The sequence below is a fragment of the Protomyctophum bolini genome, assembly GCF_963924005.1.
Source record: "Protomyctophum bolini genome assembly, chromosome: 2".
Lineage (NCBI taxonomy): Eukaryota > Metazoa > Chordata > Actinopteri > Myctophiformes > Myctophidae > Protomyctophum > Protomyctophum bolini.
The window spans coordinates 49,274,465-49,527,525 of NC_137863.1; the positions used below are offsets into that span (position 1 = coordinate 49,274,465).

The 253,061-nt window shown below is 43.9% G+C and overlaps 2 protein-coding genes across 2 annotated transcripts; one reads left to right on the top strand and one right to left on the bottom strand.

Moving 5' to 3' along the window:
• Positions 1-67,527: 67,527 nt before the first annotated feature.
• On the top strand, positions 67,528-187,629 carry LOC308324287 (cadherin-22-like; the record flags this gene model as incomplete). The annotated part of the gene is made up of 12 exons (XM_080776295.1): positions 67,528-67,620; positions 83,562-83,856; positions 111,475-111,594; positions 117,408-117,575; positions 121,266-121,453; positions 130,234-130,490; positions 133,378-133,514; positions 144,591-144,712; positions 168,576-168,693; positions 176,437-176,586; positions 178,158-178,259; positions 187,070-187,629. 12 exons carry the CDS (start codon positions 67,528-67,530, stop codon positions 187,627-187,629), a joined length of 2,310 nt encoding a protein of 769 aa, XP_080632421.1.
• Positions 88,117-97,644, bottom strand: LOC308325931 (inter-alpha-trypsin inhibitor heavy chain H3-like; the record flags this gene model as incomplete). The annotated part of the gene is made up of 16 exons (XM_080778711.1): positions 88,117-88,231; positions 89,211-89,382; positions 89,820-89,936; positions 91,128-91,309; positions 92,078-92,202; positions 92,329-92,505; positions 93,460-93,641; positions 93,756-93,866; positions 93,953-94,121; positions 94,267-94,383; positions 94,928-95,050; positions 95,705-95,818; positions 95,950-96,112; positions 96,197-96,301; positions 96,600-96,760; positions 97,576-97,644. The coding sequence occupies 16 exons, from the start codon at positions 97,642-97,644 to the stop codon at positions 88,117-88,119; spliced, it is 2,202 nt and encodes a 733-aa protein (XP_080634837.1).
• Positions 187,630-253,061: the final 65,432 nt, after the last annotated feature.

Consider the following 253,061-nt stretch of genomic DNA (forward strand, 5'->3'; position numbering starts at 1 on the left):
TCTCTCTCTCTATTAATATCAATTCCATCTATGTCTCTTTCCCACTTTTACTTCTCAATGGTAAATAATGCTTTTTCATCCCATCGCGTACTCTCTCTCAGCAAAAAAAAGTAGAAAGTACTTTATGAGAAACGGGAGTTGTTTGAAGTTGAAAGCCTTTTTCCTTTGGCCTTCTTTCTTTCTTTCGTCTGTGTCTCTCTCTCAGCACACAGTACTGGTAAAATTGGTATTTTCTTCTCTAAGATGTTGCATAAATGGACTGATTGACGTCCACATTTGTTTTTCCACTGTTGTCATTCTTTGTCACTGTTCAGTTTGAAGTGACATGCTACTGATGCTAGAGGCATTGGGATGCATTATTATGAAGCCTGAGCGCTTGAAAGTGCTACAAAATCAAACTCGTCTGTCTGGCATAGTTGGGTTTATAAATCAATAACTGCCTGTACTTCTGATTCTGTTAGTGAACTCAACTTGTTTTTCCAGTGTGTGAATAGAGCAGACTATGCAAATGATAATTGCAAACACACAATCTGTCTGCCTCGCACGCACGCACAAACGCACGTACGTACACTTGCACGTCGTACATACTGTATGGTGGGAAGCAAATCGTAACCACAACACACACACACACACACACACACACACACACACACACACACACACACACACACACACACACACACAACCACTCTATGATTTCTCATGGCAGGCTATGTGTGCCCAATATCCTATGAGAAACGAGTTGCATGGTTAAAGCAGTAGGTTACTTTTCCTTTGGAAAGGTTGTTACATGTTGTAGTGTGGTGTAACATACTCTTGTGTGTGTGTGTGTGTGTGTGTGTGTGTGTGTGTGTGTGTGTGTGTGTGTGTGTGTGTGTGTGTGTGTGTGCGTGTTTGTGTGTGTGCGCACGCACGTGTGCAAGTGCGAGCATGCGTGTATGTACGTACGTATAGTATAGTATATAGTGCAGGTAATGCTATCAGTCTGTGCAAACATGCACACATGCTTCTCAACCTGGGATTAAGGCAGGCAACACATTGTACCTCTCCAACTCAGGGTACGGTTGCCACATGCTACATGAACATGTTGCCCCCAGCCCGACAACGAGCAGATGGCAACGTTAGCTTCTGTTCGTTGCAAAATGAAGTATGAGTATTTATTTCAAGTTCAAGACACAATTTAGTTGAGGGAGGGCCGAACCGTCGGGAGGGAGGCCGGCCGGTCCGTGAATGGGCCGGCCGGTCCGTGGATGGGCCGGCCGGAAAGAGATGATGAATGGTGATGTACGATGATAAGAGCGCCCCTCACTTCACACAGGTGTGTTTTGTTTTTGCCCATATGGCTTTAAAGTTTGTTTTTCAACGAGGTTTGTTTAAGAAAATGCCATAGACAATAAAGAGATTGTTTTGAGGACTTAAACAAACATTAGCACCCGTTGCTTAAACAAACATTATGTCATAATTGATGTTGTAAGATGATAAGAGTGCCCCTCACTTCACACGGGTGTTATCTTTGTTTATTAATTACACATGTTCTCATTATCGAGTGAAATTGGCTCATGCAATGTTTTTAGTTTTTTCAGGATAAGGTATTTGTGTACAGGAGTTAGTGTATTTCTCATATTACCTGTAATGTTCTACCCTGGGGTGGCATACAGTATGTACGACGTGGCAAGGATGATGTACATATTGATCGGTGAAAATAATACAAAAATAGAAATAATTTCATTGGGATGTTGCTGCGTCTTATAAAAAAGCGCTCCTTTCCAATACAATTTAGCATGTCATTGGCTTGTGCTATTTGAGTGAATTGACTGTTTCAATTTCCAGGTAAGCCAGGAGGATTATATTGTTCTATTATTGAAGCCATGCATCGCCAACTGTCCCGCACTGACATTTTGCACCTAATCCCATGGATAACGCACAGTTGACATGTTTAGTTTTTTCTTTTTTTTCTCTAGCACCTTAAATGAGAATTCCATGCTAAAAAGCTTTCTACCTTTATTTGTAGTTGTTACGTCCCCACCAAAGAGGTCCAGGTGTTATATTGTGCAAAAGTGCATTATTGGTTTTTTTCCCCCTATCATAAACCCTCAATTAATTGAATTGTTGTGCTAATTCGCTTATTTCCATCGCTCAAAAATAAAATAAAAAATATATAAATGATATATTTCGATGGAAATAAGTGAATTAGCACTAAAACCCAACCCCCATTGAGGGCTTATGGTAGGGGAAATAGTAGGGGTGTGTTATCGATACATCCTCCCGCGATAAATAATCTATATCGATTATTAAAATATCAATATATTTTTTATTTATTTTTATTTATAAAATAATGTTGCTCATAATGAAGTGATGAACAACATGTTTAGAAAAGGAGGAAATTACAGCTAAAGTTCACGTGTAGAAGTTTTCGTGCATTTTGATCAAAGATCCTGGGAGGTGATACATTTGAAATGTTTTTCATATAATTCAAAATAGCGGGTGATCTAAAGGTCAGAGGTCAAAAGTCAGAACACGAAAGTTGTTCGGCATGAGAAGACGCCTTTCCCATATGGCCCTCGTTGCCTCGACGCCTTTAAACGCCTTTAAAAATATATTTTTTATTGCTCTAATCCGGTGTGCACTTGATGACATGCACATGACGTGCACAATGGATTTTCATTTTCCATTGGACTTTTTTGGCAGGGCACTGTTAACATATCATTTACGGTAGGAAGCGATTGACAAACCGTGTGTGTGTGTGTGTGTGTGCACGTGCGCGTGTTGTGCTTATGATTTTGCAAGTGAATTGATGAGGTTGATTTTGTTTATTTCTAGGATTTCAAAATAGATTTGCTGTTAACAATTTCACATTATGACTCTAAATAATAGGGTGCATCCTGTGGATGTGTTGATAGTGAATAGACTGCACCATCTCAAAGAGACTCAGAAACGATGCCAAACCACTTGCAAAGCAAGCATCGGGTGATGTATGTTGTTGTTTATGCCCGTAACATAACGTAAACATTTGTTGCACTGGTCATTTATTTTTTTATGGGTGACGGACATTCTAGATTGTCCATTCTAATCTTGTCTGTTAATGGTTTTATGATCGGTTAACGAGGGTTACCTGTCTTGTTGTCAGGAAAGGAAATTCCAAGCAAGCAGCTTTCAACCCTAGGAGTCTGGAAATAGAGGTAGACACGGTGAGAGAGAGATTGACAGAAGATGGGAGGAGAGAAGAAGTGGGGTGCCAAAAGGAGGAGAGGCACCCTGATGGTTGAGAGGCAGCAGTGGACGGACTGAAAGCGAGGGATGCAAAGGGAAAGGAAAAAAAAATGAGATAAAACAGGAGAGGGGGGGGGGTGTTGATAGAAAGAGGGAGGGAGCGAGAAGGGGAATAAGAAGGGGATAAGTGAGTGAAGGAGCGAGCGAGGGAGGGAGGTAGAGGAGGTAGCTGAGTGGAGCCAAGGTGGCGCGGAGGCCTGGGGGATAGCTGTGCGTTTATCCTTGCTCTGCAGCAGGCTCGTGAAGCGCTACCTCAGGAAAGGGCTTTAAAAGGAGGGAGGCTGCAGCTCTGCGATGATCTGCTAATACCCACAGATACACAGGGGCTTCAGCACAGCACTCTGGGGGGTGCGGTGGCGTGTGTGTGTGTGTGTGTGTGTGTGTGTGTGTGTGTGTGTGTGTGTGTGTGTGTGTGTGTGTGTGTGTGTGTGTGTGTGTGTGTGTGTGTGTGTGTGTGTGTGTGTGTGTGTGCGTGCGTGCGTGCGTGCGTGCGTGCGTGCGTGCGTGCGTGCGTGCGTGTGCGTGCGTGCGTGCGAGAGGAGGGAGGGAGAGAGTGTGTGTCTGTGACTGTGCATTATAGCATCATATCATATATCCACAGACGGTGCCCCCGACCCAGAGTCACCCAGAGCCATGTAGCTACTGCAACGATTAAGAGATTAGACAGGACTATCATGGGCCTTTGTGGGATGTAGTCAGTGTTGTCACCTAAAGCTGCTGCTGCGAAAGATGTGGAGTCGCTCCTTGTTAGGGTAGACCATTGTGGTCTTCTGGGAATCCTTGTGAAAGTACCTCCTAGCCATTGTACCATTAAACCTATACACTGTGAGGTGGAGGAGTTTGGGTTCGTACCTGCTGTTGCTTAATATAGGAGTGTCCCAAAATCATGCGTGATGAAGTGTGTGGTGTGCTGCACTGACATTAGTTAGTTAGTATTTCCACTAATTGCAACGACCCAGGTGAGAATCTGACTATTTAGCATTTCTCCTACTTTCGCCCTTTGTCGCCTGTCTCTCTAGTCTCTACTATCTTGTCTGAAATGAAGTTACAGGGTAAGCTCTTGTCCGTTGTTGATGTCAACATTTGTGATATTGATCCATGAATTAATTCAAGTTTTCCATGATAAAGCTGCAGACAAAACTGACCCGGTTGCAGAGTATAAAGTTATGGTACATTTAATCTTAGAATATTCAAGAGTTATGTCTTTCCGTCCTAAGCTTCAGACTGATTAATTCAATTGACGTTAAGGTAATTGTATTTTGGAATCAAGGCAGGCTATAGTCTATCTTATAATTAGGTGATTTATTTTAATAAAACTGTGCACTGTAAGTACATGAAGTTTTCTTTAGTCTTGCGGATTTGCGGTAGTGATAATGTGATGACCTTGTGATTAAACATACCCTGATATTCAACAAATCCAAGTGGAAGTTTGATACAGCTGTTACCCAGCAACGTATCAAACATTCAAATGAAACCATCTTTATCGAGGTGGTGAAATGAAATTCTATTCATAGGCACGGTAATTGCAAGATTACTTTCAGAGATATAAAGGCCTTAACTGTTTCAGTTTACTGATTAAAATGATAACCAGTTCAAAGCGCAGGGTAAAAGCTTACTAAATTATTTCTTTTTGTATTAACTGGCCAACAGAATCCGCAGAGGATGAAGTTGGATAGAAAGTGCTTATAAGCGCCATACATTCTGTAATTCCCTGTGTCATCGTTTGGATCTGTAAAATTATAGTATTCCATTTAGGCTTAATCTTTAATTCATCATCTTCCTCCTCACAAGCGTGTTTCAGAGGAACACGTCTGCAATCCATCATGGTGATGTCCAAGCAGGGCCATCACCTTTGGAATACACATGGAAGTGCTTCCTCATAGCCTTGGTCCCGAGCTCCAACTGCGTGTATTTTTGGACGCTATATATATATATATATATATATGAGACAAAAAAGGGGACTCCTGCACATCCAAAAAGACCCGTAGAAGGTGCAAGTCTAGTTTATATAGTGTATTTCCCTGAGTAGTCATTGCAGAAATATAATAGCAGTCAGAATGAAACAAGAATTGATGCAAATCAATAAATTACCAGCTGCTGCAATATATCTCCAGAATTGTGCTATTAAATGAGCCTATAACAGTCCATTTGGACAGTCTCAGAGTTTGTTCTAGGGTCCTTTGGTTCCATTTTGTACTAGGCTAGATTCACACTTACATAGTCACATGGACAGATCCTGTTGTTGTTAACACACACACACACACACACACACACACACACACACACACACACACACATACACACACACACACACACACACACACACACACACACACACACACACACATAAACAGACACAGATATATACATGTCATATAATAGCACAATTCTGGAGATATAATGCAGCAGCAGATGGTAATTAATTGATTTGCATCATTTCTTGTTTTTGTTATTATATCAAAGTCCATGACTTTCGTCATATTATTACCAGCAGCTTTTATATGTGTGGTGGTGGTGGTCCACAGAATTAAAAAAATAGCAAATCTACAAGCTCCCAACGTGTGAAGATATGAATATGATGCAGTGTGAGCTTGTAGATAGGCTATTTTAACTATTTTATGTATTCTTCTCTGTATCGTTCCAATTTCTTCTCTGTATCGTTCCAATTTCTTCTCTGTATCGTTCCAATTTCTTCTCTGTATCGTTCCAAATTATTCTCTGTATCGTTACAATTTCACGCATGCGCACACCACTCGTGCAGGCTCAGCAGTGTCGATCTCCAGTGTCTATCTACCAGTCGCAATTTTGGCAAGCTAATATTGACCCGTCACTTCTTCGAAGCATCTGGTAAAAAGGAAAAGACGCTATAAGGAGGAGATGAAAGTGGAGCAAGATAAAGACACGAAGCAAACGACTGCATGCACACGACAATGTGAAAGCAAGATAACTCTTAAGCCAATAGAAAGGACTGCTGAGGACTTTGCATTGTCTTATTTGTTTATTTGGAGATATTGATATTACCACAGACACTGTCATGGGAGGGACAGGTTATCAATACGCTACTACAAAATAGGCTACCCCTCTGAAATAATCCCACAGTGGGAAGCATGCCAGCACTACAGCACAAAGTGAAGACAAAATGGAGCTGGGATGTTAAAGGAGGGATATACATAGAGAGATACAGGGGGAAGGAATCTGACCGTATATGGTATCAAATAAAACAAATGCTTCAATAATACAAAACAACTTGAGCGCCAAGTGAAGTTATAGAAGAGGAAGCATTTTGTTGTTTAGGATGAAATAATCACGTTGGCCTTCAGGACGCTTTCTCATGCTCACTTGATCACTGCAGTGTTGTTCAAATTATATGTCAATTATGGATTGAGCGTGGGGGCAAGGGGGTTAGCAGGTGTCTCTCCACTAGTCACTCAGTTGTTCCTTATCGACCGCAGCCACTTATCCAATTGATGGAAATCACCTGAGTTCTAGCTAACACGCTAGGGTCGTTAGAAAGACATGACTAACAAGGCGTATGATAATGCCTAACAGTTGCCTTTAATGACAGTGTAGACAGCAGAGGGACTCGGCCACTGCCTTTCAAGCACATGTACAGAACCTTCACGGAAGAAAAGAGCCTGCCTGGGAGTTGCAGTGTTGTGTGAAGTTGTAGTTGAATGTTGTGTGTGTGAGATCATAGATAAGCTTCACAGATAACAAGATTGAACTGAACTGACAATTTAGACTGTAAAGAGTGAAGCACTTTTCAGTGCTAAAATGTTTTGTATTCATTGTATCTAACTCGTGGACATTTCGTTTTTGAGGCAGCAACCACAGACTGCACACTGAAGGAATTGCCTTCATACGATGAACATGGTTAACTTGTACAGTGCAAATTATGTGGTTTCCGGTCAACTAAATGTCATATAATGGATTAGTCCTCCTACTGCTTGCTTCCGGCGCATGCTCTGCTGCGACGGCACGGTCTGTTCATTTGTTTGGTGCTGGGTGTTTTCGTCTTTCTCGTCTTTTTTCGTCATTTTTGTTTACTTTTTATTTTTGTCTGCCCATGAGTTTCCCCCGTCTGGCTAAACGACCATCATGCTAGACATGTACAGAACAACCTGGATTGTATTTATTATCCTTTGGATAATAAATGACAGCTCCGCGGTGGCTCCGGTGGTTAGCCCAGTGTTAACGCCGGATGCCAGCGGTGACTACGGGACACTCATCCACACCTACAGCCGGGATGATCTCCTTCAACTACGGTCCTCTATTTTGTGCAATGTTAGACCGATGGACTACCTTCCTCCGGAGATGCGTCCCAGAAAGAGGGGGAGACGAGGGGGTGTACGGACCAGACTGAGGAGACGTCGCTTCAGACCCCATCTCCCCTCCATCATACTGGCTAACGTTCGCTCTCTCAGGTACAAGATGGACATACTACACGCCAAGTGCCGACTGGAGAGAGCCTACAAGGAAGCCTGTATCATCGTTCTGACTGAAACTTGGCTCGACGAGACCATACCGGACTCCGATGTCAGTTTGGATGGATTCACCATCATACGGGCGGACAGGACAGGTCAGTCAGACAAGGACAGTGGCGGAGGGGTCTGCATCTATGTCAACAACAGGTGGTGTAATAACATCAAGGTACACAACACAGTCTGTACACCCAACATAGAGATGCTAACCCTGTCACTCCGCCCCTTCTATCTCCCAAGAGAATTCCCAACTGTGGTTGTCGGGTGTGTTTACATCCAGCCTAAAGCTAACTACAGAATAGCAGCAGAGCTAGTAGCCGACGCAGCTAATTCTCTAATGGCTAGGTACCCCGAAGCCCCGTTGTTTTTCCTTGGAGACTACAACAACTGTAGACTCGAGGGGGTCCTGCCCTCTCTCCATCAATATGTGGACGTTCCCACTAGGAAGGAACGGATCCTGGATCTGTGTTATGGAACTATCGAGAATGCTTTTAGCGCCCGAGCGCATCCTCCACTGGGAGGCTCGGATCATAACACAGTGCTTCTTCTCCCGCACTACAAACCAGAGCTGAAGCGGTCCAAACCACAGACCTACTGCGCCCCTCAATGGACGGAGGACGCAACTGCACAGCTGCAGGGCTCACTGGCATGCACGGACTGGGACGTCTTTGAAGGCGACCTAGATGAAAGGGTTTCCGTGATCACAGACTACATCAAATTCTGTATCACCACCACTATTCCCACAAAGACAATAAAAAAATATCCAAACTCCAAACCATGGATCACCCCCCATATTAAACATAGTCTCAGTGAAAAGCAGAAGGCATTTCAACGCCAAGATTGGGCCGCCCTCAAGACTATCGATGGGAAAATTAAGAATGAAATTCTTAAAGCCAAGCTAAAATACAAAAATAATATGGAGGAGGAGTTTAGGAGCATGAACACAAAACAAGCCTTCAATAAAGTCAAAATCCTTACTGGTGGTGAGACAAAACAAAAGAACTGTACAACTCCGGATCCTACCACCTTTGCAAACACCCTGAACACTTTCTACAAACGGTTTGACAGTCAAGATTACTCTGCTGCCTGTGAGGAACTGTTGGGAGCCCTCCCCTTTCAGGAGCCGCCACATCCCCCCTTCAACGAGGAGGATGTCCGACAGCTGCTGGCCAGGTGTAAGCCTGGCAAGGCGCCAGGACCGGATGGCATCTCGGCAAAGGTGCTTAAGCTCTGCGCCATGGAGCTCTCCCCCATCCTTCACTCCATATTTTGGGAGTCCTACAGGACAGCAGCCGTACCCACCCTCTGGAAAACATCCACCATCATACCAGTACCCAAGAAACCCCGCCCCTCAGAACCCAACCATTATAGACCCGTTGCACTAACTTCAATAATGATGAAATGCCTGGAAAAACTGATTCTGAACATCATTCTGCCAGCTGTCAGGTCACAGCTGGACCCTTTCCAGTTTGCCTATCGGGCCAAGAGGGGGACAGAGGACGCTGTGGCATGCCTCCTTCACTCCCTTCTCCAACACCTGGATTCATCTTCGGACAATTTTGCCACTATTCTTTTTGTTGACTTTAGTTCTGCCTTTAATACAATTCAACGCCATCATATGATCAAGAAACTGCATCAGCTCAACATCCCCCCACTTCTCATACACTGGACTCACAGCTTCCTGAGCAATAGACCACAAACAGTTAAAGTAGGTACATCATTTTCATCAACTGCCATCACCAACACAGGGGCCCCTCAAGGCTGTGTCCTCAGCCCCTTCCTCTACACTCTGTACACAAATGACTGTATTAGCCCCTCACCCACTAACATCACATACTTTAAATACTCTGATGACACTGCCATTCTCGGACTGCTCCATGACAATAACTCTATTACGGTCTATCAGAATACCATTTCTCATTTCACACAGTGGTGCACTGACAACTATCTAGAGTTGAAAAGAACTGGTCATTGAAACAACAACCCACACTGGACTTAACCCACTCCTCATTAATGGTAAAACAATAGAACAGGTAGACAGTTTCACATATCTTGGACTCACACTGGACAATAGACTCAGGTTTGATCAACACATTACATCTATCCAGTCACGCTTTCAGCAAAGACTCCATGTAATCCGAAAACTAAGATCATTATCTGTTGCTCCTCATCTTCTGCTATTATTGTACAAAAGCATTATTCAACCTGTTCTGTTGTACTGTTCTGCATGTTTCTACACCATACTGTCCATGCCTAACAGGAACAAACTTTTCAGTATCACCCGTATTGCTTCCAAAATCATCGGACTTCCTACACCCACACTTTCTGATATGAACAATAACGCCATCACACGACTAGCACTCTCGATATCAAATGACACTGACCACCCTCTGTATCGTTTCTTTAACCTCATGCCATCTGGACAAAGATACAGAACCTTGCCATGGAAAAAGGTCCGTTTTAGTAGGAGTTTTGTCCCCTCAGCCATCGCGGCATTAAACAAACTGCCCCGCCGATAGGATGGTTCTGTACACAGCTTGTGGGGACCTCATGTTTTGTTTTTTTGTACTGTCTTGGTGTTATGTGCTCTGTGTTGTTTTGATGTGGGTGTTGAACTGTTGAACAGATTGTGAAGACAAATATCCTTCGGGACAATAAAGATTATTATTACCGGCCTCTACTTTGCACCAGAGATGATCTCCACAGTGTGCAGATTCCATGCCAGATTTTCCGTCAGTAAGGCAGTGGGATATCTTACTGCACTGACAGAATGTCTGGCACGTAATCTGCACACACAGTAGAGTGGTGGCGGTGGTGGTGGTGGTGGGAAGTGGCTGGGCTGGGGTTCCCTAGATTTCCTCTTTTGTAACCAGGGTGAAGATGGCGAGATTAGACCGCCTTTAGAAAGGTGATTAGTAGAGTTTAAATGGACACCTCTCTGTGGAATCTTACCCTCAAGCGTACAAGCGGTGGGGGCATGGGGGACGGGGAAGGCAAGCAGGCACAGCGAGGGAATGGGAGGAGAGGAGAAGGGAGGGGTGCAGAAGAGGATGGGAGGGGGAGGGGGGATAAGAAGGTAATTAAATGAAGACTGTGTTCTCTCACCTGAACAAAGTGATTTCTTCTTCTCTTTCTCTCCCCACCCTCCTCCACCCTGAGGTCCATTCCTCCATGCTCCTTCCACCTGAGATCAAGCAGACAGCTAATGACTCCTTCTTCAAACCTCTCTCTCTCTCTCTCTCTCTCTCTCTTTCCCCATCCAGACACAGAATGAGAGTTTTCCTCCCTCTACTGTATCTCTCTTATCTTCTTTCATCCACTAGAGATGGGTGGGCCGCTCCATTTTTCTCCCAGGTCCATTAGCAAATTGCGTCCCTTTTCCTCTCCTCTTGTCCGTGCTCTCCTACCCCCCGTCTCCTCCAACGACACCCCTCCCCCCACCTTATCGTCCCATTACGACTGCATTTATCCTAATTAATTAATTCAAACTTGGAAAGGAATGAAGTTATGAGTCAACCCCCCTCTCACTTCTCCCCCCTTCCTCTCCTTTACTTTCCAGGAGTCTGAATAGGGGGGTTGACAAAAGAGAGAGACTCGGGCCGACGGACGGACAGAGAGAGAGGAGTGGAGTAACGTGTGGGAGGACGCGCTGAAGGCGACCCAGAGGGACCCGGGCAGCCATTACTCCTCCAGAGTGACAGCGAGGTCAGTTGGCGGAGACTCGCCAGCGGCGACGCTGCACATACTGGGTAGGTGATGCACTGAGGGCAAAGCTTGCTCAACGCTTTTCTTGATGATCATTAAGGCCGGTGTCAGATAACCATTAGTCTGCCATCCATTAGCATTAACACTTTGAATGAAGTCATTGATATGTTTTCACCTCATTTTGATGGGGAACGTTGTTTTCTTTTAATCCTTGGGGGAAGAAAACAGAAAAGAAAGAAGGGAGAAAACCCTCAGTGATATTATTTACAAGCTCTGTAATTACAGGTTTAATAGTAACAATAAAAGCTTCACTCTGGTGGTTTGTAAGTAGTTGACAGACCCTAAAACCACAGGTTATGGTCACCGTTTGGGACCAGTGGTGGAAAGTAACATTCACTGTACTGTACTTAAGTAAACATTTGAGATTGTTTTTATTTTTGTTTATCCATTATTAGTATTTCCAACTTCCAGTGGGCTACTTCTACTACTCCACTACATGTATTGATTTTGAATTCTGGACTTTTGGATTCTGGACACTTTTACTTACGTAAAACATTTAAGTACTTTTTTTTCCACCACAGTTTGTGGCTGCTATTAAAATGACTGAACCGTAAACCCCTCGGCGATAAATACACAACTGTGATCCTGTATGAATCAATCTGTTACAGTGCATTCATACTAGCGTATGTGTATGCACGAGGAAACAGCTGCATTACATTTGTGGTAATCAAATCTTGATTACCATAATAAAAGAATAATTCAGTAGATGGCGAGTCGATAATATGTAGAGAGAGACAGAGGGCGGGTAAAAAGTGTGTGTGTGTGTGTGTGTGTGTGCGTGTGCGTTGGAATCCAACTGGCAACTGCCTCTGGCGTAACGTTCCGTCTGATAAGCTTTATTATTGATATCAAACCGGATCGCTGATTTATGTTATTTTATTTTATTTTTTGGCTTGGCCTTTCCTTCTTTAGCGATCCTAGACCGGATTGCGCAACCGCGCTGCCGTTCACCTCCCTTTATACAGGCTGACTAAAAAGCTGAATAACTCGAAATCTACGGAGCTCTCCATGGTTTGGATAAAACGTGCAATGTTCGTTCGGAGGTCTTTGCTGATTATCCGGTGATCTAGATGGGAACATTGGCACTTTCTAGAGCAAGGATGGCTACATTTTAGCTCGCTAGCATTGGCGCTATTTATTTAGCATCTAAGATGGCCGCCCAAACAGGATGTGAATCCAGCGAGTGTTACACTACAAATGGCTCGGCAGTCTGTGGTTGGCTCTGCGTCCACCAGGTGGCAGCATATTGATTAATGAGTCTTATCCTGTGTTTTTGGTTTTATTAGGGTTAATCTGAAGCATCCAATCTTGAAGATTATGTGGCTTTGAATTTAGTTTAACCATCTGCCATCAGTTTTAATTGTGTGTGTGTGTGTGTGTGTGTGTGTGTGTGTGTGTGTGTGTGTGTGTGTGTGTGTGTGTGTGTGTGTGTGTGTGTGTGTGTGTGTGTGCATGTGCACGTGTGTGTGTGTGTGTGTGTGTGTGTGTGTGTGTGTGTGTGTGGGTCACACTCAATGGAAATTAAGAATTGAGCCTCCGTCTTAAGTATGAGTACTGAATGACCTACATCTGGTACCTAAACAGTGGGTACCTAAACAGTGGGTCGGGACCCATGTGTGTGACACGGACACAGTTTTATGGGTCCCTTTATTCATTGTTTCCTACATTTTGTTTTAATCATTATTTCTTCAAAACATGCATCTGATTTGTGTTGATTAATTTCAAAAGTAGAGATGAATAAATCATCACAGATGTAATTATTAGGGTAGGTACCCTCACAAAAAACATGCAGTAATCCTGGTCTCTAAACTGCCTCCCCCTGGCCAGCCGGGGCGCCTGATGGAGGGGAAAGGAACTGGTTGGAATAACGTGGTCCTTCCACGCGCTACGTCCAACCAGGGAAACTCCCCCCTGTCAGGTGTAAAGGAGCAACTTGGACACTCATGCATGAAGGAAGCATGAGTTCAAGTCCGTTGCTCTCCCCAGGTTGGCGGAGGGTGTGTAGAGCCCAGGATCACATTAGATAATTGACACAGGGGTGAAAAATGGGTTACAAAATCGTGGAATAAAAAAATCAATAAAAAATAAAAAGAGATGTAATCATACATAATATCATTCATTCTTCTAGTCATCATCACTTTCCTGTCATGACATTTTCTTTTCAATTATAATTAGGTTTTAATAGCATCAATTATCACAACCTTCTGCATTTGTTTGCAGCCGAAATACACAATATTTAATTATTTTACTTTCCATTTACAATATGTAAACCGGCAGTTAAATGTTAATAGCTTTCACACAAACCCTTCACTCACTTATAAGTCCCTTACGTCTGCAATAGCAAGTTTTATGACAACACCTTCAGTTGATTCCCTTCCTAAGTCGTGTGAAGCGAACGCGCCGCGTTAAAGAATACCTTTTATTGAGTGTTTTGTGCATTTCCTATTATCTCGGTCTAAGGAAGCTGCTTTGCTACTGAACCATAAACCTGCCATTGTTCATTTTATAGAGGGGGGAGATACATTTCTTCATTTTTTACCCGCCATCCCAGAGTGCAGCAACAGCATTTGTCATAAAACAGCACAAAGGTACTGCGCCGGCACGCATCAGAGCTGTTGAAGAGACGTACAAAACGAGGATGCCGCAGTGATTTGTTGTTTTACCCTGGAGTTCAGAGAGGAACAGTACAGTATAGGGAAAAGTATGTCATTGGAATACCAATCCAGGGTGAGGCATTAAATCCTCCGGCACAGATCTGCGCCACACCCGGCTCTGCCACACACACATGCATAAATGCAGCACACAGCTGGTATGTTCAGCAGAACATAACCCACATGTCGCACGCTCTGTCAGTCGGTAACGGCAACAACAACAATGACCTGTGTGTGCTACAGGTCAGGTTGGCGTCTGACGGTTGATGTTAGATAAGAGAGTCCCAAACTCAGCCAGCTGTCTCTTAGGGCCCCGTGGCCACCAGGGGGCCCCAAGCAAGAAATGCATGTACAGTATAAGTTGTTAATGATATGATATTGTGTTTAGGTAAAGTGGTGTATTAATAATAAAATTACATAGGTGTCTTCAGTGCACTACTTATGGACTGGTGAGGTTTGCCTGCCGGATCCGTTTGCATACACATTTAACAGGAATAGATGTCAACAATCAAACCTGCAAAAGACAGCAGACAACAAAATACATCTGGCAGCAGGGTAATGTGTTAATGACAGTAACATTTAATTTAATTGAACAAACTTATATTCAAAATGTAGTTGTGTTCAACGTAGGTTCAGGAGTAGAGACTATACCTAAGTTTGACATTTTATTGAAGATGAAAGTGGAATGGGACGAGGAACCCAAGGTTAGGGTGAGGCTCAGGGTGGGGTGAAGTCTCTGGAGCTGGCGGACATCTTTGCTCTACTCGGGGAGCACTCGGTTGTCTCTGCTCCGTCATTATCCCCGCTGGATTCCTAGAGAAATAGAGACAGAAGGAAGAAGAGCGAGAATCGAGGAGGAAGGAGGAGGTTGAGGTGGAGGAGGACGACCAATTTGAAAGCAAAATAGCCAATCTACAAGTACTCACGACCCATGTTTGGTCTGTTGTGAAGCAGAACAAACAATATGGAAAATATTTGAATATAAATTCAAAATGCAAACTGCATTTAAAGTGTATACACTTTAGATGCAGTTTGTATTTACGGTATTTTGTGTGTGTGTGTGTGTGTGTGTGTGTGTGTGTGTGTGTGTGTGTGTGTGTGTGTCGAACTCGTATGCAGGGAATTTGTTCAGAGATGAGATCCCATTGGTTTCAAGATATTACAGAACCGCGAGCAGGTGCATGTCCGAGAGGAGATCCAATTTTTTGTTTAAAGAAATAATCCGGAAATCCCAATAATTATAATTTCTCTACAGTTCTACAGTAGAGGGCAGTGATAGGGTACATCATAAATGGTGCATTCATACAGCACCTTGCTCTTGCTCAAAGCACTTCACAATCAAACCATGCACAGCACCGACCTGCTCATCAGGAGCAATATAGGGAAGTAGACAGGCAAATCGACCATTGACAAAGCTTCTAGGAAAATCTTTGAATGCAGATGTGTCACAAAGACTAAATTGTTTTGGGAGCGTTTTACTCATTGCTGGCTGTCTGAATACAACAATAAATAAATAATAATAATTCAAATTTTTACATATTATTATTGCTTATAGCAGCTTTAATTTTTTGCATTCATTCTACTTTTTAGTTGTTCATTTACTGTGCATTTACAACACATAACTAATTCAATTCAATTCAATTCAATTTTATTAAAGTGTCAAATCTCAACAAGTTGTCTCAAGACACTTTACAACCAACAAAGATCCACCCAGAGCAAGCAATATTGCGACAATGGTAACAAAGAACTCCCCTTTAGGCAGAACCCGACTCTAGGGTGGGCGGCCATCTGCATCGACCGTGTCGGGGGAGAGGAGGGGGGGGGGGTAGAGGGGGAATAGGAAGAAAGAATAGAAGAGAGATAGACAGGGTGGGCTCCGTGGAGGGTCCACATCTGGTCCATGTCGTGGAGGCCGGGTCCACGGTCACACTTCTGATGGGCTCCATGAAGAGGCCTGGTCCACGGTCACACTTCTGATGGGCTCCATGAAGAGGCCTGGTCCACGGTCACACTCAGTGGTCAATTGGGGGTTAATATTAGAGGTCCACGGAACTGCGACGTGGAGGACGAAAAGAGGGATTCCCCGGATGTTGGGTTAGTGGCAGGCCTTACTGGAGCCTATATAGTGTATATTACAAGCAAGCACTGCTGGGAGACAAACCCACACAAACAATGTACGACCATGGTGTTTAGCAGACACACAACACAGGTGCAGGTTTTGGCAGGAGGTTCCCCTTACTCAGTTCCCACCCTTATGACTTTGAGTACTGGAGACAAGTCTAGCCATCGGCTTTGTCGTAGAGAAAGGTTTTCAACCTAGTCTTGAATGTGCAGAGCGTGTCAGCCCCACGGACCGAAGCCGGGAGAAGGTTCCACAGCTGGGGTGCCTGGGACCTAAACGCCCTGCCTCCTATTGTAACTTTTGATATTGTTGGGACAGGGACAGTAAGCATTTTTGCATACTGTAAACACACTGGTATTCTATTTGGTTTGTAGGGATCGATGAGTTATTTGAGATATTGTGGTGCCTGACCATTGAGAGCTTTGTAGGTGAGGAGAATAATTTTGAACTCTATTCTGTATTTAACCGGGAGCCAGTGTAGAGAGGCCAGTGAAGGAGTGATATGGTCTCTTCTTCTGGTACCTGTCAGCACACAGCATTTTGAACTAGCTGTAGGCTTTTCAGAGACTTAGGCCTCTTTTAGACGGCGACCATCTCCATATAACACGTCAAAGTCCCGTTGCGTTCTCATTTTTTTGGACCATTTACATGAGAACACACACTTGAATGAAAACGCTACAAAGTGCATGCATATATATGCCAGGTCGCTAGGTGGCGCGTGTCCTTGTGGGGTCCGTGTGACGCAGTGCATATATAAACCATAGACATAAGTCACGCATGCGTAGAACTACTTCCGTTCTTCTTCTACACAGAAAGTAAACAAACGTCGCGTCCTCATCACTAGCATGGTTGTTGTTGTTCGTTTCCCCTAGCAACTGACGCATGCCTATGACACCATGTAAAAACGTAGGACACGGGTGAGCCGACCAGAGCTGACGTAAGCCATGATGTCACAAGTTTTGCGTATCCACCTTTTTGCCTGTTTATATGGAGACCATAGGAAATGGCATTCTAAAAGATTTCCACTCTGGGAGGTGGTTTCACTTCGTTGCGTTTTCACCTCCTGTGAACACGATTCTCGTCTAAATGACAGCAGCAAACGATACTTTATTTTGCCGTTTTTTATGAACACCATCCTCATGTAAAGAGCACCTTACTTGGGAAGCCTGATAATAGTGAGTTGCAGTAGTCCAGCCTTGAGGTAACAAATGCTTTTTCTGCGTCATTTTTGGACAGGATGTGCCTAACCTTTGCAATATTACGCAGGCATTCTTTGAGATTTGTTTGATGTGCGATTTGAAGGACACATCTTGATCAAAGGTAACTCCCAGATTATTTACAGTGGCCTTGGAGGCCAAGGTAATGCCATCTAGGGAAAAGTTCTCGTCGGCTAGCATGTCTCTTAGGGGCTTATGGCCGATCACGATAACTTCCGTTTTGTCAGAGTTGAGGAGTAGGTAATTACGGGTCATCCAACTCTTTATGTCTTTAAGACATGCTTGAAGTTTGACTAGTTGGTCCGTTTCGTTCGGTTTCATCGATAGATATAGTTGAGTGTCGTCCGCGTAGCAATGGAAAAATGTATAGAGTGTTCCCTGATGATGTTACCCCCAGAGGAAGCATATATAGGGAGAAAAGTATTGGTAATTGAATGATGTGAAGGTCTGGATACGAGGTAGATTATTTTTTTTCTCATTATGAATATTTGCTGGGTGTTGGTGATCTGTCTCGCTGCCTAAGCAGGTCATTAGACCCCCCAGTGCCTCCCAAGTGTGCCCCTGAGTGCCTGCCCAGTGCCTCCCCAGTGCCTCCCCAGTGTCTCCCCAGTGCCTCCCAGTGCCTCCCCAGTGTCTCCCCAGTGTCTCCCCAGTGTCTTGCCAGTGTCTCCCCAGTGTCTTGCCAGTGCCTCCCCAGTGCCTGCCCTGCAGTGTCCCCCAGTGTCTCCAATAACAATACAAGAGCAATAATATACAAATTAATCTTAATTTATTAATCAAATTAATTAATCAAATTTTTCAAAACCCCCCGCTCCCAGCACCATGCCAAAGCTTTTTCCTGCAGGAAACACTGCAATCTAACAACATAGTGTTAGTTAATTTTTTACATCTGTTCTTTTTTCCATGTTGTCTTGCTTGGGGGGGATTGATAGCATACAATATCCTCATTAATGCATAGGCCTGGAAATGGGGTAAAATACATTTGGAAATGTTGTAGAATATGAATTGTTAAAAAAATAATTGTGGGAACTAAACTTGTGGGACTGTAGCAATCTCAATGCTATACCAATACTCATCATCTTCCTCCAATTTAGTGCAACAATATTGTACAAGACCTACAAGCTCACAACGCGCTGAGGCTCGACGCATTGTGAGCTTGTATCTGCTATTTCTTTGCACACCGGCCACGGCTTTTTGCACCGGTCTGCACCCATGGCCATCATTTGGTTACATACAGTTCCATGCAGTAATCTTTTTTTAGTATGGTAAACAATAAACATTGCAGGCAATGCATTTTGATTTAATTGTAAGAGGGAGCGTATCAACACACAGGTGTAACCACTGTTCTGATTGAGCATGGGGAAGCAGCGGACAAATACATGATTTCATTATAAACTGTAAGCCTACGCACCGGTAGATTTTCACCCAATGAAAATTTACACTTCACAGATTATAGGCCATTTGGAATTAGAACAATCGGTTAAAGATTGACCGAGAATAACACGATTTAAATATCAACTTTTTTGTTGCGTGAGGATTTGTTGCGCTGAGGTGTTTTATAGTAGGCTACTATACTTGTGAGGACCTGCACTGCACGCCGCGCACCAAACTCACAAAGCGCTGTCATGATGCAACACTTGGAGCTTGTAGATACACGGATGACAATAAACATTTCACAGACTTTACAACTTTACATTAAAAAAATTGGTTGTGCATAGGCTGCATAGGCACTTGTGAAACTAAAGTATAGCCTAGATTTATTTTATAGATTGTGGATTGTGGAGGACTGGTGTTGCGCTGCTGTGAGGTGATGGCGTGCGGAGATCTGCAAACTCAACACGGTGAACACGCATATAATAATATAAATGAGGGTTGAGGCTGATGAAGTTTGCATATAACGGCCCATGGGCCGTTATATGGAGGAGGGCGGTTATTTGATGGAGGCGGTTATTACGCAAAATGGTGTCGGAACCTGGGCTGTTATAAGAAGCTGGGCGGTTATTTGCGCATGGGCTGTTAATTGGTAATATACGGTATATATATATGGTTGCTTTGGCAGTACGTAGGCAAACATTTAAATAGCCATAATTAAATATATTTACTAGCCGATAATGCAAGTATGAGCCAAATGGGGAGGCTGTTATTTGTTTGACGTTGTGTATTTACTGTATATGTAGGCTAATAAAAGCACATACAGTAACAATGTGCATAAGTTATACTAGGGTAGCCTATGTCTGTATTGTTACGTGAGATTCAGACCCACTGGATTGTTGTACTCCTGGGTTTCTTCATGAATAATATAATAGGCAACTAATTCAATATAATATTATCCGACTGACCTTTGTGGAAAGAAAAGTTGCAGTACTGTAAATAATTGAGTTTATATGGGTATTAGAAAATGGATTAACTGAAACATTGCAAAGAGTTGACATGACAGGACAATTCATTTTGTTTGTTTATACATGCAGCACACCTATTCATCTTGATTTACTGAATGTTCTTTACTTTACTTAAACACAGCTTAGAAGACATGACAGAGAATGGTCAAAGTGTATCATTCACACAGACAAATAATGGTTCTTAATAGGCAACCATTCACCAAAAATAGTAGATCTACAAGCTCATAACGCGTCACAACATAGACCCGCTATTTTCAATGAAGAGATTTGGTGTGGAGGGGAAAAAAGGATACAGATACATAATATAGACCCCTATTGATGATGTTTAACCATTCAAATAAATTGTTATTTAAAGAACCTTGAAACAAAAATGGTTCTTGTAGCTATGGCATCACTCTGAAGAACCAGTTTCGGTTTCTGTGTGTTGTTGAGCCCAAGCCTAGTTCTCCAAACATTTTGGCATTCCCTCAGTACCGCGGGGCACTGCAGCAATCTGATTTGATACAGTGATTCTGATATAACAGTTTCAGATGGCCTAACCCAATAAGCTCAATAAAAAACAAAAGTCCAATATGATGCTGTTGTGTGTTCAAACCCTGTTACCCATCTCCAGAGATCCTGTGTGCAGATGGAAGGAGGCGTGAGACACGAGTGTATCAAGTGCACATTGATCATTACTGGGGGGTCTTTGTGCGTGTGCGTGTGCGTGTGCGTGTGCGTGTGTGTGTGTGTGTGTGTGTGTGTGTGTGTGTGCGTGTGTGTGTGTGTGTGTGTGAGACATATCCGTGTAAATGTGTTGTTTGTTTGCTCTTTCTTGTGTCTGGTGTGTGAGTATGTGTAAGCTTGAGATTGCACCGTGCGTCAGTCTAATCATTCCATATTACTGTAGCTACAGTATGGCAGCTGGCAGGCAGGCAGACAGACATATTAGCTACGGTTGGCAGGCAGGCAGACTGCACACTAAATCCTGCCCCCGTTGCTCCTATTGATCGCCAGGGCCTTTAAGGAGAAACAGGCAGCTACTTTGTTTTTTGCATCTGTAAACACCGCGCAGTGGGTGTAGACGTTGGCTGTTGTGGCAGACACTGACGGTGACGGACTATATATTCCACACAGCCGTGCAGACACGGGCGGTGCATATTGATGGTGTATACTGTATAGCATTGCTTTACGTGTCGGCTGCACCGCTGCTGCTGTCGCTGCTTCACAGTGGATAGAACTTTGTTTGGGGGGAAATAGCTCAGGGAAATGATGCAGAATAAAAGGCAATGGCTACGTTTACATGAGCAGTTAAATCCCCTTTTCATTCCGAATAGAAGTTCAATCCTATTAAACGTTGTTATGTAAACACCTACAAAAACTTACATCCGAATGAAAACGATCGATGCGATCTAAAAACCATTCCGATGTCACTGGCCGGATTACTCCGATGTTCAATGCGATTGAAAGAAAATTTGACTCATGTATACACTGCTTCGGATGTAAGTTCATTCTGGTCTTTCTGAGCATGCTCCAAGGCGCGCCGAGGAGTTTGCACGTGTTATTTCGTTCCTTTTTTCAGATCCGAAATCCACAAAAAAACGTGGTGCAGCAGCAGATGACGATACCCCTGATCTGTGTGTGTGTGTGTGTGTGTGTGTGTGTGTGTGTGTGTGTGTGTGTGTGTGTGTGTGTTCAACGGTGTCTCTCTCTCTCTCAAAAATAACGAGCGACCCGATACAATAATAATCATCAGTGTTGCGTGCCCTGGCCGTGCTGTAGATAATAAAGTACAAATAAAAACGAGATGATCACCTTCCCAGCGGAGAAGCGGAGCCGCAGCGGCCAGCGGGTGGGGGAAAAAAAGACGGTAAACATATATGCCCGCCCCTATCCAACCAGCAGCCTCAAAGCTACTGCGGAATGAAATTATGGGATTTCAAAGTATCGTCTTTCGTCTGTAATATGTTTGTATTGTTGAGACAGTCACAATGAATGAACTGCCTATATTTTATGTGTCCAACAGATGGCGTAGTTTCACGTGAATTAACATGTATCATGTCTTCTATCACTTCTCCATATAAACACTCATTCGGAATGACCATTTCCCATGTAAACTCGCGGCAAAAAACATTACATCGGATGTATTTTATTCGGAAGTATTTATTCGGAATGATCACCCTTCATGTAAACGTAGCCACTGTGAGTGCAAACAGTTGGTGATGCAGTCGGTAGCGCTTTCGTCTCACCGCTCGAAGGTCCCGGGTTCGATGGAGGGTAGGTACCCTCACAAAAAACATGCAGTAATCCTGGTCTCAGTAAAACTGCCTCCCCCTGTTCAGCTGGGGCACTTGATGGAGGGGAAGTGGTTGGAATAACGTGTTCCTTCCACGCGCTACGTCCTACAGGGGAAACTCCCCGCTGTCAGGTGATAAGAAGCGGCCTGCTCACTCATCATGCATCGAAGGAAGCATGAGTGTAGCATGAGCATAAGCTTTGTTCGGAGCTCTCCCCAGCTTGACGGTGGGAGAGTAGCGCCCAGGGTTACAGCTTAGACAATTGGCACCGGGTGAAAAAATGGGTTACAAACATTGTGGGATAAAAATGTAAAGTTAACAGTTACCAATACTGCATGAAACCTTGTTGAGGTTCCTTGTTATGTTTCATTATAAAAACAACCTTCATGGAAAGACAGACTAGGTTAACCAAGAACTGAAGCTGGGAGCTGTTATACAGTCATACATTCCAGCTAATAGGTTCCCATAAGCCCTCTTGCTCTCTGCTGTTTCAAAAGACATCCTAACATCCTTTCGAGAGAGAGAGAGAGACCCAAAGACATGAAACATGTCTCGGTTACAATAGTGAAGTAAGCCTCTGTTTCTAAACCAGTGGTCCATTAAAACATCTAGATCCAGGGCCGGACCTACCATATGGGCACTCTGCTAAATGCCTAAATTGTAAATTGTAAATTGAAAATTGTAGATCGGCTACAGTGTGAACCTGTTTTGTGATCATTGATGTTATTCATGAATTTAAAACGTATATAAAATAGAAATGAAACAGAAATAGGTATAGCCTATGTGTTATGCCTTCTTCTTATACTAAATATATAGTTGTAGGGCAGTGGGCTGGTACAGCATGTTGTAAATAATATGCTACTCATGGTCCAGAGCTCACAGAAGGTTGAGAACCACTGAACTAAGCCACAGGATCCTGGAGGAAGCGACGAGACTTTTAATGAACAAGACCTTCATTGATCTGTGGACAAAACAGTTGTTAATGATGTGTGGGCAGGCATTTAATTGAGGGGGTGAAACAAGGTCCCTGCTTAATGCATAGTCAAGAATGAGGGGAATCTGATTGAGTTCCGTGCCGACGGGGTGAAGGCTGAGATACAAATGATGCCTCCCCCCGGATCCGTCATCCCTCCCTCTCTCTCTCCCTCCCTCCCTCTCTCTCTCTCTCTCTCTCTCTCCCTCTCTCTCTCTCTGTCTGTCTCTAGCTCAATCTGTCTTTCCCTCTCCTGTACCCTTTCGTGCCACCTTCCCTCCTCCTACTTTCAGTTTCTATACTGACTCCCCTCTGTTGTTTTATTTCCTCTGTTGTTTTATTTCTTAATTAGAAGGAAACCCAGGCTCAACGCTTGCCTCATTTGCCTTGACTCTGCTGGCTCTGTCCTACACAGCTGTTCAGCAACAACAGACAACAAATGACATAATTGACTAATAGTGTCAAATAATTGTCTCGTGTGCGTTTGTGTGTGTGTGTGTGTGTGTGTGTGTGTGTGTGTGTGTGTGTGTGCGTGTGTGTGCATGTGCGTGTGCATGTTCAGAATTTGAGCAGACACCACCCCTTCCGTTCTGAAGCTGTGTGCAAACTGTGAACAGTAAATGGGCGAGGAACCGGAAATAAGTATTTAATATTAAAACAGAGCGCTGCCTTGGTGTTTATGTTGAATCCTGGTCGTGTAATGTCCTGTACTGCATGTTGGAATGGACGAGAAAACGCTCGTCCAACGCTACTCGCTGAGCGCGTACCATATTCGTTTTGTATCCAGCAACATCGACGCGAGAGGCCGTTGAGAATTCATACCGTTGTTAAAGGACAACTTCAGTTTTTTTTGTTCATGTTTTAGGTTGTTATTAGAGAAAGAAAACAATGTGGGTAATTTTAGCCCCCATAAATTTACATCTGGCTCCGTGGTTTTTTTTCATTCACGGATGTCGCGGATAATTCGACCCTTCCTAAATATGAATATTGGGAAACAATGCGAAAGGTATCAGCTAGTAATGGGGCTTATAAGTCTTAAAAATGACCATCAGTAAGCAATAGTAATTGAGTCGATCAGGTGATAAATAGACCTGTGTCTTCTTCTCTTCCTGGTGGCATTCTATACTTTATATAAACTATTATGTTTTGACCTTATGTAAATTTAGCGGGTATATCTGTACTAATGAGTCTAGATTTACATTGTCGTTGATATTATCATGGCAACAACAACATATTTAATCAACACTGGAAACTGAGCTGGAAACTGCGGATCTGAGGCGAATTGTCAATGATCTGCTCATACGTATTTTCAAGTAATTAGATAAAACAAAGTAGTAGATCAAACAATGTTACACTCTTGAAGGAGCACTGAATATTTTGTTAAAACAAATTGTTTGTTACAAAGTTAAAGCTCTAATATTCTGGGTAATCATTGTTACACAGTGTTAGTACATTATAGGTGGGACACCAATTTCATCCAATCAGAAGAGAGAATACTTTTTGTCCTTTATTAAATCACTTCCAATTGTACAATTGAGCTCTCTCCTGATAGGATGGTGTTCATCCTGTAAACATGTATGAGCTCTCTCTCCTGATAGGATTAAATTGATATCCTGTATGTATTTTCTGTTTAGCTGGAGAGACGGGGAGCCGTGTTAATTTTGATTATATTCTGACTTAGTCTTAGTCTCTTGAATAACACACCATTTTGTTTCAGTCCTATATTTTAGTCATCTGAAATAGTATATTTGTAGTCTATCTTAGTCGAATAAATATCAAAATCTTACTATTTTTGTATTTTACTCAATGGTCTTAAGTCAATTTAAAAAAATAACACTGGCGGGGAGACCCCTGTTACTGAACAAACACTATAGCAATGATTGCTATGAGAATATGGAGCTATTTACCATTGGTTTTGACAGCACATTTACTGCACCTTTAGTGAATGAATGGGAGCCGAGCTGTGACTTTGATACATGTGAAGGTCTTTTGATCCATGAAGGGAGGATCATGGACAGATTACATTGGAGATTATTATTGTTTGTGACCTGACTGCACTATGATATACTGTATGGGAGAACAGCCGTAGAAGCATGAGTTCAAGTCCGTTGCTCTCCCCTTGTCCCCCATATATGGGGACTAGGTTGGTGGAGGGTGTGTAGAGCCCAGGATCACATTAGATGATTGACACAGGGGTGAAAAATGGGTTTCAAAATCGTGGGATAAAAAATATATATTAAAAAAAGAACACACGTACGCGTGCACGAACGCACGCACACACAGATACTTGGACGCACGCAGCCACGCACGCAGACAGCGTCACCTTTAAAAGACAATCCGTGGTTATTGAAACGCTAATCCAAATCTTCTCTCCATCATACAAATAGTGTAACCTCCACACGCAGGCAGGCACGCACGCACACTAACATGCACGCACGCACGCATGCACGCACACACACACACACACACACACACACACACACACACACACACACACACACACAAACGAGTCAAGAGAGGCTTTTGGAGAGATGAATGACGGTGTTCAACTTAAGAACTACACAAGGTGAAAGCCTTCCAGGGGATCAGTTGAGTATGAGTGCATGAGCTCAGATTCTCATTAAAAGCAGCTTATTTACAGATACCTTTTTACCACCTGTCTTTCACACTGGCGGCAATTACCAAACATATCATTCAAGTGGCTTTTATACAGTAATTCCTGTTTTGTGTCTCCGGAGGATTGTTTAGGAGCTGTTTGCCATTCTCATTCTGCTTTCTTTCGTTTTAGGGATTTTAGCGTTTTTTGACAGGGGGGCGGGGGCATTCGAGGATGGACGATTCAAGTTTAGTAGGACTAGAGTAAATAATAAAAAAATAAATCGCTATAAAATGTTGTTAAAAAAAGCCCCATGCTCGAATGCCCCCCCCCCCCCCCCCCCCCTGTCAAAAACCGCTAAAATCCCTAAACGAAAGAAAGCAGCAAATGAAGAAAAATGAATACTCATCTTTTACTTTCTTTAATAACAACATAATACATGAACCTTGGTTGAAAAAAACTAAAGTTGCCCTTTTTTTCAATTTAACAAATTATTAATTTATTTATTAGTGAATTAAACTTTCCCTTCGACTTAAATGGGAAAATGCGAAAACTCACATCAAGTCTTTTTCTCTCAGAAACCGCCAGAGCTACAGTTACAACACTTGGAGGGGAGATTCATAATAAGTATTACAATTAATTAAGAGGGGCACGGTGGTCTGCAGTGCTGTCGCCTCACAGCTAGAAGGTCCTGGGTTCGATTCCCGCTGGGGACGCTGTGGGCACTGTGTCGTGTTCTCTCCTCCGTGTCATCAGTGCCCATACCCGAGGCTGGGTTGGCGAAAGGGCCTTTCTGTGTGGAGTTGCATGTTCTCCCTGTGTCCCCTAGGGTAGGTAGGTACCCTCACAAAAAACATGCAGTAATCCTGACACTGGCAGTAATCCTGGTCTCTAAACTACCTCCCCCTGGTCAGCCGGGGTGCCTGATGGAGAAGAAAGGAACTGGTCGGAATAACGTGTTCCTTCCACGCGCTATGTCCGGCCAGGAAAACTCCCCCCTGCCAGGTGAAAAGAAGCAGCATGGACTCCTCTTGCATAGAAGGAAGAGTGAGGTCAGATCAACATATGGAATGTCAGAACAGGTCAGCTCCATATATGGAGATCTAAGGGTGGCAGCGGTGGCAGTGTCTTGAGTGTACAGGGTTTGATGAGGGCCCAGGTAGGGCAGGGCCTTAATTTTCCGGCCTGTTGAGAACTCGGCTGCCGGCTGCCGGGCACGGCTGCACAAATAACGTTGGGGCGGGCGCGTCTAGAGTTTAAATGGACAGGTATCAGTCAAAAGGGAGACATCGAAGAGGAAGGATGGATGGATGGGGAAGGATCAACATATGTAATGTCAGAACAGATTCTGACATATATCCCTGATGACATCAGGGATCTCCATATATGGGCTTAATTGCGACAGCAGCTCGCAATTACAAAGCTAGGATCGCTGATTTACTATCATTCCTGATGTCATATGTCACGAGACCTATGTCATAGTCTTGTCTCGAGACCTGGGCACAATATATGATGGTGCTGAATGAGGAAAGAGGAAGGGAACAGTCCCTCACCACCTCACATTTGAAACTGAGCGGCCTGAACAAATCTTTTCACGGATGTGCCCGCTGACCGCGTTAAGTTTGTTCATCAAAAAATAACCGGTTCATTTGATTCGTTCGTTCATGACCGACAGAACACTAGCATTGTTCAGGGCATGTCATAAGAGGTGCACGTTAAAATAGTTGATCTACAAGCTCACAATGTGTCACAACATGACACATTCCATTAGGTAATTTAGTAAGTATTTGGGCATATAAGGCTAGGATGGAAAGGTTTAATTTAAATTAGGTGGATAAGTAACAACACTTTATACGGGAAGAACACTCAAAGATATGTTGACACTTTCACAGCATGCTTAATACAGTAATTATATATATTTTTTAATCTTCCTTGTATCTAGATTAATTTCCGGAAATGTGATTTTCATTGTACTGAATGTTTAATTATTATGGTGAGGTGATTATGACAAACTTTGTTTGTTCTGTTGATTATCCTCTTGTTACACAATGATGTAATTCCATTTGCACTTGTGTAATATATTTTATTACGCGCACAGACAGCCCTGGTTAGCTGTCTTTTAAATTGACTTACACTGTGCTGTAAAATAGACATAGACACGTGACCCTATTGGTGTGTATGTGACTAATTGGACCGCAGTCTCACAGTCGGCAAGTTGCCACTGAAAAGATGGTAGATTAATTGTGCGAATCCAAATAAAAAAAATAAAAAGTATCAGCAATCATGTCGGCGAGAACATTATGAGGGAAGTGTCAAGCGTGAGATAATGGAAAAGAATACCACATTATTAAGAGGATGAGGATGTCTTATTAGTATTTAGAAGTTATATTGTTGTCAATTAAAGCTGCTATAACCAATAATGTACAAATTTTAATTACCTTTTTATTTTTTGGGTATTCAATTTCAGACAGCCAGCAATGGGTAGAACGCTCCCAAAAAATGTAGTCTTTGTGACACATCTAGGGGCCGCAATCTGCATTCAAAGATGTTCCTAGAAGCTTTGTCATTGGTCGAAAAAAAAACCCGGTCGCAATGATTAACCAATCAGGAAGCAGACAGGAAAATCGACCAATGACAAAGCTTCTAGGAAAATGTTTGAATGCAGATTGCGGCCCCTAGATGTGTCACAGAGACAATTTTTTTGGTGGGGAGCGTTCTACCCATTGCTGGCTGTCTGAATACCAAAAAAGAAAAAGTAATTAAAATGTTGACATATTATTGCTTATTATTGCTTTAATGAAGACCTGATTCCTATATGATGAAACGTAACGCAACCGCTAACCCATTACGAGCTGGGGAGCATCTGTGTTTAACCACTTTTTTTTATTAAACATTATTTTCAACTTTAGCTACATAGATCTACTAAATGGTGAAAACGTGTGCAACTCGTATACCTTTGCTTCTGGGAAGAGCCTGGAACAGCATCTTTTCAGATGGTGGTCGGCGGCCAATTACAGAACTTTTTTGGGGTCCTTAACATGCAATAGTTTGAGAACCACTGATATAGAAACATAGATTTTTCAGAAAACTGTCACGATTTAGAATACATTTAGGTCTCAATGGGCTAAAGCTCAGTGTGCCTATAGCAAAAAAAAACATTTGTATATTCAAAAGACTAATTCATTTAAAACCCTCGGATGAACTGCATCCCTTTTAAATAATGCAAACTGGTCCTCCAAAATGTTTAGCTAGTGCTGCATGGGGTCTGGTAGAACATTCCCTCACTGAAACCATTGCATGGGCTGGCTGTTTAATATCCCAGTGTTGCACAGAGAGCCATTACTGTCACAGTAACCCAACAGGGTGTCATTATATGGCAAGCAGCAGAGGCTGTTTGTTTTCATGAGTTAGTTCAGCCCCAGAGCTGTGCACGTGCACCTGTTCGTGCGTGCGTCTGGTGTGTGTGCGTGTGTGTGTGAGTGCACATGCATGTGTGTGTGTCTCATGACTTGTACTGCATATCCGTGCATGTTTATCTCGTGTGTGTGTGTGTGTGTGTGTGTGTGTGTGTGTGTGTGTGTGTGTGTGTGTGTGTGCACAATACATGCACCCACATGATAATGTGTGTGTGTGTGTGTGTGTGTGTGTGTGTGTGTGTGTGTGTGTGTGTGTACATGTGTGTGCATGTGTGTGCATGTGCACATGTGCGCGTGTGAGTGTTTATCATGTGGGTGCATGTGTATCATGCATCGTATTGCGTGCCCTGTGTGTGTGTGGGTGTAATCTACAGCGCTGTGTAAGCCCAGGGTCCATGACCTCCCATTGCTCTAAGATAAATGTGTGACGGCATGGCTCCGTGGTGCACGTGTGTCTTGATAATAAAACGGTATGTCCGTGGCCCTGTGGGAGCTCTATGCACCGTGGTGACACACATCATTATTATTAAATAAAAAGGTGTCGGGCTTGCAGGGGCAGTTTCTGTATGGGGAAATGCATGCATTTAGGCATACAAGTGCACTCAGCTTTTATTATATAGGCTATCATTTATTTTGTGCTGATCGACCAATATGTCATGGGGACACATGCCTACATATTTTATCTGAGATTTGGGAACAATTTATTGATTCAGCATGAAGACTAAAGCCTTCTGAATAAATCTCACGTGTATGCTTCCGCAAATGTCTCCCGTCTGGGCCGTCTCCGCCACCTAAAGACGTCCCGTGGGAATTGACGGAGTTTCCGACCAACGTACGTGAGCGTCAAGTTCACGGCCATTTCCATTAATTCCAAATTAATGTGGGAAATCCACGTAAATGCCTTTCCGCTAGCTTCACGTCATGTTATCACCGTAAACGCCGTTGTGAATCAGGCCCTATCTCTATAGTCATTTGTTCAAGATGGAGCTGTCCGATATTTCAGATTACATCCTAATTGGCTAACATTGGCTTTCAAATTTTGCAGGATTGGCCCGTTTTGAACAAAAATCATGAACGGAGTGTGCAATTTACGTAAAATCTTTCACAGGCTTTCCTACTAGGCTGAGGAATATATCCCACCCTATTCACATTGGCCTGTTATAGCGCCACCAACAAGTGGATTTTTTGCAAAACACATTTGTGACACAGGCCAGCACTTTGGTCCTCAACTCGATTTTTACAGATTACAGATTATTACAGATTAATAAAGTACAGAATGTAAGCTTTCATATGATGTATCATTCAATGAAATTGGACAATAATTGAAGGAGATATGACCATCTAAAACTTGTTGAAACAGATATCAGATACAGATGCAAAGTAGAGAAATTTCCCTTCAAAGATTCTTCAGATTTTAGCACCTCTGGAATGGGTGTGACAATAGATGCTTGTCCACACCCCTAATGTCTTGCATAATCACTCCCCCACCCACTAACCACTCCCCCACTAGGTTACCTGTCAATGACAGTTGAGTGGACACACTGTTTTACTTGAGTTAAAGTAAAGAAATGTAGGACTAAGTTGTTTAGTGTATGTTTTGTAATAATACAATCTAAAAAGTAACTAGTAGGCTAACTGAGTTTTCAATGGATATAGGCTATGTAGTTTTAGACCAATGCTTTTACATTGTGTTGTAAATAGCTGCAGTAGGCTACACCATTTTATATACTTTAAGCAATCAAAGTCAGACAATTGACCCAGTATTTTAGATAAATAAAACGACGCATCAGGCTATGATGCGTTGTGCGCTTGTAGATTTGCTATTTTTAATAAACATCCGTTCACATGCCTGGTTTCTATTTAGTGTGCAAGGCTTACATCCGGTCTAAAGCCCACCCACTGTATGCGCTGATTTCCATACACAATCCGTATCCTCCCCTCACCGGATGTTGAATTAACAGTACTAACGGCCATATTTTGACGTTATGATTTAAAGAAAAGACGAGTGGTTTTGGCTCTTTGCGTGTGGAGGAGAAAAAAAAGAAGCAACGCGCAACACTCTTCCATGGCTATGAAGCAATACTAACGGGCAACGTTTCATTCGTTTTATACATTTTAGGAGTGAAAACATGTGTTTAGTAACACACAACACACAGACAGCTAGCTAACTAGGCTAGCTAGCTGTTAGCCTGTTGTTGTGTGATGGTGGAAGTCTATTCTCCAGGCTGGGAAGCGTATTTGAGTAGCTACGTGGTTTTGTTTATTTTCCTGTAAAGTATAACCCAAAAGCTCCTCCATACTATAGCCATGTTTACAAACACAGAAGCACGCTAATGGGCGGTGACCAGAGCGTGAAACCTCAGGACAAAGAGATCCCAGGACCAATCGAAAACAACATGCAAATCTCAGAACTGCGCTTCCCTGGCCCCAAAACATTGTTAAAAAACAAGCCTACTTTGACATATAAATGTATACGTTTAATTTGCCCAAATGAACAATCTGTTGGAATAAAAACGTTCTTCAACATTCAAACTCTGTTAATATGAAAAAAAAAGAAAATCACATAAAAAAAAAAAACGATTTTATTTCGACCATTTCGACCATTTCATTCTGGCGAGTTGAAGACCAAAGTGCTGGCCTGTGTCACATTTGTGACCAGTGCCAGTGATTTAAACCACAAGTCGCCAGTTCTGAAATGTCACAATAGAACGAAATATATTCTTTCTTTTTTTTTGGTGGTTTTCGTTTTTAGCCACATTAACACAGTTGGAATGTTAAAGAATGTTTTTATTCCATCAGAAAGTCGTTTTAGTGTCATTAAGTCATTGTAATTGTTTAAACAAGTCACCATGTCTAATGTTTAACCATTGAGTTAAGCAATGCTAACCAATGCTAATCAGAAAATCAGCTTTCCTTTCAAAGTATGCAAATTCCGCTAAAATCCGCTTTTTTGTACACAATCGTTTTTGAAGATAATACTAGTGTTTTACTAACTGGCTAACAGAAATAGCAGAGAAAGAAGTATTAACCATCGTATTTTGTAAAAAGTGTGTTTATTTTCGGTCCTCCTAAAGCTAATGTTCCATAAGGGGCACTGGTGAATCACAACAAAGGAACATACTGAAATGGCTTCCTGTTTCCAATAGCAGAAGAAGAAGACGAGGATTAATTTAATGTAAACATTGTAACATTGTCACCATAACGTGGCTATTATTAGTTGCTTTGGAATGTACCTGCCATGAAAATTAAGGTCATAATAACGCAGATCACATCGATATGTAATATAGCGCGATATGTACTTGTTTTAGCTACAGGATTGATATCAATGCTAAATGTAGATAAAAGCTACCGTTGCAGGGTTGCCAGGTTCTGAGAAATAAGCAACCCGGTATATGAAAACAAGCCCAAAATAATCGTTTTTTCATACTAGCCTACAAAATGCCAAATAAATACAGTAGCCTATTTAAAAAAGGAGAGACAACAGGAAAACTATCAAGATAACATTCTCTAATTGTGTAGACTTATTGGTACAGTAGGCCTATGCATTATTTTTCTTTAGAAACAAGGCCAACTAATTATAATAAGCGGACATGGCAACACTGCTTGTTGAGTAATGGAGGAATGAAGGGAAAACAGCGCCCCCTAAAGTCACAGATCACTGCTGAAATCTTTGAAGGTGGAATGCTCTATTTTGACATTTCTGATTCACTAGGTTTCAAATGGTCATATCTTCTTCATTTCCCCCCCAATTTCAATGAGCAATACATCATATGAAAGGTTACAGTGTGCAGTTTCATAATATGTAAATAACTGAAAAATGACCAGGGCCCCCTTGTATATCAAACCACTGTCCCTGGTCACATTTTTGGAACAAAATGCCTCAAATCATCCAATTGCCATTCAAGGCGTAAGAAGAAATGTCACCCCTTTCACATTGGCCTATTATAGCGCCACCAGGAGGCCACAACCTGACCTGCCCTGGTGGGGACCTTCTGACCTGTGCCCCAAGGGGCACTTTTTCTAGTTTTCGCTCTTTTTGTTTTTGTTGTTCTTGGCTTGTGTGTGGCTTTCTAATTTATAAATAGCAGCACCGTCACATTCATCAAACGCATTTTCATGCTTTGATGTGTTGGGTGGGTGGCGACAGGCCCGTTGAATGTCATGTGAATACCGGTATATTGTGTGTGTGTGTGTGTGTGTGTGTGTGTGTGTGTGTGTGTGTGTACAGCCTTGTCTGTTGGGTGGGTGCCTACATTAAGTCTACATGGAGCTCCGCATGACCTCTCCTCCTGAGCATGTGAGGTTGACTTCAGACAGTTTTGCTTAATTTAAAGCCTGATTTACACTTCATCGTATGAGGGCGTTGCACGCTGAAAATAGCGAACACATTGTGGTCTCGCCTGTGACGCATTATGAACTTGTAGATCGGCTATTCTTGGCACATATCATACAAACAAAGTGTTACAGTATACTCCCATATAGTGACTCGCAGTGAGCTTGTAGATCTGCATTCTTTTGTCGCGGGACACCCTTGTCTAAGCATGTGTGAGGCTTTTATGATGGAAAGTCAACAAACGGTTCACTGCTGCCACCGCTGAACACCTCTGGGGACTCACTGGCTCCAACTCAACACATCTGCTTGGAAGACAATCTGTCATTTTGTCTCAGCAGGCCAATGTCCCTGCATTAAAGACACACACACACACACACACACACACACACACACACACAGGGCCCTATCTTGCGCCACCCATCACCCCTCATCCCTAAACATATTTTCCATTTTTTTTTACTATTTTGAAAAACATTTTAAAATAGTTCAACTAGCCGATCTACTTCGACAGGTTGTGAGCTTGTAGATCAGCTATTCAAACTATTTTAAAAGATTTTTCAAAATGGTAAATAACTCCAAATGAGTTTAGCGATAAAGTGTTTACATGCAGCGACGGCTCCAGAACATTGTGACTGTGGGGATTCTAGGGGGGCTGTAGGGGGGACTGGGGGGGTGTTGGAAGTAGGGAGGCTGGCTATTTAGAGTTGGTGGGGGCTAATGAAGGATGGTTTACATAGAAGTCAGTGAATTGGGTTTGTGGCGGGGGGGGGGGGGGGGTAAATCCCCCCTAGCCGTCCCTGGAGGCTGGAGCCGTCCCTGCACATAAGTCCAGTTCTCAAATTGTTTGGCCTCGACCTTTGTTGTGTGTAGCAGCTGTAATTTATGTTGCTGTTGTTGTGAAGAACTTTGGAAGACATTCACAGGGACGCTACTTCTATAAATATAGATTAGGCTACTTATCTATCTACCTAGTTAACTGAAACTAAACCATTGCGTAGCGTGTGAGAGATGATTGGAATGTCCTCGTTTGAAATCTATACCTTTTTTTTCCCCAGGACAGCACATGCATGATGAAGAATATCCTTATAATGGAGAATTAACTTTGATGAAAGAATGCATGAGCTATTGTGGAAACTATACTGAGAGAAAAGGAGGCAAGGCAGAAGTCATACGGAACATGCATTACATCCTTTGTGCTTTGTGACGGAAAATATCACCTTCTCGTTTGCATATAACGACACTAATTTATTCATGATCCACAGCCAGTCTGCCCTCGCTAATCAATGCACTTTTATCTCACCCCTAAAACTCAAACTGACTAGAGACTTGTAATTTCCAGCGGCCCGGTTCCGTCTACCAATCCTGGCCTACCGGGGGGATATGAGGCCATTACCATTCATGAGAACAACAAGAAATAAAGCGGAGCGAGTCCTATAAGTCCTAATGGCAAATGCATAGTCTTGTCCTTTCTGTTATATCAACATCATGCTCTGCTTAAAAATAATTTGTCCTGAAGCTTGGCCGCCAGTGTTCTCCGCGGTGTCGGCAAAATGCATTTTCTCTGAAGTAGGATCACAACAAGGCCTAATGCCTTATTTAGGCGTGGCGGCACGGTGAACTTGGAGGACACTGATTGCTTGTGTCCTCCACTCTAATGCGCTCGTTAATTATCCAATGACACTGATTGGCACATTCACATGTGCAGAGATGATGGGACGGCCACGAGCGTTAGGTTGGTATCAGCCGGGTGGTACTTTTCGGTGGCAAAAGTGGCACAGTCGGTAGTGCTGTCGCCTCATAGCTCATGCAAGGTCCTGGGTTCGATTCCCACTGGGGATGCTGTGGCCTCTGGGTGCTGGGGGCGGGTGTCTCCTCCACGTCACCAGTGCCCATACCCGAGGTGGGGTTGGCAAAAGGGCCTTTCTGTGTGGAGTTTGCATGTTCTCCCCATGTCCCCTACCCTCACAAAAAAACATGTAGTAATCCTGGTCTCTAATTAAACTACCTCCACCTGGCCAGCCAGGTGGAGGGGAAAGGAACTGGTCGGAATAACGTGTTCCTTCCACACGCTACGTCCGGCTGGGGAAACTCTCCCCTGTCAGGTGAAAAGAAGCAGCTTGGACTCCTCATGCATAGAAGGAAGCATGGGGTCAGTCCCCCCCCCCTCCCCCAAGGTTGGCAGAGAAAGTGTAGCGCCCAGGATTACATTAAATAATTGGCACTGGGTGAAAAAATGGGTTGCAAAATCGTGGGATAAAAATAAATAAAAAAAGTGGTCAATTTATTTCCTTACCAGGAGCACCTTGGCTACACAAACAAATATGACGGAGCACGCCATGCAGCCCCTAGCTTTTTTGTGGTAAACTGTGGCGGTAAATGACAATCTTTTTTAAATACATAACGACAAAATACAGACAACTCAGGCATCATTGAACACAAACTAAAAAATACAAAATGTAAATCCTGCTGTGAAACAACAATGCAATCATATAAATCATTCATTGGACATATTATATTTGTTCATTTCTTTGTTGTTATGGACTAAATTCTCATCCACATCACATTAGATGTTTTTGTTTTTCCATGTATCATGAATCTTCTGGGATGGTTGGTGAATACAGGCCTTCTTCTTTTGTGTATCGTCGTCATAATTATGTCAATACAGGCCTGGTATTGGTCATTCCTGATGTCATTACATGCGTCATCATGGCAGGCCTCATATACACGTAAAACGAATGTTTTGTACGTATGTGTTCCGCCTGTAATTAATGGCTGATTGGGTGGGCAGGACGCACGTTTTAGTGCCCACCTCTGCACCCCCCTAAAACCGGTCCTAGAAGCCTTTAGAGACCATATTGCGACTCTACTCATAGCTTAGTGGTTAGAGTGTTCGCCCTGACACTGGGAGGTCGGGGGTTCGATCCCCGGCCGGTTCATACCAAAGACTGTAAAAATGGGACCCAGTGCTTCCCTTCTTGACACATCAAGGGTTGGATTGGGGGTAAGTCCCTGCGACATACTAGCGTCATGTCCAGGGGGTGTACTTGTACATCAAGCTGCCTCACGCTACAGAAACAGGAGATGGGCCCCATGGCTCGGCAAGGCTACTTACTATGCATGGCTTAGAGGAGTGTGGCACGTTGGTGAGGGTGACGGTTTTCCACCACCATGCTGTGAAACATTCCTCAGCAGAGGAAGAGTAAAGGAGAATATCAGGGCATGAGTCTGGACCACCACAGCATGATGGAACTGTATGTCACTCATCAGCCAGGCAGACTTTAGAGTGTGCATATGAGTTATTTATGCAGTTACGGCATGGCGTGCTCCGTCATGCTTGTGTGTGTAGCCGAGGTGCTCTTGGTTAGGGAAAAAATGCTGCATCCATGCAAGGCGGAAGAAGGAAATAAAATATAGAATATAAATTTCAAAAGTAATGTTTTGCTTGTCATTCCCTACAATTGAATGCATTTGTTATCATTTTGAGTTTTTGTAAGTTGTGCCAAAAATGAGCCGATGATCTCTATATCCAATTTTAAATATTGCACTTTGATTATCAGGTGTGAAGATGACCTCAAGATTCTGAAATGAGTATCAATGTGATGTCTCACTGTAGTTCAACAGGACATCTCTTTCACTATTTTCGCTTGTCCACTCTCTCTCTCTCTCTCTCTCTGTCTCTCTCTCCCTCTCTCTCTATCTCTCTCTCTATCTCTCACGCTCTCACTCTCACGTTCTCCGCTCCTCTGTCTCTCGACCGTTTCTGCATCACTCTAGAAATTAAATTAGGGCTCGAGAAATCTTCAGACATGCTTATTACCAGGCTGCCATTGCTGTAATGTGTCTGACCTTGACCTGCTCGGGATTTAATCTGAGCAGACAGGGCTGAGCAGAGGCACACGGGCTGATTCCCATGCGGAGCACAGATGATGATGCTGTTTACCAATCTGAGACACTAGAGCAGAACAAACTATAAAAAGTGCCCCTCGAGGCACATGTCTCCACCAGGCCAGGTCAGGTCGTGGCCTCCTGGTGGCGCTATAATAACGATAATGATTTGAGTCTTTTTGTTCAAAACGGGCCAATCCTGCAAACTTTGAAAGTCAATGTTAGCCAATTGGAATGGAAGATGAAATATCGGACAGATCCTTCTTGAACACATGACCCAATAGTGTGTAACGATTTGCGGGATTTTGGGACAGAATCTGGAGTAATATCAAAAAATGTGTTTATCAAAAGTCAGCCTCCTAGTGGTGCTATAACAGGCTGTTCTGGAAAATGTGGGACAAAGGTTCATCATTGGCATCCAGGGAGTGTGCGTGCAAAATTTGGCATCAGCCGGGTTAACGGTGCGGGAGATTAGCTGGTAACGGACGCAAGCACGCACGCACGGACGGACGGACGGATGGATGGACGGACGGAATGCAACACATAATCTCTCCCCATGCCTTCGGCCTGGTGGAGACAACAAAGGAACTAGTACAGACAGGCAGGCAGGCAGGGAGACAGACAGACAGGTGATGCTCTCATACGTTGTCCGTGTGTGTGTGCGTGCGCACGCATGTTTGCCCATCTGTTGAAATCAAAGTGCTGCACGCTCCTACCAGCAGCACAGAGGTGTTGCGTTCTATTAATCCTGGTTCGATACAGCTCCTACAGCTAGTTAGCATATTTCTGTGTGGCTCTGCAATTATTTATGCATATTCCATGTACCTGTATGCCTCTATGTCTCCAGATAGGGGCTCTATTACACAGAGCAAAACCTCACAGCTTAAACACTTAACACTGGGTTGGTCCCAGGGATCATGTTGCATTACAGCACACTGACAGCTTGTAGATCTGCTATTTTTGCTGGATATTATTTGCCTAATTTGGGTCGGATTTTTAAGCCCAGAAACGAGACGCCAGCAGGGTTTGTGTGGCTAAGCAAAACACAGGCAAACCGGGCAACAAGCAAACAGGACGCACACCAGTGTTGCTGAGGTGATGATCACGATGCAGAACAAAGACAGAGGCCACACTGCTTGTAGCCACGATGCAAACATTATTTTAATGGTACACATTGCACAACCAGCATTTCAACCAGACAAGGTCTTCTTCAGGGTTAAGCAATGCACACAGACGGAGCAACTGCTCTCGGAACCGTGTGGCCAAATGTGAGGTACTGTGTGAACCGTAGCCTTGGCACCAGCTACCAGATGGCGTGCACTGTGTGTGCAACCCCACACCCACACGGGTCGTAATGTTTGAGACCTCTCGTCCTTCTTTCAGGCATTCCGCTGTGAGCCAAAATTCCAATTAGTGTAGAATATTTGGTGCACTTTCCAGTCTTATCTTTATTGCACTGATACGGACAGAACTAGGAGGAATGGAGTTATCTCCCACTTTCCACTCGTTTCAAGTTCCTGACCTCTCGTCCACAGTCCAGCTCACCCTCCTTGCCCCTATTAAGCCCTCAATATTCTACGTGTTCCTCTTCATGGCCTGGTCCTCTATTCCTCTCTCTCTCCCTCTCTCTCTCTCTCTCTCTCTCTCTCTCTCTCTCTCTGTCTCTCTCTCTCCCCCCTCCCTCCCCACACACTATTTGTCTTCTTGCTCTTCTCCACTGTGGAGATTTGTGATTGGCAGTTGAAGCTTGACTGCAGTGGAGTTAATAGAGAATAGAGAAGAATACCTAGAGGATTCACGGCTGAGTGGAGACGCACAAATAAGATAATGACTTGGGAATAACAATTTCGAGAGAGAGAGAGAGAGAGAGAGAGAGAGATAGATAGATAAACGGGGGAAGATGCACTGAAACAGAAGCAGATGTGTGAACAATTTCCAACTTAACAAGATTTCCCCAAATTAGAGAGAAATGGCCAGAATCCCTGTGGGGTGTGAGCTAAAGATGAGAAGCTCTGAGGAACAGTTATTGTTCTCTCTTAATATGCTCCTTTGGCTACTGTGCGACGGATGGTTTATCACTCACCAACCTTGTGTTTGTCCTTCAGAGACACTTTGACATTTTCCGAAAACAATGGACTGACATAGTTACTTCACTTGTTACTTCATTTGTACTTTAGCAATGTGAACATTGCTTGCATTCCTCATTGACAAGAAGAGGCGGCGAGGATTAACACTCCTGTTTTGTCGGTTGAATGAAGTGCTGCTTTCAGAACAGAAGGAGAAGGTACACTATTACAAGATATGACCGTAATTCAAAATGCCATGGTATAACCACTGAACGTTTTTAAGACTAGAATCACAATCTGAAGTTCAACGTCATTCAGAGCTATATGGGTTACAGGTAACTACTTATGCCCTATTATTATTATTATTTATGGGAGCTTCTGACATTTGTAAGGAAAGAAAGGAATGCAAGTTTGGGGGAAATGGTGAATGGAAGACAACAAGCATGAGCAAAGAGGAGTTTTTTGCAAGTGCCGTTGGCTCTTGGCATTTTGCCGTGTTTTGAGGAGATAGCCCTTGAAGGACACACGGGATAACTCAGTGACGTGTGAGGTGGTGACTGCAAGGTGTGTTGGTGAGGGCTGCTGACACTAGATCAGGGTTCCCCAATTGATTTTCCTCAAGGGCCATATTTTGACTAGGGTACCAGGCTGGGGGCCGAGTCTGCACGTCGCGCAAGGTCGAGGTCTTGCCTTGAAAATTCATTTTCAGGGCAAGGACCCATTTGAAAAGGATGCCCTGTTTGGGGCAGTTTTCTTTTTCTTCCAGGGGCCACAAGGGGGCGCTCCGCGGGCCTATTGGGGAACCCTGCACTAGAGGGTATGACTTGTGGTCCGGGTCTGTATGTGGACGCTAGGTTTTCAGTTATTATATAGAGGGATACTCTGTCAGACGATAGTGTTGCAGGGCTCCATTTTACTTTTTTACTATAATGATGTGCCCAAAATAATAATATGCCCGGTTAAAAGTGTTTAAGCTACTTAGCAGCACTCAGCATGGCCTCCAAAGGAGCTAAAATGGTCTCAGAGTAAAGAGAAGGTTTTATGGCAACATACTCCCTACTCGCTTCACTGCCTTGTCCTTCTATCTTCTCTTTGACATCACTTACCGCTCAACAAAGTGAGTAATGAAGCAGAAGAGAGGAGAATATTTTCCCGGTAATTAAGAAAAATGAAAGGAAGCAGAGTTTTAAAGCTGCCCCAGTGGCAGACTGCACTCGTCCTCTGCTTGATGTGGGAGTGTGGGCGATGCTATCCTTTACCCACATGACCTCTCTTTAATTCAGGTGACATTGACCTTTCCATTTGTCTCTCACTCTCTCCATCTATTTTTTAATTGTGGTACAGTTTGAACTTAATGCTATATGCGGTCAATGGCTCTCCGAGTACCGGCTGTCAAAAACGCACATACTGTGGCCAGTCATTTTCTGTCAAATTTGTTCTATAAAAGATTAATTCTCGTGCCCTGGAGTTTTCTCTCAGTAATCTTTTGTCATTTATACGTCTAACTCAGGCTTGCTCATAATGAAACTTTGTCGAGTTCTAATCTGTTCATTGTATAGCCAAACAAAGATTGTTAACACTAAAATGGCATTCATTATTCAGTGGTCTTAGCCTTTCAGCTTTTGAAAGCTAACATAAGTTTTTGGTATCAAATTGTATTACTTATTAAAAATCCTGTGGCGTTTTAGAATTCTGGGTCTTCATGTGAGCACTGAGCAGTCTATGATTCTAGTCGTCTATGACATATGATCCATATTTTGGCCCAAATATGACTCCATATTTTGGCCATACTATATGACTACTACTGTACATAGCTCCACAGACTCCACAGCCCAATTTGACAGCCATTCACTTCCTTAGATGGCCTAGCTCAGTGGTTCCCAAACTGTGGTGCGTGCACCCCTTGTGGTGCGTGAGCGCCATCTAGGGGGTGCGCGACATGAAAAGGCTAATGGTGGTGCTATGGTTTTATTTTAAATATATTAACATATGCCAATATATGGCAAGTATATGCAGAATATAGCATAATTATGCTGCATAATATATGCCATATTCAGGTTCATACATAGGAAATATATGTCTCTATAGCTTATGCAATTTATAATTCCATGTGGGGGGTTCGTCAACTAGTTTGGGAGGTAACAGGGGGTGCATAGCCAAAAAGGTTTGGGAACCGCTGGCCTAGCTGGCTCTGAAAGAGTCTAGCTGATGACTCCGCCCAGGTTTGGAGCTTCCGAGCCCCTTTGATTGACATTATAAAAAAAGTGTAATAATAATAATAATTCCTTAAGTATCATCATTGCATCATTGAAGCAATTCACAATAGATTATCTCAGGTATCTGCTTTTTTTTATCCCACAATTTTGTAACACATTTTTCACCCGCTGCCAATTGCCTAATCTGTAATCCTGAGCACTACTCTCCTTCTACCAACCTGGAGAGAGCCGATGCTTCCTTCATTGCATGAGGAGTGTGCAGGCCGCTTCTTATGACCTGACGGGGGGAACGTAGTGCGTGGAAGGAACACTTTATTCCAAACAAGGAGAGAACACGCCTCCAGCACCCACAGCATCCCCGGCAGGAATCAAAACAGGGACCTTCTAGCTGTGAGGCGACAGTGCTACCGACTGCACCACCGTGCCCGAAATTCCCGTCTTTTAATCATGTGCAATGATGGACCATTATGCTATTGCAAGCTAAACCTGATGATGAAGAGCTTTCAGGGAAAATAACTTACAAACTTACTAACGCAAGTGCAGCATATGACCTCCCTAAATGTTTACCCTGCATAACACAAGCCTCACATCTTCATTAGGCAGTGCTAATTGTTGGGCATCACTATAGAAATGTTCTTTTTTCCGCCCCCTAATAGGTCGTTAATGAAGTGTTAATTAAGACAAATATGTTATTTTAAACACATTAGAGGGTTTTTACTCACAAAGTACGGTAGTCATGCATCAACTCATGAATCTATGTTATTGCTCCATATAATACAACATTATCTCAAATGTTGGACAGTCTCTCTGAGCAGGTGTGTTACAATTAAATTATAACAGACATCATCCCCAGAAAAACTCACTAAATGTCCATTTGCTTCTGTTTTCTGTCAGCAGTGTATAGAAAAACACTTTTTAACACATTTTTAAAGAAATCTTCACTGGGAAAGAATAATACAAGAAGAGTTGTATCCAAATCATCGAAAGTAGGCCAACATACAGTAGTATGCTGTGAAAATGGGAACTTCCAACGTGGGTATATTTCTGTACCCCCAGCCGTTCTCACCATAATTGTAACAAAATGCTTTGTTGCATCATGCTCACCCAGCAGATGAAAGTTCACACGGCCAAGCTGGTCCACTCGGGGCCACATGCTGTGGCTTAGATTGACTAGTGATTTCCATTATTATTTTTGTGGAGACAATAACAGTTGAAATGCCCCACCCTAATGATAGTAATCATAGGGCTCGATGGAGTGTGTTGATAGTTTGTGACCACTTACAGTACAGTAGAGTGTGAGTTGGCCGCTGGTTTACAAAGGTATGATTTAGTGGACGGTGGAGGGTGGAGAGGTACTGTAGTTCAGGTGGGTGGCATTCATTACTTCCAGACCCAGGTATGAGTTACTATACAGTATATAGCCTAATGTACTGTATGCTGGTAGGGTTGCCACCCGTTCCTTAAAATACGGATTCGTCCTTTATTTGAGCATTAAATGATGCGTCCCGTATTGAATCAATACGGAACGCGGTTTGTTCCGTATTTTCCTAAATGCCCCCTGCGCTATCTGTCACACAACGTCAACACTGAATTTAACAATAATGAACAAAATAAAACAGGAAATATTAAAGACAGCACAATTGTCCTGGTCACGCAGGACCTCCCACGAGCATAAAGAAAAACCTCCCCGTGGCTGCCGGTCTGCTTGTGTGCGGTGTGCTCTGCTGTTGCTCTCAATTGCGCCGTGGCGAATCCAGTGCCTGTCTCGCCGGCCGGCCAGACCGCACTGTTTAAAATGTCTAGTACTAGAAGTTCTACAACAGCTGATTCTCCACCGCGTTCATCTCAAAAAAGAAAACGCCTTAAAAATATAGACGTGAGTGCAGGGAAGAGGCAAATCCCTGGCTTGACAGCGTCACGGGAGATTAATATGGAGCAAATTGCAAAGTATGTCGGCGTATGTTTTCTGTGGCGCATGGGTAACTGTTTGATAGCAAACAGCAGCTACAGGGATCAACAGTATGATCACAGAACACCCAAAGTGTCACAAACTGCCCCTGAGATCGATTCTGTCTATTGTCCTGCCCATGCAATAGCCAATATGGCTGCTGATGTGGGCATATAGCCAAACTATTTCAGTAGACTATTATGGTTAATTGTTTATTAATGAAGTCTAATAAATAAACATGTATTTAATATAAATGGATCAATTTAATTAAATATTGTGCCCATTTAAAGAACTCAGATTCAGAATCAGAACATCGTCGAATAACGTTGTTATAAACAGAATAGGCTACTTCATAACCGTTAATAAATCCAGTGTAGTAGGTCGACCCCTTCCTTACTGACCACAGTGACCACCAAGTGACCCCAAAGGCTAATATGGTATGTGAAATCATCCATCCATCCCAGGGCCAAATTAGCTTTTGGGCCAGTGGGACCAGGGCCTAGGGGCCCTTGGCTGTTAGGGGCCCTTTGAGGAAACTGGATCGTGTGGTACTGGGTTTGAGGCCCTGAAATTGGCCATTGATTTTGTTCAATTTAGGTCAAAAAGATGATAAAAACATTAAAAAACACAAAAAATGTGCACGCACGTAATGGGCCCCCCAACACATTACACTCATGGGGGTTAATCCGTCCCTGATCCATCCAGCTTCAACCGCTTATCCGTAGTCAGGTCACGGGGGAAACAGCTCCACCAGAGAGCCCCAGACTTCCCTCACCAGGACAACATTAGCAACGTCCTCCTGGGGGATCCCGAGGTGTTCCAAGGCCAGTTAGTTGATGTGATCGGATAACCCGATAACGGCGCTGCTTCGCCGCGTGGTCGTATAAGTGTTCCTTATTTCAAGATCTCAAAGGTGGCAACCCTATATGCTGGTGAACGTTACAGGAGTGGATAGGGTGTGTGATATGAAATTAAATCTTATTATAACAGTTTTATTATTAATCATTGTTCAGTTATATCATCACACTGACTATCCTCCGCCCTATTTTTTGGAAATAAACCAAAACCGACTTAGTCACAGCTGATGCTAATTCAATGAGTTGTGTTGACATACGGTACTCTAGGGTAAAGTCCAGCAAGAGGCAATGATACTTTGTTGATCACACATTTGTGCGTTGTCAAGTATCAACGTGATCAAAGGAATTATGGTTTATTAAATGTATTATTACCACAGCAAGGCACATGCCATGTCAGTGTGTTTGTGGTAAAAGACAGAGATCATTTCAAGGCCATGCTGTATTCAGAGATCCTGTTATGTCAGGGATGTATTATGGACATACATAACACCACCAGTAGATATATGCAGTAGACCATCTTTTAATAGGACTTTCTATCCGTGCACCTGTCACTCATAATGATGGCAAACCAACTGAAGAAAAACTTGGCTCTCCTTTGACTGTCCATTCCATGCCATTACTTATTATCGCACTTGTGTGCACAGTACAGGTTGCACGAATAGTCCAGCTTAATTCTGACGTTAGCAGCATGCTGATGTTGGGGTGCGTGCACTGCACCTTAATTCTGACATACTGTACTCTCCCATGCTGAAATGAGCCGATCTACAAGCTCAAAACGTGGCGTGATGCGATGCGACGCAAGAATGTAGATCTTCCATTCTTGAAGGCACGGCCTATAAATGAAGCATTAGAGTGGACAGATAAGGCCGAGTCTCTCAGAGCTCCTGGCGTCATTGATATTGATCAGTCACCAAACCCCAACGCTCCCCTCGGCCTCATATTGAAAGCAGACGCTCTTCTCTCCACTCTCTTCATAATCATTCCAGCAGTGGCCTGGTCATTTTCATGCGAAAGATTGCCTGTTCTTCCTCAGGATGGTGGTGGGGGTGTACACAATGCATACAGTATATTGATTAGGCAATATACAGTAGGCAATATCGTAATGGGGATAGGGTAATGAGCCTGTCAGTCATCCGATGGGACAGTGTCTGCCGGAGAAAATGTGGCCAGGCATGCAGCAGAAATGACCCTCACTGTGCCAGTGGGCAACGAGTGTGCGAGAAGCCTGTAAGGTTTACCGATACTCCGGGTGTGTAGGCAATCTTGGAACCCGTCGGTTATCGTTTGATGACGATTTAGACTCTCGGGGCAAGGGGTGATTTTTCCGGGCTTCCGTTGTAGCCAGTGGATATCCGGGCTAAGACTTCCTAGTTAGTCAGTTTACAGTTGGGAATTTGGTTTTCACTCAGTGAAAATTACATTTGCACATTCTGTAAGTGAAATGCATCCCCTATATTTAACCATCGTTAAATCATCAACCAGTATTAGGAGCATGCAGTGTACACTTATTACAGTGCCCCGGCGAGCAGTTAGGGTTTAAGCCAAGGGACACTTTGACATAGTCGGGCGAGCAAAAGGTTCAAACTGGTGACCTTATGATTCCCAGATAGCCTCTCTACCCACTCAGCTGTGGCCGCCCATGTCAGGAGTGCAACATCCTTGTCTCGCTTGTAAGGAACTGACAGCGGAAAGTTGTGTAAAATATCCAGTGTACAATGGAGAAAACATTTACCCGTAACATAGATTTGGCTCCATTTACACACTCGGGTATAAAATGAACACTGGTGTATTTTAGTGAGAATATAACAGTGTATCACGTAGTCTATCCTTTCTCTCGCTCTCGCTCGCTCTCTCTCTCTCTCTCTCTCTCTAATCCAGGGGCCAGAGGCTATGTTGTGTTGTGTGTACTGCTACATACGTAATGAATGACCAGATGTCCAATGGTCTATTCTCTGTTGTGAAACACACACATACACACACACACACACACCGTGCCAGAGAGAAAGTAAGTATGTGTCTCTGGGGATATAAACCTAAAAGGGCGTAAACCGGCACCATGTTGTCCTATTTGTCTGACTGCTCGGCACGGACAGCAAAAAATATGTTTTATCTGATACTGAGGCAATTTATTTCAACTTCTCGCCTCATAAACTGTCAGCTCTGCTTCCCCTCATCAAGGAGAGGGTTGGCACAGAAAACAAATGGGTGCGATAATGACCCTCACTGCCAGAGTTTAGTTCGAGGGCGTGATCTACGGTGCGTATTTATGAGAACGCATGTGCTGTTAATCCAGGAGAAACCAGTGAGTTGTGTAGCCCGCCACACGGCTGTGCTTGGCCTCCATGCATCTCATTGACTCCCCAGATAGTTTTAGAGACTATTCGTCAATATAATTATTTTTAGGGTTTTGGAAAGGCTGTCGTGCTATTCAAATGGCTTTTAGCATTTGAAATTGTTTTTTGTAGATACTTTTTGGTGTGTGTGTGTGTGTGTGTGTGTGTGTGTGTGTGTGTGTGTGTGTGTGTGTGTGCGTGTGCGTGCATGCATGCAAAGGCACAAGCAACCGTTTCACTTGGGAAAGGCCCCTCTCTTTCTCTTGAGATGATAAGGAGGTGCGGTAGCGCTGCTATCATGTTGAAATGACTCTGTGTGATCTGTATTCTTAGCCTCATATCCTGTAAAACAGCTTGTGCAGCATGTCTTTACTGCAGACTCCTTTCATGTCCCAGTAGTCTGCTCCAGTGTGAAAGTGAGATAAATGCAGGGCTTATTATGTCTACCTCTTTAAATGCATGTACTGATCATCTCCTTGATTATCTCCTTTTCAAATCGGATTTTCATTTTACTGTACATGTTTTGCGAACTCAACACAACCTCAGATGCCGTTTTATATTATCCATGCACGGCTTTTACCATAATGTATAATGCACATAAAAAGACCATATTCCTTTTTAATGGCTTTATTTGGGGATTTTGAGTCAATAACATCAATGCATGTTTAACTTCAACGTTAAGTTCCTATAAAGCAATCTTTACTCCAGGGACTATTTTCAGCTAAACGTGAACAAATACTTTGCCCAAACGAGAAATAACCACTTCAATTAACTTATTAACTTTAAATCTTGTTTGAAATTACAACAATTATGTCAATTATTTGCCACTGTAGGCAGGCCACTGTAGACAAGCGTTCCCCGGGTCTAACATGGACGTAAAATGAAGCCTGTAATTCCTTGCACTGTAAGTCGCCATATTTCTAGATCCGTTTGGGCCCAGCTGGCCATTGGTTGGCTCCGTTTGGGCCCAGCTGGCCATTGGCTGGCCCAGACAACGAGGCGGGACTTCCCCCTTACTCTTCGTTGGTTTTTATTTTGACTGAACGGGGGGTGGCTTCCGTTCATAGACTGTAACGGTAGCCACGCCCCTCAGAACATACGCGACTTTATGGTCATTTTTTAAATAAATGGGACCATCATTTTCCAAAAAGAATATTATGACATGAGAAATGATACTTTAAACTAGTGACTGGAAGCAGAACAGGCCATTATATGAACTTTCAGGAAGTCCCGATTTCCTTAGTGGCTGGTCAGCAATACAGTAACTACATTGGTAATTGGTTGCAGCTTTTGCTGCTGGCTTCACATGCACGCGCCCTATTGTAGTTGTACCACAACTTCAGCACAGTGCAGTCTTTTTTTCCAATTACCTTCTTTATGGCAGAAATGACAAACATTTTCAGAGTCACGGACAGCATGAACAACTCTCTGCTCCGAAAGAAAATGGCCTTCGGAACAGCCATATAGCACACATCCCCCCAGCATGGCTCTATAGTGTATGTTCTTTACCAACAGCCATAGCACACATCCCCCCAGCACGGCCCTGTGGTCTTTACCAACAGCCATAGCACACATCCCCCCAGGATGGTCCTACTGTATGTTCTTTACCAAATAAACGTGGTCTCTCTAAGTCCAATTTAGCCCCTTCTATTTGCTTATTTCAACCTCTTGTCAATTATTTTTCCTTTTCCAATTTCAACTTTCATGTCTAATTATTTTCCAGTGTCAGTTCTGCCTGCTGTCACACTTATTCCTATTCCAACTCCTCCGCTTGCTCCATCTGCATTCACAACATCAATAATTCTCTCTGCTGTTCAAAATTCAAAGCCACATCAGGGAGAGCCCTGACAGAGAGCCTCAGCCAGACCAGCGGATGGAAGGTACTGTAGAAAATCAGGAGTGGTAGTTTGTTGTATTTTCTGGGTACATTGCGTAGGGATGCCGCCGATTAATCGATTTTCCGATTATTTGTTGCCGTCCCCAAAAATTTAATATTTCATTTTTTATAGTTAAAATATAGGCTAATAAGTAAGGCTGCATGATATATCGAACATGTACCTTCATCAGAGTGGAGAATATAAGTATAAATCAAGTTGAGCAAAGCCACTCTTCTCTGCTCCTCTCTCTAACAGACAGTTAACGATCGCTTGTTAAGTGCCTGCCAGACAGACAATCAGATGAAATGAAGGCAGGTGTAGAGTAGAGTGTAGACTAGTGAACTGAACATGTTCTCTTTATATCAAGTAATACATACCAGCCCCTTATGAAACTACTTCTCCCCAAATCCAAATGGATTTAATTTTCCATCCTGAATGGCACTGAGAAGATCTCCACAAAGGTTTACTCATCAAAACTGATTATAAAACTGTAACCATCAAAGCATGCACTCAACATATAATGGTTATGTGACCATGGCATGTGCATAATATAAAATCTTAAAAGTTTTATCTGATATTGATTAAAAAAAAAGAACGTTTTCTTTTTCTTTCTTTTTTTGGGGGGGGGGGTCGATTAATCGATTATTAATCGCCAGAACTGTAGATTATTCGATTGGGCAAATGGTCACTTTGTGGCATCCCTATGCATACACTCTCTCAACTCTAAGGACTTTATAATGCAACGGTTGAAGGAAAACAATCTCATATAAATGCGCCTTCAAAGCCTTAACATTGTCCTTTTTTTTACCAACAAGTTTGCCTATATCAGAAGTTTACTGCACATACTGTACAGTGAACCTTTGGCAGGCAAACTTATTTTTTAATTTTCTTGTTCAATCATCAGCACATTATGGATAGGCAGCTGTTATAGTAATACTATTATTGGTAATCTCTTTTCCCCCTGTACACACAGACCTGTAGCTGCATGGAAGTAGTTGCAGCGTGAGATGTTGAGTTTGAAGATTTGCTATTTTTGCCAAATGTTCACCCCAGAATGTGAGCACTGGCGTTTTAGAATGACTCATAATGTCATAATGTTTTATTATTGTTATAAGGCATTATTAATATTACTTCTAAGTATAATTAAGCAATGTTATGAGCAGATTATAATGTATTAAAACTGTGTTTATAATGCATTATAGACACTGGCTTCATAGAAAGTGTTATTGAACAGTGCTTTATACTTTTTGGAGTTTTTGTGTTTTGAGATACACATGTTGGCTGAATAATCCTTCCCCTGATTTCCAATCATCTTTGCTCTTAGCATGCCTTATGTGGATGGCTCGATGAGCAGGCAGGAACGTGTGTGTGTGTGTGTGTGTGTGTGTGTGATGGGATGGCCTCGGCTGGGGCACTGTTGAGTCCAAGACTCATCGAGTGAGACATTCAGGGAGGTCTTCACACACACACACACACACACCCTCTCTCTCAGACACGCACACACACGCTATACACACACATTAATCAATAACGGGTCGAGGGTGGTAAGAAGAAATATGCGGGCGGGTCTGCCCCTGTCTGACCACGGTCCTGGCCTAATGGGAATCTTATGGCTGAGTGCGCTGCGCTACACAGAGGCCTGGGATGTATGGCCACCGTCATGAAAGCATTCCAGCTGTGAGCCTGACACAGAGAAAACGAACTGCACTGTGAGGAAGAAGAGGAGGGGGACACAGTGGAGAGGGACGTACGGAGGGAGGGACAGAAGGAGAGGAGGGGGACACAGTGGAGAGGGACGGTTGGAGGGAGGGACAGGAGCAGAGGAGGGGGACACAGTGGAGAGGGACGTACGGAGGGAGGGACAGGAGCAGAGGAGGGGGACACAGTGGAGAGGGACGGTTGGAGGGAGGGACAGAAGAAGAGGAGGGGGACACAGTGTAGAGGGACGGATGGAGGGAGGGACAGAAGAAGAGGAGGGGGACACAGTGGAGAGGGACGGATGGAGGGAGGGACAGGAGCAGAGGAGGGGGACACAGTGGAGAGGGACGGATGGAGGGAGGGACAGGAGCAGAGGAGGGGGACACAGTGGAGAGGGACGGTTGGAGGGAGGGACAGAAGAAGAGGAGGGGGACACAGTGGAGAGGGACGGATGGAGGGAGGGACAGGAGCAGAGGAGGGGGACACAGTGGAGAGGGACGGATGGAGGGAGGGACAGAAGAAGAGGAGGGGGACACAGTGGAGAGGGACGGACGGAGGGAGGGACAGAAGGAGAGGAGGGGGACACAGTGGAGAGGGACGGTTGGAGGGAGGGACAGAAGAAGAGGAGGGGGACACAGTGGAGAGGGACGTACGGAGGGAGGGACAGAAGGAGAGCTGGAGATTAATGGAGTGAGAGATAAGAGGGAGAAATGGGCCGTGTCTGAGACTGGTGATAAATAGTGGTGGAAAAAGTACTCAAATGTTTTACTTAAGTAAAAGTATCATCATTACTGCAGCGCAGAAATGCTCTGTTTACAAGTAAAAGTCCTGGGATTCAAAATGTAAAAGTACAACATAATTGGTATGAAAATGTACTTAAAGTATCAGAAGTATACTCATTATACAGACATGTCTTTCACAAGTTTTCAAATCTATAAAGAAGCTGAAGACAGCAGATCTACAAGCTCACATAGCTTTTTTTCAAATGGCCATATAAGGGCTGAAGTGGTTAATGTATGTTTTGTATAATAATACTAAATAAATAAAAAGTAACAGTAACTAAAGTTTTAAAATAAATGTAGTGGAGGAAAAGTACAATATTTGGATCTGAGATGTAGTGGAGCAGTAGTAGTAGTAGTAGTACAACATGTATTGGAAATTGGGAATGCTCAAGTACAAATACCTCAACAAATACCTCAACAAGTACAGTATTTAAGTAAATGTACTTTACCACTGGCCATGAAGTGGTCAAATAATACGTGTCAAGGTGTTCCCACTTTTTATTTTCAGCCAGTCAAAATTCATTCATGGCCTCCGTTGTTATTCCTTAGTGTGCATGAATGAGCACAATAAACAGGCCTTCTTTGTCTATTATTGGCTGTGGTTGTTCGTCCCCAAAGGGCTACAAGCTCTGGTGCAGATGATGCTTTTAGATTGAGCTGGTGGAAAATGCCCCAGTAGGCAACAGAGACAAAGCTTTGCACAATAGTTGCCTTGTTGTCCTTTACATTATTGTTCTAGCACTTTGAGATCTGATATTGTCTGAGATGTCGACTCAGAGCTTTTGATTCATGCATGCGGCGATAAAAAGAGAGGAAATAAAATAAACATGGGGCACAATCGCCTCTGAAGTCCTCATGAAATATTTAGAAGATTGCATATATTAAGGGATTAGAGACTGTATGTAACATGATTATCAGCAAAACATCCCAAGCGGCATCAAAGTGAGAGGACATGAAAAAGGAGAGATGGGTGTGGGAGAGAAGTAAAGAGAGGCAGAGGGATAGGGATTATGAGAGAGATTATGGGATTATTTCAATAATGAACACAAAACATTAACAGGATGTTTTGAAATAAACATGAAGAGAGCTACAGTAAACAAACATATGGGGTTTGTATTCTTGTTTCCCTTCTGAAGGCGTTGTCCATCATTCATCAGTTTTTAGACCTTCTGTAATATCCTACAATCTCTGCTAATTGAACACCACGCTGTGTTGAATATATAATATACTACAGGTTCAATATATACATGTGCTTCCTTTTGACTGTGAATAAATCGCATGCTTGGAAAACCTGAATTAAGTCTGTTCCCACTTTACATTTATTTTAGGCGTTATGCAAACCACTGTGTATTTTGTATTGTGTTTTACTAGAAAATAAAAAGTTCCCTTCTGGACACAGGTCTCCACCAGGAAGATAGGAGTGTGTGTGTGATGTTTGGCAAAAGGTTTAGGAGTGATATAAACATGTTTTTCTTGTTTTTTGCAACAATTTTCTTCATTTTGTTGAGGAAATGCAAAGTCAGATCACTCATACCATCTCTGAGATTTGGATGAAATCTGTGCGACTACCATAAACAATGTGTTTTGCAGAAATCGGCCTCATGGTGGCGCTATAATTGGCAGATGTGGAGGGATGCAGGGACAATGTTTTTCCATGGCCGGAGTGCGCATACATAAGTTGTATACAGATCGATGCAGTTATAAGGTAAAAACAGGAATTGCCCTGTTATAGCGCCACTATTCCGCCTAGTGGAAATGTGCATGTATAATTTCACGGAAATTACACACTGTGTTTGTGATTTGTGGCATTTTGTTAGAAATGGAAATGGAAATCATGTGAGCTTTGGAAGCCAAATGTATGGCGTTGATCACATGACTATGGAGATAGTGTATACCGAATTGTGTGATGTACAGTATGGATAAAATGTGTATGAGTTATCTACAGAAATGTGTTTTGCCTAAATCGGCCTCATGGTGGTGCTATAACAGGCTGTTGAGGAATATTTGGGGCAGAGGTTCGTCGATGGCATCCAGGGAGTGTGTTTGTGCAAAGTTTGGCATGGATCGGTGCCGGAGATTAGCTGGTACGGACGGACACACACACACACGCACACACGGACGGAGTGCAAAACATACTCTCTCCCCATGCCTTCGGCCTGCATGGTGGAGACAATAAGAGTACAGTGCAGAATAAATTATTATATTTTATAACGGTAAAGGGTGGTGGCAAAAGGAAAGGCATTTCTTTGTGCCGTATACAACTGAAGTTCTACACCATTCAGTGCTTTATAAACCAACAGCAGTATTTTAAAATAATATTCTTCATTTCAGTGTAAAGATGTAAGAACTAGAGTGATATGATCAACTTTAGTAAGGACTTGAATAGCAGCATTCAGAATCAACTGCAGTTGATTTTTTTTAGTGAGGCCTGTAAGTTACCATTACAATAGTTAAGTCTACTGAAGCTCAATAGAATTTGTGCTGAGTCAAGTATTTTAATTGTTATTAATATGCTTAAGGTGACAGTCGGGGGATTTTGTAATTGTGTTAATGTGGCTGATGAAATTCAGGTCTGAGACTACACCAAGATTTCTGGCTTGGGTTGTGTTTTTTAACATTACTGATTGAAGCTATAAGCACTTTTAATCATTCTTCCCTTGGCACCGAAAACAATGACTTCAGTTTTGCCTTTGTTTAATTGAAGAACCTTCTGGCACATCCAGTCATTTAATTGATTTGTTCAATGAATTTACTCAGTGTTTTAGCAGACCATTACCATTACCATACTCCCCTGATACAGTAAATGTACATTTGTAGAGGTCTCAGAATGAAGCCTTCTGGAACTTATTGTCCGCCCAGATGTGTAATTACCTTAGAGCACTAATAATGCACACTATTAATGCTTCCATCTACTAGGGATGTCAAACGACTTATATTTGGCAAATCGATAAATCGAGGCCGCAAATCGACGTGTCGATCGATATTTTTGTTGTTGCTGTGCAGCAGTTGAGGAGAACGCAAGTATGCATTCCTTTAAGCAACACAACTTCTGCAGCTGCCTGCATCCAAAGTTTAGAATTTGCATCAAAGTACAAAAAAATACTTTATTTTGTAAACAACACTGAAGGTGCAGCGGCGCTATCGGCTATGCTATCGGCTACGTACTGTATATGTCCCAACTTATACTATATGGTCTGCAGCCTGTCACGAGTCCCATAATGAACTGATACGGGACGCACGTTGTTCCGTATTTTAATGGCGGGTCAGGGGATAAATACAGTATGAATGACGGCGTGATTTATTTGACAACTCTGTCCTGTTCTGCTTTGTTTTCTTCGCAACGAGAAGAGCGCGCTCAGAGCAGCAGACCTGTCAGTTTACTTTACGGCATGTGTGAGAGTTGCCAATTTGTGAGAGAAATAAGCATTCAGGTCTATGAAAACAAGCCAAAAAGAAGCGACTAATAGGCTTTTTGAAAATAGCCGATCTACAAGCTCACAACGCGTTGCGTTGATCTGCTGTTTTCAAAACAATCATGGATTATATTATTATTATTATTATTACTTGCGCGAGCAGAGTGCGCAAGTAATAGTTTCGCCCGGCTCGTATGCACCGTCCCAGCCAACCTGCCACTTTTGATGTGTATGCAAATAAAACAGCAAATTGTGCCTGATTTGCTGGGACCAGATTACATCATTTACATGGTGTAATTATGTATAACTAGCTCTCAATGATGACGTAAGAAATATGTGTGGTTAGATTTTTCGACTCATACGTTTAACATAACTGCCATTGACATATATAGCTCGTCAATTCAGGCTTTTCATTGATTACGTTAAATTGCGCTCTTCGCCAACATACAGTATGAATGGCTCTAGGTTGCTAGGAGACAGATTCAACCGGAAATGAACCAGATGTGAAAGGTCTGTCTCGGTCTGTCCGCTTCAATGTAAATAGATTTACTGATTTTTGGGGCACGTTGAGTCCAAGGAGGCATAGAGTAATTCCGCGCCTCCTCTCTCTCTTTCTCGCTCCCTCTCTCTCTCTGACAGCAGACACAACATATGGGGGACTGTGACTCGTCCCCGACCCCAAACACGGTAAACTTGTTGAAAAATAGCTTCCAATAGCTTGTTATTTTGCGTCGAGTAGCGCTGTGTGCAGGCCATAGACTGTATGCAAGCCAGGCTACATACATGATCGCCTCGAACAAAATACATCTCCCACGTGAAACCTGGTATATTCTTCGTCGTACGACGTGGTGTTGCATGCTGAAAATAGCATATTTACAAGCTCACAACGCATCGCATCCACCACACATTGTGAGCTTGTAGATCAGCACATGGCAATATGCAGGCTGAGACGTTTAGAAACGTTCCCCTTCACAATAAAAGCACATCAGCTTTCACATGTTCATTCCATATAAAGAAAAGACAGGAGGCAAGTGGGCAAGGATTATGAATTCGGTGGCATTTCACATTGCAAAAGGGTGCAGGAAGAGTGGGCAGAGGGCACCTCAGTGTTAAATATCCTTATTGGCCATTAGGTTGAACATGCCCATGCAGAAGGTAAGGGGTGTGTCTCATTTCTGTTTCATATACAGTAGCCAAATGATAATAACGATATGGAAAAATGCACTATAGGTTAATACATTATAATAATTTCCTATAGAATGTGCGAGTGAGAAATATAACATGTTATGTGCTTAATTTAAGGCATTTATGCTTCAGCCAAGAGAACCTTTGCTAGCCTTGGTGATAAGGTCATGTATTAATACAGCGCTGCGGCGCTATACAAAAACAAGTTGGTGCTACCTAATTTGTGGTGGCGCTACCAACTGAAAAGGTAGGTGGCACCAGTGCTACCTGTGAAAAAGTTAGTCTGGAGCCCTGGTAGTGTTTCTTTTTGTTTTATTCACGGCCCATAAAGAACCGATGACCGATGTGGTTAGTTACACATAACAGGTATGTCTCGGGCTGACACTTTTGCACTTATAGAACATTTTAAATGAAGGACTTTAACTTCTAATAATGTATTTGTTTTGTACACTGTGGTATTGCTACTTTTACTCTAGTACTTCTTCCACCACTGCTGGCTGGCTGGCTGGCTGGCTGACTGGCTGGCTGGCTGGCTGACTGACTGGCTGGCTGACTGGCTGGCTGGCTGACTGGCTGGCTGGCTGGCTGACTGACTGGCTGGCTGACTGGCTGGCTGGCTGACTGACTGGCTGGCTGGCTGGCTGGCTGACTGACTGACTGACTGACTGACTGACTGGCTGACTGACTGATGACGCATGGTGCCTCGTCCATCACAGACGCTGACTGGGCTCTTGCGTGATAGTAGCGGATGGAGGACTGGGCACAGAGTTAAGGGCACAGTCAGTCACGACCTTGAGTTGGCAGATCTGATGCCAGCACTTTCCTTCTTTCCTTGGGCCCATGTGCACTGTCAGCTGTCAACTACCCTGGCTGTCACTTATCTGGAGCACACACACACACACACACACACACAAAGAGACTAAGATTTATACAAATACATGGATGGACACACTTGCATAAAATATACCACAGACCAGTGCACGCACAGAAACATTGACAGTAGTTAGGGCCAGCTTCGGGGTTTGGCTCCTTGCCAAGCATTTCCCTCCAGATTACAGTGACACCCTCTCATTCATATTCTCACTCTCCTATTTTCTCTCCTATTTTCTTTCACTGTTTCGTGTCCCCCCTCTCTCTCTTTTCGTCCTTTTCTCTTCACCAAAGCCAGAGATTCAGTGCCGCAGCCACCCGTGAGAGGAGCGACTTAGTAATTGTCAGGCTGGCAGAACAGGCACACGCATGCATGCCTGTGCCTTGGCATGCCAACGTCTGGCATGTATACCCACCCTTGCTTGCACATGCACAGGGGCCAAGCCAACAGGCAAAGAGATGGGTAGAGAGAGAGAGAGAGAGAGAGAGAGAGAGAGAGAGAGAGAGAGAGAGAGAGAGAGAGAGAGAGAGAGACTGCAGTGCAAGATGGAAGTGGAAAATGAGAGGATTTGGGCGGGGTGGTTCCTGGGAAAGGCCCATAGAAAGCGATAGAGATGGGCTGGAGGCTCATCTTGCTCTGTGGGTGTATGATTCAGAGCCCAGAGTGGAAGCAGCAGTCACTGGCATGAGACAGCAGGGGGTGTGGTGGAAAATTAGCAATTAGCGTAATTAGGAGACTGGCTTTAGTTATAGGCCCTGACAATATGTCACCTCTCATTATGACCCATAAGTAAACACGGCAGCCTAATGCAAGGCAACGCTCATTCTTTAGACGGTTCCTTGTGTCAGTGCACATTTTCCTCTCTCTGGCCACGCTTCACTGCATATTATTGACTTGCCAATACAACACAATTAAGGGCTTTGGATTAACAATATCCAAAGGTGAGGTCCACAACAATAATGAGAGAGAGGGAGGCCAGCTATGTTGCTGCCGAGCACTGGAAGTTTGGCATCATAATAGATAAGGACTCTAGGTCCTCATTAAGCCACACTGGTATTGATTAATTCAAATGAATGAAACGTGTGGGCTGGTTTTTATTACGGGTGGTTAGAATAGAGGATTAGATGTTGTGGTGGAGACTGAATTGATGTTTTTGGAGCAATTACTGGAGGAATACAACCTCGTGGTTGGAGGAGTTGAAAGGGCCTGCTTCAAATTAATTGGCTGATTGAAGGGTTGTTCACTGAAATGCAAAATGTTACAGTATACCTGTATGTGAAGTTGCTGGAGTAGTGTCTGGTAGAACAGCTTTACCCTGTGGCAAAACAAATAAATGTTCACCCTCCCTGTTAAATAAAATTTAAATGACTCTACATGGGTCATAATGAAACTGTCTGGTTTTGAAAACAGCCTACTGTATGTCTCATGACCTCATTGTGTCGTTGGGCCGATTTAACCGCAAATGTCTTCGATCAATCCTAATCTATTGATTTAGACTTAATTTCCCGCCATAACTTTTGACGCAACTTGTTCTTTCACCCCTTTTTCCCCTCACTGTTTATCTTTTTACCTTTTACCTCTATGATTTCCTGTGATTTCCTGTGATTCTCAACTCTTGCTCTGGGACCCCTAGGGTTGCCAACCGTCCCTTAAAATACAGAATCGTCCCTTATTTGAGATTTAAATGATGCGTCCCTTATTGAACCAATAAGGAACGCAGTTTGTTCCTTATTTTCCTAAATAGCCCCTTCAGTCAATACTGAATTTAACAATAATGAACAAAACAAAACACAGGAAATATTAAAATCAGCACAATTGTTCTAGCGGGAGGCACACACTACCTAAAGTAGCCTAAACCAGTGGTTCCCAAAGTGAGGTCCGGGGACCCCCAGGGGTCCTTGAGGGAGTTCCAGGGGGTCCCCAGCTAAATTATAGTTTGGAACCAAATGGACCCTTATGGGTCTGTAACTCTGAGAGTGTACAAATGGAACCAAATGGACCATCAGAGTTAAATTAACATTGATTTTACAATATGAATTGGGGGTCCCAGAGATAGAAATGCCATTAAATGGGGGTCTGTATACTAATGCATGTCAAACTGGTACTTGAAATTAAATGGGTTGAGAATCACTGTGTAAAAAATCTTCTCTTATGGGGGTCGCTGGCATATATTTTATAATGGGCTGCTGATGTTGTTATGCTCATTTGGAAAACAAAGTTCTACTTCAAAAGTTGTGGATAGCATATAAACAATAAGTTGAAGGGAAACTTCAACTTATTGCTTCGACTTATTGCATCGACATATTGCTTCAACTTATTGCTTCAATTTATTGCCGGCCTTGCCGCACACGCCTGCGCCGCAAGGCGTCGCAGGCGTAAAGAGTGTCCCTTATTTCAAGATCTCAAAGGTGGCAACCCTGTCCCCAATCTACTGTACGTACACAGTAAAATCCTCTGTTAATTGAACTCGGAGTTGCAGACCCTGTAAGGGTTCATTTGGTTCCTAACTGTCAATGGTTTAGCTGGGGACCCCCTTGTAACCCTCTCAATGACCCCTGGCTGACACCGGAACCCATGTTGAGAAAGAGTGTGCTATATCGCCTACGCAGCATATTTGCACTGTTTTCCCCTTTAGTTGACATGCTTGTTTTAACAGCAACCTCGCTGTACGCCAAAGCTAACAGTTTATCCTGTCAGTCTCAGTGCAAACGAGCCATTAAATCCTTACATGCGTCACATGCTTCGCACATACACAGACGTGTGTGAGGCTTTTTATTTCATCTTATTTTATTGTGCCTTCAGCTTTGTTGTACTGTATGTATTTATATGTTTGTTTATTTATTTGTCGTCCCCCCCATGTGACACGGTAGGGACTCTGAGCAAAGCGACAGTGACAAATTGGGATTGGAAATGACAAAATTGTCTTTTTAACAAGCATGGCGGAGGGGATTGGACTCTGGCACCGGGTTCACTTGAATAAGTAGACAGGCTGAACTCCTCCTGGGCCCGGCTTTGATGGGTAGCTTTCATCCGTCTGATAGAGAGATGCTCGCTCTGTCTTCATGTGTGTGCGTGCATGTCACATGTGCGTGCAAGCGTGTGTGTGTGACTGTGTGTGCGTGTGTGTGCGGGGACAAATCCTCAATACTTAAATCTGAGAGTGGATTTGGAACATGTTGGCTCAATTTCTGGGTCCGTTTTCATATTCCAACGTGCACACGTTTCAATTTCAAGCTTTAAAATCTGTCGTCCGATACGGCAAGCAACATAAATATTCAAAAAATAGATGCCTCATTGGCCACTGCAGTTCGTTGGACCCATGTGTGTTGAAGGAGGGGCGGAAGGCACGCTACGTCACACTGCTACTCAAGTGATTACTGGCCAATCACAGCAGATCTTTTCCGGGGACATGTGCTCTGTGACACACGCTCATCAAGGAAAACGTTTTTCCCTCCCTTGAGCACATACTGTATAAGCTCCAGAGCCGGAAAGGACATAGATACTAAGGTTGGGCGATATGCCAATATTCTCCTATCGCCCATCGTCTGGCCCAAAATAGCAGATGGACGATATTTATATTCGTGCAATGTGATTACAGCGTACAGCGGGTTGCAGAAAAGGCAGATTCACAAGCTCCAAGTCGCATTGGCGACGCGTTGAGAGCTTGTAGATCTGTCTGTTTTTGCAGCACTGGTGTCAGGGTTTGTTCACGTTTTCGATAACAAAATAACTTGGATTACAGGCTTAGATGAAGTGAAGTTCTGTAACCAGCCTGTTAGCTTAGAGACAGCAGTGTGCATTGTGGTGTGACTGTATATTATTAAACAAACTGCATGGGTCCGGAGCGTAAACAACAATGTACTAGTAACCTCCCAGGCTCCCTCGGTCCCAGCCTTATCCAGCCTGACTTCCCCCGTCTTTCCCCGATGCTGCTGCTGGTGCTGGTAGAAGATACAGACAGTACCATTATAACGGGATGAGGGGGTTTCCACCCGGCCACAGCTGTTACTTTGCTGGGCCAAGTTGATTCGCATTTTGCTCACAGTAAATTATTTCGCTGCAGGTTAATTGGGCTACATTTGAAGAGTTGGATTTTCGATAAGCAAGCAAGCAAGCGTGTGTGCGTGTGTGCGTCCGTGCGCGCGCGTGGTCCCTGGCTTCATAGCCTCGGAAACCCGATTTTTTTTCCAGGGAAAAATTGTCTGGGGCCGAGTCCACTTCAATTCGGCATACAGTAGTGCAAACGTCGCTCACTATCTGCTGATTTCTGATCATCTGCACATTGACACACACACGTACACACACACTGCTCTCTCTCTCTCTCTCTCTCTCTCTCTCTCTCTCTCTGTCGCTCTAATTAATTAGTCTCATGTCGCACAGCTGCGTCTAGTTTCTCCCGGCGGATCCTATGCCATAGAAAGCATAGGTGGCGGGTTCCAGTCTACTGGCTTCATGCCCATCACTTTAGGCTGATCATTCTTCCCTGGCCGTGGTCTGCCCACACTGCCAGCTGTCAAAGGGCCTGCTCTGGGCAAGGCCCCACCGATGGGAAGCTACGGCCATGTTCTAGAATCAATCCAACACTCTAATAGGTCACGAATGGCTGCACAGTGCTTGCCAATAGCCTTTATGTTGGAGAAAGTGAGAAGGGGAGGAGGTGTGTGTGGGCGGGGGGGGTCCTGCTGGTGAGCGCGGGAAGCAGAGATGTCCGACATATTTACAGTGTATATCATCTAGGCCAGCACTGGGCATTAATTGACATGCTACTAATTAGCCTCCGCTAGTGGAACTTACTATTTTGGTGTAGCAGTGAAAGCAGACATCTCTGCTTTCTCTCTCTCTCTCTCTCTCTCTCTCTCTCTCTCTCTCTCTCTCTCTCTTGCCATGATTTTTAGACCTTAATTATAACTAGAAACAAAATTTCAAGAAATTTTACTGGGTGCCTGAAGCTCGCCAAGTCTGTGCAGCATTTGAGCCACGGAACACCATTTGATGACATTTAGCCTCTCAGAAGGATCCATTGTGTTACATGTGAGCCAGGTCTCTCCATTGACTTTCAATGGGGTCATTTGTCTAAGTTTATTGGGAATGTTAGCATTGCTAGCATGCTAATGCTATCATGCTAATATGCTAACATGCTAATACTAACATGCTATCATGCTAATATGCTAACATGCTAATGCTAACATGCTAAGATGTCTGAGCTGTAAGGGTCCATTTGGTTTCGTTCAGGGGGGGGGCGTCCCGGTTTCGGCGAGCCGCCCCGCGTCTGAGACGGTTGAGAAATGACAAAGTTACGTGTTTCCCGGATATTCTCCATTGACTTTCAATGTGTGTGTTTGTGTGCATGTGCGTGCATGTGCGTTTGTGTGTGCGCGTGTGTGAGAGGTGGTCAACATGGAGCAAGTTTCAAGACTGTAGCATGTTGCAAACAAAAGTTATAGCTGTTTAAAGGCCAGCCAATAGGAATACAGAGAAGCGGGGCTTAAGCAATTAAGCCATTACAGCTTGTTCCTCTTGATGGTCTACGTCCATGTACCAAAGTTTGAGGCTGTAGCATGTTGTAAACAAAAGTTATAGCTGTTTAAAGGCCAGCCAATAGGAATACAGAGGGGCGGGGCTTAAGCAATTAAGCCATTACAGCTTGTTCCTCTTGATGGTCTACGTCCATGTACCAAAGTTTGAGGCTGTAGCATGTTGTAAACAATAGTTAGAGCTGTGTAAAGGCCAGCCAATAGGAAGACAGAGGGGCGGGGCTTAAGCAATTAAACATTTACAGCGTGCTCCTATTGGTGGTCCAAGTCCATGGAGCAAGTTTCAAGACTGTAGCATGTTGCAAACAAAAGTTATAGCTGTGCAAAGGCCAGCCAATAGGAATACAGAGGGGCGGGGCTTAAGCAATTAAGCCATTACAGCTTGTTCCTCTTGATGGCCTACGTCCATGTACCAAAGTTTGAGGCTGTAGCATGTTGTAAACAATAGTTAGAGCTGTGTAAAGGCCAGCCAATAGGAAGACAGAGGGGCGGGGCTTAAGCAATTAAACATTTACAGCGTGCTCCTATTCGTGGTCCAAGTCCATGGAGCAAGTTTCAAGACTGTAGCATGTTGCAAACAAAAGTTATAGCTGTGTTAAGGCCAGCCAATAGGAAGAGAGGGTTTGTGTGTTGGTGTGTGTGTGTGTGTGTGTGTGTGTGTGTGTGTGTGTGTGTCCATTTGGTTTCTCTCAGGGGGGGCGGCCCGGTTCCGGCGAGCCACCCCGCATCTGAAACGGTTGAGAAATGACAGAGTTACGTGTTTCCCCAATTTTCTTCATTGACTTTCAATGTGTGTGTGTGTGCGTGCACATGTGTGCATGTGCGTGCGTGTGCGTTTGTGTGAGCGCGTGTGTGAAGGGTGAATCATTAACAATGTATCAATTTCAGCTGGGCTAGTCTATGCAAATGCCACCACTATTGAAAGTTAACCCATTCTGAACGGGAACCCCTTTTTTTTGTTATGCTGAATTTGTTCAGATATACGGTCCGAACAAATTGCTCTAGCGCAAAAAGTAAAAGTCGAATGCGATTTTTGTTTTCGCCGTGAGTGACCCGAGACATTGAGGTACGCCGTGTGCGATCGTGGTATTGGTACGATAAAAAACGTGGTTATAAGAGCGAGTTAAGGAATTGTGTTTGTGATGAAAAAATTGCTGACTCATTCAGGCAGTTAACATGGCGTCTTATGATGGTACACCTGTCGCTTTCAGGGCTGTAGTTCACGTACCATATGAATCTGGGCTGTGGTTGTGACATTGGGGGAAAGAGGACGAGTGTGGCTACAGAAGTACCGAAACCCATGTGTGTAAAGTTAATATTTTGGCCGTGAGGACGATTTGTTCGGAGAATTTCGCTACAGTTTTGACACTGGCTGCTCACTCTGACCCGGTCTCTCTCTGGGCGTGCGACACTCTAAGTCGAGATTTTTGCTCAGACCACACACACTTTGAACTGCGATAGCGGGCAAACCGTGCAACGTATTCGAATTCCGTCTCAACCAGGACAAAGTCGATGGCCTCCTGTGCTGTTTGACGTTTAAATCGTGTGTCTACGTAACAGTGTGCAAGAGCAATGTGGCTCCAAAGTAACGTGTCGTTTTCTGTTTTTACCCGCGTTTCCCCATTGACTTTGCATGGGGCATTTTTCGCGTCGTTTATTGCGAATTACGTCGGCACGGTAACTCGAATCGGAAAGAAAAGCACAAGCACACCATTCCCGGCCGAGCCGCACGTTTCGATGTATATATTGTGGGGCTTTGGTAAACCGTGCGGCCGGCCATAGACGTCAAAGTTTCGTGTCTTGAATACGATTAAGTATTGGTTTCGGATTTCAACCTGTGTTTCTGCCATTGCATGGCAGGCACCCAGAATGAGTAAATGTGTGCACACTTAATGAAGTACCCTTAGTGAGGAGGAGGCAGAACATAAGGCGGGAGAGAGAGAAGAGCAGATTTTGTTTTTCACATGGCAAGCAGTTGGTGTTGACTGAGCAAATGTTTCTCAGTTTGCAAAGCAACTTCGGAGCTAGTGTGCACCAGGAAAAATAAGTTTGATACAAATGGCTTCTAATTAAACAGACTGTATAATACAAAATGGCCTGGCGCTCCGGTTAAGGCCATCTACTGTATGTGGAGCAGGGTAAGTCTAGATAGATATAAAGGAATTATTTTTCCCTCCCCAAGCTGGTTGCCTTTGAGGCAGAGACAAATAAACAGTTTGCTTTTCTTTTTCTTTGAAGTTTCTTCTCTATAGCGTAAACAGGTCTAATTTGAGACATGAAAAGAAACATTTGTGATCAATTAGAGTCAAACAAGGGACATGAGATGATTTGTTTGTTTTGATCCACTACCAGTCAAACTGGAATTAAATTGTTCACGCACGCAAGCACGCACGCACGCAAACACACCCACACACACACACACACACACACACACACACACACACACACACACACACACACACACACACACACAGAAAAAAAAATATTGAGAAGTGGAACTAGGAACAATATTTCGGTGGTATGGTTCCACATGGAGGGTAAACAACGCAACACATTTTTGAACAGCGTCCCTTTGTCTTTTCTATTTATAGACACGGACCACTTTTACCGACGGACCGGATGTTGTTGTGATTGTGTGTGTAGCAGCTAACAATAGCCACGCCACTCTAGAGTCGATCGACAATAACGGGACGTAAGAATAAATCTATCGCGACTAGCAACTGGACCGCCGAGGGCCGTCTAACACAGGATCTTTTTTTCATAATTAGACGGGATGATTTAGATTGCGAGTTTTAATGTTTTAAGATTTTCGTTTTCGTCGGCTAAACAGGGGAGGGAGTTTTTCGATGACGTCTCATTCTTATGCAACATGTGGAAAAAGTGGTGGAAAAAGTAGGCCTACACCATCGGTCTGGTGTAACTTCATCAGTCAGTGTCTCCGGTCAGAGTCACATTTGCATTTACAGGCATTTGTTGTCCAGCCAACAACCAAAGTGCTGTTAGGTCAGTTACTTCCCTAAACACTTTTCTCTGGAGAACGCGTATCCCCTGCCCCCTTCCCCCAGTGCAGTGGCTTTCCAATAGCATGGATGCTGCCATTGCCTCATTCTCTTAGATTGTTACTGCCATTGTCATCGTCGTTCTTGTTTCCGCTCGTCTCTCTAGTCTATCTCAGTCTTTCTCATTCCCTCACTCTCCTTTTCCCCCAACCCTGTTTATCCCCCCCCCTCCCCCCATGTCTACCTCAGTCCATGTTTCACAGCAGCCGCAGACCGTATCTGTACACTGTTACTCCCTCTGTGTTTGTTTGAATTATTAGCGGGGCTGTTGCATCGTTGGATATAACTAATTGATTAATACCTTTTCATCCAATTAGTGCTCCCTCATGCAATTAATCAGCTGGTGAGGTGTTAGGCCTGCTCTGGGCCGGCGAAAGACAGACAGATGCTACAGGTCTGGTGTGTGATGAAGAACGCTCTCTCTCTCTCTCTCTCTCTCTCTCTCTCTGTCTCTCTCTCTCTTTCTCTCTCTCTCTCTCTCTCTCTCTCTCTCTCTCTCTCTCTCTCTCTCTGTCTCTCTCTCTCTCTCTCTCTCTCTCTCTCTGTCTCTCTCTCTCTCTCTCTTTCTCTCTCTCTATCGGTCTCTCTCTCTCTCTCCACCAACTTCCACACACCTGGTTTCCTGTCCTGTTTTCTGTGCTCCACCATTGCTCTCCTGCTCACTGTTGATTGTTAGCATTCTTGCTGAGCACAACAATCGCTGGCCGAGAACCGTTTGATCCAGATAATCCCGACCAGAAAGCCCAACTTGTTTTTGTTGTTGTTGTACATCAGAGAGGCATAGCAAAGCGCTGGCTGTGTGTAACGGACAGATGGTGTTAGGGGAGAGGCATTGTGCACAGTTATTTATCAATGTTTATGGCCACAGTGATGTACATTGAATAAATCACACAGTGAATTTCGCTGTGTTCACATTATAGCGCTGAAATGACATGGGCAGCATGCGTGATGTATAATGGGGAAATCTGTGCGTTTATAAAAAACATGTTGAGCTGCAATACATCATTCCAACACTGTGAAGTGCTTGCAGATATATCAGGTTGATAAAGTGATTGAACCTCACTAGTAAAATTAAGTGGGGGTGTGTGTGTGTGTGTGTGTGTGTGTGTGTGTGTGTGTGTGTGTGTGTGTGTGTGTGTGTGTGTGTGTGTGCGCACGTGTGCGTGTGTATATATTGCACACATACTGTAATAATTTCAGGTGTGTTTTCTATCAGAAGTAAACATTTTCCAGTAACAGCTCTTCTCCTTTCCTCTCTTACAGGTGTGCTTCCTTCTAATCACCGTCTGGACACACTGACTCACTTGACCTCACAGCCAGAGCAACGCCAGCGGATTCTGCAACAGTGAACAGATGGACAGATGGAAAACGCCCTCGGGGTAGAGCTCTCCAAGATCAATCGGTGTCAGCAAAAACAAAAATCAACTAACTGCTTTCCACTCAAGAATTCAGGAGGCCAACGGGATTGTTAGTGAGACACCAAAGCCTGGAACAGCTTTACTGTTTGAGTATTCGTCTCATGAGCTCATGGAACCGTGCAAATGATCCCGAGGGATAAACCTTTTTTCTTTTCTTTTTTTCTTTTTTTTATCAGTACATTATAAGTCATATTTTTGACAGCACATAGACATACTCAAGGATGGATGAAGGCTGGTATTTTGGCTCAGGGAGGTTTTTCTCTATGCCGTTCCCATTTCCATATTCATCAGTGATACACAGTGAAATTACCTGTGGCCACATATCACTGAGGACACACTTTTATCTCCCGTCTCTTAACTTCAGAAACTTCTGCTGCAAAAAGCAAATGCAAAATAGTTTTGTCTCGGCCTCAGATCCCCTTATAGCCTCTAACAGGGCAGTGAAAGGACTAATGACTAGTTGTGTCTCACTGAAGACTTTACCAGGACAACTATTCTATATCCAACAGACTCATGGAGAACATGCATGACCTGCCCTTTGAGCAAACCCATGGCCAGAACCACTCGAGACTTTAGAATGTTCCAGAATCTCGTGGATTAGCGTAGAATCAAGACCTGTCCGCCCAGCTGGAGTTGTGGCAATTTAATAGATAACAGGCAGATTTTATGTATATGCACATACAAATACAAAAAAGACTATTCCTGTTTCTCTCGCACCTACATCACATGTAGAGCCCCCCCCCCTCTTAAAATGTCTCTGTGCTGGACAGTAAGAGCTTGGACAGTGTTTGCAGCGCTTGCTCTCCTTAGTTGTACTTTTTGCTGGTGTGAGGCGTCAAGGACTAGTGCTTCAGCCCCAGGAGGGAGTAGCCTGGAACAGGGCTCCATGTCCCATGAACGAGTGAAGAGAGGATGGGTGTGGAACCAGTTCTTTGTTGTGGAGGAGTACACCGGAACGGAGACCCTCTACGTAGGAAAGGTAAGGCATGTTTTCTGTGCTGGTTAAGTGCATTCACTTAACCCATTCTGACCTGAGATCAGATTCTAACACACAGAAGAATGGTGGTTCTTTAACCCATTCTGACCTGAGATCAAAATTCTAACACACAGAAGAATGGTGGTTCTTTAAGTACTGTACTTAACACATTGATTGAATTGACGTTCTGTCAAATGCAACGCTTCCGTGCCGAAGACATACTGTATACATGTTCGTCCGGTCTTTTCAGTGGTTTAAACAATTAATTAGAGCTGGGACTCGATAAAAAAATTAATCTAATTAATCAGAGGCTTTGTAGTTAATTAATCTTGATTAATCACATTTTAATCGCATATCAATATTTAACCCGAGAACAGTGAGAAACCTTTTTTATTCAAATGTTTTTGGTATCCCAGTGAATAGTGACTACGGGATTCCACTCATTTTCAACATTTTACTGTCATTAATATACCTTAGAGTTGTTGTGTGGATACAATAAGAAAGTCCCCCCCCATTCTGTGTTGCCTAGAAATGAGCATTTGCGCCTGTCGTAGACATGAGCATTTGCGCCTGTCGTAGACATGCGCAGAGCAAGTTCAGTCAGGGAACCTCAGTCAGCGCGCCGGCCGTTAATTGGGCCACCGCAGGATCAGGCTCTCATCCACATGATTCACTCAGCCAATCACACGCTCACCCAATCTCATACCGGCTACTTTAACCGAAGGTTTTGCATTCATCCTCCTGCTTGCTTGCTTGCTGCTGCTTTATTACTTGCGCAAGCAGAGCGCGCAAGTAATAATTTCGCTTGGTCTCTTCAAAGTGACAGCCAGTTTTTTTTTCAACCACATTACGTCATCACATACATATACACACCATGTACTCTGGTCCCAGCTCTCAACGATGACGTAATGTGGTATCTGGTCCCAGCAAACCAGGCACAGACTTGCATACATAAAAACGGTTGAAAAAAACTTGGCTGTCACTTTTTGGAACCAAGTAACCACAGTATACTGCTAATCAAATTACAACTACATACTCTGTATGTAGTTGTAATGTGATTTGTAATTTGTAAATCTGTGCCTGGTCTGCTGGGACCAGACTACACAGATGACCATATCTCTTACGTCATCACTGAGAGCTAGTCATACATATACACACCATGTACTCTGGTCCCAGCTCTCAACGATGACGTAATGTGGTATCTGGTGGGACCAGATTACACAGATGACCATTTCTCTTACGTCATCACTGAGAGCTAGTCATACATATACACACCATGTACTCTGGTCCCAGCTCTCAACGATGACGTAATGTGGTATCTGGTCCCAGCAAACCAGGCACAGACTTGCATATACATAAAAACGGTTGAAAAAGACGGCTGTCACTTTTTGGCACCAAGTAACCACAGTATACTGCTAATCAAATTACAACTACATACTCTATTTAGTATAATGTATATGTATACGTATGTCTAGTCATTAGTCATTGCTGGGACGCATCGGAAAGGCTGGGACGGTGCATAGGGCGCAAAGTATGGCATTTATGGCCTACTAGATTGAGAGAGCCATTTATGGCCTACTAGTGTGCAACAAGCAAGTATGCACTCGGCAGAGTGCAGTTCTAGTTCTGATATAATTTGGCTTCATGGAATATTTACAGTAGGCCTACTGTGCAAATTGGCATTGTTTTAAATGCATGTCAGTGTTACAGTATGTGTTATGAGTGACATCGGATAAGAACCCTGGTCAGCCTATATAATGTGACAACGAACATTTAATATTTGATTGAGAGAGACTGAGAAGAGGAGGAATTATACGGGTAAGAGACAGAGACACACGGACAAGGAAGAGGAAGAGAGAGGATGTTGTGCTGGGCGGTGTCCCTGAAAAGACAGCTGGTGCATCCGAAAACAGGAAAGATTTACTGTCCTGTAGTGCCAGTGGGGCACATGGTGTACTACTTTGAAAGTTTCCACGACGGAACGACCCACAACAAGGATCATATTGGTGTGCACGTCTTGAACACAGTGTCTATGGTCTGGATGAAGTTGCCTCCTGTGACAACTGGAGGCAACTTCATTCGAAAAATAATGAAACAGCCCATTGAGGTACCCTCCTTGCGTTGGGGCCACACAGCTGTGCTTATAGGTGATACAATCTACATCTGGGGGGGGATAGTGAATTGTAGGATAACGAAGGAGGAAGTCAAATGGTTTACCGTCGTTGGGGACTACCAGGACAACCTTATTTATGCATTTGATGTTGACAATCTGAGTTGGTTCAAGCCCAGGATGTCTGGGTCTATTCCAGAGGGGAGGGCAAACCACTCAGCATGTGTCTCTGGGAAGGTCATGTATATACATGGAGGACGCATCAAGACTGGAGCAACTAATGACCTCTACAAGTTGGACACCACCATAATGCTCTGGTCTTTAATTAAAACCAGAGGCATTCCGCCGCCTGCTTCAGAGCGCCACTCTGCCACAATCATCGGGACAAAGATCTTTGTATTTGGGGGTGAAACTTACTTGAACAGCGTCAGAGTGTTTGACACAGATACCGAACTCTGGCTGAGCACGCCTTCTGCACAGCTTCTCCCAGAAGCACGCATGCGTCATGCAGCCTTTGCCTACGAAGGAGAGCTGTACATATTTGGCGGCTACAACTCTGCTCTGAATCTGTCCTTCAATGATCTGTGGAAAGTCAATCCAAAGACCTTCACATGGAAAAAGGTTGAGCCCAAGGGAGAAGGACCAGACTGGCATGGTACTAACTACTGTTCTACGGTGGGAGATCAAGTCATCATCTTTGGACACAAGACTAATACACAACCCATCTGTTATTTACAGATCATATACTTAAGACCTAGTCTGAAGACATTGTGCAAGCTAGCAGTGATTCAGCACGGCCTGGATCATTCAGGACTCCCACACAACATCAGGTGGGAACTGGCAACGATGACAACAATTCAAGAAAAAATAAAAATAAATACATACACACGATTAATGAAAATTATAGGGGTTCATAAATAAAATAAAATAAATTGACTGTGTTCTCAAATTGTCTATGGATAGATGAACGTCAGCACTTCTGAGGAGCAGTGTTGCCAGATTGTGTCAGAGAAATAAGCAACCAGGTCTATGAAAATAATCCCAAAGGAAAGCCACTATACCAGCGGTCTGCAACCTTTTTTAAATGCAGGAGTTAAACTATTAATCTGGTGTCAGTGAGGTCAGATGTAGAGTTGATGGCCGGCTCCATATATTCAGATCTAGTATGTCAGACCATGTATGGCTATCCAGGGTTTGATGAGGTCAGTGTCGTGATCTTCCTAATACTGTATCCAGGTGATGATAGTCAGCTCCGCAGATGAAGATCCATGTGTTGTACCGACTTGGTTCATTTGCAAGTGTGACTCGCGTCGCGGCAAACACACTGGTTATCATGAGACTGTCCATATATGGGAATATACCGTTATGACCATATCGTGACAGTCTCATGATAACCAGTGTGTTTGCCGCGACGCGAGTCACACTTGCAAATATTAATATTGATGTGGGGGAGTGTATGGTGTGGGGGAGTGTATGTTGTGGATTTTGGTGAATTTGTTCTTTTCCAGTGTGAAGCAAAGCAGCAGTGTGTGGTGGAGGGACGTGAGAGCGACCATTGGTCACCTGAATTGGCTCCCTGGTTTCCACTGTGGGGGTTGGGTACTACTACAATTGGTCGTCCATCCATCCATCTTCAACCGCTTATCCGTAGTCTGGTCGCGGGGGCAACAGCTCCACCAGAGAGCTCCAGACTTCCCTCTCCAGAGCAACATTAGTGACTTCCTCCTGGGGGACCATAGGTGAGAGTAGGAACACTTCATGACCATAGGTGAGAGTAGGAACACTTCATGACCATAGGTGAGAGTAGGAAGGAAGATTGCTCGGTAGACAGAGAGCTTTCCCTTCTGGCTCCACTCTCTTTTCGTCACAACAGTGCGGTACAGCGACTGCATTCCCTACCCGGACTGCACAATCCACCGGTTTCCTGCTGAGAACCATGGCCTCAGATTTGGAGACGCTGATCCTCATCCCAGCCGCCGTACACTCGGCTGCGAACCGGTCCAGTGAGAGCTGAAGGTCTTGGACCGATGGTGCCATCAGGACCACATCATCTGAGCAGTGATTCAACCCGAATACCCTCTCCGCCACGACTACGCCTTGAGATCCTGTCCATGAAAATCACAAACAGGATAGGTGACAAAGCGCAGCCCTGGCGAAGGCCAAACCCCACCGGAAACGAATCCGACTTACTACCGAGCACACGGACACAGCTCTCGCTTTGGGTGTACAATTGGTCGTAAGTTTTGAAAATGTTCTGTTCCCGTCATGGCTGAGCTACAAGAGCTCAGGGACCTGGTAGCGCAGCTAAGGGCAGCTAACAGTTCGCTGAGGCAGGAACAGAGAGATGACCAACCAGGCAGTAGTAATATTGTCTCCTCTGAGGTGTCAGTCCAATCCATTTTGGCAGCCAAATAATAAATTATATGGGGTTTGTAGCTGTAGCTAATTTCAATGTTATGTTGAAAAACGAGTAGGTAAAATGGATTTGTGTTGGTTCAATTTAGTGGTTATTACTGTGACTTGGTGTGAATACCGTCATTTGTGTCAAAGAAGAACATTATAAGCTCAATGTGTTATTCTGATATAATTTGGCTTCATGGTATATTTACAGTGCTGTGAAAATTGGCATTGTTTTAAATGCATGTCAGTGGTACAGTATGTGTTTTGAGTGACATCGGATAAGAACCCTGGTCAGCCTATATAATGTGACAACGAACATTTAAAATTGAGATTGATTGAGAGAGACTGAGAAGAGGAGGAATTATACGGGTAAGAGACAGAGACACACGGACAAGACAGAGGAAGAGGAAGAGAGAGGATGTTGTGCTGGGCGGTGTCCCTGAAAATACCGCTGGTGCATCCGAAAACAGGACAGATTTACTGTCCTGCAGTGCCAGTGGGGCACATGGTGTACTACTTTGTAAGTTTCCACCACGGAACGACCCACAACAAGGATCATATTGGTGTGCACGTCTTGAACACAGTGTCTATGGTCTGGATGAAGTTGCCTCCTGTGACAACTGGAGGCAACTTCATTCGAAAAATAATGAAACAGCCCATTGAGGTCCCCTCCTCGCGTTGGGGCCACACAGCCGTGCTTATAGGTGATACAATCTACATCTGGGGGATGATAGAGTGCAGTTCTAGTTGTATACTGTGCGCTGCTGTATACAAAGTGCTCACCCACCTCCACTCCAGCTTCCACCTGTCGTTTTGGATCTACTGTTTAGGTACGGGGGATTCAGAGTCCCTATGGTCGGGACTGATGCGCTTGACCTGAGTACCTAAAAAGCAGATCCAATACATCGCCAAACCATAATAAATATATTGCATTGATTATCCTATATTCAATAAATATATATATTACATCCTCCTTGAGTTGTCTGACTGAACTGGAGGTCTGAAAAAAAATCTGTCACAAAAATGTACTTCATAATGTTACTGTTTTTTTTCAGACCTTCAGTTCTATAGGCAACACAGAATGGGGGGACTTTTTAATATTTCCAGTGCACACAACAAGAAAAATGCGTTTTATCCCAACAGTGATATATAGGCAGGTGATATATATATATACTGTATAGGCAGCAAGTGCCTATATAAAGTGTCTTCAGTGTGTATATGAATACTCAAATGTGCTTTACATGGCTGGGCATGAGAAAACAAATAAAAACAACTTTATTATGGGGGAAACAAAAAGGTAATTTATCTGTAGTTAATCGCGATAAATTTTTCTGTAGTTAATTAATCTCGATTAACGCGTTAAAGTCCCGGCCCTACAATGAATACATTTTCTTTATCAGTTTAAAAATCACACCAGTGTGAAGTGAGGGGCGCTCTTATCATCGTACGTCCTCATCGTCTATCTGCTCAGACACTATGATGTAAAATTGTCCATTCATTGTCAATTGGAATTCAATGTTTGTGTAGGTGTTGTTTTTGTCGACTAAAACTAAGACGAAATTTTTCACTGACAAAGACTAAATGGAAACTAAATGAAAACTAAGCTATGATGACTAAAACTAAGACTAAATATACTGACAATTTCGTCAACAAATAAAAACTAGACCAAAATGTTAGGAAGGGACTATAGTGGACAAGAGATCCAGTATAAGTAATTTTACACTTGGTTGGATGCTGAAAATAGCTGATCTACAAGCTCACAACCCGTTGCAGTGCGACACGTTGTGAGCTTGTAGATCGGCTATTTTCAAGTGTAAAATCAGTCATTACAACGGCATCAAGGCCCGCCAAAGCACATTTTAGTCGACAAAATCAAATGTACAGTCGACTAAAATCTTATGACATTTAGTCGACTAAAACTACACTAACACTAAGAAATTCCAGGTGACTAAAACTAATTTAAAACTTGCTGCCAAAAACAACACTGGTCTAGGACAAAGCTTGTGGACAGACACCAAATGCTGGATAGCCTCAAACTGTGCTATCGTCGTGTGATGGTTCACATTCTCATAACTGAATCTTATTGAGGTGTATAATCCCCCAAGGTCACTGCGGTCCGCAGGCCCTTAAACCTGGTTTAAAGACCCGCTTAAAGACCAGAGGGGATAGAGCCTTTTCCATCATAGCCCCCAAATGATGGAATGCGCTCCCCCCCCCCCCCCCCCAATGTCAAACTGGCCCCCTCCATTGAGACCTTTAAATCCCACCTAAAGACCCACCTCTACACCTTGGCTTTTAACCCAACTCAACCCAGGTTGAGTTTCCATGGTCCATGTTTTGTGTTTTGTTTTGTATTCTTCGTATGTTTGCTGTTGTTCTCTGTGTTTAGCTACAGTGTATTTAGTTTTATTCTTCTGTACGGCACTTTGTAAACCTATTAACCTCATTGGACCCTCAAACTGTCTGCTAAAGCAACTCCACCACCTATCGCCCTCTAACTGGAAGTAATACATAATATATAAAGTGTAACACCAACTTTGATGAGGCAATATTGCTTTGTTTTCAAAATGTAATGTTTTCTTAATTTCCTGAAAAATGTGTGTGTGTGTGTGTGTGTGTGTGTGTGTGTGTGTGTGTGTGTGTGTGTGTGCGCGCGCATGTGTGTGCGTGTCCTCAATACTTAAATCTGAGAGTGGATTTGGAACATGTTTGGCCAATTTATGGGTCTGTTTACATATTCCAACGTACACCTGTTTCAATTGCTGACAATATAACTGATTTTCAAGCTTTAGAGTCGGGGGGGTGGGGGTCAGCCAATGTCCTGAGTAAGTGTGACATTAGTGTGATATTTTCCTAATGGATAACGAATGCATGTCAAACCACAGCTGACTGCCGTATTTTCAATTTGGGAATGTTCGCCGAACCCTTGTCTCTCCTCGTTGGCGTCTCGGTCATGAGACTCGATGAGCTCATGATGAGACTGGACGGCATGTATGATTCAGTTGGCTTATATTTGACGTGATGTGAAAAGATGGAGTATTGAAGCCGACAGAGACCCAGACAAGCGTATGAGTCCCAGTCACGCGCATGCCAATCTTGTGGGCGTTCGTTATACGTTTTTCGACTATGGGCGTGGCAACTGTGCGCTGGCAGCATTCATGCGTACATTTGTAATTCTCTGCATTGTTACAGAATGCATGTTGGTGATGTGACCCACAGCAGGCTGGGCGTTTCTAATTACACCCCTGGTGATTTTTTTTGTCTGCCGCTTGCATGGCATTCCTGCTGGGGAGGCGTGAGGACCACATAGCCAGCAGGCACAACTATCAGTCTGAGGGGGAGGCAGTGAGGTGCATACATACAGAGACGCTGTAGAGAGACAAGCATACAGACAGTACAGACAGACAGACAAATTAGCCCTTCGCTAAATCCCACCTCAAAAAGCGATCCAATGCCAATCCAAATAGTTTAGCAACTGTTGCTATGCAGGTCTAGCTTTCGCCACCACATAGCTGTCAATGTTATTTTGCATGGCTGTGACGTCAAGAAAGTTATACGACTGACCCACCCAGGTGATGGCAATATTACTAATGACCGTAGGCGTATTCTTACCGTGCAACACAGCAGGGGGAAGGGGGGGGGGGGACATAAATGCTTTCATTAATATAATTACCCAGAGTTATTGTTCTCCAAGGTACCAGGGCACGGCCGAGAATATTAATACAGTGTGAGAGAGGAGAGAGAGAGAGAGAGAGAGAGAGAGAGAGAGAGAGAGAGAGAGAGAGAGAGAGAGCGCACACACACAATCACACACAAGTATGAAATGCATGCGTCACGCCTCCGACAATCTCTGTCCATTTACAACAAGCGTTTTCTTTTTTTCCACCGTGTTTATTATTTCACTCCAACTGGGCAACGTTGCCAAGCCTGTCTGTCTCACAGTACGGCCACCATTACTCTGCTAATGGAATATGATTTCCCAGTAAACGCTCACTCGTTTCAGTACGTTCAGTACATTCGGATAATGAATCCTGTTGGACCGAACTGCTCCCACGACTCTCACTTTCCCCCCTGTCTACTTCCCTAATGTGCTCCGTGACAAATGCAGAGAGAGGTATATAGGCATTATGAAATGTACGGGAATGTCCTTTTTCTGAGATACGGCGATGTCGTTCCCAGTCACGTCGTCAGAGATAAAAGGGCCACTTCACCACTTTTGCAACCAGATCTTATTTTAATGATATTTGGGGACACAAGAAACACTTTCCTTGGTTTTTACGTGTGTAAGATATCTTAGTATTTCAAATGTCCGATGACTCGTCAGGCATTGATCTCACCTCCTTCCTGAACTACATCGTCTCAGTCGGACAAACCTGCACAGACACCATGACCAAAGCAATATGGTCATTGTAGTAATCCAGCAATCCAGTCCCCTAGTCAAAACACGCAGACTTGATTATTTTTCTGACCATATAGAGTTCAAATTTCAAATTGTGCTACTGTTATCTATACTGTGAATACTATTAACATTGAGTGACTGTAGTTTCTTCCAGAGGTGAAATGCTCCTTTAAAGCTCACTTTTCAAGAAGTTGTTCTTGAGTTGCAGGAGGACTATAGGTTAAGGTTAGGGAAAATGTTAAAGTGTGTCTTGTCTGTGTCACAGCAGGCAGTCTACCGGTATGTATTGAAGGGGTTGAAGGTTTGTTGTGCTTTATGTATTGGCCTAGCCCTCCAGCCAGTATTGACTTGTTCTGGCTTGACGTCCTTATTTCATCTTTGTCTGAATAGAAGAAAAAAAAAGAAAGAACCATTTCCGTGTCTTTCCTTTCTGTCAATCCTCTGTAGGTTATTGCTTTTTTTCCCTACCTCAAGTAAGAAAACCTTGACACATACTGTGGTTAATACTGTATGACATTGGGTCCTATGAGATGCGTTTCTCAGTGTAGCCCAGTTCAGAAGCTTCAGGCTGTATTTGGGTGGATATAGCCTCCATGTTAACGGGGCTGAGTCGGCTCAATCGAACTTCGCAACGTTCGCCACGGCAGCTTGCTCGCTTTATCTCACTCGGTGGTGTCTCTCATTGCTCAAGTTCGCTTGAGACGGCACCCCTCTGTCTATAGGGCGGTTAAAATGGGGAGGATTTCTGTGTAATATGTATGGATTGGGGGTTTTCTAGTAGTGTATGTACGGATGTCAATCCGCGTTTGGGTGAGACTGGGTTGGCTATATGGATGTCCACATGGATGGTAAGCAGACCATAGGCAGACATCTGTCTATGCAGATGGTCTGTATGGTCTGTGCAGCAATAGGTCTTTCTTGGGTCCATGCATACCTGTCTGTGTGACCTGTCCATGAGAACTGTCTGTGTGACCTGTCCATGAGAACTGTCTGTGTGACCTGTCCATGAGAACTGTCTGTGTGACCTGTCCATGAGAACTGTCTGTGTGACCTGTCCATGAGAACTGTCTGTGTGACCTGTCCAGGAGAACTGTCTGTGTGACCTGTCCATGAGAACTGTCTGTGTGACCTGTCCATGAGAACCGTCTGTGTGAACTGTCCATGAGAACTGTCTGTGTGACCTGTCCATGAGAACCGTCTGTGTGAACTGTCCATGAGAACTGTCTGTGTGACCTGTCCATGATAACTGTCTGTGTAACCTGTCCATGAGAACTGTCTGTGTGACCTGTCCATGAGAACTGTCTGTGTGACCTGTCCATGAGAACTGTCTGCTCTTTGAGCTGTGCTCAACTTGATTAGACTTCCATCTCCACTCCACGGTGCTTTGCCGATGGGATTGCTCAATCGGCAAATACACATGATATGTATTTACCTCTTCTTCTTCTTCTTCTGTCGTATGTCCTTAGACCTTCCGTTGCAGCAAGCCAGTCCAGTGTGTCATTGTCTAGGTCAATTAGCCCACGGTCGCCATTCGGTGGCCGGTATATAGGGCAGCTGGTCAGCACATGTTCAACAGTCTGTAATGGGTCCCCACATTCGCAGTGGGCACCCCCCTTCTGCATGGATGCACCAAAGCGTCCCACACCCGTCCTCAGGCGGTTGAGGGTTGTCCACTCCTTGCGGGGGAGGTGCTGGCCAGGAACATCTGTGGGATCCTCGATGTAGTGGTGAAGCCTGGATGGTTCTGCTGCCTTCCACTGTCTGGTCCCTCCATCTTGCCTTCACCCAGGGAGCCTTGGAGGTGTCGGCTGGTGTTGTACGGAGCAGTTCCTGGGCCTGTGTGGCAAAGGGCCGCCGGGACTTGAGACGCATGCGCTGTGGTGTCTCTGTGACGACCTTGTGGAGGAGGTGGGCTTCGCTCAGCTGAGCCTTCCGAGCAAGGGCCAGTGTGGTTGCTTCTCGCCTGACCTCTGCGGGGGCGATTCCAGCAAGGACCTGCAGTTGGTTGGTTGGAGTGTATTTACCTCGATATGCTGTCTGTCATTATGTATATATATACTGTACCTCATACCTCGATGAAGGTACATTTCTTATATATATATTGCAGCCATACAAGCATTTAAACACGTCTGTTTGAATTCGAATATATTCTGTTAAAACATATTTGAAAGTCAAACAGAGATGTCCAACTGGCTTTTGCCTTTGCCAACTAAAATGCCCTGTATAAATAGCAATGGACGAGTGTGAATCTCGCAATTAGGAATGGGCATGGACATCAGTGTTCGCTGAACATATAGAGATTAGAGACATATTTTTCTTCAGTTACTGGGTGTGATGATATCACAGTCTTTGGTGGCAAATCTGTTTCCATGTGCATGTGCATGCGTCTCACACACACACACACACACACACACACACAAACACGTGAGCGCACGCAAGCCTTCTTCAGTAATTCTCCTCGCCGTAATGATCCAAGCTATAATTAGTCAAATCTCGGTCACATTATCAAAGAGGTACAAAGTGGCTTTAGAACGGAGGAAGGGAAAGTGCACGGCTGTTGGGCATGAAGGGCTTTCACCGATCCACATCTCCTGGAAAGATGAGAGAGTTATTTAGGTTGCTCTGGTTTGTTATCTTTCAAATAACGGTACTGTTATTACCTCTTGATGTTTCTTGCCTGGCTCCTGCTCTCTCTCTCTCTCTCTGCCTTCCTCATATGGACGGACCAGCCTGTTCTTTCTGTCTGAGGTTCCACATTTTCTCCTTTGTGCCAATCACCATGCCCCGTATTCTTTCTCGTAATCTCTCCTCTTTTGTCTTGTGCTCTCGCTTCACTGCCACTTTCTTGCCTTTTACATCTCAGTCTCCCGAGTTCAACGTGCCCGTTCCCTTCCATCTCTGCACCTGTCGTGTCTCTGATACAGTCACCTCGTTAGCACCGTTGGCAGTTAAGATCAGAGAGCTTGACAAGCACAGCAGTGAAATGTGGCAGAGATACTCCTGATTACTCAGACTTGGATATAAGACGGCCAATTTGCCTTCACTCTGAGACCCTGTAAACCCACAGATTCAGTGTAAACTGCATTCTGCTGAATCCATATGAAATAAACAGTATCATTCTTCTCTTCTCTTCTCTTCTCTTCTCTTCTCTTCTCTTCTCTTCTCTTCTCTTCTCTTCTTGTTTCTTTTCCTATCATCAAGTAGCTTTTAGCTAATAAGACTTTCTGTCCGGTACCTTTAAATTGGGGAACCCCTTTTGGAGTTGCTATTCATGTGTACAGTATATAGCAGCAAACTGTGCATTTTTTGTCATTTTTGAATAAAGTTTTCCAGATAACTTTGGTCAGGATTTAGAAGGCGTCTTTGGAATCTGCCTCAAGTCTAAATTGGTTAAATGGGATACATGAGGAACCGATAGTTCTACATTTGTCTGCTACATGTTTCATTTAAAATAGTCATGGAATGTTTGGGGCTGAAGTACCAAATTAACCAAACATTGTATAATGTGCTGCTAGTATGTCCAATATCGTATCTCTTTCTTTTAATGTTAAAACAGATCATAAAAGCAAGGCTTGTTAGTCGTCTTCCTAACAACCCATAAAGTGAAGCATTTTCAGTTATAGTTATAGAGACTGAGACACTTGAGAACAGGTTAATACAGAGGCAGAGGCTGTGTGTTTGCAGACGTGTGTTAATTCATGCGTGCGCACAACTATTCCGGCTCCCATTAAGACTCCCACCTCTGCACGCAGTGTCCAATTTTCTTGGCTTTGTAGTAGACTTTGTGTTTTGATTGCTGCTATTCAAAACATGAAAATTAGCTTTCAAACACAACCCTTTCCAACTCTGAGAAAGGCCATATCTAATGCATCCAAGTTCAGGCTGGTCCCATGCCATATACTACTATACTTCATAAAGAAGATTATGTGAAATTTCATCCATAACACTTTCAGAGTGCATTAAAGGAGCATTCAGTGATTTGGAAAAACTTGTGCACATGCACATGCTCTACAGTGTGGGGGGGGGTGTACAACTGGCCAACAGCACAGAGCACACGCACCAAGGCCCGCCTCCGCTCGATCATGATTGGAGGATGGCCCCTCTCTATCCTGATTGGATGAAGGATGGTAACCTGACTGCCAGATTGCGGCAGTATTGAGTTCACAAGTTCCCTCCTCCTGCCTGCATCTGGTCTCTCTCAAGCAGAAACGATGAACCCAGAAGGCAGCGGGACAAAAATCTGATATCTCCATAATAATTCCGAGTTGTAGTCCTGTTAGGTTGTGTTTACATGTGCGCATATCGCTCCGAGCAGAATTGGTTCGGAGTACTTCGTCTCTGCCCGAGAGAGCCCAGACTCTCCCTTCTGGCAGAATGCAAATGTTGTCCAGCAGGGGCCAAAGCAGTCAAATAAATGTCAAATAAAAAGTCCCTCACAGTGTGAAAATACGAGTTATATATTGTCATTTTGTCATGTTGTCATTTTTATATAGGCCTAGAGGGGAAACCATTATAGGCTACACGTGTATAGGTAAGGAAGGGCGCATCGATGTAACAGGTTTCAAATTAATATATAGATTGATTGTGGCAGCGGAGACTTGGAGAGGTGCGCATGAGAGAAAAGGAGAGGAGCCGTGCGTGCAGGCAGGCAGAGACATCAAGTGGGTGCTTGCGGAAAAGTTTACAGACAAAGGAGGACTATCTTTTAAGCGACAAAACATTTAGAGGTTCGGAAGGTCTATCTGGTTGGAATGATTTCAAGTCATTTTTTATTTGGAATCGCATGGGCACGCATTCTCGTGTGTGTGTGTGTGTGTGTGTGTGTGTGTGTGTGTGCGAGAGAAACTGCCAGCCTGAATCACTACAGTTAGACTGACAGATGGATGGACACATCTACCCTGAGGGGAGAGAAACAGAAGCATGCATCACACAACAGAATCATCAACACACACACACACACACACACACACACACACACACACACACACTGTGTGTTAGTGTGTGTGAGTGTGTGTGCGCCACACAATTCTTCAATGTAGTATTTTTGTTTGTGTGGGCATGTTTAATGGAATTAATGTGATTTAAATAGACATGAAAGTAAATTCATGTTTTTATATTGAGAATCAAAGACAGTGAGCCAGAAAGCTACAGTAGGCCTACACACTGCCCTGGTACATCGTTGAAAAGAAAATATCTTATGTCAGGCTACTGTTCATAGACTATAGTTCCGCATTCAACACTCTTGTACCATCTAAATTAGTGTTGAAACTCCATCTGTAATTGGCTATTTGATTTCCTGACAGGCAGGCCCCAGTGTGTACGCATATAGGAGAGAGATGCTTCACAATTCTCACCAGAACCGGTGCGCCCCAAGGCTGCTGCCTCAGTCCTCTGTTGTACAGCTTGTTTACGTTTGATTGTGTCGCCAGATGTGGGAATAACATCATAATTAAATTTGCGGATGATACCACAGTGATCGGACTAATAACCGACGGTGATGAGAGGGCCTATAGGAGGGAGATAGAAGATCTAACTCTATGGTGCGATAACAACAACCTCTCACTTAACACCAATAAGACCAAAGAATCAAATCATTGTAGACTTTAGGAAGTCCAAAGGTATCCACACCCCCATTTCCATCAAAGGGTCATCTGTCGACATAGTTGATAACTTTAAATTCCTGGGCATACACATCACAGACACATTCACATGGTCACTCAACAACGAGTACATCCTCAAGAAGGCACAGCAGCGACTGTACTTTCTGAGTACAAAAGGACTAGTGAACTTTTATCGCTGTATAATTGAAAGTGTCTTAACTGGCTGTATCACAGTGTGGTACGGTAACATGACGGCTCAGGACTGCAACAGTTTGCAGAGGACCGTTAAAACATCAGCTAAAACCATCGGCAGCACAGAATTACCCAGTCTCCACAACATCTACACCACTCGTTGTATGAAAAAATCCCACAACATCATTAAAGCCATCCCACAAATACCCTGTTCAAACCACTCCCTTCCAAAAAACGCTACCAGAGCATCAAATCTCGCATCACCCGTCTCAGTAACAGTTTCTACCCCCAGGCAGTCAGGCTGCTGAACAGCTGACCTTGAACTGTATTGCACTGTTTTGTCACTTCACTTTCTTGCACTTCTTTTTCTTGCACTATAGATGTTTGTTTATGTCCTGTGTGTGTAAGACTGAGAGTGCTCTGAGCAAAATAATTTTCATTGTATTTATACTCTGTATCTATACACATGACAAATAAACCTGAACCTGAACCAGTACGTAAACAGTGATACATCTCCAGTCACACTTTCATTGGATAACTTTCTCTCCCTCTCGCTGTCTCTCTCTCTCTCTCTCTCTCTCTCTCTCTCTCTCTCTCTCTCTCTATCTCTCAGCTCTAGAAACTCAAGCTTATTTCATTATCACTGAAATATTAATGGCGCCAAAAGTGTATACTTTCTCTGTTCATTTATTTGACTTCGGAATGGAGAGAAAAGGCAAAGAAAGGCCAATAAAAAAAGGTTGGGGCAAAAGGATGAGCGAAGCAATATGGATGGAGGCACGTGCTTGCAAAGAATGAGAGAGAGAGGAAGAGAGAGAGAGAGAGACAGAGAGAGATCTCCTAATCTCCTAATCTCCTGATCTCCTAATTTGGACATCATACAGTATCCTGTGAAGGGCATGCCGTGTGAAGACGGTGTAAATCATCATATAGGAACTGCTGTCTTTTTCCCCTTTTCTTCATGGCAGTGTGATGATGGCTGGCCCAGGGGGAGTTGAGAATGGACCTTAAGCTGCATTGGCTGCTGGGAAATAGATGAGAAAATGGAGGTGGAGGAGAGCACGCTGAGTCGTACGCCTGTTTCACTCCATTGATATGGGCCAGTGCTGTTATGATGGATTTCAACCTTTTGAAGAATCCCTCCAGGAAATACAAAATAATTACTTTAATAAGCTGAAGACAGATAAAGTAATGTCATGTCAAGAAAAGCAAAGTTTTAAATAATATTTGCATCCATTTACAGATCCACACGGACTCGGATGAGGGCGAGGGGAACATCAAGTACACCGTCTCCGGGGAGGGAGCGGGCACCATCTTCATCATCGACGAGCTGACGGGAGACATCCACGCCACGGAGCGGCTGGACCGCGAGGAGAAGGCCTTCTACACTCTGCGCGCGCAGGCCCGAGACCGGCTCTCTGACGACCCGCTGGAACCCGAGTCCGAGTTCGTCATCAAGGTCCAGGACATCAACGACAGCGAGCCCAAGTTCCTGGAAGGACCGTACATCGGCAGCGTGCCTGAACTATCGCCGATAGGTAAGTACGATGATTTGTCTTCATGTTCTCCTGGAGCGGTTCCAAAAATGATATGTGGTATTATGTGCTATTGTGTGCGCGCATGGGACAATACTGTCAGTGCAGATGCGTGCGTGCGTGCGAGCGACACCCAGATGCAGGACTAAATGGAATGGCTCTTCGCTGCCTGATTAGAATTAATTCCTGCTTCTTCAGCATGATCCAGACCATGAGCGTTTCTGCCTACACTGCTTTCTTTTTTAAAGAGGAGCGGGTGAAACAGATGGGAAGCAATAAAAGAGTTGACCCCTCCCCTCAAAATAATAAAAGTAAAATACATAATAAATAAAATAATAACAGACTAAGCAAATTGAAAGAACACAAGACGAAGATGATACAAAACTTAATCTTATCCACAAAGAGGAGAGGGAGAGAAAAACACAGTGATAGGGACCAGGGTTTGTTGAAGTTAGTGAATTAAGCAATATTACACGAGAGGGTGTGGTTTAACGTGATTATTGCCACGACAGTGATGGTAAGGAACGAGACGAATTTGAGTTCCGCAACAATAATCACGTTAAACCACACCCTCTCGTGTAATATTGCAATTATACAACAGTTACCCTTAAAACTAAGAAAATTGCTGAAAAAATATTTTTTTAATGACAGATGTAGTCACTACGATCACAAATGTCCCAAGAAACTAGCTAGCCTAGCCACCAAGTTTGCTAGCGCTCTGGTAAAACAGAGCAGCTGAATTATTTGTTTTGATTAGGTGTTGAATGGTTTGATCCACGGCTAGAAGCCGTTTCAACCAATCAGATTGCTTCCTCGAAATGACCTGTTGTATAATGTTCATTAACTAATGCTAATACACATCACCCTTCCCCTTCAGCACCTCCCCCTGTTCAAACCACTGCCCCTTCACAGTCAATTTACATCCTAAGTGTGGCGGTCATGTTTAAAACATAGAACTGGAGCAACTGACCTAATGGGATAATAGAACAGCTACCGCTTAGTCCTACTTTTGCCGTGCGTGCGTGCATGCATGCGTGCGTGCGTGTGAGTGCGTGCGTGCGCGTGCGTGCATGCATTTTCCCTCTTAACCCATTACGTCGGACGATGTCATCCAAATATTTTCATGTTTTTGAATGACGTTCCTCCGCCCACTTTTAAACTATCCCTCTTTGCCGCGTCCCATAGACAAATAATGCACTTCCGGAAAATACACCAGGCTGTCGCCTGCTGTTGAAACGTACTGTAACCCTGGTGAAAAACATTTGCGGGCTTCCACGTGGCATACGTGCGATAAGGCTATACTTTAAACCATGCTAATCAGTGTTGCGGCGTGTGTGCGTAGAGCTGGACGGGGCTGACATACGCTAGACATCACTCACCTGCTGTTTGTAGCTGTTTCACGTTGCCCACCTTCTGTTTGTAGCTGTTTCACGTTGCCCACCCGCTTGCCTGTCAGCTGCAGGACTGATGGCACCAACAGGTGGGTACGCACCTGAATATATGAGCGAGCATCATTAGCAGGAGTTCCAAAATATATAGACAGGCTTTCTGTGCAGCTCTGCAGTGTCTGCAGTGAGGAGGATGCAGGGGAAACAAATGCCCAGTTGGGTGGTGCAACTCCGTGTGGGGGTCCCCGGAAGTTCCTGACCCTGGGGGGGTCAGGAACTGACTCCAAAATGAATCCGAAATGGTTGAGCAATGACAGAGTTACCGTGTGTGGATTTCCGTGCTCGTACACAGCCACATAGCTGTCTAGGAGTGGTTGCACCACTCAAAAATCACACCCGTGTGAAGTGAGGGGTGCTCTTATCATCTTCGCCGACCTCCTCCACATGGCCTATAGTTCTTTCACGTCTCAGGTAAATGTGGGGCATTACACCACACTATACCACTTCTCGGTCATGTTATACCGACGCAAATAATATTAACGAGAATTGAATACATAGCCGGTTAGCCGATTTGTTCAGACACATCTGACGTCAATGGCAAATGTGACACGAGTTATGACAAAAAGCTGTTTATGAGCGGCTAGCGCCCCTCAAAAAAAGGTTGACTTGAAATCACTATCTTCACACGCAGTAATATTAAACAGTATTCTAATAGAATAGAATAGAATAGAATAGATGTTTATTGTCATTGCAATGTGTATAACTAAATTAAAAGTCCCAACCGATCAGTGCATCAAATCAGTAAAAGCTAAAAATCTATAAAACTAGTACACACACACACACACACACACACACACACACACACACACACACAACCGTACTTCCTGTTATTGCACAAGCCCATATTGCACTTAAAACGTATGTATAGCAGCAAAAGATCATGTTTTCGTGACTATTGTTTGTCTATTTATTTGTTGTCACCGTTGGGCTGTTTAGTAATGTAACGTCTTTGCAGGAGGTAATGACGAATCCATAGTCTCCTGGTGTTAAATTAGTACAACTGGTCTGAATTCTATCTGACACTTGAACAAGCATTGATCTAATTGCCTTTGTAGTGTCTGTTGTGCCAGTCAATTCCATGGAGTTAAGGATAATGATTGTGTGCAACCTAATCGGACAACTGTGAGAACCATTGATGTGAAGCGAGGCTTGCAGCAGGTTGCAAGCATTATATCCACACTAGTGCTATGCTCACTTTGCTGTTTCATGGCCAACCGTATAGCCCACCGCCATGAAAAACGCTCTGCCATTATAATGAGAAAGTAATCAGGAAGCTGCCTTGGGCATATTCATTTTCAGAGTAACACACACACACACACACACACACACACACACACAGCAGAGACTGGGCAGTGGCAGCGGCCGGGCCTGCCTGTCTGTTTGACTGGCATCTGCTATATCATTCAAAAGCTGTTTTTGTTTAGCCTTGGTTGGAGGAGGACAGGCAAAGTGATCTGTCAATAAATGAATGATGAATAGTGTAGAGGCTTGAAGTAACTAAGTACATTTAAGTACCGTACTTAAGTATGCCAGCACCCACAGCATCCCGAGCGGGAATCGAACCCAGTGCGACAGCACTACCAACTGAGCCACCGTGCCCCAAATATACACTTATATAAAGCCAAAGAGCAGAACGGGAATTCATCATAAGGGAGGTAAAAAGGTAAAAGAAAATAATTTAGTCCCTTGTTTGTGCCGAATCTGGTTTGTTGCACTCCCTCTGCTGTTGTGGGTGTGGACTTCTTTAACATTAAGGAAGTATTTGGACAGCATATCTTGGTGGTGTATCGAATCTTGTGGACCAGACCCATTGCAAGATGCTGTACTCTGTCTTCGACCCTAAGCCATTCCAGCCTGTCAAAGTGGGCAGGGGTGAGGTGGGTTCGGGGGGTGAAGCCAAGTAGGAGCCTGACAAGTTTGTTTTGGGAAGCCTGGAGCCTACTTTTAAGGGCCTTTGAGGTGCTGTGGTAGTGGTCAGAGCTGGAACTGCAGGCGGGCCCATGCATTTAGCACGAGGAAACCCTGCGCAGCTGCGTGGGGTTTAACATTGAGCGCTTGTTTGCACTTCCGTTGGTGGTCAAATGCGGAAGTAGAGCATTCTTCCGGGTGCTTCAAAACGCCACTGAGCAACTTCCATTGAAATGAATAGCAGGGGGGCGGGGCTGGCCGCACTTTATCCTTTATAACTGGTGTGTGCGACTTCAACTTAATCTGACTAATGACTAATGAGGCGAGTCAGTGAAGTCAGGTCAGTGTGAAGAGGAGCAAAGTCAGCAAACAATGAAATACACTAGTAAAATGATTAATGTAATGAGCACAGATTCAGTGCAAACAAAACAAACACAAAATCAGATTGATACTGTTTTAATAGCTCAACTGTTACAAGCTTCCAAGAAATTGAGAAAACATGAATGTAAATCCTGGACTCTGGACTTTACTTGAATTTACAAAAGATTATTTTTTATTTTATTTTATTTTTTCAAAACAAAAAAGTAAGGCAGTTCTGTTTGACTTTACCCTTTAAGTTTAAACAACAACAAGGCATAAATATTTATTCAGTAACAGACAGGTCCGTTTTTACCGGTAGATGTGTCAAGTGAGTGACAACTAACTGACACTGTGAACTTGTGAAACTTACTTTATACTTCCTTGTAACTGTATGACAAAGTCTAAATTAGACTCAACACTTTATTCAACAATTTATCATCATATATATCATATATATCATATATATATCATATATATTAAATAAGTAAGTGTTTCGTTTTAAGCAGTTGGATATTTATTTGGTGTAATGCTGCAAGCCTGCACACAGTTATAATTGTGTCACAAGGAAGTCAGACAGTTCCTTCTGAAGAGCGAGCTCGGGAGACACAGACCAACATTCCAGGGTCGGGGCAGAGGTTATACTGTAGTCCACAGCGGATGTTCTAGAGGAAAAACACATTATTCTTATTGGAAGATGTTACTATTATGAAGTAATGCAGTAACAACAATAGTAACTGTAAAGATGACCAAAATGTTCACGTGACTCTGTGTCAAGCGTCAAGCTGTGAAAAAGTTGTTACTGTACAATACTTGCATGTTGCACACATGCCTAAAATTGCTGATATTTGCGTCACCCTCACATCTCCAGGCTGCTCGAGCGCTGTTTTCTGCCCCCTCAATGACGCCACTCACCTAATCTACACCACTAAGAGTGTCTTGAGTGTACAGGGTTTGATGAGGTCAGACGAGGTCAGATGGTCAGATCAACATATGGAATGAATTCTGTATTGGCCATATATGGAGCGTGTCATGAGGCGTGAGTGACGGACGGACTGACTGACTGACAGGTTTTGCAGGTTTTCATAGTATTTCATAGTGATAATAATAATAATATTTATTGGACTATACCTGAGAGCAGTAACCTCCCTGTTATGGATTCTGAGTCTTGCTGAAAGAGAGGTTCCTTGCAGTATGGAATAAACTGCAGGCTTTGCCACTGGAAGACAGACGATCATTAGACAAATAATTATTTTAGGTATTTCTGATATAGTGATAACACACGCACACACACAAATCCAATCTGTTATTTTTACACACGTGATATATTATTTCACTCACCTAAAATTCCTTCAGCATTGTTTCCTGATGGGAACTGTCTCAAGACAGGCCAGAGAAGTTTCTCTCCCTTCCTCTGATGAAGCAGGATGACAATACGTGTATCTCCAATTGAAACGTCCATCTCATTGTCCCGCAGAATCAGTGTGGCACTACATACAAGCAAGCATCCCAACATACTTTTATTTTTATGGGCCTAACAAAGTATTAAGTATACAAACTAAAAACTAGATTATGACGTAGTACACCATGGGTTTGATCACTTTTGAATATACAGCATAAGGTAAGAAACGCAGGCTTTGGTACCTTCCTGCTGTTGCGTGGTCCTGGCCCCAGTGGAAAGCTTTCACATGCTGTCCGTCTCGCACAGTGATGGAATTGGTGTTCACCTCAATGCGCTGATCATTGTTGTAGTGAATAACGATCTTCTGGAGGCCCCCCTGCAGTGATTGGCTGAGCTCCCCATTCACAGACAACCCTGGGACAGCAGAGGAGACACCAACTCACAACAATGCCTGGGTTACTGTTGTAAGCATGGTTCCCTGAGCAGTAATCTGAGTTCCCAGAAGTTTTATTTTTCGCCACTAGGCGGGCGAGCCTGAGCAGTGACTATAAAGTCCTGAAGTCATTTGATTGTGACGATAGCCTACACAATAGTAATGAGTAAGATGTGTAGAAATAATCAGATCAACTGGCATTTAGGGAAATTGACCCATTTAGGCCTGACCTCGACATTTTAAAAGTTTCTTCTAAATCCTCCAGTTTTCTGAAATAAATATTTTCACGATTTAAAAAAATAGCTAAATTATAACATAATGTTTAAAACACCAAAAGGTGTATTTAAAAGTACTATAAAGGTTATAGCCAAACAGAAATAGAATCTAGATGCAGGATAATATACTGCAGTGACCTCACCTGTGTCGGGATCTTGCAGTAATTTCAGATGTTTGGCACTGACGTCATAACATAGTGGGACGGTCTGGTTTTCAGCTCCTAACAGAAACTTGTGGTGCAGAGGAAGAGGAGATGGAACTAGTAGAACGCATATAGTGAAAGATAGAGAGAAAGAAATAGATATAAAAAGAGAAATGAGATGACAAATTAGACAAACACAAACACATACTGTACATACTACTATAGTAGATGTACATGCATGGATTTTTTAAATTTAAAAATTAAACAACTTACCTGAAATCAAACTGTATGTAGAGCAGTGAAATCTAAACAACACTAACTAATATAATACTATATAAAAACATTCTGGATATACAGTATTGCTTAAAAATGTGATATGACCTTATTACCTTTATACTTTTATTTTATTGTGTGTCTGTTTTGGTCCTGTATTTCAGTCCTTAAGTAAAATAAAAGTATAAAGGTAATACGGTCATATCATATTTCATCACATTACATTGTTGTGTACATTGTTGAGCATCATTAGAGGTCACCACAAGGCCATGTGTTCAAATCCGGGTAACGACATTTCGGACCATGCGTCTTATTTGTGCATATTGTTCTCATTGCGTATTTTCTTCTTTCTCATCAATCAATAACTAACTAACTAACCAAAGCCTGTTTTATTTGAAATTTGTGACTTTATGCAAATAGTATTTACAGTTACATGCACAATACCTTGTGTTGTCGGTGGTACTTCGGTGGCCGAGATAACACTTGCTGAACCCTCGGCCTCATAGTCCATAGTCGGCATGACTTGGCCTTGACTTTGATCAACCCCCTGATCATGGTAAACCCCCTGATATGCTGAACCCTCGGCCTCATAGTCCATAGTCGGCATGACTTGGCCTTGACTTTGGTCAACCCCCTGATCATGGTAAACCCCCTGATCATAATCAGGGGGTAACGGTTGATAATAAGACAGGTAAGACCTGGACCTTGACAGGTAAGACCTTGACCTTGACCTTGACCTTGACCTTGACCTTGACAGGTGTGTCAGGGTGTGGGGATAGTTTTGAGGGTTAGGGTTAGGTGCTGAAAACCAAATAAAAAAATCTGTATTACAAAATGTATTGAGACTTTTCGTTAACTACCAACCTGGTGTCCCTGTTTTTGGGCATGTCATTTTAGGCTAATCTTTATAAAATCTTAAAACAAAAGAAGCAATAGCGTCTACCAGCTCACAACACATTGTTATTATGACATGAAGTATAAAATAGGACTAAGTACCGTAATTTCCTCCACCAAGACCAGCTTGGCCTGGCCTACCAATTGATCCTGGGGGATAGAAGGATCCTGTTCCTTCTATGGGTTTATGGAGAACTTGTGTGTTCTCCCCTGGTGGCTTTGTGACCACCATGGATGTATGTGGCGTCACAAAACTGTATTTCAGAGACAGCTCCAGGAGCTCTTTCTTCACGTTCTCCTTCTCAGCACCAGATAACTGCAACCTATAGACACATGATGTCACACATGTGTTGTAAAGTTGTTGACGTAAATATGTAAATTATATAACGATTATGACACTGTTACTGCAGCCATGTCAAGGTTTTCATCCTGTCCTTTTGGGGGCGCTTATGTGTGTTCTATGTGTTGAGGGTTCTCAATTATATGTCTTGGTTGCGTCTGTATTCTGATAATTAAGCTTGTTGGTTACACCTGTTTGTGAGTGAGAGAGGGCAGAAGTTTCATTCACAGTGCACTCAAGGAGAGTGCACTGTGCATGCGATCACTGAGAGAGAGAGCTCTGTGCAGAAGGAAGAAAGCAGTTGGAAGGAAGAAAGCAAAGTAGACCAGAAGAAGTAAAGTAAACTAAGAAGTGAAGTGAACGAAGTAAAGTGAACTGTGTAAAGCAGAAGAAAGTTAAGTTAAATACAATAAATGAAGTAAAGTAACATAGAGAAAAGAAGAGAAAACAAAGAGGGTTTTCAAGAAAGACTGAAGGATCCAAGTCGACCCCCCCCACCATTCATGCGCAAGCAGGCAAAGTGGTCAGTATTGTATTTGTTTGTGAATCTTATTGTGAAAGTATTATTGTGGATGTAACTATGAATGTCCCAAGTTAATTGTTTTGTTTGTTGTCTTGTTTTGTATGTCAGTTCTACGGTGTTTTACAGCACAGTGGTGTTAATAAACAGCAGTAAAAATTGTCTCGTGCAATGGATGGGCGGCACAGAATATGCCAATGATTAGAATAGATTATATAACGGCATATTCACTCTTTGTCCAGGAGCTGTTTCACCGTGAGGTAGGCCCAGACCCTCTGGAGGTGGTTGTCAGAAATGGTTCCAGTGGACTCTAGCCTGCTATCTTTCTCAGACTCAAACTCCATCTTTATGCTTTTCTATGATCATCAAAATATATCCTTGTGTCAGACAAATGACAAAAGACTTGTATGTTGTTCATGCAGCATATGTTACAAAAAGTTCATTGTCATTTTCTCCCTGTGTACACATGCAGCTTTCCTTACCGAAAGGGCAACAACCCGTGAAGTAAATGTTTCAGTGTTGTTGTCTATGAGTCCAGCCACCACAATTTCAGAGCCATTGTAGTACTGGCTGAAGTTGGTTTTGGTTAGGTCAATCCCACCAACATAGATCATTATCACATCTGTCAATAAGGGAGTGGCGACCTCTTCATAGAAACCCTGGTGAAATAACAACTAAATTCAGACAATGCTCTTAGGAATTTCTCCGTCCATTGGACATTAATAATAACGTTGATTTGCAAGCTTTTAAATCTCAAATGAAATCATCAGTTATTGCAAATCAAATTTGCCAACATAACTAAAATCTGTAACTGATTACTGATTTCATATACTTTTTGTGATTGGTCTGTTTTTATTATTTTACTGTATATACCTGGGGGGTCAAATCAACATATCCGCCTGGGTGACAGCAGACTGCTGGGCGAGCGCTGGCGCTTTGGCATGGGGGTCAGATCAACATATGGAATTATTCTGTACTGGCCATATATGGAGCGTGTCTTGCGTGTACAGGGTTTGATGAGGTCAGATCCACATATGGAATGTCAGAACAGGTCAGCTCCATATGGAGATCCAAGGGTGGCAGCGGGGGCAGTGTATTGAGTGTACAGGGTTTGATGAGAGCCCAGGTAGGGTCGGGCCTTAATTTCCGGCTGCTGGGCTGCACTAATAACTATAGTGTTGTATATAGTAGTATAGTATATAACTGCACTCTATAGACGGGGCAGGCCCCGTCTATAGAGTTTAAATGGACAGGTATCAGTCTAAAGGGAGACATTGAAGAGGAAGGATGGATGGGGAAGGATCAACATATGGAATGTCCGAACAGGTCAGCTCCATATATGGAGATCTAAGGGTTTGAGGTAAGATGTAGAGTTGCTGGCCAATATTGATGACATCAGGGATCTCCACATATGGGCTTAATATTGATGATCCCTGATGATGTCACGTGATGACATGACTATTATGGTCATGCCTCGTGACAGCCCGCATGACGAACTAACTAACTAACTAACGAACTGACTGGGAATTGCAGTTTTCATTGTAAATAACTCTACATCAAACACAAGTTACACAAACTGAAATTAAATGAAATGAAATTAAATGTCTCTTAACCTGCAGCTGCAAATCAGCATCTGAATCCTCGTAAATCCGTCGTGCCACTCCGTTGTTCTCCAATGCCATCGTCTCGAGGAACTCAAATTTCAAATCATTTCCAAATCCAAGACAGTAGAGTGGGTATTTCTTATTTATGGCCATTCTTACATTTGCCTGAATCCGGTTAGGATTTGTCTCCCCTGAAATGATAACCAACAATATTGGTTGGATACTGTGAGCAACGTATTGTATGTGCAATATAGTCTTAATTTGTAAAGGTGAAAATGATTTTTTTTAAAGAGCAAACAATTTACCTGAGTTTGAATCGCCATCAGTGAGAAGAATAAGAAGAGATGCAGAGCCATCTCTGGGGTTTCGCTTCAGCATTTCCGTACCTTGTAACACGGCAGCATTGATGTCTGTGTCTAAAATGAGAAGAGAAACACATCTCTAATGCCATTCTGGTGTCACAAGCTCTGATAGCAATAGAGTATATAGATCAGAACCATACATCCTAAGTCAACGATGTTCCGTGCAAACTCTTTGGCAGATGCTAGGTTTTCACTATTGGCCTGGGAGAGTTCTCTATTCCAGGAGAAAACGCTGTGGTCAAAAATGATCAAACCAAAGTAATCTTCTTCCGCGAGGTCTCCCAAGATGTGTAGAAGAGCACGACGGGTCTGAGAAAATTAATCATTTCGTAAATTAGAGGAACTTCATAAATGTTGTGTATGGCACTATGGCAACATTTCAATTATGTCAGTGTAAACAACAGTATGCTCTTGAAATGGAAAAAAACACACTACAAACATTGTACAACAATACCTGACTCATTTTATTGCCATGCATGGAGCCACTCCGATCAATGATGAAGACAACATTCTTTGGTATGCGCGGGAGACCACTTGGGGCAAAGTGATGCACAAAATACCCGCCAGACACCTTTATGGGAATTTAGATGGCAGAAAAAAGAGTACAGTCAGTAGGCCTACAGAATAGCCTACTGAAAAGAGCTCTCAGCTCTTTAGTGCAAACAAAATACATTTTCAATTTGGGATACCTCCTTTATCCAGGTGTGTGCAAGCATGTGACAACTCAAGTGAAATTCGAAGTGTTGAAACAAAAAAGTGAACAGACAAAATAAAATAGATGAACTTTGCTTTCATTCTTAAATTTGTTTTATCTGTTTATATTTCTTGATTGAACTGCATATGTTGTTTTCCTAAACTTTGCTTCTTTGTTTTTTATGTATGCGAAGAACAGACCCTATAGCACTTAAAGTGTTTATTAAAAGCTGCACTATGGTGGTCTACAATATAGCTTATACAATTGGGGACACAGGATCTGACTGATTCTGAAACTAATTTTGACCTGATAGTCAATATTCAATTAATCTCCTGAGCAAGCTAGCAGGCAGGCTCTATTACCTCAATGGTACACATTTTCGCAGGAAACTGGGATCAAACCGAGGATTAAGATTACATACCATGATGTCTCCCAGTGAGACGTCCCTGTTGACATCATAAGCAACAACCAGATCTCCACTCATTCCCTGTTCTCCACAGCAATTGACCTGTTGTTGCTCTGTAGGGTAAAAATGCACCCAAGCCTAGGAACAGAATACATCACTCATTAGGGTTTTCCTGTAACAATTCAGTTCACATATAGTATATTTATCATGCACAAACAAATAGTTTAGACTGACAATAGACTTGAGATATAGGCTACCCTTTACATTTTTTGTATAAAATTAAATTTGTACTGGGCAGTGTATCAGAAGTTATTTTCAAAATGGAATGTGAATTACTTTGATTTTACTTCTACTTTACTACTTTCTGGGATAAGTAATGTATATTACTTACAGTATGCGTTCCGTTCACATAACACCCTCAAATTAATTGCAAAATTACAAGGCTAATATTAAATAGAAGAGGATTCATGGGACTAGAAAAGAATGTTAAAATATTGATATTAAATTCTAATGTTATTAAGAAACATAAACAACTGCAGAACCCTACTTAGTCTAGAGTATAAATTATTTAGAAAGGTGTACAATATATTGTGAATGGCATATTGTTGTCATTAGTGTGCATGGATTTGTAAAAACATTAAGTAAACATATTTTTTGAAACCATTCCCATATTTGTAAAAGCAAAAGTACTTACCGGTACTCATGATGTGTTAGTGTTAACAAGCATTGGTACTGTAACTTTCCTCGATATTGCCCTGTAAAATAATGTACTGCACTGGACAGTAACGTTACCTGGTTGTGAGCGTGTGTTTTTGTAACAGCATTGGCTAGACTCGCATTGGTACTTAATCCTCCTTTAACCTGGACAAACGTAATGCCCGGCTTCTCATTGATGTATACATCCATCTGGCATTTAAGAAAAAACACACATGTTAAGTGATAGAACCAAGGACTAACTGTATTAGTTTTCACATTATTTTCACAATGGCGACTACAATTGATAGCATTTCGTATCACTGACTCCTACTGTATTTCACCTTGAAGTCTTTGACAGGCTGCATGGGTCGGGCGTGGATCTGCAGCTCATATTTCCCCAGTGTTCGTTTCAGAAGCTCCTCGTATGTGAGTTCAAAGGTCACCTTTTGGAGAGCAGCCACAGTCACAGAGGTCTTAAACTCCTCAAGTGTTCTCCCCACAGAACTGTACCAAAAGGAAAGAAATGTTTTTAAAACATGAATGTTAACTATTTCACGCTGAAAATGAACATCAAGCGCCACCATTTACCTGACGACAGCGGCACTTTCACCCCGGGACACAGCCTCAGTGTACTGCTGTTGTGCTTGCTCCTTAGCTTTCACAACACCATCATACATCTCGCCTTCAATACGCCTGAGAAAGACCAACAGTGTAAAAGAGCTGAAGCCTGCAGAATTTGTACTGTAGAATGAAACTGGGATCAATGTGATTCAGAGGTTACTGTACTGTACAGCAGCATCACATTTCCAGTTTAGACAATTTCAGTGATTTCCAATGATTGACACTGTCATACAACATTGTATACAATTCATTATTCATAAATAATTAATAAGTTGTCATGCATTCTCCGGGGTAAGAAGACCAGTTTCCGAAACTCTTCATGATTTGCGTTAAGTGAAAGTGTTTCCTATTCATTTCTATAGAGACCCACATTCTGAATTTGCTGATGAATGCATTCTTGGGGATCCTGACTTGGAAATGTATTTCTTTGGGTGCGTCCACACGGTTGACAACACGGCTGGTGATGACAGTGGTGGCATAGCGACTGGTCACAGTGGAGTTGATGTGGAAGCTGTAGATGTCCCAATCCTCCTAGAAATATACACCACAAAACACAACCCAACTTAGTGACCACTGACCAGAACTTGACCAGAGAATAAAAACAATGCTGACAACAAAGTAGTTGGGCAGGAATAGCACATTGGGAATCTCATTGGTCCTATGGCAGAAACACCCCTTATATCAACTACCCAACTACTCATTTTTCAACTACCATTTGCATTTCACAAGAGAGGCCTTTGTACATCCAGAGGTACTACTACTTTCTGCAAAAACACAAACACAGGCACACGCACACACCCATGCACGCACCCACGCACGCATGCACACACACACACACACACACACACACACACACACACACACACACACACACACACACACACTCACACACTGAAAGTATTAAACAACAGTCAGCAGGTCCTTCACCTCTTTTTGTGGTGTTTGTCAATTTACGGTTTAAGAATGTTTCGTTCTACCAGTAATGGGGGAGTAGGGTTGGGGTTGGAATGACGATAATATCGTATTCCAACCCCAACCCTACCCTACCCTATTAGACGTAGTAGTACTAGTAATACTAAATGAGCACATAATATGTGCTCATATTACTACTACGTCTAATATTATTTGGAAAGATTCAATAATTATAATGTTCCAAAAAAGCTTTCAACTGAGCTCATCTCTAGTCTGCATTAAAAAGAAAACACACATTTTCTGAATATAGAACTTTTATCTGTCACGTGACGTCACATATTAAATATCCCTATGTTAACAGTTGAAAGTTCTACTCTCTAATTTAAGCACACCCCAATACATGCATGTCATATTCATACTGTATATTACCCTACCTTGATTGGTGCTGCAGTACCAAAAGCCAGCAACAACCCAAGAAGGGTGAGTCGCACCACTCTCTCCATGATGGGTTCCACACAAATGATGCCCGTCAACCTGCCTTTTAAACTATCAGCTGTGAGACAATAACAGTGTGCAGAAGTTCTTAAAGGGACAAACCCTCTTATTAGATTAGAGGAAAGATTTCAGTCCATTCCACCAAGGTCACTATTGAATATATACTCCTCTGTCATCAGTCCAAAATCCAAGCTCTTGCAATGGTTATATCTGATATCAGTTATTCTCTGTGGAAAACAATAGTAAATTGAACAAATTATATTCTTCCTGTCTGTCTGTATATGTTCATCTTGAGTTCATCTTGGAAACTAGTGGACCGATCAGCACCCAAATGTATCCACCCCAAATTGTTCAAGGGCCATAACTCTTGAACCATAGGATACAATCAAAATGTTATTTTCCCTGGATTATTTGATGATGATGCAATTCCCCGTGGCCATTTTTGAATAACTAGATCTGCTATTTATAGCATTTTCTTCAGAGCGTTCTGATATTCCTCCAACAGATATAAGCCAATAACTTGCTACACATTATCTCCGGGGACGTGCCAATGATTTTGACTACAGTATATTGCTCACCTCTTTCTGTCTTTTAATAACACACACGTAATACTAGGTATTAAATCAGCCCAGCCCACAGACAGGAGACAGCCTATGTGTCAGATACCTTTCTTCCTGTCATCAGTCCAAAATCCACCCTCTTGGTAATGTTGATATAATGATATCAGTTATCTAGGGGATAGGGAAACAATAGTTGAACACTTGAACCCCAGCATCCATATTCTGGGGGAACATTAATAGCCAAAAACAAGAAGAAATGTGGTCAAAGGACAAAAGTGGAGGATTTAAGTAGGTTAATATATCGGACCATTAAATACTTAGACCCTCTATAGGCTGTTTGTTTACAGAGAAACAAAGCATACATAGAAATGAAACAGGTAACTGTGGTAACTGTTTAAAAAATTGCATTTGCAAAGTACAAGGTGGCTTTAAAGCAGGCAAAAGCAACCATATAGGCGCTATATATATAATATATATAACGAGAGAGAGAGAGAGAGAGAGAGAGAGAGAGAGAGACTATACTATAGTATATTTCAGACAGGAAACACTCATGTCAGAATAGATTGACCATTTATTGCAACAAATACAATTTTCGCATTGCAACTTTTCAGTATAGAAAGTCTGCCGTTTCTATTAGCTTGTATTCCCCATTGATGATGTCACTGGAAGATGGTTTCTGAACTGCCCACAGCCCTCCTATGAGACACAGACCAAGTAGACCAATAATCATGATTATTAGTGAAGACCTAGTATACTGTATATGAAGATATTTGAAAAGTGGTGAAGTGGTCCTTTAAGCAAAACCCTGTGTTGGTATGCAAGGATTTCAATTAAGGGGGGTGGGCGTGCATGGAGCAGGCGCTGGAGAATGTTGGTTCACCGATTGCCCGCCCCTGACCAACTCCGCCCCCGCCCCCTCCGGCTATCCCCTCCCTGCTAGAAAACAGCGATGTCACCATTATTTCGACTCGAGCGACGCCCCTCTTGCACTGTAGTTCACTCCCACTCCTAGACCAGGAAATGTATGTTGTTTCCCTTTTTTGAGTGGTGCAACCACTCCTACAACCAGCAATGTCCATGTACCTGTGTACCTGTGTCTATGAGCCTGAGTATGTTACTTATTTATACCAGTAGGGGGCGGCAGAAACAGAGAGAGGGGTAGTGCTGTGTCTCTAATGAGAGAGAGAGAGAGAGAGAGAGAGAGAGAGGGGGGGGGGGGGGGGGGGATTGCACCACTCAGTTTTGAGCCTATGCGAACCTCAGAGTATTTATTAATAGAGACGTCACCGAGAGGAAACCCTCAGCCGAAATGGACATAGTGGCCGAAATTTGGTATTGCAGCTTGAGCCAGCCCTGGGCTGTTGACTATCATTGCGCACGTTCATGTTATTGGGGCAATGACACGTGAACGCTATATGTTTCATAGGTGAACGTGCGCAAATGGCGCAATGATAGTCAATGGCCAGCGCGTTCATGTGTTTGGGCAATCCATCCCAGAATGCACTCTGTTCTGTTCCTACCCAGAAGGAGGAGTGAAATCGCCTCATGCGCTTTTGAGCAACTTAATGCAAGTGAATGGGAGGAGAAATCCGGAGACGTCTCTATTAATATATACTCTAAGATTACTCTTTGAAGAGCGCGAGCTCAGGAGACACAGACCAACATCCCAGGGTCGGGGCAGAGGTTATACTGTAGTCCACAGCGGATGTTCCAGAGGAAAAACACATTCTTATTGGAAGAATGGTACTAGTAGTATCATTATACAGAGGTTATACTGTAGTCCACAGATGTTCTAGCACACATGATTTCAATTCAAATAATAGCAAAAATAGCAGATCTACAAGCAGTGCAACACGTTTTGAGCTTGTAGACCGGCTATTTTTTTGCGACAACAGTATGCAATGTGGCCCTCTGGAGTGAGTGTGGAAATATTGTGGCCCTCTCCATTGTCAAAGTTGCCCACCCCATAGTACTAATACTCACAAGGCTTGGTAAAGACATATGGAATGAGACTTAAAAAGAGTCTTTCCGAAACAGAGGTTTCTTGCAGTATGGAATAAACTGCAGGCTTTGCCACTGGAAGACAGAGGACAAAGAGAAGACTGACGGTTACAAATCATTACTTTTAAAATACTGTTTCGTTTTTTTCCTTTGTTCTGTTCAAGTAAAAGAGGGGTAGCAATACTTATAAAACAAAATACTTCATATATTCTTGAAAAAATTCTAAAGAAGGGTGCTATGTTTTTATTACTGGCACGTTATATAGTGAGCATAATAGGCCTACAGTTGGCTGTGTATATGCTCCAAAAGTTTATTTTATTTTTTGGCAAATTATAATTATGACACTTTGCTTTCATCGTGATGGCTAGAAACTTTTTTAGGTCAGTGTGCGTGTGTGTGTGTGTGTGTGTGTGTGTGTGTGTGTGTGTGTGTGTGTGTGTTTACTTATAGCAATGCAATGTACTGTATGTACAAATATGCAGTTATGACCGTTGCCTGAGGTGTGAAACTAGCATTGGGGATTTTCTTCTTTTTTCGTCTTTCTACTTTTGCAATGCCTAAGGCCCGGGCCACACTGGGGACAGAATTGACGCTGCCACTATAACCAATGGAACTCGGTGTGCAGGTTGTGCATAAAAGCTCCGCTTGTGAATCCTTTGTGCTCTATTTTCTGCGTGTCTGCGGGCGTTTCGCAACCTTCGCCTCGCCTTCAGAGGACAACAAAACGTTAAAAAAAACGTTAAAAAAAATCATATGTTTTATAAAATTGAAAAAAGTGTTTGAACAGCTAACTCTGCCCCACCCCCAACAGAGACGTCCAACATGGCAAACTCACGTATACCCCCTATAAACAAATGATACAACGATCATCATTTATATACATTTAATGTAACCTTTTAACCTTTTTACAGCAGAGAGGCTTCCAGAGCTTTGCAAATCTGATTTTAATTGCTAGTACAATGTTCATTTATTGGTGTTAACTTCTATTGGTGTTAAGTGTTGTCAATGGCGTATACATGATGTCATCAGTTCTATTTCCATATAATTTTATAAATAAAATGAAATTATATTGTTGTTTAGATAGGAGTATATAAACTAGTAACCTATACATCAATAGTTGTCCCCTATCTGTTACCGTACCTTTAACTATGTAGTATTGATTATTGTCTTAGTGATTATTCTATCGATAACTGTCAATGAATAGAATAATCAACTCAAATAGATTATTAATTGATTATTTTATTAAATTGTAATTTCTTTTAATTATTTATTGATTCAATTGATCTTTTAACTTGTTGCATTTAACATTTGACGGTTCAATTTCCAAATATTCATGCTAGTTGGCTATCAAATTCAAACCGTTTGGCAGGCAGTCACTGTGGACTTCCTGTCCGCCACTACAAAGGTCAGGAGACAGAGAAGAAGAGAGGAGAGGGATTGATGGATAGGGGACTGTGTAGAATCATGGCTAGGCAAAACCTTTCCACCAAGCTGGTCCTGTGATTGATGCCGTTCTGTTAGATTCAATTAAATTAGTCGTTGCATTTGTTCCATAACCCCTTTCACTGAAACACAGTGGTATTTTGCACTGGTCCTCACTAACGGCTGATTAAACATACATACCCCTAAGGCTATTTTGCCGACAAACTCTTACCGATGCAGGTCACTTTGACTGATAGGCCACAGCGTCCTCAGGCGAGCAGAATGGACAATTTAGCAATCTTTAATCTGGATGTGATCACGATCTACTCACAGAATAAACAAATAATTCCATAGTGTGGCTTTGAGTGGCATTGTTTAGTTTGAATATGTACTGTAATAGCCCTGTCAATGTATTAAAGGCTTTGCAATGGTCAGTGGGAGGTACAATGGTCACGTTTTGAAATGACTGATGTCTGGATAAGGAGCTGGGCTGAAGGGTCTGATTCGTCGAATGTTGTAGAGTGTAAACCTACAGGATCGAGTGAAGGCTGTAATGTGTGCTTTGAACGAGAGCTGACGGTCCAGGACAACACCAAAGATCCTGGCTGCTGGGACAGATGTTACCAAGGTTACGGAAAGCTCCCGCATGGGGCAGGACTTACAATAGCTGGGAAGAAGAGAAGCTCAGTCTTGTCTGGGTTCAGCTTGAGGTGGTTAGAAGACATCCACTGTGAGATGTCAGCCAGTTATGCAGTGATGCGCTCTTCCACATGAGTAGCAGAGGGGGGGAAGGATAGAAACAGTTGAGTGTCATCGACATAGCAGTGATTGTGAGCAGAGATGATAGTGCCAAGGGATTTAGTGTACAGGGAGGAAACGAGGGGACCAAGTACAGATCCGTGTGGGACCCCAGTTAGGAGGGTTCGGGGGGATGATAGCAGACCTTTCCAAGACACCTGGTAGGTCCGGTCGGTTAGGTAGGAGGAGAACCACTTTAGTGCCGTCCCACCAATGCCTAGATCAGCTAGGGTGTCTAAGAGCAGCTGGTTCACTGTGTCAAATGCTGCTGATAAGTCTAGAAGAATCAGGACTGCAGAGTGGGAAGCAGCCTGGGCAGCATGTAGTGCTTCTGTAGTTAAGGCGAGACGAGTACAGCTTTTATGCCTGACAGAAAATCCCTGATTCTCTTCCCGAGCCTGCCGGAACATTTTTCGGCCCTGTCGCTCTATCCTGTAAGAAAAGAAAGAAAGAAAGAAGCGAGATGAGAATGAGATACCAGTTAAAATGTATCTGCTGGTTGGTGTGTGTCTTTCAGCAACATGGAGGAGGAGAGATAGAGAGACGGGGTGTTTATTTCAATAAGTATACTTTATTGCTGATATAAAACACGTTCAAAGGAAAATCCATTCGACTATGAAATCTGTTCAAGGACCTCTCATCTTTAAATAATTTTGTGAACATATGCCCTTCTGGTTTTCTTCATCTGCCTCCATCCACACCAAGAACATTAACTATAATAACTATGAATATTGGAGAAGTCATCAATATACATGTTGAGGCTCCGACACAGCCAGTGGTTACAGAACGTTAGTTAATCAGTGTGGATGTTCACATCATCATCATTATAGTTCAAATTATCATTCTGGTGGACACGATTGCTCACAGTCAAGGCTACCTCCTCGCATGTCTGATTCACCTCCTGTTTGGTGAATACCTGCTGCTCCCATAGATGGCTTTCACCATGTGCATGAGCAGCAGCACCCATGGGTGGCAGAAAACTGGCCGCGACTCGACCAACCTGCTTAAATAGCATTGTGCAGGTGCACCTGGCTAAAGGGAATGGGAGAGCTCCCATGATTAATTTAGAAACTAAACACGACCCCTTTGCACCCAGATAATATGCCAATAAACTAGCATAACTGGAGTTGGACATGTTGCTTTAGACCTTGTAGTTCACCAGGCAGTTTAACTAGGTCCATGTCTTTAGACCTTGTAGTTCACCAGGCAGTTTAACTAGGGAGTAGGGACATGTCTTTAGACCTTGTAGTTCACCAGGCAGTTTAACTAGGGCCATGTCTTTATAAGATGATTTAAAGGAGAGGGCATCATGCATGGATGGAATTTAGACAATACCAAATCCAGGGTAAGTCGGGGATCAAGACGAGAAAAAAAAACCTTGGGAAATGTATCTCTCCTTTATCTTTCTTTCTTTCTTTCTTTCTTTCTTTCTTATTTCTCTCTACTCCCCCCCTGCCGAGCACTCTTTTTTTCCCTTATTATTCTAAACTATTCTACTACGAGATTTTTTTCTCCCATTTTGCCAAGTATTGCATCCGGAGCTCTCTCTCTCAGAGTGAAGGCACAGGATGTTGCAAATTGCTGAAGTCACCATTAGGACAGCCTGTACTAACCATAGGTGAGACACATGTGGCTGAGCAGTGGGATCACAGGAGAGGGGAATGTGACATGGCAGGTGCATCATATCATACAATCAATACATGCTGCCAACCACCTCTATTTATGTGACCAGGAACATCTACCGTTATGCACGCCACAAGGGTGTCGGACATAATTGATTCTGACACAGCCGAGGTGTGTGTGTGTGTGTGTGTGTGTGTGTGTGTATTTGTGTGCGTGCAAATCCAATAAAAGACACAAATCAGTGGCTGATAAAGACAGCCATTGGCTTTTATGACATGGCAGGTTTCTCACCCTCTTCAGCCTGATGTAATCCATCATTCGATGGCGTCCCACTCTGAAAGTAGCTGATCTACAAGCTCATTGTGACGTATAGATCTATGTTCGGTGCGACACCATTTTACGATTGAGTTTAAATTAAGCTGTCTCTCTTTCTGCCACAAGCCCCCCCCCCTCTCTCTCTCTCTTTCTGTGCATTTATGTGGATGTTATAGGAATGAATCACGTTGGAAGTAGTGAAGAAATAACTTTTCATGTGAAAACACCTCAGCTTTTATGTCTTTACTAAATGATCCATAATGCGGGCGGGGAGCACTCAGTCCTGCAGATTAAGGCGGGAGGAAGCCGGAGAGAAAGTCACCAGCGCAGCCGTTATGCCCCCTCTGTCGGAGCCAGTGTCGCCACCGCGCCAGTCGAGATGGGCACAAATCTCTTTTACGAGGCTGCCTCTTAAATAGCTGTCAGTCTAGTGTCTTCACACGCGGTGCACTCCTGTGGCTCGCCTATCGGTAATTGAACCGTCTCCCCCAGAGTGCTGAAATGGTGAAGGGAAGCCATTCTAACCGCCTGTGTTGATACCATTAAACAGAACTCATGCATAAATCCAAGTCGGTAGGGGCCGATATAAAGCTATCACTGGCCTCCCTCGAAGGAAAATCTTCCTCACTTTATTTCACAGGAGATGGCCCCCAAAGTTAGGTTTTAATTAAAATCCATATTTGTTTATTTCCTAATCTAATGCATTGATGCAATGCAATCTAATGCATTGATATTCTGTGCTTACAGACTATAACATGGTCTGTAATGAACACATTGTTCTCCCTGTTATTGAATCCTGTTTAAATAGCTAAGCCATATCCACTTCTACATTAAGCCTGTTGGGCAGTATGCATATGGCTGTGAGCTCAGCAGCCCTGATCTAGGCCTCAAGGGTTATATTTAACTTACTTGGCAGACCGAAGAGACAACTTTAACTGAAGCAGGTGAGAGTAACAGAAGAGAACACTAATGACAGAATTGGAGCTTCAGCGTTTTAACCCATTGATGCCTGGTGCAACCTATACGTTGTTCTACCCTTGATGCCGGCCGTGCTCTCTGTGTCTCATCAGCTATTGCTATACATGGAGCAACATAACTATTAAAAAAAATAATGAAGCAGAATTTGAAGGTTTTCAGAAACCTTAGGTCAGGCCCTAGAAGGTGTTCCCAGATTCGGCCTCAGGCATCAATGGGTTAATGTAACTTTTATGACATTGCCAGGCGAACATAATTAGCTTGGACTGTTTGAACAGGGAACAGCTTGGTTCTATAGGGAGTGAGATTGGGGACATGGCTGTCCAATTTGGGTCCCACTTCAGACACCTAATAGAGATGGACACAGACATCATGTTGAGTCAGTACCAGCATGCATGCTGCTGCTGCCCCGTCATGAGAGACAGTGACAATGACTGTGATTCCCAAGTGGAACACTTTATTTTAGGGATGCAAGACAAATACATAAAGTCCTTGATTTTCACCTGCATATGCAATAGAGCTGATCACAACATTGCAGGCATTCTTGTACTTTGAGCTTCCTCTCAATGTAGTGACAAAAAAATAAGCAATTATTCATATAAACTAGACCGGTGCCCCAAGTCAGGAACACTTTTGGGAAACTTGGGAACGATACAAGTTGGGAATGCATGCCACACCAGGTTATGCAATACCCAATGTGTAGTTAGAACATCCCCAGTGCAGTACCCGTTACCAGAGTACTAATATCGTTAGATACTAGAATTTCATGCCCGCTTCGCGAACATTCATTCCAGATTACGTTGCCGCGCACTATGGGAAGAAGGAAATTGCCTGCGAGAAAAGAGGCAAAGCGATATGTGGGGGGGTGGCTTACAGGCGTGCGTGTGTGTGTGTGTGTGTGTGTGCAATGAAAAGCCAATGTGAAGTAGCGAACAGTCTAATTGTTTTACTTAGGCAAAAAATAACTATTGACAAACAACAATGTTGATGTAACTAAGACGATCGCTGAGATAGATATAGTTTATATACAGAGATTTAGAAGGAATAAGCAAAATAGTGAGCCTATAATTCCTCCCCTTCCTTCTTTCTCTTCTCCTGCGAGAGCCGAGAGAGAACAGATTCTGAATGTCTGACAGGGCAGTGTTGCCAGGTTTGCGAATTGTAAGCGAGTTGTAGTGTGTGTAAGTAGCGTGGTTAAAAGGCCTTGTTTCTGGGCCTGTTGGGGCAACAGTGGTTAGTGTTCCGTGTAGGGAAGGCTCGGGGTGTGGGTGAGCATGCACATGTTGGCTCTGATTGGCTAAGGCTAGTGGCCACATGTTTTCAGTGGCTAGTGGCCACATCTCTCGCACACGTTTTCATTGGCTAGTGGCCACATCTTTTGGCCACGTGACCAACTTTACAATTGTTAAAATAGATATAGTACAATCAATGGCTTATTTATACACGTGCACCGACCTAGTTGGGAATGCATGCTAGTTTCATGTTACAGTAGGTAGTGGTACTTAGTATTAGTAATGCATGCTATACTGTAGCTTCATGTCAGGTAGTGGTACTTAGTATTAGTAATGCATGCTATAGTTTCATGTCAGGTAGTGGTACTTAGTATTAGTAATGCATGCTATACTGTAGCTTCATGTCAGGTAGTGGTACTTAGTATTAGTAATGCATGCTATACTGTAGCTTCATGTCAGGTAGTGGTACTTAGTATTAGTAATGCATGCTATAGTGTAGCTTGATGTCAGGTAGTGGTACTTAGTATTAGTAATGCATGCTATACTGTAGCTTCATGTCAGGTAGCGGTACTTACCGTAGTATTAGTGACTTGAGGAATTGGTTCAGGTTCAGGTTTATTTGTCATGTGTATAGATACAGAGTATAAATACAATGAAAATTATTTTGCTCAGAGCACTCTCAGTCTTACATACACAGGACATAAACAAACATCTATAGTGCAAGAAAAAGACAAAAAAACAGGGAAAGAAAAGTGCAAGTGAAGTGACAAAACAGTGCAATACAGTTCAAGGTCAGCTGTTCAGCAGCCTGACTGCCTGGGGGTAGAAACTGTTACTGAGACGGGTGGTACGAGATTTGATGCTCTGGTAGCGTTTTTTGGAAGGGAGTAGTTTGAACAGGGTATTTGCGGGGTGACTTCTATGATGTTGTGGGCTTTTTTCATACAGCGAGTGGTGTAGATGTTATGGAGACTGGGTAATTCTGTGCTGCCGATGATTTTAGCTGCTGTTTTAACGGTCCTCTGCAACCTGTTGCAGTCCTGAGCGGTCGTGTTACCGTACCACACTGTGATACAGCCAGTTAAGACACTTTCAATTATGCAGCGATAAAAGTTCACTAGTCCTTTTGTACTTAAGCCAAATGTATTAAGGCGCCTCAGAAAGTACAGTCGCTGCTGCGCCTTCTTGAGGATGTATTCGTTGTTGAGTGACCATGTGAATGTGTCTGTGATGTATATGCCCAGGAATTTAAAGTTATCAACTATGTCGACAGATGACCCTTTGATTGAAATGGGGGTGTGGATACCTTTGGACTTCCTAAAGTCTACAATGATTTCTTTGGTCTTATTGGTGTTAAGTGAGAGGTTGTTGTTATCGCACCATAGAGTTAGATCCTCTATCTCCCTCCTATAGGCCCTCTCATCACCGTCGGTTATTAGTCCGATCACTGTGGTATCATCCGAAAATTTAATTATGATGTTATTCTCATATCTGGCGACACAAACGTAAACAAACTGTACAACAGAGGACTGAGGCAGCAGCCTTGGGACGCACCGGTTCTGGTGAGAATTGTGGATGAGCATCTCTCTCTTATGCGTACACACTGGGGCCTGCCTGTCAGAAAATCAAATAGCCAGTTACAGATGGAGCCCACACCAAGGCCACTGAGTTTTAACACTAATTTAGATGGTACAATAGTGTTAAATGCGGAACTATATAGTCTATGAACAGTAGTCTGACATAAGAGCTTTTCTTTTCTAGACGTACCAGGGCAGTGTGTAAAGTGCTCAGGTGGAGCAGGGGGCCCACCACGCTGCATCTAAACTTACGGGCTGGAGCGGCACCTGTCAGCACTGGCACACCTGCTTTTAATGCTATCAACCCATAACCACCAGTAAGTTACTCATCAAGACCATGCAGTGGTGCAAGTAGGCTCTACTGGAACCTACTGGCTAGCGATTATAGGAAACACGGAAGAGAAATGAAGAAAAACATTGTGAAGCTGAACTATACAACAACTTCGCTTTATGTTTACTTATACGTGGCCAGTTAAGACTGGCAGTGGTGTCCCAGTGGGGTTTCCTTTCCTCACTGGTAGGTGAGCCAGTAGTGTACAACAGCAGTGGCAACACAAATGTGTGGGGAGGTCTAATTAGCATAATGAGCACCAAAAAATGGGGTAACATTTTAATGGCTACTCTCAATTTAAAAGAATGAAAGGAAAAAGCAATTTGAGGAATTGAGAAAAAAATGTTTGTTCAAGAAGAGGCACAGAGGAAAACATGTTTGTTTATATGCTGCTTTACACCATTACGGCAAACAGCTAAATAATTGCTGCTGCGCGTACTGTGTCATCTCAGAACAATTTACCATGCTCTTTATCTTTATTTACTGTAGAGAGAGAAAAATATGTATTTATGATGAATAATGAGAAATGTTCTTCATTATAGCCACACTTTTTTCCCTTTCGTTTTTCTCAGTTTTTGTTAAAAAAAATCTAGTTAGAAACTTCAATCCCTACTGTAGCGTGCTGGTTCCCAAACAGGACCCATTTGTGGTTCACGGACACATTTTTCTGAGTCTAAAATATTTCATGAATTAAAGACAAATTCAATGATTTCACGAAAGTAATTTCAATGAATCAAATACAAATTTAAGAAATTCCACGAATTAGACAACAAAGAAGTAGTGAAAATAACCGATCTACAAGCTGATTAATGTGGCACGAAGCGACATGCTGTGCGCTTGTAGATCAGCTATTTTCACTAGATTGGGTCCCGGGCAAATGTCTCTTTGCGTCATGGGCTAAAAGGTTTGGGAAGCACTGCTGTAGAGATCCCTCACCAGTATAGGATCTGAGAGCTGCCAACTAGTAACGACTTCTCCTAATGAAACAGAAGCCAACCAGAGCGACCCAGGCAGCAAACTCCCATGCTTCCCTTCCCTTTTAATATAAACACAATAAAGTAGCATTTGCATTTATATAGTTCCTCCAAGCTGCCAGCTGGGACCCAGAAACAACTGAGTGTCGAGCTCATTGTTATACCTGGGGAAAATTAAGATAAGAGAATAATCCCAAGGATGGAAATGTCTTTGCTGGACGCACAGAGACAACCAGGTAGATATAATTACCAAAGGCAGGGGTTCTGTCTGTCGCCAGTAATGAAACTGCCTTGTCTCTATATGGCTTTCTGTTTTCAATATGAGAAACACTGTATCATTGATCCTCCTCCAACCGTGCAGTATATCGTGTGCGTGATCTTCTGAGGATCAGGAAGACATGGGCCAATTAATTGCATATTCTGGCGAGATATACTTATACTGTTTGAGCATGCATTAAGAAGCACACACATACATACTGCGGTAGGTACAGTACAGCAGGAGATGAAATGCACAGCTACTGTTGGATTTAACTAACACAAGGTTGCTCGTACTGTAATATTTGCGACTCAACACTTGCTGTGGCGGCTGATTATCATAGCCTCACATGTGTGTATGCCCTAGACTCTATGAGCATAATGGCAAGCCGTTGTAACCGCCATAGATGGCACTATAGCTGTGTTTGCATGCAAGCCTTCACGCTTCCAGCAAAAAGAGCAGGAATGCTGCTGTTGGGGACAGCAGCAGGATAGTGATCTGGGCTGCCCGTGGTAATGGCCCTGCATGGCTTTAATGATAATCCACTGCTCTGTCTTACCTGTCTCCTCCCTCCTCGACCCTTGGGAGCGCCAATGGGTGACAGGAAACAAACAGCGCTCTGACACCTCCCGCTAATTAGCATCATTAGCATACGGCCATTATGTGGCTGGACAGTAGCATGACAGGGCTCTGAGAGAGGCTACAGCCGTGATCTTTGGTGGACAACACCAGCTGTCAGTAATTACCTATGGACCTTGCCAGGGGAATGGAGACAGACTCCTCGTCCTTGAGGACTCATGGCTGCCTGTGCCAGGATTCTCTGTGCCTTTTCCTTTCTCGTTTAAAATCTTTCCCCACATTTTTTGTCCTTCCGCCCTTTTAAATTATAAGGTATTTCTATTTATAGGGAGGGAAACAGCTCAGCCACTAAAAGGCTATAGTCAGTGGTTGGTTCTTTTCCCAAAGCAGTTAGAGGAAGCTGTTGTCCATTAAGCTTTACGGGATTTATCTGAGCTTTAACTAAAGCGTGTGACTAAATGTAAAGATGTGCTTGTTTGTTGGCTGCCAGAGGCTTCCACACAGCTGACGAATAATATAGAACAGTAGTTTCTTATGGAAATTACCGCCATATTTCCAGAAGTGCCAGCAATCGGCAATAATTGCTTGTTGTTGTGGATTTCATGCACCTTTATATCATATCGGACTTTGAAGATAGAGATGTTAAATAACTTCATGTTTTCCTTTCATCTTCCGAGCACAGCTTGTGTGCCTGGGAGAGGCCGAGCAAACCGTCTGCGGCGGTTTTGTGGCAAGAGGTAATTTGAAACATCAAAAAATGTGTCGTGTTATGTACATAGAGATGAATCGTTTCCCTGGCGTGCCAGTTCCTCAATGCATTAACCTCATACTCACCCTCTCCCTCTCTTTCTCTCTCTCTCTCTCTCTCTCTCTCTCTCTCTCTCTCTCTCTCTCTCTCTCTCTCTCTCTCTAGTATAATAACTCCTACACTAGGCATGCAGACACTCAGGCACACGCAGCAAATAACACAGACATGGAGAACCCAGAGGTCCCCAAACACCTGCTTTGCTGTTGTACATAAACTATCCTCTCTCTCGCCCTGACTCTTTAAGATGTCAGTGTCTGTCTGTGGCTTCCCAGGTGGCCAGCTGGCTCTGAACTTCTCTTCATCTGAGCCTGTGTGTGTTCTCATTATCTCTCTCTCTCTCTCTCTCTCTCTCTCTCTCTCTCTCTCTCTCTCTCTCTCTCTGAATAGGAACATCCGTGATGAAGGTCATAGCGTCAGATGCAGATGACCCGACGTATGGCAGCAGTGCCAGGGTGGTGTACAGCGTTCTGGATGGGGAGAAGTTCTTCTCTGTGGAGAAACACACTGGTAAGCTGCTTGATTCTCCATGTACATTAACCTCTCTCTCTCTCTCTCTCTCTCTCTCTCTCTCTCTCTCTCTCTCTCTCTCTCTCTCTCTCTCTCTCTCTCTCTCTCTCTTCTCTGTCTTCCTGTTCAGGTTCATGCTCTGGTCGGGAGCAGATAATAATAATATAATATTAACTTTATTTGTATAGCATTTTTCAAAAACAAGTTTACAAAGTGCTTCACATACAATACACAAACAGGCAATTAAAATCAAGAATGGAAATTAGTCAAATACAAAATACAAAAAATAATAATAAGAGAAGAGATAAGATAAAAAGCAGAAACTGGGACTGTTCATTCAAACTCATTAAAAGCCTTTAAATAATAGTGGGTTTTTAAGGGTTTTTTAAAAGTGGACACTGAAGTGGTCTGTCTGAGTTCCAGAGGTAGTTGGTTCCACAGCAGTGCAGGAGCCCTAGCAGCAAAGGCTCTGCCGCCTTGCGTCACCAGCTTTGTGTTGGGGGGGGGGGGGGGTTGAGTAAAACTTTGTCTGCTGATCTGGGGTTACGGGAAGTTATGTGCGGGGACAAGAGGTCGGAAATGTATGTAGGTGCTAGTCCATTTAGTCATTTAAAAACAAACAAGTTAATTTTAAAATCAATTCTGTACATGACTGGTAACCAATGCAGTGAGGCGAGAACAGGAGTAATATGGTCATATCTCCTGGTCTTTGTAAGAACTCTGGCTGCTGTGTTTTGAACTAGTTGAAGGCGATTGATGGATTTTTTGGGAGTCCAGAAAAAAGAGAATTGCAGTAGTCCAGATGGTTTGTGACAAAGGCATTAATAAGGGTCTGTGCATCGCTGAATGAAAGAAATGATCTGATTTTTGCAATATTCCTGATTTGGTAGATGGCTGTTTTCGTGATGTTGGTGAAGTGCTTTGAGAAGTTTAGATCAGAATCAAATAAAACTCCCAGATTTCTAGCCTCAGGGGAGCACATGTAAACCATGTGAATTTAAAAGCTGGATTAAATTATCTCTGTGGGATTTTGGTCCAAATACAACTATTTCAGTTTTTTTGGTTATTTAACATGAGAAAGTTATTTGAGTTATTGTAAGATGACATCTTACACGTCATGTTGTAGTCACTGGTTTGTAGTCAATAGGCCGGAACCCAATCCGGTAATAAGGACTATACCCTAAATAATCCCCTGCTATCGAGGGCATCATCATTTTAGGTCTGTCTGTCTGTCTGACACACACACACACACACACACACACACACACACACACACACACACACACACACACACACACACACACACACACACAATGTGAGTATGACAAGTACAGTTCAGCACCTCTCAGTTCAGACGGGGATTTTTTATTGACCTTCCTGCATAGTATGACACTAAAAAAGAAGAAATAAGCCCTGCCATCTAAGACACAACTATTAGTCTACAGCAGATACTGCAATCTACTGACAATCACCCCTGTGTTCTATTAAACATTAATAAACCCATCATTAATTCCCAAAAAAATAAAAATGCTAATTGGGCACAGACAGTTACATCTCCACAGGGTTATACGTTGAATATCCCCCAAGATGCAGATAGTGTCACTGTAGAGACGTGCGTCCCCAGTCAGCAGATATGGCTGAATTCCCTGCTGGTTATTCTATTGGTGAGGCGGATGGCGGGGATAAGGCCTGAGCCGCGATCTCTCAGGCATAGCCCAGCGTTGGCGTTGCCTGCAAATGGCCCCCGCGGGAGAAGCGCTAAACTTTTAATGATCCCTCTTTTTTTGGTCCCTGCCACTTTGATTCGGTCGGCCCCGGTGCCGGGATGATAAATGGCTCTGCCTCGGCGGGGCTAGCCCGGGAGACCAAGCTCCTCGTCTCACGACCTGCCGGTGCCCCTCTACCCCCCGCACACACACACACGCACTCACGCACACCACCCACGCACACACGCACACCACAAACGCACACGCACACGCACACACACACACACACACACACACACACACACACACACTGTATTTTGTAGAAGGCCCAGCCTACACAGTAACATCCTCAATGTTAATCAAACTCGGAAAGTGTACACATTTATGGAACCAAATGGTTCAATTAATTAGAATGAATTGTAATACTGTAGGTGCGAGGCAACAGCTAAGGGGCTACTGTATCAAATGAGGATCCGTGGTCTATAACTATTATTGTATTGTTATTGGTCTTTTTTTTCTCCTTTTCACTCCTCTGATTGGACAACATTTACACCCACCCCCCTGCCTAAAATTCCACAGGATACATTATAGCCTTCATATGATTGGACAATATACAGTTGACGTCACAATTATGTAATATAGATAATATAGATTTATTTCTGATCTGTCCTATGCTTCATAGTGCCAGGCTACCCGACAACTGAATTTCCTTGTGGGATCAATAAAGATAATAAAATATAATTGATCTAAACCGAGGGTTGTTGAAATTAAAAAGGAGAATCACTGTCTCTGTAAAGACATCTCTCACATGTAGGATTGTTATGACAGTATTGAGGCGTCTTTCTTTGTAAAGAAAATTCTCTCAGGGATTGTTTTCTTATGTTATGAAGGCAACACCACTCACAGATCATGTGTTATGTTTCCAGAGACAGTATAAATGAATTGAACAAAAGCAAAACACTGCCAGTCATGGTCGGTTGTGCATTCACAGACCAAGTTCTGTTGAGGAAGAAATAGGGCTATCGTCATTTACATTTTCATGCTCACTTTTTTTCCCCTTTCCTATGTAGGTTAGCTTTTTTCAAGCTCCTTAACAGCTAGGGTTTTGGCGTTTTTTGACGTCCACACTGGCTTCCCCTGTGCCGTGTACGTTCATTTTCAGTCAGCATGGGAGACATATAATGAATATAAATCCTGTAACGGAATTTTACATTCAAATGTGTTGAATAAAATATTATTCAATGCAGGGAGTTAGGGTTGAGTTGGGGGGGGGGGGGGGGGGGGGAATGCATCATAAATGCATCCCCTCTGGCTTCCTGTGGATGAAAGAGGACCATGTAATTTGCCTCCCTCCTTAGCTCCGCTGCTGCATGTACTTTTGGCTACTCGCACACAAACATGGCCCGGAGCTACTTGGGAGCCAAATGTGACTAGAATCACTGAGTTGTGTATTCAACACAATGTAAACCTCTGGGAGGGAGAGGAGCACAAACCCCAGGAAATGCAACAATAGATTTTGACATGTAAAATCCCAGGAGAGGGGCAGAATAGAAATATGATCTTACCACACAGTGAAGCGGCTATAGCTTCTGTTGTGCCACCGCTGTAGGGCTGGCGGGTGGCAGTGTGTGGCAGGGTGGCAGTGTGTATGACTGTGCAATATTATTCCCACATGGAATGCAGTGATATTATCATGCCATTGACTTTTTCTAAACAAATGTATTTTCATACTCTTTGAATGGTCTTCACTTTAACCATTCCACATGAATGTTTTCCACCCCAGGATTTTGTAACCCATTTTCAAACCCGGTTCCAATTACCTAGACTGCAAGCCTGGGCACGACTCTCCCTTTGCCAACCTCGGGAGAGCCCCGAAATGAGCTCATGCTTCCTTCAATGCACGAGGAGGGATTAGGCCGCTTTTTTACCACCTGACAGGGGGGGGGGGGGGTTTCCATGGTAGGAGATAGCTTGTGGAAGGAACATGTTATTCCAACCAGTTCCTTTCCCCTCCATCAGGTGCCCCGGCTGGCCAGGGGGATGCAGTAGAGACCAGGATGACTGCATGTTTTTTGTGAGGGTACCTACCTTAGGGGACACAGAGAGAACATGTAAACAGAAAGGCCTTTCGCCAACCCCACCTATAGGGTATGGGCACGGAGGAGAGAACCAGCGTTTTTGACAACTAAAAAAGTTTCTCTCGCCATGCAGTGTCTCTCGCCAGAATCACGCAGGCACTCCTGCAAAAGTGCTGACATTTTTAGCACTGCTTTGCTCTGGGGAGAAATATAATTCTGACCTTCGGGTCAAAATTTGTGTCAAACCAGAAACAGGATTGTGTTCAACCCAGACTGTAGACATCTAAATGTCTAGAAGAGCAGGGGGACCAAATTCAAACAGCCCAATTGTATAGGTATTAGGTTATGTTGTATTCACATACTCTACTATTGGACAAAATACATTTCATTCACAAAAGAAGATTAGAGCTTACAATAGAGCTTCTATGTCTTAATGCCCTGATGTTTTACGTAAAGCACTTTGAATTGCGTTGTTGCTGCTTGTCTGGCCATGCCTTGTCCTTGCCTTGTCTGGTCATGCCTGCAGAAATTAAAGTTGACATTATTTTTGTTATAAAAAATCTGCAAGCTGCCAATGCCTATATACATTGTGATGTCTTGTGAGCTTATACATGTTGCTGTTTGTCAATCAACCAATTATACAGAGCTTACCGGTATTATGCCATCATACTGTCACACTAAAATGCAAAACAAAAAAATATGGAGCTGAAATCCCCATTCTTCTGAATACCGGACTACTCGCCTCGGTGCTTGCCCGTTTTTCCTCCCGGAATTGTCACCATTGAGGGGGATGACTTTGTAATATGCTATTGGCTGTTTGTATTCTTTTTGGAAACATATAAAAAGATACTCCTGTAGAAAGGCTATATTATTTTACTTATATTGAGCCTATAAACAACTTAGTATTATTTAGTATAGGTAAGGTTTTGCACACTCAAATGGTACCTCGTCAGATAATCCCCACAACTTCACAACTTCTGTGAACAGACTTCAATGTAGTAGCTTTTCATGAATTATATTTGTACTTAGGCTGTCTGCTGTCATGAAAGTTTATAGTTAGAGAAATTAAAAGTCCAGCCGTCTGCTGTCCAGCCTCTCCCACCCCTCACTGGGGAAAATTCTGGGAGGAAAACAGAAACGGGGCGAGTGGTCTTGATACCATTCTTCTCCTATGCCTTAGTCACAATGTCAGCAATGACATATCCCCAGCTGCCTGCGATTGGACAGGGCAACCTGACCTGAGTGCTGCTACCGTAGTTAGTCCACAGAGTGGGTCAGTCACAGCGACCAATACACTGCAGTCATCTTTTCACAAATAACCAATTTCTGGAAGCATGCAGAGGATTGGATTGTTTCTTTCTTTTCAAACTCTGCAGAACTCTTTCCTCTCTTTGAAGTGTAAGACTGTTGTGGCTTAACGCAGTACAGAGCCTGTTTTCAACTCAGCACAGAGCCTGTTGAAATGCAACTACTGAATGTGCTCCCTGGGCAGATTAAGGGAAGCCATTGTGATTGTTTTGTCTACCGACTCCACTGCTTGCACTGTAGAGGTGCATCCTGACACAGGCTTTGCTTTCACCGTAGAGCAGTTGTCATGGAGCTTCATTCTCGCAGGGGCAGGCCTTCATTCCGTTGCCTTTATATTATTCATTTTAATACAGCCCAGTCCTACAATGGTATAAGCACGGTGCTTCAAGAGAGAAAAAAAGGGAAAGAAAGAAAGAAGAAGGGAAAAAAAGACACAATCTCGTCCTTCAGGAGGGCTCAGGGAGCGGTGAATTGGAATGCATTGCACTAGTGCGTCTCATCTGTAATTGAGTGCTCAGCTGAGGTTGATATTCAAAATGGGTGGTGTCAGGGATATTATCAAGTTGCAGGAATTCTAACAACTGTTGTGTACTTTTCTTTTTGTCTCTCGGTGTGTGTGTGTGTGTGTGTGTGTGTGTGTGTCCTCTCTCTCTCTCTCTCTCTCTCTCTCTCTCTCCGTCTCCCACTGCTCATCTGTCCCTTTCCATGCCACCATCATCAGGGGTCATCCTGACAGCTGTGGCAGACCTGGACCGTGAGACCCAGGACCGCTACGAGCTGGTGGTCAAGGCCACGGACATGGCGGGTCAACTGGGCGGTCTCTCCGGCTCCACTACGGTGACCATCGTCATCACCGACGTTAACGACAACCCACCACTCTTTCCACAGAGTGAGCCTCTTGCACGCACGCACGCACGCACGCACGCACGCACACACACACACACACACACACACACACACACACACACACACACACAAACACACATATTTTCAGAGGGATACAGAGAGATAGAGAGAGATTAGTGTTCATCTTGTGGGGCAGAATAATTGTCACTGTCGGGCCGAAACCTTGATCTCCATATTTCAACGTAATAATATATAAACAATATAAATATATATAATATATTCAACTTATATTTTTGTGAATGAATGACTTTCTTCATCATACAATTCAAGTCATGCAAAATTAGCGACGACGCATAGCATTGCAATCTGGGAACCCATTCAGTTCATGCCTCTTTGGCGGCACGGCCTCCTTTTTCTGTTTAAAAACACAGTTTCTTAGTAGGCTACACTTCCTCCTGGTGCAGATCTGTGTTTATTCCTGCTAACATTAGATGAAAAATGATGCACACCTACAGTGGACAGGTATACGTCGGATAACTGTAGAAGTAGAGAAAAGAGGATCCCGCAAAGCTGTCTTCACTTACATAATTACATTTATTGTTTTGGTCGTTCAGGCCTTCATCAGATGAAGGTCGATCTGCCTGGTCGACCGTCTGAACGACCGAAGCGTTGCTCAATAAATCTGATTCTGTAAGTGAAGACAGTGTGCGGATATCCTATCTCTATTGCTGCTAACAACAATGTTACATGTTTTAGGCAGTGGTGCTGACAGAGCTTGCGGTTAGCAGATTCTGTCTTCAGAGATTCATTGCATTTAACAATTAAAAAAGAAAAAATCACATTGTCAAAGACGGGATTTTTTTGTCATTTCTAGCGATTAACAAGTAACCCGACTCCGCCAGATTGCGGCAGTATTGAGTTCACAAGTTCCCTCCTGCCTGCATCTGGGCTCTCTCAAGCAGAAACGATGAACAGAAAGCAGCGGGACAAAAATCTGATATCTCCATAATAATTTTGAGTTGTAGTCCTGTTAGGTTGTGTTTACATTTGCGCTGTGGCATAGCTACAATGTGTCACCAGTCTCGCGTTGATCCCGCTTCTAGCGGCCGCATACGGCCGCATATCGCTCCGGTCTGATTTGGACCGGAGTACATCGTCTCTGCAGGAGAGAGCCCAGACTCTCCCTTCTCACAGAATTGAAATGTTGTCCAGCAGGGGGAGTGGTTTCACCAGGCTAATGAACAAGTGCTTGTGACAAAATAATAAGTAGATTCGATCCATTGGAACTCAGGCTCTTTTTTCCATTTCCTGAAAAGAAAATGAGTGGACGAGAGAGAGAGAGAGAGAGAGAGCGCGAAAATGAGCAGTAAATGTGTGAGGGTGTGTTGTATTCACTCTGCTGCACTTCACCTCTTGGCTTTCTCCCCCCGTTGGCCGTTTGGAAAATGATTAAATAGTTTGTATTGCCAAAAGTAAAGATGATGGGTCTTCTTTCACCCGCCTCAGATGTCTGCTTCCTAATTTGCAACAGAAACAGAGAGACAATTAGAGGGGTATAGCTCAGCTGGCCCCTATAGGGCTCTGAGTTCTGAATGTTAGGCCTGCCCACTGTATACAGTACACTACTACAGTGATGGGAGTGGTGAATTATATATTTTTTTACCACGGATCGCCACTGTTTGTTTATATCATCCCCCCAACATGCTTTGACTTAATTTGTCCCAGAGATTTTGCTGAAGAAAGAGTCGAGGAAGAGTCTTTATCTTGTGGGTCACTAACACCAATCAGGGATTGGTGTCAGCTGTGCTGACTGGCCCAAATACTGTCAGAGAATATCCTTTTATATTAATGCATGTGCTGGTCCAACACTCGACTCATAACTAGCTATCAAGTGATGGGAACTGATGTCTGGCCCGGTACATGGGACTCTAGAGAGGTCTGAATCAATATTAAAGAGAGTGACACTGATGTTTTGTTTTAGCCTCACAGCTCTTGTGGTAATTATACAGATTTAGTTTAGACCCGGCGTCAGTCCATCCCGATTTTCCGATTTCATCCCGGAATTATGCGCAATATGGTACAGGGCAAAAGAAAAGTGTACTATGACAAAAACATCAAGATAGTGTATACAATTATCAGAAAAGGGCTGCAGTATTATGGAATAATATTCCATAATAATATTAATTTCATATAACATCTACGACTCATACATTGTATTTATTCCCGTCTCTCTTTCACACTGTGTCTAAAACATTAATCTTAGGGCTAATTGCATAAATTGTTGAATGACGTTCATGCCAGTTCGGTCAAGACTAATATTGACCTAATTTTTATTCAATGTATATCATTAGCCTTTTTGACCTCTTAGCTTAGGCCTACCTCCACATTTAAAAAAAATATATATATATATTTCTGCCTCTGCCATATGGAGACAGCACAGAACACACACACACGCACATTATAATGCCAATGAATATGTCTGGTTTAATTACATGATGCAAACACAAAAGAGCAGACGCACTCAATGTACAGTATGGCACCTTTGTTTATTGTCTTTCAGTGACACAGCAAGGCTCTTCTCAATCGCAGACACATTAGCATCACTTGGTATAGTCCACACTGAATAACCTCTGGCTTATGAATAAAACATTGTTATTATTCCCTTTCTAAGGATGGCAATGTCGGTCCAATGGTTGCATGTCGGCCCGTCCATACCTCTCTCTCTCTGTCCAGTAGGGCTGACTTGTTTATTTCTTTACCTCTCTACCACAGAAAGTCGCATTTTAAAGTAACACAATTGTTTGTTACAGTTGGCTGAGTTGTGTCTAGAGTCTTGGGGGGCTCATTTCACAAAGGTTATTTGCGAGTACGTTTCTCCAAAGTGCTCTACAATTGATTGATTGATTGATTACTTTATTAGTCATGAATATAAACAACACGTGGTACAGTCAGACTCTTTGGGTGCCAAGTACGAGAGTCCTTTTTTTCTAACTGTGTATATGATGATTATGATTAGAATGTATTAGTGAATTAAAATTTCCCTTAACTTCTGTGTCAGAAGTGTCTTTATGTTGCTGGCTTCCATTGGAATAGTAGCCTGTCAATTTTGTAGCTGCTTGTGTGAATACAGATGCCGTTTGGAAAGCAGATCCATGCACACCTCGCAAACTGTTCAAAAGAATGTGCTTGAATATCTAAACCAGTTGTTATGTTCACAGTGTTGTGAATGAACCCTGGCAGACATACTGAAAGTCTTAATACTGACATAGACTGACAGTTTAGCATATGCACTATTAACACTCAAACCTGCCAGAGATATAGTAGTGCATAACCCCTGACAGGAACTCAATAGGAGCTGTCAGTGCCGCTAACAGCAATGGCATAATGTTATATACAGTATGTTCAACATGAATTGAATAGAATTGAACTGGATGGTATGCTGTGAACATTTTGACCACAGACCTCGCTTAACTCACCCTGATCCCGTTGATCTCGTTCCTTTATTGCATTCTCTCACCCTTTCTCCCCTCTTTCATCTCTTTGACTCGTGATATTTATTATTTTCTGTGCCTGCTTCTTTCTTTGTCTGTTCTGTCTCATCTTCTCCACATGCACTCTCCCTCTAACCTCAGCCTCTTCCGGTCATCCACCTTTCCTCTTCTTCCTCGTAACACCTTCCATCACTTATTTATTGTCCTTTCCTCCTGTAACACTTACCCGGGTCACCAACCAGAGATGTACCAGTTCGCGGTCTCGGAGGGGGCGCCCGTGGGGACCTCGGTGGGCCGCGTCATCGCCGCCGACGCCGACATGGGAGAGAACACGGACATGAGCTACCTGATCAAAGACCAAGAGGGAGGGGAGCTCTTCAAGGTCTCCACAGACCCACAGACGCAGGAGGCGGTGATCTCCGTCAAAAAGGTAAGGGTTCTGTAATAGCTGTTGGTCAGCGGTGCTCCATTCCTAAAGCTGTAGGGAAGTATATTTCATTACATCCAATAGTGGACCTTTTAGTCTACTGTCATCACTAAGCAAAGCATTAGAGCTGATAGTTAGCAATTAAATGGAGCATAGCAACCTTTTTTTTAACATGCCTAGAAGAAACCTTCAAGCTACTACATTAGATAACATGACAGACGCTTGAGCTAGCAGCTCTGCTTCTTATTATCAGTGGTAGTCTATCTATGTGATATGCAGACATACACTGCATGCCCACTGGGAGGTTCCATAAGCCTTCTACACAATTAGCAGAGATATGTAATTGCCGCCATAATATTGATACTTGATGATGATTATGACGACTGCATATGCGAGAAAATGGCACACACTAGAAATGTGTCTCCCTGGAAAAGGGCTGATGCCTGAGGCTGGACTCACACATGCGTTCAGCCAACGCGTCTGAAACACAAGCCGAGACTTGCGTGGTATAGTGTGGCGGCAGCGATTACAATTTAGGCATTTAGCAGACGCTCTTAATCCAGAGCGATTTACAGTAAGCTAAAACAACACATGATACATCAGATATATAAAAATGAAAATAATAGTCGTCACGCAAACTAAGAACCTAACATACAGTAGAATATCTGTATGAGTATACACTCATAGAGAATTTTGGCTGGTTAAAAACTGCGATGTCACCGCAACATGTCAAAGGCAGAGCAGGGCGTAATGTAAGTAGGCATGTAAAGGTATACTGTATTACCGTATTATCGTGGCATATAGTGTCATGGTATTTAATTATTTATGTATGCATAATATGTGCATTATGCTGCGTCATGCCACAATGTTTTGTTCATTAAATATACTGTAATGTTATTGGCGCATGGCAGTGTCAACATGCTAAAGCACAACCCAAATGTTATTACATTCAAGATATTGTACAAATGTTTATTCCACAGGCAGTACAAACTATACTTTAGATCATACATGGGCAACTGGGGGCCCGGGGGCCACATGCGGCCCTCAGGTTAATATCCGAACATTGATCTATTATTGATTTCAGCTCATTACTAGCATTACAATGTTATTTTTTTATGTCCAATGTATTTGTATTTCATTCATAAAGTTAACATAACTATAACTAAATGCATTTGAAAAAATAAATAAAAAATACTTCAGGATTCCAATAAAAAAATGGCAGGGTAGGGTAGGGTAGCGTAGGTAGGGAGGGGCAGTTGTGACGGGTGCCCCAGACAAACAAGTCAAAGGCACCGCTCACTTCACAGTGTAATTTTTTTTTTGCCGTTTTATTTAATGTTTGTCTTTAGTTCAAAGTTTGTTTAGTAAACGCATTGACAATGAATGGAACATTTACGCCATAACGTGTCGTTTACGTCATATTGTCTCTTTATTGTTAATGGCGTTTAATGTTTGTGTTGGCACCGTTTGTTTTACATCACCTAATCAACATGACTGAGTTAGACTTTAATATATTAGCGCCCCTCACTTCACACGGGTGTGATTTTTATTATTTATATTTCCTTCTTTATCGTAGGCATGCTTTTATCATGTCGGCGTCGTCGGGTTGTTATTGTTGGTTGTCATGGCTGCCAGTTCCCACCTGATGTCGTGTGTGAGCTCCGACTGCTCCAGACCGTTCTGAATAACTGCTAGCTAACATAATGTCTTGAGGCTAGGATTGAAGTCTAAGACATACAGGTTATCAGGGGTGGTGTCTCCTCCAAAGAGGAAGACACGATCTCCCACCATGCATGCAGCTGCATATCTCATACATCGGACCCGGACCTTTCCCTTGGGCTCAACCTTCTTCCAGGAGAAGGTCTCTGGACTGAATTTACACACATCAATATTGTTCCAGCCACCAAATATGTACAGCTCTCCATTGTAGGTAAATGCTGAAGAATAGCAGCGTCCTTCTAGATGAGGCGATGGTGGGCTCAGCCAGAGGTTGGTCTCTGTGTCAAACACTCTGAGGGGGTACTGATTCCCCCCGAAAGCAAACATCTTTGTCCCGATGATGGTGGCAGAGTGAAAGTATGTAGCAGTAGGTTGAGTTCCTCTGGTGTTAATTAAAGTCCAGACCATTGTGCTGGTGTCCAACTTGTACATGTCAGAAGTCCATCCAGTCAGCTTGGTGGATCCTCCATGTATAAACATGAACTTCTCCAACACACAGGCTGAGTGGTCGTACCTCTCCTCTGGAACAGTGCCAGAAACCTTGGGTTTGAACCATCTGTAGGCGTCAACACCAAATGCATAAAGCACATTGCAGTAAGGAAAGCCTCCCCAGATGTAGACTATATCTTCAACCGACACAGCTGTGTGGCCAGCGCGCCTGGATGGAACCTCTAGGTGGCGTCCTCCTCCTCTTCCTGGGCTCAGCTTCCTCCAGCATAAAGACACTGTGTTGAAGACGTTAACATCAATGTGATCACTGTCTCCTCCAAAGCAGTACAGCTTGTCCTGCAGCACCACAGATGCATTGAGCCATCTCTCCGGTCCTCCTTTCAGACGGACGGACCAGCGGATCATTCTAACGTCAGGCTGTTCTTGCTTCTCTGTCCCACAATGCAGTTCTGTCTCTCCGTCTCTGTCCCAGAATGCAGTTCTGTCAACCACACGCTATCTCTTATATCTCTACAGTGGTACAAACGTCATGTGACGCCTCTGGCCAATCCGTGAAGCCGGTGTGTTGCGACAGTAGTCTGTCTATCTGTGTCCGTCACTCAGGGAAAAGGCTCCAGTTTTCAGTGTGACTGGTGTGTCTATCATGGAGTAATTAAAGGATAGAGACCGAACCGGAGCGTTAGCCCCCCCCGCTATTCATTTCAGTGGAAGTTGCTCAGTGGCGTTTTGAAGCACCCGGAAGACTGCCGGAAGTACAATTATAACTCAATGGCTCGAGCAAGCGGAAGTTTAGCCTAGCCTAGCGGATGGCTTACGCACACATGACGTCATGAACGTCCGTCCATTTCCATTGAAGTGCCGCAGTTCCACATTTTGCCAGTAGGTAGTGGCAGCTTCAACGTTGGATAGCCTTACTGGGGGCTTGGTGTCTATGCCATACACAGGCGACTGGGGGCTCAGGGGCCACATGCCACCCCCACCATCACGCAATCCGGCCCTCATATTGATATATTATTGATTTCAGTGAATTACTAGTATTACAATGTTATCGTCTTCTCTTTTTTTATGTCCAATGTATTTGTATTTAATTCATAAAGTTATAAGATAACTATAACTAAATCCATTTGAAATTCAATAAAACTTTTACTTCAATTTTCCAATAAAAAATTGGCAAAAAAAGATATTCAGGATTTCAATTCAAATATAGCAAAAATAGCTGATCTACAAGCTCAAAATGCGTCGCAATGCGACGCGTTTTGAGCTTGTAGATCGGCTACTTTTTGCTACGACATTAATATGCAATGTGGCCCCACTGGAGTTCAAGGTTCAAGGTTCAAGTTTATTTAGTGTCCCCGAAGGGCAAATTGGGTTGCAGCATAGACAGTACATTAAACAGTACAAAAACAAACAAACAGTTCACATAGCAGATACCAGAGTACAGAGGCGCACACAACCGTTAAAGTGCAGGCGTTTAAAGTGCTATGCGATAGGTCATAAAAGTGCGTGTGCATAGACATAGGCACGAGATAATACAGTAAAAAGTAAAAAGTGAAAGTGCTCATCATAAGGTTATATCCTCGATCTACCCACAGCAGCATTCAGTGTATGAATAGAGACCGGGACAAAGGAATGTTTGTGCCTGTTTTTTGTGGCACATGGGGCTCGCAAACGAAGGCCGGATGGGAGAAGGATGTACTCTCCGTATAGTGGGTGAGCAGCATCAGATCGGATACACAGAGCTTTGTTAATTACCTGTTTCTTAAAGATCTGGTCTAGGCCGTTCATTTGTGAGCCAATGATTTTTGAGGCCACTTTTACAATTCTCCCTAGGGAATTTTTGTCTCTGATGCAGAGATTACCATACCAACAGATAATGGAGAAAGAAATGACAGACTCGATGTAGGCACTGTAAAACAGTTTCATCAGAGTCTTGTCGACATTGAACTTAGCCAATTTCCTTAGGCAGTACAGGCGTTGTTGACCTTTTTTATGCATCACGTCAGTATTTAGGTCGAATTTCAGTTTGTCATCAATAACTGTGCCTAGATACTTGTAGCTGGGTACAATATCTACAGTCTGTCCGTTGACAACACTCTTCTGGGGGGATTGAGGGGAACGTCTAAAATCTATGCATAGCTCTTTTGTTTTAGAAACATTAAGCTGCAAGAAGGCGTTGTCACACCAGGATAGAAAGTCGTCTACCACTTGCCCGTGACAGTTCTCATCATTATCAAGCAGGCTGACGATGACCGAGTCGTCAGCGTATTTAATGATGAATCTATTTTGGAAATGGCTAACACAATCGTTGGTATAAAGAATGTAAAGAAAGGCAGATAAAACACAACCCTGGGGCGAGCCAGTAGAAGATGTCAGGAAGCTAGACAGTATTTCATTAACCCTTACACGTTGAGATCTGTTGGTTAAGAAGTCAAGAATCCAGCCCACCAGACAAGGATCTACACCAAAGGAGTTAACCAGTTTATCAACCAAGACATGGGGCTGTATGGTATTAAATGCTGAGGAAAAGTCAATAAAGAGCAGCCTAGCATGGGTTTTACTACCTTCAAGGTGTTTGTGCAGGAGATTCAATAATGTGGCAAGTGCATCTTGAACACCCCTTCCAGCCCTATACGCAGATTGGAGGGGGTCCAGTAAGCGCTCAGTTTTTGCCACGAGCTCGGACTTGACTAGTTTTTCGAATTGTTTCATAATCAGGGAAGTTAGAGCAACAGGCCTGAAATCATTGAGCGTTTGGGGCTTATTGCACTTGGCCACTGGAACTATAGTGGACTGTTTCCAGAGGGATGGCACCTTCTGCTGGAAAAGAGATAGATTAAATATATAATAAAAGATAGGGCCTAGTTGTTCAGCGCAAGTCTTTATCAGGTGACCCCCAATATTGTCTGGGCCGGGACTTTTCCCAGGCTTACAGCCTTTAAAGGACTTGATGACACTCTGTTCATCAAAAAAGGGTTTTAAAGGGGGGGCTGACTGCAGACTGTTCCTTAACACACAATGGTTATTGCTGAGGTCATGGACATCAAATCTAGTATAGAAATCATTGAGGCTCTGAGCCAATTGATGATCAGAGGTAAAGTTGGGCAGCTCAACCTTTTTCCTTTCTCCCTCTTTCACCCCTGTAATTGTTTTCATCCCTGCCCAGGCAGAGCCCAGGTTGTTTGATTTGAGTTGAAGGAGTGAGTGTGGAAATATTGTGGCCCTCTCTATTGTCAAAGTTGCCCACCTCTGCTTTAGATGTTCACAGAAAGTCTATCAAATATGTACAACACTATATATTCTGCAGTATATTATGGTATTTTGTGTGATATCATACAGAAAGCATTTCATGCTGTTGCATGCCTAACTGTAAGACAATAATGTCAAACGCATTTGAGTTAGCTAATGCTATATGTTATAAATATAGTACTGTATATGTGGAAAATCAAAAAGAGCGCTTGGCAGGGTTCAACACCTGCAAGCGGGTGCTAACCTCGAACGACGAACGTTCTTCTGCCGCGAACGTCAACCGTCCGCCAACAACAAAATGACTATAAAAGGCCGATCCACAAGCTTGTTTATTCCGGTGAGCGGTGCCGCTGCACAACAGAGCGGAAAATCCCCCTGAAACACAGAAACCGGAGCTATAGGTGCTAAGCTAAGTAGCTAACTGGTCCCAGTAGCTCCCAGTAGCTCTGTCCAGCCCTGGCCCCGGGTAGAAAATAATATAGAAGCCAAGACCGGAGCTACTCCGCAAATTTTATAACCTGGGCTGATCCTCTAGGCATTACTGATCTTGTCAATCCTTATGAGAATCCTAGCATGCTCAATTCTCAATTTCCATAAAGGTTGTCGCTAGACTCGCTACTCATTTTTTTTTATAGATGTGAAGTCAGCTGTGACATTGCCTTTCTTTTCTTTCCAATGGTATTGGCCACAGCCTGGTGTGTTGTGAGATTAAAAAACACCTACTGTCAACTGGATTTGAGGTAGAAGCAGTCAGACTCAGCAATATCCACTTTTTTCACTTCCATTTTGTTAGCAAATCACAAAGGACTTACCCAGCATTGATAAAGGCATGCAGTTCCCAGTTTGTGCAGCTAGAGATATGGCCATTTTTACATCTTACCCAGATGTATCCAACCTGTCACTCAAATTATGTCTCGTACACACTGCCCGATATTTGCTCCGATTATGCTTTGATCGGTGAGGTTGTCCACACCCACAACACCAGAGGGAGTGAAACAAACCATGTACAACCCAGATTCGGCACAAACAAGGGACTAAATTCTTTTCGCTCCTATGCCACCAAAATGTGGAACGCCCTACCAACAGTCATTAAGACATGTGAATCCCTTGACTCCTTCAAAACCGCTCTCAAAGGGCACCTACGGATGGCTGCAATTCGAAACTGGCCTCTGTAAAACCTGATTCCTCCCCCACCCCACCCCCCCCCCCTTTTTTCCCCTCACTGTATATGTATCTTTTCCCTTTTTGCTTATATATGATGAATTCCTGTTCTGTTCTTTAACTACATAGAAGTATCTATTTGTATGTCTCTATATGTTTTGATGAATTGAACAATGTGGACCCTGTTGTAAACAAGTGTAATGCTTAATTGGGTCGTCCACTCACAGTTGACAGTCTCTGTATTGAGTTTGTGCTTGAAATGTACTGTAATTCTACAAACTGTTAATCAATATTTCAATCAATCAATCAATTGCTCGCTGTGTGTGAAAGGCTCTGCAAAAAGATATAGCGCCGATAAAAGTGCTCGCCGACACCTTCTGGAGCGTTGCTGAATGTCAAGCAAGTTTCATATTTGGCTCTGTCGCCGACTGGACCTCGTACAGTATGAAATGGGTCGCGATCGCGTCCCGAGAAGTCCTGTATTACAGCCAATGAGAGCACAGGACAGCGGTGTCACTGCTCACCGCACTGCTGTCTGTCTGTCTGTCTGTCTGTCTGTCTGTCTGTCGGTCGTGTCGACTGTATCGATAGATGATCAGATGATAATATATAACCATTATTCCTTGGGTAAATCCCTGTCCTGTGTCGTACATGGTAGCATTAGCCCAATGTTGCTGTTAAATAAACCATAAGCAAATCATTTCACTTGAATAATGTTGATAAAACCGCATCGGAACAAACTTTTGGACCTCGTATGTTCTCTCTCTCTCTCTCTGTGTGTGTGTGTGTGTACGGAGAGAGACGGAGAGTTATTTCATGAAAATCAAGATTTAACGTCCTGTCTCACTGCATCACACGTAGGCTACAGTGCTACACTACACGCTGTCACAAACATGCCGTGTAGCCTGGCTATTCCTGTGTGTGTGGCATGCAGAGAGAGAGAGAGAGGGCCGTCCTCTGTGTCGGTCTGTGTAGCCTAGGCTATTCCTGTGTGTGTGGCGTGCAGAGAGAGAGAGGGGGGCGTCCTCTGTGTCGGTCTTGCGCTCGTATCACGGCATCCTGCACGTGTGTGAGATGTAAAAATGATTAAAAAAAAACAAATGAATATCGGGTCTAGTCTGCGACCAATCGTTCAGCGTGAAAGCCACAAGGATATAATGACAGACGATTAAAAAAAAAAGACTCCTGCAGTGTGAAATACATCACGATCTGATGACTCGCCGACAACTTTAAAACTCCTACAGTGTGTATAGGGTCCATTACACACAGTTCTGCATGTGAAGGGCTGCAGATGGATTGACCTTCAGCTCAAGAAGGGAAATAATTGAATCACACAACCTAATTTTCTCTAGTGTTGTCTTTAAGGCAGCCGTCATGCATTGCATTGGATGTATTGTTTGCAGCCTTGGTGGAAATCTTGCAGGTTTCACTGAGGGGACAATTGGCCATCTGTAAACAGCAAGGTTAGCCATTTAGCAAGGTACTGTATATTGGCCAGGCAACTGCAGGCTAGTGGTAAACGACATTGTTACTGTTTTTCGCGTTGTTAATGTCAAAATCGATTTTTGGATTTTACTCTGTGAATCATTGCAGAAATATCAATGAAGAGAAGGATGCTTATTGACCTTCTACTGTAAGAAGCAAATACTTTCCAGCATTTCACAAGTTAGATGTACAATTTTCAAAGGGATTTTCAGAATAGTTGTGATCCTGCTCTCTTTTGCATCTGTCAATGAATTATAGGCAGCACATGCAGCCTCTGGCAAGGTTAATGTTCCATTCAGACCTCTGGAAATGTGTTGACATCTAGTATTTAGCCTATATTATTTTCAGAACAATAGCTCTCAAAAGTGATGCTGAATCAGAACATTTTTATTTTCTTCCACAGTATGCCGATAATTAGAACGATCACAGGCCATCTTCCAAAGGACGTCTTAAAAACAATATGCTGTAGTCAGTGGTCAGGACCTGCATGTTTGGATCATGGAACCATATTTATAGGTTGTGGGTAAACATTACAGTTTCTCTAGAACAGTCTGCTCACACCGCCAGCGATTTTTGCTGTTTTTAGTACTAATCTTTCAAGACCCACAGAACATTTTGCTCCATGAGTCCTTGGTGTCTCCACCTTGTTTCATTCATCTCCAGACCCTGGACTCCACACGACCCCCTCCTTGATGCCTCCACCTTGTTTCATTCATCTCCAGGCCCTGGACTTTGAGAGCAAGCGCACGCACAACGTGGTGGTGGAGGCGGTGAACAAGCACGCGGACCCTCGCTTCGTGGACCTGGGCTCCTTCCGGGACCAGACCATCGTGCGGGTGAGCGTGTCGGACGAGGACGAGCCGCCTGCCTTCCGTCCGGCAGAGGGCGCCGTCATGGAGGTGCAGGAGGACGCCAAGGTGGGAGCGCTGGTCGGGACGGTCACCGCCAAGGACCCCGATGTGGTGAACGCACCTGTCAGGTACTGTGCAGAACGCACCTGTCAGGTACTGTATTTATATATGTCTCTGTACTGCCTCCCCCTGGCCAGCCAGGGCACCTGATGGAGGGGAAAGGATCTGGTTGGAATAATGTGTTCCTTCCACTCGCTACGTCCAACCGGGGGAAACTCCCCTCTGTCAGGTGAAAAGAAGTGGCTTGGACGCTCATGCATTGAATGACGCATGAGGTCAGTCCGTTGCTCTCCCCAGGTTGGCGGAGAGAGTGTAGAGCCCAGGGATTACATAATAATAATACAACTCAGATGTTTTTACTTAAAGGAAGGGTAAGTGGTATTTTTTGGTTAAAATAAGTTATAGCTCAATATTCTAGTATTGATATAGAGTTTTGGGTAACGGGAGTTTCCCTGTCTCTCCAGCTCTTTAGATCAATATCCTGTGTCCTGTATTTAGTACCATATTGACCTAAATCGTTCCAAAGTACTGTAGCAGACCTAAGCTTGTAGATTGGCTACTTTCAAATAGCCCAAGTATAAAATAGTGCTTAACTGGTACAGTTTTGTAATAATCAAAATACTTAAGTAAGAATATTTGAATACAGTACTACTGTATTACTATACGTACTCGTTTAACACCCCAAGCGACATAAACGGAGTTCTCCGTCCTATCAATTAGTAACGCCCAGCGCTCAGGACGGAGATTGATCAAAGGGACGGAGATTATTTTTCAAAACCGATCGCATCGCTCCACAGGCTGGGAGTGTCTGTTGCGCAACACTCAATGTTATTTTCCGGTAATCCGGTCATAGAAAATGCCCCCCCCCCCCATTTTAGCCGACGAGATCTAAAATCTTAAAACGTGAATAACTCTTGAACTAAAACATTCTGTCCAATTCTAAGAAAAGATTGTGTTAGACGGCCCATCGCGGTCCCGTCACTAGTCGCGGTAGAATTAATCATATCTCCCGTTGTTTGTCGATCGCATCGAGAGTGTTTTGGCTACATCAGGCTACTTCAGCCACATGCGGGATAGCATCCGGTCCGTCGCTAAATGTGCTCCGCTGCTATAAATCGATGGGCGATCTGATTTAATGGAATAAATAACCCCCGGGCGTTCGGGGTGTTAACATACTTGTTCCTAACCTGACGCTGCCAGATCATAAGAAGCTTGCTACACAAATTTGTTTCACAGCTTATTGGGATCTGGGATCTCGGGAGCAAATTCGATGACAGGGCTGTTCCATAAAAAAAAACGTACACAGCGCCACTAGAGAGAGAATAGATATTAGATCTGCACAGTTGTTGACTACGCTGTGGACTGTGTTTCAAGTGTTGAAAGCATCACTCCTCTCAAATTAATGGTATTTGAGAACAGTATGATGCTGTTGACATTCTCTTTATTAATAATACTACAATATAACTCTAGCTGTCATACAATGTCTGCGGGGGTGGTGTGACTGTGAAAGTCACATGCACTCCATGCACTCCATGCACTCCATAACAAGGCACTCACACACAGTGAAACTCTAGAGAGATGCCCCCTCAGCCAGCTGGCCCTGGAACTCCGGGCACAAACACAAACAGAGCCACGAGATAGAAAACCCATTGGACTAAACCAAATTATAAAACAGCAAAGGGAAAACTATCTGACACATTGGAAAGAAGCAACACAAAAGCAGAGTAAACTAGAATGCTATCTGGCCCTAAACAGAGAATACACAGTGGCAGAATACCTGAGCACCGTGACCGACCCAAAACAAAGAAAAATCTTAACTAGGTACAGACTCAGTGAGCACAGTCTCGCGATCGAGAAAGGCCGTCATAGGCAGACCTGTATCCCGAGAGAAGACAGACTATGCACCCACTGCACACTAAACGAAGTGGAAACCGAGCTACACTTCCTAACCATCTGTCCATTGTACCAAGACATCAGAGACACATACTTCTCACAGATTACAACCACACACGGAGATTTTGAAAACATGACCAATGACAAAAAACTCCCATATCTGCTGGGCGAAGTACAACAATGTGCAAACACAGCAGCAAGATTTGTGAGTTGCTGTGATAGGAGAAGGATATCAAATGGAACACAACCACCCTAAAGACTAACCATTGTGTATATTCCTGCACTATACCTGCATCGAGTTATCTTGGTACACAGAAGTTGATCTATTGAAGATTCTGACCTTCAAAGTACATAATTTTTGTTTTGCTGTATTGCTGTTTTGTTCTTTCTGCTTTGGCAATGTAAACGTATGTTTTCTCATGCCAATAAAGCCCTTTGAATTGAATTGAATTGAAATTGACTGTGAGGAGCCTTTGTGGGAGAGAGATCTAAAAAGCTGCCCTTGCCCTCGCTGGTTTAGGTTTAGGTTTTCTGTCAGCCAGAATACTGTAGTAGAAAGGAGAAAATTGGAAAGTGGAAATAAAAAGAAAACCACCATTGGGTTTTCTGTAGACTTCCTGATGATTTTGCCAGAGCGCACTTTTGACATTTTAATGTCTACTTTCTTGCTCCGGGGTGGGCAGTGAGTAGCAGGGTCGCACACACTGTCATAGCTTTCCAATAAACGCACTGTAACAGATGATTATTGTTATCCATTTCTTTGGTGGATATGTTTTTTTCCTCTCTCTATCTTTCTTCTCCCCCCCACCCTCTCTCTCTCTCTCTCTCTCTCTCTCTCTCTCTCTCATCATTAAATATTTTTAATTGCTCCCGCTCAAAGTGACCTGATATCAACTCTGTCAGTCCTTAGATAGCCTCTTTGTTTGTCACAGTGAACGAAAGGAGAGCCCAAAAATAATTATAAGTGAGAAGAAAAGAAAAAGGACTGTATTCATTAAATGTCGCAGAATTGTGCTCCTCATGCTTTACTCTCTGTGTGTCTCTCTCTGTCTCCGGTTGCAGGTTTTCCATTGATCACAGCACGGACCAGGAGAAGATCTTCCACATTGATCCCGTAACGGGTGCCATCACTCTGGACAAGGTCTTGGATCGAGAGACTGCAGGCTGGCACAACATCACAGTGACTGCAGTGGAAGCAGGTGAGAGACTGCAGGCTGACAGGCATAACATCACAGTGACTGCAGTGGAAGCAGGTGAGAGACTGCAGGCTGACAGGCACAACATCACAGTGACTGCAGTGGAAGCAGGTGAGAGACTGCAGGCTGGCACAACATCACAGTGACTGCAGTGGAAGGAGGTGAGAGACTGCAGGCTGGCACAACATCACAGTGACTGCAGTGGAAGCAGGTGAGAGACTGCAGGCTGACAGGCACAACATCACAGTGCCAAACAAAGCGCACTTTCCGTCAATGTGTAGCAGGATTCGTTTTAATCGCAGTAAAGCTTTCTGGTGTGAAGGTCACCTTGCTTAGACACAGTAAAACGGGTCCATTCGGTACATTTTCAGAGTTATACATTCTGTGGCGTGATGTTACGGTGAATGAAACTCAGCTGCACATCAGGTGAATCAAGGTCGGGATATGCAGCTGCTGTACGCTCCCCTCCCACACTCTGTTAGACTCAACAGGGATTCTCACTTCTTTTTTTTTTACAGTTTGACTCTGTAGGAATCTAGGCTAGCCATGTAGGCCAGAGTCGGTGTGTGTGGCCTTATAGCCTTGGCCACGCCTCCAGGTCTCAAGTTAATACGTAAGACCTGGTAATTAAGACGTGCAAAATAGCACCGTTTACAAAGGAACCTAATGCGCATTTGCATCTTGACAAATGTAACACATTAGAAAACAGTAATGTTAATGCATTCCATCAACGCACGTTGCACAACTAGTTAGTCAGTGCCCAAGTGATCCACTAATTAGCAAACAAAATGAAAAACAACATTTATTAAATGTAAATCTGGCAGGTGAATGTGCTCCTCATGCCTCCTGGCTTAAATCGTTCGATGGAGAAAATCAAGGAAAAGCCCACGCACAACTTATGTGAATGGCTCTGAGGGGGATTATGTTACATTTAAAATCTCAAAAAGTAAAGCTGGTTAAAGCGCGCAGACTCACTCATGCCTGCCAAGTCATTGCACCTGTCGAAATCAAGCGTCCAAACACTTTCTGACTCGAGCTGCCAAAATAGCCGGCAGCTTCCCCGGGGGCGGTTCTACACATGGACCACGTAGACGGTCACCCTAGGGCGCCCCCTGCAGGGGAGACACCCACTGGGAAATAAGGGTCACTGATTTGAAAATATAATGGAACAGGAACACGAATAAAATAAACCATTCCATAATGCAATGGTTAGATGTTCTTCATGCGAGCACATTGTATATGTCTGTAGCCTACTGTGTAGGCCGGGGCATGGCGTTGAGTCTTTCCTACAGTCATCAATAACTACATGAACCTAGCTATGCTTACCTAGGGATTTGTAGTTTGGGCAATTTTTGGCAAAGATATTTTGTAGAGGGGAAAAAAGGAGGGCGGCAATGGAAAGTGTCTAGGGTTTAATTGGTTAATACATCATTGTAGCATATAGATTCAATATGTAATGCAATATTCTGCTGGTGTTACAGTATATGGCATCCGTCTTTCTGGAAGAGGAGAAAGAAAACATTGTTGTTTCTCTCGACTTGTGAGTGGAAACAATCCTGTGATCTGACTTGATCTTCCTGGATAGTTTTGTCAGAGTGAACAATGCAGTAACTCTAGAGCTGCTGCGGCATTCGCAGTAAACGTGACGTGTGTGTGTGTGTGTGTGTGTGTGTGTGTGTGTCTGTGGGTGTGCATGCGTGCGTGCGTGCGTGCGTGTGCGAGCACGTGTGTGTGCGTGTGTAAATGTGTGCATGCGTGCACACGGGCATCCATGTGCGATTGTGCATGGAAGGATTGCTGTATGTAATTCTCTACCTTTATGCAATCTCGAAGGAGTGGATGTAGTGATTTGGGAATTGTATGTAATGCAAAAGAGATTGCATTCTGCATTGTAATAGTTCCCCTGCTCAACACCAGGTGAGAGAGAGTGCACAATGAAATGGAGCACTTTTTCTTCCCCTGAATTCCGCACGTCTCTTGGTTATTTTTTTACCATCCCATGTAGCCACGGATACAATAGATTCATGCAAGCAATAAAATGCCACAGTAGCCCCTCAGCAAAACATTTTCGAATGGAATTTAAATTAGTTTTGTGAGGCATAAATTTAGAGCCATAATTCAAGACAAATGTGTTCTTTTGTATTCCTCTTTATGCTTGTGACTGTAGGCACATTTTAATGTTAATTGGCTGTCAGACACACAAACACAAGGGCGCACACATGCATACACGTACGCACATACACACACACACACAGACACACGTGCGCGCGCTTCCAATATTGAGCATAAACACAAGCCTGTACTTGACAGATAAAGCCTCTCGCACTGTCATTTGAAGGAAACTTCCAGACAAGCCTCGGAGTCATTGGTTGATTCCATCGGAATTACAATTACAATCCTGTATGTGCCTGCGTTGCTTATCGGCAAGTCTGCAACTTGCTCATTGAGTCCAGAGTGTGCTATGAGCAGCGAGAGAGAGAGAGAGAGAGAGAGAGAGAGAGAGAGAGAGAGAGAGAGAGAGAGAGAGAGAGAGAGAGAGTGAAGGAAGGCGTGTGTGGGAGAAAGAGAAGTGAAGCAGTACAGTAGAAGAATATTTTTGACAGAAGGCTTAATTTTAGTTTTTTTCTTTTTTTATTCATAGTAGAGCTCAGCCATTATAAGCCTGCACCCTGACCTCTTGGCTACTTTCCAATTGGCCCTTTGAACACCTGTGGTGCAGGTGGATAATTAGGGATTGTGCCACAGAGTCGTGTAGTTTTAACGACACCCTGAGGGTGTTGGGAAGTAGCCACACACGTGCACGCACACACACACGCACACTCCCAGCTTAGAGGCCAAGGAAAAACCTTTGCCCTGCATTTTTCACAATCGCCTCCACAAGGAAGCCGACTTATGTAAAACACATTTTTTGATATTGCTCCTTCAGATTTCATCCAAATTGTCGGTACACATGATCTCTATATTCATGTGATCGAGACAGATCTGTTAGATTTTTTTGTATTTTTTGTATCCCATCCTATATTACTCCTACAAATGTATTCCAATCAGCACATACATCCATACACATTATCTCTATAGTCATGTGATCAAGGCGGATCCGGTTTTTCATATTCCATCTTGATTGGTGAATTCCAAACATTGCCGGCCCACAAGACCTGTGCTTCGAGGAACTCAAAGTACATGAATACTGGACTTTTACTTGAGTATTTCTATATTACAAGTATTGATACTTTTACTTGAGTGGAAAATGTGAGTACCTTTTCCACCACTGCTTGTTCCTCTCCCTGCCAGGGAACAAAATGCTTCCTGTGTACCGCATGGTTGTCTCCTTTACCGCAGGGGTTCTCAACCCGTGGGTCGCGACCCCTCTGGGGGTCGCCAAATTATTTTGGGGGGCCCCCAAATTATTACAAAATAAATAAATAAACTGAATGGCTGGAAAATGGAAATGAAAAGTTTACATAATATAGTACACACATGCATACACCTTCCCTAATGATTATATTCAGTATTTATTTATGGTTTATTGTCTCTATTATTAAGGTTATTGTAGCAGTCAATTTATATTAGGGGTCGGGAGGGAGGTGGGCGGGGCGGGGGTCCCGAGACATTGCTAAAGCATTTCCGGGTGTCCCCGGGCCAAAACGTTAAGAACCCTTGCTTTACTGCACAGTCACGAGCCACGTACAGTACTTAATGGTTGTCTCCTTTACTGCACAGTCACGAGCCACAGTACTCCTAGTACAAATCAGTGTGGGCAGTGGTGGCCTATGGGTTAGAGGAGCGCCCTTGTTGCCGAAAGTTTGCCGGTTCGATTCCCCGGACGGGCAGGAAGAATCTGGGTGGGGAAGTGATTGTCATCACTCACCCAACACCGCTGAAGTGCCCTTGAGCAAGGCACTGAACCGGACCCCCAACTGCTCCCCCTGGAGCTGCTTAGTGGCCAACAGTATAAGACTGTGGTTGTACTGGTCAGCTCCCAGGTTTTAATGTGCGTGTGTTTCAATGTGCAGGGCGTTGTTGAAAATGAGCACCTGTGCACCAGCTACTTCCCTGGGTAAAAAAGCAGCCTTAACTGTTGCCACTCCCCATATAAACCTATTGCATCATGGACACCTGTCGATGCGATCGTGACAGAAGAAAGACGTTGTTGACCTTAATGAAACGGCTCCTTTTTGAGGAGGATATATCTATTATCCAGAGGATCATGTGGGGATCAACCTGGAGATCTTTCAGCTTAGAGCAGAGGATGTGAGGCTGCATGCCGTTGAAAGCCGAGGAAAGGTCCCCAAATAGTCATAGCCTGTGGCTGTGCCCCCCCCCCCTATTATTGTGTAATTACTTTAAAAAGAGGAAAATATCAACAATAGCCTATCAAAGAGCTCACAACACAACTTGCAGAGCTTTTATTTGCTAGATTAATAATTTATTTTAACTAAATTGTTTAAATATATTTTAAATTATTTTATATATGCATTTGTTTCTTCTTCTTTCCAATTGGCCCCTTTGACTGCCCCCTGTAGTCGCCTCTTCGAAAGCCTGTAGACTAATAGTTTGCAAATCAAACTGTCCCACTGGGACGATAAAGACGGTCAAATCTGCCAAATAAAGACTGGCAAATCTGCCAATCCACATGAGCTCGTTGTCAACAGCTCTCAGCTGGTGCGGAGGATGAGGCCATACCTCCATGTGTAGTTTTGAAGTGTTTTAAGTGCAGTATACCTCGTAGCCTACGTACATTTGAGTGTTAGCTGGGATTAATTTGGCTGTATTGCTTCTAATGAGAGACATGGAGTGCCACTGCAACGTGTCCATTAAGTTCCTGGCACTCAAAGCTATATGAGCAACTCATTGACTTTTACATTAATTTGGTCCCATTGTGGAAATTAATAAACATTTACTGACATAGAAATAACTGAATTGCCATTTTATTATCAAGTCACATTATTAGCACATTTCATATGACTCAATGTGCTTTAAGAAATAATAATAAAATGCAAAATTCACCAGTGACACAAATTTAACACAATTACATGATTAACATGCAATAATGAATTAATACAAATACATTTGAGTTTTTAAAAATAACTACACACATGTAGAGTTATCCTGTGTATAGTGAGGCGATTGTATGATGTAAGGCAGCTAGGGGTGCTCAGACTTTTTTACTTGAGAGCTACTATGACCTGCTCAACAAGATCTACTCACCAAAAAATATTCATCTCATTGCTGAAAAAAGTTTAAAAACTAGAAAAAGTGCCCTTCTGGGCACAGGTCTCCATCAGGAGGATAGGAGTGTGTGTGTGTGATGTTTGGCAAAATGTTTAGGAGCAATATAGACGTGTGTGTGTGTGTGTGTGTGTGTGTGTGTGTGTGTGAGAGATGCGGCTTGGACTGTTGGCCGCCACCATGAGGCTGATTGGAAAAGTGGCATTTCTTCCTCAGCCTAGTGGGAATATGCATGCACAGTTTCACTGCAATCGGACGCTGCGTTGTGGCAATTTGTACAAAACGGGTACAAAGCGGGCTACGCGTCTTGATCACATGACTATGGAGAGCATGTGTACCGATTTGCGTGAAATTTGGATAAAATCTGTACGAGTAATAATAAAAAATGTGTTTTACATATTATTATGTCGGCCTCCTGGTGGCGCTATAAAGAGCAAAATTCCAGGCAAAGGTTTTTCCTTGGCCTCTAGGGAGTTGGCATACAAAGTTATCCACAGATCCGTGCAGTTCACTTTTCGGCGAGTTATAGCGCCACGAAAATATTCACGTGGCATTTCTTCCTCAGCCTAGTGGGAATGTTCGTGCACAATTTCACGGAAATCACACGATGTGTTCATGATTTGCAGCATTTTGTTTGAAACTGAGCAACTTTGGAAGTCAAGTCTTAGCCAAGTCTTAGCCAATCAGGATGGAGTCTGATAAATCTGAAAGACCCGTGTCGTTGAATGGCTCTAGAGAGACTGTGTACCAATTACCAAATCTTATGCACAAAGCGGCATCCTGGTGGCGCTATAACAGGCCGTTCTGGAAATTCTGGGGCAGAGGTTCATCACACTCCCTGCATCCAGGGAGTGTGTGTGCAAAATTTGACATCGACCGGGTTAACGGTGCCGGAGATTAGCTGTTCACAGACGGACGGACGGACACACACACACACACACACACACACACACACACACACACACACACACACACACACACATACGGACGGACGGACGGACGGACGGACGGACGGACGAGTGAAAAACATACGAGTGCAAAACATACTCTCTCCCCATGCCTGGAGGAGACAAAAATGTACCTGAGGGGTTGTGATCTATAGATCGCGATCTTTGGGAACCCCTGATCTAAGGGTTCTGGTTGGAATGTATGGGTCAAGCATGTCAGAAAAATAGGGAGGAGCTAAGCCATTTATAGATTTAAAGACAATCATAAAATCTATATATTTTTTTTTAGCTGGGAGCCAGTGAAGAAAAGATAAAACAGCAGTAATGTGTTATTAGCAAAGGAAGCAAAAACTCGAGACCTATTGTTTTAGATGCCGACGCCACTGTGTGTTGTACTGGATTTGGCACACTTATGAATGTACAGGGTTTGATGAGGTCAGATCAACATACGGAATGTCAGAACAGGTCAGCTCCATATATGGAGATCTAAGGGTGGCAGCGGGGGCAGTGTCTTGAGTGTACAGGGTTTGATGAGGGCCCATGTAAGTTTTGGGCTTGTTGAGAACTGCCGGGCGCGGCTGCACTAATAACTTTGGGGGCGGGCCCGTCTAGGGTTTGAATGGACAGGTCAATATGATATCAAAGAGGAAGGACGGGTGGGGTGGGATCAACATGTCAGAACAGGTCAGCACCATATATGGAGATGGAGTGACGATGTCACGAGGCGTGCCCATACATGTATATGGAGGTGTGATGTGACACAGGTAAATGCAGGTTTTCATAGTAAATACGACCTACAGTCGCAACTAATACAAAATGTTTCCACCACCGATTACATCTGATGATTAACAATGTTCGCTCTGTCCCGGCGGGGTCCGCGCAGCTGCAACATACAGCATGAGGAGTTAATTTAGAAGAAGAAGAAAAGAGATATTTGGCACTGGAGGAGCTCTCTGTCCATTTATATTCCTGCTGCTCAGGGAGGGAAAAAACTAAACTAAACAAAACAGTCTATTAAAAAAAAACCCTGCATTGATTATGCTATTAGCTGAGACCAGGATTCCCATTACATGCTGCTGGGCTGCTCTGTACAGTTAGATAGGGAAAGACTATTACTCCATTGCTCTGCCAATTCTGTGCGCGCGTGCGTGCATATGTGCATGCGTACGTGCGTGCGCGCTCGCTCGAGCGCATGTGTGCACGGCTGCACGTGTGCGTGCGTGTATCTCGCAACATTTGGTCTGGCTATGTCAATTGGCAACAATCGCTTATGGCTAATACATTAACGCATGACCTCATCACTCGCGGTTAAACAGCTGTTTTCTCTGAAGTCGTACAACCGCGTAAAAATATCTACGCTCTGCTCAGCTTTCTGACTGACCACCTCTAGTCTGTCTATTTCTATACTGACCACCTCTATAGTCTGTCTATTTCTATACTGACCACCTCTAGTCTGTCTGCCTGTCTGTCTATTTCTATAGCAGTCAGAAGGACTGACTGGTTGGAAGTTTGAACCTCTTTTTTGTTAGTTTCGCCATTTTTTTAAATGTGTGTCTGTCACCATGTGTGACGCTATGATCTGTTTACAATTTACAATTTACAATTTAGGCATTTAGCAGACGCTCTTAATCCAGAGCGACTTACATTAAGCAAGAACAAAAGCATGGGAATACATCACATAAAAACATTCATCATGAAACATGCGTAAGCTAAGAAAGTAACAGTGGAATATCTATATAATGAAATTTATACGTATAAACTTTACATATATACTACTATGCTATACATATGTACTATGGCGTGCTATGACTATATACAATGCAATTCTAGTGCTGTCTACATAACATGCTATAAGTCTGTTTCAAATGCTATCTAAGTCTACAGAAGTGCTATCTAGGGTAGAGTAAGTGCTATGGGCCATGATGGAGTCTGAAAAGGTGGGTTTTCAGACTACGGCGGAAGATTGGGAGTGATGCTGCAGTTCTGACTGCCATGGGAAGTGCATTCCACAGTTTTGGAGCCAGAAGGGAGAAGAGTTTGGGACGTGTGGAGCGTTGTCCCGGCGTTTTTAGTGAGGGTACTTCCAGCTTCCCTGCGTTAGCTGATCTGAGTGCGCGGGAGGGTTTGTAGGGTTCAATCATACTTGCAAGATATGGGGGAGCCATACCTTTGGTTGCTTTGAATGCCAGCATCAGAGTTTTGTATTCTGTGCGGGCAGCGACCGGGAGCCAGTGGAGGGAGCGGAGCAGGGGGGAGACATGTGAGAATTTTGGCTGGTTGAAGACCAAGCGAGCTGCGGAATTTTGGATCAGCTGGAGAGGCTTAAGTGCACATGCTGGTAGGCCAGTAAGGAGGGAGTTACAATAGTCAAGTTTTGACAAGACTGTTGTCTGGATTAGGAGCTGGGCTGATTCCTGGGTGAGGAACGGTCTAATTCGTCGTATGTTATAGAGTGTGAACCTACAGGATCGAGTGACAGCTGTGATGTGAGCTTTGTTTGCTGGGTATCCGTTGGCCTGTACTTGCTTGTGCTTGTTGTCCGTATGTGTTCAGTCAGTCTTGCGCGTCTTCGGCCTGACTCACAGCCTTATGTATGTAATGCTTGTTGTATGAGATGCAAAAGCTGATGCAAGCTCGCAATGCATTTCCAATACAACATTTGTATTGTATGAGGGGGGGGGAGGGGGGCGCAGTCGAAACACAGCCGAAAGCCGTACAACACAAATGTTGTGTCAAACCATGTGACTTCCATTGGAAATGCATTGGGGCAACATGCATCAATGTTGTATGCTAGATCGAAAGGTGTGAGTCGGGCCTTCCTCTTCATGTACTCTGTACGTGTGTATTCAGTGGTGTGAAGTGTCTGAGTACATTTACTATTTTGAGGAATTTGTTCTTTATCTGAGTATTTCTAATGCGACACATTGTGATCTTGTAGATCTGCTATTTTCAAAAGATTGTTTTATATATTTGAAAACTTCAAACAGGACATTATCTATGCATAATGAGTATTTTCTTTAAGTACATTTTGTTACCAATTCTTTTGTACTTTTACTCAAGTACATTTTGAATAGCGGGACTATTACTTGTAGTATTTCAGTATTGATACTTTTACTTAAGTAAAACATTTGAGTACTTTTCCCCACCACTGTGTATATTACAGTATGTGCCCGTTTCCCTATTTCTGTGATCCATGACTTATAGGCCTACTTAGTTGTGCGCCAGAGATGTGCACGTGTTGTTGTGAGCTTGTAGATCGGCTTTTTCTTCGTGCACGCCACCCATGCTCAACTGTGTGCAGTTAAGTATTACCCAGGCGTCATCCTCTCGGTTTGAAAGTGCTACTCAAAGTGCATTAAGTACATTAACCGCATGGTAACAGCTGCTGGTTGTACACTGTTATACACATAAACTATGCTGTAATTAGCCAGCATATCTACGCCCTGTGGTTATTGCAATTAGGGGGTGATCGCACATAAAGAAAGTAGATAACATATTTAGAGGAGAATGGGTCCTCTATTTAAATCTCTGCTCCCTCGTTCTCTTGCTCCTGTTGTCAGACATAATCATGCTGATTAACAATGGGAATTAAGATTCAAGGAGTAGTAGGCCTACAGAGCAAATTTGAAGTGGGTTTTAATTGTGTTAATTAGGCAATATTCTTGCCTCCTATGTTTAAGATTGTAGCCACAGCTTTTAGGCTGTCACGTGTGTTAACTAACTTCATTCTATTATTGCACAATCTTTTTATATTAAAAGAAAAAGGTACAACATAATGGTGACATTTATTTGTCATTAGCATTCAAACCAAGAGGTGCCTGTGCTTGCACTTCAACTAATTAAACAGCCATTACTATTTTCTCCATTATTGGATGTTAAGGCCCGGGGAGTGGAAATTGTGTCACTCGTTGAGTCGTTGCCAAGTTGTAGAACAACAGTAGAAATGAAGGTGCTGTCGTTGGGGATCCAGGTTTGTATCCTGCATGGCTAGGAGGTGAATCTCACAGATTGCAGCTTTAAGGTTTGTCTAGAAAGTGATTGAGGTCATGGATAGAACTTTGGTTCCAAGTAAAAGTATTAGAAATTGGAAATAATCCAGTAAAGTACAAAAACCTCAAAATTGTCTTCTGTAGATAACCAGACCATGATGTCTCATTGTCTTCTCTAGATAACCAGACCATGATGTCCCATTGTCTTCTGTAGATAACCAGACCATGATGTCTCATTGTCTTCTCTAGATAACCAGACCATGATGTCCCATTGTCTTCTCTAGATAACCAGACCATGATGTCTCATTGTCTTCTCTAGATAACCAGACCATGATGTCTCATTGTCTTCTCTAGATAACCAGACCATGATGTCCCATTGTCTTCTGTAGATAACCAGACCATGATGTCTCATTGTCTTCTCTAGATAACCAGACCATGATGTCCCATTGTCTTCTCTAGATAACCAGACCATGATGTCTCATTGTCTTCTCTAGATAACCAGACCATGATGTCTCATTGTCTTCTCTAGATAACCAGACCATGATGTCCCATTGTCTTCTCTAGATAACCAGACCATGATGTCTCATTGTCTTCTCTAGATAACCAGACCATGATGTCTCATTGTCTTCTCTAGATAACCAGACCATGATGTCCCATTGTCTTCTCTAGATAACCAGACCATGATGTCTCATTGTCTTCTGTAGATAACCAGACCATGATGTCTCATTGTCTTCTGTAGATAACCAGACCATGATGTCCCATTGTCTTCTGTAGATAACCAGACCATGATGTCTCATTGTCTTCTCTAGATAACCAGACTATGATGTCTCATTGTCTTCTCTAGAGAACCAGACCATGATGTCTCATTGTCTTCTCTAGATAACCAGACCATGATGTCTCATTGTCTTCTCTAGATAACCAGACCATGATGTCCCACTCAGTGGTCAGTATCCGTATCCTGGATGTGAATGACAATCCTCCAGAACTGGCAACACCATATGAAGCTTCCATCTGTGAAGACGCCAAGGCTGGTCAGGTAGGCTTTTCAAAATGGTCCGGAAACAGAATCACGATCGCTTTGTGAGCTCTTTGTCCTAGCCGTTGGTTCCTGTATGTCAAAGATTCAAGGACTGAATAATAATTGTTTGATTTGGATTCCTCAGCACATCCTTGTAGTTGCAATAGTAAAACTACAGTAAATATAATAATAATATAATAACATAGTCAAAGTGAGGTAGGCAGTAGGCACTATATTTTTTGCCATGTTTGATATACTTTGTTTTGTCACATTAACTCAGGTCAGCGTCATTATTCTGATGGCGCGTTGGTCCGACTCGCCCCATTACTAGGCAGCTCAACAGTGCCACTTTAGGTCACCGAGCGGTATTGCCGTATTCAAGCCGACATACAGAGACATACACTTATACGGACACACATACCTGTTCATTGGAGTGGTTAGGCACGGCAAAAAAATAATAATAGCAGTTCTAGATCGTCAAATCTTTCACACATTCGTGTGACACTGTAATATGACAAACATGCAACATTGAAACATGGAAATACACGGTTTGCGCCGAAATAGGAAAGTCTATTTCTGGTGAAGATAACACGTCTATGGTATGTATCCACCTCTGATAAATCATTTCAGACGTTGTACTTCCACCAGGGTCTTGCCAGGTACTGGTGTTTGTAGAGCAATCACCTTGTCATTGATATCCCTTCTTCTTTTGTTTTCTTCCTACTACGACAGCCAATCACCATGCCTCGCTTGTCTGAACTGTTTCATTATGGCATGCTGCTGGTTTGGCTCTTTTTTCAATTGGACAGCATGATCTATCTGACACTTTGTTCCAGAGGCAATTTAGAAACTCTGCCGTTGGGCGCAGGAAGGCACAATTTTCCAAAGTGTACTGGTGTGGTGTAAAATTACTAAGTACATTTACTTAAGTACTGCAGTTAAGTACAATTTTGAGGTACTTTTTTTAGGCTACTTTACTGGAGTATTTCCAATTTCTAATACTTTTACTTCTACTCCACTACATCTCAGATCCAACTAGTTAAAGTGCCAATCGGCACAGGTCTCCACCAGGGCAGGTCAGGTTGTGGCCTCCTGTTGGCGCTGCGTGTATAATTTCACGGAAATTGCACACTGTGTTTGTGATTTGTGGCATTCTTTCGTAGCGGCCCAATCGTGTGAGCTTTGGAAGCCAATCTTAGCCAATCAGGATGGAAGATGGGAAATGGTGCTGCTCCGTGTTGATCACATGACTATGGAGATATAGTGTATACCGAATTGTGTGATGTATGGATAAAATGTGTACGATCTCAGAGTTTAAATAACACTGTAGATTGGGGGGGTCCCAGCTGGGCTACTAATTGTATTAAACGGTGCCTAATGCACATTGAATTCCTCAACAGCTTAAGTTAAAAAAAGGTCACTACACAACACAAAAACAATCTGTCTAATCAGTCTTAAGAACAGTGCATGTGTAGTTTAATTGTTTAGTAGCCGTATAGCTCCTGTGTCCTCCCAACAATCACCTTTAGAAATGGACAGAGTCATTAACAGTAATTTACTCTCTGTACTTATAGTCAACATAGGCCCGAGGCTCAGTTGGACCCAATTAACATTTGCAGAGCAGAGGAATAATTTAAAAAGCAAGGCATTAAAACGAGGCCACATTGACCTTCAACTCCTAATCATACAGAGACAATTAGTCTTCCGGACAAAAAAATAAGGAAAAAAATAATTCCTTGTCGCGCTCGCGGCATTGAAAACGAAGAAAGGTTTGCTGATGTTCTCCTCAGAGAGGAATGCGCCTGTCTGTCTGTCTGTCTGTCTGTCTGTCTGTCTGTCTGTCTGTACCGTCCGTCCGTCCGTCCGTCCGTCCGTCCGTCCGTCCGTCCGTCCGTCCGTCCGTCCGTCCGTCCTCTCCTTCGTAGAGAGCGACTGGCAGCAATGAAGTCATAACTCACTCACTTTGCCACTGGATTTGCCACTCACCTTATGCATGCACATACCCTCAATCTTTGATTTGAACCAGGCTTTAATCTGCCAGTAATCTGCCCAATATACTGCAGAAATATCTTCACCAAGCAGATGCCACTTTGCTTGGGAGAAATTATCTTCTTGGCAAAATGATCTCGTCTCATCGTATCTCAAAGCAGAAGCATGAATGGCTGATGAATCTCTGTTGTCCATGATGAGCATGTGGATGAAATCTATCAATTAACATGATGATGTTGTCTTGGCTTGTCTGTCTATTAGCTATATTCACACGGCTGCCATCTTGCCAGCAAGGTGATACCTACAGTAGGTGACACTTCCCATAGAGAGCTTTCTTTCGAAACGGCCCAATCGTGTGAGCTTTGGAATAGTGTATACCGAATTGTGTGTGATGTATGGATAAAATGTGTACGAGTAATCTACAGAAATGTGTTTTGCCTAAATCGGCCTCATGGTGGCGCTATAACCGGCCGATGAGGAATATTTGGGGCAGAGGTTCGTCGTTGGCATCCAGGGAGTGTGTGTGCAAAGTTTGGCATGGATCGGGCCAACGGTGCCGGAGATTAGCTGATAACGGACGGACGTTATCAGCAGATCTTTCTCTGCAACAAATATCATTTCATGTAAAACCAATATAATGTTATTTGTAGAACAATGTTTTCTTCTGTGTCCTTTTGAACAGTGCAGAAACACAATCTGTATCCATTCGTAAAACAACCGTTGCTAGTGAACACAGTCTGCATTCCATGCTGTCTTCTCCATGCAACAACCTGTGTCTATTCATGAAATATTATGTTTTCTCTGTCCCAAATCTGTGTAAACAAACGCGCACGCACGCGTGCGTGGAACCACAGAGAAAATTAGATTAGCCTAAGCCTTTTAACTGAGTTGGGTTTGATCCCATTTGAGGGGCTGGCAAAACTAGCGTACTCTGTTTGTGTTCAGAGGCGATGGGAGAGGACTGCCTGAGAAGTGAATAAAAGGCTACGCCGCTCCGGTGCCAGAAGCTAAGCAGCTTTAGCTCGGAGACGCAGTTCAAGCCAGGGGTGCGACACAGAGTGGCAAATAGCTTTAGCACTCATGCAGGTGGATCTTCAGACATGCCAGAGAGTCACGGAATGAGGCATTTTTGGGTGTAGGGGGATGCCACGACTGCCACGTAGAGCGGCCATCTGTTCCCGTTTTGATTACTATACTGCCTTTATGGGCCATGTGTCCTTGTGCAAGACAGTGAACCTTAGTTGCTGCGAGAGTGAGGTCTAGCCAACACCAACTCTGGATTCCTGGATCGCTGCCCTCCACAAATTCCTATCCAACATCAGGTTGGCAGCACGTCTACGTAGTTTTATACGCTTCTTTCCCCTCCTGGCTTTGCCCTGGGTTGGCTCCCTTATAGAGTCAATTTACTTGCCTCAAGTTCTGGGTGCCTGACGCATTGCCCTGCCAGCCCCATCCTTCTCTCTCTGACTTTGTCCGTGACCCGTGGTAGGTCCCCATAGAGGTCCACATTTCTGATGCGGTCCGTCCATGTGACACCTAGTGCCATTCGTAGCATTCTTGTGTAGACTCCATCCAGGGCTTTTTTCCTGTTGTACTGTGAGGGTCCATGTCTCTGCCCCATACAGCAGTACTGACTCCACAGTAGCTATGAACAGCAGGTCTCCCATTTCCACACTCTCCTCATCCCATGCAAGGCTTTCCAGGCAAGTGCTCTCCGAACCTTCATATCCTGTTCAGTTGAGGCAGTCCAGGCCCCCGAAGTACTTGAAGTCCTCGACTTGCTCGAGCACCGTCCCGTCTGCAGTGGCAATGGTTTTGTCCTTGGTGTTAACTTACGTTTGTTACGTTTGTTTTCTTGGCATTGAGCTTGAGGCCGATCTTCCTGCACTCCTTTTCTACTGCCAGTAGTAGCTCCCTTCCTTTCTCGACTGTATCCGAGATTAGGGCGATGTCGTCTGCATAGTCGAGGTCAGTGACCATGATGGGGTGTACAGTGAACCTAACTGTTCACAAGTTGGTGCCTTGCATGGTTGCCTCTACCGCCAGTTGTTGTAGTCGAGTCCATCAAGACCAAGTCTGAGGGGGGAGAGTCCGAGTCAAGACCCAGTGTGGGAGGGGGTTAAGGCTGTCCCCAAACATTCAAGGTTCGCTCGTTAGTGTTGGCACTCGAATCTTAATTAATGGGCTTGAACCATTCGTTTTTTTTATATTATTTTTATGAAAAAATATATTATTCTTATTTAAAAATATATTATTTTTTTCCTTTTTTATTAACTTGAAAATATATCTCGGCGAGAATGTGATATGAGCATGTAAAAAAAAGTAAGTTTCTAGTTCATTCCTGTCAGAAGTTATGAAGAAATCTCTCCTTGTTGTGCCGTTCCATTGAATGGAATGTCTGACGCGTCTCTCTCTCTCTCTCTCTCACACACACACACACACACACACACACACACACACACACACACACACACACCAGCATGATCGCTGATAGGGGGAACTGTTCTTACTAGCAGCCATAATATATTAGCATAATGCAATATGCACACTTAGACAGAGTGGCGCATTAGGCCAACATTACCTGGGTTAGTTTACATCTTGTGTTGAATGTTGGCATTATAAATTATAATCCCTTGGTGTTTCATCAGCGCGAACGAAAATATAGGCTACAGTCTGCAGCCTGGTGATAAAAAAATAAACTCCACACGTGAAATGCTACGATAAGGAAGCAAGGATTAGACCGTGATGTCACTGCTATGCAACAAGGAAGTAGAATGAAGCACATCAGCAGAAACAGAACGCCATTATGAAGGAATCGGCAGTGATGTGACGTCACTGCCGATTCCTTGGGCATGTGTCGGATTTAACTTGTCTCCGCTGTTGAGGAGAAACCCCAGCTCAGCTGCTGTTTATAACATTGCGCAGTGCGGGTCCACTGATTAAAAAAGGTCACCAGCCCGCGCTGCGTTGTGTTCCGCCCGCACCCGGACCCGTTCATTTATAAAGGTATACTATACCCGCCCGTTCCCACCCGTCAAACACGGGTTTCCGACCCGTTGCAGGACTCTGGTGTGTGTGTGTGTGTGTTGGGAGTTTTACAGTCTATGGTTGGGAGAGACGAGAGAAAGAGCGGGGGAGACGCGCTGCGCACTGATCGAGACGGATATCTCAATGGTTATTTTTTAAATTAATTAGAAACAAATGGTCCGGTTGTTCGCTCTTTTCTTTCTTTTTTGTCATTTGATGAGTACAGAAAACACTGCGAGCTGGCAGGCACGTCAGCTACAGTACATCCGTTACTTAACAAGTTGGCTGTCTATAAGTCCCATACTCTCTTATATTGTTAATGTGAATGGGCTCCTCATAATAATGGGTATAATACATTTATTTCATTGCATAGTAGTGACTCGTGAGCCTCGAGTGGACTAGGTGGGGGTAGAGTACAGAGTCCCTTGGTGCGAGACAGAGTCAAAACCGAATAAAATGATGCGTGAGACCGAGACAAGAAAATGAAAATGTCGACTCTAGACCGGACTGGAGTACTACACAACACGCCGTTCACATTCATCCACACATGAATGGCAGAATGTAACAGACATTGCAAAGTTCTTCTAACAAGGGCACTTAACCTCTTTCAATCTCGTGTCCCTATAGTTTGAGCATGTCAAATTATAAAATGTAGCTTAAGTGGTTAGACAGTAAAATCACATTTGACTCTTACTGACTGTTACTTCACATGCAGCCTCATAATTTGTGAATATTCTGATGTCCCACATTGTATGTGTTTTGTTTTATTGATCTAACCTTACCTGACACTTCGCACCGAAATAACTTTGGTCTCTTGAACAGCTCTTTCGCCCACCCTGTGGTATTTGTCTGATTGAATGCAGAGGGACAGATACCATATAGTGCCTTGTGTGTGTGTGCAGGGAGGAAGCCAAATACTAAGTGTGCCCTGGGGGATACGGGAGGCCTGTCAGTTCTGCCTTAGCCGTCTCACGGCTGGCAGGGTGGATCACCGTGACCGAACGTCTCATGCTTAGCCTCCTCACCCTCTTCCATCCTCCGCCTCCTCTTCTCAGAGAGCTATAGTAGAAAGGGCTAGTAGAAAGTAGGAAGGCTATGGCCTGATCAGCCTGCAATGATATGCATAAGATCTGGTCATCCCAGCTTACTAAGAGGTTCAAAAAGTAAAGAATACTTAGAATGACCGTTGAGACTATTCTACTCTATGGCTCAGAGACATGGACACTTGAAACAGAAATTAGAGAAATGGCTGGATGACACTTTGTAACAGCCGCCTTCTAATGAGAGCACAAAATCTCTCTTGGAAGAGCCACCCAGTTGCTTCTCTAATATACGGCAACCTTCCCCGTGTTTGTTCAGTAGTACGATCCAGAAGAACACAGTTTGCTGGCCACTCCCTTTTTCTCTGGAATTCTGCCTCAAAGCAGACCAGAGGTAGAAATATGTCGTTCCCTGATGTCATCGCTATAGGGACACATGCATCAGTAAGCAGGAACTGGGGATGGCAATGAAGGACCGGGAAGTCTGGCATGGCATTTTGAAATCCATGATCTCGGCCGTGGTCGAAAAATGATGATGATGCTATAGGGACCTCAAACCACCCATACACTCAATGCTATAGGGACCTGGAACCACCTCCCCACCCACACACTCAATGCTATAGGGACCTGGAACCACCTCCCCACCCACACACTCAATGCTAGGGACCTGGAACCACCTCCCCACCCACACACTCAATGCTAGGGACCTGGAACCACCCGCCCCACCCATACACTCAATGCTAGGGACCTCAAACCACCCACACACTCAATGCTAGGGACCTGGAACAAGTTCAAGGTCAAGGTCAAGGTAAACTTTATTGTCCACAAGGGAAATTTGTCTTGGGCTTTCACCCCAGCTGCAGCCACACATAAAACATCAAAGACAACAAAAATACATTACAGAGGAAGACACAACATTACACAATTGCACACATTATGTGGATTATCAGGCCTCACGAAGTTACCGCTGTTTCAGAGCCTCGTTCAGCATCTTAGTTGATGCTGATACAAATGATTTTTTAAATCTGATGTACTTCCACTTTGGTTCTTTGTATCTTCTCCCAGAGGGCAGAAGTACAAACTCGCCATTTAAAACATGGGTAACATCACTGACAATTTTTTGAGCCTGTTTTAATGTAGCCTGCTCATAAATAGACTGAAGAGAGGGGAGTTGTCTTACCCCTATGATCTTCCCTGCAGTCTGCACCAATCTTAACAGTTTGGACCTCAGTTGCACTGAGAGATTACCGAACCAAACTGTGATGCCAAACCTGACCAGGCTTTCCAAGACTGCTCGATAGAACACCAACATAAATCTTTGGTCAACACCATGAACCCTGAGACGTCGGAGGAAGTGCAGTCTTTGCTGTAGTTTACTACAGAGACTGTCCACATGTGTGTTCCAAGTCATTGAGTTGTCAATACAGATCCCCAAGTATTTATATGAGGAGACCTGTGAGATGGTCGAGTCATGGATGACCACAGGCCTGTGGTCACCAATGCTCTTGGGGTCAAACACCATCTCCTGTGTCTTCTTAACATTAAGAATAAGGTGGTTGTCGTCACACCACTTAACAAAGTTCTGTACCTCTGAAAAGTAGTCAGCTAAATCCCTATCCTTATCCAGAAGGGCTAAGATGGCAGTATCATCAGAAAATTGAATGATATAATTGTTCGGGTTGCCTGAAACCACCTCCTCCGCCCACACACTCAATGCTAGGGACCTGGGACCACCTCCTCCACCCACACACTGAAGACAATATCAACAGGGAGAAATGCAAGTAAGCAGCTTATCATTGCTGTCAGGCAGAAACTTTTTGAGCTTGTAGATCTGCTACTTTTGCTGTTTTTGAACTTGAATTGTGAAAAGTAACAGTTATGGACATGGGGTTTCCACCCGACAGATGATATGATATCAAACGTACACATAATTCATCGACCCTGGCAAATGTGTTGTAATTCATATACATTTATTGAACATGGATGATTCTTCTGAGGAATTGAACCACACCAGGCCAGGCTGTGGACATGGACATGGACTTGAATGATGAACCAAACATACATACAGACAAACACACACACAGACCTACCAGCAGATGAACAAAGGCACTCCAGCGCTATAGCCTTGAATACTATTTCAATTACAGCATCCACTTTCCTTTGATGGCTTAATCGTAGAAACAGCTGCTCTGAGCGCCTCTCTTCCTTTCAAGTTCTGTTGCTGCAGCCGTCGTGTGAAAGTACTTAATTTCTTCTTCCGAGAAGAAAGAGGCTGCCCTTGCTGTCCTCTGACCCATGGATGGCCTCGCCACAGATGGGATAGTTTTTGGCGAAGTCTTCTGTGTCCATCTTTCCAATGATGCTAGAGATTTAAGGAGGTCAGACAAGGGAACCGCTTGCAATTTAATTAGGGGATTGTGCTTCAGAGAGCTTTTGCCACTCGATAAACTCCCACACATTGGCCTCTGTGGTTTGCTCAGGACCCTGAGACGATGCAAGGGCACCGTCGTTCAAAACAGATCATGACTCGCCTCATCCTCTGATGCTCGTATTCCTTCAGAGAAATACTGTTGATTTTTCAACTGAAAACAAGAGGATTGTTCTCTCCTCTTTGCTGCCAGGGCTCTACTGGGTCTGTCGTTTGCGCCCGTCTTTTCTGATTGTCCGGTGATCCCGATTAGACCATTGGCGTTTTCTAGACTATAGCGCAAGGGTGGCCTTTTAGTTCGCTAAGCATTGACGCTACATATTTAGCATTAAAATGGACCGGCAAAGCGGACGTGCGTCACACGAAAACCAAGTAGATCCGGGTTCGGCAGTCAAGCGCTGGCACTTTCGTCCACCAGGTGGCAGTGATACGGTTAACATTGTTCCATTGTTTGTCCTGTATCAGTGCATGGGGTGCATATCTTTGGTCTGACGTCCTAACAGTCCGACACGCAATAGTCTCACAAACTACCCCAAACCCTAACCTAGCCCTAGCCTGAGCTAATGTGTTAAGTTTCTGGTCTATAGGGGTTGGTCGCGGCTGAGATTTGCGCACGCCCTGATTGGATCTCACCGATCTGTCCGTCAGCCCTGGCCACTCCTCTCCCACCTAGTGAAGCGCTACGTCACATAATTTGAAGCGACACCCACCCGGAAGCGTTGACTCCCACTTCTAGACCAAGGCAGCCAATGCGTTCCTCCAGGCTTTCATTTTTCGCGCAGACGAAATGAAAGCCTGGGTATCGAGGCTAACCTAGCCCTAACCGTACGTGGAAGCCATGGATGGGTGAGTCTTAAGCGGCCACGTATGTGTCTTAACTGTCCACGTATGTGTCTTAAGCGGCCATGTATGTGTCTTAACTGTCCACGTATGTGTCTTAAGCGGCCACGTATGTGTCTTAACTGTCCACGTATGTGTCTTAAGCGGCCACGTATGTGTCTTAACTGTCCACGTATGTGTCTTAACTGTCCACGTATGTGTCTTAAGCGGCCACGTATGTGTCTTAACTGTCCACATATGTGTCTTAACTGGCCACGTATGTGTCTTAAGCGGCCACGTATGTGTCTTAACTGTCCACATATGTGTCTTAACTGGCCACGTATGTGTCTTAACGGGCCACGTATGTGTCTTAACCGGTCACGTAACGTATGTGTCTTAACCGGTCACGTAACGTATTTGTCTTAACTGGTCACGTATGTGTCTTAACCGGTCATGTATCTGTCTTAACTGTCCATGTATGTGTCTTAAGCGGCCACGTATGTGTCTTAACTGGCCACGTATGTGTTTTAACCGGTCACGTAACGTATGTGTCTTAACCGACCACGTATATGTCTTAACCGGTCACGTATATGTCTTAACCGGCCACGTACGTGTCTTAACTGGCTATGTATGTGTCTTAACCGGCCACGTATGTGTCTTAACCGGCCACGTATGTGTCTTAACCGGCCACGTATGTGTCTTAACCAGTCACGTATATGTCTTAACCGGTCACATATATGTCTTAACCGGCCACGTATGTGTCTTAACCGGTCACATATGTGTCTTAACCGGCCATGTATTTTGGAGCCACGGCTGAGTCTTAACCAGCCACGTACTGTATGTCGGACAGACTAAGGTATGCCTGCCTCCCCCCCCCCCTACCCACCTATTAGCCAATTATAATATGAAATATTCACGCCAGAATAGGGACGCTATAGGACACTATATGGTTTGTGTGGTTAAGCTAAAGAATGAAAACACATGAGGGTGTAATTCGACTGGTGGAGTGGAGACCCAGTCAGCCATTTGCTGGTCGTACATAAAGTACGACGCTTTCTCTGCTGCAGCGTGAACACATCGCTGTCGATTCACTGGTAATGTGTGCATGGAAAGAAGTTCGATTTTGTGTCACAGATGGTTTGTGTCATTATGATTGTTGCCTCTGCTTTGTGCTTGTATCTGTGCGTGAGCGGGGAGGCGTGCAGCTGCCTGAATGCACATATAGGAACCACATAAATGGGACACAGAAGTAATATTTCAAGGATGGTACAGATAATATAGGCTGAGTCTTTACCTCATTTTCTCTACTCCTGCAGAGTGAGAATTGTATGCAGAGGCTCTACGGACAGTGCACACCTCAGTGAGCTCAAGGGCTTGCATTTATTATCTAAGAGAAAGCGTTTTGACACCTTTACAACATGTACAATTGTAACATATTATCATCATGATCTATATATCCTACGAAAAGCACATGGCAAATTCATTGTAAAGTGAAAAAACATTGTATAGCTATTGTACAAGTTGTGTGGACTCAACTTGTCTGTTGCTATCTCTTTGGGTTTGTCGATAGGCTTTTATATGACGTTATTTCTTGAGTTACTTATTTTGATTTAGTTTAGGCAGTTGGTGTCTGGTGAAGGATTAAGTGCTACTGATGAATAATGTTCATCGAACAACAAATTAAAATTCAGTTAGATTTAGTTAGTTAGTTAGTTTTTGGACTTAAAGCTGTAGGAAATACTTGCCATTAACCCTGCCCTACTATAAACGGATAAAACGGAATTAATCGAAAAATCTAAACCTCCCATAACCGGAAAATACGGAATGTCAATCAATGTCAGTTATCGGGGGTTCAACAGAGCAAAAATTAGCATTTTTTCCCCTAATATCGCTAATGTTGGATGTAATTTACCAAAAAAACGGCCAAAATCCGCGTGATCGTGCGCTATCGTGCATGCGCGCCGTCTCTATGTGCGTCGCTGTGAAAAATGTGATATTTTGCGATGTTTTGGGGTTGATTTGAGGTTAATTTGACTTAGTTATGAAAAATATAGCATTAGCTTAGCATCCCCGATAGCCAAGCTATTGGATGTTGACGATCGTTGAAACGGAAGTGACTTACCTAGATTCGTCTATTTTTGTCAAAATCAGCATAATGGTGCATTCCCGCCATATGGTGGCAATTTCAGAGAAGACACTATAAATGCCAAATGCATGTAAACGATCTGTTCAAACCATCAGATCTTTCTATTAATGTTAAAATGATGAATTCAAAATATGCCAATTTGTTACCCAAACAAAAAAAATGGGATTGGCAGTCTAAGGGTTAACCCCCTTATGGCTATTGACGTAATTGACGCGATGAATCAATACATCCCTTATGGACAGTGACGTAGCGTTTAATTCCATATAATCGGGGGCTTAATGTAGCAAAATGTAGCAACTTTTAGCTTGTTTGGCTAACGGCCGATGTAATCTACCTAAAACCGGCCGAAATCCGCACGTGCATGGTCGATCACACACGCGCGCGGTCTTTATGTGCATCGCTGCGTAAAATGCGATATTTGGGGCTTGATTAGAGCTTAATTTGACTTGGTTATTAAAAATACGATGATAGCTTAGCATCCCGGACATCTGACAGTGCTGCACAGTCCAATGCTACTTCCGGATGTTATGGTTCGTTAAACCAGAAGTGCTTTCGCCAGATTCGCTCTATTTGGTCAAAATCGGCATAATGGTGATGTTACAGCCACCATCAGGACTGGGTATAATATACTATAGGATTGCCGTGTCAGAATGAGATATAGTGCGTATATCATGGCAAGTATGTCCTACGCTTTAAGTTCAAAATTGTGAACTAACTATTTAAGACATGAAAGGGACAAGGACAGACAGATACACAGTTTATAGTTGTTTATAGTTATGTCTGGGTCATAGTGACACTACCACCATTATATATGGGTTTGTTTATGGTTATGTCTGAGTGACATGGCCCGCCCAGCAGCCAAATTCAATATAGGATAGATTTACTGGGAGACCGGGCTCTGATAACGGATGCAAAAGTTAACAAAAACAAGTGACAGAGCGACTTGGTCACTGTCCTTTGCAACAGTAGCTACCAGGCTACATAACCAAACCCCCGTACGTTCCGTTCTCTGTTCTTAATGACCAGATTAATGAACCAGGATTAATGACTCCTGTGTTAGCTGTGTTACTGAGACATTTACACATGGACTACTGGGATGTACACTAAAGGACCAGAACATCTGCCTGCTTAGGGAAACTGCTGATAGATGTGAAATTACTCATTATCCGCTGTTGTTTGACTGTAGGCCTACCTTATTTATCCAGACCTTTATAAGTGTACCTATTTTTTGTTTTATTCTTATTTTTACCCTTATTGCAACTTTTTTCCAGTGTCCCAGTAGTCCAAAAAAAGGGAGATTAGGGTTAGGTCTAGTAGTTAGTTATAACACCAGCCCTCAGATCAATGTGGCCGTCGGACTAATGGCATATGGCACCTGACAACAATCTAGTTCTCAGATGTAGAGTTCGGACCGCGTCGCATAGCGCCACTCATCCGACCAACAATGTCTGAGTCATAGCAGCCCAGTTTGACGTCGTTCAGTCTCATATATGCGGATTCATAGTAGCCCAGTTTGAAGTCGGTCTGTCTCTGGATTATGTGCATGCCGTTGCAAGAGCAACCGCTTCAAGCTTTCTTTCCTTCCCACTTCAATTGTTCTACTGAACAACCGCCACGTAGTTCATAGCTCTTAGTGGGGAAGGGACTTCTTGACCTTTCGTCTGTTACTGATTGTTCTTACCTTGTGATGCTCTTGTGATACTTTACCTTGTGAATACTCTTGTACTTTTTTATATTCATATACTGTTACCTTATCGGATTGTAAATTTGCACTGTTCTCTTGTGATACTCTTGTGATATACTATACGTTGTGCAATGCTGCTATTGTGTATTGTCTGTCTGCCTCTTAAAACGTTGATGTACTACTGCACTTTTGCCCAAGACAAATTGCCCCTTGTAGGACAATAAAGTATATCTCATCATCTCATCTCATATGGGCAGAGTGGTCCAAGCTGCTGTCACTCAGGGTGACGTGGCCATGTTTCTGCCAGCCCTCCCAGTAGCCAGTTTATGTCACGGCGCGACTAAAGATGTGGAACCCAAAAGTAGAACAGACAGGCAGGAGTAGAGCAGATCATATGCAAAGTATTTATTATACTGAAAACACTGGACAGAACACCATAACATAAACTATAATCAAGCAGGGAACACAAGGGACTGAGGGTTTAAGTAGACACAGGGATTACAATACACAGGTGAACAGAACAACAATCAACACTGGGATTGGCTGGGAGACTAACAGGACACAGGTGGAGAAAACTAGTAATCACAGGGAGGTGAGACAAGACAGACAAACACAACTAGGCAGAACAGGAAACACTAGGGCAACACTACATAATAAAGTGCGCAACAGACTGATATCGTGACAGTACCTCCCCCCAAGGAATGGATCCCAGACATTCCAACAACAACAACAAAATTCACAAAATACTTAGTAGGGTGGGTGGAGGGGAGTCGGAAGGAGGGTTCAGGGGCTACAGAAAATACTTGGGCACAGAACAGCACTGGTAGGACAAGAAACAAAAATAACAGATCTACAAGCTCAAAAAACAAAAGGAACAGAACAATGGACTGGCTCTAGGCAGGGCTAAACAAGGAGTCACAGAGACCGGCAGGTGGGGAGACACGCAGACAAGCATGCAGAAAGGCACATAGACAAACACATGGGCACCAACTGAGACATACCAACAGACAAACAAATTACCTGACAAACTGCCAGGCAAGCAGACATACAGGCGACTTGACACAACATGTGGTAAAACAAGTGGGAGGAAAAACTGGACTGGGGAGTAAACAGGCGGACAAGCTGACTGGCAGACAGACTAGCAGACAAACACAAGGGGAGACAAGCTGACAGACAGAATGGGAGATCGGTAGACGGGCTGGGTAGTGGACTAGCTAAACCTCTTTCCGTAGGGTCGGCCATAACAGGATGGAACAGAGGGGGCTGAGAAGAGGAAGCAGTTTGGGGAAAATGAGGGACAGGGAGGCGGGGAACAAATGTCCTGGTGGAAGGGAAAACAGTGGAGTTGGACTGGGGAACTGGAGACGGAGGGCTATCTACAAGAGGGACAGAACTACATACTGGGCCAAGGCCTGGGCTACAGACAGGGCTGGGGGCAGGGCTACAGACAGGGCTGGGGACAGGGCTACAGACAGGGCTGGGGACAGGGCTGGGGACATGGCTGGGGACAGAGCTAGATCTGGAGAGGGGACACAGACAGTGAGGACGCATGGACTGGGGCACCTGAGAACAGTGAGACTGGAGTGCAGGCTCGAGGTCTTGCTGCTGTAGTGCAGGCCCAGGTTCTGACCGCTGGAGGTCAGGCCCGGGGTCCGGCAGCAAGAGGGCCTCCTCCACAATGGCAGTGAAAACAGACAGTTCTTGAAGTTCGCAAGGAGTGTCCGAAGGGAGAGCTGACAAAGGCAGTTGGGGATGGCAGAAAAGGGTTCAGGTGGGAAGTCGGCGGGGACAGCCGAGGCAGGAACAAACATGTTGGTGGGGGCCACCGACGCCGGAAACATGTCGGTGGGGGCCACCGACCCAGGAAACATGTCGGTGGGGGCCACCGACGCCGGAAACATGTCGGTGGGGGCCACCGACCCAGGAAACATGTCGGTGGGGGCCACCGACCCAGGAAACATGTCGGTGGGGGCCACCGACCCAGGAAACATGTCGGTGGGGGCCACCGACGCCGGAAACATGTCGGTGGGGGCCACCGACCCAGGAAACATGTCGGTGGGGACCCCCGACCCAGGAAACATGTCGGTGGGGGCCACCGACCCAGGAAACATGTCGGTGGGGGCCACCGACCCAGGAAACATGTCGGTGGGGGCCACCGACCCAGGAAACATGTCGGTGGGGGCCACCGACGCCGGAAACATGTCGGTGGGGGCCACCGACCCAGGAAACATGTCGGTGGGGGCCACCGACCCAGGAAACATGTCGGTGGGGGCCACCGACCCAGGAAACATGTCGGTGGGGGCCACCGACCCAGGAAACATGTCGGTGGGGGCCACCGACCCAGGAAACATGTCGGTGGGGACCCCCGACCCAGGAAACATGTCGGTGGGGGCCACCGACCCAGGAAACATGTCGGTGGGGACCACCGACCCAGGAAACATGTCGGTGGGGGCCGCCGACACAGGAAACATGACGGTGGGGGCCGCCGACACAGGAAACATGTCGGTGGGGGCCGCCGACCCAGGAAGCATGGTGCTGGCGGGGGCCACCGACGCAGATACAGGCATGGTTTTGACGTGGTGTCGGCAGGTGCAGCCGACTCAGAAACAGACAGGGTGTCGCTCGGACACAGAAGCACCTCGGCATAGCTGGGTAGTAGCAGCGGGGGCCCGCCACCACTGTCACTGGACAGCTGGAGAGGTGCACGCAGGTCACCGGGCGGGTGTGCACGCTGCTCGCTGAGCTGCAGTTGAGGCCCACCGTCGCTGACCAAGTGCGGAGATTCGCCGTCACCGCAGGTGGACAGCAGGGGAGCCTCAACGTGGCTGGGCAGCAGTGGGGCCTCACCACTTCCGTCGATGGGCCGCAGTGGAGGCTCGCCACCTCCGACGCTGGGCCGAAGTAGAGCCTCGCCGTCGCTGGTCGACAGTGGAGGCTCACCGTCACTGGGAAGCAGGGGCTCCTGGATGCTGGGCAGTTGGGAGCGTCGTTGGTGGCGGAGGCCACGGCGATGACGCCCCCTCACCTGGTTTCCCCTGACTATGGCCAAACGAGGCCCAACATATGGACCGGGGGCCGGTTCAGGACAGACAGGTTGGGAAACATGAGTAGGGGGGCAAGGTACAGACGGTGGCGGTGGCTGCGTCTCGGCGTCGCTGGGCGGCGGTGGCCGCGCCTCGGCGACGCTGGGCGGCGGTGGCCGCGCCTCGGCGACGCTGGGCGGCGGTGGCCGCGTCTCGGCGTCACTGGGCGGCGGCGACTCTGAATCACTGGGAATTGGAGTGCGCCGGTGACGACGGGGGCGGCGGCGACCAGACCTCTTACGAGGCTTCGGAGGGATACTGGGAGAAGTTGCAACACGACCCAAAGCAATGTTGTGAGCACCAGCCCCACGAGGACCTCCAAGAGCCAAGCTGGTGCCTAGATATGGGTCGTCTTCAGAATCTGGGTCTGAATAGACGGGGATCTTGACCCTGCTCTGGAGATAGCTGAGCAGGTCCATCATGGGCGGGGTCTTCTCAGGAGCAGGATGGGAGCATGCTGGTTGCAAGCTCACGATACCAAGCCTGACACAGTGAGAAGCAGGCTGGGGAGCAGGTGTAACTGAGGTGGAGTGACGAAAGTCCTTTAGCCTCTCACGGACGATGTTAAAGTGAGGTACAAAGTGGCTCACCCATGGCCGCTCCTGGAACCATTGCTGCTGGGTCGAAATCTTTCTTTCAAATTCAGCACACTGATCGGGAGCTGAGGTGATGAGGCACGTCACAACAGTGTCAAATTCATCCACCTTTTGCTGGAAAAGTCTCTGTTCTGCTGGGTCCATTTTATGGCTTGATTATACTGTCACGGCGCGACTAAAGATGTGGAACCCAAAAGTAGAACAGACAGGCAGGAGTAGAGCAGATCATATGCAAAGTATTTATTATACTGAAAACACTGGACAGAACACCATAACATAAACTATAATCAAGCAGGGAACACAAGGGACTGAGGGTTTAAGTAGACACAGGGATTACAATACACAGGTGAACAGAACAACAATCAACACTGGGATTGGCTGGGAGACTAACAGGACACAGGTGGAGAAAACTAGTAATCACAGGGAGGTGAGACAAGACAGACAAACACAACTAGGCAGAACAGGAAACACTAGGGCAACACTACATAATAAAGTGCGCAACAGACTGATATCGTGACAGTTTAAATATACTGTAGGATAGATTTACTGGGAGATCAGGCTCTGATAACAAACAGACAAATTACATTTGTCTTCCAACTAGACATTTGCAGACCTTCAGCCCGCTCACTTCTAGCGTCATGTGTCGCAAATAGGAAGAAGGAAATTGCGGTATTTCACAGCCTCCACTTCCCGTTTCAGCTGTGTTTATTTATTTTATTAATCCTTTATTCTGCCCTTCACATCTAGTAGCGGATGGCCGCACATCAGGCACACCCAGGGTAAATAGTATGTGTACTGTACTGTAACAAGATATCTGCATGTTTAGGCAAGTCAGATTTAACTTTTTAAATACCTTATATTTAATAGTGTGGTCATTATGAAGTGTTTGTATTGGAAGACTATATGTGGCAGTGAACACGGAAATATAAGAAGAACTCTCTTACCCTGCACGCTGTGCTCGTGACACGTGATCGGCCCGGAGCCAATTTAAAGACGCATATCAGTTCCCCGGGCCTTCCGCGGGACAACTCTTCCGCACACAACTGGCGTGTGGCCGTGGAAAAAAGCCAAATGTAATATAGGATGTATGTAAAAAAGCGAAGCACCTAAAACTATTATAACGTACCGGTATCTCTTGCACCTTGAAAAAGACTAATACTCACATTATGTGAAACATGATATGAATTAAAGGGTACCTTTTCTTCAAAACCCTATAGAGCGTCGCATTTATTTAAAGACGGTTACGCCGCGGACAAAGCCAACTCGGATCGTGACAAATCATGACAATGAACACAATATTTTGGGCCGATCAAATCATAGAAAGAAGAAAATAAAGGCAGGAGACAACACTATTTGTTTAGTTTTTCTTCTTATAAATTATTTGATCGGCCCAAAACATTGTGTTCATTGTCATGATTTGTCACAATCTGAGTTGGCTTTGTCCGCGGCGTAACCGTCTTTAAATAAATACTTAAAGAAAATCCTATGGGAGAAATGCATTGCATTTAATTTCCTGGGCCACTCGTCGTTCTGAAAGGGGGAGGGACTGCGACGCTCTATAGCCTACCAGCAATTCACTCAAAAGATCTTCACATAAACTTTATTTTTCCAAATACAAGGCATTCAAGGCAACCAAACAGTCGCCCGTTGTACAAGTTTTTACTCTTTCTAAGACCAAGCAACACCAAGCACACAAGTATTCCTCCCAAGCCACCCACTTCCCAACCCATGTTTACACAAAGTATAAAGAGTGGGTGAAAGGATTAGTACTAGCATAGTACTAACATAGTAGGTAGTGTAGTCAACTATAGAGAAATATCCAATGTCTATTGTATTTATTAAATTTACATAAAATGTACGAGTGTACAATAGATAGTCAGCATAAGGGCATACGGTGGAGGAACTAGAAATAATATGTGAAGAGTGCGCCCAGACAGTAGCGCCAAGAAGCGGCAAGATGCAGATCACAGCACGTGTCTCTTCCTGTTTGTTTTTTTTAATATGTTTTTTTGCGACTTACGCCTTTTATTGGTTTTTTTGAAGGGACAGACAGTAGGCTGACAGGAAACGGGAGAGAGATGGGGGAAGACATGCAGTAAAGGCCGTGTCGGGCTCGGGAGTCGAACCCGCGGCACACTGCGACTGGATTACCAGTCGGGTGCCCAGACAGTTACGCCACCGCCTGGGCCTCTTCCTGGTTTTTAAACAGCTGGTGGATGGAAATGACGTTTGCGCGCTGCTGCAACTTGACGTGTCGGCCAAAAAAACGGAAACGCTTTCCCGACACTGCAAGTGCAGACGCGCACAAGTGTAATTTCCATCCACCAGCTGTTTAAAATCGAGGAAGAGACACCTGGTCTAAGCTGCATCTTGCTGCTTCTTGGCGCTACTGTCAGTACACCCAGATATACGCGACAAGAAGCTATATAGAAGAATCAATCAAATCAAATCAATATTTGCTATACTTCCAAGTCAGTTTCTGTGGTGTTGAGTGTGTATGCCTAGTTCACACTAGAGCAAAACATGCTTTTGGTTGGCTGCCACTCTCACTGTCTCGCACACACAGTGGGGCAGTGTCAGTTGCTCCTGTCCACAGTGGGACAGTGTCAGTTGCTCCTGTCCACAGTGGGACAGTGTCAGTTGCTCCTGTCCATGGTCAATGTGGTCATTGAACCACACAGTGGGACAGTGTCAGTTGCTCCTGTCCACAGTGGGACAGTGTCAGTTGCTCCTGTCCATGGTCAATGTGGTCATTGAACCTCGCCTTCTTTCTCAGAACCAAATACTGCTGCTGGTGTTCGGCATTGGTCTGTTTGTGCCATATTGGACACAGTAAAACATGGAGTGTTTCCAGGGCTCTAATTTAACATTCACATGTTATTGTGAATGTGAATGGATAGGAAAGCAGGCTCATCAAGCAAGCAAATACATATTAGTCATCATCAGATTATAGCTGGCTGTTTGCTAGTGTTGCAACTGGCAATGATCACAGTTGATCAACAGCTTATGCTTTCAGTGATTGTCATTCTGGCAGCATACTAATGATCACTGTGTCCACTGCTGTGTTGATTTACTTTGAAGTTTGACCTCATTGCTTGCTCTGTTGTCATGGCAACTCTAGAATACCATTATCTACAGTACTGTTGTTAAATGGGTACATATAATATTTTTTACAGAGTACAGAGGACAGTGTATTTGTTGACTACGTACCTAATGACTGCATTAAGCTGTTGAGTATATCCATACACATCTGATGGCTGGCTTGTGCTCTGATGCTGCTAAAGGGCTGGTGGGATGAGAGGGTGGATGAATTGTCATCCTCACCTCTGTTGAGGCGAGAGGCGTCTCTGGGGGACAGCTTGCCATTTGTTTGCCCAGCAGTTCCTCCTACTGGATATTTTCCTTTGTGTCCGACTTCAAGCACAGGTCACTGTTGTTGCTTTAAATGCTAAATGCATGAACCAGCTATGCATAACATTCACCCATTCAGTGACGTAGACTCTGTGGGGGCGGCGGGGCTCCAACCCCCATGAGGAATTAAGGCCGATTCATACTCCTATTTTAGAGCCGAATAAAAGTTGGTTCGGCAACTGTAGAGCCTACAATATGACGTCATTTGAGGTTCGGGGGGGCAGGTACCGTCCTCTTCGGTGCTACTGAAAATTTCTGACACTAAACCCGTAAAACAGGAGTATGAATCGGCCCTTAGACTATATTTGCCTCGGTTCGTCCCGTTTGTACCGCACCAGGTCGTGCCGCGCCCGTTGGCGCAATTTAGCGGGCCCCCATGACGATTATAAATACATTTTCGTCTCTGCACCCATTCACAAACCAATGTCAGAGGCAACCATGCAAGGCACTGATCTGTTCATCGGGAGCGGTGAGGGGTTTGGTGTCTTGCACAAGGTCACTCTTTTTCATGAAGTCAGGATTGAAACAGGACCTTTCAGTTCCTAGACAGCTGCTCCCAACTTTTATGAAAGTGACAAGCGCACGGGTAGCACGCTGGTATAGCCAGTGCAATCAGATCGAGACGGTGCTTGAAGTGGAAAGTGTAACCTTATCTTTTATTTAATTTAACATTCATTTAGTATATTTTCTTCACTAGTGTAGTAGAGTTCAAATGGCTGCAAGTTGGAGAGGGGAGGTGAGAGGTTAGAGAGAGAGAGAGTTAATGTTGGAATCTGCCCCCCTGTCAGGTGTAAAGGAGCAACTTGGACACTCAGGCATGAAGGAAGCATGAGTTCAAGTCCGTTGCTCTCCCCTTGTCCCCCATATATGGGGACTAGGTTGGTGGAGGGTGTGTAGAGCCCAGGATCACATTAGATGATTGACACAGGGGTGAAAAATGGGTTACAAAATCGTGGGATAAAAATATATATATTAAAAAAAGGAATCTGCTGGTTAGGCCTCAAGTAATTTAGACTTAATTTGGAAATGGAATAGTCTTGTCAGCCCACAACAGCTAGTAGTATATTATTATTATATACCCAGTGAATGTCTGCTGGAGGGTAAAAAGCTGAACTCAATATGGAAGCAGCATGTAAAGCCAAACACATAATAGAGGTAAAATTCACAAAGGGAGGCTGCAAAAACAGAGTGAATGAGGACACAGTACATCAACCATGGAGAAATGTTTTACATAACACTGTAGGCTATTATATATACGGTTAGCCAAGCCTAATTTATACTCTATTTTCAATAATTTTTCCAGGAAGAAACAACATTGTACAATGGACTATAAATTAAACTTAACTTATTGTTCAAGTGTGACAATAGAATGGGTGTCAACTAGATAACGTGCCCCTCAGGGCACAGGTCTCCACCAGGGCAGGTCAGGTTGTGCCCTCCTGGTGGCGCTATAATAGGCCAATGTGAAAAGGGTGCAATTTCTTATTACGCCTTGGATGGCAATTGGATGATTTGAGGTATTTTGTTCCAAAAATGTGTTTTGCAAAAATCCACCTGTTGGTGGCGCTATAACAGGATGGGATATGAAATATCGGACAGTTCCGGCTTGAACACATGACTATAGAGATAGTGTGTAACGATTTGTGGGATTTTTGGACAGAATCTGGAGGAGTAATACCAAAGAAAAGTTTTTCAAAAGTCTGCCTCCTGGTGGCGCTATAACAGGCCGTTCAGGAAAACTTGGGGCAGAGGTTTATTGTTGGCATCCAGGGAGTGTGTGTGCAAAATTTGGCATCAACGGGGTTAACTGTGCCGGAGATTAGCTGGTAACAGACAGACGGACAGACGGACACACACAGATGTGTGTGCAAAACATGCAAGTGCAAAACATACTCTCTCCCCATGCCTTCGGCCTGGTGGAGACAATTAAAAAAAAGTTATTAGGAGTACAAGAGTCAGAGCCATATACTGTAGGACACAGACAAAAACCTCTTACTATACAAATATTAATAAATCATACTGTAAACTTTCAAGTTGAGTCTTTCTTTTTAAAGTATTAATTTATGTTGCACTGTATATTATTATCAGTGTTTCCCAAAGTTTTCCATTCCAAGGACCACAAAATAGCCATAGTGTGAAATGGCCGGGTAAAAAATATATAGTAACTAGATAAAGTGCCCATCGGCACAGGTCTCCACCAGGGCAGGTCAGGTTGTGGCCTCCTGGTGGCGCTATAATAGGCCAATGTGAAAAGGGTGCCATTTCTTCTTGCCTTGGATGGCAATTGGATGATTTGAGGCTTTTTGTTCAAAACGGGTCAATCCTGCAAGCGTTGAATGTTAGCCAATTAGGATGGAAAATTATATATCGGACAGATCCGTCTTGAACACATAGAGATCGATAGTGTGTAAGCCAATCAGTGTAGAATCTGAGAAATCCAACAGAGTCGTCTTGATCACATGACTACAGAGATCATGTGGACCGATTTGCGTGAGATTTGGATGAAATCTGTGCGACTAACATAAGCAATGTGTTTTACAGGAATCGGCCTCATGGTGGCGCTATAACCGGCAGATGTGGAGGGATGCAGGGACAATGTTTTTCCATGGCCTCTAGGGAGTGCGCATACATAAGTTGTATACAGATCGATGCAGTTAAAGCTAAAAACAGGAATTGGCATGTTATAGCGCCACCGTGAGGCTGATTTGGAGGAAACATTTGTGGCATGTCGTCCTCGGCCTAGTGTAAATGTGCGTGTATAATGTCACGGAAATTGCACAATGTGTTTGTGATTTGTGGCATTTTTTTTTAAACGGACCATTCGTGTGAGCTTTGGAAGCCAATCTTAGCCAATCAGGATGGAAGATGGGAAATGGTGCCGCTCCGTGTTGATCACATAACTATGTAGATAGTGTATACTGAATTGTGTGATGTATGGATAAAATGTGTACGAGCAATCTACAGAAATGTGTTTTGCCTAAATGGGACTCATGGTGGCACTATAACAGGCCGTTGAGGAATATTAGGGGCAGAGGTTCGTCGTTGGCATCCAGGGAGTGTGTGTGCAAAGTTTGGCATGGATCGGGCCAACGGTGCCGGAGATTAGCTGGTAACGGACGTAAGGACGGACGGACGGACAGAAAGACGGAAGGACGGACGGACGGGCAGAAGGACGGAAGGACACACGGACGGAGTGCAAAACATACTCTCCCCCCATGCCTTCGGCCTGGTGGAGACAATAATAATACAAATAGCCAAATAGTGTTTGTGAATATATTATAGTGTGCAGAAAATAATAGATAAAAAATACTTGTCTACAACTGCCCCCCAGTGGCAACCAGTGTCTTACTTTTTTATTTATTTTTACCCACAATTTTGCAACCCATTTTTCCACCTAGTGTCAATAATGTAATCCTGGGCGCTACACTTCCTCTGCCAACCTGGGGAGGGCAGCGGACTGACCTCATGCTTCTATCTATGCATGAGCTGCTTCTTTTCACCTGACAGGGGAGAGTTTCCTGTGGGGCCGGACGTAGCGAGTGGAAGGAACACATTATTCCGACCAGTTCCTTTCCCCTCCATCAGGTGCCAGGGGGGTAAACCTGTGTCTTACTGACACTTCTTCTCTTCTCTATGTGTTCCATCTCTCACTACCCAGGTAATCCACACCATCAGCGTGGTGGACAGAGATGAACCCCAGTCTGGACATCGCTTCTATTTCACCCTGGCCCCCGAAGCCTCCAGCAATCGACACTTCACTCTCTGGGATGTCAAAGGTGAGAGGGCAAATGTCACTGGCAGAGACGTGGAATGAGGTTGGGCATGGTGAGTGATTCGCCACTGGCATGAAACCACGCTGTTGTGTTACAGCAACAGACCTATGCAGCTGTAAGAGCAGGCAGCAGTAAAAGTATAAAATAAGAGCAACTAAACAGTACACAGTAGCCGACTACACTACATAATGGTAAGCACTGTTTTATTTCACTGACATTTCACCATAAGGTCATACTGACTGTAGAGGAATGGGTTAACATGGAGTTGCACTAACTTACCACCATTTAGCTCCCAGGGAACTACTGTATACAAGACGAGAGTTAAAGTCAAAGGTCAAGTGAATACCTAAAGGGGAAACTATAGAGCCAAATAGCGTTTGTGAATATTTTTTTCTTGGCAAGTAGTAGCCTAACATATATATAGATATGGTTGCTGTGCAGAATTTTGGTGTTTCAGAAAGTTTACATAATCACAGGGAAGTATTGAAAGACCACTAAAATTCTTAGTAACCATTTTCCCGGCCCTGTTGCAGTAAATTCCCAATCGTTGCATACTCGGTACTCCACATTAGAGCCCTGCGCGGGAGTGATTCATTGAATCCGTTCCCGCCCGCTCTCATTGAATTTCAGACCAATCCCGCCCGCGCCCGCAATGATTTTATTTTTGACCGCCCAAGGTGACCTCCTGTCCGCCGCTCCCGCCCACAACAAAAAAGTAAGTCCCATTTAGTCCCGCACCATCCCGCATCGGTACGTCCTGCTAAGCAATATTTCCATTGGGATCGGGGAAAAGAAAATACATTTACCCAAACAGTTGCTGAGATTGAGCAGGCGTGCATGCACGAGAGAGGAGTTATGTGTGTGTGAGGAGCTGATCACAGTCACAGATAGAGGAAAAGTGTTATATTAGGCCTACTATGCTATATATATTATTATTGTGTCACAGTCTCACGGTCACAGACATTGCGCAGCAGCGCGCACATGCATGCTGGAGAGAGAGAGAGAGAGAGAGAGAGAGACTGCGTGTTAAAAGCCAAATCATCGTGAGTGACACACAGGGAAAAGCAACAAGGGGTTCAGAAGCGAAAATGCCCGTTCTGGAGACTCCACACATTTCACTTCTCACAGAGTGAGTTGCCTAATCAAACGCAGCTCGCGGAGTCAGTTCAGTCAGTCAACCTCAAGGGAGGTTCTTGCCATGCTCAAGGCCCTTAGGCCGCAGTCACACCTTTGAGACAGCCGTCTTATCAATGTTTTATGGTTTCAGCTGTCTTGTCGTTTGCCGCATCAATGTACCACAATGCTTTGCGTAATCTGGGCGGTGCGTGCCTGCGTGGGCGGTGCGAGGACATGCGGAACCAGATCCACGTGTTGCTTGTTGTTGCTGCTGTTAGCTGCCGGAGACAGTAGCTTGTTGGTTGTGTGTGGTGAAAAAATGGTTTTTTGGAGAAGAAAGAGGGCTCTTGTCCTGGCGATGTTGGTGGCGAGGAGAAAGAGGGAAAGGGAGACGCGCCAGAGAGAGCTTAGCAACGACTCCATTATTTTTAATAAAGCGCATCCATTTTACCACAACACACGACTTTATTGCTACATTTCAGGCTGTTAGCCATGGGGCGCCTGGGCGCACGGCTCTCTCCTATCTGCAGTCAGACCGTTCAGCGTTACTTCAGGAGTGCTTTGGCATTGCCAGTGCCCAGTGGACACCTCGATGTTAATGTTATTAAAAAAAATGAGAGAAAAAAAAGGGGGGGAATCATAACATTTCATGCCCAAAATGATTGTTTGCGAGCAGTAGCATTTTCAGAAATATAAGTCATGGCTACGACTCTTTCATAATCTCCAGTCCAATGCGCACTGCCCATGCGAACTGAAAACATGTTCATTCATATTAACAGTTTTATTTTATTTTAACAACCAAATCATATGATTTTGAATCATATGAATCATATGAATCAAAATTTCTGCTGAGACAGTATTTGAACTTTTAATATAGTCGCGTAGTTTCAACGATGCACACCGAACGTTAAGCAGCTCAACCCTGAAACACAGCAGCAGCTCAATGACGAAGCTCCGTCTTTTTAAGCTCTTTTTAAGCCCTGTTTTTTAACCACTGCAGACAGCATATGGATTTTAAGGTTCGGATACACAGTTTTACTGATGTGCTTTTTAACTGGATTGCCGACATTCGGACTGTCAGCCCTGGCCTGTTGCTAGTTTGACAGCTGCAGCTGCTAGCTGTCACAGCCGTGGCACGTTAAACAAGCGACTTTTTCAGTTTATAAGTAGCTCCGGTCCATTCTGTCAATGCAGGGTGTGCGTGTGCGTAGTGCGTGTGTACACGATAAATATCTAGTACATTTGTATATTCACGTACAGTCGTACAAGTAAGTAGGCTACACAGCATAGGCACTCAGATCATAACACAGGGCAGAATCATATACCGGTAAGCATTAGGAGTGAAAATGCATGCACCTTGAATTATAACGTTTGTTTTAATTTTCTGTTCGGCCACGACGGGCAGGGATTATATTTTCCTGTTGAATTGCTTACTGGAACAGACCAAACTACTTTACTTAAATTAATACGAAAGTGCATAGGCTTTCCTCTTCCGTGTCTGCTATGCAGAAAAAAAACAACAGACTCAGAGTGTGAAAAGACCGCCCAGTGCAGCGTAACAAACGGACCTTCTCTCCTATTGGTTGGCGGGTAAACCCAACCCTTTTTGTCTTGTGTCTGGTGCCGCCTTGTTCTTCAGCATGTCGCCTACAAACTGTTTTATGCCTCGTGTCTTGCCCCCCCCCCCCATGAAACACGTTTGTCTGATGAAACCACGTGACTCCCATTAGAAATGCATTGGGAGCTGTCTTGTCTGATGCTTTTCATCAGACAACCATAAGACGGCTGTCTCAAAGGTGTGACTGCGGCCTTACTATGCTCAAGGGGTTAACATGCTGCTTTACTATGTGGGAGTATACGTGTGTACAAGTCTCACACGTCATTTTGCTAAATTGTAGGCTATATATAAGCTTTAATTGCAGGAGGATTTGGGATTCGCGGGGGCTCGCTGGTTTTATCTTGACCGCCCGTGCCCGCCCGCAGGCATTTTAATGCCGGCTCCCGGTCTCGTTGCAGCCCTCTACTCCACATAGTTAAAGACAAACATTTTAAATAACATTCAACTGTTACTCTTCAGCTCTAGACTATAACACTCTTGGGGGGGGGGGGGGGGGAATTTACATATTCAAGCGACGTGATTATCTGTAAATGTATTCCCTGAGAATTGTATACACTGACACGAAAATGCGTATTCAGGGCGGAGTCACCACCCCCAGGGTAAGTTGTGATTTGCTCTCGTTCACTGCAATGCAATTTGCGGCATTTCCAAAACAATATTGCGCAGAGTATCGATTATCAAACGTATTTGCAATGCCATACGTTGAAAGATCTGTTGCCCACGTTACCTCCGCAAGTTAGATATTATCGGCATAGTTGTTTGTCCGTATGTGATTAAGGATTGGAAAAAGTTCCATTGGCAGCCATAGAAAATTCTGCCCAGGGTAAAAAAAACGGATGTGACGTTTTTGGGCGTTCCTGTCTTGTTTCGTGTCAGTGTATATGAATCGTACTATACAATAATTAATGATTAAAGATATGTATAGGGCAAATATTTAGTTTTCTACAAATTCAATACACTATTATAGCCTACTCCCTACTTTAATAATACTTTCATAATTGCCTCAAATGTAATAAGGAATTAAACATGTTTTTTTTGTTTTGTTTTCTGTAACCCTAACCCGGGCTGTTTTTGATGCAACTGCATAATGCAAGGCTTCAAAAGGTTCCTCATACTGCTGCAACTTTATTTGGACATAAACTTTGCCTGCCTGGCCGCCTCTGTGTACTGTTTAAAAAAAACATTGTGCCTTTAGAGCCAAGTTGGATTGGATGTTTGCGGACACCTGCTTGGAGATGTGTACCTAAGTGAATGTGACGCACGGCTAAATCAAGATTGATGTGACAGCGGGAGAATGTCAGGGGAGTGGACCTGCATGGCGAAGGAAATGTCACCATGCGGAGGCTGCTTTGGCTCCTCGCTCTCATGCATGCACGTGTATCTGCACAATTGTGCTGAAAGCCCAAGAGTGCATGGACAAAATGCTCACTCGCAAAGCAAACGCCATACAGACACAAAGACACTCGGACAGGCACATGTGTACGCATGCACACATGTACACACGCACGCACATAGGCAGGCAGGCACACACACACACACACACACACACACACACACACAAAGTCTCCATCTCTCTCTCACTCTCTCTCTGTATCTCTTTGTCTGTGTCCCTGTCTCTCTCTCTCTCTCTCTCTCTCTCTCTCTCTCTCTCTCTCACTGTCTCTTTCTCTCTCTCTCTCTCTCTCTCTCTCTCTCTCTCTCACTGTCTCTCTATCTCTCTCTCTCTCTCTCTCTCTCTCTCTCTCTGTCTCTGTCTCTCTCTTGGAATGACACATCGCTGGAAGTGAATGTGTGTGTTGTGTGTGACTGTGTGTCATTATGAAAGACATGTGTAGAAAAAAAAGATATATATTTGAGCCATCCACACCAATGCAACTCATTGAGTTGCAATGAGTTGCATTAATGTGGTTGACCTTTAAAACTGTTTAGTCCCAAACAGTCCAGGCTACTAGTGTGGTTTGGGCTTTTTTTTAAGACCCAGCGTGCACGTTCAGAGCTGCGCTGTGCTCTCGATGTTGTCGTGTAACTTTTCACCATCTGTTATTGGATGTACTGTAATAAAATCAGATTAAGGTAAGAAAACCCTTAATCCAGAATTCACCTTTAATTTGAGTTAGGGTTAACTCTCTCCCTCCCTCTCTCTCCCTACAACATACGGCATACTGCATGTACTGTATACTGTATGTACAGTATATCTTCACAAAGACAGGCAGAGCGCAGCACAGACCTTTATCCTCCCACCTCCCTATTTTCCACTCAAGTGTCTTCTCTACATTTGTCAACCTGTCACACTCAATCTGTCACTGTCGTGTTCTCCCTATCACGGCCTCACATCACATCCATGTCTCCGTGCCTTGACATACGGGGACAAAAAAGTTAAAGACCTCCCCATGTTGGCAATTGTTTGGATTGTGTTTGTTGTGTCTCCCGGCAACAGCAATGTTTCTCACCTTTTACAGAGAAACCTGTGACAAACATAATGTCAATTCAATTATCTTGACAATGTGACGTTTCACCCTTGAAATGGAAGTGATTTTCTTTGATTAACATAAGCGTTGAAAAGCTCTATGTTGTCATAGTACTCATTGCTGTATAGAGTGTAACAGGAGTCTCCATGTCTCTCCAGCTTTTTATTGAACAGAAAATCAATTTTCAGAAACCGAAACTGAAACCGGGATACCGATTTTATCTAATCAGGGCAGAGTACGCAGTCAGGATACAGATTAAACAAGTGGAATTGTAAGTGCTGACACAGAGAAATGAGCAGACAAATTTGGAACTGGACCATTATAAAAAATGACGCTCATGAATAGCTGCTCTCTCCTGATTGGCTGAAATTCTGATAGTAATGATTACTATCAGAATATAGTGATTTAACCTTTTAACCAAAAACTTGTTTTAACCAACAAAAAAAAACATATCACTAGAGGTGGTTGCACACTGGACGCGTTTTTCGGAAAACCGATGGAGAAACGCCGCTAAAAATCCGAAAAACGCGCTCTGTGTGTGGGGATCTTTACTCTTCCTTTAAAAGGATGCTTTAAATGCATGATTTAAAGGAGATATTTTCTTTTCCTTTTACATTATTGATCATTTTAGTCCAAAACTGTTTAAATCAAACTTGTTTGTGTGTTAAGGCTAAGTTTAGTGGAGTCGCTGGAAATAGTCAAGCCAAAATGCCTGAATCTGCCCTATAGTCAGTCTAAAGCCTAATTTATGCTTTGTCAAATGACAGTGTTGCGACGCGCTGTGAGCTTGCAGATCAGCTATTTTCAGCGAGCGACATCCTCGGAACATGTAGTGTCAATGAAGTGTAAGACAAGAGGGAGTCTCGTCTGAGACAGATAGCTGAGACTGATGGACCAGACCACTGTGTAAAAGTCAAAAGGACAATGTCATGGGAGTTGCACTCAGCACAAGTTCCCCTGCATAAACAGTAACACCACACGTGCCAGAGAAGTGCTTGTGGATGGCAAGAATGACAGTGATATATGTTCCGGGAGATGGATTGCTTTGTATCCCTTTTCCGAGTATATCCACAGAAGCTGCTCTGACTATTATCCTCTAAATCCTCCTCCCGTATATGCTGAATTACATTTGTCTATGGGGAGGGTGCGTATGCACACACACACTGCTGAAGTTTAATTTCAAACAGTGACGCTTCCTCTTGTATTTTTGATTACCCGGTGGATGTTAACACCACGCAGCCAATTCACTTTGCTGTTGGAATGATTCAACATGACAACTAGACAATGCCTAGGCTGTGCCAGGCAGCTCCCCCCAGATGGAGTGGTCCTCGAACTGCTTATATTGTTGGATTATCTCTGGGGTTCGTCATCCCCCGTTTTTGTCCTGTTCATGTTTGTTTATTCGAGTTGCCGTGCAGTGAACAAAACAAAAACTATTCCGCTCCAGCGATGACAAGGACTACAAAAATATATCTATTTATTATCACACAGCAAACACAACATCCTCTCGTCCAATCAGGGACCCAATTATACAATACCTTGAACTGATTTACTGTTAGAATTGATTCAGTCTGTAGTCCCTTACCTGCCGCAGCCATGCAGCCAGATGTTTTTCTCTGAAGACCCCAAAATTCACCCCAAAATGAAACACAAGCTAAATCGGCTAAAGCTAATTTGGCTGCCGTATTTTTACAAGTCACCCGAAGCGGAAATGCTTTGGCCATGTCTCGCACCCCCCGCCCCCCTTCCCACCCCCACTACAAAAATGAGAGAAACATTAGAGAAAATATATCATAAATGAATACTGAAACCAGATATATTCATTAAGGAAAGTTTATGCATGTACTATGTACTATGTAAACTCTTCATTTCCATTTCCCAGCTATTCAGTTGCAAAAATAATAATAATAATAATACTACAGTACTACTATATAGAGCGCTGCAGTCCCGCCCCCTACCATGACGACGCCAGGCCCATTTTTTTCCGAGTTGGCTATTTTTCCCATAGACATTTCAAAAAGGTTACACCGCAGACAAAGCCAACTCGAGTTGTGACAAATCATGACAACAAACACAATATTTTGGACGACACAAATAATTACAAAGAAGAAAAACAACAAAAAAAGTGTTGTAACCTGCCGCTTTTTTTTTCTTTATAATTCTTTGTTCGGCCCAAAAAAAATTGTTTGTTGTCATGATTTGTCACAACTCGAGTTGGCTTAAAAGCTCTTTAAATAAATACTTTTTGAAAAGTCTATGAGAAAAACGGGGAATCGTTAACAGGGCCCAGGAAATGCTATTCTAGTACCGTCTACATAAAATGCTATAAGTCTGTATGAAATGCAATCTAAGTTACATAAATCGAGCTTTTGCATATGCCTGTAAGGTCGTCGGGGCTAGGGCAAGTGCTACGGGCCATGATGGAGTATGAAGAGGTGGGTTTTCAGACTACGGCGGAAGATTGGGCGTGAGGCTGCAGTTCTGATCTCTCTCTCTCTCTCTCCTCATCTATTTGTCACCTTTCCTCCGCCCCCACCATGCCAGACAACACGGCTGGTATCCGCACCAAGCGTTCAGGTTTCAACCGCCATGAGCAGAACGTCTACTTCCTGCCCATACTGGTGGTGGACAGTGGGCCTCCCTCCCTCAGCTCCACAGGCACGCTGACCATTCGCATATGTGGCTGCGACCGCGGTGAGTTAACCGCCATTTTTTAACCGCCATTATTATACTTAAGTTACGTTCTTCTGCTGAGTGTCATGCACCAGAAATAGCTTATCTAAAAGTTCACAACACGTCGCGACGGATTATGCATCGTGAGTTTATGGGCCGGCTATTTTTTGGCCAACCCTTACGGCATCGAGTTGGCTCTCATCTCGAGTGACGTGGAGATCCATGGTGGATGCCCTATGCTCCCAAGGGGGCAAAGAGGACTAAGTCAAGTCAGTTAAGTCTTAACTGCATCTCTTACATGTGAACACAATAACACTCAAATGACAGTAAATCATTGGTTTACACTACACCAATAAGTAATTTAAAGTGCTTACCTGTGGTGTGTAATTGCAACTAACTACTAATATTATATTCCTGAATGCTTAAGTTTACAGCATAATCCATTGGTGATCGAGATTCTACTATACGTGTACAGTGGCTTTTTTATGTATATTCTTTCCTGAATATGATGCTGTTCTCGTTCTGTGTCCAGTGATGTTTTAAATACAACAAACAAACAAACAAACAAAAAATCGGACAAAATCTGATTATGGAGTTTACATGCTGAAACTAAAGCCATTGCACTTGCAGTCTTGCAGTCGAGTGCATACATCCTCTAACTAATCCTATACAATTGTGAGATCTCCGCATCTGTCCTCAATGTTTACCTTTACGTTCAATGTGACCTTTGCGTTTGACCTTTTCAATCCAAAAGTTAATTATTTTCCTGGATCACTATAAGTTTCATGACAGTTCCATTGCCAATTGGCATAATGGTGTGAGTAATGCACTGTACAACTGTGTCTGTGCTGTTTACTTTTCTAGGTAGTTCACCTTTCACCTAGTAGGCCCTATGTGTAATGGAGACCAATGTTCTTTTGCTTAATTAGTAATTATCCTCACCTGGTAGCTTCACAAGGGTAGTTATGAGGTGATTAGTTTGGTCAGAGTCAGTTCAGTTCAAGCCAGCACACTGTCAAGAGCTCACTCACTACATGTTGAGTTAACCCTTTCTTTCAGGCCTTGGACAGGATAAGTCTGCAAGTTTGTGTTTTTTTTGTTAAACTTCTTGGCTCTTAAAGCAATTTACATGTTCTTTTTGTAATCTTGTACATACAATAACTATGTTTGGTTTATTATTTTACAGTATATGACACCAATGTTGTGTTTCTATTTTTTCTGTATTGCAGTTTTACAATGTATTCTTCACTAAAGAACCCAAACTAAGTCACTGCCTTTGGAGCTTTATTGGGAACCTTGTTAGCTGTCTGCCAAGCCATACACAATGTACACCAACGTATAGTAAGGGCAGAACAGTGTCTCTAGCTTGCTTACTGTGATTAAGATCTGACCTTGATTGGGATTATCAGTCATGTTTATATGGGTATTATACGACCTACATTGGGGTATGATTGAGTTTACACTGGCAATGTAAAAACAAAAAACGTGGTAAAACACAGCGGTAGATGGTGGTGCATTAGTGAGATTCAAGGGCCGCTTTTTGAATACAAATGGAGTGCTTCTTTTTCTCTCTCTCTCTCTTTGCACTACAGATGGAGCCATCCAATCCTGCAACGCTACAGCCTACGTGATGAGTGCTGCTCTCAGCCCCGGAGCTCTCATAGCGCTGCTGGTCTGCATGCTCATCCTTATCGGTAAGTGTTCATCATAAGTATGATGAAGGGGCACGGGGGGTTCCTCTTCATCACGGACCACACCTTCAACAACAGCACGTCCATCACATTTCCCGTCAGAAAGGTGCTCTAAAGTGGAAATAAACGGTTTCTAGGGGCGACCGTAGCTTAGTGGTAATCATAAAGTCATCGGTTTGCCTCCCGGCGAGCCCGTGTCTACGTGTCAACGTGTCCCTGAGCAAGGCAATTAACCCCTAACAGCTACCCCTGAGCGCTCATTGTGAAGAACCACAGCCATCGGTGAAGCTCCATGGGATCAACAAACACAATTCTGTAAATATGACAGTAAACAGTGAAATCCTGAGTGCTAATGTGCTGTAACTCAGTGTATACATTTAACCAAATGGACTTGCTGTGTATGAAGAAAGTACTGTAAAAAAGGTTCACTCCACTCAGAAATTCATGCAACCAAGCATACTTTAACAGCCACTTTTTTGAAGTTATCTATATTTCAGCATTGAAATCACACACACGCACAGCAGCAGAAAAACAAGGGACAAAAATACATGAAAGGGGATACATCTTTCAACATTCCTTCACGGGTGACTCGCATCGGACATTTTGTCTGTGCTATTTTTTACGAAGGGACAGCTTCTTCTGCATGTACGACGTACAGCCGATGCCGCCTGGCTTTATCCGTGATGTCAAGTCACTTTGTTCTGTGCCATGCACACTGGAGATGGGATGGAAGAGGGGGGAGAGGGGGCTGCAAACAGGCAAAAAGAGCTGCCTCAGCACTGTATTCCTCCTTTTCTCACTTTCTCTGTTACAAAGTTGTACGTGCTTGTTGCCACATACGCATGCTGCACACACGCGTCAAACACACACCCCAATGTGCACACAGATACACAAACACAAACTAACACATTATGCTATATATTACACTCAAACACAACACACACACACACACACACACACACACACACACACACACACACACACACACACACACACACACACACACCGCACATACTCATACATTCTCTCTCTCTCAGAGGAAGAGGAGGGCCTGAGAGGGTTAGTATTGTCATCACTAAAAGTTTGATGAGCCGGCTCTCTCACTCTCCTTATCCTGCTCTTCTGAGCCACAGATCAAGATGTTTTGTCTCCCTGGCGCGCAACACTTTACATAATGTTTTACATTATGTGGGCTGTGAATGATGGATGGCGTGACACAGGGTTCGCTTCAACTTTGAATAACGGGTTGCTTGTTTTGCTTTGCTTTCTTGCTTTGAAACAGCCTCTGTAATGAGGCGCGTTAAAGCCGTGTTTCCCATTAGCCAAGACATATTCCGGTGTGGCGACGTTGAAAGAAGGAGCATGATTTATTCATCAAGTTTCTAAAAGCCTAGAAATGCTGCATATACTGTATGGTGCATACTGTATATATAACCTCTGGCCTCCAGAGGTTATATATATTTGTTGTTGGTAAAGCGCCAAGGTTTGTTGCTCTGGAACTTATACAAACAAACTTAATGTAAGCGTCTAAACTTGCCAAGAAGCTCAAGTTCATCCCCCCAAAATCTATTATCTTGGATTCACCATCTGAACTGCCCACAGCCTTCCTATGAGACACAGACTGCATGAGTAGGAAGAAATTGTGGTATTTTATGATGAACATTAGTTAGGACCAATTATAGGAAGAAGTTGAAAGTTGAAAAGTGGTGAAGTGGTCCTTTAACTGTAGCACTTGCACCACAGATTCAACTGAGTGCTGTTGAGTGGTATAGAAATTACTCCCTCACGAGTCACGACTGGAGGCACAGATTGAGTGGAAGCACCTAGATGCTGCCTGACTGTCCACTGTGTGGACAGTAAATTGTAGGAGCTGCAATTAAGTGCTGGGCTCAGGGGGATGAAAATGGACAGCATGTGTTCCAACAGTTGTTCGCTTGTATTGTATAGAGTAGCTAGCTGGACTGGAGTGAGCCGGCATGTGAAAGCTAGAGCAATCATCACATTAGCCAATACTTTGCTGCTCCCTCTAAAAGCATGACAACATACTAGTAATGTACACACAGATGATAAGCTTTGTCCTGTTCTTTCACAATACACACACTTCCAATGAACACATATACAGACACAAAAGCATCTTTCCGCCCTTAACACATTTATCCCTGGAGTCCAAAATTCGGGGCGAAACAATTTTAAATATATATATCGAAATTGTATGTAAAATATGCATAGTAGTGAAGGACTAAGGGAGCAGCCCCACCCACAGAAGCACACAGCCATTAACCACCTAGCGGCTAGGTCCTAGCCCAAGCAGAGAGCGGGCTCCTTCTCCCGAGGCCGGACCACCCCTATTACATCAATTGTTGGATGATGAGAACAATGAAAACACATTTCTGCCTAATTACCCTACAAGCAAACAGTCCCTCTATCAGTTAATTTAAGGGGGCCCGATGTGATGAATCCATTCCACTGCGCTGCGGCATCTGCACGCATCCGTTCCAATTACCAGCCATCTGCCGTGATGAACTCCTGGGCTCGCTCAGCCAGCGTGGCCCAAGGGGAAATGAGCCGTCTTGTCAGGAACGCTTATCGAAACACCTGTACACAAGGGGGGCCGGGGCCATTGTATGTGGAGGTAATGGATGTATACAGTGTACATTATGGTTCCTACAGAGGTCGAGCATGTAGCTATGCACTTGTACATTGCCTCTGACATGCTAACCTGTAGCTAGATACTGTACGCAAACCCGTGGCAGCAGTAGCGTTTTTGGTGATACAGATACAGTGATGTATGAGTCTGACTCACGCACACTGGCAAGATTTAAGTCAAAAGTGAATGTCAGACTGTAAGTTATTGATGCCGTTGTTTTACACAAGCCACTTTGATTAATGGCGTAAGCTACAGCCTGACCTTAAAATATCTTGCCTTTACCAATCCTGCCAATAGCATGCAGTATAGTAAAATAAACAATTATAAGTATCCCCAAACAAAAGCACATTACCGCCACCCGCAGTGCGATGGATGATGGAAATTACATGTCCTGCATTTACAGGAAGCAGCTGATCTGTATGTACGAAACAGTTTGCAGTGTCAAGGTCCCCACCTCCCATTACTCTCCTCATCAGTGAGAATTGAGAGTAATTGTCTGAGCGAATGCTTGGCACACATGGCGGCACGCTCCAGAGCCTATCACGTAGCTGTGACGGCTTCCTGGACCCCGTGGCAATTAACTCCCATTTATAGAGGAGAATAAACACAATGAGCTGAGATGCTGGCATCCCGACAGACCGCACCAAACAATGCAAGTGGAGTGTGATTGTACATTATCAGTCAGAGATATTGCATAAAAAGCCCCCAGACGCTTTTCAGTGAGTTTTTCCTCTTCGCCCGGGCGCCGCTCTTCCGAACAGGCCGTTTTCCCCTCAGTAAGTTATTGTTCAGGTCATTTACACCAAATAAAGACAATTCCTGGGACCTGCAACAAGTCATTTGTATAGATTAATATGCTTGTCACAGACTCTCTCAGTGCTTAGTGAGTGGAACGGAAGGACCCAGAATTGGAGGGGGAAAAAAAGGGTAAAACAAAAAAAGAGCCACCTACCAACTTCCAAGGTAACTGAACAATTGAAAAGATTTGATGCCAAGCCGGGAGACACCCGTAAAATATCTTATAGTTGTTAGATTAGATTAAGTACATATTTGTAAAACTGTCTGTAGATGGGGATTGGGGAAAGATCTGAATTACTGTACGTAATATTACACTCAAGGGTGTGCTTTACCGTGATTATTGGCACGGCAGTGATGTGGCATCACTCAAGAACCAATAATCACACCCTCGAGTGTAATATTGTGATTATGCAGTTACCAACAAAGCAAAACACATCAGTGTATTCATATTGTGGGGCAATTAACTATCAAAATAAAAAAAATATGTTTCGCTATTCCCTATCTCTGTTTCCCTGATCTGACTGAGACATCCCTGTTGATTCAAAGTAGCAGCTCTCTATCACAGAGGCTCTGTCTCGATCACCAGTCAACAGTCAACACAGCTGAGCTGTCAAAGCCGGCCCGGTGCAATGGGATGAATTCCAATATCCTCTGAGGTATACTGTAGGTCGCGTGGCCAAAATATCTGATCTACAGTGTTACAACACACTGTGGTGGTGACGCGTTCGTCGTACGACAAAGTAGGCTATAAAAGGCTGTAAATGTTTTACGAAAGTCTCGGAATTAACAACGTAATCCATTTGGAACGGGTTTGTTTGTTCTACGGTGGGTCTTGCTTGTAGGTGTGTGTGTGTGTGTGTGTGTGTGTGTGTGTGTGTGTGTATCCTGAACCAACACCAACTCAGGTGGCTGGGTCATGTCATCCGTATGCCCAGCCATAGACTCCCACGCAAAGTCCTCTACGGCCAATTACATCTTGGTCAACGCAGTGCCGGTGGGCAGAAGAAGCGGTTCAAAGACCAAATTAAGACCACACTGAAGAGAGGCCAGATCAACCCCTCTTCACTAGAGGAACTCGCATCCTGTCGTGACCTCTGGCGCTCTCGCTCCGCACAGGGAGTGCAGCATATAGAGAGCCAGCGCACACAACACCGTGCAGCAAAGCGTGCAAAGAGGCATGCCCGCAAAGCCACCCCTGTTCCCCCCAGTACCGCTTCCAGTACCGCTTTCATATGCCTGGTCTGCAACCGTGACTGCGGATCCAGGATCGGACTATACAGCCACCAGAGGACTCACAGATAGGAGAAGATGGTCATCATCGGACACGATGGACAACCACAAGCAAGCAAGTGTGTGTGTGTGTGTGTGTGTGTGTGTGTGTGTGTGTGTGCGAGCGCGCACGCGCGTGCATGTCTGTCTCTCTGTTTGGGGTGGTTAGTGACTCGAGTGTCTGAGTGAATTGAAATCTGCTTAATCACATGTGTGCTGTTTACTTTTCTAGGTAGTTCACCTTTCACCTAGTAGGCCCTATGTGTAATGGAGACCAATGTTCTTTTGCTTAATTAGTAATTCTCCTCACCTGGTAGCTTCACTAGGGTAGTTATGAGGTGATTAGTTTGGTCAGAGTCAGTTCAGTTCAAGCCAGCACACTGTCAAGAGCTCTCTCACTACATGTTGAGTTAACCCTTTCTATCAGGCCTTGGACAGGATAAGTCTGTAAGTTTGTGTGTTTTTTGTTAAACTTCTTGGCTCTTAAAGCAATTTACATGTTATTTTTGTAATCTTGTATGATGCATACAATAACTATGTTTGGTTTATTATTTTACAGTATATGACACCAATGTTGTATTTTTTTCTGTATTGCAGTTTTACAATGTATTCTTCACTAAAGAACCCAAACCAAGTCACTGCCTTTGGAGCTTTATTGGGAACCTTGTTAGCTGTCTGCCAAGCCATACACAATGTACACCAACGTATAGTAAGGGCAGAACAGTAAAAAGACTTTAAGCACAGCGGACTTCACAGAAAGACATGGCTCAACACTGCAGTTTATTCTCTTCATCATGTCACATTCAAAGGGTGGTGAAGAGCTCAAAACCAATCAGTACTGCTGCAGTAAAAGCACGTGCTAAAGCACAAGCTGCACTTGTCAAACTAGCCTATGCACACAAGGAAGCAGCAATATTAAAACAACAAGCTGATCTACAAGCTAATCTGCTGTTGCTAAAATCAGAGGAAGCTGCAGAAATTGCATCAGCTGAAGCAGACGCACTGCAATCATGTGTTCTAGAAGATGAAGTGCTTCAGCGTCGCCAGGACGAAGTGCTTCAGCGTCGCCAGGACGAAGTGCTTCAGCAGCAGCAGGACGAAGTGCTTCAGCGTCGCCAGGACGAAGTGCTTCAGCGTCGCCAGGACGAAGTGCTTCAGCGTCGCCAGGACGAAGTGCTTCAGCGTCGCCAGGACGAAGTGCTTCAGCAGCAGCGTCGCCAGGACGAAGTGCTTCAGCGTCGCCAGGACGAAGTGCTTCAGCGTCGCCAGGACGAAGTGCTTCAGCGTCGCCAGGACGAAGTGCTTCAGCAGCAGCAGGACGAAGTGCTTCAGCAGCAGCAGGACGAAGTGCTTCAGCGTCGCCAGGACGAAGTGCTTCAGCGTCGCCAGGACGAAGTGCTTCAGCGTCGCCAGGACGAAGTGCTTCAGCGTCGCCAGGACGAAGCGCTTCAGCGTCGCCAGGACGAAGTGCTTCAGCAGCGCCAGGACGAAGTGCTTCAGCAGCAGCAGGACGAAGTGCTTCAGCGTCGCCAGGACGAAGTGCTTCAGCGTCGCCAGGACGAAGTGCTTCAGCAGCAGCAGGACGAAGTGCTTCAGCAGCAGCAGGACGAAGTGCTTCAGCGTCGCCAGGACGAAGTGCTTCAGCGTCGCCAGGACGAAGTGCTTCAGCAGCAGCAGGACGAAGTGCTTCAGCGTCGCCAGGACGAAGTGCTTCAGCGTCGCCAGGACGAAGTGCTTCAGCGTCGCCAGGACGAAGTGCTTCAGCAGCAGCGTCGCCAGGACGAAGTGCTTCAGCGTCGCCAGGACGAAGTGCTTCAGCAGCAGCAGGACGAAGTGCTTCAGCAGCAGCAGGACGAAGTGCTTCAGCGTCGCCAGGACGAAGTGCTTCAGCGTCGCCAGGACGAAGTGCTTCAGCGTCGCCAGGACGAAGCGCTTCAGCGTCGCCAGGACGAAGTGCTTCAGCGTCGCCAGGACGAAGTGCTTCAGCGTCGCCAGGACGAAGTGCTTCAGCAGCAGCGTCGCCAGGACGAAGTGCTTCAGCAGCAGCAGGACGAAGTGCTTCAGCAGCGACAGGATGAAGAGCAGCAGCAGCAGGATGAAGCAGAGCAACAAGGGTCTGAAGCAGGCTATTTTAAATATTCACACCATGTTGCAAAACAAACCATACTTACCTCTTCATCAGTGCACCAGTTAACAATGGACAACGATGGAGAAGCTACGGTCAAACAAGAAGCTAGGGAAGAAAGATTCTTAACGGAGCGCTTATCAACTGAGGAAGATCATGGCGGGGAGAATGAGGAAGTCTTCAACCCACCACTGAGTAATTGCCCTACCACCATTCATGTTAATAAGAAGTTCAACTGCTTTAGTCCTAGTAGAGTCAAGGTCCTCTCCGATAGCTTCTGGAAGCAGGAATACCTGGATACTCTACAGCCTAGGAGGAAATGGCAGGCCGAAAAGCCCAATCTGCAAGTTGGAGATGTCATGCTGTTGGGGGACTCTCGGGTGACGGGGGGTGGGTGGCCTACAGGACTCTTCGTCAAGGCTGATCCCGGTCACGAAAAGAATGTGAGGAAAGTCGACGTGAAGGTCATCCGACAAGGTACTCCCAAGGTGTACTCTAGACCTGTGTCAGAAGTTGTTCTTCTTCTTCAAAAAGAGACTGTATAGTGGTATAACCAATTATACCATGCGGGGAGTGTGCCGTTTACTTTTCTAGGTAGTTCACCTTTCACCTAGTAGGCCCTATGTGTAATGGAGACCAATGTTCTTTTGCTTAATTAGTAATTCTCCTCACCTGGTAGCTTCACTAGGGTAGTTATGAGGTGATTAGTTTGGTCAGAGTCAGTTCAGTTCAAGCCAGCACACTGTCAAGAGCTCTCTCACTACATGTTGAGTTAACCCTTTCTATCAGGCCTTGGACAGGATAAGTCTGTAAGTTTGTGTGTTTTTTGTTAAACTTCTTGGCTCTTAAAGCAATTTACATGTTATTTTTGTAATCTTGTATGATGCATACAATAACTATGTTTGGTTTATTATTTTACAGTATATGACACCAATGTTGTGTTTCTATTTTTTCTGTATTGCAGTTTTACAATGTATTCTTCACTAAAGAACCCAAACCAAGTCACTGCCTTTGGAGCTTTATTGGGAACCTTGTTAGCTGTCTGCCAAGCCATACACAATGTACACCAACGTATAGTAAGGGCAGAACAACATGTATACAGTATGTAGGCAGTAATTAAAATGAGATTAAATCTTCATTGATTTATCCAGATGCATACAGCCTTTGTTTTCCTCATCTCATTAGTCTAATAAGGGATCCATCTATATATATTTTTTTATACAGACTTTATTGACCTCGCCATTGTTCTATCCATATGTAGGCCTACAGTAGTTGGTGTCCTCTGTTTCTCGGGAGTGATGTACAGTAAACTTTAACTCTGTGGTGCTTTGGACTCACTTACAGTAATTATTGACGGAAAGATTGACATCCCTTAAGATTCTGGGCAAAGCAATTAGGATTGTGGAAAATCAATTCTCATGCAAATTAAATATTATTTGAGAAAGCTAATTGTCTTCATAGGGGGTCAAAGTAAAAGTTACACAAATTAGAACGTGTGTGATTTTGGCCTCCATGAATTTAAAACATTAAACAAATTTGCACATTCCAGTAAAACCAGTGAGAAACCTTATTGAAGGACCTGACTGCATTTTGATCCCAGGGGTTCAGTTGGTTATGTCTTTATATTTACTTTGATGAAGTGCACTTTCACTTTTACCATCGACCTTTTGCCTGACAGCTCATATTCCAAATATATGTATTATGCAGTCCCTGAACCTCATTCAAGTCACATGATTTCACTTAATGACAGTTTTCAACATCCTATGATTTGTGGCATTTACCGCAACCCATATCGGGCGCCTCATTTAACAACGTGTGTAATGCTGAACAAAACCCCATTACAGTAAACATCGACTCTCCATATGATTTAATATCACAATACCCACCAGATGATAATCTTTAGTTTTATGTCTCTCTCAGTCTCACGGCCACTTCTCTCTACCTCTCTCTACCCTTTCCCTCTTTCTATCAAAGTCCTGGTCTTGCTGATCGTGAGCCTCAAGCGGCACAGGAAGGGCCATCGGATGTCCGAGGACGAGGAGGACATGCGCGACAACGTCATCAAGTACAACGACGAGGGTGGAGGCGAGCAGGACACGCAGGCGTACGACATGAGCGCCCTGAGGAACCTCTACGACTTCCCCGAGGCCAAGAGCTGCTCCTCCGACTCTGGGCCGGCGGACCTACGCTCGCTGCCCCAGTGGGTCCAGACGGCCAGCCGGACGGGGGCGGGAGGGGGCGGCGCAAAAAGAGGCGGGGCAGCGGCGGCGGCGGACTTCACCGTCTTCAAAGGCTACATCCGCAAGAAGGTGGAGCAGGCGGACGCAGACCTGTCGGTCCCGCCGTACGACTCTTTCCAGACGTACGCCTTCGAGGGCAACAGCTCGCCGGCGCTCTCGCTCAGCTCCATCCACACGCTGTCCACCACCTCGGAGCAGGATTTCTCCTACCTCGGCGACTGGGGGCCGCGCTTCAAGCAGCTGGCGGGCTACTACGCTCCCCCAGGGAACACAGAGGAGGAGGAGGGGTCCTAGCACTGAGCTAGGTTTGCACCCGAGACCTGAAAACTCTCCGCTGTGCTCTTCTGCCTGTACTTCTTATATCCGCCTCCTCCTCTGACCCTAGAGCGTTCCACTGAATTACCTATTCATACTCCAGTTTTATGTGATGAGGTGACCACAGTTTCGGTGGTCACCTCATATCGAATAGTAGATCAAAATAAAAATGTACACAATCACAGAGAGCCAAGTCAATATGCCGAATATAAGACGGCCCCCGTTTTCCATGACTCATGTGGAAAAAGAACATTAATGTCAAATTGTCTGGTCCCCGATATGACTCTAGAAATATGAAAAGACAATAGATAAATAGAAAGATATTAAATATTAATGAATTATAACTGTGATATGCTTACACGTTCGTCACATTTCTTTTTGGAATTGCTTAGGGCTGCGACTATTGATTATAATAGAAATATTTCGTTTTGATTGATAAAGAAATTAGTGGCCGAACGGTTTGCGGAGCGGTCTTGATATCGGAAGGTCGCTAGTTCGTATCCCCGGACCGGCACGTTAAAATTACCACCGCTGAAGTGCCCTTGAGCAAGGCATTGAACCCCTACCATGAAATGTTCTATGAGCAGGGCCTGGCTGTAAACAAGTTCTTGAGCTTAGTCCAGTTACCCTGGGTAAATATAGTAACTTTGCTTTGCTTTGCTTACTCAGTGCAAAACTATGCTGATTTATTTATTCATAATAATTAACTAGTCTGATTAACCACTTAAGCCGTATTTAATTTGTACTTTGTTGTGTAATGGTGTCATGCAAAAATATACAGCAAACTGACAACTATTTTCGGTATTTAAACATGCATTTTCACCTATGATGACATGCTCAAATGTTTTTGCATAATTCATTTAATTGCAGTTGTTCAATTATCTGTTGCGCCTCTATAATAATTGATAGATATTGACAGACTTTGACTGTATAAATGACAAATACATATAATATAATGTGGTAATTTAGTACCGCCCTATTCTTTCTCCCAACAGTTTGTATGCTGGCAGAACTGGAAGAGGCTGCTCTACGGGTCCCTGGTCTGTCTTCCGTGTGTCATGATGACCTTCCTGTTGGCCACGGTGGCAAAGCGTGACCCTGAAGAGCTGCAGAATGGCCGGGTCCAGCTTATCTTCTCTGAGGAGAGCAGAGACAAGCTGGTGACAATACAGGTGAGACCCTACAGTGTGTCTAATGGAGGGCAGAGACAAGCTGGTGAGACCCTGCAGTGTGTCTTAGGGCGCTTTCACACCGGACATGTTTGGTTCGTTTAAAACGAACCATGGTCCGCTTAGCCCTTTGGTTCGGTTGGTGTGAACGTGCATACGAACTCTGGTGCGAATCAAAGAAACGAACCATGCTCCGCTAAAAAAGGCCGGACTCGGTTCGCTTCCAAACGAACCACGGTGCGGTTCGTTACTGGTGTGAATGCATTCGGACTTTATCGCGGGACCAAATACAGGAAATAAACAAATACATGAATAATGCATTGTGGGTTCAGAGCGCCAAAAGAGAACAGGTTGACAGCAGGTACACGGTGACGGGCACGGATTATTGATTATTATAAAGAGAAGGAAAGAAAGAGCAACAATGAGTCGGGGGTCAACTTGGGCTGATGATGAGGTGAGGGCTCTGCTGGAGATATGGGCAGAGGATATAATTAACCAATCCCTTGTAGAGACACACAAAAATGCCTCGGTTTTCCTAAAGATCAGCGACAAGATGAGAGAGAGGGGCATCGAGCGAACGGCTGGCCAGTGCCATTTGAAAGTTAAAAACCTCCGTCAGCGCTACATTAAGGTGCGCGATGCGCTCCGGAAAAGTGGCAGCTCGGGGGAGGAGAAGGACAAGTTCCCCTGGTACGACGAACTGGACAAAATATTGGGAACCAGGCCCACGAGCAACCCAGAATATGTTTTGGAGTCTCACGAGGATGAACAGCAACAGACTCAGACCCCTTCTACATCGGGGACTGCGTCTACAACTCCCGCGGCGAGTCCTGCCACACCACAACCCACACCAACATGGGATGACGCGGCCAGCTCTGATGTGTCACTCAATGGTAATTAATAAAGTTTTAAATTGTGTATGTGTGTGTGTGTGTGTGTGTGTGTGTGTTGAAGGAACACACACTGGTGGGGGGCTAGGGGGCTTTGGTCCCTGCCCTTTTGCCTCAAAGTGCCCTTTCCCTAAAAAGGGGGGGGTGGCCAACAAGGACTTATGTGGAGCTTATGAGGGCTAAAAAGGGCTTGTGTGGGGGGAAATATATATATATATATATATAGTTATATATATATACATAGCATATATCATCATCATCATCATCATACTATAATTCATACTATAATTCAGTCAATTTCACACAGACATTGACCATAATAATATGGAGGTCTTAACGAAGCCCTTTTTCCAAATTATAAATTAATAATAAATGTATTCGTGAATTAAAAAAGCGAAAACGCACCCAGGGCTTAGTACCCCCCGCGTCTCACAACAGGTAAGGGCTATAGTATATATAACTATATATATTTGTCCTGTTATTAACACAATATTATTATATTGCGTTATTAACGCAATATTAACCACACTAATGAGAGAGAGAGGGAGAATTTAATTGAATAGAGAGAGGGGGACAGAGTGGGAGAGAGAGGGGGGGAGAGAGAGGGGGGGAGAGAGAGAGGGGGGAGGGAGAGAGCCCTGATTTCCATGTTAAATATGAATTTGGACAGCACAATGACACATGATTTGCTTCTTTACACAGATGACACTGTTGAGAGGCCAAGTACCCCAAGTACCGGCGGTAACACAAGTCCAAGGTGGGCAATACCTGGTGCTCAGTGCCGGAAGAGGAAGAGGAAGTCAGATCAGGTTGACAGTGGGCTATTGGAGGAACTACGGCAGCAGAGAGAAGAGATGAATGAACTTGAGAACCGCCGTCAACAGCAGGAGAGTGCTGATTTGACAAATCTCTTCAGAATGCAACAGGAAGCTGAAGACCGTTGATTTCAAGCCATGCAGGAGCAGCAGCAGGCCAACACTCAGATGGTGTTACAGCTTATGGGGACTTTTATGAATTCTCTGTTGCCTGTTGTCCAACCACTGCACCCACCTGCCCCCCACTGGGCTCCTACAGCTCCAGTGATGCCTCCAAATACTTGGCCCATGACCCACACACACAACCCACCATCATCCATGATGACCCACCCACACATCCAATCACCATCCATGACCCCCCAACCTATCCCACCACCCATAACCCAGTCACACATCCTACAACCATCCATAACACCACCTATGGGTCTCCCACCCATCCAAATACCACCTGCCCCCCACTGGGCTCCTACAGCTCCAGTGATGCCTCCAAATACTTGGCCCATGACCCACACACACAACCCACCATCATCCATGATGACCCACCCACACATCCAATCACCATCCATGACCCCCCAACCTATCCCACCACCCATAACCCAGTCACACATCCTACAACCATCCATAACACCACCTATGGGTCTCCCACCCATCCAAATACCACCTGCCCCGCACTGGGCTCCTACAGCTCCAGTGATGCCTCCAAATACTTGGCCCATGACCCACACACACAAACCACCATCATCCATGATGACCCACCCACACATCCAATCACCATCCATGACCCCACCACCCATAACCCAGTCACACATCCCAGTGGCGGAACAACATTGGGCCGGGCCGGGGGGTGAGACAGCACGACCGGGCCTCACCGAACCAGACTCCCAACTGCACCCCCCCCCCCCCCCCCGAACGGAAGAAAAAATAATTACGTTAACAGTTGCTGCTGAGCTGATCACAGTCACAGATAGAGGGAAAGTGTTATATTTGGTTGATCGCGTCTGTGTCTGTGACATTGCGCAGCAATGCACACACGAGAGAGAGAGAGAGACGTAGAGAGAGAGAGAGACACGTAGAGAGAGAGACGAGAGAGGTGCTGCGTGTTAAAAAATAAATAGGCTACTACTCATCTTTGTGTTCTGTTTCACCGTATTGCTGAATGATCGCACACAGGGAAAAGCAACAAGAAGGGGTTTAGAATCGAAACAGTCCGTTGTGGAGAAAAGGAAGTCCACACATTACATATGCACTCCTAAATTCTCACAGAGTGATTAGCCTACTAATGAGTGACAGGTGCTGCCACTTTTGTAGCCCTGGACCGCTTATACAGCGAGTCTCTCTCTGACGCCGACCGAAACAAAGCCTTTTACCTTGGTAAAAAGTATATTATCATAGCTGGGAAGCGTCTCAGGTCCCCAGCTTCTCTATAAAATGCACTATTTTAATCATTAAATAAAATTAATCCAACCAGATCGGCGCAGGCAAAACCCGAAAATGCCATAGTAGAAGAAATGACTGCCCGGTAAAATGCAGGGTACATTGCGTTATTAAGATGCCACAAAGTGTATTTTAGAGAAGCTGGGGACCTGAGACGCTTCCCAGATACGAAAATAGACTTTTAACAAGGTCTAGCAGGCTTTGTGTTGGTGAGTAGTTACGTGGTTTTGTTTATTTGCTGGGATTTGAAAACCCGCGCACGGGAGTGAGAATATCACCAGAGGGCTGCGGAAGGGACTTCCACAGGGCGTCAGAGAGAGACTTGCACTTTTGGAGCGTGGCTGGGATGTCTGTTGGAGAGAGTGTGAGACAGACTCCACGGTGCTTGTACAGTCCAGCGTAGTACAATCTCATCAGACATGATATTTTTGCTAAAGTGTAGGCTATTATAGGCTATATAAGCTCTGTATCTGGTTAATTGCGGGATTCGTGGGGGCCCGCTGGTTTTATCAGTCGTGAGTGACTGTGTAAAAAAAATCGTCAATCGATCATCTGACAGCCCGGGCCCCCCGGAGGTCCGGGCCGGGGTGTGACCACCCCCCTCACCCCCCCGGTAGCTCCGCCGCTGACACATCCTACAACCATCCATAACACCACCTATGGGTCTCCCACCCATCCAAATACCACCTATCACCCCGCAGGTTACAGGCCGTTCCATGTTCCCAGAGAGAGTGGCTGCCAACAGCAGCAGTGTGGCCAGTGTCTCTTCACTGCTTCACGATTTGAACCAGGATCAATATTATAACCTGTAGGCTAGTTCTTATTTTTCAATGTTTCTGTCAGTGTTCCAGTAAACCAGGTTTTATTTTGTTATTTTCATTTTGCTTATATTGTCTCTTTCTTTTGTCATTCATTGTCATGCTGATGAAGGCCGCGAGTTGTGACAGCATACAGTACAGTACAGTACAGTACAGTACAGTACAATACGGGTATGTGGCTATGGCTCTCGGTCATTTCCTTTCATTCCAAATGTTCATCATTAAGGACAGATGGTGGTTCAGTCTTGTGTTCTGGATGATGTTGAAGGTTGTGTTGGTTCATAGTATAGAAACACCCCTGTCCATGTAGACCTATTCCTCATGGCAAATATTTCTTTCTTTCTCAACCTGGTGTTCCTTGCTGTGGATGCTGTGTTGTATGCTGTGCGAAGTGTGCATACTAATATGATTCAGGCTGTTGCTGTATTACTGCCATATTGGGACCCAATGACTGGGTGGAAATGCAACATCTCTTCCTTTTCTCTTTTTGTATTTGGTTGTAAGCACACCGTCTGTCCAGCTAAAGAGGTTGTTTATCCAGACAAGCATGTTTCAATTGCAGTTTTTGCCTCAATAGTGAACCACATTGTTTTTGTAAGTGGTCTAAAAAAAGCACTTTGTGTAGAGTTAACTACCTCAGAATTATCTACCTATAATAAACAGTTTCAAACAATGTCATACATGGTGTGATCTTATGAATGATAAATGATTGTCAATCACCAGTGTTGCCAGCTTTTATTAGAGAAACAAGAAACAACATTTCTTCCCCTTCAAGTACCACTTTAGTAAAGCCAATTCCCCAGCCTACAGTACAACATATTCAAATGCACACAACACATGGGCACACCATTGTCACACACACCGAAAATAACTCAAGGTAGTTAGCTCTCACCAATGCAGAGTTGGTTAGAATTTGATGCAAATAATGTCTCAGCCATGCCATCAGCATCACTTCCAGAGAGACTCGTGCTCTTTCCAAATTGTTTCTCATTGAACATCGAGGAAACCCCCAAAATAAGACATTTGACTGGATTGGACATTTGATTATTAATTACCGGTAGATAATTTCGGTAGATAATTTCCCCCGGGGCTCAATATACTATAATCTAAGCAATCTAGGCAATTATGAGCATTCATAACTAATATACATGGCCATTCTTTCTAAAATTAATTTCAAAGGGGCTACATTGCTACAGCAAGTGTGAAATAAAAACAATCAAACAATAAGAAATGTTAAATCCAAGCCCTACTAAATAAATTATGTAAACAGCGTTATGTAACATTGCAACTTTGCAATCAAGTAGGTACTGTATAATAGGTGCAGTACAAAACTCAATAACTTTTGTAAAAAAATTACAACCCCCCCACCCCAAAACACAAAAACTTTGCTGTTGGAAAATACATACTGTATAAACAATAATAACTTAATACATAATACATAATCAAATAGGTATCTGCTGTTTGTACAGTGAGTAGGTCTACTCTGTGTGTGTGTGTGTGTGTGTGTGTGTGTGTGTGTGTGCGTGCATCAGGTTCCTTTTCATTGGCACCACCTCCCTAATCCCCGCCTGTCACTCCACGGTATTCACTGCTCTGCCCCCTACGCCTTCACACACACACCCACGCACACACACACACACACACACACACACACACACACACACACACACACACACACCTCCTGGGAATTGGAAAGGGTTATTGCTGCACAAATGTTTGACCCTTTCACCTAAAGTCCTCCAAAATAGGCACACAGTGCATTTCTGATTTGGTGATTTTGACCATCAACACCATGATCGTCATTGTTCTCTGTCGGTTCTTCATCAGTTTCGAGTTCTTCAGTGAATTGTTCACAGTGGTGGATTTCACAGAAGTTGTGAAGAACACAACATGCTGAGATGATGGAGGGCATAAGGGAAACGTGTGCATCACATCTTTTAAGGAGACATCTCCATCTGCCTTTTAGGAGACCAAAGGCCCTTTCCACCGTCATCCTGGCTTGACTGAGGCGGAAGTTGAAGTTAGTTTGCTCAGGTGTTACACCCCTGCCCTCTGGGTAGGCCTTCATAAGCCACGGCAGTAGGGGGTAAGCAGCATCACCTAGAATGAACAGGGGGACATCCACTCCTTCAAACACCTCAGTCAATCCAGGTAACAATGTCCCATCTTGGCCACGATAATAAAGAGAGGAGTTGGCAAGAACTCGAGCATCATGCACTCTCCCAGGCCAGCCTACATTGATATCCCAAAATTTCATCTTGTGGTCCACCACAGCTTGTAAGATGAGAGAATAAAAGCCTTTACGGTTGTAGTAGTCTGCGGGGTCATGAAGTGGTGCCAGTATGGGAATATGTGATCCATCTATTGCACCAACCACCTGTGGGAATCCACATTTATCACGGAAGCCCTGCACTATCACCCTAAATTCAGCAGCAGATGGTGTCTTGATGTACTCTGCTTTCATTACTTGGTTTATGGCTGTCACAACCTCCTGTGTAATGAAGCAAGCAGTCGAACTCCCAACACCAAACAAGTTGGAGATTGTTCTTAACTCGGAATTGGTTGCCAACCTGTACAGACATAAAGCTACTCTGAGCTCCACAGGGATAGCACGTCTGAAATTTGTGTCTTGGCGTGTCAGACTGGGTCGTAGGATCTCACAGAGGTGCAAGAAGACGGCACGGTTCATCCTGAAGTTGAGCACCCATTTTGTGTCTGGCCAGTAGTCGCAGACGTTTTGCCACCAATGCCCGGGGCGTTCATCGACCCACATGCTCCTGTAGAGAAACAGATTATTTCAGATTATTACTATTTAAATAATGGTAGAGATCTATAAATTACTTTATAATTCTGTTATTTTCTTCTCTTACGTATTACTTTGAAAAGAACAAATATAAAATAATCAGTATCCAACAGTGAATAATATTCAAAAGCTCTTATTGACCCCCACATCAACACCCCCCCCCCCCCACACACACACACACACACACACACACACACACACCCTTTGGACTTATTATATATTTTTTTTATTTAGGGAAAGGGCACTGAGGCAAAAGGGCTGGGCACCCCCCCCCCTCCCTCTGTATGTGCCTGCGCTCTCTCTCTCTCTCTCTCTGCGTGCACAGTTGCACACACACAGGGATAGGCACAGGGCGAAAATGTTGTAGCGTATAGCTTACTACGTGCGAGAGACAGGACGTTAAATCTTGATTCTCATTAAATATGTCTCTCTCCGTATGCGCGCACACACACACACACACACGGTCCAAAAGTTTGCAGCGTTGATTCCGATGCGGTTTATCAACATTATTCAAGTGAAATGCATAACAGCAATATTGGGCTAATATAGCTACCAATATGTAGGCTACGACATACAGGGATTTACCGATGGAATAAACTGCCAGCTGATATTATATCCTAATCCTACCATAACGGGATATTTAGCGAATTAGCAGGGTCAAAAACTCAAAACCGGATTGTCCTTCCTGTGGATAGATGGCCATCTAGTTTAGGGGATTTGTTTTTGTTCTGATACATTAGTCGGGGAAAGACGCGCTAGTTTAAATTTTGCACTCATATGATAATAGAATATAGGCTACCTGCTGCTGGTTCTTCTGTGCAACAAGCACGCTGACAACGTGTTGTAGGCATCCACAGCCCTCGCCCAACGGCGGCGCCTCCTTGTATGGCTCCGATGAATTGCGTGCCGCAATAAGGACATATTATTCAAAGACCTGCTCCAATGTTCGTCTCTTGCTCTTATTTGGTGTATGAAGTAGTTATTCAGAATTAATACAATGAATGCAAATGCAATACCAAGTTGTTGCTGTCGTTCCATATTGCAACTTGCTGTTCCTTTCTCTCTGTGCTGGTTGATTTCCGTATTTGTTATTTTTCCCTCGTAAAATGACCTTTTTCTTCCTGTTCCTTTCTCTCTGTGCTGGTTGATTTCCGTATTTGTTATTTTTCCCTCGTAAAATGACCTTTTTCTTCCTGTTCCTTTCTCTCTGTGCTGGTTGATTTCCGTATTTGTTATTTTTCCCTCGTAAAATGACCTTTTTCTTCCTGTTCCTTTCTCTCTGTGCTGGTTGATTTCCGTATTTGTTATTTTTCCCTCGTAAAATGACCTTTTTCTTTTTTTCACCATTTGGTTCGCTTAACATGTCACGTGTCATTTGTTTACATATTTGGTTCGCTTTACAAAGTCCAGAGTAAACGCCAAACGGACCAAAATCAAAATGCAAATATTTGGTCTATTTATAGTCTGGATTTCCGGTGGTGAGCTGACCACCGGAGCTGAAATAACGTTGAGCGGTGGTGAGTAAAAACAGAGAGAAGGGCTGGGGCGGTGGCGGTGGTTTGCTCTTCACAGCGGCTCGTGACGTCATGTTGAATAGTTCGGTGGTCACCTAACCACCGAAAATCCAGACTATGTATGAGCCTTAATGGAGAGCAGAGACAAGCTGGTGACAATAGAGCGTCGCAGTCCCGCCCCCTTTCATGACGACGCCAGGCCCGGGAAATGAATCCCAATGCATTTTTCCCATAGACATTTCAAAACTTATTTATTTAAAGACCTTTTAAGCGTCGTACGAAGCCAACTCTTGTCGTGACAAATCATGACAACACACACAATATTTTGGACCAAACAAATAATTACAAAGAAGAAAAACAACAAAAAAAAAGTGTTTTTCTCTACTTTCTAATTATTTGTTTGGGCCGGAAAATTGTGTTTGTTGTCATGAGTTGGCTTTGTCCGCGGCGTAAACGTCTTTAAATAAATACTTTCTGAAAAGTCTATGAGGAAAATGAACGGGGATTTCTTTTCCGGGTCTCTCGAGGGGGGCGGGACTGCAACGCTCTATAGAGCGCAGCAGTCCCGCCCCCTCTCAGAAAAGCGAGTGGCCCAGGAAATGAAACCCCAATGCATTCTTTCATCGGCACTTCGAATATAATTTATTTAAAGACGGTTACGCCGCGGACAAAGCCAAAACATTGTGTTCATTGTCATGATTTGTCATGATCCGAATTGGCTTTGTCCGCGGCGTATTCGAAGTGCCGATGAAAGAATGCATTGGGGTTTCATTTCCTGGGCCACTCGCTTTTCTGAGAGGGGGCGGGACTGCAACGCTCTATACAGGTGGGATTATAAAAGTGGACAGGCTCAGACACTTGCTAGTTGCTAAGGATGCATGAGGTCATCAACACTGTTTCATTCAAATCCTGGCCCAGTAATCTTTCTAAAGAAAGAAGCTGTGTAATAAATGTTACACAGCTTATACATGGTAGCACCACTGTGTTGACGTGACAATAACTATAATGTTCTGTTGAAAAGTAAAACAATGTCAATGGGAGTACATTGCGCAGCCAAAAAGGTTGAGAGCCGGCCCTGCAATAGAGTAACACAAAGGGCCTGATCCCTCAGACAGACCAGTCGTTCCCGATGAGACCACTGCTTACTTTGAGGCCTATAGCTATGTGCTAGAAGGCTTGCAGGGTCAAGAGGAGGCCCACATGCTATTCCAGAGGGTGTGTGTGTGCGTGCGTGCGTGTGTGCAGAAGAACCATATACCATACAGCGAATGAAAGCAAGATTCCTAAGGAATATGGAGATTTTTACATTAAAAAAAAAAGATTGAGAATTGAACGAACAATGACTATTTCAAATATCAACTTTCAAACTCATCTTTACCAAAAAGCTAAAGTAAATAGGTCTATAAAAATAATCCCAAATGAAGCGCATATAACAGGGGTCTGTAACCTATTTTAAATGAAGTGCCATGTTTTTATTTTCTAGATAGTGAGTCTGCCATATCAAGATGAATTTTAATGACACCACATTAAAATTAAAAAACATATTTTGATTGTCCACAAATATAAAGTTCTTCCTTTTTAAATATTTTCTTGCACATTGTTATAATGATCATTATATATCCCCCTGCAGTCAGAATTTTTCATTTTTTTTTTGTCAGTTCGCCTTTCGGCTACCGTATGCTACGCTCTGGGCTCATATTAGCTTACCATTGACTTGGCTGTTAGCGCGGCGGAAATAATGACTCGTCTCTCCTAATCCAGGGCGCTCTCCGTGGTTATAAACGGATCGATATACTTGCGCTTCATTTCTACTCCTCTCCCGCAAAATATGAACGCTTTTTGGATTAAATATCGTATAAATTAAAATGATCGCAATGTAAGCTAGCAATGTAAAGTAAACTGTTTTTAGTAGATTGTTTCCGGGTTGTGGGTTTCAGAGTAAAAGCGCTCAGACAACTCTGGCACCCCAGAGCTCCTATTTTGAAGAACTTCCGGCACCGATTGTGTTTAATAGACCTGTGTGACTCTATGAGGAGGAGGAACGTGGCGTGACAATGTCTAACACGATGGTTCAAAATCTGGCCAAGTTAACCAAACCAAACAGAGATGTTTTGATGCCTTCTTTATTAAACTCGAACTAACACATCAGCACAGTAACTTGATAACAGCGTCTGGCTGTGCCACGCTATTATATGTCCCCCAACAACATCGGCAGAGGTAGGAATTAACGTTAATAAAACACATTATATGTTCAGGACGTCTCCAGACGTCTTTATAATAACCCCATGTGGTGCCCAAGACGTCTGGGGACGTCTTAGCAAAAAATAAAAAAGACCCACTACCCACAGAAAACCCCCAGGACAGTGTTTCTTGTCCCCCAAACATCATTAAAATAAGATGTAATTGCAAAAGGTGTGAAGTTGCCCTTTAAGGAGAACCACCACCCAGATTACATGCCATCAAACTGTGCAGCAAACATAAAGAGATGACAAATTGTGTGTGTGTGTGTGTGTGTGTGTGTGTGTGTGTGTGTGTGTGTGTGTGTGTGTGTGTGTGTGTGTGTGTGTGTGTGCGTGCGTGCGTGCGTGCGTGCGTGCGTGCGTGTGTGTGTATGCACGGTTTAATGTAGTTTATAGCACACAAAATAAAACGTATTTCTTTCTTTTTTTCATCAGGTTTGTTCGTGCTGCAAAACAGCTGTGTTTCCAACGAAGAAGAAACAGAAGATAGTTAAAAAACATTTCAAGTGACAGTTTGCCATTACCGTCTCCCTCACGTCTGACCAGAGACAGTAACTGCACCTGTACCTACACAACGAGGACCTATCGATGACAACCAAAATGTCTCCCACATGTCTATCCCTGTCTCCTTCATGCAGGTGGAGCGAGATCAATTCGTGGCGGCGACGACTCGCCACGACCTATTTTTTTACGCCATGACGTATTCTTCATTATCCGCCGTGGCGAGTACAGAATCCGCCATGGCGAGTACAGAATCCGCCATGGCGGCGACTCGCCACGACCTATTTTTTTACGCCATGACGTATTCTTCATTATCCGCCGTGGCGAGTACAGAATCCGCCATTGTTTATTTATTTTTTGCGTGCCGTGGTGCAGGTTTTATTGTCCTACTAGTACTATTCTCGGAATTATTTCATCCTCTTGTAGCGTAACGGTTAGCGCTCTCGCCCCTATAGTCAAGGCACTGTGCCGGGCCAGGTTCGATTCTTGCAAAAAACAAACTTTTTTTTTTTAAAGTTATTTTTTTACCCGTACATACAGTGTGTGTGCGTGCGTGCGTATACAGTGTGCGTGCGTGTATGCGTGCGTGCGTATACAGTGTGTGTGCGTGCGTGCTTCATCGTATTTATTATTATTATTATTATTATTAATATGCAGGTAATAATAATAAATACGATGAAGCACGCACGCACGCACGCACGCACACACACACACTGTATACGCACGCATACACGCACGCACACTGTATACGCACGCACGCACACACACTGTATATGCGTGCGTGCGTGCTTCATCGTATTTATTATTATTACCTGCATATTAATAATAATAATAATAATAATAAATACGATGAAGCACGCACGCACACACACACACACACACACACACACACACACACTGTATACGCACGCACGCATACACGCACGCACACTGTATACGCACGCACGCACACACACTGTATGTACGGGTAAAAAAATAACTTTAAAAAAAAAAAGTTTGTTTTTTGCAAGAATCGAACCTGGCCCGGCACAGTGCCTTGACTATAGGGGCGAGAGCGCTAACCGTTACGCTACAAGAGGATGAAATAATTCCGAGAATAGTACTAGTAGGACAATAAAACCTGCACCACGGCACGCAAAAAAAAAATAAACAATGGCGGATTCTGTACTCGCCACGGCGGATAATGAAGAATACGTCATGGCGTAAAAAAATAGGTCGTGGCGAGTTTCCGCCATGGCCGATTCTGTACTCGCCATGGCGGATTCTGTACTCGCCACGGCGGATAATGAAGAATACGTCATGGCGTAAAAAAATAGGTCGTGGCGAGTCGTCGCCGCCACGAATTGATCTCGCTGTCTCTCCCTTCATGTCTGACACTAAAACAGGCTTCCACCTTTCCGTGGGGGTTTGAACTCGTGCAGTTTGCACTCAATGTCGGATGTCTAGACCACTAGACCACCTTTCAGCAGCCAAAGGGAGAGGAAAAGATTTCTCCTCCCATAGTCAAGTGACTACGCACCACCTCTTTATAACCCTCCTCTTTTTCCCCCAACCTGTACACTTTTTTATATTATTATTTCTTGTTATGATGATTTGAATTTTTCATGTCATGATTATGAATTGAATACCCAGGACCTGAATTGAAGTTAAGACTGCAAGGACTTTTTTCGGATATATTCATTCATTCAAGTTTTATTTATTCCCAGAAATACACAGAGTAATTGAACTAATTTGCATTTATGTACAATATGGTACATATTAAACAACATCACAATACATCAGAGGAAAAAAAGACACACATGTGAAATATATATAAGGTTTACTAATAAAAACCCAAGACATAATTTAAAACAATCTAAAAACAGAACTACATATTGTGTGCATCTGAAGTGTTTGACTGTACTGTATGACCGTACTGTAATCAAAACAGACAGTTACTGTGAGTCACTCACTTCTGATATTGTTCTGTCCCCAGTCACCTGAGGCCTCATACACACGTATCAAACACATATTCCGTGTCTTGTCTGTGTTTAATGGCCACCACAATGCTTGGGTGGGGAGTCACAGGCCTCATACACACATTTACGCGACCATGAAACACAGATGGAACACAGAATGTTCGTTTGAAATGTGTGTATGAGGCCTGAGGGCTCATAGGGCGCTTCTACACAGTCTCGTCATGAAGATGCTCGCGGCAGGAGTCTTCCTGATTTTTAGACAGCTGGTGGATGGAAATGAAGCTCCGCCCACGCTGCAAAATGCTGCGTCGGCCAGAAATCCGTTGCAAGCTTCATTTTCCATCCACCAGCTGTCTAAAAATAAGAAGGAGACACCTGCCGCGAGCGGCATTTGGCATCTTTGTGACACGACTGTGTAGAAGCGCCCATACGCGTGGCCTCATACACACATGCAGAACGCATGTTCTGTGTGACCAAACACATGTGTTTGATGGCTGTGTTCTGCCCATCTCTCGTCACAATGGGTGCCCCATCTGTCCCTCTCATTGACAAGTATTTACATTAGTCAAGCTCAAGCACAATTACTTTTGACTATTTATCTGATCAGGTTTGTGTCCCCAAAAGTACTGTGATAGATTTTTCTAAGCGAGCAGACCACATGCACATTATTTCATGGCCACAACAAAGAGACGGCATGTTCCAAATTATCCCTCCAGCCTTCCGAGAACATTTTACAAGACTTACGTGTTTTGATAGAATGTTTGATAAACTTGCCTATAGTGCTCCTCTCTCTGGCTCTGGCTCCTTTACAAAAAAGTTAAACACAATATTGTGATAAAATACAAATGTTTTATTTATTTTTGGCAGATAATGTACGTCTAATCAACACGTCTAATCACAAAACATTGCTAGCTTGTAGTTCTATTTTCCTTTCGTGAACCATGTTAAATTAAGTGCTTAAATTATTAAAACCAAGACACATCACAAGGTATTGGCACTAGAGCCTTTTTTTATTCACAGGGTGCAGGCAAAATATATGCAATTGGTATAGCTAAATGGGAAGTTGGAATGCAACCTTGAATTACTTTTCCTGGGATGAGGTGACCTGAGAGTGATGTGTGACAGGTGTGTGAGCTGAGGGAGAGAGTGATGAATGAGAAAGTAAGTGGTGACTCGGATCCTGAGGATTGGTCTCTGGCTGGTGTTGGAGGAGGATAAAAGGCCAGCTCTGTTCAACACGGGCCCTTTCTGAAACCAGTCCCTTGACTTGAAGTGCTCTCGGGAGGTTCCCTCGTCAGGAAGTGCCCCTCCAGCTGAATCAAGTTCCCTTGATTAGGGTGCTGCGGGTATAAAAAAACAGTTTGGAAATACACTCGCCCTCCTTGTGCAGAAACAGGAAATAGACACCATTCGTTGCCATGGTTACCATCATGCAATTGTGTTACCTGTTATTTTGTTTGTAGGCTACAGTTATATTGCATTGCATCGTGTATGTTTGTGTGACATGATCGCCACAGACTCGCTCTTGGGGGCTTTATCACTTCCACTCAAGGCTGCTTGGTTTCGGACGACACTTAATATGGCGCAGCCTCGCGTGAATTCTGAATCCTGGTTTCAGAAAGGGGGAAGGTGTCATCTCTTCACTCCCTTGTGGACTGCCAGAAACCAACCTCTCATAGTTGTGCTCTCTGTAGGCCTATTTTTTCGTTGTATTTATTCAGCTCAGTATAAAAACAATACAGTGAACATACAAATATAAGAAGGGTAAAGTGCTAGTCAAAAAGGCAAAAAGCCCAAGGGGCTTATACGAGGCCTCTACCTCGTATGAGGCCTCTACCTAACACAATGAAACATTGTACAAGAAATATAGAATATCCAGAATACATGATTGCAGTATAAAAAATCACACCCTTGTGAACTGAGTGGTGCAACAACATGATTAGAATACTTTGTTATCTACATGATTTGGAGAAAATAAGACATAATACAAATAAATATAATTAAGTGATCTGGTCAGTTAAGTGGGTTCTAAACTTATGTTTGAAATTATTTAATTAAATAGAATTAGATGAGATTGCTGTATAGGTGTTCCATAGCTGGGCCCCCTGTATCTGATGGAGAACTGACCAGTACGGAACTTCGGGAGATGTAAATGGTTTGCCTGCCTCGTATTGAAGTGGTGCACATCACTGTTGAACTGAAAGAACTGCACTATTTACCCCTGATATGAGTGATATCACCTTATAATGATTTTAACAGCTGGGTTTGGTAAGGGTGGGGCCGTGGGGAGTTCATTTATTTTGGGTTCCCCTTTATGCTCATGTTTTGATTAACAAGAGGCAGAGTAGTGATTGTATTTTGGTTTACTAATTTGGGGTATAGTTCAGTTAGGATTAGAATATTTCGTTTGTTTTATTTTATTTCATGCTCAATTCTCCCCACCCTGGAGACAATAATTAAACCCGCTGGATGGCTGGCTGCAGTTCTGCTTGCTGCTGGTTCATTTAGGAGGTTTTAAGAGGGATCCGACCATCCTCAAGACCCTCAAAGACCCTCTCCTGCATCACATGGTTTTCAATTGTATGCATGTCAAGGACCCCCAACTCAATCTGCATTGAGTTGGGGGTCTGAGAGACTGTAGTAGACTGGCTATTTTCAAAGAGCAAATGTATAAGGGGGGTTAATTGAACTGACTTGGTGCTAACAAAAAGATCCATTTACATCATAGTCCACAAGGACCCCCGAGGGATATCTCGCCTCTCTACCAAACAAGTAGTCAGATGTTTTTTTTTTGTCTTGAGGGCAAACACAGGGGCCTGTAGGTATTTGTCCAACTTGTTTGGCACACAGGGCTGCCAGAGGAGGGAGAGTGCCAGAGACCTGAAAATGTCCACATTGCATAACATATAATAGCAGACATTCAGATGCATTTAATGTAGTCTACAGCAGTCTACTGTACATTCTACAACATGAGTTGTGTGGGTGTATCTGCCAATTTGACAGAGATGCAATTAACGTATTACCTAGTCTGGATGGTGCTGTTCATTTTCTCCACCTGACCATTTGTTTGGGGATGGTAGGCCTATGGTGCGGAGAAGCTGCGCTCCATTTCTAGGAGAGCCTCTTATTCACCTTAAATTACATTTTGCATTAATACTAAGTTAGATTTCTAATGCAAATCACACTTCATCTGGCAGTTTGGACTCTGCGGTCCAAATGCAAAGGGCTTTGTGTGGGTCAAAGTTCAAATCACACAATGCTCCTCCTGTATGTTTGCCTTAGATGCAACGGCAGCAGATAAAAAGGATGAAGAACAAGATGAAGAAAGAGCTCGGCCATGAGTGAAGAGGAGGAGGAAGCCATTTGGGATGTTTGGGCTCTTGATCTTCCAGACAATCAATCTTTATTTCAGGCTCCATGAAGGTCCATAACAATAAACAATACGGGGGACAACACAACAGGAATTAAAAACAGCAACAGGATGCTGCTCTTCTTATAGGCATGCTCATTGTCATTATAATTTCATTTTTTTGGTGTACCAATTCATGAAAATAGCAGTGTTGGCCCCTGCACGATTGGTCAATTCAGTAACTAAAGTCAGATAGTGATCAAGATGTAGCCATTTTTATTACAAGGCTACATCTTGTCCACAATCTTTTCAAAAATGCTGACGAACCTATCTTGGTCTCCTCCATCAGCTGCTGGAAGATCTGGTCTCTTCCTTCTCCGCTATCCTGCACCAGGACATCCAGAATAGCATCGACTGATGCCTCCTCCGTCTTCTTCTTCTTTGCAGGAGAGGTCAAGGGTGCACACCATGGCGCTTGTGGATGGCAGGGTGGCAGATGGTGCCGCGGGTGTCGCTGGCGGTGTAGTGGGGGTCGCCCGTGCTGTGGGGGTCGATGGACCAGAGGGAGGTAGCGTGGACTTGGCGACGGGTGGGGGTCACAGATGGCTTTCACCCCCACTGCCTCATGCATATACTCCCAAAGAGTCCATGTGGCTGGGGTTTGCTCCCCCTGGTCCATCCCAGTGCCGGTCGCGGCGGTGCCTTCAGGTCTATACAGAACAAACACTGACGTGAGAGCTATAGCTCTGCAACATCTAAGGGGCTATATATATTTTTTTTTAACAATATATTTGACAAACAGACAACAGACAATACAGGGGTCACGGTGGCACAGTTGGTAGTGCTGTCGCCTCACAGCTAGAAGGTCCTGGGTTCGATTCCCGCTCGGGACGCTGTGGGTGCTGGCTGCGTGTTTCCTCCTCCGCGTCATCAGTGCCCATACCCGAAGGCGGGGTTGGCGAAAGGGCCTTTCTGTGTGGAGTTTGCATGTTCTCCCCGTGTCCTCTAGGGTAGGTACCCTCACAAAAACATGCAGTAATCCTGGTCTCTAAACTGCCTCCCCCTGGCCAGCCGGGGCGCCTGATGGAGGGGAAAGGAACTGGTTGGAATAACGTGTTCCTTCCATGCGCTACGTCCAACCAGGGAAACTCTCCCCTGTCAGGTGTAAAGGAGCAACTTGGACACTCAAGCATGAAGGAAGCATGAGTTAAGTCCGTTGCTCTCCCCAGGTTGGCGGAGGATGTGTAGAGCCCAGGGTCACATTAGATGATTGACACAGGGGTGAAAAATGGGTTACAAAATCGTGGGATAAAAAATATATTAAAAAAAAAAGACAACAGACAATACAACAAACAAAACAATACATAATACAGACAATTCAATTACTTAAAATGAAAAACAAACAAAACAATAACATACAGTACGTACATAATAATAATAATGGCACTCGAATGGTAACAATAACAGAGTCAAACAACAAACAAGACCAAAAACAAACAGCTGCAGAGAATAAGATTAAACAATTTCCCCCATTAAATAAGATAAGTCATTAACCGTAATATATTTAATAAACTTTCCCCATATCTTATCAAACATCTTCTGTTTATTCTTCAAAGTATACGTGATTCTTTCCAGAGGAAGACACAATGATAACTCCCTAAACCACTGAGCTAAGGGGCTATATTTATGTTGTGTTTATTTGTTAACTCAAGCGTTCCAAGTTTGAATGGTGATAAATCCGTGTTGGATAATGGTAGACTATATGTGATACACAAAGGAAATATGAAAAGGGAAACAAGAACTCTGAAACTGAAAATAATCTGTGCAGAAGGCGCATAATGTTACGTGTTATTTTGTTTGTACAGTTATATTGCATTGCATCGTGTATTTGTTTGCGTGACTTATGGATTGCATCAACACAATTCATGGACATTTCATAATTCATGGTGTTTATAATTCATGTTTCACAGTACAGTTTCATGTACAGGTTTTCACAGTGTCTCACACTGGGTAAATAAAGAGCCCTTTACTTGTGAACATCAGTTGGAGCTTTGTCTATTCTGCATCAGATGAAGATTGTTTTGGAGCCGTTACACAACGCAAATGTGATTTATTTGTGGTGGTACTTACTCTTTGTAGGTCGCCTTTTCCATTCGGAAAAGGGCTGCACAAGCCAATCGAATCAGCATAGACTCACCCTTGAGGGCTTTATAAGCCACTACCACTCAAGGCTGATTGGTTTCAGACGACACTTAATATGGCACAGCCTTGCATGGATGTGCATATACCGAGTGGAAGTGTGTAGAGCCGAGAACGAGTGGCGATCGAGGAGCCCATTTAAAAAAGGGCCACATGTGTCAAAAAATGCAAAAGGCTTTGTGTGGGTCAAAGTTCAAATCACACAATGCTCCTGCATTAATTTTTGCCTAGATGCAACGGCAGCAGATAAAAAATGATGAAGAACAAAATGAAGAAATAGCTCGGCAAGAGCTCGGCCATGCAGTGAAGAAGAGGAGGAAGCCATTTGGGATATTTGGGCTCTTGGTCTTCCAGACAGATGGAGACTATGACCATTTCCCCCAATTGTGTCCACTATAATCCTTGAACGTCTCTACCATACCAAAACCCTTTGAAAAAGGGTTTATCTTGGGTTTTTATTGAACTGCTGTCTGTTCCCTGTGTATAGAATTAAATCAACTTGATCACCGGAAAAACGCAATCCCAATCCCAGTGGATATATACTCCTTGTCTCAGACAGCCACGATAGAACTCTGAAAGTGTCTTGACTGCAAATACGGTTTACCTGCTCTTAATTATAAGTTGAATGGACAACGTACACCTTATCTTTCCAAGAGATTGATGTGTTTTGCTGTTTTTTTTTAACAGTTTCCCTGCGGCAATTAAACAATCGTCTTTCAAGATACACTACCCTACTAACCTTTGAAGAGTCACTGCGCCGACTTTGTCCTTGCTTGTCATGAAAATCAGCTTTAAAAGGTTGTAATCGCTTGTTGTAGTGTTGAAAAGTATTCCAAAGTGGCGTTCACAACAACAGTGCGGAGGAGGAACGCCGACCATTATAATGAATTGGGCCTCAATTACCCTTAAAGGTAGAGTAAGTGATTTCACTCAAAAAACCGTAGGTTTCGTTTATGGCTGTGGGACCTAAGCCTTCGTCCAATCAGGATAGAGAGTCAAAAACAAAACCTAAGGTTTTTTGAACCCCAGGGGTTAACTGGGGACAGGGAGGAACTCCTTATATGGTCAGCACACTCTATAGTAGAGAGGATTATCACAACAAAACAAAAAAATAAGTGATATTTGAATTAAGTGAAATCACTCACTCTACCTTTAACATGATTTGACTGTCAGGTATTAAGTTAATTAATTAAGCTTAGCTATTGTCTATCAAACAAAACCTGACACCTGGCATTTTTCCACCCTATTGTCTTAGTTTTAGTCGCGTTGCCGTCTGCAAAAACAGAGGTTCTTTTAAGTTGTGTTCGCGAAATACTTCGCTTATGGGAGGTTTCGATCTGAGAAAGCGAGGTGCAGATATTCATTTATGAACTCACACAGGCATTTTATATGCACTGTGGGTTTAAGGCTCGTGACGCAGGCACCCAGCGCCTTAGGCGTATATAAGGCCTAGCTGCTGCGTCACAGGCCACTCGTTTTCCTTCTGCCACAGAGGTTGCATGATAACGCTAGCCAGTTATACTTTGGGCGATTCAACACTTCATAAACCGGGCGAGAGACAGGACTCAAGCTCCGTGAGGTTCCCTAGTAGTGTACTGGTTAGATTCATATCTATTTTTTAAAAGCAGAGAGAACTCTAAAGCTTTTCCTCGACGTTTAAATTAGTTTAAAACTCAGGAAACTGCTAATTTTACTACAAGCTAATTCGCGCGAGCGAAGCTACCTAACATAGCTACTCTCACGGGCCTAACACCCGTCCCAGCTAGCTTAAACACACAGCTTTTTTCTCGACGTTAAACTAGTTTTTAATTCAGGAAAACTAGCTAATTCCAACAAGCTATCTTCCCGTTGGGAAGCTAGTTAGCCTTAGCTGCGCGGAATCACGGGCCTATTACCCGCGGCTCCGTTAGCTTATAGCTAACTTGAGAACAAAGGAACGGGTGAACCCGCTCTTTTTAAGATAGCCGTTCACTAACTGTGACGATAGCGAACAGAGGAACGGGTGAACCCGCTCTTTTAAGCTAGCCGTTCACTAAACTGTGACGATAGCGAAAAAGAAAACAAATGTCTAAGTTTGCTTCTACGAGAAGTTCGAGGGCGACAGACCCGACCCAGACCTGCCTCCTCAAAGGGAGAAGCAGGTCTGCGAAGGGCCTCCGCGCTCCATGCCTAGACAGCGGGTCGACTGGCCACCGTTAGCACGTAGCACACCAGTGCCGCGTGCTAGCGCGGCTAACAAAGACAACACTGCATCCTCCCGGGTCCCGATAGCCAGGGCCGAAACCCATGACTACGGGGCCTGGGGAGCGAAGCAGAAAATGACGACCCAGCCAAAGCAGCCAACTGAGCGGGGGAAGTTACACGCTATACGGCATATTACCGTAGAAGAGTTTCCTCCCGCTCCATTGACTAGACCGCGCCAGCTGCTAGTCAAGGCTGCCGTGGAGCCTCCCCCGAAGCGCGCAGCACACACTGTCGTGCCTAGGAGGATGGCTGACCGCAGAAAATATTTTTCTATTGTCCCGGGCTCGCGCATGCTCGCATTGTTCGACCAGGGAAGCCCTGCTATATCCCGTGCGACAACATGGAGACCGTGCCCCGCATCACTGTGTCAACACAGCACCAGCCCGACGGCCGCGCTACGCGAGCCCCAGGCTTTGCGGCCTTCCCTCTTCCCACTACTACATCCAACAGAGAGTATAGTGGTCTCGAACCACAAACCAAACGTTTCAGTGGGAATGTACACGCAGTTCTGCCCCTGTGCAAACCCCTCAAACATGGTGAATGTGCATGATTATGTCACAAATGTGTATGTTTTTTAATTCAATAAAAAAGTAACACAAACATCTCACTCAACGCCGTTCCCCAGACCCACTGCTTCCCTCAACATTACAAGGTATGTACATTGTGAAGCTAGGTTTGTTTAGCTGTTTAGCTAACATTTAAAAGAGGTCGGGTTTAACAACCTCGTTGGATGGTCGCTGCCATCCTAGCATGCTTAGCATTACTAGTCAGGCTGCTTTCAGGGTGGACGACGGACACAGAGGACGCCCCGGGACCGCTGGCCGCTGCTCTCCTCCGCCCTACAAACGTTTCAGAGGGAATGTACATGCAGCTGCTGCCACTGTACAGAACCCCTCAAATGTTAAAATGTGCATAATTATGTCACAATGTGTATGTTTTTTACTTCAAAGAGTAACACAAAAACGAAAAACACAAGAACAACTTGAAACCTGACACAAGGGCATAAGCCCATACGTGGGGATTATAACCCGCCTCTGGGACAGTTTTAAAACTGTCCCAGGCCCGGGAGGTCACGCCCAATTATTTTTTCAATTAATTGAGAAATTAACGGCCTGTCTACTGATGCCATGCCTCTACACGCCTAGGCCACTAGAGTGCACCAGAGCCTCACAGACAGAACCTTCCCCTAGAACGGGGGCTTCTCCTCTCACGGGCACAGGCCCATACGTGGGAAATATACGAGAGCAGGGGTCAGGACGTACCCCTGAATCTCTCCTCCCTTCAGGGGTCCGAGTTAGAGGGTAGTGGTCACGGACCTCACCCTCAAAACCGCAGACTCTAAAGACATTTCAAAGCCGAAAATTGTGCATGCTACTAGCCTCTGTACCATTTTCTGCATTTGTTGTTAATGTGTATTCTCTGTATTTTTTTTATAAAATAAAAATATACATGAAACAAAAACACGAATACGACCTGTAGGCCATAGGCCCATACGTGGGGAATAACCACGCTCTGTGACAGTATTATACTGTCACAGGCCGGGTAAACTACGCCCAATTATTTTCTCACCTCAATGAAAGAATAAAGGCGTTTAATGGTAATGCCTCTACGCGCCTAGGCCACTAGAGTGCACCAGAACCTCACAGACAGAACCTTCCCAGGAGGACGGAAGGCTCCCTATCACCCGTTAAAACAGGTGTGCAAGACCCCATTTGCCACACACACCGCGGGTGCGGGACAATACAGAGGGGACGTGCACGCAGAAATGCCTCAGCACAGGCCCCTCAAAAGAGCACGATCATGTGCTTCACATTCAGCATGTGTTAATGAGATAATCGCCACAGACAGTACTGTTTAAAGCAGCTCTCATTCTCTCATCTAAAAGAAGAGAAACATTTGTCCCCATGCACTCAAATCGCTAGAGGGCACCAAAGCCTCACGGACAGAATCCCCTGAAACAGAAGGGGCTCCCTGTTAGGTCATCAAGCTCAGTGCTGGATACTGGGAACTCCCCATGATCATGCGCACTATAGCAGAGGGCTAAAGGTTAAATAAAACCGCACACTCTCGAAGGAATCATCTTCTCGAGAGCAGACGGAGAGGATAGGGGCACATTCTAAAGGAGGAAATCGATTCCGTCCTGCAGAAAGACGCCATCTCAGAGGTCCCTGTCAACCAGTCTCTTAACGGGTTCCCCGCTATTTTCTGGTGAAAAGACAGGGGGCGGGCTTCGCCCATTCAAACCTCAGAGCCCCGACTCGATTTTGATGACTTTGGCTTCAAAATGCTGACACCGCCAGCCCTACTAAGCTTACTCCGCGAAGGGGACTGGCGCACGTTAAATGGACCTACAGAACACATACTTTCAAGGTCCAAACTACCCCCCCGCACAGGAAAAAATTCTGCGCTTCGGGTTCAAAGGGAGAGTACGAATACAACGTCCTCCCGTTCGGACTGTCCCTGAGTCCGAGAGTCTCTGTGAAGGTTACAGCCACGGCTATAAGCTCCACTATGACAACAGGACATTCGTCTAGCAGCGTGCATAGACGACTGGCTCCTGTCAACAGACTCGCCACAGGAGGCGCTGTTGCACACTCAACGAGTGCTCAACCACCTCCACTCTCTAGGGTTCCGAGTGAACCAGGAGAAGAGCGTGTTAACGCCGACACAGTCTATAGACTTCATCGGTATAACGCTGGACTCGATTTCTTTCACGGCTCGTCCGAGCCAAGAAAGAATAGAGGCGATAATACAGTCCACGGCATCATTCAAAAGGGATCGCTCGATTCCTTTTCATGCATGCCTGCGGATGGCGGGGCTTATGGCCTCGGTGGTTTACATAATACGCCTAGCCAGGCTAAAATATGAGACCTTTTCAACAGTGGATGAATGCGTTACGCATACCCATGCACCGTCGCCGCCAGAGGGTAACAGTGACGTCACAATGCGTGCTAGCACTGAAATGGTGGGCGGACAGATGAGCCCTCTCAGAAGGCGTCCCTATGGGCAGACCTCTGACCAGGAAAGTCGTCACCACAGACGCCAGCATGTCTGGCTGGGGAGCCACATTGGAGGGCACTACAGCCAGAGGACTGTGGACAGGACAACTACTGTGCTTTATAAATAAAGTTGAGTTGAGTCCTGCCACATCAATTATCTGGAGTTGATGGCGGTGTTCCTCGCACTGAGGTGCTTCGAACCGCGCATCCAAGGTTGCCACGTCCTGGTCAGGACAGACAACACGACAACGATGTGCTACATCAACAAGCAAGGGGGACTCAGGTCCCCCCGCTTGCACCAACTGGCTCAGAAACTCACGTTGCGGTGCAGCGCTCGTCTCTTGTCCATTACAGCGTGCCACGTCCCGGGTGTTCTAAACACAGGAGCGGACCTGCTGTCCAGGGGAAACCTCCGATACGCAGACTGGTCACTACACCCCGAGGTAGCAAACCAGATCTGGGGCAGGTTCGGAGCGCCCGAGGTAGACTTGTTCGCCTCAGAGCAGGACACGGAATGTCCTCTCTTCTTCGCCATAAGAGGACCATCGACATTGGGACTAGACGCTCTAGCTCACCAATGGCCCAGGTCCCTTCTCTACGCCTTCCCTTCACTGAGTCTCATTCTCCATACTCTGAACAGAGTGAGGCGTGTGGAGGACGGAGATAGCTCCCCTCCTCTACAGCCGACCATGGAAGCTCCCTCTACGAGCGGATCTCCTCACGCAGGCGAAAGGAGAGATCTTCCACCCTTGCCCCAGGGACCTAGACCTATGGGTCTGGCCCGTGAGAGGGTGATGCTGACAGAAACCGGCCTCCCTCCGAATGTTATTGCAACAATTCAGAGAGCCAGAGCCCAGTCAACAGCAATACGCTGCGAAACAGCCTGGAGCGTGTTCGGGCGGTGGTGCTTCGAACGACCTAACCAGGTTACCCCCTTCCAAGCTTCAATAGTCGACATCCTGACATTCTTGCAGGAGTTCCTGGATAGAGGTCTAGGCCTCTCTTCAGTGAAAACCCACCTGGCAGCCATCTCGGCTTGCCACGTGGGCATTGACAACCAGACGGTATGGAAACATCTGCTGGTAAAACAGTTTGTGAAGGGCGTACGCAGGGACTGTAAGATCAACAGGCCCCTGGCCCCCTCCTTGGATCTGTCACTAGTACTCAGGGCTCTAACCAATGAGCCCTTCGAGCCACTGCAGACGGCTGACTTAAAGTTTCTTACTCTTAAGACAGCCCTCCTAGTCGCTCTGACGACCGCTAAGAGGGTCAGCGATCTACATGCACTTTCGACCACTCCAGAGTGCATGAGATTTGACGACAGGTCAACCAAGGTCACCATCAAAGCAAACCCAGCCTTCTTACCAAAGAATGCTTTCTCGGTCTGCGTACCGGTGGACCTACAGGCTTTCCACCCTCCCCCCCTTCGCCACGGAAGAGGACAGGAGGCTGAACCGCCTTTGTCCAGTAAGAGCGCTCCGCGCCTACATGGACAGGACAGGCCCCTACAGGATAGGCCATCAATTGTTCGTATCCTGGGGTGAAAGAACCAGGGGAAAACCTGTCACCAAGGTCACTATCTCCAACTGGATAGTGCAGGCCATTCATCTGGCCTATACCACTCAAGGAATAGAGCCTCCGCTTACGCTAAGGGCTCATTCCACGAGAGGCATGGCAGCATCCTGGGCGCTCCACAGGGGCATCTCGATCCAGGACGTCTGCACAGCAGCGAGCTGGTCCTCCTCCTCGACCTTCGCCACATACTATAACCTAGATGTGGCGGTGCCTTCTATAGCGCACGCGGTCTTGGGAGCAGCCGCACCATAGGTGGACTATAATAAAGTCCACCTTACAGAGCCCCGAAGGGAAGGGGACAAAGTCCCCTCCTCCCTCTATAAACCCAGGCTACCTGGGGTAGTCTCCGCCCTACCCCAATTAGCCACTAAGTGGGACCGGGCCACAAACCTGAGGTTTGTCCCCAGCCCTTAAATTATCCCAAAGTCCTAGGACTCACTGGCTAGTTCTGGATACGGGAGTTCATAAGGTCCCATAAGCGAAGTATTTCGCGAACACAACTTAAAAGAACATGAAGGTTACTTTAGTAACCATGGTTCTTTAAGTAAGTGAGCGAAATACTTCGCTGAACACCCTTCTGTCATGCTCTGTGGCAGAAGGAAATTGTTCGAGTGGCCTGTGACGCAGCAGCTAGGCCTTATATACGCCTAAGGCGCTGGGTGCCTGCGTCACGAGCCTTAAACCCACAGTGCATATAAAATGCCTGTGTGAGTTCATAAATGAATATCTGCACCTCGCTTTCTCAGATCGAAACCTCCCATAAGCGAAGTATTTCGCTCACTTACTTAAAGAACCATGGTTACTAAAGTAACCTTCATGGTTATTTAGGCAGTTGCCACAACATAGACTATATATTACGTATTTCCTGTCTGCAGGTTGTGGAGTGCGTGCTACCGAGTGGAGATGCATATCGTACCAATTAAGCCCTGCAGTCTGAGCAGGCCTATCAGAATGCTGTAGAGAGACTAGTCGATGTACGGCGGCACGAGAGTCTCTGTGTCCTCAAGGCCACGGTAGTATTTCTTTCTTTCTCCTGTTTATCATTTTGCTTCTTATCATTTAATATATTTTTAGAAAGAATGGGACTGTTCACTTTAAAAGGATCCGCTCTGATTGTATGAACAAGTGTTCAGTGTGTTGTTTTGTTTTGTTTTGTGAAGCGTCAGGCTCAGCATGTAATGGGGTGGATGGATCACACTTTCAGGGGAAAATAAGCTTTGGCATTGTTGTGCTGTTCATTAATCACAGGTTTGGTGTTGAATCAAGCGGAGGAGCGCAATGCTTCACATTTATACCAGTATTTGTCTCCCTCCTTCGCATCCCGCCCACGCACACAGGGCACAATATCATGCTGTCCTCTAACTATAAGCATGCATGCACACGCACGCACACACGCACACACGCACACACACACACACACACACACACACACACACACACACACTCACACATACACACAGGGACAACTGTTAATATTTGAACACCGATATATCTACCAAAGGAGATAAGTTTAGCTAAAAACAGACACAGACATCAGCTTTTCCACGGCTGCTCTTGTGATCTCACACACACACACACACACACACACACACACACACACACACACACACACACAGCACCTGTTTGTGTTCTCTAGTCAGGAGGGGGGGGGGGGGGGGGGGGCGTTACACAAGCTAAATGCTGGAATACTAATATGTGGAATTCTTCAAAAATAGTTAAAATAGTTGATCTGCAAGCTCACAATGTGTCGATGTAGAATTATGGTTGAACTATTTTAAAATGTGAACTCCAGATTAATCTTTTTATTAATCTGCTCACTGAATTGATACTGTATATATTTGACAACCGACCAAAGATTTGTTATACAATTTGTGGTACAAAGTGACATGCTGTATGCTTGTACATCTGCTATTTTTGAATACTCAATGTTTAAAATATGGATAAATGTCATTTCAAACGGGCAGCGATGAAGAGGTCTATAACTGTCACTTCTAATAAATAATAGTCTAATATTAATAATATTAATAGCTAGGATTTCAGATTCTCGTTTTCTAAAATATAAATAAAGATATGAACTGGAATGCCGTATGTACTGTGACGCTGTCAGTGGAGTACAACACACACACACACACACACACACACACACACACACACACACACACACACACACACACACACACACACAAATAAAAAGAGCTGAGTTGCACTGTACTGGTGGGTTCTGGTTCCATCTACACCAACTGCTACATCTTGCTCCACCCCTTACCCATTATCCTTATCTGCCTCTTTTTTTTACCGTTTTAAAACATTTTTAAAATAGTTCAAATAGCTGATCTGCAAGCTCACAATGTGTCGATGTTTTAAATGTTTTAAAATGGTAAAAAAATGCAAAATAAGTTTAGTAATCTCTGTCGTGTGGAAATCTTTTTATTACTCTTTTCACACAATAAAAATGAAATGCCACATTTAATACTACTATACTGCCGTGCTAAAGTAGGCTGGTCAAAATAGCAGATCTACAAGCTCACAAGGCACTGCATCTTATATTATGATAACTGTGAGCTTATGTAGATCAGCAAGTTTGACTACTGTGAGTTTGTAGATTGGCTGTTTGTTATATTCCAAGGTTTTTGGACAAATGTTAAACTTTTAGCTTAATGACCTTGCAAAATAGGTTTGCAACATTGGAAGTGTGTGTGTGTGTGTGTGTGTGTGTGTGTGTGTGTGTGTGTGTGTGTGTGTGTGGACCAGTGTGTGTGGATCAGAAACGTTGTCAAATAATTAAACTTTCTCTGTCGTGTGGAAAATGTTTTATCTCCAGATTAATCCTTTTTTTAACCTGACTCACTAAATTTATATAAATTTGACCACCGACCAAAGATTTGTTACAAAAAGGCAAAATCCGTCAAAGTTCTTCAAACACTGAAAATGCTCAAAAATAGCAGATATACAAGCTTCGCAGTGTGGCACAAAGTGACATGCTGTATGCTTGTACATCTGCTATTTTTGAATAGTCAACGTTTAAAATATGGATAAAGGTCATTTCAAAAGGGCAGCCTTGTCACTTCTAATAAATAATAGTCTAATAATAATAATAATACATAGGATTTCAGATTCTCGTTTTGATATATATATGTATGTGAAGATATGAACTGGAATGCCGTATGTACTGTGCCCGCTGTCAGTGGAGTACAACACACACACACACACACACACACACACACACACACACACACACACACACACACACACACACACACAGGGACAACTGTTAATATTTGAAGGAGATAAGTTTTGCTAAAAACAGACACATCAGCTTTTCCACTGCTGCTCTTGTGATCTCTCACACACACACACACACACACACACACACACACACACACACACACACACACACACACACACACACACACACACACACACACACACACACACACACACACACAACAGCCACACACAGCAGCAGCAGCTCCATAACCAACCTTATACCTGTTTGGAAGACATGAAAAGCTGGATGGCACTCAACTTCCTTCAGTTAAATAAAAACAAAACAGAGGTAATCATTTTTGGCCCAACAACCTCCTCAACCGCCCGTCTATCCCATTTACTCGGCCCCCTGTAGTCAAACTCCAAAAGCTCTGTTAAAAACCTGGGAGTCTTTTCTGACACGGCACAACATTTTAACAAACAAATCAATAATGTTGTAAAAGGCAGTTTTTTTACCAGCTCAGAACCATAGCCAAACTAAAACCCATTCTAACCCATACAGACCTATAGTCACAGTCACTCATGCATTTATCACCTCCCGGTTAGACTACTGCAACTCTCTATATCTGGGTCTGCCCCACTCCGCTATCTCCCGCCTACAGAGGGTCCAAAATGCTGCTGCCAGACTGATAACTGGAACAAACAAAACGAGATCATATCACCCCAGCATTGGCAAAACTACACTGGTTACCTGTGTAATTCCTCATTCAATTCAAATCACTCCTCTTTGTATTCAAATCCCTATAAACGGCCTTGCCCCTTCCTATATTTCTGAACTAACAACTGCTCCCCCTACCACCAGGACACTCACATCCTCCACTCTCAAACTCATGGCAGCGGTGGCCGAACGGTTTGCGGAGCGGTCTTGATATCGGAAAGGTCGCTAGTTCGTATCCCCGGACCGGCACGTTAAAATTACCACCGCTGAAGTGCCCTTGGACAAGGCATTGAACCCCTACCATGAAATGTTCTATGAGCAGGGCCTGGCTGTAAACAAGTTCTTGAGCTTAGTCCAGTTATCCTGGGTAAACATAGTACCTTTCCTTTTTCCCCCTTCAAATCTGAAAACCAAAGGTGATCGGGCTTTCTCTGTAGCGGTCTACACTTTGGAATAATCTTCCACTCCACATCAAGGCTAGCCCCACCCTGGAGATTTTTTTTAACCAACCTGAAAACACACCTTTTTAGTCTGGCTTTTAACACAGTGTGAAGTTATTGTTTATGGTTGTTCATTGTTTTTGTCGTCATTTTGTTTGCTTGGCCTGTTTTATGATTGTATTACATGTTCTATTATTGCACTGTATACTGTTTTCTGGAAAGCACTTTGGGTCAACTGTTGTTGTTTTTAAATGTGCTATATAAATACAATGTACTTGACTTGACACACACACACACACACAGCACCTGTTGTGTTCTCTAGTTCAGGGGGGGATTAAAAAACTTCAGTGCACTGTGCCTTCGGTCGCAACATGTGTAGGCACAATGCAAGGAATAAATGCATTCGCCATGTATCCGAAGGAAATCTGATCCAATCACTTTTATATTTCTCCAGTTTATTCCTGGCCACATGCGGCCCCCACCTTCACATAATGTGGCCCTCAGGTTAATATCACAATACTGATATATTATTGATTTCAGCTGTTACAATTCCAAACATGACCCGCTTTAATTACTTCTGTCTAAATTAGTATTATTAAAATGTTACTGTGTTTTTTTATATCCAATGTATTAGAATTTAGTTCATAAAGTTACTGTTATGTTACTTTTCAGCATTACAATTCAAAAAAATTAAATAATATTCAGGATTGCAATTCAAATATAGAAAACAATAGCTGAAACCAATGTATTAGAATTTAGTTCATAAAGTTGTGTTACTGTTATGTTACTTTGCATTACAATTTAAAAAAATGAAATAATATTCAGGATTGCAATTCAAATATAGAAAACAATAGCTGATCTACAAGCTCAAAACGCATCGCAGTGCGACGCACTTTGAGCTTGTAGATCGGCAATTTTTGCTCCGACCTGTATGCAATGTGGCCCTCTCCATCGTCAAAGTTGCCCACCCCTGGTCTAGCCTATAAGCAGGCTCCATGTGTGTGTGTGTGTGTGTGTGTGTGTGTGTGTGTGTGTGTGTGTGTAGGCCTGCTTACCTGTAGACCAAAACGAGCCTTCTTATCTACAGCGCGTGCACACACACACACACACACACACACACACACACACACACACACACACACACACACACACACACACACACAGCGAGAGAGAGAAAGAGGCTGGTCCCTACATGGGAAGATTAAGGATTGCAGGAACAGTAAACAGTGGTTCATAAGAATATCTATTTTTGTATGAATACTTTCCATTACCTGAACATGTCACACTCAGTGCAGAAAAACAACAGCTGATTACTTAAAACATGTTCACACAGACACCTATTTCAGAGCCAGGGCGTCCTTTCCACGCGTCTAATCGTGAAACACATGTTGGCCTTCTCAGACCGTCCTTGACTTTATTTAGTGTCCAGCTTGTAGATTAACTTTCCACTGTGGGCACAGTGACGTGTCCAACGCTATAGTCTACGAGGAGGGAGAGTATAAAAGACCAGTGCTCAACACAGTGTCTTCAGTATCTCCACTCTGCATCCAGAATGAAGTATCTCCACTCTGCATCCAGAATGAAGGCTGCCGGAGCTTTGCTGGTTCTGCTGTTCATGTGTCTCTCTGAGGTCCGAGCTCAGGGAGACTCAGGGGGGTCGGTCAGTGAGAGAGGCAACGGCGCAGAACCAGCCACCCTCTTACAACCCGACCTCTGGACCGAACTGGAGAAACTGAGAGGCATGGTGCTCAACCTGGGAGCCACCGTGGTGGAACAGAGACAGAGCTTGAGCAACGTGGAGGGAGAGGTCAAGGAGCAGAAGGCCATGGTGCTCAACCTGGGAACCACAGTGGTGGACATGAGAGCTGAGACCAGAGAAAGCTTGAGCAACGTGGAGGGAGAGGTCAAGGAGCAGAAGGCCATGGTGCTCAGCCTGGGAACCACCGTGGTGGAACAGAGACAGAGCCTCAGCAACGTGGAGGGAGAGGTCAAGGAGCAGAGGGACTCCGTGAATGATCTTCGGTTGGAGCTGGGCATCACCAAGTACGAGATGGAACGGATGGCCAAGGAGAATGCAGGTCAGGAATGGATGTTTAAGAAACTACAACACTTTTTTTGTGTGTGCAAAATGTGATTCATTATTTTTAAAGTTAAAGTTAAAGGAGATAAGGGCTGATGTGTGTGGTTTTAAAATGTGTAACAGTTTTGCTGTGATTTCCTTCTCTTCAGAAATGGCTGCCAAACTGAATGCCGGTGAGAAAGAGCTGGAAGACCTTCAGAGCAGACTGAGCAGCAGTGAGACCGAAGTCCAGGTTCTAGAGACCAGACTGAGCAGCAGTGAGACCAGTGTGGAGGCCTTGAAGAAGGACAGTCAAGGTAATCAGAACACCATGATGTTCAGTGGAAGCAGGCAGGAGAGGGAAAGAAATACTTAATTTAATGTAATAATACATTTTAATTACTTCATTTGATGCTTGGAGAATAGAAAATGACTTTAGTTTGGCGTTAAATTATAAAATAATTGATAATAGATGCTGTGGTGATAATGGCCCGGTTTCCCAACGGACACATGGTGTAAGAGGTATGGTGTAGCACATGCTCAGATGCCCTCTAGGCCGCATACAGAAGCCTGTGAACATAGACATTCCGTGCATATGATGTGCCACGCAATGGTAGGCCTCAGGTCTACCAGTAGGCTCTCTTTACTCATATATATATATATATATATATATATATTAGGGGTGTGACGATACATTTTAACAGCGATACGATACATATCACGATACATGGTTGACGATACGATACATTGATCGTATTGATCGACGATATTGGTTCATTATGGCGATACGATGCAATACGATTCAATGATTTGAAATCGATACAGTAACTATTTTAAATACATTGACGTTTTTTAATTTAAGTAATTAATCCCCTCTTTTAATTTTTTCTTCTAAAAATTGCTAAATACCACACACAAAAATATAGTATTGATACAATGGATTAATTGCATAGCAAAACGATTCGATACAGATTATTTCCATTGCAAAACGATACGATACATAGTCAATGTCGCTGTTTTCACTTTGATATACTTCGATTCTTGTAATTGAAATAGATTTTTCGATGCAGTTACTATATCGTTACACCTATACATAAATATTATATATATATATATATATATATATATATTTATTTATTATTATTTTTGTAAAGAGAGTCTACTGTCAGCTGTCCAGCAGTCCAAATATTATTAAATTAAATTTCAGAATGGTAGACATGAGGCCTGAGGCCTACCATACCAGGCCTACCATTGCGTGGCACATCTATGCACGGAATGTCTATGTTCCCAGGCTTCTGTGTGCGGCCTAGAGGGCATCTGAGCATGTTCTACACCATACCCTTACATCATGTGTCCTTTGGGAAACCGGACCAATAGCATTTACTAATCTCTATTATCATTTTCTTCGCTTCAGAAATGGCTGCCAAACTGAGCGCCGCTGAGAAAGAGCGGGAAGACCTTCAGGCCAGACTGAGCAGCAGTGAGACCGAAGTCCACGTTCTAGAGACCAGACTGAATACCACTGATGACCAGGTCCAGGTTCTACAGACCAGACTGAATACCACTGATGACCAGGTCCAGGTTCTAGAGACCAGACTGGGTACCACTGATGACCAGGTCCAGGTTCTAGAGACCAGACTGGGAACCACTGATGACCAGGTCCAGGTTCTAGAGACCAGTCTGGGTACCACTGATGACCACGTCCAGGTTCTACAGACCAGTCTGGGTACCACTGATGACCAGGTCCAGGTTCTAGAGACCAGACTGGGAACCACTGATGACCAGGTCCAGGTTCTAGAGACCAGTCTGGGTACCACTGATGACCACGTCCAGGTTCTACAGACCAGACTGAGCAGCAGTGAGACCAGTGTGGAGGCCTTGAAGAAGGACAGTGAAGGTAATGATTAGAACAACATGATGTTCAGTGGATGCAGGTCAGGAGAGGACAGTGATGAAACAATGACTTACTTTAGTGTTCAACAGGAGAGGACAGTGATGAAACAATGACTTACTTTAGTGTTCAACAGGAGAGGACAGTGATGAAACAATGACTTACTTTAGTGTTCAACAGGAGAGGACAGTGATGAAACAATGACTTACTTTAGTGTTCAACAGGAGAGGACAGTGATGAAACAATGGCTTACTTTAGTGTTCAACAGGAGAGGACAGTGATGAAACAATGGCTTACTTTAGTGTTCAACAGGAGAGGACAGTGATGAAACAATGACTTACTTTAGTGTTCAACAGGAGAGGACAGTGATGAAACAATGACTTACTTTAGTGTTCAACAGGAGAGGACAGTGATGCAACACTGACTTACTTTAGTGTTCAACAGGAGAGGACAGTGATGAAACACTGACTTACTTTAGTGTTCAACAGGAGAGGACAGTGATGAAACACTGACTTACTTTAGTGTTCAACAGGAGAGGACAGTGATGAAACAATGACTTACTTTAGTGTTCAACAGGAGAGGACAGTGATGAAACAATGACTTACTTTAGTGTTCAATTCATTTTAATGACTTAATTTGATGCTTGGGGAATAGTTAGTTAGTTGTTCATGTTATTGATTGTATAGTTGATCTACTCAAATTAAACTACAGGTGGATTTATGGCTGATTTAATATGAATATTGTTGATTTCAGCCCATCTTGCTCGGCTGTCCAGCGTAGAGAACAGGCTCGCTGACACTGACAACAAGGTGTCCAGCGTAGAGAACAGGCTCGCTGACACTGACAACAAGGTGTCCAGCGTAGAGAACAGGCTCGCTGACACTGACAACAAGGTGCAGGAACTGTGGAGTAAGTACAGTATGTTTATAGAATATGTTGATAAGCATTATATAAATAAAAGTGTTATGGGGCTTTAATATAGTAGGGCTGATAGTATCATTAATGCTTTAATAATATTATTAACAGTTAATATGTAATGTTCCTGTGTTGACAGACAAACCACAGGTTGCCTTCTCTGTTGGTTTGACTAATGATGGATATGTTGGACCATTTGGTTCCTTAACCACTCTGGTCTATAAGAAGGTCTTCTCTAACATGGGCAACGCCTACAATCCATCCACAGGTAGGTGGTGCATTAAACTCATGTTAAATAACTTTATTAATTCATAATAATTAGCTCTCACCAACTAATTACACAATGTCACTGTCAGATGGTAACCTTGTATTTTAACATGTTTAATTGAAGGAATGTCACAGGAAGATCAGTAGTAAAAACCCCTTCAGGTTTTCTGGAAAACCTCCAAAAGAAAACCAAACTGACAAGACAAACAAAACCCCACCCACCCAACCCCATAACCAAAAACCCACCCACCCAACCCCATAACAAAAAAACCCATCCACCCAACCCCATAACAAAAAAACCACCCACCCAACCCCATAACAAAAAACCCACCCAACCCCATAACCAAACCCACCCACCCAACCAACCCCATAACCAAAAACCCACCCACCCAACCCCATAACCAAAAACCCACTCACCCAACCCCATAACCAAACCCACCCACCCAACCCCATTATCAAAAACCCACCCAACCCCATAACCAAACCCACCCACCCAACCCCATAACAAATAACCAAAAACCCACCCAACCCCTTAACCAAACCCACCCAACCCCATAACCAAACCCACCCACCCAACCCCATAACCAAAAACCCATCCACCCAACCCAATGACCAAACCCACCCAACCCCATAACCAAAAACCCACCCAACCCCATAACCAAAAACCCACTCACCCAACCCCATAACCAAACCCACCCACCCAACCCCATAACCAAACCCACCCACCCAACCCCATAACCAAAAACCCACCCACCCAACCCCTTAACCAAACCCACCCAACCCCATAACCAAAGACCCACTCACCCAACCCCATAACCAAACCCACCCACCCAACCCCATAACCAAACCCACCCAACCCCTTAACCAAACCCACCCAACCCCATAACCAAAAACCCACCCACCCAACCCCTTAACCAAACCCACCCAACCCCATAACCAAAAACCCACCAACCCAACCCCTTAACCAAACCCACCCAACCCCATAACCAAACCCACCCACCCAACCCCTTAACCAAACCCACCAAACCCCATTACCAAACCCACCCACCCAACCCCATAACCAAACGCACCCAACCCCATAACCAAAAACCCACCCACCCAACCCCATAACCAAACCCACCCACCCAACCCCATAACCAAAAGCCCACCCACCCAACCCAATAACCAAACCCACCCAACCCCTTAACCAAACGCACCCAACCCCTTAACTAAACCCACCCAACCCCATAACCAAAAATAAGTTCAAATAATTTCCTGTCAGCCTACTGTATACCTATCTAGGTAGGTAGGTGGTGCATTAAACTCATGTTAAATAACTTTATTAATTCATAATAATTAGCTCTCACCAACTAATTACACAATGTCACTGTCAGATGGTAACCTTGTATTTTAACATGTTTAATTGAAGGAATGTCACAGGAAGATAGATATCAGTAGTAAAAACCCCTTGAGGTTTTCTGGAAAACAACCAAAAGAAAACCAAACTGACAAGACAAACAAAACCCCACCCACCCAACCCCATAACAAAAAACCCACCCACCCAACCCCATAACCTAAAACCCACCCACCCAACCCCATAACAAAAAACCCACCCACCCAACCCCATAACCTAAAACCCACCCACCCAACCCCATAACAAAAAACCCACCCACCCAACCCCATAACAAAAAACCCACCCACCCAACCCCATAACAAAACCCCACCCAACCAACCCCATAACAAAAAACCCACCCACCCAACCCCATAACCTAAAACCCATCCACCCAACCCCATAACCAAACCCACCCACCCAACCCCATAACCAAAAGCCCACCCACCCAACCCCATAACAAAAAACCCTCCCACCCAACCCCATAACAAAAAACCCACCCACCCAACCCCATAACAAAAAACCAACCCAACCCCATAACCAAACCCACCCACCCAACCAACCCCATAACCAAAAACCCACTCACCCAACCCCATAACCAAACCCACCCACCCAACCCCATTATCAAAAACCCACCCACCCAACCCCATAACCAAACCCACCCACCCAACCCCATAACCAATAACCAAAAACCCACCCAACCCCTTAACCAAACCCACCCAACCCCATGACAAAAAACCCATCCACCCAACCCAATGACCAAACCCACCCACCCAACCCCATAACCAAAAACCCACCCAACCCCATAACCAAAAACCCACTCACCCAACCCCATGACCAAACCCACCCACCCAACCCCATAACCAAACCCACCCACGCAACCCCATAACCAAAAACCCACCCACCCAACCCCTTAACCAAACCCACCCAACCCCATAACCAAAAACCCACTCACCCAACCCCATAACCAAACCCAACCACCCAACCCCATAACCAAACCCACCCACCCAACCCCATAACCAAACCCACCCACCCAACCCCATAACCAAAAACCCACCCACCCAACCCCTTAACCAAACCCACCCAACCCCATAACCAAAAACCCACCAACCCAACCCCTTAACCAAACCCACCCAACCCCATAACCAAACCCACCCACCCAACCCCTTAACCAAACCCACCCAACCCAATTACCAAACCCACCCACCCAACCCCATAACCAAAAACCCAACCCCATAACCAAAAACCCACCCACCCAACCCCATAACCAAACGCACCCAACCCCATAACCAAAAACCCACCCACCCAACCCCATAACCAAACCCACCCACCCAACCCCATAACCAAAAGCCCACCCACCCAACCCCATAACCAAACCCACCCAACCCCTTAACCAAACGCACCCAACCCCTTAACTAAACCCACCCAACCCCATAACCAAAAACCCACCCAACCCCATAACCAAAAACCCACTCACCCAACCCCATGACCAAACCCACCCACCCAACCCCATAACCAAACCCACCCACCCAACCCCATAACCAAAAACCCACCCACCCAACCCCTTAACCAAACCCACCCAACCCCATAACCAAAAACCCACTCACCCAACCCCATAACCAAACCCACCCACCCAACCCCATAACCAAACCCACCCACCCAACCCCATAACCAAACCCACCCACCCAACCCCATAGCCAAAAACCCACCCACCCAACCCCTTAACCAAACCCACCCAACCCCATAACCAAAAACCCACCAACCCAACCCCTTAACCAAACCCACCCAACCCCATAACCAAACCCACCCACCCAACCCCTTAACCAAACCCACCAACCCAATTACCAAACCCACCCACCCAACCCCATAACCAAAAACCCAACCCCATAACCAAAAACCCACCCACCCAACCCCATAACCAAACGCACCCAACCCCATAACCAAAAACCCACCCACCCAACCCCATAACCAAACCCACCCACCCAACCCCATAACCAAAAGCCCACCCACCCAACCCCATAACCAAACCCACCCAACCCCTTAACCAAACGCACCCAACCCCTTAACTAAACCCACCCAACCCCATAACCAAAAACCCACCCACCCAACCCCATAACCAAAAATAAGTTCAAATAACTTACTATACAGCCTACTGTATACCTATCTAGGTAGGTAGGTGGTGCATTAAACTCATGTTAAATAACTTTATTAATTCATAATAATTAGCTCTCACCAACTAATTACACAATGTCACTGTCAGATGGTAACCTTGTATTTTAACATGTTTAATTGAAGGAATGTCACAGGAAGATAGATATCAGTAGTAAAAACCCCTTCAGGTTTTCTGGAAAACAACCAAAAGAAAACCAAACTGACAAGACAAACAAAACCCCACCCACCCAACCCCATAACCAAACCCACCCACCCAACCCCATAACCAAACCCACCCACCCAACCCCATAACCAAAAACCCACCCACCCAACCCCATAACCAAACCCACCCACCCAACCCCATAACAAAAAACCCACCCAACCCCATAACAAAAAACCCACCCACCCAACCCCATAACAAAAAACCCACCCAACCCCATAACCAAACCCACCCACCCAACCAACCCCATAACCAAAAACCCACCCACCCAACCCCATAACCAAAATCCCACTCACCCAACCCCATAACCAAACCCACCCACCCAACCCCATTATCAAAAACCCACCCACCCAACCCCATAACCAAACCCACCCACCCAACCCCATAACCAATAACCAAAAACCCACCCAAACCCTTAACCAAACCCACCCAACCCCATAACCAAACCCACCCACCCAACCCCATAACCAAAAACCCATCCACCCAACCCAATGACCAAAAACCCACCCACCCAACACCATAACCAAACCCACCCACCCAACCCAATAACCAAAAACCCACCCAACCCCATAACCAAAAACCCACTCACCCAACCCCATAACCAAACCCACCCACCCAACCCCATAACCAAACCCACCCACCCAACCCCATAACCAAAAACCCACCCACCCAACCCCTTAACCAAACCCACCCAACCCCATAACCAAAAACCCACTCACCCAACCCCATAACCAAACCCACCCACCCAACCCCATAACCAAACCCACCCACCCAACCCCATAACCAAACCCACCCAACCCCATAACCAAAAACCCACCCACCCAACCCCTTAACCAAACCCACCCAACCCCATAACCAAAAACCCACCAACCCAACCCCTTAACCAAACCCACCCAACCCCATAACCAAACCCACCCACCCAACCCCTTAACCAAACCCACCCAACCCCATTACCAAACCCACCCACCCAACCCCATAACCAAAAACCCAACCTCATAACCAAACCCACCCACCCAACCCCTTAACCAAACCCACCCAACCCCATAACCAAAAACCCACCCACCCAACCCCATAACCAAACCCACCCACCCAACCCCATAACCAAAAGCCCACCCACCCGCCCAACCCCATAACCAAAAGCCCACCCACCCAACCCCATAACCAAACCCACCCAATCCCTTAACCAAACGCACCCAACCCCTTAACTAAACCCACCCAACCCCATAACCAAAAGCCCACCCACCCAACCCCATAACCAAACCCACCCAATCCCTTAACCAAACGCACCCAACCCCTTAACCAAACCCACCCAACCCCATTACCAAACCCACCCACCCAACCCCATAACCAAAAACCCAACCCCATAACCAAACCCACCCACCCAACCCCTTAACCAAACCCACCCAACCCCATAACCAAAAACCCACCCACCCAACCCCATAACCAAACCCACCCAATCCCTTAACCAAACGCACCCAACCCCTTAACTAAACCCACCCAACCCCATAACCAAAAATAAGTTCAAATCATTTCCTGTCAGCCTACTGTATACCTATCTCTCTAAAAAAAAAAAAAAAATAAAGCCACAAAAAAGTAATAACAATAAATGGGAAACCTTGTACTGTCTTTCCAAAACTTTTCAGGAAATGGGGGGAAAAAATAAGTTGTTTATCCAATGGATCCAATGTAGTTATTATTTAGTCACAAGCTCTTGTTATTAAAGGTATAATAATGTCATTATTAAAGGGTAAGACCACTTTTTTTAGAGGTTTGGGTTGTTTTCTTACCTTGTTATGGGCAAACTATTCCATTCCATGAGTTATTTCGCTCCGTTGTGCTGTTTATTAGCAATTTGCATTTTATATGCTTATATGCATATGTTTATATGCATTGACTTGCATTGTAGCGGGGAAACCGCTCTCAAAGTCACTCTTTTAGCACATAAACCAACGCAACAAAAGCTGGTTCTGACAGTTTATGACATTAGGAAAACTCATGCGGTTATTGCGGTTAAACTCATGCGGTTATTTTCGTCTTTTAAGATAGATTTATAAAGTTACTATTTTAGTCGGAGATAGACTGGAGCAGTACTACGGCGTTCGCAACTCTTTCTGGCCGTCTTGCGAGGTTTTGTTTGTAAACGGAAGTCTGTTTGCGATGCACCCAGCTGCACCCTCGCATATGAGCAATCCCAGACACAGACACTTTTCACACTTCTTCTAAAGTGTCTTCTAAAGCGTCTCCCTCAAACACGTCCATTGAGTATGTCTTTAGTGACAAGCGGACGAGATCAAATCCATTTGTTTACATCCCCGTCGTTTCCAATAAGGAAGTGGTGTACAGTTTTGGTCCAATCAGGTCGTTTTTTACTCACGAACAGCAGTGATTCGGTCGGCGTAGGCATACCTACCGGATCTGATGTCATAAACTGTCAGAACTGTCAGAATCAGCTTTTGTTGCGTTCGTGTGCTAAAAGAGTGACTTTGAGAGCTGTTTCCCCGCTACAATGGAAGTAAATGGACCCTATTTTTTATGTATGCTAATAAACAACACAACGGGGCGAAATAACTCATGGAATGTAATAGTTTGCCCATAATAAGGTAAGAAAACAACCCAAACCTCTAAAAAAGTGGTCTTACCCTTTAACAGAAACATCCAGTATGCCAGGTGTTCTTCTCTCTGATTCTACAGCTGTGTGTGTGTGTGTGTGTGTGTGTGTGTGTGTGTGTGTGTGTGTGTGTGCGTGTGTGCGTGTGTGCGTGCGTGCGTGCGTGCGTGCGTGCGCGCATGTGCATATTTGTGTATGCATGTGTGTACTCTACATACGTAGGAATCTTCACATCTCCTGTTAAAGGACTGTATCACTTCAGGTTCACTGCTGCTCTCTGGAATAGATCATCAGAACATGTGTTTATCATGATGTATAAAAATGATCAGCGTCTCATGAATAACCTGGGATTCAACAATCATGGATGGATGGAATCCATTTCTAATGGAATGATCCTAGAGCTGGAGGAGGGAGACACCGTTGACATGAGACTACCTTCTGGGAACAGGCTCTATGATGACACAGGCAACTCCAGCACATGGAGTGGTGTTCTGGTCTATTCTATGTAACACTGATACCAGTACTTTATAGAGTGTACATGTAACACTGATACCAGTACTTTATAGAGTGTACATGTAACACTGATACCAGTACTTTATAGAGTGTACATGTAACACTGATACCAGTACTTTATACTTTATAGAGTGTACATGTATCACTGATACCAGTACTTTATACTTTATAGAGTGTACATGTAACACTGATACCAGTACTTTATACTTTATAGAGTGTACATGTAACACTGATACCAGTACTTTATACTTTATAGAGTGTGTGTATGTGTAACAGTGATACTGCAACTCAATCAGTGAATAAACACATATTCAAAAACACTATTGTCTGTTTATTGTATGTTTACTATTATTATGTTTAACACTATAATAATTTATCTAGAATTGTGTGTTTAAATGCAGTATATCATCACTGGTCAGGTGGAAACAAACTGTTAGTTTTCACTGTTCCAAATGCATCCAATGGCATTATTATTTAGTCACAAAGCTCTTTGTTAATGCTTTCAATGTATTATTGTTGTTCTTTCAAAGATGCCAATCATCGCCGCTCGGGGAAACTTGTAGATCTGCTATTTTAACTACTTTTGCACGCCATTGTCATAGAGCGTCGCAGTCCCGCCCCCCTACCAGGGACCAGGAAATTATTCCCCGTTCATTTTCCTCGTATAGACATTTCAAAAAGTATTTATTTAAAGACCTTTTAAGCTTCGTACAAAGCCAACTCGAGTCATGACAAACATTTTGGGCCGAACAGATAGGCTAATTACAAAGAAGAGAAAAAAAAAGAAAAAAGTGTAACCTGCCGTTTTATTCTAATTTTAGATTATTTGTTCGGCCTGAAAAATTGTGTTTGTTGTCATGATTTGTCACAACTCGAGTTGGCTTTGTACGAGGCTTAAAAGGTCTTTAAATAAATACTTTTTGAAATGTCTATGGGAAAATGAACGGGGAATCATTTCCTGGTCCCTGGTAAGGGGCGGGACTGCAACGCTCTATACTGGCTGATGAAGTGTGAACTACACACAAGAAGAAAACGGTGCTGTATACTGTAGAACCAAAAGCGGTTCTTTGGCTCGTAATCATAGGGGAACCATTTTTGGAGCTATATAGCACAATTATTTAAAGGTGCTATGTAGCACCAATCTTTAAAGGTGCTATATAGCACCTTTGTCAAATGGTGCTTTTTTTTGCTTGAGGCAGGCGGGCCGCAGAAGACGACGTCGCAGGCCGCATGCGGCCCGCGGATCACCAGTTTGACACCCCTGGTATACAGCATTGGTTTCCCAACCTTTTTATACTGAAGTACCACCTCAGAACATATCTGGCTCTCCAAGTACCACCATAACTGATACAGGAGCGTATATATACCTGTGACATCTGTCAGCAAATCCCATTGACATATATTGATTTGCAGGCTGTGACATCACAAACGTTTTTTTTAATGCCACAATCCCTTTAAGCTGCCTATGTGTTCAACACATAGACTGTAAAAAATATGGACAAAGCGTTCCGCGGGTCTAACATGAACGTAAAATGAAGCCTGTCAGTCCTTGCAATGGAAGTCGCCATCTTTCTAGATCCGTTTGGGCCCAGCTGGCCATTGGCTGGCCCAGACAACGAGGCGGGACTTCCCCCCTTCTTCTTCGTTGGTTTTTATTTTGACTCGAGTGGGTGGGGGATCCCGTTCATAGACTGTAACGGTAGCCACGCCCCTCAGAACATGCGCGACTTTATGGTCATTTTTTTTATAAATGGGACCATCATTTTCCTAAAAGAATATTATGACATTAGAAATGAGACTTTAAACTAGTGACTGGAAGAAGAAAGTATTCATGACCATGTTTATTAAGGTAATACAGTCTAGGTGAAGTTGGGCCCAAATACATGGACTTCTATGGGGCTATGGGTTTTTTTGAGCCCAATGACAGCGCCACAACAGGCCATTATATGAACTTTCATTTCCTTAGTGGCTTCACAAAATATCTGTCTGACTGCCCCCCTGGTTCAACAACACAGCCATGCAACATAACACTGACAGCTATGAGGTGGTGAAAGCTTGTCCTGCATAGCAACAGTTGCTAAACTACCATATATGGACTTGCATTGGACAATCGCTTTTGGGGTGTGGACCGTGTGGTTTAGACACACACACACACACACACACACACCCTGTTGCACATTTCATTGCATACTGAAGGGTTTTTGTATACTACTACTTGATGTATACTGTATGAACAGTACACATAAATAAACACTACATAATAAAATAACTACAAATATATGGAATCATTATTTTACTATTAAATGTGTGAGTTATAGATGATATAATGTAATGATTATGCAATTTCTGGATTTATGAAATAAAAGGATACTCTCTTTAAATATCTAAGAATACACTGAAACTAATTCTAAGGTTACAAGTAATTTAACAATAGATGGCAGTAAAGCACTGTAAAATAAAAAATAACTATATGACTTCGTACTCTGTTTGAACAGGCTTGCAAAAATGGAATAAATGTGCCTAACTAATAATAATCCTATATGTTTACACACACACACACACACACACACACACACACACATGAACATATAATACATATGTAAATGTACCGTGCACACAAGCACAGAAACGCAAAAATGCACATTGCACAGGGAGTGTCAGCAGGAAGATCTGGCAGTGTGTCTGTGTGTGTATTTACTGTATATGCACACTGACGCACGCACGGCACGCTGTGTACTGTAGAGTTGAATGAGGCTAAAATTAAAGGATAATTATCTTTAAAAGTACTGAGCTTGGACAGTGCAAATAAATATTAGTGAACTTGAACAGCTCGCTTGGAAAACGGAAAATAAGAAAATAAGAGGCAAGAAAGTAGTTTGTCACATCCTCAAGCAAAAGTTGTTGGACCGCAGCCTTCGATAATGAATAAGGATAAGGAACCAACTTGGTGAACGACTTGGGGCAATTTCCTGGGTGATTTACCAGCAATATAGGTACACGTATAGTACCAGACAGACATATTGAATGTACAGTAAGTGGAATGAAGATAGATGTGTTTAGCTCTTTGGATATATACTATGCATATACTGTACAGTACAAATGTCAATTTAATAATGCATTATTACAAAACGTGCATTAACCACTTCAGTCCTATATACTGTAATTTCGGCCATTTGAAAGTAGTCGTTTTCAAAATATTCAAGATACATTTTGATGCCAACACTTTTGTACTTTTATTCATTTTGAATTCCGGACTTCTACTTGCAACAGAGTAATTATTTCGATACTAAAAAAAAAAGAATAAAACAAAACCACTGGGCTTGTGTATTTTTCTTGACAATGTCCATATAGGTCAGTTGAGAGTGTTTCAAACCGAACGTTGTCCTCAGACAGCAGAGTTATAGCTTTGAATGGCAGACCCAGTGGTATTGTAGCCTTACATGCTTTATTTAAGGCTAGGCTGGTTATAAATAAGAGAAAATGATAGAGAAGAGTGAAAGTACTATATTCTCTTAATGGAAAACCTTTCACCCTGTTTGCATGGGTGAAAATGTATGAAATATACACCCTGGGACAACATACCCTCTAGCAGTGACAATGTAACAAGAGTGATCGAGGATCTCTTTTTCTCGCCCCCTCGGTTCTTCTGCAGCAATTTACTGACCAGGCATTTTGAAATAGAGAGAATGGGCAAACCAATGGCCTTTTGCTCAAGCAAAAAGACCTGTGGGAGTGTTTGGTGTCAAGTCGAAACCCAGTGGTTTATCCTACCCAGACTCGAGTCTGGATACCAAATGATCCTTTCATGGGACTGATGACTAGGATATGGGTTTGGACCATAAACCCATGAAACGAGGGCAATGCTACACACAGACAGCAAGGCTTGTTGACATAGAATGCAGTGGAAACTGACAGTATATTAATTGAACTGAAAGTGTTTAAGCACTCAAAATAAGCACCATCAATATTACTGTAAATATACTAAATAGTTACTATATTTTGTTGAAGTGAAGCAGTTAATATTGGTCATTATACAGTATAGAGTAATACTTCAAACCTAATAAATGGTGCATTTATATAGCGCCTTTATCCAAGGCGCTTTACAGTGCATTACAGTACATTCACCTTCATACACCGATTGCTGCGGAAGCCATGCAAGGTACCAAACAGCACATCGGGAGCAATTTGGGGTTCAGTGTCTTGCCCAAGGACACTTCGACACAGCCGGGATTCGATCCGCCGACCCACGGATCATTGGACGACCTGCTCTACCTCCTGAGCCACAGTCGCCCACACTCCCTAAATATGCATCTTTTCCTTTTAAATGTAATTTGTTTTATGGTGGATATCATTATGAAACGGAATTCTTCAGTTGCTCATTATTTATTTTTCATACATTTATTTTATTTGTGCATACATTTCATCAGAATAAGCTTGTTTTGGTATAAAGACTTGAGATATAATGGCCTGTCCTGCCGCCCCAATAACATGATGCATGGTGAGGAAAAGGTTTGGCTGAAATGTGTGATGGTTTATTCATTAATGCAGAAAGCACTTTTGCCCCAAAATAAATCGAATTTGGACTTCCTGTGTAAGTTCAAACCTCTGCTGGGTTTTCTCAGTTTGATGCTATGAAGTGCGCGCTTTCTGGTTAAATAATAAATGAAGGTGTGTTTACATGGTTGCACTCCAGAGAACTCTTTCCACAACGCAGCGCTATTCTAAGTCGAAAAATCTTTACAACTTCCCTCCTGTACGTGGAGAATCTGGTTGGGAGAATTGTAGTTGTCATTTAGGTTGTTCTTGTGTGCGTGAAATATTAATATTAAATGTGTTTTATTTATTTATTTTCAAATGCGAGTGGGAACTGATCTGCCAACAAATGTCTGTCAAAAGAGATGTTACAGTATGTTGATAGTTAGGAGGGACATTAGCCTGAGATGCTATACAGCTCCAGCTCAATGAATTAGAATATTGTGTTAGTTAATTTTCTTCAATAATATAATTAAAAAAGTTAAACTTTTATATATGCTCAATTCATTGTGCATAAAGTGTATAAACTTTTATATATTCTCAATTCATTGTGCATAAAGTGTATATATATATATATATAAGTATTTATAACCTTTTTTTTGTTCTCAACAAATTAGAATATTTTACGAGACCACTAAAAAATTATATTTCTTTTAAACGGTTTCTGAAAACAGTCAATACTTGGTCTGGGCTACTTTTGAACAAATTACTTCATCAACGGGGGGCGTGGCATGCAGGTGAACAGCCTGTGGCACTGTTGAGGTTGAGGTTTGTTTGATAACAGCCGTAAATTAATTTGCATTGTTGAGTCTCATGTCTCACACCTTCCTCTTGATAATACAACCTAGATTCTCTGTGTGGTTCTGGTCCGGCCAGTTGGCCTGACCTGAACCTTTTACACAATATTCGAATTAATTGAGATGGAGCTGTATAATTATACCTATTATACTTAGTTGGCCCGGATCCCACAGGTCTCTGCACATAGTCTGCTCCTATTTTTCCCAATGGTTACTGAATATAGAGCTATTTACCACTAAGCAATATCGCGTGTCTGTTGTGACCCGTATACACAGCAACATGCTGGATGTTAATTTAACACTTAGAATGCTGAAAGCGTTTTTAAACGTTTTATTATAGCCACCCCTAAGATGCGCATAACGTTTTTATACGTTTTATGGTCCAAAAAACGTTTTTTTATTGATTACTATAGTTCAACTATATTTGCGCCCGGACAACTCATAATGTAACACCGATCGGCTCTAAAAAGAGTTAAAACCCCCCCCTGCTGAAAAGAGGTGTTGGTCTGAGAAGCGTCTGGCACCGCCTATTGGTTGGTCTATGCGAGGACGTACGACGTAATGGAGACGGCCGTCCGGCATAGACCAACGCAGATGTCAGGGGATCTAAAATGGATGGGACAATGCTCTTGTGTGTGTGAATACACTCGATTCCCCCTCCCCTCCTGTTTCTACATGGTTTCTCCCGAGGGAGAATGGTGGGGGGGGGGTCTCTTCCTCTTGGATCGCATTGGCAGTTCCCCCCCCACTCCCGAGTCCCCACTGCTTTCAACTGCAAGGCTTGCACTCTCATTCTCGGAACAAGATACAACGCGATTTGCTCTCTGCCCGTATATAAACCTGCAACGATCGGCATTTGATTTCATAACGTTTGCCAGACACATGTGGAGTTAGTCATGGACAGATTGCACATCATTATCGAGGGACCGCCATGATACGTTGGTCGCTGATCGCAAGCCGTACTGCTGCTGCTGCTGCTGCTTTGCTCGCATCCAACCATCCATCCCCCTTTCTCGTTACAACAGGCTATTATAAACTCACCGTCGAGCAGCCTGCCCTGCACCTAATGTGATAAAATGAACGGCAGGACAAAATCGGATCGATTATTATCTGTCTATCAGCAACATACGGGTGTTTGTCTTGCAACGACAGGTGGTGCTTTCTCGTTGTTTTTTTTCTTCCAAACACGTTGACGTGCTGCTTCTGCTGCTGCCGCATCCAACCATCCATCCCCCTTTCTCGTTGTTATTTTTTTTCCAAACACGTTGACGTGCTGCTTCTGCTTTGCTCGCATCCAACCATCCATCCCCCTTTCTCGTTGTTGTTTCTTTTCCAAACACGTTGACGTGCTGCTTCTGCCGCATCCATCCACGATCGTCGTTGGTTTTTTTTCCAAACATGTCCAGACACAATCCGATCCAGTCTCGCGTCTCACCTTATAGATACGCGAGACTGGATCGATGAGGTTAGTGGTATGTCTGGACATGTTTGGAGCGGCACACGACAATCGACAATAATGTTGATTATGCAAGATAATTTCCTCAAAGCCTAGTTGCCCCCCCCCCCCCCCCTGTTACTGCGATTGTAGCTCGAATCACAGAATGAGTTCAATGAGCGTAGGGAGAGGGCACATATGGGGCTACGATTGAGGCTGATTTATATTTTCTAACAACTTAGGAGAGAGACTGACCACGATGCAGGCAGAAGAAAGTTTCCAAGTCCGTTTTATGATCAGATATGTGCATCAAGACTCTCTGCTTTCATAAGAAAAAAACTAATACTGTAATTGCGAATGCAATGAGCACTTACTATGAGACCTAGCAGATCACGTCTGTCTGTCTGTCTGTCTGTCTGTCTGTCTGTCTGTCTGTGTGTGTGTGTGTGTGTGTGTGTGTCTGTCCCGCTTACTGTATATGTGGACCTGGCCCTTTTGTGCCCATATATGGAGCTGAGTGATTTGTGAGTCATGGTGACATGAGTGTGATGGCGTGGTCCTGCTTTGGGGACTCCTTATATGGTTATGGCTGAGTCATGGTGACATGAGTGTGATGGCGTCTTTTGTGACCATATATGGAGCTGGCGTGGTCCAAGCACTAACTATGACACCCTGCAGATCATGTCTGTAATTTATTCTAATTGTTATTGCAATTTACGATCTGCGTTCGCTTTCCGCGTTCGCGCGTCTTACTCGTAATAATAAAAATCACACCCCTGTGAAGTGAGCAGTGCAATGTTGTGAAGTGAGCAGTGCAACATTGCACTGCTCACTTCACTGGGGTGTGATTTCTATTATTATTACAGTATTAGTATTTTTCTTATGAAAGCAGAGAGTATTCTGTTTCATACGGTATATAGTATGTACATGTCGCTATAGGCCTTATTTTGTGAATATTTAGTTGTTAGGTCCATGCTTTCTCTAAAATTATCTTTTTCAGAGAACTTTAGAGATGGCATGGGCCTGAATAACTATTATTCACAAAATAAGGCCTATAGCGACATGTACATACTATATACCGTATGAAACAGTAGACTCTCTGCTTTCATAAGAAAAATACTAATACTGTAATAATAATAAAAATCACACCCCTGTGAAGTGAGCAGTGCAATTGCACTGCTCACTTCACAGGGGTGTGATTTTTCTGGGTGGTATTTTTCTTATGAAAGCAGAGAGTCTACTGTTTCATACGGTATATAGTATGTACATGTCGCTATAGGCCTTATTTTGTGAATAATAGTTCTTCGGGTCCATGCCTTCTCTAAAGTTCTCTGGTGGGCGCAAGCTGCATTCAATAGCCAATTAGTGACAAACTGTATATGTGTACAATGTGTACTGTTTTCCTCCTAAAAGTAGACATTCAGGGCTTTCATTCGGTATATGGTTTGTATAGGATATTATTTGTGCTCAATTTTATATCGGTCTTTTGAACTAAAAAAACTGAACTGAAATGTCTGTCAACTTCAGGCCTCCATATCTCTGTTGTTTTTTTTCACAAGCAGCGTGCAGGCAAAAGCAGGTGTTAGAAAAAGGTCAATATCTCCAGAATGGAAGATGGTAGAATCATAATTTTCGATGCGGTGTGATTCTCGCTATAAGAGGCCCCTCGCTGTGGGCCCCCAAAAAAGTTCAAAAATCCCATGTTAATCCCCTTAGCACTGGAAATCCTTGGTCCACTAGAACCTGTAGCATTCTAAGTGTTAAGATTGTAAAACGGGGATTATCGGTCAATTATTACACTCTCAGTTTTAAACTAACCTTTACGATTATTCTTCTGTGTACAGCCTCAACTGACCCTTTCTTCCTAACTGCCATAATTTCCTGCAAAGAGAAGAGAGAGAGAGAGACGCAATTTGGTTCTGCGTGGTGTGCAGAAAATCATCCGGACAGCAGAAGTGTGGCATCCTCGTTCACGGTATGTGTGGTCCAGATGATCTTGGGTTACGATTGCCATGCCTCAAAGTATTATATATACCACTGGTTCCCAAACATTTTAGCTCGAAACCCAAAAGAGAAATTTGATGTCTCACGGTGAAAATAGCAGACCTACAAGCTCACGCATGTGCGCTTGCCATTCTCTCTTATTTAATAATGAATCCCACGATTATGTAACCCATTTCTTCACCCAAGTGTCAATTATTATATAATGTAATCCTGGGCTCTACACTCCCTCTGCCAACCTGGGGAGAACAACGGACTGACCTCATGCTTCCTTCAATGCATGAGGACCGCTTCTTTTCAGGGGGGGGCAGTTTCCCTGGCTTGACGTAGCGCGTGGAAGGAACACGCACCAACCAGTTCCTTTCCCCTCCATCAGGTGCCCCAACCGGCCAGGGGGAGGCAGTTTAGAGACCAGGAGGAGGAATTTCAAAAATATGAATGTTAGTAATTAATATGAAAAGACTAAATGCAATTATTATGTATCCAGATAGTCATCTATACAAGTTAACCAGGATTATCCAACTAAAAACTTTATACTTAATTGTTCGTCAAAGGAAAATAGCCGACCTATCAAGCTCAAGAAACACAATGGTTGACTATAATTTCGCTGAAAGGTTGCCTATTTTCGTGGATTGTTTGCCAGTTTTCACCTATTATGACGTGGCCAGCATAGGGACATCATACTGTAGGTTTCGTGGTTAAGAAGAAGTAAAAATGTGCTTATAACCTTCACCTCACAAAATTTGCTGCCTTGCTATTATTGCACTTTCATCACAGCCATAGTTAGTTCATTGCTTTCTTAGGATATTTATGGTCTTGGACATTTTTAACCAAAGTGAAAATGTTATTTTCTGCTAAAAGTAGCTTAAATCCTGTATACTCTGTTGACAGTGGCACCCTGTCATCCTCATTTGTTCCCTCTACACACACAATATCTTCACTGAAAATAGCAGATCTACAAGCTCACAATGTGTTGTGTTGCAATTGATTCTGAACTTGTAGATCTGCCATTCCTTTGCCAAGTATTTGCCTATTTTAACTTAATTTTCACCTGTTATGACATGCCCAGAAAACGGATGCTGCAAGCTGCGAGGGTTCATGTGGGAAAAGCCTGATATAATTCCTCGACTCTGTTTGGACTGATCAAGTCAGATACCAGGGAGAGAGGAGAGTTATGCTAGTTTTAATTGATGCCTAATTTTTGCCTTGCCTGGACAGTATATTGAACGACTGATTACTGCCGTCCTCTCTCCCTCTCCAGATGAAAGTCAGGCAGCCTCTCTCACTGAGTATGTGTCATCACATCACAAGTTTCATTAAGAAGTACGGTACAGGCCCTGATCACATTTTCCCTCGGTTTTCTTTCCATGCTCAGGCTGATCTAAATGTAAATTAACTTTTCTTCTGCCAAGATGAAAAGTCCCCTAGCTCCCATCTTGGCAGATGAGGAGGGGAAAAAGGGACACAGTGCATTCTGCTCAGGTAAGCATATTTAGTTAAATGCATGTGCATGTGATTCTGAACTAATTTGAAAAGTGTGTGAAAGACAATTTTGCTTCATTTAACTCCACTAGTGCATCTGGACCAGCACTGCATGGGCCTGAGTGGTGCAGCTCTTGTCGCTTCGTAACATTGTTCAATGCAACACCATATGTGCCTTACAGGATGCCTAATGAAGGTGGCTTGCTGTTTTAACCAATCAGAGATGAATTATGGCCAAGAAAAGTGAAAATATTATCCCGGCTAATCCATCACCTGGGTGCTGTGACAAAGGTGGTTTATTATCATTACCATGATTGTATCATTATCAATATACAGTATAGTAGGGCATCTTGCATGCTCCAATAGGCCATGACATTCTACGTCCTCCTTTCCCGCTCTTTTACGTGTTTAGCAGAGCTGCCAGTGATTCAGTGAAGAGAAGACACTGACAGAAGTTAACATTAACAATTTAATTCTTCACCGTTCTACTACAGGGAGTGGAAGTGAGGTAAGGTTATTTTCTACATGTTTTAGTTGATGTTAGAATGTTCCACAGCCATGTAGAACTTGCAGTAGCTTTGTACTATATGAGTTTTGTTGTGACAGAGGCAGCAGAGGAGAGGAGAAGAGATGCCATTATGTGTTGTTGTTAGTTTTTGCAGCTATTTGAGGTAACAGGTGTTAGCTATTAAGGTAAGAAGTCATATGTATAATGTCATTTCTGTAAAGTTGTTTAAGGCAATGTGGCGCATGGGTGTTTTTAAAACAGCGCAAAAGCAGTCCATGAAGAAAGCCTCCCTTTACACATAAAGATGAGCCCTATTTCCTTACAGAAATCATGTTTGTGTGAAGGGATTTTCTGCCAGTATTTTACTGTAAATGAAGGCTGGCAGTGTGAAGGCAAAGTTAAACAATTGTCGTGTGAAATGGCTGACCCAAAGAATTCCAATATTAGGTTCTATTCTGTACTATTCTATAAAAAAAAGCGGACCCTTTTGGTCCGCGAGCCATGCGTGCACCTCGCAGCGTGCTAGAGGGTAACTAATTTTACTGCAATGAGGAGAGGGCTGTGTTCGTTTGCGACAGTACTTCCAATATGGCTCTGTGCCTCGATATTATGAAAGAAGACAAGAGTTGGGGGGGGACTGTCACATTTGTCAAGGGTGTCCGTCGTTGTGTGGGGGCATATACTACAGTTTACGGTCAGCCCGGTGTGGGTGGTACGTGTTTCTGTTTCATAATCAATTGTGCATCACTGCTTTAACCCATTAACGCCTGGTGCAACGTATACGTTGTTCTACCCTTGATGCCGGCCGTGCTCTCTGTGTCTCATCAGCTATTGCTATACATGTAGCAACATAACTATTTAAAAAAAAAAATCATCAGAATTTGAAGGTTTTCAGAAACCTTAGGTCAGGCCCTAGAAGGCGTTCCCAGATTCGGCCTCAGGCATTAATGGGTTAATAAAGCAACAACAACCACGATCACCATCAACAGCAGTGACGACAAGCCCCTCGATCAAGAAGCGGAAATCAAGATTCATCGATTCATCCTAAAGATAAACACCAAAGTGCCAATCGCTGTTCAGAGGGTAGCAAATGCACTCGATCTGTCTTAGAATGCGTGTGCCTATTCACCAGTGGTTGAAGAAGTACTGTGATTGCTTTGTCTTTTATTTTTATTTTTCTGCCCTTCTTTTTACTACTAAAAGTAGCAATACCACCATATATAAATACTTTGTTACAAGTAAAAGTACACACACACACACACACACACACACACACACACACACACTATCTCAGATCATTTCAGGTGAATTAAGTTCAGCTGGGTATTCTTGGTTTCAATAGTGCAAACCCGTCAAGGAAATATCCTGCAGAAAATAATGTAAGTTCCTTTTTGGGGGTTGCGCTGCATGTGGCTTCATCTTCCTTGTCCACACATGCATGTTTGGGTCCACCAGGGGCCACCAGGAGAGATGAGGCATGCGTCTTGTCAAGGAACCCCTGGGGGGGGGGTAATAATGTATTTAAGCTGAAGTCTGACTGAGATGTGTTGAGTCAGTACGGTGTTCCATTGTAACGCTTCACTACTGTCTCCGTATTCGAATACATTCTATTCCAATACTCTGAAACTCTGAATTGTGTCTGTCTCATTATTTTGTTTAACTGTGTTATAAGTGCTCACCGAAAGATTTCTTTAACAGTCTTCAGGACCTTGGGAATCCGGAAGACCTTGGATTTGGCCTCTCGTATATAGCCTGAACATAGGACGAACGTGGAACTTACTAAATCAGAAAACAAAATCAAATATCTGTGGAGGTTTTTTCTCCTCACACATCCATTGCATGGCTGTAACCGCTATATGACGCCTGCGTGGACAATCAAATTGTGAAGGATGTCCTCCCTCTCCTTAGTTATCGGATTAGTGAGGTTAATAAGGCAGAATTATCTCTCCATGGAGAGCCATCAGCCCCATACCTCTACCTGTAGCTCCTTGTATAGACAAAACACATGTCGTTTGGTTTTTTTAATCAAGCATTCAACCAAGCCATGTAATAAGCTGTAGTATTGACCGTCAGTGTCCAATTGGAATAAATGTGACATCCTTTTGTCCCTGTATCAATATGTGCTTAGTATGTCTGTTTTGACAACGTTCCTGTACCCTGTACCAATTCTATACTAGGTACTGTATGATTATGCTTCTGAAATTATCTATACACTTTTTGTTTTTTAGCAACATTTTCACTTGTGTATTGCTGTCATTCACACCATTTTGAATCTTTGGTTTCGTTTTGATCAAATTCCTTCAATTTAGGTGAAAAATACCCACAGATGGTCACTGTGGCTGGAAGCAACACACAGCTTATGCTTATTCTTATCCTTAGGCTGTTCCACTCAGAATGTGTTGAAGCAAAGCCTGCAAGCACATTACTCAGAATAGTAATACGCATGCCTTCAATGTATGTATCAGAATTGTAGTGCCATACCTTTGGGACGGCATGAATGCTTCTGAATCGAACGTTCCACTGTGCCCCTTCCCTCAGACAATTACTGCAAAACCCGAATATAGTATCTCTCACTCCCTTGTTCTCTTGTTCATAAACTGAGCAGGAATGTTCTGCACTCTGCGCTCCCTCTGTGTGAGCTGAGAGAATGAATTGGGACAGCTGCACAGGCACCGATTGTGCCACAACAGCGGAAAGAGCCTCGGGAGTTTGTGTGAGAGCCAGGAGAAAGGCCTTGGAAAAAGCCCTGTGTCAGACCTTTTCACTGCAGAGATGCACTCCCCCAGCCCAGCCCAGCCCCCACTCACGCTGACAGAGCCCTGTCACACACCTGATCGCCATGTTGATGGTGGCTAGCGAGCTAGTGAGAGTGACACCATCTGTTGACAATAGTACCTGTGAATAGACAGATTCTTCACGAATCTGCTGTTTTTTCAGGGTTTTTTCCTCGTATTTTTATTTTTTTACTTGAATTGAATATTTGCCCTGGTCCTCCAACATGCTGAGTAATTCTCATAACCCCTAGAGGCCCGCGGGACAGCTATTCCAAATTAATTGTATTATTTGACAAAAAGTATGGACGTTGAGCGGAAAATAAGGCTCAGCCTATATCCTCTGAAAGAAAGTGTACCTTCTTAGACGCCGCCTTAGAAGTTTCCAGCTATAAGCTGTGGCAGATCGAGGTAGAGGAGCACAGAGAAGTGGGGTAAGGAAGTGGGACACCCTCTGGGGGTTCATGAAGGCACATAGAATATTCCCTATGATACAGATACAAACACGTTTATTTTACACAGTTTACAGATTTCAGAGTGTGCACACTCTCCGAAGTTGTATTATTATTGCCGTTTCTGATACTGTGCACGTTGGGAATGCTCCCATGTTATCGCCATATAACGTGTTGTGAGCTTGTAGATTTGCTATTTTCATGCTTACGTCCATGAGGTAATGAATGGCCTTTCTGTAGTTTTTAATTTAGTATTGTATTTTATTATTTAGTATTTATTTATTTTTTGCCCAATACAGCACTGATTCTGAAATACTTCTCTGCAATGAACAAAAAAAGAAAATATGTCAAGAGTTGCTTTCCCCTTCAAATCTGCTGGAGCAGAAAAGACAATCATACTTTTTGCAAACCTTAGCAAAAGTGCTCTAAACAAAAAGTCAAGTCCATGGACTTGGCTGCCAAATGACGTCACGTTAAAAGTGCTTTAAAGGTAGAGTAAGTGATTTCACTTAATTCAAATATCACTTATTTTTTTGTTTTGTTGTGATAATCCTCTCTACTATAGAGTGTGCTGACCATATAAGGAGTTCCTCCCTGTCCCCAGTTAACCCCTGGGGGGTCAAAAAATCGTATGTTTCGTTATTGACTCTCTATCCTGATTGGACGAAGGCTTAGGTCCCACAGCCAAAAACGAAACCTACGGTTTTTTGAGTGAAATCACTTACTCTACCTTTAAAGAAACATTAAAAAGTCCATAGACTTGGCTGCCATATGAAAGCCAGACGTTGGAGGCACTAGCGCCGCTCAAAAACCCTGGAGTGTAAAGCTTTGACTCTCTATAATATAGCTCCCACATTAATCCTCCTCGTGACTGTGCGTTTGTGTGAGGCAACGGCTATCCACATAATGATATTTGACCTTAGCTCTAAACACAAACATAATAATTAGGAAGCAAACCAATTCAACTAAAATACAAACGGTATTCCGTTATAAAATTCACTTTCCCATTTCTCTATTTCTGCATGTAGGCCTAGCTTTTGCTACAGTCTGACTTGTTGCGGATTGGATGGATGGATGGATGATGGATGGATCCATGGATGGATGGATGGATGGACGCAGCACTAATGCGTCACATCTGATGTAAATTCGGCTTTACAGTGATGCAAAACATTTATACGAACGAGATCAATAGATAAATACATACAGTACGTTCAACCACAGAACATGTGTTCAAGTCATAAAAGCCAAGTAGGCTACAACTTTTATGTGCCATCAGTCTTTGTAGTAGAAACACATTTCATATCTGTTATATCATATTAGTTCTAATTCAGTTGGAAAGGTGTTCCAAAGGAGTCCCCAAATGTACTGTTTGTGATGTGTTTCCATTTGCTGTCCTGCTGATTCGGTGTATTCATCTTGTCTACTGATCTGCATGGCATTTCTGCATTACAGTATTTAGACATTTGGAGGCTAGTTTGAGACAAAAAGATCTTGTGAAGAAGCAGCATACAAAGAAAATGTCCATGCCTAATTGTCCCTATACACCGTACATGAGAAATGTTGTCTGTAAAATGGTGCTGCCAGCTATACTGTCTCAGTACACCGGACAATGAATGGCAAACGTCCGTGGGTCATGTCTGCTTCCTGTTTAGAACCCTAAACGGTTTGATGAAGTCAGGCGATGAGCTCAACGGAATGTGTTGCACTGCCGCCATATTCATCACGGTTCACTGTCATGTGTTGTCATTCATTCAGTGTGCAGCAGACAAAATATAGAAAACGTAAAAAAGGTGGTTTGTGTGTGTGTGTGTGTGTGTGTGTGTGTGTGTGTGTGTGTGTGTGTGTGTGTGTGTGTGTGTGTGTGTGTGTGCGCGCGCGTGTGCGAGCGTGTGTGTTTGTCTGAGGTACTTAATTCTGTAATGACCTCCGTTTCTTTCCTTGGTGTTTGGTGTAATAGATTTTTGCATAAATTGGCATCCTCCCAGCTGGAAAAATAACATTAGTCTGTAGGATAATTATGTGTACAGATGAGTGCACACGTACTGCGCAGGGAGACACAGAGGAAACTTGTTGTCTATAATTACTAAAGAGACGTTTATTTTTTGTTTGCTTAGTCATTTCATGGGAATTTGATCTGTGAATATTTCCAATTAAAAAAAATCATCATACGTCATCATACAATCATATAAATATCATCTCATTCTCAACCACAATGGCCCACCCAATCACGCCGGCCAATCAGAATTTCAACACAATATAATCATCAAGAGCAGTCCAGGTGTCTTCCAGGTAGGTTTCCACACTGCACGGATGAGAAGCAGGTATTAGTCAAGTAATCGGCGCAGATTGATAAGACAGCTGCAAATAATGACAAGTTACCGAAATACAATGTATATTTATGTTTTAGCTTATACTGTATATAGGCTTAGGGTACAATACTTAGATGATTGGTAAATGAGTAACCATGACAACGACATACACTTTCATTTTGTACTTTCTTGAACCACAAGCACTGATAATCACGTCATAATCTGTCTTCCTATTAGTTATCTTGCACATACCATTAATTCAATTTAGCATTGATTGGTTGAGGTGGTGGCTCCTCGATCAAAGCTATGATTCTGTGGAGACCAGCGACAGAAGCGTGCAAAAGCAGCAAAACGAGGGACCTCTGCAGCGGGGGCAGCGGTGGCCAAACGGTTTGCGGAGCGGTCTTGATATCGGAACGTCGCTAGTTCGTATCCCCGGACCGGCACGTTAAAATGACCACCGCTGAAGTGCCCTTGGACATGGCATTGAACCCCTACCATGAAATGTTCTATGAGCAGGGCCTGGCTGTAAACAAGTTTTTGAGCTTAGTCCAGTTACCCTGGGTAAACAAAGGGTACCTTTCCTTTCCTTTCCCCCAGTGCGGGTGGTGGTGCTGTATAGCGGTGTGGTGTAGTACGCATACAGGTTTATAGGTGTCCTCGTGTCGAAAAATAAGTTTGCCCTGGACAAACTTTTGTTCTATCTCCGGTGCCATCGCGTGTCTCTGCTGTCTCAAGAATCGAATGAAGAATGAGGTCGGGACATTGCATCTGTCGTGTTGTGGTACATGTCGTTGACGTGGAAACCGGTTTCTGGGGGGATGCAGCCATATACAGTACAGGCATCTAGCAGACACGTTTCACACTAGAGTGTGAAAAGACCCAACGCCTTCCAGACACGCAGGACACAGAGAGAATAGAGTGTATTCTTCTGTCTGATACACTGTCAGCCTTGAATAGGGCAACATACGTACATGGCAAATAATACACAAAAAGTCGCTCGACTGAGGGGAGGCTAAAACGTAAACAAGTAAGGCAAATGCCTTACTTTGCCTACAGTAAATCCGCGCCTGGTAGTCGGGATCAGGATTTGAACCCGCAACACGCTGTCAGGCTGGTATTGCAGCCTTGGGTGCCCGGACCGAATACTGGACTACTCGCCCCGGTGCTTGCCCGTTTTTCCTCCCGGAATTTTCCCCAGTGAGGGGGATAACTTTGTAATATGCTATTGGCTGTTTGTATTCTTTTTGGAAAAATATTAAAAGATACTGCTGTGGAAAGGCTATATTATTACCTATAGGAAAACAGAAACGGGGCGAGTAGTCTTGTTACCCCCGGACCACCCTGCCAGAAGCCCAGGCCACAGAAAGTTTAGATGCTGGCATATTGCTAATAGCAATTACTCCAGGTTGCTACTATACTGTAGTATTCACATAGTGTAGGTCACCTTGAGGACATAAGCCAACTGTGACAGATGTGCCAGTCAGAATGAATAAATATTAAGACCTGCATTTAACATCATCCCAGACACCACAAACACTGGACCATACCCCTTTTTGCTGTATCATTTCAGAGTGAAAGCCATTTACAGATAAGACAACATTGGAAAATCAGTTAAACCCTTGTTTTTTATGAAAAATAATTCATGGTATTTGGATGCCTCAGGCTGAGTATGTGGAGGACATCCAAGTTTTATACTGTGCCTATACACTACGTATAAAGCAAGGTTATCCAACGTGATAAACAGTGATAAACAACACCTCCGATGGATGCCCTTTCCCTTTCATCACATTCATATCAGCTCTAGTGACTCAGTCATTTGGTTCTTTCTTTTTTACTTCTGTATTTTGAAATGAGATTTCCTTGCCCGAGGGCTGAAGGGTAACAACAGACATGAATGTGGCACTCTGTTGAACCAATCAAGGAGAGTGAGTGTTTCAGGGGAAAACGGAGGGCAGTGGCATCATCAAACTTGTAGAAATGCTGCCTTGTGTTTCTGGTTTCTTTCTGACCCGGAGATGCTGGAGGTTAATTGCCATGTGCTTAGTGAGGAAAAAAAGGGAAAAGGACAGGTTTGTCAGATGTCTGCAGGTCCTAAGAGCAGAATGGAAGTGTTATGTGTACTGCTTTTGACACATAATATTGCAGCTCTCTTCCATGTCAGGGCTAAATTATGATTGCATTTGGTGAAAATAACTGCTTTTCAAAACATCATCATATCACGGCATGGTAAACAGGCTTCAATCAAACAGAGAAGCGTAGCTTATTATAGCCGATCTACGTGCTCGAGCAGAATTTGTATTGACACAGGAATGTTAGTCATTAAAGCATCTCTGCACCTCCGTTCTACTGAATCATTATTTTGACAATATTGTCATGAAACATGACTGGAGTTACAACAAGACCTTTTAGTATTACAGTATCTGTTAATCGTTTAAAAGAAAACGCGTAATCATTTCCTTGGTGGAGAATGGAGATAATGTCCGCTGAATGTCACGCCTGATTGTTGGTTTCTGCATCACATTCTGCTCTCCTTATAAGGACGGCAAGAACACTAAACTTAACATACTGTAGGTTACAGTGACTTGTCTTTAATTGGCGCAGCTGTCAATTCTACTTAAGAGCCGATGTAAGCTTGTCTCACTAGACTCACTACTACATGCACATTATGCCAAGACCAATGGCTGACCAAAGGAAGGACGCCCATATACTGTCTATCAAATGCAAATACAATGTTATGGAAACACAACATTTTGGTCCGTAGACATTGAACCTGATGAAGGTCTTTGGATTCCCATAACCCATTTATTTCCATTTGATACCATCTTTCCATGCATGTGAGGATCAACCAGAAACCACCCTCCCTGCCAAGATAAAACAAACTGGCTCAGTACTGCCGTGAAGAGCGCTAGAGAAAGTAAGCGCGAGAGAGAAAGGGAAGTTAAGGCATGCAACAGATTAAAAATAAATACAAATAAATAAACCTTGGGCCAGTTGAGAGGAGAGGTTTTCCATTTCATTTTTCATTTTCATTATCTGGCTGGTGAAAGTATAAATGCCAGGAGGATTAGAGAAATTACATGGGCTCTCTCGCCTTGCCTGTTTCTGCAGCTTATCCTCCCTGTACCTCTCAGTCCATCTCTCTCCCCCTCTGCTCTCCCTCATCCTCCTGTCGCTCCCTCCCTCCACCTTCTCCACCTGCCACCCCCCTCCCTTCTGGATCTATCTCCCTTTTGCATTCTCTATACTCTCTCACTCACACACACGCACGCACGCACGCACATTATTCACCTCACCTCACTTTTTTCTCTTCTTCCCATAATCTCTCACTCTCTATTTTTGTATCATCTTTCCTCCACCCTGGTCCCCCCCTCCCCACATCTCTCAGTTGTCTCAGTTTTCTCCCCATCCAATCTCTCTCTCTCTCTCTCTCTCTCTCTCTCTCTCTCTCTCTCACCTCATACGTCTTTCTCTTCATCACTTCCTTCTCCATGCCCCTTGAATCTCCCTCATGCCTCTTTCTTCCGTCTGTTTTGTGGAGTGTGTGTGTGTGTGTGTCTTTCGGCTCTTAGGCAGCAGTGTCTTAAAGAGGTGCCTCCTAATCCCTGATATATATTACAGATAGCAGGGCTGACATGGACGACAGAGATTAGAGGGGGCAGATACTGAATGTATTGATTGGCCCCTCTCATCCCAGGGCCAGCCACAGCTGCTTGTCTGTGTAATGGAATGCTGTGATGAATTTCACTCAGTAAGTCAGCAACTACAAACGCACCAGGACTGGACTAAAACGCATGCAAACTGGCTATGATACAGCAGTGTCAGGTGAGAGGACCAGGGGTGATGAGTGGTTTGTGTGCTGACAACATGGAAGAATACTGAAATGCAGTACAATAATTTGTCTTTAACCATTATAAAGCTAATATGGAGTCTGTGTAGATGTCAGTGCATCTGTGTCCCTTTATTCCTACATGGGGTTCTGTGTGAGGCATGGCCAAATATGAAGTGTTGAGACGTCAGAACAGGCCAGCTCAACATAATGGACCCTGGTCAGGGGCCCCGTCCAGAGCCCGGGCCTTTTGTGACACCGGTCACTGCACTCCCTGTGGGTTTGTGAAATGCGTGTGTCAAATTTTAAAAGTTTTTCCAGTTTTTCATGTGTCTATGAGGTGACAGTACTTCATTAGACACCCTGGAGTCGTTTTTATGTGCAATGATGTATTCCCTTTTGTATTTAGGGTTTCTTCCTGGAGGAGTCAAACGTGCCAAAAAAACAGTAATGTAGTGACATCACATTATCAGCCCCTCCCCTAACCCTCCCCTTTATCATATACTGTACAACTACAGCTGTGGGTGCGGCTTAAGTTCAGGTGGATTCACCACCCATCACCACCCACAAGGCAAGCCAGGCATACTTAATGAGCTGGTGGGGGTACCCACATAAAAACGTCATTTTTAATAAATACTGTACACTTTTTTGAAGAAATTCTTCCTCCTTATATAACAGTAAGACCCGATGATCATGTTTTAGGGTGGAAAAAAAATCATGGCACTCCATCTTTAAGTAGGTTCTGTAGTTGCATGGATTAGTTGCAAGACAGAGACATGGTGCATTCATAGATAGATAGATTTTGGAGCTGTTCAAACACCGATTTCCAAAATGTATGAACATGAGAATGCCAAACTACAACAACAGTTTTTCCCACATTATTTGAATTTCCAACATTTAAAACGTTCTGGTACCCTGTCTTTAAATGTTATCCCTCCCTATACTTATAAGCTGGCAGAATGCTGGTACAATTTAGCTGAGAGGCAAAATCACTCTGTGTTGGGCCCACAGGGTGATGATTTCTCCATATTGTGGATTTGTCTGTGGTAACCAGCTTTTTGGCAGGGTGTGGCTGCCAACAAAATGAAAGGTTGTTGAGGCCATTTCATTTTGTGCTCTGCCCAAAAATCCACACGCCAAGTTCCTCCATCTTTGGACATTTATAAAGGCTTGAAATGGCTATGGCTCATTTGAATTGGTACTTTTGGAATTGGAAATTGTGATCATTCTGAAGCACTGCAATTAAAATGACATAATGATTTTTTTTTTTCCTTCATTCTTGTTTTACTTTTTCCACCACTTATACCGTTCAGCTAGGCTGCGTGCCGGCTGGTTCTGATGGAGAAGCGCTCATCTGATCGACTGCACAGTGCCCACTGGACACATGCACTTCCTGGGGTACTCAGCGATACACTGGCCAAATGTGAAGTCGCTCGGTTGAGCAGTTTCCCAAAATATGCGTGCCTATTTGGAGTGGACCATTTCTGGAGAACCACTCATCCCATCGACTTTGGGAAGCGGAGATTCAGTGTTTTGCTCAAGGACACTCCATCACGAAGCCAAGAGGACCGGATGGGATCGGACCGGGACAGTTCCCAGGCGGCCAGTCTACACAGGACCACAATGCAAACAAGCCCTCTGGGCTTTTCAGCTTATCCTTTTACCATTATTGTGTATTAGTGTATAACTGTAGTTATAAGAATAAAAAAATATAGGCCTATATGTAAGTTTTTTCCAAACTGTTAATAAATAATTCAATCAATCAGCTGCCTCCTGGGCCACTGCCGCCAGGGTATCGGTAATTATCATGCACCTGCTTTAAAAAGACAACTTGAGTCAGAGATTATACCCCATTACAGGCAATGCTCAAATTGACCGTAATTGCTGGAATAATGTCGGTACTGGGCATCATAATGGCTCATAATGGCCTTTATGTGGAGTATGAATAGCAATTTAAAAATAATAACTTGCACTTTGTAGTCAACCTCAGTTCTCTTTGTGCATTTTCTTTGGAGGTTTAGTTGGATTGATATTAATATTCGTGTCATATAGCTGATTTGACAAGTGAATATGGTTAGACTAAATAAACTTTAATTGCATCTCCATAACAATTTGCAGCCTCAGTTACTTATATAGCTTTTCTCTCAACAATTTTGATCACACCCGCTGTTTATTTATATTTTGCCTTACATAAAGCTTGATTGAAGACAAAATACCAAAATATGATAAACAAACACATTTCTGGAAGGAAAGCTGTATCCACATTCCATGTCTCGTAAATTAACTATTTGTGATGGCTTGGCTCCAACTAAAGATGATTTGACATTGCGTTTTTAGTTAATTGCCTGAATGTTCATTTAAAGTCGGCAATAAGTGAGCCAAAAGTATGTGTTGATATATTCTGATTAACTACTTCAATTACTTCACC